The sequence below is a fragment of the Rhinatrema bivittatum genome, chromosome 10 (assembly GCF_901001135.1).
Source record: "Rhinatrema bivittatum chromosome 10, aRhiBiv1.1, whole genome shotgun sequence".
In the NCBI taxonomy this organism is placed as follows: Eukaryota; Metazoa; Chordata; class Amphibia; order Gymnophiona; family Rhinatrematidae; genus Rhinatrema; species Rhinatrema bivittatum.
In genome coordinates this window covers 31,806,129-32,094,486 of record NC_042624.1, presented here as the reverse complement: position 1 = coordinate 32,094,486, position 288,358 = coordinate 31,806,129, and the positions used below count along the sequence as shown (strand labels likewise).

Genomic DNA, 288,358 nt, shown 5'->3' with positions numbered 1-288,358 from the left:
CGTGGGAGACCTACAAGATGATTGCGTTGCTTTACTCCTGTGGCAGAATTCTCCTACAACGACCATAGGCATTCGGCCACCGGTAGGTCTCCCTTCCAGGTAGTCTATGGAAGACGTCTCCGACCTTCTTTGCCTTTGCCATTGGCAGTCCCATCACCAGCCGTGCAACTCACAGCCCAACAGTTACACAATCTCTGGGGACTCTACTTGGGAGAAACTTCAATGCACGGCAGTCACGGCGAAGAGGTACGCGGACCATCTGCGACGTCCAGCTCCAGCATTCCTTCCCTGGGACAAGGTATGGTTAAGTACCAAACACCTTCGCCTGCGGGTTCCTTCTATGCGCTTGGCTCCGAGGTACATTGGGCCGTTCCCAGTCACGGAATGGGTGGGTGCTGTCTCCTACCAGATCCGCCTTCCCACTACGCTCAGGGTTCATAACGTTTTTCATGTCTCGTTGCTCAAGCCGTTGGTCTTGTCCGTCTTCCACAACAAGATCCCTGAACCTGCCACTCCCGTGGCCCAGGAGGACACTGTCTACCAAGTAAAAGAGGTATTATATGTACGATTCCACCTCAGACAATGGGAATATCTCCTCGCCTGGGAGGGCTATGGCCCTGAGGAGAATTCTTGGGAGCCTGCCTCCAACATTTTGGATAAGACTCTTCTTCAACAGTTTCATCTACGCCACCCTGCTAAACCAAAGCCTCCAGGAAGGGGGTGTAGAAGGGGGGTACTGTTGTGCGCCCGACCCGTGGAGGTCCGAGGTCCAGTCCCCCACCTCCCCCGGGATGTCCCGTGGAAGCCGCAGCATTTGTGAGGCTGGCAAACCTCTTCGCAGCATTCCCTCGGAGAGGGAGACGCTGCCGATGTCTGGGCTGGCCCCGCCCCTAGGCGCGCGCTCTCGCGCACAGGGGCTCTACTATTTAAAGGGACCAGCGCGGGAAAACCCTACTCTGCCTTGGGATGTGACGTCAGACGCTGCCAGTACTTAAACTGGCTTGACAAGCTTATCCTTGCCTTGCAACAAGGTTCACTTTACCTAAGAGTTGCTAGTTGCAGTTCCTGACTCTGGCTTTCGTCCACTGGTTTCTGACTCCGGCTTTCGTCCACTGGCTTCCAACTTCAGCTCTCGTCCACTGGTTCCTGACTCCAGCTTTCGTCCAGGAGGTCTCGCCTAAGTCCAAGCGGCTCGGGTCCTCACGAGCTCCTCTCGGGGGGATCACAGGCTTCCAGTGGTGAAGTTCTGATTGGCCTCCTGGCTCCAGCTCTATTCATCCCTAGCCTCTGGAAACCGACCCACAGGAGACTGCTCATAAATCGAAGCGGCCCGGGTCCTCACGGGCTCCTCCTGGGGGAACCTCGGGTCTCCAGTGGTGAAGATCCTCCTGGTCTCCTGCTTGTGCCACCTCCCGGCTTTGATACCCACTGTGTACCTTCCACAGTGCGTCATCATCTGTCCTAGTCGGCTCAAGGGTCCACGAATTCAACAGAAGTCACTTATCCTGCTAAGCTGTATAGCCGCATATTCAGCAGCAGCCACTTAGCCAATAAGTCCAATGTATCTGGTTAAGTAGTGATAGAAACCTTTGTTTTTATTTTTCACAGGAATTTATCAATATTTATTATAACTAACAAAAACAAGAGAAAATCTCTGGAAAAAAATGAGTCATTTTGGGCTGAATTCAGCAGAGTGTGTTATCTACCTGCAACCACTGGGGGGAGGGGGGAGAGAGAGAGAGACTAAGAGAGAGAGAGAAAGACTATCTATAAGGTAGAGATGTGAATCGGAACTGATATCGGATCCGATTCTGGTTCCGATTCACATCTATAGAGATGTGAATCGGAACTGATATCGGATCCGATTCTGGTTCTGATTCACATCTCTACTATAAGGCCCTTGTAGTAGTTAGCTATTTATGCTACTATAGGTGGCCCACATAGTAACTAGCTAGGTTGAGAGAACATTGTAAAAATCTCATTGTTGTGTGAGTTTCCTCACTCTGAAAGACATCAAATCTTCACAAGAGTGTACTGTTCTGTTCGTATGTCTCACTCTGCATGTCAAAGTGGCCCCTAACCCCTACACTACTGTAACCGTCTCTTTTTCGTCAGTAAGGAGGTCCAGACAACTGATCCGTAAAGATAGACTTTTATTGCCAGCAAGATGCAGCTAAGACAACGGCTTAGTACAACTGCATGCCACGCCCCCTTCGGAGCAAACCTTTATGCACTTTACAGTTCTTATCTTTCACACATGCGTTCTGGTTTTGCTGAACAAACATTTTACAAACTGCTGAACAAGCAATAGCTAGCGTGGTTTCTAGTAGGTGTAGCTTATGATCAGACTATTGTTTCGTCATTTAATTGACGGGTTAGACATTTGCGACGGCGTTCGTATTAATACAATACAAAATATGAATCCAAAATGGAGTCACGTTCACTAAACGTTAGTGCGTAAGTACGTCATTACGTATTAGGTTCCGTTTGCGTTGCAAATGTTAGTAAATCAAGATGGCTGTGCGTTTCACTGCAGCATGATGAGACGAGAGGCGTCACAGCTGTGCAGTCTTCAGGGGTTCATGGAATCGAACTCCTTCATTCCCCCCTTTGATACTTCAACGGTGATGGAAAGTGGAAGTATCACCTGTAGCTGTTAAGTAACTGAAAAGAGAAGCAAGAATTAATACTGATAAATTTCAAGGTGGACCCTAAGATGCTGCTAGGTCGTTGGTGTCTTCACGGGTTTGAGACGGATGGGCCCTAATGGCGTCAACCCCCTTTGTAGCCCGGCTTACCCTAGCAACAAAAGTGGTCCTCACGTAGAATTAGGTGGTATTAGAGTTTAGTATCAAAATAATCGTTATCAGAATCAAAAGAGACATCATCAGAGTCAGATACGTCAGAATCAGGGAATGAGGAAATCGACACATACTTATTGATCATCATAACATGAGCTGCAGCCCTGCGATCAGCAATGGTTTCAATCATAGATCGTAGATTTCTGAAAATAAGAGGTAAACAAATGGGGAACAAAATGCAAGTTAGAATAAAAAACAGAAGAGGAAAGAGAATATCTTTCAATCCAGGGATTGAAGTAAGCCAATTTGGTAGTGAGGAAGTCCAATCAAGGATACCGGTCCAAGTCTGCACAGGGACATGAGCTAATCGGATCATTCGATCAGTAATCTCTTCGATAACTTTGCTCTTATCATCGATCTGTAAACAACAATTGGAGAGATTAAATTTGCCACAGACACCACCTTCTTGTGCTAGGAGGTAGTCCAAGGCTAAACGATTTTGGTAGACAGCTGTAATTATTCTGGTGTTTTGTTTGGCAAGGATATTGAGGGCCATAGCAGAATCGTTAGTCAGAAGTTCCAGTACTGCTTGTAGGCGAATGATGCGATTTAACATGTATATTGGAGTTCTATATCCATAGGAGCCATCTTCAGCCCATGTGGCAGGGCCGTAGTATTGTACAATTCGTTCAGGAGGCCACTCCTGATCTTTCCAATCACCAATAGAAACTCTAGGACTCCTGCGACGCTTGTTTGGCTTCATAGGGCTGTAGACAGGTACTCCTAATGTTTCACCCGCTGTGATTGGTAAGAGAAAGAAACTGGGGCGTATGGTGGCCAGGAAACAGGTGCCATACCAGTTGAGTGGTAGCAATTCATATGCCCGGCGGCCACAAACGAAGTAGTAGCCGTCTGGTGCAGCGAAGAGGGTAGTTGGCACTCCAGCAGCAGTCCACGTTTTATTAAGGATTGTTTCAGTCCACATGGTAGTGGGCATTGTCAAATTCTCAGTTTGCCACCAGGTTTGTTTGGTTAAGTTAGCAGTAAGCACCCCAGTACATGGGGAATTACCAACAGAGGTAGTATATACTCGGGAATGTTGTCGAGATATGCAATGTCTGCCAATGACATCTGTCTGGAGAGCCCATTCATATGGGTGTGGTTTCCGTTTGTAAGTTATAGTCATGTTCAATTGATTGAGATCGGTTTGGAAGACCTCTTTGGCTTCCCATGGCCATTGTTCTCCGGTGTGCGTTCCTCCGCAGACAAAACAATTTTTAACTTCGAGAGAGAGAGCTATATTCTCAGCTAGATTGACAAACATATTCTTCGCGTTATTGGAGAATGCATGTTTTTTCAATTCTTCTGATGCGTGGGATATTTCATCAAAGAAGGACTGATAGCCCACAACAGTAGTCTGATGAATGATTGGTCGAGGTTTGTCTCGTCGCTGGGTAATTGTTATATAAGTCATGGGGTCTTTCCCGGTTCCATCGATTCCAAAGCCCCAAGTATCTTGCCAGGGATATCCTTCACCCCGTATGGGCCATTGTATGGACATGGTATTACCAGCTACTGCAGTTAATCTGCCAATTCCATGGCAGCCATGATAGCCTCCTCCTGTATAGTCACATACCAGAGCCCATCCTGATAAAATTAAGTCTCCTTGACATGGTAGCCAATGAGATGGGTTGGCCACCCGATTGTAAGGGCAAAGGTACTTGTGGTTGTGAGCATAGGACTTTTTCCAGGACTTAGATCCGCAATGGAGGGCGTTAGGGTGTTTTCCAATGGCTTCACAGGCATCGAAGTTTATGGTAGCAGTAGATTCTCCTCCGATAAGGACTTTGGTTGAGTTGATGTAGTATAGGATGCCTTTTCCTTCTGGAACGATAGTTGAGGTATAGCTCTTTGGTAATCCAGCAGTCAGGGTAATGTTATAGTACTTGGGAGTTGTAGGTGTATGACAAATGACTTTGTCATTTTGCAGGCAGCGGTGAAAAGACTGGTATCCTTGAGTAGTATTCAATGAGCACGCAGGCTGAGTTGCACATGAGCTGGGTGGCTGAGATTGGTGTATAATGGTAGAGACAATCTGGAATCCATCTGGAGTAGTGGTACGGATTAACTTGACACATTCAGTGCAGTTCTTGCTTAGAGGTAGAACAAGAGATGTAGCTCTAGAACAGGAAATTAGTAGAATGACTTGTAGTAGTCTGTTTTTCATGGCTGGAAGTTGAGGGTAAACACTTCGGATTTGAGTTGTAAGTAGTTCAGTAGATTAATTCTGAAAGGAAGAAAAAATGTATATGTTAGTACTCTTTAGCAAAGTACTATAATCATCTAATCTGGACTATCTGGTTGCCTGTTTTGAGTGAACTTTAATTTGTGGTCTCCAATCCTGGAGACTTGCCAACTGGAGGCAGCAGGTTTTAAGCGAGTCCAGTGAATCCAGGAAGGACATCCAGAGACCTTTACAGCAGTAGGAGTGGTGAGTAGTACTGTGTATGGACCCTTCCAACGTGGTTTAAGGAAATCGGATTCATCCCAGTCCTTCATCCATACAGAATTTCCAACTTGGAATGGATGAATTGGGGTTAACAAAACTAATGGTTCAACGTCACATGTATAGTCCTGAATCGCAATGACTGTGTTATATAGTCCTTTGAGCTGATTGCTGAGTGACAACTCCCCTTGTATCTGCAGTGATTCAGGAAAAGAAGGGAGAGGTGGAGGTCTTGCATACATCATCTCATACGGTGTTAGCCCAGATCGTTTTGGACTACATCTGATATGTAGCAAGGCTAAGGGTAGGATGTCTGGCCATTTGGTCTTTGTTTCTTGACATAGTTTAGCTATCTGATTTTTCAGAGTTCTGTTAGCTCGTTCAACAGATCCACTGCTCTGCGGTCGCCATGCGCAGTGCAAATGCCATGTGATACCGAGAATTTTACTTAATCTTTGGATAACATCGCTGGTGAATGCTGGTCCATTGTCTGAATTGATTTGTCTTGGTAATCCGTAGCGTGGTAAGATTTGGTGAAGGAGCAGGGACGCAACTTCTTTGGAGGTTTCAGTTCGTGTTGGTGTGGCTTCGATCCATCCGGTATAGGTGCAGACAGCCACCAGCATTGCTTTGTAGCCTTTGGATGGAGTCATGTGAGTGAAGTCGATTTGGCAAACTTGAAATGGTGTAGTTCCTCTTAGAATATGTCCGGGTGATGGACCAGGTCCAGTTCTAGGATTGTTTTTGGCACACGTGACACATTGGCTGATTGCATGCTTTGTTAATTGGATGATTTTATTGATGTAGTACGTCTTTCCCAGCAACTTTATTAGTGCATCTCGTCCGAGATGGGTTTTGTTATGTGCTTCCTTGACAATAGTCCAAGCTAATGTTTCTGGTATCCATACTCTGTTATCTTGCAGGATCCACCAGCCATTGTGATGGTGGATCTGTTCAGCCTGTGCCCAGTCATTCTCCGCTGTCGAATAGGTAGGAGTTTCTGTTGGGAATTGCAGAAGTGGACATGTGGTAGTTGGGATTGATAATAAATGGGCACGGGCTGCTTCTTTCGCTGCTTTGTCTGCCCATTGGTTTCCTTTTGCAACGGGATCTGACTTTCCGGTATGGGCTTTACAATGCATGACAGCTACCTTTTGTGGTGCCCATACAGCATTTAGCAATTGATGTATTTCAGGCGCATTAGCCAATTGCTTTCCTTCAGCTGTTAGAAACCCTCGCTCCTTATATAGGGCTCCATGTACTTGGATTGTGAGGAAAGCATATTTGGAGTCTGTATAAATATTCACAGTCTGTCCTTCTGCCAATTGTAAAGCTCGAGCGAGAGCGATTAGTTCAGCTTTTTGGGCTGATGTCCCAGGAGGTAGGGGCTCAGCTTCAATAATGTCGTCTTCAGAAACCACAGCATATCCAGCAACTCGAATTCCATCAATAACTTGGCTGCTCCCATCAGTAAATAGTGTCCACGCTCCCTGCCATGGTTGATCTCTCAAGTCTGGTCTGCTGGAATGTACTGTAGTCATGACCTCCTCACAGTCATGTGCGACGGGTTCAGGTGCCGGCATAAGAGTGGCCGGGTTTAAGTTTTTGCTGTCCTGTATTTGGATTTCAGGAGTTTCACATAGCAGAGCTTGATATTTTACAAGACGTGAGTTAGTCATCCACTTTGGTCCATGAGTTTCTAGCAGTCCTTGAATGGTATGGGGGGTTGTTACATTCAAGATTTGTCCAAAAGTTAATTTGACTGCTTCTGGAATTAGTAAGCATGCAGCCGCAATGCTTCGAAGACAACCTGGCCATCCTTTTGCAACATTATCCATTCCTTTTGACAGATATGCAACAGGTCTCTCCCATGAGCCTAGAGTTTGAGTCAATACCCCAATGGCCATGCCTTTCTTTTCATCGACGAATAGATGGAATGGTTTCATCACATCTGGCAATCCTAGAGCAGGTGGTTCAATCAAGGCATCTTTCAGTTGTTGTAAGCTTGTCAGTTCATGGGTTTCCCACTGAAAAGGCTGAGATTCTGCCTCCTTTCCCCGCAGCTTGTCGTACAGGGACTGGGCAATAACAGCGTAATTAGCAATCCACAGCCTACAGTATCCTGCAGCTCCAAGGAACGCTCGGAGCTCTTTCTTGCAAGTGGGTACAGGTTGACCTCGTATTGAACTGGTACGGGATATTCCAAGACAGCGGGTACCTTCCCGAATTTGGAATCCCAGGTATTCTACTTCCAATTCACAAATTTGCACCTTCTTTTTACTTGCACGGTATCCTTTTGAGTACAACGTCTTTAGTAAGTGGAGAGTGGCTACTGCACATTCGTGATACGTTTCACGAAACAACAGAAGGTCATCCACATACTGTATTACTGGCCCATACGTGACTTGGTACATCTTCAAGTCTTTTGCCAGTTGCTCCCCGAACATCGTGGGTGAGTGCTTAAATCCTTGCGGTAAGCGAGTCCATGTGTACTGCTGCTTGATTCCAGTTTGTGCATTTTCCCATGTGAAGGCAAAGATCTTCTGGCATTCTTCTGCTACTGGAACGGAGAAGAAAGCGTCTTTGAGGTCAATGACACTGTACCACTTTGAGGTAGGGGAAACTTGAGCCAAGATTGAGTATGGATTTGGTACAAGGGCTACTAGATCTGCTACTTGATTATTCACTTTCCGTAAATCTTGTACTGGTCGGTAATCAGTAGAACCAGGCTTTTTTACGGGTAGCAAGGGAGTGTTCCATGCAGATCGGATTCGCCTGAGAATTCCCAAATCATACAGTCTCTGCAGGTGTACTTCAATTCCTTCTCTGGCCATATATGGAATGGGGTATTGAGGTTGATTGATCACCTGTGCATTCTGCTTCATCTCTATCCATATGGGGGTAGCGTCGATAGCTATTCCTCCCGGGTTCTGCTCGGACCATACTTGGGGCACACTATCCATCAGTTGTCTGCGTTGTTCGTTAAGAGGGGTGTCCCATCTACCGGCTGCTGTTTCTGGGCTGAACCACTTCTCGTTACTCACTAACCTCGAGGTCCACCTAAGTCCTGCCGGCCACGGCACCCAAAGGCTCAACAATATAAGGCATGTTAACAAAGGAACTGAAACTGAATAACTCTCTCAAAGCAATATAATACAAATCAACATAATGAGAGAGAATTTCACATATATAATCTTCAAAATTTTATGAAACAAATTTTTATTTATAAACCCACAATGTTTACAAATGAATTGATAATCATTGGATATCCATAAAAAATGATTAAATACCATATCATATATATGAATCATCTTTACAAAACATTTGTGTCCCCTTAAATATTCATACCCTAATAAAACCCAAAAATCAATAAAAACTTCATTCATAACCTCACGCCTTCATACATGCCATGCACCTATCAAACATACACACACAACAAATAAAATACAATGCAAAATCCCATCTATAAATATTAATGTAGATGATATTTAAAAAAATCTTTCCAATATATGCCGAATTACACAGTTGTCTTAAAATGTTCATAGACACATATATTGTACCTGTTTTCACCCACCCACCCTCCCCCCCGCCCCCTCCCCTGTCTCGACCACCCCTACCCCTCTTTCCACAAGTTTGCTAGTTTTTGCTCTGTTTTCTGAGCTATGTTAAACACTGTTCCTTGTAAAGGCTTTGCCTATATATCCATTGTTGTAAGTTATCTGTAAACCGGCACGATGTGCAAATGGTTGCCGGTATATAAAATTAAATAAATAAAATAAATAAAATAAATAAAAATAGAGAGGATTCTCTATCAGCAACGAGTATGAGGAGTACGAGGAGACCTGTTGCAAAGGCAACGCTATGGAGCGAGGCCTGAGCTTTTAGACGCTGAAGAGTCTGACATCAGCATCTGGGGCCGTGGCCAGGTTTCTGCCGTGGACCCTTTAAAAGAACTAGTGATGCACGCGTGTGCGCCTAGGGAGGGGCACGGCGCTGATGGCAGCGTCTCTCTGCGGGCCACGCGGAGAGGCCCAACAAGCAAGGACATCTTGACTGGCAACACTGGAGACCATGGCAGAGCCGGAGGCACCGGAGGCGACCCGAGGTCGGAGCTGGTGGCCCACTGCCACCAGCGAAGAGGAACCAGGAGCTGGAGTCCGCATGAGAAGGTAAGAGGGCTGCGCCGCAGGTCTGCCGCAGGTGGCACGCTTAACAGGCATAGCCTTTCCTTTCTCTTACGTTGAACATAAAATGCTAAGCCCCCTTCTGCATTCTTAAACTGTACTACACTGACTCAGTTTCTAGCTAAGTCATTGACGGGCAAACAGACTGTGACACCAACATCAGAATCCACTTTCTCCTATGACTAAGAATTTGCTTTCTATTCCTGCTAGCCTTGCCTTTGATAACAGAGTCCCCCAAGCTCCCATCCCAAGATTTTTTTGCGTTCCTTCAACTTAGACATTATGTTCATACTCATGGACTACACATGATGTCACGTACACAACGGTCACACTTGGAAGGGCTTTTTGGTTTCAAACTTAGATGGAGGATGTCCTGTTCTCTATTTTCTAAAGTACTGAAACATTTGACAGGGACAACAGTCTTTGATGTTATTAGCGGAAAATGGAATGGCATTGAGGGTGTGCAAGTAACTCCCGTTATTGTTAAAAAATATCTCAATAATATGAGCAACCTTACTGATAACGTCCTCTTACGAGAACTTCAGTTTAAATTTATATGGCAATTATATGTCACTAAAACTACTGCTTACAGAATGGGCCTAAGTGAGTCCTCTAAATGTCTAAAATGTAACGCGGCTCAGGGGGATTTCATACATAGCTTCTGGTCATGTACAGCACTCAGGACCTTTTGGGACCAGATACAATCCCTTTGCTCTACGGTGTGGGGCAGACTCATTCCCAAGTCACCACAGTTGTGGTTGATAGGCCACAGCGGTACAACATCTGTCCACCTTAATGTACACTGTACTCTATTTGTGAATAAGGCAGGTCTGCTGGCCAAACAGACCATTCTGGCGAATTGGCTTTCCGCAGAACCCCCACAATTCAAACACTGGTTGAACAAGATGCTTAAATTGGCCGCTTTTGAAGGTATGACTGCCACTACACAAACTGTCCGCAAGAAAGAGGAGTATTCTAAGATATGGGGACTATTCCTTGACCATCAGCACAGGGATATACCTTTCTCTTAAGTTAGACTGGTTGACTTTAACACCACTTTAATACCGCTTTAACCGAAAAGTTCCTACTCCAACACTCTTTGGTGTCTGGCCAAGAGAATTAACCTGGTTTTTTTTTTGTTTTTTTTTTTCAGCTGACTTGCTCTTACCCTCAACGTTGTGTATCTTTTGCACAAATCCTAGTAGACGATACCATGTTGCTTCTTGCTGTCCGATGGGAGGGGGGTAGGGGGGTAGGGAAAAGGGTGGGTTTGGACAGTACAGTATCTATAGTTGTTCTTATACATTCATGGCATGCCTAGGAAGATAAGGGAGAAAAAGAAAAGAACCCATCTTGACTGGTTGCCATATATGGATGGTATTCATTGTTCATATCACGGGTGTACATCCTTGGATATTTAATGTCATATAATGTTATATTTGTTGTAATGCCATGTTTACCTTGGTCTTGGTGGATCTGTTTGTCCATTATGTTATTAAATACCAATAAAAAGATTTAAAACAAAAAAAAAACAGAGTCCCCCAGCAGAAAAGGGATTTTTTTGACAGTATATTGCGATGATTGTGTTCTGAGGGCCTCTTTCTGAAATACTGGCAAGTAAAACATCCTTACAAATGCAAGGAAAAAAAATGTAGTTGAAATTAAATTTCCTTCACAAGTGCCGAATCAGTGCTTCACAGCCCAAGAGGCCACGACCTCACAAGTCATTTTCTCAATTTGAAGCTAATTTAACATTTTATTTTGTCCTAAAATAGTATTGCTTTTTTTGTCTTGCTAAGTTTGTTTTCATCCAGAGCCGGCCAAGTGGCTCAGTCGCAAGTGCTGTGTGCTGCCGTGCAAATGTGGGTTTGATTATAGATCAGATCTTCCATTACCTGGGCTGGCTGGGATAGGAAAGTTGCATTCACAGACCCTGGGGGAAGAAGTCTCAGTTATTAATCACTGGCCACAAGTAGGATCTACATTAGCAGAATCACAAAAGGAGCCACAGTTTGTGGCTAGTGGCTGAGGATTGTTGCTGCAGTGACTGAACTTAGTTGGAAAGAGGGGATACAAAAATAGGGGGTAAAGCCCCAAGGAGTTGTAAATAAGGGCTCCTGGTCCCAAAGCCCAACTCCGATTGAGCTGGAAGTTCATATAAGCATGGGGAAACTGTTCAGCCAGAAAAATAAAGCTTTCCCTCCTGGTTGTGCATGTTTTAATTTTACAAAGTAGGATTCACAACTACTTTAAAACAGCATTACTAGCAAACAAAATTATATTTCATTGTCAAAATCATTAAGATTTCATTCTGATTTTTATTACTAAAGAAATATTGATGATCACATTTTAAAATCTCTGGCTTAGCTACTCCAGCTATGGTGAATTGAGGACCTCCTGTAGGCACCAGCTATGTAAAAGCCAAAATACAGCATGAACAGCTGGAGTGACCACAGCAGTCTAGAAAAGAGATGTTCAAAACAAGGATATGGCCATGACATAAGGCGCATTCCTTGTATGAAAAGTGGAAATGAACTAAGGACTAGAACTATAAGAGGAAGTTATAGAGCCCAAAACAGTCAAATTAAAATTAAGAGGAATCTAGGTATCTGAAAATATTAAAATTAAGAACATAAGAAGAACATAAGAAAATGCCATACTGGGTCAGACCAAGGGTCCATCAAGCCCAGCATCCTGTTTCCAACAGTGGCCAATCCAGGCCATAAGAACCTGGCAAGTACCCAAAAACTAAGTCTATTCCATGTAACCATTGCTAATGGCAGTGGCTATTCTCTAAGTGAACTTAATAGCAGGTAATGGACTTCTCCTCCAAGAACTTATCCAATCCTTTTTTAAACACAGCTATACTAACTGCACGAACCACATTCTCTGGCAACAAATTCCAGAGTTTAATTGTGCGTTGAGTAAAAAAGAACTTTCTCCGATTAGTTTTAAATGTGCCCCATGCTAACTTCATGGAGTGTCCCCTAGTCCTTCTACTATCCGAAAGAGTAAATAACCGATTCACATCTACCCGTTCTAGACCTCTCATGATTTTAAACACCTCTATCATATCCCCCCTCAGTCGTCTCTTCTACAAGCTGAAAAGTCCTAACCTCTTTAGTCTTTCCTCATAGGGGAGTTGTTCCATTCCCCTTATCATTTTGGTAGCCCTTCTCTGTACCTTCTCCATCGCAATTATATCTTTTTTGAGATGCGGCGACCAGAATTGTACACAGTATTCAAGGTGCGGTCTCACCATGGGGCGATACAGAGGCATTATGACATTTTCCGTTTTATTCATCATTCCTTTTCTAATAATTCCCAACATTCTGTTTGCTTTTTTGACTGCCGCAGCACACTGAACCGACGATTTCAATGTGTTATCCACTATGACACCTAGATCTCTTTCTTGGGTTGTAGCACCTAATATGGAACCCAACATCGTGTAATTATAGCATGGGTTATTTTTCCCTATATGCATCACCTTGCACTTATCCACATTAAATTTCATCTGCCATTTGGATGCCCAATTTTCCAGTCTCACAAGGTCTTCCTGCAATTTATCACAATCTGCTTGTGATTTAACTACTCTGCACAATTTTGTGTCATCTGCAAATTTGATTATCTCACTCGTTGTATTTCTTTCCAGATCATTTATAAGACACACTGGGGTAGATTTTAAGACCTGCGCGTGGGCGTACATATATGCGCGTGCTACCCGGTGTGCACACATGTATGTCTGATTTTATAACTTGCGCATGCAAGTTATAAAATCGGGGGTTGGTGCACGCAAGGGGGTGCACAATTGTGCAACTTGCGTGCGCCGAGCCATGCTGCCTTCCCCCATTCCCCCTAACCTAAGCTTCCCACCCATTCCCCTAACCTTTCCCCTCCCAGCCCTACTCTAAACCCCCCCCCCCCCCAAATTCTTATCATACCTTTTGCGCCTGCCTGGAGGCAGGCACAGGTTGCGCACACCGGCAGCCTGCCAGCATGCGATCCTTCGACACAGCAGCAAATGGCCGCTGTGTCCGAGGCCTCTGGCCCCGCCCCATCCTGGACTGCCCCGGACCACCCCTTTAGTAAAGCCCCGGGACTTAGACGCATCCCAGGGCTTTATGCGCATTGCCGGGCCTTTATAAAATAGGCTTGGCTCGCGTAAGGCGCTCTACGTGCGTAGAGCTTTTAAAATCCGGCCCACTGATTTGCTATTTGTCACTAACAACGGCTGCTGCACCACAGGACTGGAAGATGGCCAATGAGATTCCAGTTTTTAAGAAGGGATCCAGTGGGGATGGGGAAATTATAGACCTGTAAGCCTGACATCAATATACATAAAGTTCAGATGTGTGAAGAATACAGTAAATTTGTTCAGTGTTAAGTCACTCACATGGTGAACAATGTTCAAATATTCAAGGAGGTTTATTCAATAATCTTCATATAGGGTGCAGTCCACCAACATGGCCATGTTTCGCCAATAAGGCTGCGTCGGAAGGGACTGACAAGACACAATCAATATGGATTTTACAGTTGGTTTTTGTGAGCAGCATCAGAAAAAACAGTGAAACAAAATCAGTGTGGTGTTTTCAAGAAGCCTGTGAGGTGTTCAATAGCCAGACATTCAATCTTATAGAAATTTCAAGATGCAAGACTTAGTGAACAAAGAAGAGCAGTCATGGTACAGTTGCTTCAGTAAGAGATATCTTATTAAGGACAGGAATTCAAGAAAGTCCAGTGGCATCAGGCACCTTGAGCCTGACAACCATACCAGGTAAGATGGTGGAGACAATTACCAAGAACAAAATCGTTAAGCACAAAGAACGAACTGGTATAATTAGGAAGATGGATTTCGAGAAGGGAAGGCAAGTCATATCACAAATCTATTCAAATTCTTTGAAACTGTGACTAAGTACATAGGTCCTGCTGAACTGGTCAACATTGTGTATTTGGACTTTAAAAAGGCATTTGACAAAGTATGGCCAAGAGGTTACTCTAGAATCTGATAGACTATGGAATAGAGTGAAACATAAATTCATGGATCAGTAACTGGTTAAAGAGAAGGAAGCAGCAAGTGGAACTGAATGGTGAGTTCTCAGACTGGAGGGGGATACATAGTGGAGTGCCCCAAAGATTGGTACTAGGCCTGGTGCTATTTGTTTATAAATTATCTAGAAAATGGAGTAACAAGTGGGGTTGTGAAATTTGCAAATGTATTTATTTATATTCTGCTTTTTGAATTACATTCAGGTACTGTGGTATTTCCCTATCCACAGAGGGGCTTACAAGCCAAGCTTATAACTGAGGTAACGGAGGATAAAGTCAGTTGCCAAAGATCACAAAGAGCAGTGAGATATGAACCCTAATTTCCCAGGTTTGTAGCCTGCTGCTTTAACCAGTAAGCTATTCCTCCTCTCCACTCCAAACTATGCAGGGTAGTTAAAACACAAGTTGATTGAGTAAAACTGCAGAGGATCTAGAAAAATTGGGAATTTAGGCATCCAAATGGCAAATGAAATTTAATATAGGAAAATGCAAAGTGATGCAATTTGGGAGCTAAGTCCTAACTACCGCTACACACTGCTGGAGTTGTGGAATTTAAAGTAGAAAAACCTTTTTTGGGGGTTCTGAGGTCTCCATATTCTAGGTCAGCTATATTGAGAAAGTGGAACATTTTACATTTTATTTTGCAGAGCTAGTTGTTGTTATCTTAGAAAAAGGTTTATTTATAGAGAGGCTTTAAACAATAGCCATAACATAGGGCTAGCTCCATCTCTACTGCAAAATATATTTGCAACTGACACCTAGCATGAAGCCTTGAATGGATGAAAAAGGGGTGTTGCTTAAGTATTTAGACTTAGTTACATGAGGCAATAAGTAATTGGACCAACTGTATGATAACCAAAAGAATGATGCATTTATTAGTTATATGATCTGCTAATGAAGAATTAGAAGATATTAGCCCCTGTGTAATTTGTATAGGGTCAGAAGGAGAGAGCAACTTGCCAATGCCATGTAGTTACTTTTTCTAAAAAGAAAAAAAGAAACAGAAGATGAAGTGTTGGTTTCTTTCAAGCAGAATTGTTTTTATTTACTAGTTAAGTTAGACAAACTGAAAGTTGCTCAATGGAAATGAATAATTCCAGGATCTTCTGACAGCTGCGATTAAGCTGCTAGAGTCTTTTTAAACCCGGTCTGGACTCCACATTCTTGGGAGCTCTTTTCTGGTTTCATTTCCAAATAAGTATGATTTTTTTCTCTCCCTTTATCTCTTTGCTGGTGAATATTTTTTCTGTCTCTGAATTAATCCTATGTTTTATCGCCTCTCCTAAGGTTCTCTCAGTCCCGTTATGATTCTCAGGAAATGTCGAAAGAGGGGTTGGTTAGTTATTTAGATGCTAAATGTCAGGGTTTGTGTTGTGTCATTGGGGGATGGTATGTGTTATGGTTTTGAGGTGTTGAAGTGGATTCTTGGGTACTGCGGTGATGGCCAGTCCCATGGGGAGGAGCCCCGTGAGGAACCGCAGTACTAGGCTAGACTCTTTACACGCAAACACAGAGAAGTAGGACTTTATTATACAGCTTGATGGCACTGCCCGGGAAGCAGGCAGCAGTGAAGACAACACAGTGAAGCAGTCAGGGATCCTCAGCAGAGGAGACAGTCTCTCACTTGAATAGATGGTAGACAGCGCAGCGTAGCGGGAACAGGTCCCGGATGGAGAGTGGAGCGCTGAAGCTGAAAGACTGAAGGTTAGTACTCACTGAAGCTGAAGTTGTAGATGAAGATCCAGTCAGGCAGAAGTTGATCAGTGGCAGGCACCAGATTAGGGAGAGCAGGCCCTCAAGGAGCGAGTACCAGGTTTCCCAGGATAAGTACCTGAAATACAGCAGAAGGGCCCCCGAGGAGCGGGTACCCAGGTTAGAGAGAATACCCCGAAGGGCAGAGAGAGTTTCCTGTGGCAGCTGGAAGCGGCAGAGCAGCTCAGACCGGAGGCATCCCAATCCTTGCAAACTCGGTTTGTTAGCAAATGAAGGGCAGACTAAATACCAGGATGTGATAACGTCACTCGGAGGGGACGCCCCCAAGGTTCCCGCCATGATTTTATTTATTTATTTATTTATTTAAAAAGTTTGGGGTTTTTTTTGTCAAAATCCTGTTTTTATTAGAGAGCAACACAGGTACAATCCAGAACCCACACTTAAGAGAATAATGTACAATTGAACTGAAATATCAAGACAACACATTTCAAGAAAATTTCCAAGGATGGCGAGGCCAATTATAACAACACCCCGTGGATTCTACTTTTGTGGTCCTCCTGACCAAGAGAAACAGAGTAAACTCCTAACAACCCACCACCCAATCACACCACAAACATCCATTAACATTCCACACATTCCACATACCACCCCGCCCCCCCCCCCCCTTTTTTTTTTTGCCGAGAGACCCCCCCCCCCCACCCCCATAACTAGCACTATCCAACAGTGGTAGAAAAGAAACAACGTTACATGCCCTTGCAGAACTCAGTCATCCTTGTAATGTACAATGATCTCAAAACAAGTCATTTCCAAGAGGGATGATACCCAGCGGCGGTTAAAGTAGATTGAAGGTCTGATGGCAGTAGGTCATAACAAACTGACCAACAAGACTGGTATAACATATCCTGTTCTCTCTCACTGTCCATGGCGGCCAATCGATCCATTTGCATTGAAAAGGCTAGCCGCCCAAACCACGCCCACAGGCTGGGCGTCTTATCTGGTGTTATCCAGTCAGCTAAGATCGTACGGCATGCCAGTAATATGGCCGTATGACCAAATTTATCCAAGGATAATTTGTAAGAGGGAAGAGTTCCTCGTAAACCAGAGAGAAGTAACTTCCCCATCCAACCAATAGACAAGCCAGTGCACTGAGCTACTACTGCAAGGACTTTCGTCCAAAAGGGTCTCAAAACAGGGCATAGAAACAATCTATGTGCCAAAGTACCTGTCACCTGATGACATTTAACACATTTTGGGTTGGGTAGCCGTCCCAACCCAACCTTCAGTCCCATCCAGCAACGGCGAACATCATCGCAAAAAATATGGTGCAGAATCTTAAATTGTAATTCCTGAAGAGAGAGATCTGGCAGGCTTTTGGGCATAAACTTAAAACATGAAAGCAGATAAGAAGTAGATATATTTATTTATTTATTTATTTTTAATTTTTATATACCGAAGTTCTTGTAGGGACTACAAATCACTCCGGTTTACATATATCCATGTTCCATGCCTCTGTAAACATATATCCATGTTCCATGCCTCTGTTTACATATATCCATGTTCCATGCCTCTGTCCAGTAGCGCGCCAAAGAAGCCACATGCGTCGCAGAGCGGTATGATTTACCAAACTCGCACCAACCTTTAATGGAGTTACGCTTTAACGCCCTCTCAAAAAAAACGCTGTGTAAAGGCTGACTCCCGACAATATGACTCCTCAGTCCAATGAAAGGATTAGAGATAATGATGGGTCTGTAAATATGCATAGAAATGTTTAGCTGGTAAGTCATATTCTCGGACCAAAAATGTAAAATCATGTACTATTGGCGAGTCCGGAACATAGAAGCAAAAAATGAACGCTAGACCTTTCTGCAGCCATGTATCAAAAAGAAAGTAATTGTCACGGCCTGGCAGAAAGTCCAAGTTGCCCATTAATGGCATGAAAAGAGACGAAAGACCTGACAGGCCTCCTCTGGACCGTATCCATCGCCAGGCCTGACGACATGGTTGTACCAGAGTACGAGGGATATTTAATGTCCTATAAGCCCCAGGACTAGCCTGAATCAAGTACAAAGAAGACCAAGGTGCAACCATACTGATAACCAACCCATCCTCACAATATGCATATTCGTCAAGGATCCACTCCTCCACAAATCGAAGTTGGCAGGCCGCATTGTAGAACCGAACATCTGGCAGGCCAAGTCCACCCTCTCCTCTCTGAGACATCAACACCTGGTAGCATAACTTCGCTTTTTTCCCCGCCCAAAGAAATTTCTGAAAAGAAGACTGCAACCACTTTAAATCTCTGCTAGAAAGTCAGCAGGGCAACATATGCAATTTATAAAGGAGCTTAGGCATAAGGACCATCTTAATAAGAGCACCCCTACCAAAAAGAGAAAGGGGCAGAGAGCGCCAAGCCTTCAGTTGAGTATCCAAGTCTACCAGTGTGCTTTTTATATTCAAAGCATAAAGATCCAAAGGGTCTCGAGAAATCCATACCCCCAAATATTTCAGTTTATTTGGAGCCCACATGAACGGGAACCCTCCCTGCTAATGTTGTTGTACCCCAGAGTCAAGATCGAGCGCTTCTGATTTAGAGAAATTAATTGTCAGGCCCAAAATCGAGTGAAAAACATTAAAACAGTGAATAATGGTGGGGATGCTAGTCTGAGGTTGCCCCACAAACAACAAAATATCATCAGCAAACATTGCTAACTTCATTTGGTGACAGCCTATACGGATGCCTCGAAACCTATCCTCCAACCGCAACTTAATAGCCAGAGGTTCCAAGGCTAATACAAATAAAAGAGGGGACAAAGGGCAGCCCTGGTGTACCCCACATAGTATAGGGAAAGCTTCTGACAACGTACCGTTGATAAGTAACCTGGCACTCAGATTAGCATATAGAGCTTGCAACCAAGATAAAAAGGAGCCTGATATGCCATATGCTTGCAAAGCCCAAAATAAATAGTCCCACGAGAGGGAATCAAAAGCTTTTTCTGCATCCAAGCTCAGCACCAGGGCTTCGATGTTAGAATGAAAATTTAATAGGCCAATCAAGCGTCGCACATTTTTAACGCCTTGACGCCCCTTAATAAAGCCAGTTTGGTCTCCATGTATTACGGAGGGCAAAAGGAGACTCAATCTGGCCGCCAGCACTGCTGCCAATATTTTTAAGTCCCCATTTATAAGAGAGATCAGCCTATATGAACCCACTTCCTGTAAATCCTTCCCAGGTTTGGGGAGCAACACTATAGTGGATTGATTTTCTGCAAGGGCAACCGGATTCTCCTGTACTAAACTATTATAATATGATCGTAGTGCAGGTAAAATAGGGAATTTCAAGATCTTATAAAACTCCGGCCCCAGGCCATCTGGTCCAGCCGCTTTACCCAACTTGAGACCGTGCATTACGACATGAATTTCAGAATCAGTTACAGGCATATTTAACGATAGAATCTGCGCTTCAGTAAGGTGCGGCCAAGAAAGATCAGAAAAGAAAGACTCTCTTGATGGGATATGGCTAACCTTTTTCCCATAAAGCCCACTATAGTATTCCAGAAAACGCTCCATAATTGCTGTGGAAGTGTTTTGACTGGACCCAAACCTATCCCTAATACTTGTTATGAGAGATTTGGGGCCACGCACCCTAACCAAACTGGCCAGTAACTTACTGGGCCGATTACCATAGCGATACAATTGATATTTATAATATCTCATAGACTTGGATGCTCGCTGAAACAAGAACGTTTGTAGAGTTTCCCTCAGCTCATCTACTTCATGCTTGCTAGATTCAGACATGGCACTAATATGCCAGAGCTGTGCCTGTTCCAATTCCTCAGTTAGCTTAAGAATCGTAGCATTACGCTTCTTATTCTGGGTAGCAACATAGGCTATAATGTGTCCCCGCATTACTGCTTTACCTGCGTCCCAAAGAACCCATGGTGTAATATCAGAAGTATTTAGAAGCATATATTCTTCTCAATGGGTTACAAGAAAGCGAGAAAGCTCCTTATCCAAGAACAGCCCGGGGGACATGCGCCAGGAAAAGGGGGGCTTAGGAGTGCGTCCCAATGTTACAGTAACAGAGATTGGCGCATGATCAGACAAGGCAAAGGTGCCTATGGTAGCAGTTGTCACCCTGGGGAACAGGAATTCCGAAATCAGAAAATAATCCAAACGAGAATAAGACCCGTGAGGATGCGAAAAAAAAGTATAATCCTGCTCTCCAGGATGCAAGCCCTCCAAATGTCCAACAGGTGTAATTCATGGCATATAAAATTAGGGCCTTTATGAATGTCAGTAAGTTCTACAGATTTAGGAGGTTTGCAGTCTTCCAATTTGTTGGCTACCATATTGAAATCCCCTCCCACCAAAAGTGCACAATCAGAAAGTTCACCCAGGATCCCCACCAGACGAGTGAAAAACTCATGTTGATAGACATTAGGTGCATATACATTACACAAAGCCACTCTTTGTTGATTACACAATCCCTGGACTATGACATAGCGACCCTCGGGGTTGTGCCATACCCGGTCAGATTGAAAAGGCAGTTGTTTATGAATGAGTATAGTGACCCCTCTTTTTCTGGACGAATACGAGAAGAAAAAGCACTGCCCCACCCACTCTCTTTGTAATTTAATTTGTTCATTCGCTGACAAGTGAGTCTCTTGAAGGAACACGACCTGCGACCCCAGACGTTTAAAAGCCATAAGGAGTTTCTTCCGTTTGATAGGGGAGTGTATACCATCTACATTAAGGGATGTACATTTTACTGCAGCCATAGCCGAAGGTACTTAAAAAATAGTACCAATAAGATGCGACAGAGCCGCCATTGCAACATAAAAAGATCCTGGGACTCCCCAGCCTAAGCCCCCAGGATCATGAGGAAATGACCTCCAAACATACAGGTCAATGATCACAAAAACTGCCTTATCACCCAGATGAGAGGGAAGTCTCCCAGGATTCCCACCCCTCTCCACCCCAGATCCAGCAGACTGAATTTCCCAACCCAAACACACCATTCGCACCACACAAACCACAACCATACCAGCTCACAAGTACACATAACCCACAACACAAACACCTGCCCCAAGAGGCTCAGAGCCATTCCTCCTACCCCCATTCTTGGAAGCAATAGTGAAAAGAAGGCCCCCCTCTAGGCCCCCTACACCCCCCCCCCCCCCCGAAACAACAACAGAACTTGTACAGAGGATCAAGCAACATTAACAGCATTTTAGAGGCATAATGAGGCCACGTGGCCCCCCATCAAGGGGGCCTCGACTTGTCCATTACACTCCAGGGTCTCGGACACCATCGCAGAGGCAGATGAGAACATGCTTCAGCTACAAAAACGTGTGACATGTCCCGTCGACTCCCAAGGTGAGAAGAAGAATTATGTAACAAGAACCAGTATCTTCAGCTTTCTTCCCTCTATTCTGCCACAAAAAAAAGGCTTCCTTAAGACAATCTGCATTTAGTCGTCGCCTGTTACTGACAAGGTAGCTATAAATCTATCCGCAGCATCTCTGGAGGTGAAGAAAAGAACCTTGTTATCATGGAAAACTTGCAGCTTCGCTGGATAAAGCAACCCAAATTTGATGCCTCGCTTATGCAACTCTGTACACGCCGGGGACATGATTTTTCGTTGCGCCGCTGACGCCGCTGAGAAATCATTGAATAGAAGTATCTTATGGCCTTGATAATCCAGGGACACCTGCTTAGACGCTCGCATGATCTGCGTTTTCTGTGCCCAGTTCAATATTTTCGCCAGCACCGGCCTGGATCTGTTCACTCCTTCCCGTAAGATTCCAATTCGGTGAACTCGTTCGCAGACCATCGGCACCACAGAAAACTCAGACCCAGTTGTCTCGGCAACCAAGATTCCACAAATTCGGACAACTCACTGTCTTTGACTGATTCTGGAACCCCGATAATACGAATATTGTTCCTCCGGCTTCTGTCTTCTAAATCTTCGATTTTGGCCAGCAAGTCTCGTTGGGTAGCTTGTAGCGCTTCCACACTGCGCTCCGACTCGCTCAGCCGGTCACCATGGTCTGACAAAACATGCTCCGCTTCATCCAACCGTTTTGTCTGACCTTCTAATGCCGATTTGATATCGTCCATAAATGCCTGTATTTTGGTGACACTTTGAGAAATTTGAAGAAGTGCTTCTGCAGACAGCGAATCAAGAACCTTTGCACCTGCAGGGGCCTCTGCCATCTTGACAGCAGGGACGTGAGACCGACAAACTACGCTCTTCCGCGCGTTCCTCTGGCGCATCGCCCCTTCCTCCAAACAGTAAGGGTGGACCCCTTGGGCAGCAGTACAACAGCAAATCCTAATAGTGCACGATGAGATATCTAGGAAAGACTGAAAGACTGGAGGATAGCAAATGTAACCCCAATATTTTAAAAGGGCTCCAGGGGCGATCCGGGAAACTACAGACCGGTTAGCCTGACTTCAGTGCCAGGAAAAATAGTGGAAAGTGTTCTAAACATCAAAATCACAGAACATATAGAAAGACATGGTTTAATGGAACAAAGTCAGCATGGCTTTACCCAGGGCAAGTCTTGCCTCACAAATCTGCTTCACTTTTTTGAAGGAGTTAATAAACATGTGGATAAAGGTGAACCGGTAGATATAGTATACTTGGATTTTCAGAAGGCGTTTGACAAAGTTCCTCATGAGAGGCTTCTAGGAAAAGTAAAAAGTCATGGGATAGGTGGCGATGTCCTTTCGTGGATTGCAAACTGGCTAAAAGACAGGAAACAGAGAGTAGGATTAAATGGGCAATTTTCTCAGTGGAAGGGAGTGGACAGTGGAGTGCCTCAGGATCTGTATTGGGACCCTTACTTTTCAATATATTTATAAATGATCTGGAAAGAAATACGACGAGTGAGATAATCAAATTTGCAGATGACACAAAATTGTTCAGAGTTGTTAAATCACAAGCAGATTGTGATAAATTGCAGGAAGACCTTGTGAGACTGGAAAATTGAGCATCCAAATGGCAGATGAAATTTAATGTGGATAAGTGCAAGGTGATGCATATAGAGAAAAATAACCCATGCTATAATTACACAATGTTGGGTTCCATATTAGGTGCTACAACCCAAGAAAGAGATCTAGGTGTCATAGTGGATAACACATTGAAATCGTCGGTACAGTGTGCTGCGGCAGTCAAAAAAGCAAACAGAATGTTGGGAATTATTAGAAAGGGAATGGTGAATAAAACGGAAAATGTCATAATGCCTCTGTATCGCTCCATGGTGAGACCGCACCTTGAATACTGTGTACAATTCTGGTCGCTGCATCTCAAAAAAGATATAATTGCGATGGAGAAGGTACAGAGAAGGGCTACCAAAATGATAAGGGGAATGGAACAGCTCCCCTATGAGGAAAGACTAAAGAGGTTAGGACTTTTCAGCTTGGAGAAGAGACGACTGAGGGGGGATATGATAGAGGTGTTTAAAATCATGAGAGGTCTAGAACGGGTAGATGTGAATCGGTTATTTACTCTTTCGGATAGTAGAAAGACTAGGGGGCACTCCATGAAGGTAGCATGGGGCACATTTAAAACTAATCGGAGAAAGTTCTTTTTTACTCAACACACAATTAAACTCTGGAATTTGTTGCCAGAGGATGTGGTTAGTGCAGTTACTATAGCTGTGTTTAAAAAAGGACTGGATAAGTTCTTGGAGGAGAAGTCCATTACCTCCTATTAAGTTCACTTAGGGGCAGATTTTCAGAGCCCTGCTCGCCTAAATCCACCCAAAACCGGGCGGATTTAGGCGAGCAGGGCCCTGCGCGCCGGTGAGCCTATTTTACATAGGCCTACCGGCCTATGTAAAATATGTAAAATATGTAAGGGGGGGTGTAGACAGGGCCGGGCGGGTGGGTTAGGTAGAGGAAGGGAGGGGAAGGGGAGGGGAGGGCGTTAGAGGATTCCCTCCAAGGCCGCTCCGATTTCGGAGCGGCCTTGGAGGGAACGGGGGTAGGCTGCGCGGCTCGGCGCGCGCCAGCTATACAGAATTGATAGCCTTGCGCGCGCCGATCCAGGATTTTAGTGGATATGCGCGGCTCCGCGCGTATCTACTAAAATCCAGCGTACTTTTGCTTGCGCCTGATGCGCCAGCAAAAGTACGCCTATTCGCGTTTTTTGAAAATCTACCCCTTAGAGAATAGCCACTGCCATTAGCAATGGTAACATGGAATAGACTTAGTTTTTGGGTACTTGCCAGGTTCTTATGGCCTGGATTGGCCACTGTTGGAAACAGGATGCTGGGCTTGATGGACCCTTGGTCTGACCCAGTATGGCATTTTCTTATGTTCTTATGTTCTTAGGAAGGAATGCTCCAATTAACCAGCAGGGTGCAACAGCGCAACCAGAGAGTACAGTATGAGACATCTGAAAAAAAAAATATCCATATATTCATCGGATTGCAACAGCAAAGCTTGAGATTGCAATATGTGATATCTGGGAAGTAATGTTGCAAAGAATCTTCAGGGTATAACAGTGCAACCAGAGAGTACAGTATGAGACATCTGAGAAAAAAAGGTCCATATATTTAGTGGATTGTAACAGCAAGGCTCGATATTGCAATATGTGATATCTGAGAAGTAAAAGTCCAAGTAATCATCAAGGTGGAATAATGCAACCAGAGGATACTGTATGAGACTTTTGATAAAAAAAAAAGGTCCATATATTCAGCGGATTGCAGCAATAAAACTTGAGATTGTAATATGTGATATCGGGGAAGTGATACTCTCAATAATCATCAAGGTGCAACAGCGCAACCAGAGAGTACAGTATGGGACATCTTAAATTGAAAACTCCAAACAGGCAGCGGAGTGCAACAGCAAGGCCTGGGATTGCAAAATGAGATATCTGGGAAGAAATGATTCAAGTAGTCAGCAAATTGTTACAGTAAGACCGATCAGGACAGTCTGGGACATCAGTAAGTGAGAATTCCAAATAACCAACTGAGTATAACAGCAATGCCTGGGATTTCAAATAGCCACCACCCTCCTTGGTGCATGGGCCTGTCAAGGTCGAGCTTCAAACTTCCATAGAGCATTTAACCAAAGCCAGCCAGCTGTGCTCCACACCATAAAATAGAGGCTGGGCCCAGAATATATTAAGATTCAAAATATTAAATACAGATGACAGTTCTAAGGCTCCAGCCCCCGCTCCCCAGCGTGTGCACTCACTATTACACTGAAGAATAGGGCAATCCCGGTCCGGCAGCTGCTCCTCCAGATTAATTTGTGGCACTGTCCCACCGAGCACAGTATCAAATCCCCGGACCCCCTGGATTATGGCCACATGCTTTCTGTCCCGAAACGCCGCTGTGCTGCAGCTGTGCCGATCTTACTCGCGCGGGTTGCTCCACATGGCGGCCGCCATCTTGGCCGCGCCGCCGCTGCTCCTATCCCGGCTGCAATCCACCCGTATCCGCCACCTGGATAATTATAAATCACGACTTCGGGGTTCCATCTGCCAGTGAAAACCCCCTGAAGCAAAAGCTACTTAATATGCCGGCTGTTTTGGGGCAATCGGGAGGGGGGACTCGCAGGGGACCGCGGAGCTCAAGCTTCTCCCTCCGCTCCAGTTGACGTCATCACCGGAAGTCTATTTAAAAAGTTTTATATACCGCACAAATGGATATAATATATCCGTCTAGGCGGTTTACAATATTCAAGACACATGCATAATTTTAAAACAAATACAGACATTTATATACAACACAAGAAAATTATGTAGGGTTCATTTATAGGTAAATTATAGAAATATTATTGTAACTGAAAAGCTTGAGTCAAGAGATGAGTTTTTAGTAATTTTTTGAATTCTCTACGATTAGAGGTTAAACGGATACAGTCTGGTAAAGAGTTCCATAATATTGGACCAGCAACTGAAAAAACACGTTTACGAGTTAACGATAGACTAACAGATTTTATAGATGGAATTTCCAATATGCATTTATCAAGAGAACGTAGTTGTCTAGATGGTTTATAAATTCTTAACAGAGAACATAGCCAGATCGAGTCAGTGTTATATATTAGGTTATGTATTGTAGATAAAAATTTGTATGTTATACGGTATGATATTGGAAGTCATTGTAATTGTTGTAGAATAGGAGTGATATGTTCGTTTCGGGGGACATTCGGGTAAGCCAAGATATAGTGAATTACAGTAGTCTAAAGATGACAGTATTAATGTTTGTGTAATCAATCGAAAATCGTTTGGGAGAAGTAATGGTTTTAATTTCTTTAACGTGAATTTTGAAGAAAGATTTTTTTACAGTTTCAGATATGTTATTTGTCATAGCCAATTTGGAGTCAATAATGACTCCCAAATTTTTTGCATGTGATTTTATGTGGATGATTTGATTCTCAAATGTAAAAGTTGGTGGAGGTTTGTAAATCGAATCAGGTATGGTAGATAGATAAATTAGCTCTGTTTTGTTTGTATTTAATTTTAACCTGTTATGGGAAAGCCAAGTTTTTATTGTGGAGAGGTATAATTGCAGTAGAGAGAAAGTTTTGGTCCATGAATCAGTGAAAGGTATAGTGAACTGAATATCATCAGCATAGATTTTGAAATTTAAATTTAGACCGGCCAAAAGACGGCACAGAGGTAATAGATATAGGTTGAATAAGAGATCTGATAAGGCTGAACCTTGAGGTACTCCTGTTGAGGTGGAGTACCAATCTGATTGATATTTGTTTATCATGATTTTTTGTTGACGATTTGTTATGAATGAAAGAAACCACTGAAGAGGAAAACCAGAAATACCTATTTGAGTTAAATTGGAGATGAGGATGTCATGATTTATTGTATCAAATGCAGCAGAAATATCAATTAAAACAAGTAAGTAATTTGTATTGGAGTCAAAACCTCAAATTGTAGTATCAAATGATGATATGAGTAATGATTCGGTACTGTGACCTTTTCTAAATCCATGTTGATTGTTGTGTAAAATGTTATTTTCCTCAATATAATCGGATATTTGATATAGTACTACTGATTCTATAATCATGTAGATAAAGACGTGGGTGGCGTGCATGCGCACACCCTAGGAAGCCCTCAGGAAATCATGGCGAACACCGTCGCCATTGCTGATGTGGGGACGCTGGAGAGAGCGGCATGATGACGTGGCAGCAGCCATCTTCCCAAGGCTTGTGGAGAGAGAAGGAAGGAAGAAAGGTGAGGCACAGAGATCGAAGTCGTCTGAGACTGATGGACGCAAAGTACGTCCCTTCAAAGGGCCCCCTCCAGACCCCCTACCTGGTCTTGGTTTTGAGGATGTGATCGATGAAATTGATGCAGCATCTCTTTGTCCATGATATTAGCCAATGGTTCCCAAGCGTTTTCTTCAGGTCCGCATCCCTCCCATGACAGGAGGTATTCCCAAACTCTGCCTCTCTTTCTTACATCAAGGATGGCATCTACCTTGCACTCAATGTCTTTTTCTGCATCAACTGGAGTTGGTTCAGGTGTCTTGGTGGAAAACTCGCTAAGAAGAAGCGGTTTCATCAGCGACACATGGAATGCATTGTGAACATGCATAGCTGGAGGGAGTTTCAGGCTATAGGTGAGAGAGCCCAATCGTCTGAGAATGGGAAAGGGACCGACAAAGCATGGAGCAAAATGAGCAGATGGAAGCTTAAGTCTCAGATGTTTGGTAGAAAGCCAGACCTTGTCGCCAGGCTGGAATTCAGGAGCCTTGCTACAGTGAGCATTAGGGATGTGAATCGTTTTAGGACGATTAAAATTATCGTCCGATAATTTTAATATCGTCTTAAACCGTTATGGAACACAATACAATAGAGATTCTAACGATTTATCGTTATAAATCGTTAGCATCATGAGCCGGCACACTAAAACCCGCTAAAACCCACCCCCGACCCTTTAAATTAAATCCCCCACCCTCCCGAACCCCCCCCAAATAACTTAAACATTTCCTTGCGAAATCCTACCTCCTTCAATCCATCACCCTCCCGAACCCCCCCCCAAATGACTTAAATTACCTGGGGGTCCAGAACGGCAGCGGTCCGGAACGGGCTCCTGCTACTGAATCTTGTTGTCTTCGGCCGGCGCCATTTTCCAAAATGGCGCCGAAAAATGGCGGGGGCCATAGACCAACAGGATTCGATGGCAGGAGGTCCTTCCGGACCCCCGCTGGACTTTTGGCAAGTCTTGTGGGGGTCAGGAGGCCCCCCCCAAGCTGGCCAAAAGTTCCTGGAGGTCCAGCGGGGGTCAGGGAGCGATTTCCCACCGCGAATCATTTTCCGTACGGAAAATGGCGCCGGCAGGAGATCGACTGCAGGAGGTCGTTCAGCGAGGCGCCGGAACCCTCGCTGAACGACCTCCTGCAGTCGATATCCTGCCGGCGCCATTTTCCGTACGGAAAACGATTCGCGGCGGGAAATCGCTCCCTGACCCCCGCTGGACCTCCAGGAACTTTTGGCCAGCTTGGGGGGGGGCCTCCTGACCCCCACAAGACTTGCCAAAAGTCCAGCGGGGGTCCGGAAGGACCTCCTGCCGTCGAATCCTGTTGGTCTATGGCCGCCGCCATTTTTCGGCGCCATTTTGGAAAATGGCGCCGGCCGAAGACAACAAGATTCAGTAGCAGGAGCCCGTTCCGGACCGCTGCCATTCCGGACCGCCGCTGGACCACCAGGTAATTTAAGTCATTGGGTGGGGGATTTAATTTAAAGGGTCGGGGGTGGGTTTTAGCGGGTTTTAACGATTTAACGATATATCACGATATTTTACCCCCCCAAACGGCAACAATACGATTCCCTCCCCCTCCCAGCCGAAATCGATCGTTAAGACGATCGAGGACACGATTCACATCTCTAGTGAGCATCATAGCCTTTCTTTGCTCTTTGTCCTGCTTTTTGGAGCATCTCTTTAGTCTTCCTCCAGAATTACTGGATGTCTTTGGCAGTGGATTGAGCTGCTGGGGATGACCCAGAAAGTGGAAGTGGTAAAGGTGGTAAAGGTTGACATCCGTAGACCACTTCAAATGGTGTAGATCTAGTAGATGATGCTGGATGCGAATTGATGGCAAATTCTGCCCAGGGTAACAGTTCAGCCCAGTCATCCTATTGAGAACCGACATAGGCACGGAGGAACTGTTTGAGAGTTCTATTCATTCTCTCAGTTTGGCCATTCAACTGAGGATGGTACGCAGAGGTGAAGTCAAGTGTGATGTCGAACTTCTTACACAAGACTTTCCAGAACTTAGCTGTAAATTGAGCTCCTCTGTCAGAAACAATGTGTTTTGGCATGCCGTGTAGGAGAAAGATGTGACTGATGAATAACTTAGCAAGTTCCATGGCTGATGGCAAGCCAGGGAGAGCCACGAAGTGAGCCATCTTCGAGAATCGGTCCACTGTAACCCAAATGGTATTGTTACCTCTAGAAAGTGGCAGATCCATCACAAAATCTGTTGCGATGTGGGTCCAAGGCTCGTCTGGTGCTGGCAAGGGTTGAAGCAGGCCCCAAGGACGTCCGGGCGGAGGTTTCTGTCTGGCACAATTGGAACAGGAAGCTATGTAAGCTTGAGTGTCTTCTTTCATGGTGGGCCACCAATAGTATTTTTGTAGCTTGGCCAGTATTCGCCGTTGACCAGGGTATCCGGCCAGTTTTGAATCATGAGCCCATTTTAGCAATTTCTTTCATAGATTACAGGGTACAATGGTCCTGCACGGAGGTACCGGATGTGTAGCTGTGAGAATCACTTTCTTCGGGTCAATTATATGCTGCGGTTCATCAGGTACGTCTTCTGGGAGGAAAGAGCAAGATAAGGCATCTGCTCTGACATTCTTCTTATCAGGGCGGTATTTCAGCACAAAGTCAAATCTGTTGAAGAACAGGGACCACCTTGCCTGTCTATGGTTGAGGTGCTGAGCGTGACGGAGATACTCCAGATTTCTGTGATCAGTATAAAGAATGATCTGATGTTGGACACCTTCAAGCCAGGGGCGCCATTCTTCAAATGCTATTTTTATTGCCAACAGTTCTTTATCCCCAATACCGTAGTTCTTCTCCACTGGCGAGAAGCGTCGGGAAAAGAATGAACAGGGGTGTAGAGTCTTAGAATCACCGGCCTGGCTTAGCACGGCCCCTACACCTACATCAGAGGATTCGACCTCCACAATGAAGGGTCGAGTAGGGTCCGGATGGCGAAGACATGGCTTGCTTTGAAAGGCGTCTTTAATCTTCTGGAATGCAGCCACAGCTTCCATAGACCAATTAGCAGTGTTGGCTCCTTTCTTAGTCATAACTGTTAATGGAACAGTCAATGAAGAGTAATTTTTGATAAAGATCAGGTAGTATTTGGTAAATCCCAAAAATCATCAGAGCTTCTAGGCCCGTGGGTTGTGGCCATTTTTTAATACTCTCAAGCTTCTGAGGGTCCACTTGGAAACCATTGTTTGAGACAATGTAACCTAAGAAGGGTACAGATTCTTTATGAAATTCACATTTAGACAACTTGGTGTACAAGCGGTTCTCGCGAAGTCTCTGCAGAACTGTTTTGACATCTTCCTGATGGGATTGCAGGTCCTGAGAAAATATCAAGATGTTGTCTAGGTAGACAACGACACATCGATAGAGTAATTCACGCAGACTGTCGTTCATCAAGTTTTGGAAGACAGCCGGGGCGTTGCACAAGCCGAAGGGCATCACTAGGTATTCAAAGTGACCATCCCAGGTATTAAAAGCCGTCTTCCATTCATCGCCAGCATGGATGCGAACTAGATTATACGCTCCTTTGAGGTCAAGCATGGAGAATATCTTGGCTCCCTGTAACCTATCAAATAGCTCAGAGATGAGTGGTAGCGGGTAGCGGTCCTTTATGGTGATCTCATTCAGACCTCTGTAGTCAATGCACGGACGTAACATTCCGTCCTTTTTCCCCCACGAAGAAAAATCCTGCGCCGGCAGGAGACTTAGAAGGTCTTATGAAGCCTTTCTGAAGATTCTCCTGGATGTATTCCGACATCACCTTATTCTCCACCACGGAGAGGGGGGTAGACCCTTCCTTTGGGGGGCTCCATAGTCGGCTTCAAATTGATTGCGCAGTCGTAGGATCTGTGTGGAGGTAACACATCAGCAGCTTCTTTTGAGAACACAACTTGGTAAGATGCGTATTGAGGGGACAACCCAGGCAACAACGGGGTAGTTGGCATGCAGGGTATTGGAGAGACTTCCATTAAGCATTTGCCATGACAATCTGGATCCCAACGTGAAAGCTCCAGCGTGGTCCAGTTGAATTGTGGCATGTGTTTCTGCAGCCACAGTAGTCCAAGTACCAAAGGGTGCTTGGCCTTCTGTAGCACAAAGAAGGAAATAGTCTCTGTATGAAGAGCACCGGTATGTAAGCTCACTGGTTCTGTAAGCTGAGTGACTTCACCCAGTAAGGGCTCTCCATGATAGTAGTTGTTATGATTGGGCAGTGGTCAGGTGTAGTGAACACTACCTGCAGAAGTGACTCCGGATGGAGAGAAACAGGAGTTGCAGGAGAGCCTCTGATACTGGCTGGATAGGAATCTGGTGCAGGTAGGAGTGTGTAGGGCTGGGTGCTGGCTGGAACCTGTGGAGCTGAGTACTGGCTGGAAAGATGCCTATGGAGCTGGGAGTTGGCTGGAGGAAGTCTGATGCAGGCTGGAAGAATCTCTGATAACAGGTGCATGGAGGTAAGGGTGAGCTCGATACACTGGAGCAGCATGGAGGTATGTGTGGAAGTGAGTGCAGGTAAACGTGGTCAGAACACTGGAGCCGAATGCTGGTAAGGATGGACTCGGGATAGCATGCAGGTAAGTGTGAGACTGACTGTAGGTATGTGTGATTGGACTGAGGGAACCCAGGGAAGCAAGACTGACAATGAATAGACAGACTAGCCAGACAGCACTAACACTGTACATAAAACACAAAAGCCATAAAACACAAAAGCCTTGCTGTCTTCGGACACAATGTCCGAAGACAGCAAGGCAGGGAAGGCAGGCCACAGACCAAAGGCAGGCAAGCCAGGACACAGAGCCTGAAGGCAGCAGGATAAGACAGAATGCCAGAAGGCAATACAGACTGCCTGAAGGCAACAAGGCAGGAAGCCAGGACACAGAGCCCGAAGGCAGCAGGGTAAGACAGAATGCCAGAAGGCAACACAGACTGCCCGAAGGCAACAAGGCAGGAAGCCAGGACACAGAGCTCGAAGGCGGCAGGGTAAGACAGAATGCCAGAAGGCAACACAGAGATACGCAGGAGGCTAGAGCAGGGAGCCCAAACGAGCTCGATGCCGAAGCACTGAGGGATTGGCTAGGCAGGGTTATAAAGGAAGTCCAGAACATAGAGCAGATAGGTAGGATGGACTGGGCCAGCCAGGAGAGCATGCTCGTGAGGGACCTCTGGTGGTGAGGCGGCTGCACAGCAGCCATAGTCGTAACAGTAGTAATGGAGGCGTCATGGTAGAAGTAGGGATCCACAAGTGTTCCATTAGACGTTTCAGAATGAAGTTCCTGTTATTATTTGTGATGATTGTGGGTGGATCCTTGGGCCGGTGGCAGATGACCATGCCCATGGCGGAAGATCCCGAGAGGGGCCACCGGTTAGGCTCAGAGTTGGGAGACAGACACACACTAGATTTATTTATTTATTTATTTATTTATTTATTTAAGGTTTTTATATACCGACAATCATGAGAACATATCTTGCTGGTTTACATGAAACGGGAGTGCATTAAATACATCAAACTAGAACTGAGGTGACCGAAGGTACAGTTACAATTAACAAGGGTAGCAAAACTTGGTGAAGAGGAAGAAATAGGAAAGAATAAAATGGTTAAACGATATACAAGTCAAATTACAAGTTATGTGCAAATGGCATGATTAATGGCTGGATGTTTTAGAGGAGTCCTTGGATTGTGTCCTTGGATTGTGTCATTAAATTGTGTCTGGGAAAGCTTGCTTGAATAACCAAGTCTTAATCTTTTATTAAACTGTATAGTGAACCACCAGAGGTGGCAGTAGTGAGCTGGAAGAGCCCGGCTGGGCTGTAGTCCCTCAGGCACTGGAACAGCGATCCCAGGATGGCTGAGCTGTAGAGAAACTGAATATAGTGAGTACACAGAGTATGCAGAGTTCAGGAACAGAACCTTGATGGTAACACTCACACAATAGTCTCTTGAAGCAGCCCAGAGGCTGGAATGAAGTATTTATTTATTTAACATTTTTTATATACTGACGTTCTGGTAACAATGTTACCAATCACTTCGGTTTACATAGAACTTAGAAATGACTTAACACGAATGTCTTACAGAGAACAGGGAAACTATGGAACTTGGATAACATTGAATTGAATAAATAATAACTTATACAATATACAATATATACAATTTTAACTAGCAGAATTCCTATAAATTAGGTTAATCATGTAACAAGTGGTTGAAGATTGGCAGGAGGGAAATTCAGATTAATTCAAGGATTATTAAGCAATGTGGGATAAAGAGATCATTAACCAGGAAGGAAAAGTGATATAAAAGATCAGTTCAGGTGTAGGCTTGTGTGAAAAGCCAGGTTTTGAGTCTTTTTTTGAATGTGATGGGGCATTGTTCGAGCCTAAGGTCTGCGGGGAGAGAGTTCCATTGGTTAGGACCTGCTGTGGAGAAGGCTCTTTTGTTGGAAGATATTTTGAATGGAGGTATTTTTAGCGAACCTTTATGTGCAGATCTCAGTGGACGGGAGGATGAGTGTAGTGTAGTTGCAAAGGTATCCTGAGGTCAAGGTGTGATGTTTTGTAGATAGATTTATGGATGGTAGAGAGTGTTTTGTAGAGGATTCTATATTTTATAGGGAGCCAATGGATTCTATATTTTATAGGGAGCCAATGGAGATTCTTTAGAATTGGCGTAATATGGTCCCTTTTTTTGGCTTTAGTTAGAATCCTAGCGGTGGCATTTTGGAGCATTTGTAGAGGTTTTACGCCAATAGCTGGGAGCCCAATTAAAAGAGAATTGCAGTAATCAATTTTTGAGAAAATGATTGCTTGCAAAACTGATCTAAAATCTTGGGGGTGGAGTAAGGGTCTGAGTCTTTTTAAGACTTGGAGTTTGAAGAAGCATTCTTTCAAGTAGGCCCTTGAGGAGCAACTACCTGGTTCCAGGGAAAGTTCTGAGAGAGAGATAGTAACTCACTGGTGTTGTAGGCAGCAGTGACTTCCTGGCAGAAGTAGTATTCGGTAGCAGGTCCGGGAACGTGGGCCCTCGAGGAGCAAGTACCGGTTCCAGACTGCGACCTGAAAAGTAAGAGAGAGAGTGAGGCCCCCAAGGAGCGGGTACCCCTGGTAAAGTCCAAGGAGGCAGAGTAGCAAGGTATGCAGAGAGCGAATCCCATCCGCAGCGATACCTGGAGGAAGCCCTTGCTAACTCGAAGAGCTAGCAAAGCAAAAGACCTTAAGTATCCGGTGAGGATGACGTCATCTCAGGGAGATGCCCCTGAGGTTCGTGCCACAGCTGGTACTTGAGTCGGGGCTGCGCCGCGCGTGTGCCCTTAGGCTTCAGGAGAACATGGCAGAAGGCAGTGTCTAGCCGGTCCGGGGACGCCGCAGATCGGCAAGATGAGGCTGCGGCAGCCAAACTTCTATCAACCAAAGAGGGAGTTGCGAAAGAGGTAAGGTGGGCGGAGTGGAGACGTCGGGCAGCGATGGTTGCAACAGTTCCCTCCTGCCCCAGAGTCTACTAAGGCAAGGGTTTGATACTCCAAAGGCTCGCAGATTAAAGAGACTGGAAGAGATAGTGGAGAGTGGAGACTGGAAGAGAGGGTGCAGTTAGACCTAAGAAGAGTCCTCCCACAGGACTTAGGTCTGCCAGTTTCCAGGACAGATAGGGCATGTTTGTACAGCATGACCAGCTTGTCCACAATACATGCATAGTCCCGACCTCTTACGGAATTGTCTCTCTTTAGAAATCAAATGAATTGAAGCCTACCTGGTGAGAGACACTTCGGAGGGAGCGTGGGCAGCCGGGCCAGAGAGAGCCAATGAGCGGAACAACTTGACTCCCGCCCCCATTGATGTCATTAACATCTGATGCTCACTGTGCTGATTTAAGGAGCTGCACAGCGGGAGAAAGCTGGAAGCCTTCCTGGTGAGAGATGCTTCAGAGGGAGTGAGGGCAACCGGGACAGAGAGAGCCGGTGAGCGGAACAACTTGACTCCTGCTCCCATTGACGTCATTAACATCCGACGCTCGCTGTGCTGATTAAGGAGCTACACAGTGGCGCGCAGCCACCGGCTCGCTGCCGAAGCCGCACGCCAAAGGGGCACGCCCCTGGGGAAAAATTTGAAAGAAAAACTGGCTGTATTTCTCAATGGGGAAGAAAAGAAAAATGAAAGTTTTAACATCAAACCGGTGGTTAAAGAACTGAGAGGCTCAATGGACACCCATATTGTTCGACGGGTGAGCCAGACCTCTAAGGAGGCAGTACAAGATATTTCTTTTTCATCGGGGGCTACCGCCAGTCCCGCCCAGGACCAGAAATCCAACACCGCTCCTGAAAGTGAAGGGGTAAGTGTTTTAAATACCCCTAAATTAAGGGAGGGAATAACTGCGAAAGAAAACGAAGAAAAGTCTCTAGAGAAGGTTACAGATGATGAGAGGGTAGAAGAGAGTGAAATGTCTATGCCTGAGAACATCTCTCTAGTAGATGTTTGGAAAGCCATCACAAAGATGGAGAGGATGATATCCCAACTCAAATGAAGTAAAAGGGAAAATGGAAGACTATGGTAAAAGGTTTTACCATAGTTGAAGCCTCAAATATAGATGCCAAAGATCTTATAAAATTCCTTTATTGACATGGAGACACAAGGATAGCCCGACTCTGGCCGAGTTTCGCCGTCTGAAAACGGCTGCCTCAGGGGCTAAAACATAAATAAATAATTATATAAATATATAAATAAATAATTATATAAATGTGTTAAAACATAATAATAAGTAATTAAATGAATAATATTACATGATATCTGTTAGGGGTTGTGGACCCTTGGGCCGGTCGGGACGAGAGATGGAAGCTGTGGAGGACCTCAGCTACAGGTCCCAACCGGGAGGTGGCTTGATGGACGGGGTGGCTTTGAATGCTGGAACAGGAGGAGTCCTATGCGACCAAGGACTCGGGGATGACCTGGAGGCTGGACAACGTTGGGCCCTGGAGTATGATCTCTTCACCCTGGAGACCGGTGCTCCCCCGAGAGGAGCTCGTAGGAGCCCGGCCACTGGGACTTCTGGAGATTCGCCCTGGAAGCCGGAGCCCCCCCAGGAGGAGCCCGTAGGGGCCCAGCCGCTGGGACTTAGGAGAGTCTTCGGGCCAGTGGAGCGATGAAGATCCGAGATGGAGTCCAGGAAAGAAGCAAGTTGGAGTTGAGGATGGAGCCGGGTCAAGTCAGAAGTCAGATGTCGTACCAAAGCCAAAGGGAATTCCAGAAGCGGAGTCAGGGACGGAGCCGGGTCAAGCCAGAAGTCAGATATCGTACCAAGCCAAAGGGAAAGTCCAGAAGCGGAGTCAGGGACGGAGCCGGGTCAAGATGGAGAGTGGTCAGCAGGCAAGCCGGATCGGAGCAAGGCGAAGATCAGAAACGCAGCAACTGGAAGCAGGAAACCCTGGGAACCTCGTTGCAAGGCCAGGAACGCTGTGGCTGCAGGACTTAAATAGCCCCGCAGCATCTGACGTCACCAGCCGGCTGCTTGAATCTCCCGCGCTGGCCCCTTTAAATGCAGAGGCTTGCCGCGCACGCGCGGCTAGGGGGCGGGGCCAGCCGCGGGAGGACGCCGGCTGCTAGCTCGGCGTGGGAGCGCCGTGCCCGGGGCCTGCACGGCCCGAACGCGGCTCGAGGAGGGCTGGGACCGAGTCGGGGTAAGTGGCGGTCCCGGGGCCGGCCCGGGATCGCCACTCTTCTGCAACCCGTCCCCGGGGGTCGCGGCTTGTCCGGGTGATCCCGATGGAACTGGCGGAGGAGGTCCTTATCCAGGATATGTGAAACGGGTTCCCAGGAGTTCTCCTCGGGCCCGTAACCCTCGCAGGAGAGCAGGTATTCCCAGCAACGGCGGCGGACCCGAACGTCCAGGACCTCTTTTACCCGAACGTCCAGGACCTCTTCCACTCTCCACTATCTTCTGGGTCAGCAGCGGAAGCATTGGGTTCCGGAGGCCGAGGCTGGAACCGGGAAAGGACCACCGGTTTGAGCAAGGAAACATGGAAAACGTCGTGTATCTTAAGAGTGGAGGGCAACCGTAATCTGTAGGCCACTGCCCCAATACGTTCGGCCACGAGAAAGGGGCCAATATAGCGGGGTGCTAGTCTCATGGAAGGTACGCGCAGCCGAATATTTTTTGTACTCAGCCATACCTTGGTCCCTGGTAGGAACACTGGAGAGGGTCGCCGGGCTCTATCTGCGTATTCCTTGGATCGTGCGGCTGCCTGCCGAAGCTTCTCCTGAGTGGAGTGCCAGAGATGGTGTAGCTGGTTAGCTGTCAGTTGCGCCGCCGGGGACGAGACCGTCAACGGCAATGGCAGAGGGGGTTTAGGAGTCCTCCCATACACCATCTGGAATGGGGACTGTAGGGTAGCAGAGTGTTTGTGGCGGTTGTATGAGAACTCTGCCCAAGGTAAGAGGGCGACCCAGTTATCCTGTAAGTCACTGACGAAGGCCCGGAGGAAGGTTTTCAGAGTTCGGTTGGTGCGTTCGACTTGGCCATTGCTCTGGGGGTGAAAAGCGGTAGTCAAGTTCAATTGTACCCCAAATTTCCTGCAGAGAGTCCTCCAGTATTTTGCTGTGAATTGAGGACCCCTGTCCGACATAATGTGCAGAGGCAGACCATGGAGTCGAAATATATGTTGGGTGAATAAATCTGCCAGTTCGGGAGCTGTGGGAAGTTTCGCAAGGGGCACAAAGTGGGCCATTTTTGAGAAGCGGTCGACGGTGACCCAGACCACGGTCCTCCCCTCCGACGGGGGTAACTCCACTATAAATTCCGTGGATATGTGGGTCCATGGTTCCATGGGAATAGGAAGCGGCTGAAGGAGGCCCCAGGGGCGGCCTGGCAGCGGTTTTAATCGAGCGCACGTGGCGCAAGACCGGACGTAGAGTCGAACATCTTCCTTGACCCGTGGCCACCAGTAGAATTCGGTTAAAAGCTCTAGGGTCCGGACCACCCCTGGATGTCCGGCGGTTAACGAATTGTGGGCCCATGCGAGTACCCTTCTCCTCGAGCGAGCTGGAACCACCGTCTTCCCTGCGGGTGCCACTTCGGACGCGGCCACGAGAACCTTGGCTGGATCTAAGATGTACCGGGGAGGTTCAACGGTGTCGTCCGTCTCGGTGTTACGGGAGAGGGCGTCTGCCCTGATGTTCTTAGCTGCTGGCCTGTAGTGGAGCGTGAAATTAAAGCAACTAAAGAAGAGGGACCAGCGTGCCTACCGGGGATTGAGACGCTGGGCACGGCACAGATACTCCAGATTTTTGTGATCCGTGTAGACTATTATAGGGTGCTGTGCTCCCTCCAGCCATTGGCGCCATTCTTTGAATGCCAGTTTGATGGCGAGTAATTCTTTGTCCCCAATACCGTAATTCTTCTCGGCGGGGGAGAACTTCCGAGAAAAATATGAGCATGGCCGGGATTGACCCGTCTTGGAAAGTTGAGCTAGCACGGCCCCTACTGCCACGTCAGAAGCTTCGACCTCTACGATGAATTGACCCTGAGGGTCAGGATGGCGGAGACAGGTATCTTGTAGAAAGGCCTCCTTGAGAACCTGAAAGGCTTGTACGGCCGTGGGTGGCCAGTTCCTGGCGTCGGCACCTCTCCGGGTAAGGGCCGTCAAAGGAGCTACCAGGCTGGAGTAGTGTGGGATGAACTGGCGATAAAAGTTGGCGAAGCCCAGGAAACACTGAAGCACTTTAACTCCCAGTGGTTGCGGTCAGTTCTTAATAGCCGTAACCTTGTCGGGGTCCATATGGAAGCCTGTGGATGAAACGATGTACCCTAAAAAGGGTAGAGACTCCTGCTCGAATTGGCACTTCTCTAATTTGTTGACGATGAGCCTTAAGATCCTGGGAGTATATTAGCACGTCATCGAGGTACACTATAACGGAGGTATGTAGCATGTCGCGAAGTACCTCATTCATAAGATTCTGGAACACAGCAGGGGCATTACAGAGGCCGAAGGGCATGACGAGGTACTCGTCATGCCCACATTCCAGTGGAAACACTGAGAGGAGAGGATCACCTTGCTGGTGGCTGAAAGGAATCAGTAAGTTTTTGCTTGGGACATTGACTTTTTTAAAAGTATTGGGGCAAAGTTAACTATTTGGGAATATTATTTAGTGTGTTTGTGTGTTTGTGCCTTTAATAGTCAGAAAGGCAGTGAATAAACAAGTTCGACTGTTTGCATTTTTAAATAGTCAGTCAATAAGGTAGCAGTAGGTAGGCAGTGAATAAACAAGTTAGACTGTTTGTATTTTTAGTCAGTCAAGAAGGTAGCAGTAGGTAGGCAGTGAATAAACAAGTTAGAATGTTTGTATTTTTAGTCAGTCAATAAGGTAGCAGTAGATAGTGTGTTTATTTTTAAAAGTCTGCAGAACTGAGTGTTCTCCAGACTTTTAAAGAGCTGACTGTTTGTTTTTAATACTAACTGAGTGCATTGTATTGAAAAAAAACCAAACCACAAACCCCCCCCCCCTAAAAAAAAAAAAGTAGCCAGAAGCTAGAAATAAGCTAGGAGCAGTATATACCAAAGTAAAAAAGTTGAATAGTTCAGCTCAGTTACTCACCTTGGAAAGGTGTTGAGGTAGTGTGATTGGGTTTAAATAGGGACCAACATTTGTTAATCAAGGGAGCAGTGAGTCACTCAGGCTGACTAACTAAAGTGTGAAGATTGTGTGTTTGTGAATAGGTACTATTCTTTGTTAATCAGCACAGCAGTGAGTCACTCAGGAAATCTAACTGAAAGGTCACACAGGAAATCTAACTGAAAGGTCACACAGGAAATCTAACTGAAGTGTACATCTCCTAAGGGATTGTTTTGCACTAATTTACCTTAGAAGCACATTATAAATTAGAAGGAAAGAGCTCAGTAACCCACATTCCAGTGGAAACACTGAGAGGAGAGGATCACCTTGCTGGTGGCTGAAAGGAATCAGTAAGTTTTTGCTTGGGACATTGACTTTTTTAAAAGTATTGGGGCAAAGTTAACTATTTGGGAATATTATTTAGTGTGTTTGTGTGTTTGTGCCTTTAATAGTCAGAAAGGCAGTGAATAAACAAGTTAGACTGTTTGCATTTTTAAATAGTCAGTCAATAAGGTAGCAGTAGGTAGGCAGTGAATAAACAAGTTAGACTGTTTGTATTTTTAGTCAGTCAATAAGGTAGCAGTAGATAGTGTGTTTATTTTTAAAAGTCTGCAGAACTGAGTGTTCTCCAGACTTTTAAAGAGCGGACTGTTTGTTTTTAATACTGAGTACATTGTATTGAAAAAAAAACCCCACAAAAAAGTAGCAAGAAGCTAGAAATAAGCTAGGAGCAGTATATACCAAAGTAAAACAAGTTGAATAGTTCAGCTCAGTTACTCACCTTGGAAAGGTGTTGAGGTAGTGTGATTGGGTTTGAATAGGGACCAACATTTGTTAATCAAGGGAGCAGTGAGTCACTCAGGCTGACTAACTAAGTGTGAAGATTGTGTGTTTATGAATAGGTACTATTCTTTGTTAATCAGCACAGCAGTGAGTCACTCAGGAAATCTAACTGAAAGGTCACACAGGAAATCTAACTGAAAGGTCACGCAGGAAATCTAACTGAAAGGTCACTCAGGAAATCTAACTAAAGAGTCACTCAGGAAATCTAACTGAAGTGTACATCTTCTAAGGGATTGTTTTGCACTAATTTACCTTAGAAGCACATTATAAATTAGAAGGAAAGAGCTCAGTAACCCACATTCCAGTGGAAACACTGAGAAGAGAGGATCACCTTGCTGGTGGCTGAAAGGAATCAGTAAGTTTTTGCTTGGGACATTGACTTTTTTAAAAGTATTGGGGCAAAGTTAACTATTTGGGAATATTATTTAGTGTGTTTGTGTGTTTGTGCCTTTAATAGTCAGAAAGGCAGTGAATAAACAAGTTAGACTGTTTGCATTTTTAAATAGTCAGTCAATAAGGTAGCAGTAGGTAGGCAGTGAATAAACAAGTTAGATTGTTTGTATTTTTAGTCAGTCAATAAGGTAGCAGAAGGTAGGCAGTGAATAAACAAGTTAGAATGTTTGTATTTTTAGTCAGTCAATAAGGTAGCAGTAGATAGTGTGTTTATTTTTAAAAGTCTGCAGAACTGAGTGTTCTCCAGACTTTTAAAGAGCTGACTGTTTGTTTTTAATACTAACTGAGTACATTGTATTGAAAAAAAAAACCCACAAAAAAGTAGCAAGAAGCTAGAAATAAGCTAGGAGCAGTATATACCAAAGTAAAACAAGTTGAATAGTTCAGCTCAGTTACTCACCTTGGAAAGGTATTGAGGTAGTGTGATTGGGTTTGAATAATCAAGGGAGCAGTGAGTCGCTCAGGCTGACTAACTGAAGTTAGACTGTTTGTATTAAAAAATACCATTCTAGAAGCACAGTCCAGATGTATTCCACACATTAAGAAAGGTGGAAAGAAGGCAAAACGATTACCGGCATGGTTAAAAGGAGAGGTGAAAGAAGCTATTTTAGCCAAAAGATCTTCATTCAAAAATTGGAAGAAGGATCCAACAGAAGAAAATAGGATAAAGCATAAACATTGGCAAGTTAAATGTAAGACATTGATAAGACAGGCTAAGAGAGAATTTGAAAAGAAGTTGGCTGTAGAGGCAAAAACTCACAGTAAAAACTTTTTTAAATATATCCGAAGCAGAAAGCCTGTGAGGGAGTCAGTTGGACCATTAGATGATCGAGGGGTTAAAGGGGCACTTAGAGAAGATAAGGCCATTGCGGAAAGATTAAATGATTTCTTTGCTTCGGTGTTTACTGAAGAGGATGTTGGGGAGGTACCCGTAATGGAGAAGGTTTTCATGGGTAATGATTCAGATGGGCTGAATCAAATCACGGTGAACCTAGAAGATGTGGTAGGCCTGATTGACAAACTGAAGAGTAGTAAATCACCTGGACCGGATGGTATACACCCCAGAGTTCTGAAGGAACTAAAAAATGAAATTTCAGACCTATTAGTAAAAATTTGTAACTTATCATTAAAATCATCCATTGTACCTGGAGGATAGCAAATGTAACCCCAATATTTAAAAAGGGCTCCAGGGGCGATCCGGGAAACTACAGACCGGTTAGCCTGACTTCAGTGCCAGGAAAAATAGTGGAAAGTGTTCTAAACATCAAAATCACAGAACATATAGAAAGACATGGTTTAATGGAACAAAGTCAGCATGGCTTTACCCAGGGCAAGTCTTGCCTCACAAATCTGCTTCACTTTTTTGAAGGAGTTAATAAACATGTGGATAAAGGTGAACCGGTAGATATAGTATACTTGGATTTTCAGAAGGCGTTTGACAAAGTTCCTCATGAGAGGCTTCTAGGAAAAGTAAAAAGTCATGGGATAGGTGGCGATGTCCTTTCATGGATTGCAAACTGGCTAAAAGACAGGAAACAGAGAGTAGGATTAAATGGGCAATTTTCTCAGTGGAAGGGAGTGGACAGTGGCGTGCCTCAGGGATCTGTATTGGGACCCTTACTGTTCAATATATTTATAAATGATCTGGAAAGAAATACGACGAGTGAGATAATCAAATTTGCAGATGACACAAAATTGTTCAGAGTAGTTAAAGCACAAGCAGATTGTGATAAATTGCAGGAAGACCTTGTGAGACTGGAAAATTGGGCATCCAAATGGCAGATGAAATTTAATGTGTATAAGTGCAAGGTGATGCATATAGGGAAAAATAACCCATGCTATAATTACACAATGTTGGGTTCATTATTAGGTGCTACAACCCAAGAAAGAGATCTAGGTGTCATAGTGGATAACACATTGAAATCGTCGGTGCAGTGTGCTGCGGCAGTCAAAAAAGCAAACAGAATGTTGGGAATTATTAGAAAGGGAATGGTGAATAAAACGGAAAATGTCATAATGCCTCTGTATCGCTCCATGGTGAGACCGCACCTTGAATACTGTGTACAATTCTGGTCGCCGCATCTCAAAAAAGATATAATTGCAATGGAGAAGGTACAGAGAAGGGCTACCAAAATGATAAAGGGAATGGAACAACTCCCCTATGAGGAAAGACTAAAGAGGTTAGGACTTTTCAGCTTGGAGAAGAGACGACTGAGGGGGGATATGATAGAGGTGTTTAAAATCATGAGAGGTCTAGAACGGGTAGATGTGAATCGGTTATTTACTCTTTCGGATAATAGAAAGACTAGGGGGCACTCCATGAAGTTAGCATGGGGCACATTTAAAACTAATCGGAGAAAGTTCTTTTTTACTCAACGCACAATTAAACTCTGGAATTTGTTGCCAGAGAATGTGGTTAGAGCAGTTAGTATAGCTGTGTTTAAAAAAGGATTGGATAAGTTCTTGGAGAAGTCCATTACCTGCTATTAAGTTCACTTAGAGAATAGCCACTGCCATTAGCAATGGTTACATGGAATAGACTTAGTTTTTGGGTACTTGCCAGGTTCTTATGGCCTGGATTGGCCACTGTTGGAAACAGGATGCTGGGCTTGATGGACCCTTGGTCTGACCCAGTATGGCATTTTCTTATGTTCTTATGTTCGTAATGGCCGTCCCTGGTGTTGAAGGCGGTCTTCCACTCGTCCCCCAGTCGGATTCTTACGAGATTATAGGCCCCCCTGAGGTCCAGCTTGGTAAATACTTTGGCCCCTTGAAGGCGATCCAGGAGTTCGGGGATCAAGGGCAGCGGGTAGCGATCACGCCAGGTAATGCGGTTCAAGCCCCGGTAGTCGATACAGGGCCAAAGAGACCCATCTTTCTTCCCCACGAAGAAGAATCCGGCCCCAGCTGTGGAATTCGAGGGCCTGATGAAGCCCCGTTCCAGGTTTTCCTTGATATAAGCAGACATAGCCTGGGTCTCAGGCAGGGATAACGGGTACACTCGTCCGCGGGGTGGCGTGGTACCCGGAAACAGGTTAATAGCGCAATCGAAGGGCCGATGCTCGGGGAGCAACTCGGCCTTCTCTTTGGAGAAGACGTCCCGGAAGGCATAGTACTGCGGAGGTATGGCTAGAGGCGCCGTCAGAAGTGGGACCGTGGGTCGTAAGCAGGCAGGGAGGCACTGACGGAAGCAAGTGGTCCCCCAGGACGTGATCTGGAGTGAGTTCCAGTCGATCACCGGCGAATGTTTCCTTAGCCATGGTAACCCTAAAACAACAGGGTGGATGGACCTCTCCAGGATGAGGAAGGAGATCTGCTCAGTATGAAGGACCCCGACCTGAAGTTTGAGCGAACGAGTCCGGGTGGAAATAGACCCGTGAAGTGGGGTCCCCTGGATAGAAGATACTCATACTGGCGGCTCCTGGGGCTGGGTCTCCAACTGTAGTTGCTGTACAAGGGCTTGGAGAATGAAATTTCCCCCGGCCCCGGAGTCGAGTAGGGCTAACGTGTCGAAGGCCCCCTCCGGGAGGCACAGTCATACCAGAATGGTACATGGGGAGTTCGAGGTGATGTTGCCTAGAGTCAACTCCCCGCTAGACTCTAGGTTCGGGCGTTTCCCGGGCGCTCGGTACAGCGGGCCAGGAAGTGCCCCTTACCGCCACAATAGAGACACAGGCCCTGGGAGCGACGCCGCTTCCGTTCCTCCGAAGAGAGGGGACCCCGACCTAACTGCATGGGTTCTTCACCGTGAGTGGTGGACGGGGCTGGTGGCGACGGCCGGCCACGAGGAGGCGTGGACCTACGGGTGGACTGTCCTTGGGTGGTCCTCCGTTCCCGGAAGCGGCGCTGAATCCATCGGTCTATTTGACCTGCCAGTTCAATCAGCTCATGGAGGTCGTCCGGGAGATCTCGTCCTGCCAACTCGTCCTGGAGTCGTGGGGAGAGACCTCCAGAGGCAAATTCCTCCAGAGGACGGTTTCCTTGTCGGAGTTGGAGTAGTTCCGAAGCGGCCGTGGAAGCACGAGACGGTTCGTCGAAGATCCTTCGGAAGGCTTTGACGAATTGGACTAGATTGCCTAACCGGGGATCCTGACTCTCCCAGAGGGAGGACGCCCAAGCCAGCGGCTTCCCATCCAAGAGGGAAATGATGTAGCTTGTCTTCACGTGGTCGGTAGGAAATTGCGCCGGCAGCAGGTTAAACCGGATGTAACACTGGTTGAGAAAACCTCGACAAGACTTCGCGTCCCCCGAATATCGGGACGGAGCAGGCAACTGGACTGGGACGGCAGGTTCAGAATTGGTCCGGGATGTAGATGCTGTAGTGGTGGCAGAGGAGGCTCCCTCGACTCGGTCCGCTAACCGCTGGACCGTCGACATCAGAGTGTCGAGGCAGCTCTGTTGCTGCTGAAGTTTTAGGGCAAGGCCCGGAATGGCCTTCAGGCCTGCGAGGTCCGCCGGGTCCATGGCCTTGCAACTTGTTAGGGGTTGTGGACCCTTGGGCCGGTCGGGACGAGAGATGGAAGCTGTGGAGGACCTCAGCTACAGGTCCCAACCGGGAGGCGGCTTGATGGACGGGGTGGCTTTGAATGCTGGAACAGGAGGAGTCCTATGCGACCAAGGACTCGGGGATGACCTGGAGGCTGGACAACGTTGGGCCCTGGAGTATGATCTCTTCACCCTGGAGATCAGTGCTCCCCCGAGAGGAGCTTGTAGGAGCCCGGCCGCTGGGACTTCTGGAGATTCGCCCTGGAAGCCGGAGCCCCCCCAGGAGGAGCCCGTAGGGGCCCAGCTGCTGGGACTTAGGAGAGTCTTCGGGCCAGTGGAGCGATGAAGATCCGAGACGGAGTCCAGGAAAGAAGCAAGTCGGAGTCGAGGATGGAGCCGGGTCAAGTCAGAAGTCAGATGTCGTACCAAAGCCAAAGGGAATTCAAGAAGCGGAGTCAGGGACGGAGCCGGGTCAAGCCAGAAGTCAGATATCATACCAAGCCAAAGGGAAAGTCCAGAAGAGGAGTCAAGGACGGAGCCGGGTCAAGATGGACAGTGGTCAGCAGGCAAGCCGGATCGGAGCGAGGCGAAGATCAGGAACGCAGCAACTGGAAGCAGGAAACCCTGGGAACCTCGTTGCAAGGCCAGGAACGCTGTGGCTGCAGGACTTAAATAGCCCTGCAGCGTGTGACGTCACCAGCCGGCTGCTTGAATCTCCCGCGCTGGCCCCTTTAAATGTAGAGGCTTGCCGCGCGCGCGCGGCTAGGGGGCAGGGCCAGCCGCGGAAGGACGCCGGCTGCTAGCTCGGCGTGGGAGCGCCGTGCCCGGGGCCTGCACGGCCCGAACGCGGCTCGAGGAGGGCTGGGACTGAGTCGGGGTAAGTGGCGGTCCCGGGGCTGGCCCGGGATCGCAACAATATCTATTTATAAATAAATTAAAATAATGGTGACATGTATGTAGCACATATAAATGAAGACTCTAAATAGATATTAAAACAACTCTAAAACACCTCTAAGAATAACTAGAAAAACTCACGGTTAACACAAATGTATTGGTTGAATGGAATAAAATTAGTATAGAAGATGGTATTACCTTACATGTATTCTCTTCAGTTCACAATTTAAATTCAAATAAATTGTGTATGGAAGATCATATAAACCGCTATATGACCAACAACAGTATTGAATCTGTAATGATGCAAAAAAGGATGGCAATAATTCATAATTATAGAGACAACATAATTATATATTTTGAAAATGATTATACAGATATACAAAGAACATCCATTCAAAAAATTTTTTTTTATATAATAAACGTTTTTTTCAATCAATATTTTTTCTGAATATTATTCCTTATTACCATAAAAGATGTCCTATATAATATTGCCATCCTTTTTTGCATCATTACAGATTCAATACTGTTGTTGGTCATATAGCGGTTTATATGATCTTCCATACACAATTTATTTGAATTTAAATTGTGAACTGAAGAGAATACATGTAAGTTAATACCATCTTCTATACTAATTTTATTCCATTCAACCAATACATTTGTGTTAACCGTGAGTTTTTCTAGTTATTCTTAGAGGTGTTTTAGAGTTGTTTTAATATCTATTTAGAGTCTTCATTTATATGTGCTACATACATGTCACCATTATTTTAATTTATTTATAAATAGATATCATGTACTATTATTCATTTAATTACTTATTATTAGGTTTTAACACATTTATATAATTATTTATTTATATATTTATATAATTATTTATTTATGTTTTAGCCCCTGAGGCAGCCATTTTCAGACGGCGAAACTCGGCCAGAGTCAGGCTACCCTTGTGTCTCCACGTCAATAAAGGAATTTTATAAGATCTTTGGCATCTATCCCTTTTTTTCATCCTGACGACTTTTATAGATCGCCTTCCTTTGTGTTTTTTGAAGCCTCAAATATAGCAATGGGCTCACAGATAACATCTTTACAAGCAACGGGGACTACCTTCATAAAAGACACCTTGATAATGTATAAAAATCTAGAGAGTTTGGAAAATAATCTTCATAGTAAAAATCTACATTTTTTGAATTTTCCATATACAAGACTATTGTCAGCTCAGGAATTGTTTAGAAAATATGTAAAAGAGATATGCATTTCCAATGATTTATTAATATCAAAGATGTATTATATATCTAATTTTAGAAGGGAATGTATAGTACCTGAAGGTGGGATTGATATATTAAGTGATAAAAGCCCTAATTTAACATCCTTTTTAGAGGCCTCAACTGATGATATTGCCACAAGAGTCACTTTAATAGTGGCCTTTGGATTAGAGCAGGCTAAAAATCTTGTACTGCAAAAGTATTTAAAAAATAAAAGCTTTTCCTTTTGTGGTAAAGTAGTTCAAGTTTTCCCTGATGTGTCAAGGAATACACAGTACAGAAGGAGAAAATTTCTTTCAATGAGGCAAAGAGTGTTAGCCCTTGGGGCCACATTCTTCCTCAAGTTTCCTTGCAAGTGTCTTGTTACACTTCAGAAAAACAAGTTTGTTTTTCTTGAACCTTCTCATCTGGAAGTATTCCTATCCAATAAAGGTGGATGAGGGATTTGTGACAGTTATATGTTGGATTTAATGGATGGTCATTAAAAATAGTAACTCTCTGTTTATTCATAAAAGGTTATGAATATTTCCTTTAATAATTTTCATTTATTGTTAAGGCTTCCCACTTATTGTGGACTTGTTGGAATAACAAATGTAGCATTTTCTTATTTGTTTTCTTATTGATGGAATGATGGTTTTGTTATCCATTTACCTTTTCTTTTTCATTGTAAAATGTATAAGAAATTTAATAAACTATAAAAAAAAAAAAAAAGAAGTCAAATGACTGCGGCCCAATTGCATTGGTTCTTCTTCACCAGCAGCAGGACTTGGGGGTGTAGGCCAAGGTGCAGACTTGACCCGAGTCTCTCCCTGGAGTGGTCTTCTGGGACTCTTGACCTCTTGAACTTTGTCGTGAATTCGGCGGTCAATCTTTGCTGCCAACTTCATAAGTTCAGCCAAGGTCTCAGGCATTTCACGAGCCACCAGTTCATCCTTCAACCGGGAGTTCAGGCCTTCAAAAAATAGGATCTTCAAGCACCTCTGGTCCCAATGTAATTCAGAAGCCAACGTCTTGAATTCAATGGTGAAGTCTAGTAAAGGTTTGTTACCTTGTTTTAGATGAACCAGAGCTGATCCTGCAGTCGAGTACCTGGCAGGGTCATCAAATACTGATCTAAAGAATTCAAGAAACCCGGCAAGATCATTCAGGATAGGGTCATTGTGCTCCCACAACAGTGAGGCCCAAGCCAGTGCTCTTCCATCTAAATACGAAAGGATATAGGTGGTCTTGGCATACGCTATAGGGAAATGATTAGATTGCAGAGAAAAGTGCATGCAACATTGATTAATAAATCCTCTACATTTCCAAACTTCTCCAGCGAAGCGTGTTGGAGTAGATAGAGGTACAGTCGACTTAACCGTCACTTCTGGTGGTAAAACTGGCAGCCGGGGTATTTATCTGTGCGTGTAATAGATTAAAGGCCACAGTCAAATTGTCCAATGAATTCTGTTGTTCGGAGATTCGCTGGCCCAGGCCCGGAATGGCCTGCAAAGCGGTGAGCTGAGCCAAATCCATGGAGTTAGCAATCTGTTATGATTTTGAGGTGTTGGAATGGATTCTTGGGTACTGCGGTGTTGGCCACTCCCAAGGGGAGGAGCCCTGTGAGGAACCGCAGTACTAGGCTAGACTCTATACACGCAAACACAGAGAAGTAGGACTTTATTATACTGCTTGGCGACACTGCCCGGGAAGTGGGCAGCAGTGAAGACAACCCAGTGAAGCAGTCAGGGACCCTCAGCAGAGGAGACAGTCTCTCACTTGAATAGATGGTAGGCAGCGCAGCGTAGCGTGAACAGGTCCCGGATGTAGAGTGGAGCGCTGTAGCTGAAGACGGACTGAAATTAGTACTCACTGAAGCTGAAATTGTAGATGACAGTCCAGTCAGGCAGAAGTTGATCAGTGGCAGGCACCAGATTAGGGAGAGCAGGCCCTCGAGGAGTGAGTACCCTGTTTCCAAGGATAGGCACCTGAAATAGAGCAGAATGGCCCCCAAGGAGCGGGTACCCAGGTTAGAGAGAATACCCCGAAGGGCAGAGAGAGCTTCCTGTGGCAGCTGGAAGCGGCAGAGCAGCTCAGACCTGAGGCATTCCAGTCCTTGCTAACTCGGTTTGTTAGCAAATGAAGGGCAGGCTAAATACCAGGATGTGATGACGTCACTCGGAGGGGACGCCCCCGAGGTTCCCGCCATGACATAGATAAAGACGTGGGTGGCGTGCGTGCGCACACCCTAGGAGGCCCTCAGGAAATCAAGGCGAACACTGTCGCTGTTGCCGATGCGGTGATGCCGGAGAGAGCGGCATGATGACGCGGCAGCAGCCATCTTCCCAAGGTTTGTGGAGAGAGAAGGAAGAAAGGTGAGGCACAGAGGTCGAAGCCGTCTGAGACCAATGGACGCAACAGTATGAAGTCCTCCCTTAAGGTTGGTTGCTAGGATGCAATAGATATAGCTGGCTTTTGTTTTGTGTCCCTCTCAGAGAGAGAAAATGATTTCTTGATATGAAGTTCTAGAAATGTTTATGGTGATGGTATGAAGTCCCTCTGATTGTTATTCTGGATATGGGGTTCCATAATTGGGGTTTACGAGAGTATGAAGTCCCTCTGATTTGTTTGCAACTATACACTGATGCTTCAGAAGTTGTTTTGGTAATTAGCAACTACTGTGGAATTTAGAGGATTGGTTTTAGGATTAAATACAAACAGTAGAAGGCAGTAGAGGAGAAGATAAAAGATGAGATTTTGCAGAGGCATAGCTCTTAAATTGAGCTAAATGTGTATGTTATACGATACAGACACGTGTGATTTGTGTTTGCTTTTAACATAGAGAGTGCTTTTTCACTGAACACTCCAGCCATTTCAGTGACAGCTTGTATACCTAATCACCAGCAAATAGATAAAAGGTATCTGAAAACATGGCATGGCTTGACAAAATATGATGTTAAATTGCAATTCCCATTGGAAGGTACATTTAATTTGGAAAAACTGTCTTACTTGAAAGGGAAATTGGAGGAGAGTAAAGGAAAGATTGAGCAGAAACAGAAAGTTGCATTTTCAGCATGGTGGCAAGAAGCTGATAAATGCAATCAAAAATCTATTAATGCTGGACTTAAGACTATTTGGGAAAAGCAAAAAGAGAGTTAGAGCTTACAAAGATGGAGTTCAATGTTTTACATACTAAAATGTAAAAGCCATTAGATTATCCCAGAACTTCACTGTACCCAGCGAAAGCCTTGGAAAGGTTGGCAGAGGATAATTCCAGATATTCTGGATGATCCTGTATATCAAGGGGGGTTAAAAAGACCTGCTGCCTCTCCCCGTAAACCAGACAATGTGGAGAGGGTACTGGAGAAGGGGCCCCCATTGTCAACCTACCCTTTTGGTAAACCTCATTTATCAGAAGGACAGCATGATAAACAGGGGTCTGGCACTGGGATACAGGCTTATAGGCAACAAGTGAAAAATAGCTCTTCAGATCTATCTCTGACTGAGGAATTGTTGTCATCTCCAATGATTGATTCTAAGATCCCTAAATCTTTAGGGTCTTCAGGAACTCATACTGATGAATCAGTAGAAGTATTGAGGCAAACTTTAACTGACCTATAAGATCTTAACTGTGTTAGACATGAGTGAGTTGTTTATAGGGGTGTGCATTCATTTGCAACGTATTGGCAATCCGCGACGTATATGCCATATTCGTTGTATTCGCGGAGGTCACGAAACGTATGGCAAACCCCCACGAGTACAATGTATCACTAACAAATAAACCCCCACCCTCCTGACCCCCCCAAGACTTGGCAAAAGTCCCTGGTGGTCCAGCGGGGGTCCTGGAGTGATCTCCTGCAATCGGGCCGTCGGCTGCCAGTATTCAAAATGGCGCCGTTAGCCTTTGCCCTTACTATGTCACAGGTACTACCGGTGCCATTGGTCAGCCCCTGTGACATAGTAAGGGCAAAGGCTATCGGCGCCATTTTGAATACTGGCAGCCTGATTGCAGGAGATCGTTCCTGGACCCCCGCTGGACCACCAGGGACTTTTGGAAAGTCTTGGGGAGGTCAGGAGTCCCCCCACCCCAAGACTTGCCAAAAGTCCCTGGTGGTCCTCGAGCGATGTCCTTCACTCGGGCCGTCGGCTGCCAGTATGCTTTGTCCTTACTATCAGGCCGATACAGTACAGTGCTCTCCGGTGAAGCGCACTGTTAACCCGCGATTGGACGCGCGTTTTCGACGCGCCAGCTTTACCCCTTATTCAGTAAGGGGTAATAGCGCGTCAAAAACGCGTGTCCAACCCCCCCCCCCCCAAACCTAATAGCACCCGCAACATGCAAATGCATGTTGATGGCCCTATTAGGTATTCCCGCGCGATACAGTAAGTAAAATGTGCAGCCAAGCTGCACATTTTACTTTAAGAAATTAGCACCTACCCAAAGGTAGTCATTAATTTCTGCCGGCACCGGGGAAGTGCACAGAAAAGTAGTAAAAACTGCTTTTCTGTGCACCCTCCGACTTAATATCAAGGCGATATTAAGTTGGAGGCCCCAAAAGTTAAAAAAAGTAAAAAAATAAAAAAAAAATATTTTAATGGGCCCACAGCTCACGGGTTGAAAACTGGATGCTCAATTTTGCTGGCGTCCGGTTTCCGAACCCGTGGCTGTCAGCGAACTCGAGAACCGACGCCAGCAAAATTGAGCGTTGGCTGTCAAACCCACTGACAGCTGCCGCTCCTGTCCAAAAAGAGGCGCTAGGGACGCGCTAGTGTCCCTAGCGCCTCTTTTTGCCAAGGACCCTAATTTAAATAAATTACTTTACTGTATCGCACGCACAGGAGAGCGGGCGCTCTCCCGCGATTTTTACTGTATCGGCCCGTATGTCACAGAGGCTGACCAATGGCACCGGTAGCCCCTGTGACATAGTAAGGGCAAAGGCTATCGGTGCCATTTTGAATACCGGCAGCCGACAACCCGAGTGCAGGAGATCACTCCAGGACCCCCGCTGGACTACCAGGGACTTCTGGCATGACTTGGGGGGGTCAGGAGGGTGGGGGGTTGTAGTAAATAAAATTTAAAGGGTTGGAATGGGGGTTTTTTTGGGAAATGAATACATATGTAACTAATGAAAGGATCGGCGTCCCCCGAGAATGGATGCAACGGATTTGGGTCCCGAGGAATACCGAATGGGACGAATCCGTCCCTGCTGCACATCCCTAGTTGTTTAAAGAGAGACGTCCAGAAGCTCACTCTACCCCTCAGATCAGATGCTGTACTGACTATCCATACTTTTATCATAAAAGATATATCATTTGAGGTCTAAAGTTCCAGTGAAAGAGAAACAGCCATACCCTGGAAACTACCCTTTACAGACAGTACCCAGTGCTAATCCAAATACTGATTATGTACGGCAAGTATATGTGCCATGGCCACAAAATGATTTGATGGCAATTAAAAATTCCCTGCCTAATTTCCAAAAAGAATCAAGGAAATGGGCAGAGGAGGTGAGGGCAATTATTGATGCATATTCACCTACATTTCAAGATACACATCAGCTGTTTACAGTGGTGTTACCTAGGGATGTTCATGCAGCTTTATTTGAAAAAGCTAGGTGGACAGAACTATTTCCAGCCAATCCAAGCCATTCTACTGCAAATGATATTGATGCTTTATTTGAAGCAGCCTTACAACTTTTTCCACCAAAAACAAACTGGACAAAATTAAATGTATGTAAAATGTCAAAAAAAGGGGAACTAGCTGACTATTTAAGTAGGCTGACTGATGTATTTATGGCCCATTCTGGGCTAGCAGATCCTACTAATGAAGCAAATTAGGCAGCCTTGACAAGTTATTTTTATATGGGTTTGCCCCCCCAAAACTTAAAAAGAAGGTGCAAAATGCATGCATTACTTGGTCTACTGAAAAGGCAGCCAAAGTTTGTGCTATAGTACAGGCATGTTATGAGCAGATGAATGTTGTCAAATCTGCACAAGTTGATAAACTGATGGCCCTCCAACTAAATCAATTAGATTACTCATGGGGAAAACATGGACAAGGTAGGAGTGGATGGAGAGGTAAAGGGAGAGCAAATGGAGGAATGGGAGTTCCCCTAACAAGGGGTATAAAGGAAATTGTTTGTTTTTCCTGTCATAAACCAGGACTCATGTGCAGAGACTGTCCTGATGATTCAATACATGCCCTACCTCCTCCATCTCCACCCTATCAGTATCTTTCACCTACTGCTCTTGAGTATACTCCCAATGTAGGCATGGCCGCCATCAGGGCAGTATTCTTGGGCCTGCAGTATGGGGCCCCAGGATCTACTGCCACATATGGGGGCCCGCAGCCGCCAGGCGGCAGGTGCGCTTGGGGGATGTATTAGTTCATGGCAAAGAGGCCCACTGAGGCTCTCTCCGACAGTCTGTCGCCCAGGGGCCTACTGAAACCTGGAGCCGGCCCTGGGTGCGGGCCCCAGAGAAGGGAGAGAATCAATGCTATGCGTGTCTTTTAGACACGCATAGCATTGATTTACAGAGCACCGCAGACAGAGACTCGTCCGCGCGCTCTGTCCTGCCAGCGTTCACTGTCTGACGCGGCTGTGACGTCACCTCCGCGTCAGACAGTTTGCGCCGGCAAAGCACGCGGGCCGTCGCTGTCTGCTTGCTAGCTGTATGGGGCCTCAAAATTCCTGATGGCGGCCCTGAATGTAGGTGTCATGCCCTATAACACCTAGGAATTTGCAGAGACTGCCAGAGCCCTTCCCTTTTCTTGTATTCATCCCTCGCCTATGCCTGAGCCTTTGGTGTCCCTTACAGTCTCTGGAAACTCAATTCAGTGTTTGGTAGACACCAGAGTTGCCCGATCTACACTACAAATGTCTGCTGCTCCTCACTTGCCAATTTCATCTGAAAAAGTTGTGGGAATGGCCTATGTACAGAGACACTGCCAATATCAGAAACTGTATCATATAATTAGGTCCTTTGAATACATTGCATGCTTTTCTGCTTTCAGCATCCTCTCTTATGAATTTGTTAGGACGTGATTTATTATGCAAATTGCATTGCACTATATTTTGCATACCTAATGGTGTTTTTCTCTCTCTACCAGAACAGATTATCTGATGTGCAAGCTGCTCTAAACACAGCAGAGATTTTTGCTTGTGAAACTTCCTCTTTACCTAAAACTGCTGCTATAGGCTGCATACAGACTGCAGAAATGGATTTTGATTTTTCAGATATTCCTGAGTCCTTATGGGCTGTAGGTAATAATGATGTTGGCCATTTTCAAATTGATCCAGTACACATACCAGTCAACCCTACAAAGAGGTTGCCTTGGAAACCACGATTTGATCTGAAAAAAAACCACCAAATTTGATCTGAAAATAACCACCAAACCTTTACAGATGGTCCAGAATGCTGCGGCTAGGTTACTCACCAATTCAAACAAAAGAGCACACATCACACCCATACTCCACGGTCTTCACTGGCTTTCCATAAAATATAGGATCACCTTCAAAACACTAATGATGATTCACAAGGACATCCATGGCATCGCCCACCTCAAACTAAGCTCTCAACTCCGCACTCAAACATCGGCCAGACCAATCAGAAACGCCTATAAAGGATCCCTATACGCACCTCTGACCAAAACCACCTTAAGAAAACGCGCTATCTCCACAGCCGGGCCCAGCCTTTGGAACTCGCTACCACCCGAGCTCCGCCAAGAACCCTCTCTCCACATTTTTAAGAAACACCTCAAAACATGGCTCTTCAGACAAGCCTTCCAGAATCTCAGCATTACTCGGACACTGGTCAAAAGAACTTAACAGGCCACCAGGGAACCTCCGGACTTAAGACATATCAGGACTCTAAAGAGATACTTGATCATCCATTACTTCCTTAACATAGTCCTCCGATCATGACTCAATGCCTCACTTCCTTCCCCCTCCCTTCTCCCCCTTCCCTCCTTCCTCCAGCCAAATTCTCATTGCTACCCCATGCCTTAAAGCCCCCGCCACGCCCTACCTACGATGCAGTCCCATAATGATACTCCATTAAACGTATTATTGTATGTTACGCCCACAGCCGCCCCAGTTGCTGCGGCTCTATATATTATGTGGCTTTATTTATTATGTTATTCACTGACGAATTATTACTGTTGCTTGTTATTGTTGACTTGTTCTATGTTCATTGCCCAAATGTTCAATTGCTCAAATGTTCTATGTAACGCCAAAGCCGCGACTGTTCTGTTATATGGAAACCGATATGATTTGATATTTTGTTCAAGAATGTCGGTATAGAAAAATTCTAAATAAATAAATAAATAGATAGATAAAATTGAGGCTATAGAAGTTATTCGACCTGTTAGCTTCGTGGACCCTTGGGCCGATCGGAACCGAAGGATGAAGTGCTGTGAAGGGTCGCAGTAGTGGTCCCGACCGGGAGGCGGCAAAGACAGACTCGCGGATGGCCAGAGGAAGAACCACGGAAGGCCCTATGCGACCAAGGGCTCAGGAGAGGAATGAAGAGAAAGCGAGGCTGGCCCGGTGGTTAGGAGATCTTCGCCCTGGAAGCCGGTACTCCCCCGAGAGGAGCCCGTAGAGACCCGGCCGCTGGGACTTAGGAGAATCTTCGGGGTCAGCCAGACGAGGAGAAGGAACTACGGAGAACTGAAGCAGAGTCTTGCCTTGCTCATGCGGCCCGGAGGCCGCCCCGGATATCCTTCCTTGTCGCAACTGGAGTCGCAGACTTCCTCCCATCTTCGCGGCTGGAGCCGCCGCCGGCCTTCGTGACATCTTCGCGGCCAGGAGGCCGCATCCCCGGGCTGGATTAGCAGCAGGAGCCGCCCCCGGGGTCTCCTGCAGCGGCTGGAGCCGCTGCCTACGTCGGGCCTGCTTCTCAGGCTCAACCCTGCCTCTCTTCACGTTGACGTCGGTGCAGGCCACTGTCCGCGGTCCTGCACAGCCAGCTTCCTGCTCCTTAGGCGCCGGCACGCGCCTCTCTTCAGGATTTAAAGGGCCAGCCACAGAAAGTGTGGCTGACCCCACCTAGGGAGTGGACTTCCTGCCCAGCCCTATAAAAGGGCTGCTCCGTCATTCAGTCTTCACCTTGCATCGGAGTTGCTTCACTCTGGAGGCTCCTGCCTGCCAGAGCTCCATCAGGTCTTCTTGTCTTCTCCATGGAGTTCTTGTTGCTTCGTCTCATCATGCCAAGTCATGTTCATGCCTGAGGTCCCTGTCCAGGTGTCCTGGTGTCTCGTCTTGGTCTTCTGTTTCCTGATGTTCCAGGTTCCTTAATGTCCTGCTCCTGTGTTTTTGTCTTCAGCGCTCTTGAGCCTTCTGGTACCTGTTAGGCCGGGGGCCCCTCGGATGATGTGTGCCCGAGCATGGACTAGCCTACAGGTGCTCCTGAGCCGACATGTCCTGCCAGCCGTTGGTGGAGCTTCGGGTGACATCGGCTCCGTTGTTGGAGTTCTGCTTCGACTGGATCCTTCCCTGCACTTGTCCCGCTCCCAGCGTGATCCGTGACCAGCCTCCTCGGGCTGTGTAGGGCGCGCAGTGGGACAGGGTGGTCTATGACTCAGTCCCGCGGGTGGGCTGAGTAGGGCGCCCTGAGAGACAGTGCCAATGTCCTTCCGCCCAGCTTCTCATCTCGTCTGGACTTCGTCAAGTTCCTTGTCTTGTCATGGATGCCGTTGCATCACTCTTAGTATCATATCTTGTTCCTGATGTCGTCGCATCGACCCTGGTCCGGGATGCCGTCACATCGACCATTGGTCCGTGATGTCTTCGCATCAGATGTGGTGTCAAGTCTTCGTCTGCGATGCCGTTGCATCGAGTCTGCTGTCATGTCTACGTGTCAAGGCCCGTCTGCCCTCGATCTCAGGCCAGGCCTGCTGCTCCATGCTGTTCCATGCAGCAGGTCCAAAAGGGCTCGGAATGGTCGAAGGACCATTCACTTTCCAACATCATCTGTTGTTGGCCATGGGAGCTTGCAGGCCTGGCAGAGGGTCAGACCGTCAGCCATGGTGGAACACGCCGTCAACCCTCAGTTCAGTCCTGGATCCGTCTGAGGCCCATGGGCACACTAAATCAACCCGTATGTAACAGAATGCAAGGCCTTTAGAGGCCGTCCTTCGACAGAATGCAAGGCCTTTAGAGGCCGGCCCACGACAGAATGCAAGGCCTTTAGAGGCCGTCCCACGACACCTATTTTATAGTTAAGGATCCATGCTCCACCTTCTTTGCTGTTATTATTAAATTATTAAATATCTTGTTTTAGTAGATGTTATTTTAGTAGATGTTATTTTAATAATTCTATGCAGCTATCATGAAAATTAATCTTCTGCACTGCTTTATTACAAAAGAAAGCTTACGGTTTGATTTTTAGTGTTCAGAACTTCAGCTGTGATGACATATGTGTTGCGTCGTAGGTGGACCCTTGGGCCGAGGTGGGGTTGATGCAACCTGTAGGTAAGGACCTATGGGTCCCCACCATCGGCAGGTGGAGTGGGCTGAAGGGCAGAGGCCGCTGGAGCGTCACCTGTACCAGCCCTCATTGAGCCTTTGGGTGCCGGGGCCGGCAGGACTTAGGTGGGCCTCTGTGTAGAGTTGCAGGAGAAGTGGGTTCAGCCCAGAGACAGCAGGCACGGGATGGTACAGTTCTACTTTGGACTAGATAATGTTCTGGAAACTCAGGCGCCAATGGAACGAAGGCAGACAGAGGGCACTCGAGCAAAGGTAGGCCGAAGCCTGATGAGTTCACGTCCAGGAAGTAGACAGAAGAGGCATCCAATTGTAGGCTTGAGTCAGGGCTGGCGGCAATCCAGAGGCAATGGCAAGCAAGGCTGAGGTCTGATCACAGAGATAGTTAATAGCATAGTCAAGCAAAGCTGAGGTCTGATCACAGAGATAGTCAATAGCGTAGTTGGAAGAAGCAAAGGTCTGGGCTGGAGATAGGCTGAAGCGAGTTTAGGCGAAGCAAAGTCAAAGTCTGTGTAGTCAATCTGAAGCATCAACAGAACAGGAACAAGGAACAACAAGCAACAGGAACGCAGGGAAGAGATGAATCTCTTAGCAGCAACGAGTACTCGACCAGCGAGGAGACCTGTTGCAAAGGCAATGCTATGGAGCAGAGCCTGAGCTTAAATACTATGAATAATTTGACGTCGGCTAGGTTCCCGCCACGGTCCCTGGATCAGCGATACACGTGCGCCTAGGGAGGGGTGCAGCACGAGTGGTGGCATCTCTCCGTGGGCCACAAAGAGAGGCCCGATGTGTAGTGGCATCAGGACTGGGAATACTGGAGACTGTAGCAGGGCCGGAGGCACCGGGGGAGGCCCAAGGACGGAGCTGGCGGCCCACCGCTGCCAGCGAAGAGGAACCAGAGGCTGGAGTCTTTGTGGAAAGGTGAGAGGGCCGTGCCGCGGGTCTGCCACGGACGGCACGCGTAACAGTATGTATATTAAATCATTTTTTAAGGTTCTTAACTTTTCCAAGCCTAAGAAAGAAATTCTGTTGTCTATGAGTGAATAAATATTCAGTTTTTTATTTTAAATACTAAACTATAAGAGTATTTTAGGAAAAAACATAAGGAAGGATTTTGTTTTTACTGTCTGTTTTTAATTTTGAATACTATCTACAGTCATACTTGCTGTACTATAGAAATGTAATAAGATGTGAATAGAAATATTTTTTTTTCTGTCCTTTATCTAAACAAGATGTTTGACTTGCTCTGTATATGCTGCTGAATTGAAATTGCTAAATGCATTTGGTTGGGGGTTAATTCAAAATATACTCATCTATTCATAATAGTAGCTATCTTTAAGAAAAGTTGAATCATTTATTATCTGTCTTGTTTAGGCTTAGGAAAAAAATGAATAATACAATAAGTAAAATGGTATCTAAAAGCTAGAATGTTTATCTGTTCTGTTTCCTTCAGGAATAAGTGGTATGTATTTCATAGTATTACATAGTGCTACAATTATAGCTTAATTTGTTACTTTGCCTTTATAAGAAAATAATATATTTCTCTTATTTTTCCTTGTTTCTGAATTAAGAGGGAATTATCTATGAAAAATTAAATGAAAACTTATATTATTCACTATAAGAACACATATCCAGTCATATATTAAACACTGACATATAAAATATTTAGACTATCCAATGGCTTTGCATAGGGAGAAATTAGAGGAGGACCGGAAGGCTCATCTGCATACTGTTCCCAGCATCCCCCGGGAGAGGAGTCCAGAGGTCACCACAAGCAATCCAGGGATTGACTTCCACAGCCCCAGCTTCCAGAGGCCCTGCACCTTTTGCAGTAGAGGAGGACCAGAAGGTTCATCTGTATACTGCTCCCAGCATCCCCCAGGAGAGGAGTCCAGAGGTCACTGCAAGCGATCCAGGGATTGACTTCCACAGCCCCAGCTTCCAGAGGCCCCACACCCTTGGCAGTAGAGGAGGACCGGAAGCGTGTGCCGAATCTCAAACCCTTCCATTAACTGAGTGAAGATTAATTTAACGGTGGTTAAAGAGGATTGGTAAGTATAGCTTTCAGAAATTTTTGGGCTTATAAACGTTTGGTGAAAGGTGAAATTAAGGGATATATTCTTTAGAGTTTGTGTGTGTCTGAGGTAATAAGCAAGCCAGAGATAGTTAATTCTAGTGTCTGTCTTTCCCACCCACTCAACCCTTGATTTTTAGGCACGAGACTTTCTCATTAAAAATCAATCAGGGTCTTATCTAAATCATACTATTGTACCAGCCCTTATTGAAAGTTTAATCATCCCCTTACTAGCTGATTAATTAGTAAATTCACCTGTAAATTTAAAGTACTCTCATTCCAACTCCCTTGCATATAGGGAAAAATAACCCTTGCTGTAGTTACACGATGTTAGGTTCCATATTAGGAGCTACCACCCAGGAAAAAGATCTAGGCATCATAGTGGATAATACTTTAAAATCGTCGGCTCAGTGTGCTGCAGCAGTCAAAAAAGCAAATAGAATGTTAGGAATTATTAGGAGGGAATGGTTAATAGAACGGAAAATGTCATAATGCCTCTGTATCGCTCCATGGTGAGACCGCACCTTGAATACTGTGTACAATTCTGGTCGCCACATCTCAAAAAGATATAGTTGTGATGGAGAGGTACAGAGAAGGGCAACCAAAATGATAAAGGGGATGGAACAGCTCCCCTATGAGGAAAGGCTGAAGATGTTAGGGGCTGTTCAGCTTGGAGAAGAGACGGCTGAGGGGGGATATGATAGAGGTCTTTAAGATCATGAGAGGTCTTGAACGAGTAGATGTGACTTGGTTATTTACACTTTCGAATAATAGAAGGACTAGGGGGCATTCCATGAAGTTAGCAGTAACACATTTAAAACTAATTGGAGAAAATTCTTTTTCACTCAATGCACAATAAAGCTCTGGAATTTGTTGCCAGAGGAGGTGGTTAGTGCAGTTAGTGTAGCTGGGTTCAAAAAGGTTTGGATAAGTTCTTGGAGGAGAAGTCCATTAATGGCTATTAATCGATTATACTTAGGGAATAGCCACTGCTATTAATTGCATCAGTAAGCATGGGTTATTCTTAGTGTTTGGGTAATTGCCAGGTTCTTGTGGCCTGGTTTTGGCCCTCGTTGGAAACAGGATGCTGGCTTGATGGACCCTTGGTCTGACCCAGCATGGCAAGTTTTTATGTTCTTATGTTCTTAGTATCCTAAAATTAACTAGGAACTCAATAAAACTAAGATGGAGGCAGCAGTCCAGCAGCAAGAGGGGGGCTTTCCAGTCTTTTGCATTGAGTGTCACATTTATGATTTTTTTACCTGCCGGTGAGAGATTGTATGTGTGCACTCGGTGCAAAGAGCTCCTGGCTCTCAGGGAACGAGTCCGATCTCTGGAGTCTAGAGTAGCAGACTTGGAGGAGCTGAGGCAGACAGAGAGGTACATTGATTAGACCTTCAGGGACATAGTAGCCAAGTCTCAAATCCAGTCTGGCATCCCCAGTGCTGCCTTGGATCAGAAAGGTCTCCCAGTAGGAGAACATCACCCTGGTGTAGCAGGAAGTGATCCTGTAGCAAGGACCTGCTCTCCAGGTGATGTATTGTCCTCTCGCACTGAGGACAATTCTCCCAGGGCTAGTGCCCAGGAGGGAAGGGTTAGGCCGGCCATCAAAGTTGGTGATTCGATTATTAGAAATGTAGATAGCAGAGTGGCTAGTGGACGTGAGAACGGCCTGGTAACTTGCCTGCCTGGTGCAAAGGTGGCAGACCTCACGCGTCACCTAGATAGTATTATAGACAGTGCTGGGAGGAGCTGGCTGTCGTGGTACATGTGGGCACCAATGACATAGGAAAATGTGGGAGAGAGGTTCTGGAAGCCAAATTTAGGATTTTAGGTAGGAAGCTGAAATCCAGAACCTCCAGGGTGGCATTCCTTGAAATGCTTCCTGTTCCACGTGCAGGTCCCCAGAGGCAGGCAGAGCTCCAAAGTTTCAATGCGTGGATGAGATGATGGTGCAGGGAAGAGGGTTTCAGCTTTGTAAGGAACTGGGGAAACTTTTGCAGAAAGAGGAGACTTTTCAGAAAGGATGGGCTCCACCTTAACCAGAGTGGAACCAAGCTGCTGGCACTAACTTTCAAAAAGGAAATAGAGCAGCTTTTAAAATAGAACAAGGGGGAAAGCCGACAGTCACTCAGCAGTGCATGGTTCGTAGAAATGTATCCTTGAAGGATACTAATGAAACAGGAGAGTTAGGGCATCCCAACAGAGAGGTTACATTAAAAGCAAACATAGTCCATGTGCCTACATGTAAAAGTCACTGAAGCTAATGATTTCCAAATTATCCCTAATAACTGAAAAGCAGGTTATTAATACAAACAAAAAACACACTTTGAAATGTCTGTATGCCAATGCCAGAAGTCTAAGAAATAGATGGGAGAGTTAGAGTGTATAGCAGCAAATGATGAGATTGACATAACTGGCATCCCAGAGGACTTGGTGGAAGGAGGATAACCAATGGGACAGTGCTATATCAAGGTACAAATTACATCGCAATGATAGGGAGGATCAACTTGGTGGGGGCGTGTGGCACTTTATGTCCGGGAGGGTATAGAGTCCAACAGGATAAAGATCATACAAGAGACTAAATGCTCAGTAGAATCTATATGGGTAGAAATCCCATGTGGTGTGTGGGTAGAGAGTATAGTGATAGGAGTATACCATCCACCTGGAAAAAATGGTCAGACAGATGATGAAATACTAAGAGAAATCAGGGAAGCTAACCAATTTGGCAGTGCAATAATATGGGAGATTTCAATTACCAACCAAGCAGAAAATATGAAGCAGAGACGTTCTTGCACATCAATCAAATCACAAAATCCCAGCGAGCAAGAAACAGGTAACCAAGTCCACAACCAAACTTATAGTCAATTTTTTATTAAGATGATGTTTTTAAACAACAATCATTCCTGGCAACTCCATAAATCTTCAAACATGCAAGTAAACAGTCCCCCGACACGGTCCGTGTTTCGCGGTAGCTGCATCGGGAGGGACCCATGATTAATGTTATCTATGGTATAAAGAACAATAAATGATGGACCTTATAGAAAGGGCTATTAAGCTTATACAGGTTTTCAAAGAAACAACAAAAACATACCTTATATATTCATCGTGGAGCGCACCGGCTCGTACACCAAGTGAACAATTTAAAGAGGCAGTTTTGGCGCCAAAGACAGAAAATACCGCGAGAGACTCGCAACTAAACTCCTCCCCCACAGAAGTGTCAACTAAACAAGAACCATTCAATGTCTTTGTTAAGACCTTTTGGATGGACAGTAGATAATTTAAAGATCCACTTTTGTTCACGTCTACCCAGGATTTCAGAGTAGTCCCCTCCCCGAAACGGGGGTACCACCACCTCTAAAATTGAAAATTGTAGATCAGCAATGGTGTGATGATGTTGAACCCAATGTGTAACTAGGGGTTCATCCATCCTGAGTAGACGGATGTTCGAGCAATGTTCTATGATTCGGGTCTTAACCATCCTAGATGTCTTACCCACATACAGTAGAGGGCACGGGCATTGGATGACATAAACCACGCCCCTCGTGGTGCAATCCGACCTATATCGGAGTTGGTGAAAAAGTCCAGTGTCAGGATGAGTAAAGGAATTTGACAGGGTGGTGTGACTACATACTGTGCAATGCCCACAGGGACCATGCTGGCCAGCGCCACTCTCCCTCAGTTGTCTATTAAAATTTGCGTGAACTAACTGGTCCCGGAGATGCTGCCCTCTCCGAAATGTGAACCGCAGTGGTCCCTGAAAAAGCAATGAAAGGGATAGATTCTCCCAATGTCTCCGGATCATAGCCGCAATAGCTTTACTAGCAATAGAAAAAGGCAAAATACAATTAAAGCATTGGCCTGCATTGTCTGATGAGGGGAGGAACAGCCAGTCACGGTCAGTGTATAACGCCCTTTTAAAAGCTTTTTTGACCACCCGTATGGGATACCCCCTGTCCAAAACCGCTGAGACAACACCTGGGATTGATTCAAAAAATCACTCCTAGAAGAGCACAGACATTTTAATCTTAAAAATTGTCCCGTAGGAATGTTGTCTCTCAGGGGTTTCGGATGACAGCTGGAGTATGCCAAAAGCGTGTTCCTGTCAGTTTCCTTCCTAAACAGTGTAGTAATGTATCGGTCCTGTTCTACAGAGATAGTGACATCAAGAAACGCGATTTGTGAAGCGTGAATGCAGAAGTCCGGCGGATCCCCAGAGGGCTACGGATACAGAAGGAGCCGAGGCTTCACACGGAGAATACAGCATTTATATCGCGCTGGAATCAAATTTTAAACAAATGCTCCTTGGACTTGATGGTCCTCATTATTGAATCTAACAAGGAGCTGCAAGTTACTTTAAAGGAGGAGCTTTCGTTTAAACTTGATCTGGTAAAACATTCGACAACTTTGGAAACATTTCAACAGCAGCTTCAGGATTTTGAAGAAAATTTGACCAAATTCCGGGATGATTTAAAAGCTGTTAAATTTAGCAAATTCCAGCGCGACTTAGCGGATTACAACTCAGGCTATGTGTACAAATGGATGTCCAAAAAGCCGCAAAAGAAAGTCACCTTTGCCGAGGGCTCTTCAACATCATCCTCGGAAGAATCTGGAAGCGAGCATATACCTCGGGGTCGCGGGCAAGGACGCAAGACCCGCGGGACCCCTGCTTTCTCCAATGCTCCTGGTCCCACGCAAGGAACTTTGGACAGTACACAATCCTATACTTCTGCCTCTTCACGATACTCTTCAATAGCGGCTTCTTTTTTAGATTCCGGTCAGACCCCCAGGGAAACGCGCGTCACACGGTCCCGTACAGGTACAAACCAGTCGGGACAGAAAACGACTCGAACACCTCGTCCTCCATCACGTCTTCCGGATGCCTGGCAGTAAGTCCTGAGACTGTATTCAATCTATCCACCCGTCATTTGTCTGATGTGGAAAAGAGAACTTTACAGAAGGGTCTGTCTTTTGTACCTACGACTCGGTGCGACCCATTTGATGTACAGGTTCACCTTTACAGATTCTTCCGGATTCTGAAATTGAAACTTTTCTTTACTGATTCCCCATCCACTATAGACAACTCAGTGATCTCAAAGAAGTCCAGATGGACCCCTCCGGGCCCTATAAACCCTCTATTAGGGGCTTTTGAGCGTCTAGTAAGCCAGGATGCTCAGGCACTTGCCACTAGAAAACAGTTTGTACATTATAATTTGTCCCAAAGGGAGGCCACAGCAATAAGGGATTTGTCTAAAGATTCATCCATTGTAATTAAACCGGCTGACAAGGGTGGAGGGATAGTGGTGTGGGGCAAAGCAGACTATGAAACGGAGGTGTTGCGTCAACTTAGCGACACTTCTTTTTATAGACTGCTCTCAGAGGACCCCACACCAGACTTGTTAAACATTATCAAAGACTTAGTTCAGGAGGCTCTTGATTGTAGAATGCTTACGACTAGGGAGCCGAAATTTCTGGTGAACTCCGCCCCGGTCATACCTCTATTTTACGTTTTGCCTAAGATTCATAAAACCTTGGTGGCCCCTCCAGGCCGCCCAATTGTATCAGGTATTAATTCCTTGCTGGAGCCATTATCGCAGTTTATTGATATTTTTCTAAAACCATTTGTATCCCAGATCCAGTCGTATGTTAAAGACACTGCACATTTGATCACGAAACTATCTAACTCTACTGTTCCTGCGGGGGGGTTTCTTCTTCGTAACTCTCGATGTCATCTCACTATATTCAAACATTCCTCAGCCAGAAGCATTACAATTGATTGAAAATATTTTGAATCAACGACCGGCCCCACAGCGGCTGTCTACTTCATTTTTGTTACAATTGGCCACTTTAGCTTTGACCAAAAATTTCTTTATGTTCGACCATAAGTACTATCAACAAATTAAAGGGACAGCCATGGGGGCCACTATGGCCCCCTCATTGGCCTGTCTCTACATGGACGACTATGAAACTTCTTTGGTTTACCCCTCTGATTGGTTCTCCCATGTGCCCCTTTGGCTACGGTACATTGATGACATTCTGCTCATCTGGACAGGGACAGACATTCAATTTTTTGTTTTCTTTGACTGGTTAAATTCCCTCAACCCACACATACAATTTAACTTCTGCATTCACGCTTCACAAATCGCGTTTCTTGATGTCACTATCTCTGTAGAACAGGACCGATACATTACTACACTGTTTAGGAAGGAAACTGACAGGAACACGCTTTGGCATACTCCAGCTGTCATCCGAAACCCTGAGAGACAACATTCCTACGGGACAATTTTTAAGATTAAAACGTCTGTGCTCTTCTAGGAGTGATTTTTTGAATCAATCCCAGGTGTTGTCTCAGCGGTTTTTGGACAGGGGGTATCCCATACGGGTGGTCAAAAAAGCTTTTAAAAGGGCGTTATACACTGACCGTGACTGGCTGTTCCTCCCCTCATCAGACAATGCAGGCCAATGCTTTAATTGTATTTTGCCTTTTTCTATTGCTAGTAAAGCTATTGCGGCTATGATCCGGAGACATTGGGAGAATCTATCCCTTTCATTGCTTTTTCAGGGACCACTGCGGTTCACATTTCGGAGAGGCAGCAATCTCCGTGACCAGTTAGTTGACGCAAATTTTAATAAACAACTGAGGGAGAGTGGCGCTGGCCAGCATGGTCCCTGTGGGCATTGCACAGTATGTAGTCACACCACCCTGTCAAATTCCTTTACTCATCCTGACACTGGACTTTTTCACCAACTCCGATATAGGTCAGATTGCACCACGAGGGGCGTGGTTTATGTCATCCAATGCCCGTGCCCTCTACTGTATGTGGGTAAGACATCTAGGATGGTTAAGACCCGAATCATAGAACATTGCTCGAACATCCGTCTACTCAGGATGGATGAACCCCTAGTTACACATTGGGTTCAACATCATCACACCATTGCTGATCTACAATTTTCAATTTTAGAGGTGGTGGTACCCCCGTTTCGGGGAGGGGACTACTCTGAAATCCTGGGTAGACGTGAACAAAAGTGGATCTTTAAATTATCTACTGTCCATCCAAAAGGTCTTAACAAAGACATTGAATGGTTCTTGTTTAGTTGACACTTCTGTGGGGGAGGAGTTAGTTGCGAGTCTCTCGCGGTATTTTCTGTCTTTGGCGCCAAAACTGCCTCTTTAAATTGTTCACTTGGTGTACGAGCCGGTGCGCTCCACGATGAATATATAAGGTATGTTTTTGTTGTTTCTTTGAAAACCTGTATAAGCTTAATAGCCCTTTCTATAAGGTCCATCATTTATTGTTCTTTATACCATAGATAACATTAATCGTGGGTCCCTCCCGATGCAGCTACCGCGAAACACGGACCGTGTCGGGGGACTGTTTACTTGCATGTTTGAAGATTTATGGAGTTGCCAGGAATGATTGTTGTTTAAAAACATCATCTTAATAAAAAATTGACTATAAGTTTGTTGATGGACTTGGTTACCTGTTTCTTGCACGCTGGGATTTTGAGATTTCAATTACCCCAATATTGACTGGGTAAATGTTACATCAGGACTTGCTAGAGACATAAAGTTCCTGGATGTAATAAATGACTGCTTCATGGAGCAATTGGTTCAGGAACCAACAAGAGAGGGAGCTATTTTAGATTTAATTCTTAGTGGAATGCAGGATTTGGTGAGAGATAACGATGGTGGGGCCACTTGGCAATAATGATCATAACATGATAAAATTTAAACTAATAACTGGAAGGGGGACAATAAGTAAATCTGCAGCTCTAACACTAAACTTTCAAAAGGGAAACTTTGATAAAATGAGGAAAATAGTTAGAAATAAACTGAAAGGTAAAGGTGCAAAGGCGCAGTCCATATGTATTCCACACATTAAGAAAAGTGGAAGGAAGGCAAAACAATTACTGTCATGGTTAAAAGGTGAGGTGAAAGAGGCTATTTTAGCCAAAAAAAATCCTTCAAAATTGGAAGAAGGATCCATCTGAAGAAAATAGGATAAAACATAAGCATTGTCAAGTTAAGTGTAAAACATTGATAAGACAGGCGGAGAGAATTTGAAATGAAGTTGGCCATAGAGGCAAAAACTCATAATAAAAACTTTATTAAATATATCCAAAGCAAGAAACCTGTGAGGGAGTCGGTTGGACTATTTGATGACCGAGGGGTAAAAAGGGCTCTTAGGGAAGATAAGGCCATTGCAGAAAGACTAAATGAATTCTTACTTCCGTGTTTACTAATGAGGATGTTGGGGAGATACCAGTTCCGGAGATGGTTTTCAGGGGTGATGAGTCAGATGAACTGAACGAAATCACTGTGAACCTGGAAGATGTAGTAGGCCAGATTGACAAACTAAAGAGTAGCAAATCACCTGGACTGGATGGTATGCATCCTAGAGTACTGAAAGAACTCAAAATGAAATTTCTGATCTATTAGTTAAAATTTGTAAGCTATCATTAAAATCATCCATTGTACCTGAAGACTGGAGGGTGGCCAATGTAACCCCAATATTTAAAAAGGCTCCAGGGGCGATCCGGGTAACTATAGACCAGTGAGCCTGACTTCAGTGCCAGGAAAAATAGTGGAAACTATTCTCAAGATCAAAATCGTAGAGCATAAAGAAAGACATGGTTTAATGGAACACAGTCAACATGGATTTACCCAAGGGAAGTCTTGCCTAACAAATCTGCTTCACTTTTTTGAAGGGGTTAATAAACACGTGGATAAAGGTGAACCGGTAGATGTAGTGTATTTGGATTTTCAGAAGGCGTCTGACAAAGTCCCTCATGAGAGGCTTCTAAGAAAGCTAAAAAGTCATGGGATAGGAGGCCATGTTCTTTCGTGGATTACAAACTAGTTAAAAGACAGGAAACAGAGAGTAAGATTAAATGGTCAATTTTCTCAGTGGAAAAGGGTAAACAGTGGAGTGCCTCAGGGATCTGTATTTGGACCGGTGCTTTTCAATACATATACAAATGATCTGGAAAGGAATACAACAAGTGAGGTTATCAAATTTGCAGATGATACAAAATTATTCAGAGTAGTTAAATCACAAGCGGATTGTGATACATTACAGGAGGACCTTGCAAGACTGGAAGATTGGGCATCCAAATGGCAGATGAAATTTAATGTGGATAAGTGCAAGGTATTGCATATAGGGAAAAATAACCCTTGCTGTAGTTACATGATGTTAGGTTCCATATTAGGAGCTACCACCCAGGAAAAAGATCTAGGCATCATAGTGGATAATACTTAAAATCGTCGGCTCAGTGTGCTGCAGCAACTTACCTCTCACCACCATCCGACCTCTCCAAATCCTTCAAAATACAGGCGCCAGAATACTCACAGGAACAAAAAAAATGCGATCACATTACTCCAACTCTCATTCACTACACTGGCTCCCTATAAAATACAGGTTAGACTACAAAATACTATCAATAATACACAAAATAATATATGAAAATCAAACAAATTGGCTAAGCGCATCCATAAAACTCCACTCACCAAACAGAAATCTCCGTTCAGCTAACAAAGGTCTACTAAAAATTCCACCTGCTCGACACAAACTTACCTCAACTTGGAAGCGAGCCATATCCCTAGGAAGCCCCGAACAATGGAACTCCCTCCCAACCGAACTGAGAACACAAAATTTAAAAACCTTCAAAAAAGAACTAAAAACTTGGATGTTCACCAAAGCCTACCAAAACACCCTATGACTCTATGCTACAACTTCCCTCCCTATCGGCCCATATAAACATGCAGAACCAATCCAAAGCACATAATTTAACCTGTTCAATTTACAACCAAACTATGTTATAATGACTAAGATAAATATTTTAACAAGCGTATGAATTTTTGAACACTCTGTTAAACATTGAAACTTTATAAACCGTTGTGATGGCGAAACCGGACGGTATATAAAACTCGATAAATAAATAAATAAATTTTAAAAAAGCAAACAGAATGTTAGGAATTATTAGGACAGGAATGGTTAATAAAAAGAAAAATGTCATAATACCTCTATATCGCTCCATGGTGAGACCACATCTTGAATACTGTGTACAATTCTGGTCGCCGCATCTCAAAAAAGATATAGCTGCGATGGAGAAGGTACAGAGAAGGGCAACCAAAATGATAAAGGGGATGGAAAAGCTCCCCTATGAGGAAAGGCTGAAGAGGTTAGGGCTGTTCAGCTTGGAGAAGAGATGGCTGAGGGGGGATATGATAGAGGTCTTTAAGGTCATGAGAGGTCTTGAACGAGTATGTTACCTATCAACGCCATCAGCGACACTGATCCTTCCCGAGCCTCGGCTCCGCGCGACATGGGGCTTGGCCACGCCCCCTTTTGACGTCAGACGCCGACAGCAGACTCGGGCAGCGCGGGATATTTGTTCTATTTAAAGGACGCAGTTCCCCTTCTCTCTTGCTTCGGCCTCAAGTGCGTTTAGGAGTCTTCGGTCTATGTTCCTACTGCTTGTTGCCTGCTTGACCCGGTCTGTCTTGAGATTCTGCCTGCCGCCTGCCCTTCGGATTGTTGCCTTGGTTCCTGTTGATAGCCGCCTGCCCTGACCCGGACTGTATTGGATATTCTGCCTGCCGCCTGCCCTTCGGATTGTTGCCTTGGTTCCTGTTGATAGCCGCCTGCCCTGACCCGGACCGTATTGGATATTCTGCCTGCCGCCTGCCCTTCGGATTGTTGCCTTGGTTCCTGTTGCTAGCTGCCTGCCCTGACTCGGACTGTACTGGATATTCTGCCTACCACCTGCCCTTCGGATTGTTGCCTTGGTTCCTGCTTGCTGCTACCAGTGCTGACCTGGGCGGTCTCCGGACCTCTCGGCTCCTCTACTGAGCTATCTGGACATCTGGAGCTTCACATTCCATGCTACTCATTGAAGTTCCCGATCCTAGAAGGTTCACTTCCCAAGGTAAGCGGCCATCGGCCCTGGTTCCACACCTACCGCGTAACAGAGAAGATGTGAATCAGTTAGTTACACTTTCGAATAATAAAAGGACTAGGGGGCATTCCATGAAGTTAGCAAGTAGCACATTTAAGACTAATCAGAGAAAATTCTTTTTCACTCAACGCACAATAAAGCTCTGGAATTTGTTGCCAGAGGATGTGATTAGTGCAGTTAGTGTAGCTGGGTTCAAAAAAGGTTTGGATAAGTTCTTGGAGGAGAAGTCCATTAACACTGCTCTCTACATTAATGGTGGGGGTGGAAGGGGAATAGAACAAAGAGCTAAGAGAAACAGATAAGTATGAGAGAAAAAATGTGTGAGGCTTGCTGGGCAGACTGGATGGGCCATTCGGTCTTCTTCTGCCGTCATTTCATTTCTATGACTATTAATCAAATTTACTTAGGGAATAGCCACTGCTATTAATTGCATCAGTAGCATGGGATCTTCTTAGTGTTTGGATAATTGCCAGGTTCTTGTAGCCTGGTTTGGCCTCTGTTGGAAACAGGATGCTGGGCTTGATGGATCCTTGATCTGACCCAGCATGGCAATTTCTTATGTTCTTTTGTTCTTTTTTTTTTTAAATATATTTATTAAGATTTTTTAAGAACAACACATGTTAAACAAGATACATTAACGAACCCTCTATCTGTGTCCCTTACTCCTCAAAGTCCCCTTCCCCTAAGACCCCCTCCCCCCCCCCCCCCTGTTTCCCGGTGGATTGTCCAATAGTTCCATTCATAAAGAAGAAAAAAAGAAAAAAAAAACCATAACATGTAAGTCCATTTTGATGCTCTCTAATGAGGATCCTGGTGTAGCGCAGCCGGGTTCATGGAGAGGTTCCATCTTCCCAATCCGTGTTCTGATCCATACGCCATGGGTCTTTGGTCGTGCCTGTTGTGGGAGCTAAGTAATCTGTGAATGCTGCCCAGGTTTGAGAAGTAAGTACAGCTTTCTTTGGCATAGTTTGGGATAGTATTGCATGTTCCATAGAACAAAGCCGCACCATTTGCTTAAACCAGTGTTCATAACTGGGTCCACTGGCACTTAGCCAGTTTTTGAGTATAATTTGTTTCCCTACTACCCCTGCTTTCAAAATAATTAGGCTCTCAGGCGGGGATAGTGGTGTAGGAAGGGAATCTTGGACCCCAAACAACCAAAGGTTAGGATCCGGCGGCAGTAACTTTTTCATAAAGAGGGAACATGCATGGCATATTCTATTCCAAAATTGGGAACTGAGGCAACAATCCCAAAAACAATGAAAATACCCACCCGGTGTTGCGATCCCGGGACGGCCCCGGGATCGCCGCTCACCTCGCCGCGGCCCCGTTCCGGTTCCCCACGCCCCGGGGCTGCAGGGATCCCGACTGCAGCGTCTCCAGCAGGTGGCCAGCTCTCCCGGGCCTGCAGGGCCCTCGGGCACCGCGTCTCGGCCTCTGCCTCGCTGCCGACGTTCCCCGCGGTTGGCTCCGCCCCCCTAGTCCCGCGCGCGCGTCTCTGCCCTATTCTTAAAGGGCCCAGCGCGGGAAAACCTGAATCAGCCCTGGATGACGTCAGACGCTGCAGGGCTACTTAGCCCTGCAGCTGCAGCCATTCCCTGCCTTGCAACGAGGTTCCCAGGTTTACCCTGTCTCCAGTTGCTGCGTTCCTGTTCCCTCTTGGTTTCCTGTGTTTCCTGATCTCGGACCGGCTTACTGTGATTCTCGGCTTCTGACTCTGGACTGGATTACGACAACTCTTGGCTTCTGACCCGGCGCGGCTTACGGTGTTCCCTCTGGCTCTGGACCTCGGACTGGCTTACGACGACTCCCGGCTCTCGGACCCCGGTGTGGCTTACAGCGATCCTTTGGCGTCTGATCTCGGACTGGCAAGCGACGATTCCCTGGCACATGACTCTGGACTGGTGAGCGACTACCTTGGACTCCATCTGACTCCGCCCCAGCGGCCACTCCTAAGTCCCAGCGGCCGGGTCCCTACGGGCTCCTCCTGGGGGGACGCCGGCTTCCAGGGTGAATCTCCTAAGTCCCAGCGGCCGAACTCCTACGAGCTCCTCTCGGGGGAGGCTCGGCTTCCAGGGCGAAGACCTTCTCACCATAGTACCAGCTTCACCGTTTCGTCCGTCCTTGCCACAGCCCTTGGTCGCATAGGGCTTTCCGGGATTCCCCTTCAGCCACTCAGAACCCGGTCCTTGCCGCCTTCCGATCGGGACCTCCGCTGCCACCTCACTCAGCGATTCACCATCTGGTTCCGATCGGTCCAAGGGTCCACGAATCCAACACCCGGGAGGAGACCAAGATGGCGGCGAGAGCGGTCGCTCTGTAAGACACTCCTGAACGAACTCATACCTCAACTACGATGCCCGCCAAAAGGAAAGGCAAAATGCGGGTCTTTCCTACAGATCCGCCGCAGCCTGATCCTCAGAAGCGGATCACAGAATACACGTCCGCATTGATGGTGAAGGCGGGGGACGGAGTCCCTGCTGCAGCTGCTGAAGAGGGAGCTTCAGCGCTGCCTGGGGAGGTCAGCTTGAGTCCCCCGGATTACCGACCTCCACCGGCGCCTGGACAACAGGCGGCTCTCCGACAGCAGACGCCTCGTGATGACATCACTCCCTCAACGGAGGGAGAATGCTGAGAGGGAGTAGAGGCGCCTACCCCGATGTTCTCCTCGAGTCTGCTGGGAATAGCAGCAATGTCGGGCCAGGAAGATCGGGAGATTTTAATATCTCCAGTTTACCCGAACGAGGAGGCAAGGAGCCCTTCGGAGATGGCAACCGGGAGAGTTCCAATACAGCCGAGGGAGCAGGGAAGGGGTGAGTTTACTATTCCCCCCAAACCACCCACGGTAACTTTGGATATATTGTGGGAGTTAATGGCTAGTATCGGACAATTTGTGAAGGAAGCTGATGTCAGATACAACAAAATGGATAATGATATGCAAAGCCTGAAACTTAAGACGGAGGAACAAATAAAAGATCTGGGAAGCAGGATGAAAGAGGTGGAGAAAAAAACTGTACAAGTTCAAATGGTGGATGTTAAAATGATAAAAGACCTGGCATATCAGTCTAAAAGATTGGAAGCGCTTGAAAATTATAACAGACACTTGAACTTAAGATTCTTAAACTTTCCAAGTGCTTTAGGAGAGGATGTACAAAGCACATTGAAAAGGTTCTTCTTAGAAATTTTGAAATTTGAAGAATCTAAATTGCCCATCATAAATAAGCCCTACTTCCTTACTAAAATTGTTAGGGGAATCAAGGGAGACCAACAGGCTATTTTTGAGAATTTTACTGAATTTATTGAAAGTTCTGCTGTAGAGATATTGGGCAGGGGTACGTTATTAGTATCATTTGTCATTGAAAAAGATGTTAGCAATGTAATGAAAGCTTTCTTTCAAAATTCCTCTGAAACTTTTTTTGGCCAATTGGTCAAGATTTTCCCCGACTTTGCCAGGCCTACCCAATTAAGGAGACAGGAATTTTTGAAATTGAGACCGCAAGTAGTAGCCCTTGGCTACACTTTCTTACTTAGATATCCTTGTAGATGTCTAATTAAGGGCAAAGGTGAAAATTTTGCATTCACTGTAATTGAACAGCTGAAATCTTTTTTGAATGCAAGAACGGTGCCCACAGCTCCACAATAAAGTTTGGTGATCAGTAACCATATGGTAACCATCAATTCGTTAAGCCAGTTATCTATAATTGTTTCTTTAAATTTCTCACTCGCAGGTCTCACTCGCTTATGTTTCTTTGGAGAACATATAATTATGTATTTTGAAAATTGTTGGAGAAATTACCCACATATTTTGTATGTATCTCTTTACTTTTTTCTTGAGAGTATAATTTATGTATACTTTTTGAAAATTATAATAAAGTGCAAATTAAAAAAAAAAAAAGAAAATACCCACCCTCTGTTTGGGTACATTTCGGGCAATCCTGGGATTGTATGATTTTCATTTTATAAGCCCGTACAGGGGTGATATAATATTGCCAAAGAAATTTGTATTGCGTTTCTTGTAACAGGACATTATCAGCCACCGTGAATATACTTTTAAAACATATCACAAACTCAGAAAACGTTAAAGAGAAAAGAGGCCAGTCTTGCCATCGGAGGTACAGGGGGTATAAGGGTTGTGTGTCTCCAAGCTCCACTACTGCTTTATAGTAACAAGAAATTGTGGGTTTGCCTCCTTTCCCCCTCAATACTATCTCTCTGACTCACCGAGTGCTTGGGGTCTCCACTATCGGAGGTTTGAAAGTTTTTATGAAATGGGCCAACTGCAAATATGCATAGTGGTCTGCTGCCACCAGATGATACTTTTCCTGGAGGTCAAGAAACGGTAAGATACTCTCTCCGCTCCCATCCAGGACATCAGAAATGTAGGTAATACCCAGCTCTTTCCATCTTTGGAAGACTCCGCCTCTTCGCCCCGGCGGGAACAAGTCATGACCTACTATAGAAAGCAACGGTGTGGGTGTGCTCGGGACTGTACCCAATTTACAAAGGAACAGCCAGGCTTTCCTGCACGAGGTCACTAGCTCCAGCGTTCTAACTGATGCGGGAAGTGAATGTGTGGGGAGTTGTATCAGGGGGTTTAAAGATGGCACCTCCAGCCATTCCAAAAGACAAGCATATGGTGTCAGCGAAGCTGTGGCGTTAATCCAATCTTTTTTTTTTTTTTTTTTTTCATTATTTATTTCTAAATTTCAAATTTACATTACAATAAATCGATTATACCAACAAGAAATTCATCTTTAACATTCATCAACTTAAATCTTTTAAACCATTTAAACTTCTTTCTTCCTTGTTTCTAATGTACTAAACAAGCACTTTGGGGAGAGATTAAGCAAGAATATAAGAAGAAAAAAAAATATTTATCATTCCCTAAAGGGCTTAATTATAAGGGTTTACCGGGCTTATACATATTCCCAATTTCTTAGGACTGGGGATGTACTTCCTTCTTTTGACTGCGATATTCCTCTAAGAATTTCTCCAGATGTTCTGGTTCGTAGTAAATATATTTTTTACCTTCTACATACATCACTACTTTACATGGGAATCTTACAGCAATGTTGATTCCAAATGTTCTCGCCTGATTAGCTAATATCAAGAATTTTTTCCTACGCAGCTGAGTTTCCCTGGCAACATCAGGGTATACCCATATCTTTTGGCCTAAGTACAGGGAGGACCTCTTTTCCAAAAATTTTTTTAATACATTTTCCCTTTCTAATGATTGGGAAAATTTTACCAACAGGGTACCCCTCCTTTCCACTTGAGCACTAAAAGACTCCTCTATCAATGCTGTAACATTCAAAGTTGATTCTACCTGATCTGTAGTTGCCTCAGAATCTTTCCAATTAATAAAGTATGCACTTATTATTTTTGGAATTTTTTCAGAAGAGTATAACAAAATCTCCTGTAAATAGTTTTTCAACTGCTCTTTTGGGGAGGTCATCCTACACTTAGGAAAATTTACTATTCGCAAGTTTACTTGTCGAATACTATTTTCTATCATTTCTACTTTTTTAGAGAGGATTGTTTCACCTTGTATAATAGTTGCCTGGGTCTGTTTCAGCTGAGATATTTCTTCAATTATATGTTTATTGATTTTCATATATTAGACATGAAATAAAACATAATTATTAAACTATATTAGAGATGTGAATCGTTTTCCATATCGTCTTAACGATAGAAATCGTGTGGCAGGAGAAGAAAATCGTGTTTGGCACGATTATTTCGTTGAAAAATCGTTAAAAATCGTTTTTTCCGATTAGTGCGCACTAACTCAAAATGATACAAATAGACACTTTCCAGGTCACTGAAGGTCAGTTAGGAATGAATATGTGTTCCTATTGGCTGGCAGCCCTCTTATCTATTGATGTTACCAAGGTTACCACTGAGGTGATGGTTGGGGGGATGGGAAATGGAACTGGAAACTCATGAACACCAACAGAAAATGAAACAAAGTGTTCACACTTCCCAGGTCAGTAAAGGTCACTTAGGAATGAATATGTATGTATGTATTCCTATTGGCTGGCTGTGCTCTTATCTATTGATGTTACCAAGGCTAACACTGAGGTAATGGTTGGGGGGATGTGAAATGGAAACAGTTGGAAGCTTGACAAAAAAAGTAATGTAATGATCAGCACTCACGTGACTAGAACTTGTTTGTTTATTATTTTTGTTAGCAGGCACCTGAAATGCTAGTGCATGTTGAATTTGCCAATCACTGTGCATTTTAGAAAGGTGGTCCTGGCTGGAACTGTACACAGTTCAAATATATGTAATTGATTGTTGGTAAGTGTATTTTTTAAGTAGCCACACTGGCACAAGTATGTTTATTTTTCCTCCTACTTAACTCACTAGCTCAGCTTTGTAAGAAGGGCTTCTCTGCTTGAGTGAGGGTCAGGCAGCTCCCCCCTGTCTGTGAAGCCAGCCTCTCACTAGTAATGCAGGGAGGGAGCTGTCTCAGACTTCACCATCCTCCCCCCCCCCCCTCACCCACACACCATTCACTAGCTGGGACATGGGGGAAGTCAGGAGTGAGGGTCAGGCAGCTCCCCCCTGTCTGTGAAGCCAGCCTCTCACTAGTAATGCAGGGAGGGAGCTGTCTCAGACTGGTATCAGGGTTAGGGCACTGTGTGCAGGAAGATCACAACACTCCTGGTATTAATAGGGATAGGGCACTGTAAGAGATGACTGTAGTAGATTGAATAAAGATCTGATGTTTCTGCTCTCCTCACACCAAACAAAAACAACACACAAGCAGAGAAGCCCTTCTTACAAAGCTGAGCTAGTGAATTAAGTAGGAGGAAAAGTAAACATACTTGTGCCAGTGTGGCTACTTAAAAAATACACTTACCAACAATCAATTACATATATTTGAACTGTGTACAGTTCCAGCCAGGACCACCTTTCTAAAATGCACAGTGATTGGCAAATTCAACATGCACTAGCATTTCAGGTGCCTGCTAACAAAAATAATAAACAAATAAGTTCTAGTCACGTGAGTGCTGATCATTACATTACTTTTTTTGTCAAGCTTCCAACTGTTTCCATTTCACATCCCCCCAACCATTATCTCAGTGTTAGCCTTGGTAACATCAATAGATAAGAGCACAGCCAGCCAATAGGAATACATACATACATATTCATTCCTAAGTGACCTTTACTGACCTGGGAAGTGTGAACACTTTGTTTCATTTTCTGTTGGTGTTCGTTAGTTTCCAGTTCCATTTCCCATCCCCCCAACCATCACCTCAGTGGTAACCTTGGTAACATCAATAGATAAGAGGGCAGCCAGCCAATAGGAACACATATTCATTCCTAACTGACCTTCAGTGACCTGGAAAGTGTTTATTTGTATCATTTTCAGTTAGTGCGCACTAACGGGAGTTAGTGCGCACTAACTCCCATTAGTGCGCACTAACACGATTTAACGATTTTTAACGATAAATCGTTAGAATTTCTATTGTATCGTGTTCTATAACGATTTAAGACGATATAAACATTATCGGACGATAATTTTAATCGTTGAAAAACGATTCACATCCCTAAACTATATCATAGAATCATTTTCTTTACAGATCAAAAACTTTCCATTAATATTTATAGTCTAAGTTATGATGTAATCAAACAGAAATCTTTCAATCATTATCTTGAACCAGAGGCATATTGAAAATAAAATTGGGAGATATAAAGAAACATTATCTAGAGTTTAACATTGTATTCCTGCATTAAGTCTATGCTTCACCATTGGGTTGTGGGGGAATTACTTCTAATCTCTTTTGTTCTACAAATGTTTTTAGATGTTCAGGGACAAAGAAAATGTATACATCTAATTGTTTCCTGATCACACATTTACATGGATATCGCAGGGTAAAAGTGAAACCCATCTCTATCAGTTCTTGTCTATATAGCAAAAATTCCCTTCTTCTTGCCTGTGTAGTGATTGATAAGTCAGGGAAGATCTTAACCAAACTTTCATGAAACATGATAGGGTACTTGGCAAAATATTGTTTCATAACATTATTAAGATCATTTAAATTAAGAAAAGTTACCACTAATGTACCTCTATCTATTATCAAATTGTTGGTACTTTCTAAAAAATTTGTGAGGTTGCCTTGAAAAGGCATTTCCTCAGCTCTTAAGTTTGGGTCTTTTTTAGGAAGAAAATAGCAATGGGTAATAACAGGTATGTCATTTTCTGGCAAACTCACTACTTCTAACAGAAATCTTTTCAGCGTTTCCATCAATGTCTGCCCTACCACCCGGGGGAAATTGAGCAAACGGAGATTTAGGCGCTTGCTATTATTTTCGAAGATTTCTATTCTTCGAGATAGTGAATCTCTATCCTTTACTACCAAGCTTTGAAATTCTGAATTCTTTTTCTCCCTGTCTTCTAATAATGATATCCTTTCCTCTGATTTTTTCACAACATCTCGGATTTCCTTAATATCCTGCTGTCCTTTCCCTGCCATTGTATCCACTTTCCTGTCTAACCCTTTTATATCTGAAGACATTTTATTCATAATGTCCCACAACAAGTCCAATGTTACCACAGTAGGGCGTTCGGGGGTCACTATGGAGTCACCAGCTGAGGCTCGATCTTGTGTCTCATTTCCAGCCCCTCCTGTGATATTCTCAGTGTGGGACTGTGGCTCAACTATATTGAGCTCCTCAGGTGAATCCATTTTGGGGCCCTCTATTGCCCTACACAAAGGTGGTCTGTCCAGATTCGGACTCAGTGATGCCTCCTCCATAGACTCTGATACTCCTCCCAAAGTACCTGAGCCAGCGGTATCCTTGGCCACTGGAGTTGATGCAGGTATTGACAAAAACAGCTGAGATATTTCTAGTTCTACCTTTTAAATTTCTAATTCATTATTTACTACCAATGGGTTCATGTTAGATATTACTTTTTGCATATCAGTAACATTTAGATTTAACCTCCCAATATCATTATGGATTACATTAACTGCTTTCCATATCATTTCCAGTGTGACATTTTCAGCATCTTTTTTCAATGAATCCCTCTCATCTTGTACAGACTTAACATTAGAATTCTCAGAAATATCTAAGCCATCTAGTGAGGAAGAGATTCCCAGTCCATCAACTGGTTCAGTCCTTATCCCGGTTGTCTCTCTGTCACTTAATGGACAGAGACCCCCTTCTTGTATTGCAGTCAATAGACTTTTCACCTCCTCGATCGGACTTGATTCCATGGACGCCTTCCGTCTCAGAAATAAGTCTGGTTCCTTGTCTAATGCAATACTCTTTGGTGGGGACGGTGTTTTGGGAGCCCCGGGACTTAGAGTCACTTCTCCCAATCTTTAATATGCCTAAGACAGCACGCCAAATTGTACAATTCTATGTTCGGGCATCCCAGCCCCCCCATCTCCCTGGGACTCATCAAGACGGGCAGGGATATATGGGCCCGTCTGCCGCGCCATAAAAAAGCACGCAGTGCCCTCTGCAACGCTCTATGATCGGATTTAGAAATCCAGAGTGGAGCCGTCTGCAGTAGGTATAGCCATTTAGGTATCAAAACCATTTTATAAAGCTGTATTCGGCCCACCAAGGACAGGGGAAGTGGTGTCCATCGCTGCAACGCCTCCAAAGTGTATTTCATTAATGGCTTTACGTTGGCCATATACAAGCCCCCTCCCCTTCTGGGAATACGAATTCCCAAATAAATAAGGGCTTCATCCACCCAACGTAGGGGAAAGTGCCTCTCCAGGTAGCACACACAACATCTATAACGTCTAATGCCTCTGATTTTGCACAATTTATTTTCAGGCCTGCAAAAAGGCCAAACTGGTGCTGTACGTCTAATACTGCCTGTAAAGAAGAGCAGGGTCTGGTAATAAAGACTAATAAGTCGTCCGCGAAGGCAGCTATTTTAAAAACATGTAAAGGGCCCCCCACCCCAGTGACCAAGGTGCTGCCCATAAGTTTACGCAAAAGAGGGTCCAGGGATAAAATGTACAATAGCAGAGACAGCGGGCATCCCTGCCTGACCCCCCTCCGAACTGTCACTTCACCGGAAAGACACCCATTTACTAAAATACGAGAAATTGGATTATGGTACAGTAAAAAAAGGTAGTTCAAGAAGTCTCCCTGTATACCAAATCGTTGGAGGACCGAAAATAGGTATCTCCACTCCACTCGGTCAAAAGCTTTCTCCGAGTCGAAGCTAATGGCAAGGGCTGGGATGCTTTGTTGTTGGCAAAGGTTCATAGCTGTTAACAACTTAATGATGTTAGCATTGGGTTTGCGGCCTTTAACAAAACCCGTTTGACTTGGAGAAATCAGGCGGGGTAGAAGGTCATTCAGTCTTTCGGCCAGGACCTTTGCCAATATTTTATAATCACAGTTAAGTAATGATATGGGCCTATACGAGGCCGGATTGGTGGGATCTTTCCCTTGTTTGGGAAGCACAATGATATGGGCCTCGTTAAAGGCTGTGGGGAATTTTTGATTAGTAATCCCTGTCACATAATAGTTGGTGAGTGGAGTAGAAATAAAAGATGAGAGAATTTTATAAAACTCGTACGAGAGGCCGTCTGGGCCAGGGGACTTTCCTGTTTTGGCCGCTTGTATAATCTGCGCAATTTCATAAGGTTGTAAGGGCCTATTCAGGAATGCCCGCTGGGAGGCGGAGAGGGCAGGCAAAGGGAGATCTTGGAAAAAGGCCATTTCTGCAGGTTCCTCCCCCGAAATGTCCGAAGAATAAAGTGTGCTATAGAACTTGCGGAAGACCTCACTGATTTCGGTCTCATTGGCCGTGGCCCCCCCTGAAGGGAATTTTAAACTGGCTACGAAGGACTTCGGGCGCTGAGCCTTTGTAAGGTTCGCCAACAAGCGGCCCGGTCTATTCCCAAATTTGAAGAATGCCTGCTGACCCCTCCATAAGTAAGTCTGAGCCCTGGTGTCTAAAAGGGTATTAAGGCGTCCCAGTACACTGTAAAATTCCTCCCTAGTTCTGTCCGTGTTTTGAATTAGCATGGCCTTTTTCCTTTCTCGCAGTAAAGCCTCAAGTTGTAGGATTGATTTATTTGCTTATTGCGGGTGTGGACATATAAAATCATCTCTCCTCTGAGCACCGCTTTGGCAGCCTCCCAGAAAAGATGCGGCGTTCCGGTGTGCTGCTGGTTATTTAAAGCATACTCTTTCCATTTCTCCTTGAGAAACTGCTGAAATTTAATATCATCCTTGAGAAAAGCCAGAAAACGCCACATTCGTGTGCGATGAGTAGAGGGTTGGGTCCGCATCTGAACAGATATTGGGGTGTGGTCGGAGATGGCCGGCGTTTCTATGCATGCCCTCTGCACTTCAAAAAAAACATGTTGGGAAACTAGGATGTAATCTATTTGTGAGAATGTGTTATGGGATCTCGAAGTGTGAGTATAATCTCGCTCAGTGGGGTGGAGCGTCCGCCACACATCAAGGAGATTCAGGTGGTGACAAAGATAAACTATTCCCCTCTTGCACTTTCCTGTGGGAGTGAGCTTAGGCGGGCTTTTGTCCAGTGAAGGGTCATGGACAAAGTTAAAGTCCCCCGCTACATACAATGTGCCTTGTGCATGTAGGTGGAGCAAATTACACAAGTTCATAAAAAAACTATGAGAATATGCGTTGGGGGCGTAGATCGAGCATATAGTTACTGGTTTGCCATCCCAGGCTCCCAGCAAGATGATGTAACGACCTTCAGGATCTGAGAGGGTCTGGGTCACCTGCAAGTTAGTAACTTTGTTAATTAAAATCTCTATCCCCCCCCCCCCCTTTTCGGTGTTTTGCCGCCGCATATTCGCACCTGCCCACCCATTCCCTCCGGAGTTTTTTGCTCTTCAGTGCTGTGAGATGGGTCTCCTGAATACAGGCTACATCAGCACGAAGACGTTTAAGGTGGGCCAGTACTTTTCCCCTTTTAATTGGGGTTCCCAACCCATTTACGTTCCAGGAAATCAAATTCAACATTTTCTAATACATATAAAGGCAGATAGCATAGCACAAAAACCAGTGGAACTCTGAATGAAAATTAGAAAATGGGAGGGGGGGCCCCCAGCCTGGCCCTCCCTCCATGCTCCTTCCGGTCGCCCACACCCATTCGGGGATAGGTATCCTCACTTGTCTGGATCCATCGATTTTCCTTAAACAACTATTTGACAGTAGAAAACAAAATAAATGTACCATCGTAATCCACCAGAAACCTCCCGTCCCTCCCCCCTCCCCCACCCTCTGGCGTCCCCCTCCCCCCTTCCCTCTCATCCCTTCCCTCCCCACTTCCAAAACTCTAACTTTAGTGCAAGGCCTCCTCAATAGGGGAGGCTAAGTGAACACGTAATGGATGTGTCCAGAGTCTCCGCTCCACGTAACGAGTTCAGATAAAAAAAATAGTAATAATAAAACAGAAAAAAAGAGGACCATAGCTCCGGGGTCTGTCGTTCCGTTGTTTCCTCTGGTTTTGTTTTTTTTTTTCTTCCTTCCCACTCCCCCTCCTTCTTATCGCCTTCCTCCTCCTCCTCACAGTCTGATAGTTTGTAAAAAGAAAGGGAAGAAAAAAAAAAAAGAAAATTGCGGAGGTGTCTCAAGGCCGGACTCCTTTTTGCTTGCATCGGAAGCCACTGAGTTCCGTTCACCCTGGGAATAGTCCATGTGAAGGCCACGCTGAAATACCACTAGTGTGTTTGCCTGATTGGGGCCGATGGATCTTTCCCTGGTTGCACCTGGTGTGTGGCCAATGTGCTCCTTTGGTCCCCAAAGCGCCCTTCTTCTTCGTTCCTGTTTTTTTGTTGTTTCCTAGGCCTGTGGCGTCCAGAGGCTCCTTGAGCCCTACGTCGGCGGTCCCATTTCCCTCCCGGCTTGCCGTATGGAGTCCGGTCCTGGCTAACAAAACACTTCTTTCAAATCTCCCCCCGTTACTGCAAGGGTTTGTATCTATATATGTCCCTTATAATGTGTGTCGAGGGGGGTATAACAGTTCAACAACTTACTTTGCAACAGTGCATTAAACAGTTTAGTATCCTCGGGGTCCCGTAGGTATAGACATCCCGGGGACTCCCGCAGCACACCCAAAACCTGGGGTCAGGCCTGTCTTGCCGCCCGTCCGTGGAGTCAGGTTTTCAGCGTATCCAAGAATACTTGCGCAGCTGCCGGTGTCTCGAACACCCACACTTGGCCATCGTGCCATATTTTTAGCCTCGCCGGGAAAAGCAAGGTGAACTTCAGCCTTTGAGAATGAAGAACATAAGAACATAAGAAAATGCCATACTGGGTCAGACCAAGGGTCCATCAAGCCCAGCATCCTGCTTCCAACAGTGGCCAATCCAGGTCACAGGAACCTGGCAAGTACCCAAAAACTAAGTCTATTCCATGTAACCATTGCTAATGGCAGTGGCTATTCTCTAAGTGAACTTAATAGCAGGTAATGGACTTCTCCTCCAAGAACTTGTCCAATCCTTTTTTAAACACAGCTATACTAACTGCACTGACCACATCCCCTGGTAACAAATTCCAGAGTTTAATTGTGCGTTGAGTAAAAAAGAACTTTCTCCGATTAGTTTTAAATGTGCCCAATGCTAACTTCATGGAGTGTCCCCTAGTCTTTCTACTATCCGAAAGAGTAAATAACCGATTCACATCTACCCGTTCTAGACCTCTCATGATTTTAAACACCTCTATCATATCCCCCCTCAGTCGTCTCTTCTCCAAGCTGAAAAGTCCTAACCTCTTTAGTCTTTCCTCGTAGGGAAGCTGTTCCATTCCCCTTATCATTTTGGTAGCCCTTCTCTGTACCTTATCCATCGCAATTATATCGTTTTTGAGATGCGGCGACCAGAACTGTACACAGTATTCAAGGTGCGGTCTCACCATGGAGCGATACAGAGGCATTATGACATTTTCCGTTTTATTCACCATTCCCTTTCTAATAATTCCCAACATTCTGTTTGCTTTTTTGACTGCCGCAGCACACTGAACCGACGATTTCAATGTGTTATCCACTATGACACCTAGATCTCTTTCTTGGGTTGTAGCACCTAATATGGAACCTAGCATTGTGTAATTATAGCATGGGTTATTTTTCCCTATATGCATTACCTTGCACTTATCCACATTAAATTTCATCTGCCATTTGGATGCCCAATTTTCCAGCCTCACAAGGTCTTCCTGCAATTTATCACAATCTGCTTGTGCTTTAACTACTCTGAACAATTTTGTGTCATCTGCAAATTTGATTATCTCACTCGTCGTATTTCTTTCCAGATCATTTATAAATATATTGAAAAGTAAGGGTCCCAATACAGATCCCTGAGGCACTCCATTGTCCACTCTCTTCCACTGAGAAAATTGTCCATTTAATCCTACTCTTTGTTTCCTGTCTTTTAGCCAGTTTGCAATCCACGAAAGGACATCGCCACCTATCCCATGACTTTTTACTTTTCCAAGAAGCCTCTCATGAGGAACTTTGTCAAACGCCTTCTGAAAATCCAAGTATACTATATCTACCGGTTCACCTTTATCCACATGTTTATTAACTCCTTCAAAAAAGTGAAGCAGATTTGTGAGGCAAGACTTGCCCTGGGTAAAGCCATTCTGATTTTGTTCCATTAAACCATGTCTTTCTATATGTTCTATGATTTTGATGTTTAGAACACTTTCCACTATTTTTCCTGGCACTGAAGTGAGGCTAACCGGTCTGTAGTTTCCCGGATCACCCCTGGAGCCCTTTTTAAATATTGGGGTTACATTTGCTATCCTCCAGTCTTCAGGTACAATGGATGATTTTAATGATAAGTTACAAATTTTTACTAATAGGTCTGAAATTTCATTCTTTAGTTCCTTCAGAACTCTGGGGTGTATACCATCCGGTCCAGGTGATTTACTACTCTTCAGTTTGTCAATCAGGCCTACCACATCTTCTAGGTTCACCGTGATTTGATTCAGTCCATCTGAATCTTTTCCCATGAAAACCTTCTCCATTACGGGTACCTCCCCAACATCCTCTTCAGTAAACACCGAAGCAAAGGAATCATTTAATCTTTCCGCGATGGCCTTATCTTCTCTAAGTGCCCCTTTAACCCCTCGATCATCTAACGGTCCAACTGACTCCCTCACAGGCTTTCTGCTTCGGATATATTTAAAAATGTTTTTACTAAGGTATCAGTGGCCGGATGTACCTCTCACATGTTCTGTGTGGTGAGTTCACATCGTTTTGCCTGAGTTGTGTTGCACTCACTTATTATACAAAAGTGTATTTGCTGTGATTCTTGTTTGCTGCCCTGATTACCAATAAAAACCGTTTACAACAAAAAAAAAAAAAAATGTTTTTACTGTGAGTTTTTGCCTCTACTGCCAACTTCTTTTCAAATTCTCTCTTAGCCTGTCTTATCAATTTTTTACATTTAACTTGCCAATGTTTATGCTTTATCCTATTTTCTTCTGTTGGATCCTTCTTCCAATATTTGAATGAAGATCTTTTGGCTAGAATAGCTTCTTTCACCTCCCCTTTTAACCATGCCGGTAATCGTTTTGCCTTTTTTCCACCTTTCTTAATGTGTGGAATACATCTGGACTATGCTTCTAGGATGGTATTTTTTAACAATGACCACGCCTCTTGGACATTTTTTACTTTTGTAGCTGCTCCTTTCAGTTTTTTTCTAACAATTTTTCTCATTTTATCAAAGTTTCCCTTTTGAAAGTTTAGCACGAGAGCTGTGGATTTGCACACTGTTCCTCTTCCAGTCATTAAATCAAATTTGATCATATTATGATCACTATTGCCAAGCGGCCCCACCACCGTTACCTCTCTCACCAAGTCCTGTGCTCCACTGAGAATTAGATCTAAAATTGCTCCCTCTCTCGTTGGTTCCTGAACCAATTGCTCCATAAAGCTATCATTTATTCCATCCAGGAACGTTATCTCTCTAGCGTGACCCGATGATACATTTACCCAGTCAATATTGGGGTAATTGAAGTCTCCCATTATTACTGCACTACCAATTTGGTTAGCTTCCCTAATTTCTCTTACCATTTCACTGTCCGTCTCACCATCTTGACCAGGTGGGCGGTAGTATACCCCTATCACTATAGTCTTCCCCGACACACAAGGGATTTCTACCCTTAAAGATTCAATTTTGTATTTAGTCTCATGCAGGATGTTTATCCTGTTGGACTCTATGCCATCCCGGACATAAAACGCCACACCTCCTCCCGGGTGCTCCTCTCTGTCACTGCGATATAATTTGTACCCCGGTATAGCACTGTCCCATTGGTTATCCTCTTTCCACCATGTCTCTGAGATGCCAATTAAGTCTATGTCATCATTTACTGCTAAACATTCTAATTCTCCCATCTTACTTCTTAGACTTCTGGCATTAGCATACAAACATTTCAAAGTTTGTTTTTTGTTTGTATTATCATTCTGCTTTTTAATTGATAGGGATAAGTTTGAATTTTTTAGCTCAGGTGAGTTTTTAGTTACAGGCACTTGGACTGCTTTTCTAATTATTGGAACCTCACTGTCGGGATGCCCTAATTCTAATGCATCATTAGTATCCTTTAAAGATACCTCTCTCCGAACCATGCGCTGCTGAGCGACTGTCGGCTTTCCCCTTTGTTCTAGTTTAAAAGCTGCTCTATCTCCTTTTTAAAGGTTAGCGCCAGCAGTCTGGTTCCACCCTGGTTAAGGTGGAGCCCATCCCTTCGGAAGAGACTCCCCCTTCCCCAAAAGGTTCCCCAGTTCCTAACAAAACTGAATCCCTCTTCCTTGCACCATCGTCTCATCCACGCATTGAGACTCCGGAGCTCTGCCTGCCTCTGGTGACCTGCGCGTGGAACAGGGAGCATTTCAGAGAATGCTACCCTGGAGGTTCTGGATTTAAGCTTTCTACCTAAGAGCCTAAATTTGGCTTCCAGAACCTCCCTCCCACATTTTCCTATGTCGTTGGTGCCCACATGTACCACGACAGCCGGCTCCTCCCCAGCACTGTCTAAAATCCTATCTAGGTGACGCGTGAGGTCCGCCACCTTCGCACCAGGTAGGCATGTTACCAGGCGATCCTCACGCCCACCAGCCACCCAGCTATCTACATTCCTAATAATCGAATCACCAACTATGACGGCTGACCTAACCCTTCCCTCCTGGGCAGTAGGCCTTGGGGAGATATCCTCAGTGCGAAAGGACAATGCATCACCTGGAGAGCAGGTCCTTGCTACAGGATCCTTTCCTGCTGCACCTGGTTGGTGCTCTCCCATCATGAGACCTTCTTCCTCCAAGGCAGCACCAGGGCTGCCAGTCTGAAGTTGGGACTTGACTACTATGTCCCTGAAGGTCTCATCTATATACCTCTCTGTCTGCCTCAGCTCCTCCAGGTCTGCCACTCTAGCCTCCAGAGATCGGACTCGTTCTCTGAGAGCCAGGAGCTCTTTGCATCGCATGCACATATATAACTTCTCACCGGTGGGTAAAAAATCATACATCTGACACTCGATGCAAAAGACTGGGAAGCCCTCTTCTTGCTGCTGGACTGCTGCCTTCATCTCAATTTTGATCAGTTCCTAGTTAAGTTTTAGGTTGCTATGGGAGTAGGAATGTGTCTAATGTCCTTTAAATGTATTAGTGAATTCACTATGTATCTGGTAGTGGCCTACCGGGGTCTGATCAAATTCTCAATAAAGCTGAGTTAAGGATTTTCGCGATTATTAAGCGCGGGCGTGCATTGTTATCCTTCCTTGCCCCTAGCCTGTGCGCTCGTTCCACCACAAGCTTACCCTGTAGGCGTGGGAGGGCCAGGGAAGAGGGAATCCATTCCTCCAAAACCGTGCAAAGTGTTTTTTCGTCCGTGTTATCCAAAAAACCTAAGAACCTCAGGTTATCTCTTCGTGCCCTGTTTTCCAAGTCGTCAATCTTGGATTGTAGGGCTTGAAGCTTTTTATCTCAGTCGGCCATTTTGCTACCTTCACTCCTCGCCTCATCTTCCAAGGATGAAATCCGTTGTTCTGCTTTATCGATCCGAGGGCTCAGTTCGCGCAACGTGTCCTGCACTTTCCCTAGTTGCGTTGTGACCTTCTGCAGCTTTTCGTCGAGGGCTTCTCTTATAGCTTCCTTAATTTCGGTGATCGTAAGGGCCTGCGGCGGTGGATCCCCATCCCCTGCGGCCGCCATTTTGGGATCTGGGTGTTTCGGTTTTTCCTTCTCCCATTTTCCTCCTTTCACGGCCATCGTTGGTGTCAATTTGTGCATGTAAGGAATAATGGACATAAGCTCAATCCACTATTTCGTTTTGGACCCCGATGCGTCTAGATTCAAGCATAGATGAGGCGCGATTCGTGGAGCGGGCTCTGGAGTTGGGGAAGGACGCTGCTTCCAGCTCACCACATCTCGTGATCTCTGTTCTTTTGTTCTTATATGTGAATCAGAGTGAATTTATTCAAATTCTTTCTCAGAACAAGAAAAGAGATGGAATATGATAGTGCCTGTGCAGGATTATCATACTCCTGTTTGGCAAATATTTATAATCCATTCCATGTTCTGAAGATTTGCTTTCAAATGATAGTTGAAATATTCATGCATTTGGAAAAAAAATTATTTTGAATAGTTTAGAAATATGCTTTTAGTTTCTATGAGTCTGAACAAAAAATAGCCCCACCCTTAGGAATTGACTCCTTGTTGCAGAGAAAGAAAAAAAAAAAAAGGAACCCTGACACAGTGTTTGCTTATTAACCATGTAAGATTTGTTTTGAGGAAAAGGCATGAAGAAAAAGTGTCTTCATAAAAAGTGTCTTTTGTGATCTATTAAATTAGGAATTATTCTTTACCTGTTTTTTTTTAAAAACCAATAGAAATGTTAAAATTAATGAAATAATGAGTTATTAAACAAAGGACATTGCTGGATCTTGAAGTTATTGAAAGTGCACTGATTCCTATAGAAAACAGCTCAGCTCAAAGGGCTGAATTGGTAGCACTGACTCAAACGTGTTTGGTGAACGATCTTGTGGCCACTGTTTATATAGAGTCACAATGGGGTAGATTTTATAAAAGTACGCCTGCGCATACTTTTGTTCGCGCACCAGGCGCTAACAAAAGTACGCCGGATTTCAATAGATAGGTATCTTTTAAAATCCAGGGTCAGCGCGTGCAAGGGGGTGCACATTTGTGCACTTTGCGCGCGCCGAGCCCTGCGCGCGCTGCCCGTTCCATCCGAGGCCGCTCCGAAATCGGAGCGGCCTCGGAGGGAACTTTCCTTCCTCCTACCCCCACCTTCCCTGCCCTTCCCCTACTTAACCCACCCCCTAGCCCTATCTAAACCCCCCCTACCTTTATCGCAAATGTTATGCCGCGCGTATCTTTTAAAATCCAGGGTCAGCGCGCGCAAGGGGGTGCACATTTGTGCACTTTGCGAGCGCTGAGCCCTGCGCGCACTGCCCGTTCCATCCGAGGCCACTCCGAAATCGGAACAGCCTCGGAGGGAACTTTCCTTCCGCCTCCCCCCACCTTCCCCTCCTCAGGAGGACTGGAAATCTAAAGTTCCCACGTATGGAGAGTGGGAGATTTTTTTTTTATCCTTGTTAGTATTAATTATTGAATGTGATATATCTGCTGTTTTGAAATATTTTAGTAGTGTTTGGTAATATTTTAAACATTTTTATATGTGTTTTTAATTGGCTGAATTTATCAGTGTATTTGACATTCTTTTTATTGGTATGTTTAATGTTTTATATTTCTTTGCTTTGCTTAGTTCGGCTTTTTGTGATTTCCAGTTCAGTTTTTGTCTGCATGCTGTAATGTATATTTTATGATTTCTTTATTCTGTATTTCATGAGAGTTTATCTGTGTTCTGCTTATGTGACTGAGGCTTTAGGTATTCTGCTAGCATGTAGTTTCTGTGTAGGGATTTACAACAGTCTGGCTTTAATCTGTTTTCCTAATTGGAGGTGTATTGGAGTTTAGGCCTGATGTAATATTTGCAGTATGGATTTTTCATAGGTTAAGTGCTGGCAGTTATGATATGGAAGGCTTTAGGGATGTGAATCGTTTTTCAACGATTAAAATTATCGTCCAATAATGTTTATATCGTCTTAAATCGTTATAGAACACGATACAATAGAAATTCTAACGATTTATCGTTAAAAATCGTTAAATCGTGTTAGTGCGCACTAACTCGAGTTAGTGCGCACTAACTCCCCGTTAGTGCGCACTAACTGAAAATGATACAAATAAACACTTTCCAGGTCACTGAAGGTCAGTTAGGAATGAATATGTGTTCCTATTGGCTGGCTGCCCTCTTATCTATTGATGTTACCAAGGTTACCACTGAGGTGATGGTTGGGGGGATGGGAAATGGAACTGGAAACTAACGAACACCAACAGAAAATGAAACAAAGTGTTCACACTTCCCAGGTCAGTAAAGGTCACTTAGGAATGAATATGTATGTATGTATTCCTATTGGCTGGCTGTGCTCTTATCTATTGATGTTACCAAGGCAAACACTGAGGTAATGGTTGGAGGGATGTGAAATGGAAACAGTTGGAAGCTTGACAAAAAAAGTAATGTAATGATCAGCACTCACGTGACTAGAACTTGTTTGTTTATTATTTTTGTTAGCAGGCACCTGAAATGCTAGTGCATGTTGAATTTGCCAATCACTGTGCATTTTAGAAAGGTGGTCCTGGCTGGAACTGTACACAGTTCAAATATATGTAATTGATTGTTGGTAAGTGTATTTTTTAAGTAGCCACACTGGCACAAGTATGTTTACTTTTCCTCCTACTTAACTCACTAGCTCAGCTTTGTAAGAAGGGCTTCTCTGCTTGTGTGTTGTTTTTGTTTGGTGTGAGGAGAGCAGAAACATCAGATCTTTATTCAGTCTACTACAGTCATCTCTTACAGTGCCCTATCCCTATTAATACCAGGAGTGTTGTGATCTTCCTGCACACAGTGCCCTAACCCTGATACCAGTCTGAGACAGCTCCCTCCCTGCATTACTAGTGAGAGGCTGGCTTCACAGACAGGGGGGAGCTGCCTGACCCTCACTCCTGACTTCCCCCATGTCCCAGCTAGTGAATGGTGTGTGGGTGAGGGGGGAGGATGGTGAAGTCTGAGACAGCTCCCTCCCTGCATTACTAGTGAGAGGCTGGCTTCACAGACAGGGGGGAGCTGCCTGACCCTCACTCCTGACTTCCCCCATGTCCCAGCTAGTGAATGGTGTGTGGGTGAGGGGGGGGGGGGAGGAGGATGGTGAAGTCTGAGACAGCTCCCTCCCTGCATTACTAGTGAGAGGCTGGCTTCACAGACAGGGGGGAGCTGCCTGACCCTCACTCCTGACTTCCCCCATGTCCCAGCTAGTGAATGGTGTGTGGGTGAGGGGGGGGGGGGGGAGGATGGTGAAGTCTGAGACAGCTCCCTCCCTGCATTACTAGTGAGAGGCTGGCTTCACAGACAGGGGGGAGCTGCCTGACCCTCACTCCTGACTTCCCCCATGTCCCAGCTAGTGAATGGTGTGTGGGTGAGGGGGGGGGGGGGGGAGGAGGATGGTGAAGTCTGAGACAGTTCCCTCCCTGCATTACTAGTGAGAGGCTGGCTTCACAGACAGGGGGGAGCTGCCTGACCCTCACTCCTGACTTCCCCCATGTCCCAGCTAGTGAATGGTGTGTGGGTGAGGGGGGGGGGGGGAGGATGGTGAAGTCTGAGACAGCTCCCTCCCTGCATTACTAGTGAGAGGCTGGCTTCACAGACAGGGGGGAGCTGCCTGACCCTCACTCCTGACTTCCCCCATGTCCCAGCTAGTGAATGGTGTGTGGGTGAGGGGGGGGGGGGGGAGGATGGTGAAGTCTGAGACAGCTCCCTCCCTGCATTACTAGTGAGAGGCTGGCTTCACAGACAGGGGGGAGCTGCCTGACCCTCACTCCTGACTTCCCCCATGTCCCAGCTAGTGAATGGTGTGTGTGGGTGAGGGGGGGGGGGGAGGATGGTGAAGTCTGAGACAGCTCCCTCCCTGCATTACTAGTGAGAGGCTGGCTTCACAGACAGGGGGGAGCTGCCTGACCCTCACTCCTGACTTCCCCCATGTCCCAGCTAGTGAATGGTGTGTGGGTGAGGGGGGGGGGGGGGGAGGATGGTGAAGTCTGAGACAGCTCCCTCCCTGCATTACTAGTGAGAGGCTGGCTTCACAGACAGGGGGGAGCTGCCTGACCCTCACTCAAGCAGAGAAGCCCTTCTTACAAAGCTGAGCTAGTGAGTTAAGTAGGAGGAAAAGTAAACATACTTGTGCCAGTGTGGCTACTTAAAAAATACACTTACCAACAATCAATTACATATATTTGAACTGTGTACAGTTCCAGCCAGGACCACCTTTCTAAAATGCACAGTGATTGGCAAATTCAACATGCACTAGCATTTCAGGTGCCTGCTAACAAAAATAATAAACAAAGAAGTTCTAGTCACGTGAGTGCTGATCATCACATGTCAAGCTTCCAACTGTTTCCATTTCACATCCCCCCAACCATTACCTCAGTGGTAACCTTGGTAACATCAATAGATAAGAGCACAGCCAGCCAATAGGAATACATATTCATTCCTAAGTGACCTTTACTGACCTGGGAAGTGTGAACACTTTGTTTCATTTTCTGTTGGTGTTCATGAGTTTCCAGTTCCATTTCCCATCCCCCCAACCATCACCTCAGTGGAAACCTTGGTAACATCAATAGATAAGAGGGCTGCCAGCCAATAGGAACACATATTCATTCCTAACTGACCTTCAGTGACCTGGAAAGTGTCTATTTGTATCATTTTGAGTTAGTGCGCACTAACTCGAGTTAGTGCGCACTAACGGGGAGTTAGTGCGCACTAACTCGAGTTAGTGCGCACTAATCGGAAAAAACGATTTTTAACGATTTTTCAATGAAATAATCGTGCCAAACACGATTTTCTTCTCCTGCCACACGATTTCTATCGTTAAGACGATATGGAAAACGATTCACATCCCTAGAAGGCTTACTATATGGGAATTCAGTTCAGTTTATTCCTGGCCTTTCTGTGGGCAAGCCCACACCCAGTGCACTTTACCATAGGCCTAATACCATATGGGATCCCGTAAACCACCTTGATTATTATGAGAAAGGTAGTTTATTAAGCCTATTAAACTATTATTATTGAAAGTGGGGTTTTTTGCAGGTAATGTTGTTGTAAGTGATATTTTTTTGCAGTGTATATGTTGTTGTGATATTTTTACTTCAGAAGATTGTACTTTGAATGTCTATTTTCCATATGCAATCTGCTTTTTTAGGTTGGGGAAGTTAATACATTTTAAAATGGAAAAGAATGTATAAGTTTTAACTATGTGGTGAGGGGAGGGAACAGGGAATGAAAGGCTGTAAGGTTTGTCTAGGGCATCTAATACCCTTGTGTCAGCCCTAAGAGAGAATGTGTCACACACATAGACTCCCACCATTCACCAACCTCTCACACCCCCAGGGGGCAGATCCTGGAGAAGGGTGGGAGACAGGCAATAGGCAATGGAGGAGTCCTATTTCTAGACCCAGGAGGTGAGGTGGCTTTTGGCCAACCCGCCCCATTAAGCATTTCTCCAATGTCCCTTAGTGCAGAACAAAAAAATAACAGGCCCAAAAACTCAGTGGTTAGAGCAGTGGACCGTAAACAAGGGAAGCCAGGGTTCAAATCCTATTGCCATTCCTTGTGACCTTGGGCAAGTCACTTCCCCCTGCCCTGGCCCTTGATGATTTCACCTGCACCGGGCCATGGGGGGAGGAGGGGTCATTTCATCCTTTGCCTCAGGTATCAGATTGCCTTGAGCCATCCCTTCCACTGCACTTTGGCTGGGGCTTAATCAACTCTTTGTTACCCGGGCCTCCATTATCCCTTACCTTGCCAGAGTGGTTCATTCCATTTCACTGTGGAAAATTGGGGGTGATGAAAGAAATTTTATCTTATTGGTGAGCTCCAAAAAAAAAAGGCCCAATAGTTCAGGCGATAATACAGAGATGTTCCACTTGTGCTCTCTATAATGCGGGGATGAGATTTTGGGTTGCACCCTCACATTTGACTGCTCCTACAACTACAAATGGACTTCATAACCATGTCCACAGGTAATGATTTTAAGGCACATTTTAACAGTAGTCTGTCTTTTTACTGGATAATTAGAAACATTTCCAACTGCTAAGACAGACTCACAGACTGTAGAAGAAAAAAAAAACTGTTGAAAGAATTAATTCCAAGATTTGGAATTCTAGAAGTGATTGAAAATGACAGAGCCCCCATTTCATTGGACAGATAATGCAAGATTTGAGGATTGCTCTGGGTATAAAGTTATATTTTCATATACTCTTCAGCGGATTGATGGAGAGATGCAATCATATTTTAAAGACTAAACTGGGAAAAATTACTCATGAAACATCTTTGAAGTGGCCTGATGCTTTACCCATGGCTTTAAGGAGTATAAGAAATATGCCTAACTGTAAACATGGACTCACTCTACATGAAATATTATTTGGTAGTCCTCTGCCTGTGTCTACTATGCCAAAGTTGCCAAAAGATATGAACTTTGCGCAAGAAAAATTAATTCCACGTTTTGTGTTACAATTCCATCTACAAAACAAAATGATTGCTCAACTGATTTCTCCGGTGTTCCAAGGCCCACTGAACACAGGCTTTCTGGATATCCAACCAGGTGACTTTGTTTACTACAAAGCTTTTAAAAGAAACCACTGCTTACGGCCAAGGTGGAAAGGACCTTATCAAGTACTGTTGGTGAGTCACTCTGCATTAAAATTATTAGGCCTTGACAAAGCCAGTGAACTGCCTGACTCACATAGCCACACAGATGCAGAGCCCTCCAAGTAAAGTTGCGCCTTTGGAGACAGTGCTTGTCCTAAACATTCTTGTGTAAAGCAAGTAAGACCTGTATGCTGCTTACAGTCCAGCGGAATCATTGAGAACATTATCAATAGCAGAGAGGCACACCCAGCTCTGCTGAGAGTTAAACAAGCGAGTGCTTCGTCTAGTCCTCACTTGTACCCTGACACAGCCAGGTGTCTCCTGGAGTCAAATGGTTTCATCGGAGCCTCAGAAGAGTGAAGTGTCTTCCAGATTGGACTCTATCTGAAGTTAAGTAAGGTCTGTGTCCATGGCTGTTTCAAAGAAAAGAAGGGAAAATGAAAATGTTCTCCCTGTTTGTGCTGTCTCTCCAGCCAGGTTAGTAGCCGGCCTACTGATAATTCCAGAAGATAATGGCTATGTGCATCTTACTAAGGCCTATCAAGAACTTTAATTAAGATTGTTGGATCTTCTCTTACATACCAACTTCTATGTTTCAAGCAGTGCCAGCAAATCTCACAGGTAGATGGAAACAAGGAGCACAAGAACCAAATGCAGTAACTCCACCTGCATCAATGACATTGGTCAATTTTGCATGCAGGTCAAGTTCAGCTGAATCGTGTTTTCGAGCCCTCCCTCTAAGACAAGGACCTGATTATGTTCATGAAAAAGACTACCCTATGTGTGAAAATACTCTTCTGCTCTTTGATAATGGAAGTTACAAACTTCCAAAGGGATGGGAATTTGAAGAATCTTGCTTTATGTTTAATATGAAGCATTCTCAATATTAGCCAGCAGATGTGTACTATAATGATTCAAATGATAATGTTTTTGCATGTTTATCTGGATATGTGAAAGATAATGAAATTATGGAAAATTTCATAGCTTTACCCAACACCACTGTAGCCTATCACAATTAATGTGACAAACATAATAATTATTACTTAGTCCCCCTGTCACAGTGGTATCCAGAAAAAAAAATCACTCTTATGTTCTTTACCCAGACAATAGAAAACAGAGGAAAAAATGCTACAATTTATGCAAAACCAGGACATTTTTGTTTGACATCTACACAAGCTGTTAAAGTATATAAACATACTGATTATTTTCGTATTACTTTGGGTTACACCTTTCCACATTTTTCTGTTTTTAAACTCCAAAATCTTATCCATCTTCATGACTCAACAGCGCAAACATCATTAATCAAATATCACCCTAACCATAGAGTAAAGAGATCAATTTGGGGAGCTATTTTAGGATTTTCCATGCTCAATGTTGGGGCTGTCACTGTTAATATAGAATTAAATAACATAGAGGAAGTATGAGATTAATACTGATTGGCCTGAAATAAATGAATATATTGACATGAGGGAGATTGGGAAACATGGGAATGAAAGAAATGAAGAGGATCAGTGTTCAAATTGTGGCATACCAATATCTGGGTTAATTGAGCCTTATGCTTGTGCTGGGATATAGCTGTCCTAAGATATGGAGACCTAAGAAAAGGGAAGAACTGTGAAATTTAGAGTAGAAAAACCTTTTTGGGGGGTTCTGAGGTCTCCATATTCTAGGTCAGCTATATTGGGAAACAGTGGAACATTTTACATTTTATTCTGCAGAGCTAATTGTTTTCTGTTCTAAGTTATCTTAGAAAAAGGTTTATTTTTAGAGAGGCAACAGTAGCCATAACATAGGGCTAGCAGCATCTCTACTGCAAAAAGTATTTGCAACTGACACCCAGCATGATATAGTTGATGAAACCTAGAATGGATGAAAAAGAGGTGTTGCTTAAGTATTTGGACTCAGTTACATGAGGCAATAAGTGATTGGACCAACTGTATGATAACCAGAAGAATGCTGTATTGATTGGTTATATGATCTGCTAATGAAGAATTAAGATATTAGCCCCTTTCTAATTTGTATAGGGTCAGAGGGAGAGAGCAACTTGCCAATGCCAAGTAGTTAGTTTTTCTAAATAAAAGAAAAAAAAAGAAAAGGAAGATGAAGTATTGGTTTCTTTCAAGCAGCATTGTCTAACTTAAGGCCGATACAGTACAGTGCGCTCCGACAGCGCACTGTTAGCCTGCTATTGGATGCATATTTTCCCTTACCCCTTATTCAATAAGGGGTGGAAAACGCGCGTCCAACCCGCGGCACCTAATAGCACTCTCAACATGGCCCTATTAGGTATGCGCGCGCGATTCAGAAAGTAAAATGTGCAGCCAAGCCGGCACCGGGAAACTGCACAGAAAAGCAGTAAAAACTGCTTTTCTGTGCACCCTCCGACTTAATATCATAGCAATATTAAGTCGGAGGTCCTGAAGAGTAAAAAAAGTAAAAAAAAAAAAATTTTGAATTCGGCCCGCAGCTGTCGGGCCGAAAACCGGACGCTCAATTTTGCCGGCGTCCGGTTTCCAAGCCCGTGGCTGTCAGCGGGCTCGAGAACCAACGCCGGCAAAATTGAGTGTCGGCTGTCAAACCCGCTGACAGCTGCCACTCCTGTCAAAAAGGAGGCGCTAGGGACGCGCTAGTGTCCCTAGCGCCTCCTTTTGCCCGTTTCTATCGCCGGGCCTAATTAGCATACAGAATCGCGCACACCGGCGAGTTCGCCCGCTCTCCCGCAGACTTTACTATATCGGCCCATTAAATAGTAAATAACAAACTGAGTTGCTCGATGGAAATTAATAATTTCAGGGTCCTCTGACAGCTGTGATTAAGCTGCCAGGGCCGTTGTAGACAATAAATCTGACAGAGTCCATTCTGGAAAACTGCTATCAAGAGAGGGATCTTGGAAATTACTGTGGATCACACACTAAAACCATTGGAATAGTGTTCAGCAGCAGCCAAAAAGGTCTTTAGTCACTGAGTAGCTAAACTGTGGAATCTGCTGTCGCAAAATACCATCATAGCAATCAGCATAACAGGGCTCAGGAGGAATCTGGAAGACGTGCATAAATGGATATTAGAGGCTGTGTGAAGGCCAAGTGGCTTCACATTTTTATAGATTTACAGTGAGTACTTGGATGAACTCTGATTTTCATGAATTTGGGGCCACTGTCAGAGACAGGATGCTGGGCTGGATGGATTACTGGTCTGACCCAACTTGGCCATTTTTATGTTCTAAGGTTAATCAGGGTGGGCCCAGTGGAAACATCTTGGTTTGATTCTCTGCTTCTGCCTACTCTTTTTTTTTTACTCACAGTAAAGTTGGAAACTTTAGCTGGGACCTGGCATCATAATCCTTCAGTCACAACTATGCAGAGAATTTTCCCTATTTTATACTCTCCCCAGCCCCCATTGCAATGATGGTCCTGGGCTGGGTGCCATGCACCAGGGCTCTTTTCAAGATCATGCAAAGATGGGCTCTATCTTCTCCCAGTGTTGTGAAGGCTAACCTCCCCAGCCCTAGCTGACCCAGAGCAGAAGCCCTGATGCAGGGATCAAACGAGGGACCTTTTGCAAGGTAATCAACATCTCTTAACAAGAAAAACATTGCAAAATAGTCTTTATACATTTTGCTTATATTTCCAGAGATATGATTAGCTTATTTAATATGAAGAGCAGAGGACCCTCATACCACCCCATGGTACTCTTTACCAACAAGAGTCTTTTATAATCATCGGTCCTAGAGTGCCAAGCAACAAACACCTGTGGGAAAAAAATTTTTAAGTTATTTTGCTTCTTAAAAATATATATATGTACTTCCCTTTCAACCAGTTCAGCAACTCTAATTTAGCACGCCCAACATGATACCATATTTCATGAATGTAATGCCTCAGGGGCTTCCGATGTTTTCTTTGCTAATAAAGGGTGAACGATGATACTTTAAGTTCAATTCATAAATTCTTAGATGCCAGGATATCTCAATGTGTCAGACTGTTTTGCAACTTTTTCTTGTTTTGGCATAGTTGTGTATACAATATTGTTGAGCTTTCTTTAATGTGATTATATAAATCAACAGCACTTGCCACCTGAGCCACTGGTTTGTTTGTCCCTGCGGTCTTTATGCTCCCGGGTCAGCTGGGGAGTGGGAGAGGGAATCATTACCATCACAAAGCACTGCCACCTAATGACTAAATGTAGGGCTGTCACTGTAATGGCTTGGCTAAAGTATGTTGGAAGGGATACAAAATAAGAGAAAATATTCCCAGATAGTTGTGTATGAAGGCTCAAGGTCCCAGATCCCAGGCCTAATGTTGATTGCGCTGGAAGTCTAAAGGACAGAATATATATAATATATTCTGAATAACCTAAATAAGATAAAACATTTTCAGCTAGATGGTTTTTAGATGACAAAAAGCCTCAATATTTACAGCCATTGAAGAAAAAAATGGAAAATCCCATACCACCATTTCCTCAACTGATTTTTGCAGGAATTACTGGTCAACAATTTATTCTCAGAAACATCTCAATATTTTATTAGTGGGATTATTATGTATAATAATAATGGTGATGCACATGGGCAATGGAAATAAAAAAGCATTACCTTACTTCTTAACCTGAATTTAAAAAAATCAGTGCTCGTCTTGGACAAAAAAAAAGTTCGTTTCAGAAGGGATACAGCACATAAACACTGAACAAATTCGGCAAGTGCTATTACATTAAATACCACAATAACAAGATTTTTGGAAAACGGGCATCAAAATATATATTTTTAAGGATAAATTGTTTTATAATTTTGAAGCGTCTAATAATCATGTTAAAATACTGTCCTAGTAATTGGCATAAGGCGGAGGTCAGAGAGGAGTCAAGAAGTGTTTTACCTCTACTTGAAAGTCCTGCATAAACCTACTCCCATTGTTTCTTTACGGCTCCCCAAAATAGTATTAAAATAAAGATTAAATTCAATTTATGTGTGTTTTGGATTTTTCCAATTTCCTTCCCTCACGTGTCCCCAGGGACACTGTCAAAGCAATGAGGATGCTGACCCAGCACGATCGCCTTCCCTTCTCCGGGGTTACAATACTAGGTTGTACAATTCACTGAAACTAAAACAATGAAACAGATTAGCTTTCTTCGCCTACCAAACAAACCAGCGTGACCTAGCGATGTAAAACCACCTAGTCCTTTTGATGCATTCGAAGCTAAAGATTAACCATTTAGCAACTTTAATTTTTATTAGTAAACTACAGAAAATCTCCCTTTGCTCTGAAGCCCAGAGACGTGCGAGAGGACTGCGGAATAGGGTCCTGCGGCTTGCCGTAGTTCAGGGGTGATTGGATCGTCGCGGCAGCGGCCGGTAGTGCGTAGCCTAAGCTCAGGATGGAGCTCTCCCTGGCCGCTGTTCCTCTGCTCCTCGCCTTCCTTTTCTGGGCCAGGCGCCTGCTGGTCATTCGAGCCGGTGGCAGGCACAGGTCAGGCAAGAAGCGACCTCTCAGCGTGCTGGCTGTGGCAGGGTCCGGTGAGTGCGCGCGAGCTCCAGGCCGCTGCTCGGGCCGGGCCCGGCCCGGTGGGGGGGGGGGTTTAGTTCCTGTCTATAAGCATGCTGGGAGTTGTAGTCCTGCCGTTATTGTTGGAGGGGCTCGGAATCCTCCATGGTAACGGGCCCTTTGGCAGCGATGATACTGAGCTGCAGCTGACCTTGACTTGTGGAGAGGGGAACTTTGTAGTTCGGGGGGGGAGGGGATTATACTAGGCGATAAGTATTCTAATGCACCTCGATGAGGAAGGGGAATTAACAAATCAGGACTGACTTGATGCCGCTGGAAAGCGAGTCATGTAGCAGCGCTCAAACTCCACACTTCCAACAGACCAATGAGGGAAACCTACAAAGGAGCACTACAAGCCCCGCCATCTAAAGCCACACGACTCATCTCTACCAGGGACCGAGCTTTTTCTACAGCAGGTCCAACCATCTGGAACAACCTCCCCTCAGAACTCAGAATGGAACCGTGCCTAACAACATTTAAAAAAAACTCAAAACTTGGCTCTTCTTACAAGCCTTCCCTGATCCATCAAACTTTCACTAGATAACTACTCAGCTTTTGAATATGGAACTTCGACCCTCCAATATTCACCTCATTTACTAGTTTGGACATATCACAATGTACTTAATTTAATACCCTCTTAAGGCTTCTCTTTTTCCAGCTGAACCAGCTTCCAAGTTCAAGGTCCTTGTTATTATGTAACTTTTTGCTTCTCTGCTTTCGTCTCTAACCATAAAAGTTGTTCCTTATGTTATGTTATGTTATGTTATGTTATGTTATACTGATCTACCCCTGTTCGATGTAAACCGACCTGATATGGTATTCAACCTTGAAGGTCGGTATAGAAAAATGTTAAATTAAATTAATTAAATTAACTTTACAGTTTCCATTCCCTGGGCTTTCTTACTAAGGGGCCGATGCAGTATGGTGTGCTGAGCCAAGCGCACTCTTAACCTGCAGTTGGACGCGGGTAAAATAGGCGCTAATCAATCCCCTAATGCAATAAGGGGATTAGCGCCTATTCAAAGCACCTCTAACGCGGAGTGAATGTAATAGCGCTGTTCACATGCAACTGTATCAGGTCTATCCAGTACCGAGCGGTAGGAAGAGCTGCGTTAGTGCCTGCGGCACCCGCGGTTGCCGCACGCACAGTGCAGCTCACCTACCGCTCGATCCTGAACACTAATTTTATTTAAATGTAAACCGCGTCCGTGAAGCCTTAGGTCCGCGCAACCCATTTTACTGGATAGAGCGCCTATACAGTATCCTAGGTGCGCGGGCCTAAGGCTTCACGCCACGCTGGTATCTGTCATTTCAAATGTCATTTGAAATGACAGATACCAGGGAGGAGTGGAGAAGAGATGACAGCGGCGAAGCAAAAAAAAAAAGCGAAAAAACCAAAAGCAAAAAGTAAGTCGCTTCGCCGCTTCACTCTTCCCTCCTCCCGGAGCAGGGCGCGAAAAGCAGCCTTGCTCCGGGAGGAGGGAAGCGGCAAAGCGACTTACTTCTTGCTTTTGGGTTTTTTTTTTTGCTTCGCCGCTGTCAGCGTCTCCCCTCCTCCCGGAGCAGGGCGCGAAAAGCAGCCTTGCTCCGGGAGGAGGAGAGACACTGCGGCGAAGCAAAAATTTCTCAGTCAAAATCGGCAATGCAACCTCCACCTCTCACCCCTTGCAACAAGGAGTCCCACAAGGCTCCTCCCTCTCTTCCACCCTCTTTAATATATACCTCACCCCTTTATGCCACCTCCTAACCGAGCTCAAACTTAACTTCTATCTGTATGCAGACGACATTCAGATCATTATCCCCATCCATAATACCTTTTCTGATGCTTTGAAGCACTGGGAAACCTGTCTCACCCCAATAAACGCTCTCCTAACGAACCTCCACCTCGCCCTGAATACTAACAAGACGGAACTCCTGCTTGTCTCTCCTCATCCTCTTCTCAAACACCTGTCTTCGTCCAACCCTTCATCCAATCCAACTACTAATCAACCCTGTGTAAGAGACCTTGGAATCTACCTAGACAATAATCTAAACATGAAAAAATATGTGAGCTCCATTCTGAAAGACGGTTTTTACAAACTTAACGTGCTAAAAAAACGTAAACCCCTGTTACACCCCCAAGATTTCCACACTTTTGTTCAATCTTCCCTCTTATCCAAACTCGACTACTGCAATTCTCTATTCCTAGGACTCCCTTACGTGACAATTAAACCCCTCCAAATGTTGCAAAATGCAACAGCCAGAATCATTACCAATACCCGGAAAACTGACCACATCACTCCTATCTTGAAAGACCTACATTGGCTCCCCATCCCCTCTCGAATCCTCTATAAAACACTAACCACCATACACAAATCTTTGTTCTCTCACAATTCCCACTGGCTGGACATACCATTCAGCGCTGTCTCACTGAATCGTCCTACGAGAACAGTTCACAAAGGGAACCCTGCATGTCCCGTCCTTAAAAACAGCACACCTCGCATCAACTAGGGAACGAGCTATCTCTATTGCAGGCCCCACATGCTGGAACTCCATGCCCACGATGCTTCGTCTAGAATCCTGCCCAATTAAATTTAAAAAGAAACTAAAAACATGGTTGTTCCAGCAAGCCTATCCAGACTAATCCCCTTCTCCTCTCAGCCGCTGCCCCAGATGCTTCCCCTCAGATCGTCCCTGATACTTTGTAAATACTCTACTGATGCTGTTATCCATTCAGTACATCTCTAATTTATAACTTGTTGAATTTTATTTAGTTACTGTTAACCAGTTTTCAGACCTATATTTTCTTGCCTTCTCTGTTGTTGTTATTCCTCACCCACCGCCCTGTTATAATGTATTTTCCATTCTTTTGTTGTCATGTGAACCGGCATGATGTCTCCTACTAATGCCGGTATATAAAAGTTATTAAATAAATAAATAAATAAAAAAAACCCAAAAGCAATTTTGGTTTTTTTTTTCCAAAAGCGACAATTTTGGTTTTTTTCCAAAAGCGACTTACTTTTGGGATCTGTCAAGATCCCAAAAGTAAGTTGCTTTTGGACGCCTGCACAACTTACTTTTTTTTGCAGCCATCAGCAGAAACAGGATCGTAGCTCCTCCCGACGAAGACGAAGATGGCCGCCTGCACGGGGGAAAGCGTACAATTGGCCGCTCAAGACGTGGCGTCACATCCCGTGACGCCAAACGTCGTGACGTCACGTCTTCAGCGGCCAATTGCACGCTTTCCCCCGTGCAGGCGGCCAGGCCATCTTTGTCTTCGTCTGGAGGAGCTATGATCGTGTTCCTGCTGATGGCTTCAAAAAAGTAAGTTGTGCAGGCGTCCAAAAGCGACTTACTTTTGGGATCTTGACAGATCCCAAAAGTAAGTCGCTTTTGGAAAAAAACCAAAATTGTCACTTTTGGAAAAAAAAAACCAAAATTGCTTTTGGTTTTTTTTTGCTTCGCCGCAGTGTCTCTCCTCCTCCCGGTGTCTCTCCTCCTCCCGGAGCAAGGCTGCTTTTCGCGCCCTGCTCCGGGAGGAGGGGAGACACTGACAGCGGCGAAGCAAAAAAAAAAAACCAAAAGCAAGAAGTAAGTCGCTTCGCCGCTTCCCTCCTCCCGGAGCAAGGCTGCTTTTCGCGCCCTGCTCCGGGAGGAGGGAAGAGTGAAGCGGCGAAGCGACTTACTTTTTGCTTTGGGGTTTTTTTTGCTTCGCCGTTGCTTCGCCGTTGCTTCGCCGTTGCAGTCTCCGTGGCAGCCCCAGTCCGGACATCGGAGGGGGGCTGCAACGTTTTTTTCGCTTTTTTTTTGGCTTTGGGAGCAGGGGAGAGGACTGGGGCTGCCACGGAGACCGGCACCCATGATCGCGGCCGGGGCAGGTGAGCGGGGGCTGGGGGAAAGCTTGCCACCTACCCTTACCCCTGCCTCTACCGCAGGGGTCAGGGTAGGCGGTAAGTTTGCAGGTTAAACGCGCGACAAAACGGCAGGGAAAACTAGCGATAGTTGGGGCGCGGGTTACGGGATGCTAGGGAATAGCTAATTCGCTCGTTTGCATGCAATATGCATGCCGCGTGCGGAAGGGGTTGCCCGGGGAATTTAGGACGCGGTAGGAGTAGGTTAAAGGGGATTCGGGATCGCAGGAAGGGCTAACGCGGCCGGAAAGTGAGTAAAAAGCGGCTTAGGAGCAGGGTAAACGTGGCCGCACTTTACAGGATAGACCCGTATGTGAATGAGGCTATTAGGCATTCACTCCCGATGCAAAAAGATAAGCCCGGCATCGGTTTTCGTGCCTGGCATACAGCAGTAAGGGAAACAAACTCTGATAAACCCAGCAAGCGACCCTAGTGCATCCTTGCTACCGCAACCCCCTAATTTGAATATTGCATGGCGCCCCCCCTTTGGGGGGGCCATGCGTGCGTTAAGAGAGCGGGCGCTGACTGTTCGGTGCCCGGTCTGTTTGTTTTAGTACACTCGGGTTTATGCAGTATTCCTTTAAAAACAGGAAGCGCCAGATTGTTTTATGGTTCAATTAGGTTCTTGCCTGCTAATTGTATTTTGAGTCCTGACCAGTCTAGATGAGTGGGATTTGTCCCCCCCCCCCCCTACCAGCAGAGGGAGTCAGAGAGCAAGCTGATCTGACCTGATGTTTCTCCCTCTGATACAACAAGGGAAGGCATCAGAAGCCCCTTGCCCAAGCTGAATCGTTAGGCTCCTTTGGAGCTCAGACAATATTACCAAACGGCAGTAAAAAATAAGTTTCATTAACAAAAAGAGATCTCTACAAAAAAAGAGTAAGGAATTGAGCATCACCTGAATGCTGTATTCTGCACCAAGCATATCTAATATTGCTGTATGGACAGGGAAGGCCTTGGCCATTTTCTTAATTCTAGTGAGGATTAGATGCCCTCTGAGTCTTTCCGCCTTTGGCTGGTCCTCATCCAGTTTGAAAGAGTGGGTCACTTTAGAGATTAGGACTCCCAGTTCCTCAGACCTGAATAATGTAACTGCAGAGCTCTCCCTCTGCCTCTTCTCCTTGGGAATCCTCCAAGAAGGCTTCCTTTTCTTTACCTGATAGGGAGTCCTCCTCCTGGACAGAGTCCTTTCCTGAGAGCAGTCTTGATTTCTTGCTCTGCTGGACTGTTTCCTTAAGGGACTTTATGGCATTACTAACCTGTTGCCTTTTCTTCCCCTTTAATTGACAGAATGCTTTGTGCATTATCAAAACAAACTCTGAAGTAAAATCTTGCTCCTTGTCTGAGGCTCATGGGCCAAAACCTTCCCATAGGTCTCCCAGCAATGGCTCTGAGACTGTGCAAGAGTGACTTGCTTGTCCTGCAGCCAATTCCCTCCCTCCCCTGACTCCAATAGGGGAGTAAATGCTGCCTCTGGAGGTCCTCAATGCTGGGAACCTTGCTCTCTATGCATTCTCCTCCCCTGCTTGTGCTGCATTTAGCTCAGCCTCATTGTGGCTCCTGCCAGGCCCCACACCAGCCACATTTTCGTCCCCACTCCATATCTGGTCTGGGGGGAGGATTCCTGGGAGTGCACGACCGACCAAGTCACCGTTGCTAGCCTCGGTTGTGCCTTCTCTCCTGCATCGTTTTTCTCCCAAGCTTCTTAAAATGCACAAAGCACAAAAGTGCCTTTAGCCAGGAAATACAGGGACCTTGCCCAGATTTCCTCCTCCAGGGCAGAGCAGCCACCCTTCTAACTGTTGTCCTGGAGGAGCCCCCGACTCAGCCAAGACTCCCACTAGGGAAATCAGCCTGATGTTCAGGCTATTGGACATGAATGGGGACCTGGGTGTTGGATTAAGTATTGTAGGGTAAAAAAACTACAAATACTAGAATGCACAGAGCTGGAAGTAAAAAAAAAAAAATCAGGTCTGGTCAATTTTCCCTCCATAAACAGGGTCACATTAAATTCCACCTCTGGCCCAGTTTTTGAATTTTCCCAACTGAATGAGTTTATGTTCAAGCAGACCATCTTCCTCATTGTCCTGCCAGACTAGTACAGCCCCCCCCCCCCCCCCCCCCCAAACCAGCAGCTCTGACTTGATATCCCTCCCTATATATTCTAGATTTTGTAATAATCCAGATAGCCAAATTTAGGCCAGGATTCATTATTCAACGCAGAATGATGAATCCTGCGAAAACGGCGGGTGGGGGTGGCGAAGGGGGGGGGGGCGGGCCTGGGAAAGCCCGCAGCCTACGCACCACTGTGGTGCGCCGGCTACCAGCTTTCGCACCGAACAGCGCCACTGTGAAAGGTGGTGCTATTTGACACACTACTGCCGACAATAATGTTAGAAACATTATCGCCTGCAGCGAAAACACCACTGACTCCCCCCCTCCCCCCCTAATTTGCATCAGATCGCATGCGAAAAGGCCCTTTTCGCATGCGATATGGCTTTATCGCGTGCGTTAGGGCCCTAACGCACGTGGTAAGGGTTTAGAAAATAACCCCCTTACAGGCCGATACAGTACAGTTAGCCGGCATTTGGACGCGCGTTTTGGACGTACTAGCTTTATCCCTTATTCAGTAAGGGGTAATAGCGCATCCAAAACGCGCGTCCAACCCCCCCGAACCTAATAGCACCCGCAACATGCAGATGCATGTTGATGGCCCTATTAGGGCTTTTCTGTGCACCCTCCGACTTAATATCATGGCAATATTAAGTCGGAGGTCCCGAAAGTTTAAAAAGTAAAAAAAAAAAATTTGAAATAGGCCCGCGGCTCGCGGGTTGAAAATCGGACACTCAATTTTGCCGGCATCTGGTTTCCGAACCCGTGGCTGTCAGCGGGCTCGAGAACAGACGCCAGCAAAATTGAGCGTCTGCTGTCAAACCCGCTGACAGCAGCCGCTCCTGTCAAAAAAGAGGCGCTAGGGAGTAATTTTAATAAATTAAAATACTGAATCGCGCTACCAGGAGAGTGGCCTGTGCGCTCGTTCTCCCGCGTTTTTACTGTATCGGCCTGTTAGTGAAGCTCTTGTTCTAAACATCCTGCCTCCTCATGCTTTAAACCTTGGTCACGCCAGGCAGCTTCCCCCAATATCTTCTTGGAAGAAAGACAGTGTTTTAAAACAATCTTCAAGTCTCCTGTACATTTCTAACCCAAGTAACTTCTTTTTGTTTCTTTCTAACTAATTTCCTCATTTATTTATAAACATTTGATATTTTGCCATTTTTCTAAAATGGTCTCAAGGCGAATTACACTCCAAATTGTAATCAATCAAATCAAAGACACTAAACAAAAGCTTATCAGTTATCTTTTAAAATTCAAGCAGGAGTTTCCAGTGGGCCAATTGCTAAGCATTAACAGAAAATAGGAAAACCCCGTTAATTCATCGGACCCGTCTGTCCTGACCTTGAAGAGAACACCTCAGCACTGTGCACTTGGAAGAGGGCACTCGCGTATCCGGGTTGGTGCTACCTCCTTGCTCTACTAGCACCACACCATTTAAATAACTGGCCGACCTGCCCTCTGACCAGGGCTGACTGTAGGTGGATGCAGGGCCCGAGGCAATTCAGCCGGAGCAGTTCCCCTCATGAGCCTCATCCTCATCTACAGAGAGACTACAAATACAGGAATGCACAGGAATACAAGTTCAAAAACCAGGACTGAATCGCTTGGCAACTCTGAGGGACAGGAGCAAAGATCACCTCTCTTCCCCCATTCAAAACTACCAGAGAAGCAGAACTGAAAAGGAATGGTTTCCTGGACCATAAAACCCATTATATTACCGCTCCTGCCTGCTACGATTATTTATCTTTGGTCTTCATGGGAAGATTGGCAACCTGGGCTTGTTCTCATTTATTTATTTTATTTATTTATTTATTTAAAAGCTCTTCTATACCGTCGTTAAGTTAGATAACCATCACAACGGTTTACAGCAAGGCACGATAATGAATAAAGTAAGTGGTATAGATTACAATTAATCATGTGCCATCATAGTGCGGTAACAATTCACTTCAATAAAATATGTGTGTAAATTAAGGGGTAGATTTTCAAACCGCGCGATTTGGCGTACTTTTGCTGGCGCATCAGGCGCCAGCAAAAGTACGCGGGATTTTAGTAGATACGCGCGTAGCCGCTAAAATCCTGGATCGGCGCGCGCAAGGCTATCAATTCCGTATAGCCGGCGCGCGCCGAGCCGCGCAGCCTACCCCCGTTCCCTCCGAGGCCGCTCCGAAATCGGAGCGGCCTCGGAGGGAACTTTCTTTTGCCCTCCCCTCACCTTCCCCTCCCTTCCCCTACCTAACCCACCCGCCCGGCCCTGTCTAAACCCCCCCCCTTACCTTTGTCGGGGGATTTACGCCTCCCGGAGGGAGACGTAAATCCCCACGTGCCAGCGGGCCGCTAGCGCGCCGGGACGTGACCTGGGGGCGGGTCCGGAGGGCACGGCCCCGGGCCCGCCCCTGGAACGCTCCCGACACGCCCCAACAACGCCGCGCGGTTCGGGCCCACCCCCGACACGCCCCCAACACGCCCCCCTCAGAAAACCCCGGGACTTACGCGAGTCCCGGGGTTCTGCGCGCGCCGGTAGGCCTATGTAAAATAGGCTCACCGGCGAGCAGGGCTCTTAAAATCCGCCCCTATGTTTGTCTGTAGGGAGCATAGTAGACGGAAAGAATTCAACTTTAATGTGCATTTGTAGGTTACAAATAACAATTTCTAGTTTGGTGCATCCTAATCAATCAACTGTTTTTTTCCTTCTCTTTATCTTTATAAAAAGCTTGTTTAAATAGCCAGGTTTTCAGATTGGATTTGAATATTTTGAAGTTTCTCTGCAGTCTTATTTCGAGTGGCATGGTGTGCCATAGCACGGGGCCAGCCAGTGATAATGTTCTCTCCCTAACTTGCGTGAGGCGTGCTGTTTTGACAGAGGGAACAGTTAGTAGAGCCTTATTAGCAGATCTTAGGTTTCTTTGTGGGACATGTACGCGCAGTGCTGTGTTAAGCCAGTCAGCTTTTTCATCATGGATTAGTTTATGTATTATGCATAAGGCCTTATATTGAATTCTTTGTTCAATTGGGAGCCCGTGTAGATCGGCAAGTGTTCCTGTAATGTGATCATTCTTTTTTTTGCTAGTCAAAATTCTAGCAGCTGAATTTTGTAATATTTGTAGTGGTCGAATTGTGGATTGTGGTAGTCCTAAAAGTAGGGAGTTGCAGTAGTCTGTACTTGCGAATATCATTGCCTGCAAAACTGTGCGGAAATTGTTTAGTGTTAGTAGAGGTTTAAGTCGTCTTAGGATCATTAGTTTCGCATATCCTTCCTTTATTTTCAAGGAGATGTGTTTCATGTTTAGCTCAGGGTCAATTATTACTCCTAGATTTCGTACTTTAGTTGCTAGCTCAGCGGTTTGGTTATTTTTAGTAGTGAGTGTTGGTTGGATGTGGTGTACGTTTTTACGTTCAAGGTGTAGGAAATCGTTTTGTCGATGTTTATTACCAGTTCCATCTGATTTAAGAGCTGTTTAATTATCTCAAGATACATATTAGCAAGTTTCATTGTTTCTTCAATGGTGTTTACAATTGGTAGCAGTAGCTGTATATCGTCTGCGTATAAGTAGTGTATGATTCTGAGTCCTGCTAGTAAGTGACATACCGGGAGGAGATAAATGTTAAAGAGTGTTGCCGACAGGGCCGATCCCTGTGGGACACCAGTTAGCAGTGTGACTTTGTCCGAAAGTGTATTTTTAATTTGTACTTGTTTTTAAGGTATGACTCAAACCATTTTATTGTTTTATTAGTGAGACCTATTTCTTTCAGTCTATTGAGTAGTGTTTTGTGATTTACTGTGTCGAATGCTGCGGAGAGATCTAATAGAACTAGAATGTAGTGTGTTCCAGTATCAAATCCTCTTAAGATATTATCTGATAAAGCTAATAGTAGAGTTTCAGTGCTGTAGTGTTTGCGAAACCCATGTTGTGCTGGGTAAAATATGTTGTTACATTCAATATGGTTTGACAATTGTTGTTGTACTGCTTTTTCAGTTAGTTTGGCTAGTAAGGGTAAGTTAGAGACTGGTCTATAGTTATTGAGAACTAGTGGGTCAAGGTTCTTTTTTTTTTAATTATTGGTTTAATAATGGCTTCTTTCAAGGTATCTGGCATTACTCCTTCATCAAGTGAGAGATTGATGATTTTAGTTAGGATTGGGGCTATTGTGTTGGTGAGTTTTTTTAGTTCAGTGATGGGAATGGTGTCAATTACGTGTGTGGCAGGGTTCATTTGATTTATCATTTTCTCGACTTCGTCTTGTGATACTTCTTCAAATTCTGACCAGTTACTAACATCTTTAGTGGGCATTTTAATCTCTTGTTTGGTAGTGTTAGGGATTTTTTTTCTCAGGTTCTCAATTTTCTCTTTAAAGAATTGAGCTACCTCATTGCATTGGTTCTCTTGTAATGTTTGGCAGTTGATGTGTTGTCAGTAGTTAGATTCTTTACTATGTTAAATAGGGTTCTGGCGTTATTTGAGAATTTTTCTATTTTTGAGCTGTAGTATTTTTTTTAGTGTCTAAGATTGTTTTTTTGTAGTATGCAAGTTGTTTCCTGTACTTTGTTAAATTATCAGTGGTTTTGTTATTTTTCCATTCTTTTTCTTTCTTTCTAAGGCATCGTTTTATTTCCTTGATTTGTGTACTATACCATGGATTATTTTGCTTTGATTCTTTGATGAGGGCCGTTTGCATAGGGTTTAATTCATTCGCCAAGGTAGTGGTTCTATTTAACCAGTCGGTTGTTGGGTCATGGCTGTTTGCATAGTTAATGTGGGTTAATTCTTCAGAAAGTCGGTCTTTGAGTATATCTGTGTTGAATTCAGCTGATTCAATGTTTTGCTTTATTATTGGTCTTGCGTGCTTGATCTGGGAGTTAATAAGGAAATGGTCTGACCATGGGATTTGTGTGTATTCCGTTTTTATGTTTTCTAGGAAGCTACTGTTAATGAAAGTAAGATCTAATGAATGGCCAGCTTTGTGTGTTGCTTTATCTGTGATCAGTTTGAAGCCTAATGCCGTCATTATGTCAATTAGAGTTTGGCAGGTATTAGATAGGGGGAGAATGTCCATGTGAAGATTAAAGTCACCTAATATTATGGTGGGTTTAGAGGGATTTAGCTGTGTTGTGAAAAATTCAATAAGTGGGGAGATGTTTAATTCAAGGAGACTTGGTGGGCAGTAGACCAGGCAGATTTGAAAATGGTTTGTGTCAAACAGAGCGATTTCATGATGCGTGGGCGCTGAGATTGGGATTAATTTAGTTTTAAATTTTTTTTCAATAATTAGTAGTAATCCTCCACCTCTTTTATTTATTCTCGGGATTGAGAAGACTTCATAGTTTTTATTTGGTAACTGGTTCTTTAGAAATACGTCTGATTTTTTTAGCCATGATTCTGTTATTGCTATAAAATTTGGTTTTGTGTCATATATTAGGTCTGTGATGATGGGAAATTTTTTTGTCACTGATTGTGCGTTGACAAGAAAAAAGGAGATCATTAGTAGTTTGTTTAAATTGGTACTGTTTGTGCGTTTTACAGGAATTAGGTTATTAGAAGTCAAATTGTTTTTACTTTTATGGCTGTGATTGAAATTGTGTTGTTGTTTCAATGTTTTGCTTGCATACTTACCCTTTCCTGTGCTTACTTGGATGGGGAATGTCTGGCTTGTGTTGGTTGAGTGTGCCATCATGTTGTTTGGTAGGTGGTGGTCTTTTTCAGCAGGTATTCTTTCCTGGTGTACAAGGGGCTGTACGAAGGGGCGCACATGCCCCTTTGTTGCGCCCCTTCGGTGCGCGCCGCTGGCGCACGGCACCTCCAGGATCCCTGCTGTTCTTTTATCCTCAGCATCCCCTGATGACGATAGCCACGTCACCAAGGGGGAGGGGCGACACCCGGAAGTCTTGGTACAGTGAGAGACCTGTGAGGGGAGAGAGAGAAAGCAGAAAAAAAAACCTGGGAAGGAAAAACAGTTTGTTATTCAGTCAAAAGAGCCTTGGATGGCTTTTAGAGGCTGATAGGTAGGCCAGCTTTGTAAAAGCGCAGCAGCAGACAGATCACGCCTGAAGAAAGGTCAGAGGCAGGGCTATCGTTGGGAGGAGTGTAAATTGGCATGATTGCTACTTGTCCCCGAGTGTCATCTAACATTAGTCAGCAACACGGGTGCAGGCCAGGAAGGCAAAGAGGTATAGATGCCTCCTCCCTCCTGTCCTGAAACTGTCGAGAAACTGAAGGACAGGAGGGAGGAGGCATCTATACCTCTTTGCCTTCCTGGCCTGCACCCGTGTTGCTGACTAATGTTAGATGACACTCGGGGACAAGTAGCAATCATGCCAATTTACACTCCTCCCAAGGATGGCCCTGCCTCTGACCTTTCTTCAGGCGTGATCTGTCTGCTGCTGCCCTTTTACAGAGCTGGCCTACCTATCAGCTAATTTAATAAGTGAGAACAAGCCCAGGTTGCTAATCTTCCCATGAAGACCAAAGATAAATAATCGTAGCAGGCAGGAGCAGTAATATAATGGGTTTTATGGTCCAGGAAACCATTCCTTTTCAGTTCTGCTTCTCTGGTAGTTTTGAATGGGGGAAGAGAGGTGATCTTTGCTCCTGTCCCTCAGAGCTGCCAAGCGATTCAGTCCTGGTTTTTGAACTTGTATCCCTGTGCATTCCTGTATTTGTAGTCTCTCTGTACATGAGGATGAGGCTATCAGAAATCCAGGACTGCCCCAAATCTTCCTGCAGGAACTGATACTTGGCATCCCTGGTTCTTTGCTGCTTCTTTGGTTCTGTTTCTCTCTCACTCTCGGATTTGGATTCAAACCACTTTCTTGGCTGTGATGAAAAGAACAAATTCTCACTGCTGTTGCTTCACCCTACTAGTGGCTCTGCCAAGCAAATACACCAGATGTCTGAATCTGCAGATTTACTATTGCAACAAGATATCAGAAGCAAAAAACATGACTGTCTAAACCCATTGGTACATTCTGCACCATAAGAGCATAAGAAATGCCATACTGGATCAGACCAAGAGTCCATCAAGCCCAGTATCCTGTTTCCAACAGTGACCAATGCAAGTCACAAGTACTGGCAAGTACCCAAATATTAAATAAATCACAAGCTACTATTGCTTATTAATTAATAGCAGTTTATGGATTTTTCCTCTAGAACTTATCCAAACCATTTTGAAACCCAGTTACACTAACTGCCATAACCACATTCTCTGGCAATGAATTCCAGAGCTTAACTATGCGTTGAGTGAAAAATAATTTTCTCCATTTAGTTTTAAATGTGCTACTTGCTAACTTCATGGAGTGCCCCCTAGTCCTTCTATTATCCGAAAGAGTAAATAACTGATTCACATTTACCCATCTAGACCTCTCATGATTTTAAAGACTTCTATCATATCCTCCCTCAGTCGTCTCTTCTCCAAGCTGAACAGCCCTAACTTCTTTAGCTTTTCCTCATAGGGCAGCCGTTCCATGCCCCCTTATCATCATAACAGAAGACCAGACATCGAAATACCAAAAAGCAACATTGCTATGAACACTGGGCCACCACAAGCATTTACCCCTGTGGCAACTTTTCAAACACCTCCTGTTTAAAATCCAAAAAATCAGAAGGATTGTCAGCCCCTACTATCATGATTTGTATTCATATTGAAAATGAAGATCAAGTAAGCTTTTGCCCTTTTGCTCCACTGGAGGTTTCTGTCCTCCCTGAGCTCGCCCTAGGTCACTCCCAAGTTTGATCCAAATTTCCTACTCTGCAATCCCCATGCAGGTAACTAATTATCTTACCTACTATCTACCCTATAAATTGACTTATCTATACCATGGATGGTATAGATAAGATACGGAAAAAGAAGCACAAAGACCCAAGTTTTACAGTTCAAAAACACGGACTTTGATGAAATGGGGAAGTACCTGGAGGAAGAACTAAAAGGCTGGGAGAACGAGAGAGATGTGGATCAACAGTGGACCAAACTAAATGGAGCAATTACCAAGGCAACTAATCTATATGTTAGAAAAGTTAAGAAAAGCAAAAGAAAAATGAAACCTATCTGGTTCTCAAAGGAAGTGGCTGACAAAATAAAGGCTAAAAGAACAGTGTTCAAGAAATATGAAAGATCCCAAAGGGAGGAGCACAAAGAAGAATATCTGGTACAACTGAGGGAGACAAAGAAATTAATCAAGACGGCAAAAAGTCAAGCAGAAGAGAGGATTGCCAAGGAGATAAAGAGAGGTGACAAAACATTTTTCAGATACATCAGTGAAAGGAGAAAAGTTCAAAGTGGTATAGTGAAATTGAAAAGTGAAAAGGATCAATGTGTGGAGAGAGACGAAGAAATGGCAGAAATATTAAACGAATACTTCAGTTCTGTGTTCACTAAAGAGGACCCTGGTGAAAGACTGTTGCTACTTAACAAGCAACTGGAGGGGAGTGGAGTAGATGTAACTCCATTTAAAGTAGAAAATGTATGGGAAGAGCTGGAGAAACTGAAAGTGGACAAAGCCATGGGACCTGATGAGGTTCATCCCAGGATACTGAGGGAGCTCACAAATGAGCTGGCGGGTCTGCTGTGTGACCTGTTCAATAGATCCCTAGAAATGGGAGTGGTGCTGAGTGATTGGAAAAGAGTGGTGGTGGTCCCGCTTCACAAGAGTGGGAACAGAGAAGAGGCTGGTAACTACAGACCGGTTAGCTTCACTTCGGTGGTGGGAAAAGTAATGGAGTCGCTGTTGAAAGAGAGAATAGTGAAATATCTACAGTTGGGACAATTGCTGGACCAGAGGTAGCATGGATTCACCAGGGTAAGGTCCTGTCAGACAAATCTGATTGACTTTTTTGACTGGGTAACCAAGGAATTGGATCAAGAAAGAGCACTAGATGTCATCTACTTGGACTTCAGCAAAGCTTTTGGTACGGTCCCGCACAGGAGACTGGTGAATAAAATAAGAAGCTTAGGAGTGAGTGCCGAGGTGGTGGCCTGGATTGTAAACTGGTTGAAGGACAGAAGACAATGTGTGATGGTAAATGGAACTCCCTCTGAAGAGAGAGCGGTTTTAAGCAGTGTAACGCAAAGATCGGTGTTGGGACCGGTCCTGTTCAATATCTTTGTGAGCGACATTGCGGATGGGATAGAAGGTAAGGTTTGTCTTTTTGCGGACGACACAAAGATCTGCAACAGAGTGGACACGCCGGAAGGAGTGGAGAGAATGAGACGGGATTTAAGGAAGCTGGAAGAGTGGTCAAAGATATGGCAGCTGAGATTCAATGCCAAGAAGTGCAGAGTCATGCATATGGGGAGTGGAAATCCAAATGAACTGTATTTGATGGGTGGAGAAAGGCTGATGTACACGGAGCAGGAGAGAGACCTTGGGGTGATGGTGTCTAATGATCTGAAGTCGGCGAAACAATGTGACAAGGTGATAGCTAAAGCCAGAAGAATGTTGGGCTACATAGAGCGAGGAATATCGAGTAAGAAAAGGGAAGTGATTATCCCCTTGTACAGGTCCTTGGTGAGGCCTCACCTGGAGTACTGTGTTCAGTTCTGGAGACCGTATCTCCAAAGAGACAGAGACAAGATGGAGGTGGTCCAGAGAAGGGCAACCAGAAAGGTGGAGGGTCTTCATCGAATGACTTATGAGGAGAGATTGAAGAATCTAAATATGTACACCCTGGAGGAAAGGAGGAGCAGAGGTGATATGATACAGGCTTTCAGATACTTGAAAGGTTTTAATGATCCAAAGACTACGACAAACCTTTTCCGTCGGAAAAAAATCAGCAGAACCAGGGGTCATGATTTGAAACTCCAGGGAGGAAGACTCAGAACCAATGTCAGGAATTATTTCTTCACGGAGAGGGTGGTGGATGCCTGGAATGCCCTTCCGGAGGAAGTGGTGAAGACCAGAACTGTGAAGGACTTCAAAGGGGCAAGGGATAAACACTGTGGATCCATAAAGTCTAGAGGACGTGAATGAAGAGTGGGTGGCTCGCGGGAATGACGGCTACTGCCTGGAGATAATACCCTTATTCAATAAACATTCACACAGTTAATGCGACTCCAACAATGCTCAAAGCTTCATCGGCAAGAGGAAAAGTGGAAAAAAGGTTTTGCATTCACAAAAAAGTGGGGAGTAGCTTGCTTGTTACGGCGGTTACTACCCCAAACCAAATAAGCCTGATACTTCACTTTTAATACATATCCAGCATAGCTCTCTGCTTCAATGGCAGGGGAGAAAGACCGATACTTAACGCATATCCAGCATAGCTCTCTGCTTCAACGGCAGGGGGAATGAAGAAAAGTGGCTCTTTATCCAGACAATAACCAACAAGGACTGAATTACATAGTCTGAGTAAACAAAAGCATGGGTGTAGCTTGCTTATTGCGGCGGTTACTACCCCTAACTAAGCTAGATATTCATTTAGATGCAGTTCCAACACTGTTCTCTACATTAATGGTAGGGGTGGAAGGGAAATAGAACCAAAAGGTTACTAAGAGCCAAGACTAACAGAAGTATGAGGGGAAAAAAAAAAGTGCAAAGCTTACTGGGCAGACTGAATGGGCCATTTTGGTCTTCTTCTGCTGTCATTTCTATGTTTCTATACCAGTGCCTTTATGTGCTACTCATCATGTATGCTATTTGATATGTATGAATGTTATATATACCTACCTACTGTACAATTCTCCCTGGCTAAGGACTAAGGTAGTATACATGTGTATCAATTACCACTGTACACTGCTTTGGGTGAAAGTTTTTTGTTTTTTTTTTTCAAAAAGGCCGCTAATAAATCATAATAAGAATACTAGATGTCCAGCTCCCTTCCTTTCTGCCAGTTTTCAGCTTATCCTTTCTAATCTTGGACTCAGATCGTTAGCTAGCCAGCTGTCCGGCCACCAAACCAGATTCAAGAGGCAGACACCAACCATCCTGCTGCCATCAGCCCTGCAGCTTTTAAAAGTCCAGACCCAGATGGAAAGGAAAACTTGGCCTGGATTAGTTTGACAGATACAGCGTTCAGAAATGGACATAATACTCCCGAAAAGGTCTCGCCAAGTCTCCCTGCAGAGGCATTATTGCTGCCTCCTTTTTTTTTTGCTGCTTCTCCCTCTCCCGCTACACCTTAGCATTCTTCTGGCTGTTGCCACTGTTTTTCCCACTATTCTGCAATCTTCAGATTCTCAAATCTGATTACCTCGCAATTGTTCTTCCCATTTGGGAAGGAACGATATGCACCAATCTCCACATCTTGTGGTACACCATAGGGTTAGTGCATGACTTCAGGCTTTTTTGTTTTCAGTCTTATTTATTTATTTATTTATTTTTGGTTTTTATATACCGGAAGTTCCTGTATACAATACATATCACTCCGGTTCACATTTAACAGAGATAACTATCGCCGGGGAGGCGGTTTACATGGAACATATCGAATATAGTGAACGGATAATCTACAATAAAGTACTATCTATTATGAAATAACTAGGATCAACTTAGAACACAACTTGGAACATATAACTGAAGTAATATAAGCAATATAGACATTACATTATTGCTGTAAGACAAGGGTGGTTGTTGTTCTTCTTGCTATTAGCTCTCTGGGAAAGCTTGCCGGAAGAGCCAAGTCTTGAGTTTCACTTTAAAAGTAGTATGGCACGGCTCAAGGCGGAGGTCCGGTGGTAGGGAGTTCCAGAGAGACGGGCCTGCTGTGGATAGAGCGCGTTTCCTCAGGGTAGATTTTGCAGGTTGGGTGATCATTCTGTTCTGGTATGCCCATCTGGTTGGTTTTTTAGAGGAGTGTAGTAGAAGCTGGAAGGTTAAGTTGAGTGGAGAGATGTTATGTATGGCCTTATGAATCATCATGCAGGTTTTGAACTGAATCCTGTATTTGATGGGAAGCCAATGGAGATGCTGGAGGATCGGGGTGATATGGTCCCTTTTTTTGACATTGGTAAGGATCCTTGCAGTGGCATTCAGTACCATCTGGAGTAGTTTGGTGGTGTATGCGGGAAGGCCCTGCAGGAGTGAATTGCAGTAATCTAATTTGGGCAGAATGATGGCTTGGAGTACTGTGCGGAAATCCCTATAGAGTAGAAGGGGCTTTAGTTTCTTTAGCACTTGTAATTTAAAGAAGCATTCTTTTGTAGTGTTATTTATGAATTTATTGAGGCTGAGTCTGTTGTCTAGTAGTACTCCCAGATCTCTGACTTGAAGGGCGGTGGCATATCCTGAGGTGTCTGGAGAGTTGCTGGATGTTGGCGGGGCAGATTGATCCGGTGCTATTATAAGGATTTCCGTTTTGTTGGTGTTTAGTATCAGGTTGAGGCTGGATAGAAGATCGTTGATGGATGAGAGGCATTTTTTCCAGAAGACCATGGTTTTGTGTATGGTCTCAGTGATAGGGATGAGAATTTGTATGTCATCCGCGTATAAGAAATGGGTGAGCTTGAGGTTAGTAAGTAGATGACAGAGTGGGAGAAGGTAAATGTTGAAGAGGGTGGGAGAGAGTGACGATCCTTGAGGTACCCCCATCTTGGCTTGGATGGGGTGAGATTCCTTGTTGTGTATCTTAACTTTGTATGTTCTGTTCTCTAGGAAGGACTTAAACCAGTTGAAAGCTGCTCCTGTGATGCCGATGTCTGTTAGTCGTTGTAGTAGGCTAGAGTGGTTCACGGTGTCGAATGCTGAGGAAAGATCCAGAAGCGCGAGGAGACAAGGTTGGCCTTTTTCAAGATTGAAGATAATGTTGTCCGTTAGTGTGGCTAATAAAGATTCGGTACTCTTTTTCTTCCGGAATCCATATTGGTTAGTGGTGAGGATATTGTTGTCGTCAAGGAATTCAGAAAGTTGTCTGTTGACAATTTTCTCCATAATTTTAGCTAGCATAGGGAGGTTAGCTATAGGTCTGTAGTTAGCCGGATCTGTAGTGGGAAGGTTAGGTTTTTTGAGGAGAGGTTTGAGCGATGCTAACTTGAGCTGGTCAGGAACTTGGCCTTGGGCGAGGGAGCAGTTAATGATATCTGCAACTGGCTTGGAAATGATGTCATGTATTGAACTCAGCAGGTTTGATGGTATATGGTCTAAGGGGTGAGAGGACGGTTTTATCTTCTTAAGGATATTCGCTATTTCTAAGGTGGACGTGGGTTCAAGAGTTTCGAGCGTTGCTGTGTATGTGTTGGGTTTAAGAGCGGTTGCTGTAGCTGATTGTGGGCTGTGGTTGCTTGCGTGGTTTGTGTGCGGCGTTGGCCCTTTGAGGGGGGCTACGAGTGCGGTGATTTTGTTGTCGAAATAGTCGGCAAGTTCACTGGCTTTTTTTAGAGCTTGGTCATCTGGGATGTTTGGTCCGGGAGGTTTAGTGAGGGCAGAGACATAAGAGAATAGGGCTCTTGAATCAAATGAGAAGTGGTGTATCTTTTTGGAGAAGAATTCTCTTTTTGTTTTGTTGATTTCGTTTCTGTAGGTGTTGAGGCATGATTTGTAGTTGAGGAGGGTTGTTGTAGATGGGCTTTTACGCCATTGGTTTTCCTTGCTTCTAAGCTCGTGTTTACGAGACTTCAGCTCTGTGGTGAACCAGGGTTTCCTGTTGTCTTTGTCCGGGTTGATAGACTTTGTTGTCATGGGACACACTTGATCTGCAACCTTGTTGGTGATGTTGATCCATGATGAGGTTGCTGAGTTGGCGTCGGTGAGGTCCAGATTCATTAGTTCATTGGCTAGGTGTTGCTTAGGTGATCTCCTGAGCATTGTTTCCTGACTGAGATGGTGATTGTTTGAGTTGTTTGGGGAAGAGGCTTAAGGATCTTTAACAATGAGGAAATGACTCGGTGGTCAGTCCAAGGAACCGCAAGGCAGGTTGGGGTGGAGTGGGATGAAAGACCTTCGTTTATAAAGATCAGGTCTAAAGTATGACCTGCTTTGTGGGTAGGTTCTGTCACAATTTGTTTGAAACCCATATGGTTGAGGCATAAAAGGCAGCTCCCCCCACCCCCAGTGTATGTGGCTGTAGCCATCCTCAGTCACCACCAGAAGAGTGCCCATGCCGGAGGACGAGGATGCAAGTGCCCGGCTTCTCATGCTGCCACTTTCACATTGTGCTTCTGCCCTGTTGATCTGAAGGCTCCGTGCTAGGTCAGCCTAGCAGCACTTGACGTGTTCCAGCCAGTTCATTCCTGCTTCCCCTGAAGAGAAGGAATGAGAAGTGCTAACATTTCCAGGAAAGGAGAACAACACTGATGTTAATCAAGGGAAAGGAATCTAGCACAACAATAAAAGGCAGATTTCACACAGTCAGCTGCCACTCCAGGCTATGATTTTGACCTTTTCCAGAGGTCAGGTAGACCTCCCTTCCACTGACGCTGCAGTTGTTACATTTTGCGAGATCCACTACTGAAGCACCAAATCTGTATTGTTACTCCATTTCGGGATCCTTTACACCAAAAAAGCAGTGTGAAGCTGCAAACCATATGTCACATTATTATAAAGAACAGCATGTGGGAACAAACTTAGGCCTGGATTTATCAAAATGCACTAAATATCGCATGTGATAGAAAAAGGGGTGTGTTTTATGGTAATAGGCAGTTTATCGCAATTTGCACTAATACCTATGCAAAGAGCTAAGTTACCACAAATTGTGATAACTTTTTTGCACTTTGTGATAAGCGCCAGAATTGTGGTATTTCCTACACACAACCACTAGGGGGACCATGTTTACTATCAGAGCGAGAGAGCGAGACTAGCCATAATGCCCTCACCCTAGATAGGTATTTATATCTCTATGGGAAGCCCACCTAGTAACTCGAGGTGAGGTTTAGGTATTAGTGTAGGGGGTTAGGGGCCACTTTGACATTCAAAGTGAGACGTACAAACAGAACAGTGCTCTCTTGTGAAGATTTGATGACCTTCGGAGTGAGGAAACTCACCCAAAGATGAGATTTGTACAGAAAGAAAACTGCACAAATCTCATCTTTGGGTGAGTTTCCTCACTCCGAAGGTCATCAAATCTTCACAAGAGAGCACTGTTCTGTTTGTACGTCTCACTTTGAATGTCAAAGTGGCCCCTAACCCCCTACACTAATACCTAAACCTCACCTCGAGTTACTAGGTGGGCTTCCCATAGAGATATAAATACCTATCTAGGGTGAGGGCATTATGGCTAGTCTCGCTCTCTCTCTCTGATAGTAAACATGGTCCCCCTAGTGGTTGTGTGTAGGAAATACCACAATTCTGGCACTTATCACAAAGTGTAAAAAAGTTATCACAATTTGTGGTAACTTAGCTCTTTGCATAGGTATTAGTGCAAATTGCGATAAACTGCCTATTACCATAAAACACACCCCTTTTTCTATCGCATGCGATATTTAGTGCATTTTGATAAATCCAGGCCTAAGTTTGTTCCCACATTTATTTATTTATTTATTTCGGATTTTTATATACCGACATTCTCAATACAAGTATCGAATCAGGTCGGTTTACATAGAACAAAACTGTCGCAATAAAGGCGTTACATTAAACAGCGTTTCTTAACATATGAGTAACATATAACATATAACATATAAATATAAATAATACAAATTAAATATTACATAGACAATAATAATAATAACTCGTCAACAGGATGTGGATAAATGTAAGGAATGTTTAAAGCGTGAATAAATATCTTGAATAATTAAAGGGGTAGTCTAAATTGTGATATGTGGGTACATAGACCTTGTTGATGTGCAAAAATCCGAGTTATGCATGAGTTAAAGAAGACTGATGAATCAGAGAAGGAGTCTTAAACAGGTGTGTTGTTCAGATCTGGCGTGGTTGGTTCTTGAGGGGAGTATGGGTGATCGAGGATCTGATGTTGGACTATTTTTCTCTTTGACCGGTGTCTGAGTGATCTTGTGATTCTGTATAGGCTTGTCTGAAAAGCCACGTTTTTAGGTTTTTCTTAAAAGTTAGATGTCAAGTCTCTTGGCGTAGATCCGGCGGTAATGAGTTCCAGAGGGTGGGCCCGGCTGTGGAGAGTGCTCGTTTTGTTAGTGTAGTTTTGATCGGGGGAGCATATAAGGAACCTTTGTAGTTGTACCTGATGGGTCTTTGTGATGTGTGAGGGCGGAGTTGTGAGTTTAGATTTAGGTGGGCGATGCCCATGATATCCTTGTGGATCATTGATAATGTCTTGTAGGTGATTCTAGCTTTTATAGGAAGCCAGTGAAGGCTGTGAAGAATAGGTGTTATGTGGGCTCTTTTATTTGTGTTAGTGAGTAGCCTTGCTGCGGCATTCTGCACCATCTGTAATGGTCTTGTGGATAAGGCTGGAAGACCTAGCAGTAGAGAGTTGCAGTAGTCCAGCTTAGACAGAATTTTAGACTGGACTACTAGCCGGAAGTCACTGAAGTGAAGAAGAGGTTTAAGATTTTTTAGCACTTGGAGTTTGAAATAGCATTCTTTAGTTGTGTTGGTAATGAAGGATTTAAGGTTGAATTTGTTGTCGAGACGCACCCCCAGGTCTCTGACGGAGGTGGAGTGGTTAATAGTTAGTTTTGAGAATTGTGTTGCGCTTTGGGAGTTGGTAAGGGTATGGTTTTCGTCTGGTGAGATGATGAGGATTTCTGTTTTGTTTGGATTGAGTATGAGGTTCAAGCTGGATAGCAGAGTGTTGATAGCTTGTAAGCAGTTATTCCAATGTGCCCAAGTTTTTTGCAGTGATTCTGTGATGGGCATGAGAATCTGAATGTCATCAGCGAAAATATAATGTTTTAGCTTGAGGTTAGAGAGTAAGTGGCAGAGTGGAAGCAGGTAAATATTAAATAGCGTAGGGGAGAGAGATATCCTTGTGGTACTCCTCGAGTGATTTGATAGGATGCGATTCTTCATTATTGATTTTTACTTTGTAGAATCTGTTCTCCAGGAACGATTGGAACCAGCTATGAGCTTCTCCTTGAATTCCTATATCGGATAGCCGCTCGAGTAGGATGGTATGGTTGACTGTGTCGAATGCGGCGGATAGGTCAAGAAGAGTGAGGAGGTAAGGTTGTTTTTTTTTCGAGATTAAGAAGGATGGTGTCAGATAACGATGTTAGAAGTGCTTCAGTGTTTTGTGATTCCTGAAGCCGAACTGGAAAGGGGAGAGAATGTTGTTATCTTCCAGGTATTCCGACAATTGCTTGTTGACGAATCTTTCCATCACTCTTGAGATCAGGGGAAGGTTAGCGATAGGGCGGAAATTTGCAGGGTCATCCGTTGAAAGGTTTGGTTTTTTTAGTAAAGGTTTCAGAACGGCTATTTTGAGATGATCTGGGACCTTTCCTTGAATTAAGGAGCAGTTGATGATGTCTGCTATTGATTTAGAAATGGTGTTAGGAGTCGATAGGAGAAGATTGGAGGGTATGGTATCCAGAGGATGGGAAGATGGTTTGAGCTTCTTGAGAATAAGTTCGATTTCCAATGATGAAGGAGTTTCGAACGATGATAAGCTGTATTCTTTGTAATGTGATGAGGTTGTCGGCTGTGGTACTGTTGTTTGTTGGGTGGAGATTGGCTTAAGGAGGTTGGTGATCTTTTTATCAAAGTAGATTGCTAGTTCCTCAGCTTTGTTGGCTGCTTGTTCATCTGGAATGATAGGTGGAGTGGGTTTTGTTAAGGAAGATACAAATGAGAATAGAGCTTTTGAGTCCAGTGCAAAGTTGTGGATTTTTTTTTTGCAAAGAAGTCTTTTTTGGCCTTAGGATGGCTAATCTGTATGTGTTGAGATGGGATTTATAGTTTAGCGTTTGTGATGGTGGAAGGAGACTTGCGCCAACTGTTTTCTTTTTTCCGAAGTTCTTGTTTGAGGGTTTGAGTGGTCGGAGTGTACCACGGTTGTCTTTTTGCTTGGGGTGGTTTTAAGGATTTGGTGATAGAGGGACAGGTAAGATCTGCGATCTCGTTTGTAATGTTGAGCCAGAAGATGATAGCTGAGGAAGCGTCTGTTAAATCCAGTCGGTCGAGTTCTTTGGAAAGTATATTACTAAGATTGTCTATGGGGCAGGGTTTCCTGTAACATATAGTGGTTACTGGAAATATGGGACGAGGCTGGTCTTTAATTTGAAGTTCTGCAGAGATGACGTGATGGTCCGACCATGGGACTGGGACGCAAATAGGGTTATTGGTTGGGTGTTATGCCATAGTTGAGAAAGATCAGGTCGAGGGTATGTCCCGCTTTGTGCGTGGGATCTTTAACTATCTGATTGAAGCCTAGGGTGGATTGAGTGCTGAGAGAAGGATATCACAGTTATGGGTTAGAGGTGCGCTGTTTACATGTAAGTTAAAGTCTCCCATCAAAATAGCTGGTTTGTCCTGTTTGCAATGTTTTGTTGTGAATTCAATTAGAGGTGAAGGGTCTGTGTCTAAAGTTCCAGGTGGTGAGTAGACTAAAGCTATTTGTAGATGGTCCGAATTGAAAAAGGCAATTTCAGTATTGTTTATTGTGGTAGATAATTGGAGTGAGAGCCCTAGGCCCTTTTTTGTGGCTAGAAGGATCCCTCCACCCCTTTTTTTTGATTCTAGGGATTGAATGTACGTCATAAAGATGGTTGGGTAGCTGGTTTAATAGAACTGTGTCTGTGGGTTTCAGCCATGTTTCAGTGATGGCGCAAATATCGGGGTTGTTGTCTGTCAGGTGGTCGTTGAGGAGGTGGAGTTTTTTTGTGATCGATTGGGCGTTGAATAGTGTGAGCGTGAATAGTGTTAATCCTAGCGTTTGAGAAATGGGGGAGATCATGATTGGAATCAATCTCTGTTGTCGTATGCCTAGAATCCTGGGTTTATTGGGTTTGAGTTTAGGAGTGTAATGGATAGTAGGTATAGGTGTAGGGTGCATGTTAAGGTGCTGGTGTGTTGAATTGTATCCTTTCTTGGAATCCGGAGTTGTGGTTGGGATTACGGAGGGCTGGTAGCTTGTCGGATGAAAGATGGGTGGCTGTTAGAAGAAGATTAGATGAGTGGTTGCTGTGTGGATGGTAGATGAATGGATGATGGTAAGGTAGATGAGTGGATGCAGGATTTTGTTGGATGCAGATGGAAGAGTAGTTTCTGAGAGACAGTAGTATTTGCAGGAGACTGTGGGGATGATTGCTGGGATATGATAAGATTGAATTGCTGACGTTTGATGAGAGATGTACTCGGCACTTTGATGAAGGCACAAGTGCTGTTGTTTTTCTCCGGATGAGTTGTCCTGATTTGTATGCAAAGAGTGTGTTTTAAAGGTATAGTTGTGGACGTTCCCAGGGCTGACTTGGAGGGTGTAAGCGGCCCTGATTCTGGGGCGCTCGGGAGTCTCGTTGTAATAGAGGATTTTAGCCGGCTCCCAATGTAGGTTGGATGTTGATAGTAGTAAGGAGAGCTCCGGGGCTCTCAGGGGCGGGCCCCTTTGTCGCGCTCCTTCGGCGCGCGACGCCTAGGATGACCGGGTTTAAATCCCCGTGTGCTTCTCCGTGATTGGTTGAGGGTGATTGGTAGAGGAGGGCCTGACTTGAGGCTTCCTGCGGCGGTGGGCTGCGAGCGGCGAGTAATCCGGATCGTCGCGATGTGAAGAAGAAGCAGGAGGAGGTAAGTATGGAGCTTCCCCGTGGCCGGAGCGGGGGCCCACGGAGGTAGGGCGAGAGTTAATGGCCTTACCCCGATGGGCTCAAGCGCCGGCTGCGCGGGCCTCTCTCCCAGCGCCTATCTGCTCCGGGGACCTGCTTTCGCTGTGCGGTCGGCGGTATTATAAAGAACATGCTGTTCTTTATAATAATGTGACATATGGTTTGCAGCTTCACACTGCTTTTTTGGTGTAAAGGATCCCGAAATGGAGTAACAATACAGATTTGGTGCTTCAGTAGTGGATCTCGCAAAATGTAACAACTGCAGCGTCAGTGGAAGGGAGGTCTACCTGACCTCTGGAAAAGGTCAAAATCATAGCCTGGAGTGGCAGCTGACTGTGTGAAATCTGCCTTTTATTGTTGTGCTAGATTCCTTTCCCTTGATTAACATCAGTGTTGTTCTCCTTTCCTGGAAATGTTAGCACTTCTCATTCCTTCTCTTCAGGGGAAGCAGGAATGAACTGGCTGGAACACGTCAAGTGCTGCAGGCTGACCTAGCACGGAGCCTTCAGATCAACAGGGCAGGAGCACAAATGTGAAAGTGGCAGCATGAGAAGCCGGGCACTTGCATCCTCGTCCTCCGGCATGGGCACTCTTCTGGTGGTGACTGAGGATGGCTACAGCCACATACACTGGGGGTGGGGGGAGCTGCCTTTTATGCCAGTGGGCAATCCTTGCTAAGCAGACAAATAGTGATCTGGGAGCCAAGCATTAGTGCAAACCTGCTGAAAGTGTATGAGATGGTGACTTTTTTTTTTTTCTTTAAATAGGCGTGCCTGCAAATTGTGACAAGATTAAAAGAACAGTTTTAATGGTATTCCAGTTGAGAAAATGGACTCTTGTCCTTAAAACTCATGCCTCAGTAAATCAGTTAGCTTATAGAGGGGCCGTGCGACCACGCTTTGAGTCGGTCTGCCTTCTAACCTTTAAGGCCATCTGCTTCCTTGTGGAGCATTTGAATTTTGCCAGGAGTAACAGTTTTAAAATGCATTTTGCAATTGTAATAATACTTTCCACAGTAGGGACCTTTTCTCGTTTTTCTTTTATTTTCCCCGGGAGTTTCTCAGTGATTATCATAACAAAATGAACGAGAAAATAATCAGTGGAAAACACTTTTTTTTTTTTCTTCCCATTTGTTGTTCATTATAATAAACCCTAATACATTCCCTGATAAAATTAAAAACTGAAAACGAAGGTCCCTAATCATCCTTCCTACACCTGGCCTGATCTGCTACGGCTTTTCTCCTGTTCTGTGTCTATGGGAACAAAAGCTTAGAAAATCAGGCCTTTGGTGACCTTGAAGGCCTCTGACCTCCTGCCATTGTGCTCAGTCACCATTTGCCTTGGAGAAACTCAGGCGGCATGAAAGAATTTTGAAGCTCCAGAGGTGTAAGTGGAATAGTCTATGTGGCAAGCTGAAAATCTGATTATTTCCCAATAACAGGAAGATGCACTAAGACCTTTTAGGAAACTGGTTGCAGTTCTCGGGTGGTCGTAGAAACAGAACAATTAGAAGATTAAAGCAACAGTATTCTCTCTTGATTGTTCAAAATCTCAGTCTGCCTTTGTCTTAGATCCCAGTGCGACTTCTTAGGTCTCCTCTCCTTTTTGCTGTTATACTGTGCTTTTGCTTTTTGGTAGCGCAGCTGCTTTAAAGGAAACCCAAGTGCAGCGTTCCCAGTCAGGAGAGCAGAATGTGGGTAGGAGTCTGCAGTGTGCACCAAGATTCCCTCTTACCTCCCCACTTTCTTATTTAACAAAATTCTGTTTTTGGTTTTGCTTTGTTTTTTTTTTACTTTTCATCTTTATATTTAAAGAATTACAGAAAGAAAATAAACTTATTGGATGAAAAGACAAAATGTAGGCAAGGAAATACTCACCCTAAAAAGAGACCAAAAATAAGACAAGAATAAGAGGAGAAAAAGAAAGGACCAAGTTATTACAAGACACACAAATTAGAGGTAGGGTCCAATATACTACTTTATAGAGAACAAGAACAGTAGGAAAAGAGAGGACCAAATCATAGTGGAAATGCTAATAAGTGGAGAAGAAAAAACATTCCACACTCCCCCCCATCCTTTCAAATATTCCCCACTGTGGTTGCAGGTATGAGCGGGCTGGTTTTATTCCTCAGGAAGATTGCTAATTTAGGCCTGGATTTATCAAAATGCACTAAATATCGCATGCGATAGGAAAAAGGGCGTGTTCTATTTATTTATTTATTTACTTACTTATTTAAAATCTTTTCTATACTGTCGTTAAGCGGGTGCCATCACAACAGTTCACAATAGGGCACAAAAACTATATGTTGTATAAAGTGTCTAGAATTCTAACTCTTAAACAGGTGCCATCAAAATACTGTAACATAATTTCACAATAAATATTATTTGGTGGGTGTTATAAGTCATGTCCAGTTTTTCTTACTCCGCTATAAGATTGGTACTACTTAACTCTGGTTCTTTGTTGTTTAAAATAAAAGGAAGAAATTTAGAATATAAAAAGAGAAGACACGCTTTAAGAAGAAAGGTGTGTGTGTGTGGGGGGGTTTGCCTGACCGCAACTAACATTTCCCTGGGTTCTACTTTCAATTCTCTTTGTGGTATGCTTGCTTAAATAGCCAAGTTTTTAAATTTTTTCTGAAGGTTTTGATGTCTCTTTGCAATCTGATTTCCACCGGCATGGTGTTCAATATTATAGGTCCTGCTAGGGATAGGGCCCTATCCCTTACTTGTGTTAGTCTGGCTGTCTTGACTGATGGAATAGTTAGCAGTTCTTTGTTTGCTGATCTTAGATTTCTGTGGGGGGTATGTACGCAGAGGGCTGTGTTCAGCCACTCTGCTTTTTCGTCGTGTATTAATTTATGAATGGTGCATAAAGTTTTGTATTGTATTCTTTGTTCAATGGGTAACCAGTGTAATTCTATTAAGGTTTCAGTGATATGGTCTCTCTTACTTTTCCCAGTTAAAATTCTTGCCGCTGTGTTTTGTAGTATCTGTAATGGTCTTATTGTGGTGTATGGTAGGCCCAGTAGGAGGGCATTACAGTAGTCGGTACTGGAAAAAATTAAGGCTTGTAAGACTGAGCAGAAGTTGGTGGGCATTAGTAGTGGATTTAGTCTTCTAAGAGTCATAAGTTTGGCGTATCCTTCTCTTACGTTTTGAGATATATGTTGTTTCATACTTAGTTCTGGGTCAATTATCACTCCCAGGTTTCTTACTTTCTCAGCTAGATGTACTTTTTGGTTGTTGTTGAGTGTAATTGGGTTCTGAATGATTGTTATGTTTTTTCGTTCTAGGTGTAAGAATTCTGTTTTCTCTATATTGATCACTAGTTCCATTTGGTTTAGAAGTTGTTTTATATCTAGGTACATGTTGGCTAAGTTTAATGTTTTCTCAATTGTGTCGTCAGTTGGGAGTATTAACTGAATGTCATCGGTGTAGATATAGTTGAAATTCCTAAACCTGCTAGCAGGTGACATAAAGGCAGCATGTATATGTTGAATAGTGTGGCGGATAGGGCAGATCCCTGTGGAACTCCTGTTTGAAGGTTTATTTTCTCTGACATTACTTCTTTGATTTGCACTTGGAAGTATCTGTTATTTAGGTATGATTTAAACCACTTGATTGTCATTGCTTAATCCTATTTCTTCTAATCTATTTATCAATATGTCATGGTTAACTGTGTCGAATGCCGCTGATAGGTCAAGCATTACTAGAATGTACTGTTTACCGCTGTCAAACCCTCTCATGATGTTGTCTGTTAGTGCAAGTAGTAGTGTTTCAGTGCTGAAGTTTTTTCGGAAGCCATGTTGTGATGGGTACAGTATATTGTTGCTCTCTAAGTGTTCTGTTAATTGTTTTTGTATGGCTTTTTCTATTATGGTAATAGGCAGTTTATCACAATTTGGGCTAATACCTATGTGAAGCACTATCTTAGCGCAAATTGCGATAACTTTTTCACACTTTGCGATAAGTGCCAGAATTGATGTATTTCCTACATACAGCCACTGGGGGGGACCATGTTTAGTAGGTTTAAGCTCCTGGAGAGCCAGGAGAGAGAGAGAGACCCCGAAAATGCCATATAGCACTTTGATAGAGCTCTCAAAGTCTATCAAAGACTTTTAGCTAGGTACTCCCTCCATCCTGTATCCTGACAGGATTACCGCAGGCTCCTCAGTCTGATTTGTTTCCGCACAACAGTGTGCGCGGAGCTCTCTCACATTCTTCTGTCTTATTTAAAATTATAACATCTATAGAGAAAAGGAAACAAAGAACATAAAGTTAAACAAAATAAAATAATAATAATCTATATAAATAAAAATGTTAAATAGTTTGAACAAAATCGCTAATCTCAGAAACCACTGAACCGATTGCTTTCAAATTTGGACACAACCTTCATTTCACATACAGGAAGGTTCTTCTTTACTTACAATACAGATATGTCACACCTGTGACAGGTAAAATAGGTTTAAAGATTTTTTCCAGAAAACAGCGACATCTGCTGGACGTAAGCGCCATCTCTTACACCTTACACTAACACACGCTACACTAATCATTTCGCCAGTCCAGGTTTCACTTCCATTTTAACACATTCGCGCACTTTTTTCGCCGGAAGATAACTATTTCCTTTACAGATAAAATACCCCCCCACCCCCCACCCTCCTCACACCCCACACACACATGCCAAATTGATTTACTTCCCACAGCCTCCCAACACACACACAACCACCCTCCTCACACCCCCCACACACATGCCAAATTTATTTACTTCCCAGGCCCTCACAACACACACACAACCTGACAGACGTCCGGGAGGCTCCAGCGGAGGGCCAGGACCGGTCCGGGACACATCTCCTGCACTACGGCCATCGGCTGCCAGCAATCAACATGGCGCTGACGGCCCTTTCCCTTACTATGCCACTCTGGGACACCAATGGCAGCAGTAGCCCATGTGACATAGTAAGGGCGAGGGCCTCTCGGTGCCATTTTCAGGACTGGCAGCCGGCGGCCCTTTGCCCTTACTATGTCAGAGGACCTACCGCTGCCATTGCTCCACCCCACTGACATAGTAAGGGCAAAGGGCCGTCGGAACCCGTTTCAGTGCTCGCAGCTGACTGACCAATGCCAATACATCGCTCCCGGACCGCTCCTGAACGCCCGCTCCACCGACTGACATTTTTATCAGGTCTCGGGGGTCTGGAGGGTGGGGGGTGGTAATGAATTTATTGCGAACATCTTGGGGAGGGGTCACAAGGGTTTCATTCATTCGGCAACTCTGGGGGGGGCAGGGGGGGGTGAGCTACTGTTTTTCGCAGGGCTGGGAGAGGGGGGGCAGGAGAGTGTGGGGTGGTTAGTTTTAAGAGAACATTTCTCATAGGGTTGTTTTTTTGGGGGACGGGGGAGGTTCACACACAAATACATACACTAAACTTGCACGATCTCGGGAAAGCACCAAAATAGCCCTCCCCAGACCACAAAACAAATTTGGGAGTGCAAATTTGGTTAGGCACTCCCCTATTTGGCTACATAACGCGCACAGACGCCCAGGGACAGACCACATGTAGCACCAACAATTTTAATTTCCCAGGCATTGGGGGGGGGGGGGTTATTATTTGATTTAAAGGGTTGGGATTGGGTTTTTGTTTTTTGGGATGGGGGGGTTCCCACAGAAATAGAAAGACAAACGTTTTCTGATCTGCAGGGTAGGCAGTAGGCGGGGGGAGGTGACAGTGAGGGGAGGGAGAATGAGGGGGGAGGTGAGTGTCAGGGGAGGGAGAATGAGGGGAGAGGTGATTGTGAGGGGAGAGAGTTGGAGTGGGGACAGGGGAGGGAAGGGGGGGTGAGTGACCAAGGGGGGAGGAGGATGAGTGACTGAGGTAAATGAGCAAGGGGAAGGGAGAGGGAGGGAAAAGAACCTGACTCTGCCACTGCAACACGTGGCGGGGTACCGCTAGTAATATATAAAGAGAAAAGGAAAAAGAAAGGTGAAGAGGTTTTTTCTCAGCAGCCTGCCCTCATGAGATAGTGCAAACATCTCGGGGCACCCCCCTCCCCCTTTCGGACGTTCGCTGACTCGACTGCCTCCTCGGTTATCCCCCTGTTCCCAGGTGAGCACCGAGTAGAGGCCGGGTAAACTGATTCTGGGCTGCCTATCGGGCTACTGATAAAGACCCAGCCGACCTTCGACTTCTGAAGCGCCGACTCGGGGGTGCGGACCCAGGATTCCGGACTCAGGCTCCCAAAAAAAGCCCCGCTAGCGCTCTGATGTGTCAAATCGGCAACAGAGCGCCGATGAGTCAACGCAGGCGCTGGAGCATAGAGGCGTCGATGCAGGGAAACAAATGTAGGCACCAGAGTGACAGCACGGCACCGACACATCAAGTGCCACCTGTGGACCGACACAATCGCCGAGGCGCCGGCGCAACAATGCGACTGTGAGCGCACCAGCGCATCAATGCAACTGCCGGCGCAACAACTCATTGACACGGCCATGGGCGTGACGACTCATTCACGAGGCAGCCGGCACGCCCACTCATCCATGGGGCCGCCAGAGCGCAGACACATCGATGCAACCGCCGACACACTGTCTCATTGCCGTGGCCACAGCCGCCACAGCACCTTACTGGGAGCAAAACCACTACTCCTATCGGTGCAAGCAGCCGACGCGCCAACCCTTCGGCATGGCACCTGGCACCAGCTGGAGCACAAAAAAAAACAAAACCCAAGGCCGCCCATCCACCGCCCGAATCTTAAACCAACGTGCCAAGGCCTCTGTTTAAAAAAAAAAAGAAAAAGAGGTGGCCCAACATACCACCTGATGGTGGACGCAAGGCTCACTGGGCACTACAGGCTATGAACGCGGGCGACGGACGCTCCAGAACTTAGGTGCAGATGCCCAGCGTGACTTGCACACTTACGCCCATCAAACGCCTACTAACACTAGGGCGTTGGTAAAATAAATAAATAATTAAAAAAAGATATAAATAAAGATATAAATAAATAATAATATATGCATCCACGTACGTGGTTACTAGACATCTAAGACATTTGGAGGTTCTTGCTGGTCCAATAACCTACCATAACTCCCAAGGGACGACATTACGGAAAGACTGATTCCCTTGTTGGATCCTCCAACCTTCTTTTACTACATCGACTGGAAGTGCGACTAAAGTTTCCTATTTTTTCCATTCTGATGTTCATCTCCCCCCTCATTCTGGTGTAGTGGTGGCGACGAGGCACACCTCTCGTGCTCCTTGATCCTTTCCACTACACCACCAACTAAGTAAAGCTTATTGGACGATAAAAAAACCAAAACCCAAGAACTATAAATAACATGAGGTAACATCTTTCTTCGGAAGGGTTCTCAGACCTATGCTATCCACCACAATTTCCATTGCATATTACCACTTGACAGGCTCTAAGAACTACAATTTCTAAGACAACTTGTCTCAATACCTACAGCTCGTGCTCAGTGGAAGCACTTCCTGAACTATGGGGGTCATTTATCAAAATGCGATAAGGCGTTTTCGCATGCGTTAAGGGCTTATCGCATGCGAAAAGCCCCATTAACGCATACGATAGGCCCTTAACGCATGCGAAAACGTGTTTAATGCATGCAATAACACAATATCGTATGGTGCGATGCAAATTCAGAAAATAGGAGGAGTTAGGGGCGGAAAGTGGGCTGGGTTAGCCTGTCTGCGAAGAGCTATCACACAGCCGTAACGCCGATTTTAACACCTCTTTCAATTGCGTTAGTCTGTGCGATAGCTGCCGTGACCGTGCGGTAAGGTTTCATCACCTTTTGCGATGTCTCCCGTAAGGCCTATTTGAAGTGAATTGACGGGCCGAGAGAGAGAGAGACTGGCCATAATGTCATCCCATAGGTAGGTATTTGTATCCCTATGGTAGGCCCACCAAGATGAGATTTGGGCAGTGTTCTCTCCACCTAGCTTGATGTTACCCAGGTAGAGAGTCCATCAAGCTAGGTTGAGAGAACATTGCCCAAATCTCATCTTGGAGTGAGTTTCCTCACTCTGAAGGTCATCAAATCTTCACAAGAGACCACTGTTCTGTTTGTACGTGTCACGTAGAATGTCAAAGTGGCCCCTAACCCCCTACACTCATACCTAAACCCCACCTCGAGTTACTAGGTGGGCCTACCATAGGGATACAAATACTTACCTATGGGGATGACATTATGGCCAGTCTCTCTCTCTCTCTCTCTCTCTCTCTCTCTCTCTCTCTCTCTCTCTCTCTCTCTCTCTCTCTCTGATGCATAAACCGTGCCCCTTTTGCAATCGCATGCGGTACTTACCGCATTTTGATAAATCCAGGCCTATGTTAGTTTCTCAGTAGCTTGAAAGTCTCTTTATGACTTCAGTGAACAACTTGACAGACAGCCACCTTCTATGGATCAATTCTAGTGCCATATGACATGGAGTGTAATGACAACTGGGCACATTACCATCCCATCCAGACGATTTTCTCAGAAATCAGTTCACCGATTCGGCACAAAGCCTCGGGATTAGACATAATCCCTTCGTACCTACTCCCAGCTTCTTATCACGACATCCACATTCATCCTCAGCCCTCTACCAAATTAAAAAAAAATATATATATATTTTTTTATAAGCGGCAAATTACCTTCAGAGCTTACTCCGCTTAAGCGCCATTTTTTGTTTTCAACCATCGCGGCAACAAGCTGATCAGCAACACGAACCACATCAGCTTGCTGGGACGCCTCGACAGCCGAGGCACCCTAAGAATCCTCAACCTCCAAACTCCAGTCGGGTTTTTTTCAGTAATCATAAGGCTGCTCTCATTACCTTGGGGATATAGTTGCCCACTTATTTCCCCATCTCTATTCTCATTGCACTGAATCAATCAGCTTTATCAGTTATATTAATACTACTACCTACGGAATGCCTCCTCAAAACCAGACTTCCGTTCTTCATCCTGGGGGTTGCACTGCCTTTCAAACAGGCATATCCTTACATATCAAGGCACCCCAATACCTAATATTCCCTAGGTTTTTCTCCAGATGGGAAAACATTCTGCGAAACAGGATTTTCCATGCGGCCTACGTCTTACCACTGGGTTCACCAGCAACTGGACAAGCATAGTGCCGCACCATTGTCTTCAGAGTGACTAAGTTTAATGATTCTTGCCTAATCAATGTAGGACTCTAAAGGAAGCAGGACTGGAAGGTTCACCTTGCAGTCTATTCACATTACAATTCATCGAACCCTGATTCACAAGGTTCATGACAAGACTTTCTACCTTACCTGAGAGCTTTAACGCTCTCAGCCTGTTGACAACTCTACTTCACAGTACTACAGTGCCAACTTTACAGACACAACTATTCTGGAACCCATAGGGTACCCACCTACACAGTTCCCCCTACGTGCCTACATACCTAACGCCTGTGATGCGGCCGCAGGCACCAATGGAATCCATTTCTACATTTCTTGACCTGCAAAAAACAAACAAACCAGGATTGACATCTTGAGCGAGCTCATCCTTGACTACACTGTGACACCAGGTAGCCTCACCTCAACTTCTGTATGAATTCCAGATAAAACTTCTGTCGACTTTGTACAAACACGCTCTGCTCATATGCCTCAAGATTCCCTACAGGGGTATGAGAGTCTGGATTCACACAAATCCTTCTTGCATTGTGTAAAAAAAATAAAAAAAAATAAAATTTAAATAAATACACAGAGCAGAGTATCTGGTTCCTGGAACCTCTACGAAGTGGCAATTCAGAGACTGGAGATAAAAACAAGGGTTAGACGCCAAAATCTTTTCCAAAACTTCATTGGGGTGGAGACGTATAAATTCTTACTGCCCGACTCTGGCCGAGTTTCACCCTTGACAAAACGGCTGCCTCAGGGGCTAAGAATAAATAAAACAGTTTAATTAGATCAAAACAACACAAATATATATGAACAGACAATGAATACTCATAAATAACATTGATATCAAATAAAAACAATGAATAAAAATTAAAAACAAATAAATAAATGAAACTAAAATTAGCAACAGAATTCTTGTTCTAATGGTGACAGAGCTGAAGTCTTAAAAATGGAGAGGTAAAGATTCTTGAATACCATTTAAGAAATCAAAAGTCCCTTCTTTTGTAAAAAATCTGAACAAAAATTAAAAACAAATAAATGAATGAAACTAAATTTCACAACAGAATTCTTATTCTAATGGTGACAGTGAGTTGGAGTGTTAAAAAAATATAGAGTTAAAGATTCTTGAATACCATTTTAAAAAAAGAGGTAAAGATTCTAGAATACCATTTAAAAAAAAAATATCATAATTACCTTCTTTTATAAAAAAAAATCTTTCTCAAACAAATTTCTTTTATCAAACTAATTGTCCCAGTCTGCCCATCTTTTAAATAAATTAATTAAAAAATTCATAAAAAAACTTGTAACATAAAACTACCAAAAAAGTAAGAGGAATTTTACCTCAATTAAGTTAGATGGACCCGGAGTGAAATATTCAAAATCTTGTGTCACACGCTTGTGTGATCTGCTGTATTAACCCTAAAAAGGTGTATATAGGATCATTATAATTTGTGCTCTTATTCTTTGAAAATTGATTTAATACCATATCTGTGTTCAAAATTGTACTAACCTTATTCTTTCTTAAGAAATTCATAATCTTGTTAACGTGATGTATTTGTTGGGATTCCAACTCAAACATCGAATTTGTTCTATACTGCGGTTATTTGTACTGTGTTGATAAAATAAATACTATGAAAAAATATCATGTAAAACATCACTTAAAACTCTGTACATTAAAGATTATGTTTAGTATAAGTAGATCAATTATCAATACAATAAAATTTACAAAGTGATGAACTGATATGGACATTTATATCATAATTCTCCCACCATTATCTTTGAAATGATTGCAACCAGTCTTACTATGGTCCCTTTATATTGTAATACTACATTATAGATGACGAGATCTATGTGTTAGTAATAATCGCGTTCGATCATTTATTTCAAACTAAGATCAAATATAAGCACATTATTGTCTATGAACAGTATGTTTACATATAGTTAAACGCGGATGAGGAAGGCAAAGTGAAAAATAATCACATAACTCTTTTAACTTTAAAAAGTGGGCAAAGGTGCCTTGTCATGCCGATATAATTTAATCTATATACTGATATTCTAAATACTCAATCTCACTGTAAATCTGTCTGTCTGACTTGCCGACTACATGCCACAGAACCTTTATCAAGATGTGTTTGGAACAGTGCCGTATGGGTGAACAAAACTGTGCCGTGCTCATGAAGAACCACAAGGTAAACAAATCTTGAATTGCTATGAATACCACGAACTTGAAATAAACAATAGGGATGTGAATCGTTTTAGGACGATTAAAATTATCGTCCGATAATTTTAATATCGTCTTAAACCGTTATGGAACACAATACAATAGAGATTCTAACGATTTATTGTTATAAATCGTTAGAATCGTGAGCCGGCACACTAAAACCCCCTAAAACCCACCCCCGACCCTTTAAATTAAATCCCCCACCCTCCCGAACCCCCCCCCAAATGAGTTAAATAACCTGCGGGTCCAGCGGCGGTCCGGAACGGCAGCGGTCCGGAACGGGCTCCTGCTCCTGAATCTTGTTGTCTTCAGCCGGCGCCATTTTCCAAAATGGCGCCGAAAAATGGCGGCGGCCATAGACGAACACGATTGGACGGCAGGAGGTCCTTCCGGACCCCCGCTGGACTTTTGGCAAGTCTCGTGGGGGTCAGGAGGCCCCCCACAAGCTGGCCAAAAGTTCCTGGAGGTCCAGCGGGGGTCAGGGAGCGATTTCCCGCCGCGAATCGTTTTCGTACGGAAAATGGCGCCGGCAGGAGATCGACTGCAGGAGGTTGTTCAGCGAGGCGCCGGAACCCTCGCTGAACGACCTCCTGCAGTCGATCTCCTGCCAGCGCCATTTTCCGTACGAAAACGATTCGCGGCGGGAAATCGCTCCCTGACCCCCGCTGGACCTCCAGGAACTTTTGGCCAGCTTGTGGGGGGCCTCCTGACCCCCACGAGACTTGCCAAAAGTCCAGCGGGGGTCCGGAAGGACCTCCTGCCGTCCAATCGTGTTCGTCTATGGCCGCCGCCATTTTTCGGCGCCATTTTGGAAAATGGCGCCGGCTGAAGACAACAAGATTCAGGAGCAGGAGCCCGTTCCGGACTGCTGCCGTTCCGGACCGCCGCTGGACCCGCAGGTTATTTAACTCATTTGGGGGGGGTTCGGGAGGGTGGGGGATTTAATTTAAAGGGTCGGGGGTGGGTTTTAGGGGGTTTTAATGTGCCGGTTTTGCGATTTTTAGATTTTTAGATTTTTCACGATTTTTCACGATATTTTACCCCCCCAAACGGCAACAATACGATTCCCTCCCCCTCCCAGCCGAAATCGATCGTTAAGACGATCGAGGACACGATTCACATCCCTAATAAACAATGTATCTTTTAAATGCGATGTCATACGCTGGTGAATGTCTTCGTTTACCATTTAACCAATATTATAATGTTTCAAAACAATTGCATGGTATTTCATTACTTAAAAATCAAAACAAGCACTGCCATCACAGATACCTTAAACTCTGTGTCAGAACGTTCGTCCCCACTCTGATTAGTGATCATTGAGGGTTCACTCACAAAGCCATCTTTAAAAATCCGATTTTGGCACCAAAATCGGCTTTCACTAAGATTGCCGATCTTGATTAAAAATCATCAAAGGAACTTGATATCGATATTAAAGCTCAGCAATTTATATATAAAAAATAGTCGTACAATAAATCTTTACTATTAAAACTTATTACAAAACAGAGGGGGCGGTCCTTAGCCTTGTCATTCAAATAGAGGGCGGTGTTGAGCCTTGTCAATCATGTGAGAGGCAAAGCAAAGAAGCATCACTGTTTTTTCTAAGGGATATCGTTGGCATTGAACTTTACGAGCATCAATTATTACCTTGTGTGTCACTTATTTATGTTAAACCTTATCTTATTTAAATATCTATACAATGTGAAGAAGAGTAACTCTTGTATATTATTTATATACGTATTATGTATAATAAATAAACTTGGTCTGTATATAAAAAAAGGGTGGATTTAATAACTCCTGGTCATAAAATATTAATTTATTTCAAGGAATAAAAATCAAAATGAGAGAATGTTAAAAGTTGGTGCAGACTAGAGTATTGAAAAATATTAATTGTAAATATCATATAAATACATCAATATTTTAAAATGTTGAAAAAATGTTTTTTAAAAAAGGGGAATTATCATCAAAATTCTTATAGAAAAACTGAATAATCTATTTCAGCATTCAATCCTTTCGGAGTCATGGTATCAAAATCAAATATAAATTTTTGTTCTAACTGTAACAGTAAATGATCTAAATTATCTCCTCTCCAATTTAAGGTCTGTTTTTGAACTACACAGAATTTGTAATCCTCAAATTTATGTTCATGCTCTATAGAGTGGTCTACTAGGGGCTTAGAGTTCACACGGCGATTGATATTACTTCTATGTTCAATTAATCTCTTACTAAATACTCTAATAGTTTTCCCTAATGTAGAGCTTATTACATGGGCAAATGGCTGCATATACTACCCCCTTACTCTTGCAATTCGTAAAGGAATTTAGCTTGAAAGTTTTCTGCTGCCCCGGAATCTCTAATTAGTTTGTTTTCAAGTTCACTTTGCAAACAGAGCAATGTCTGCATGGGCGGTGACCTGGTGGTCTGATGTCTTGCGATGTATGAATGGGTAAAGCTGATGGAGCCAGAATATCTGAGATTTTTGTCACGTTTGTTTGCCACCATTAATTTTCTATCTTTAAAACATTCGAGTACTTGAATAATAGGCCAATATTTTTTTAGAACGGAAATAATCTGATGAGACATATGTGTATACGTGATGGGACATACTATTCGATTGGTGGTTTATTTAACTTTCTTTGTAAGTCGATCTGATCTTTTCTGAGCAAGTGCTTTCTTATAACCATTGTCTATATGTTTGCTTGGATATTGTTTTTCTATAAACCTTTGTTTCATTTCAGCTGCTCTCATGTGATATATAGAATCATTTGCACAAAGTCTGTGTAATCTTAAAAATTGAGAATATGTTAAATTTTTTAATAGGGACTTATTGTGACAACTTTTGTAATGTTTATTTATTTATTTTATTTTGAGTTTTTCTATACCGGCATTTGCGATTGGAATCGCATCATGCCGGTTTACAGTTAACTAGGGGTGCAAAGGAGATATAATTATAACCATAACAGGTGCTGAGAGACAGAGTTGCAGTTACAATAAAACAGGGATATAATAAAAAAACTTGGAGCAGTGAAAAGGTGATGGGGAATAACATAACTTGGGGCAGAGCAAAAGCAGTAGAAATTTAAACATAGGGAACAAGTTTGCCAGTTAATAGTGATTGCCAAGTTATGGTAATTGGAAAGTTATTGATTACCATGTTAAGTTAAAATCTGTTTATCGGTTCAAGGAGAGTTAAAGCTCAGCTGTAGTCTGGGAAGGCTTTCATAAATAACCACGTTTTAAGTCTTTTCCTGAATGTTGGAAGGCAAGGTTCCTGTCTCAGATCCGGTGGAATGGAGTTCCATAGTGAAGGTCCTGCTGTGGAGAAAGCCCTGTCTCTGAAGGTTATGTGCTGAGATGTTTTGGCGTGTGGTACCTGCAAGGATTCTTTGTAGGACTCTCTGATGGGTCTGGCGGAGGTATATTTTTTGAATGGGATTTGAAGGTTAAGCGGAGAGTGTTGATGGATAGCTTTGTAGATGGTGGTAATGGACTTGTATAGGATTCTATAGTGAATGGGCAACCAGTGTAGGTCTTTGAGGATTGGGGATATGTGGTCTCTTCTTCTCGTGTTTGTCAATATTCTGGATGCAGTGTTTTGCACCATTTGAAGGGGTTTAGTGTGAGATGCTGGGAGACCTAATAGAATCGCGTTGCAATAATCTAATTTAGAGAAGATTATTGATTGCAGGACTGTTCTGTAGTCTTGAGAGTGGAAAAGTGGTTTTATTCTTTTTAGGATGTGAAGTTTGTGAAAGCAGTCCTTGGTGATTTGACTAATAATTGATTTTAGGTTAAGCCGGTTATCAATGATAGCTCCTAGGTCTCTTACTTGTGTGAAGGCTGGCTGGTGGATTAGTGGCGATGTTACTGTTTTCTGGGGAGATTAGAATGAGTTCGGGTTTTGAAGAATTTAGTATTAGGTTAAGACTGGATAGGAGGCCGTCGATTTCTAGAAGGCACTTTTCCCAGAATTCTAGAGTTTTTGTGCAGGATTCTTTGATGGGGATGACAATCTGAACGTCATCTGCGTATAAAAAGTGTTTGAGGTTCAGTTTGGTTAACAGTTGGCAGAGGGGGAGAAGGTAAATGTTAAAGAGCGTAGGTGAGAGGGAGGAGCCCTGTGGAACTCCTAGAGAGGATGGGTAAAGCTGAGATTCTTTGTTGTGTATTTTGACTTTGTAGCCTCTGTTCCCCAGGAATGATTTGAACCAGGCTAGTGCCGTGCCTGTTATTCCAATGTTCGCTAATTGAATTAGGAGGGAGTGGTTAACCGTATCAAAAGCGGCCGAAAGGTCCAGAAGGATCAGCAAGTAGGCCTGACCTTTATCGAGGCCCATGATGAGGTAATCTGTTAGTTATATGAGTAGTGATTCGGTACTTAAAGATTTTCGGAATCCATATTGGGTAGGGAATAATATTTTGTGTTCTTCGAGGTAGTCTGACAATCTGGAGTTAACTAATTTTTCCATTACCTTAGCTATGAATGGGAGGTTGGAGATTGGATTGAAGTTTGTAGGATCTTTGGGATTTAAATTTGTTTTTTTTATGAGCGGTTTGATGGAGGCAATTTTCAGGTCGTTTGGATAGATTCCTTGAGCTAAAGAGCAATTGATAATGTCTATCAGAGCTTTGGAGATGGTATCTGGTATTAGTAGAAGTAGTTTGGATGGGATATGGTCAAATGGATGTGACGAGGGTTTCATTTTTTTCAATACTGAAAGGATTCCCTGTTTAGTTAATGCACAGAGAAAACGGATCAAATATAGTCTTAAAGCAAAGTCGTTAAAAGATCGTTGCCTTATTCAAGTACCGACTATTAATAAGGCTTCACTGTTAACGTTTACTGTTCTTTCTCTTTCCTTTTTTAACATTCAGTCATTAGGGAACAAAATTCCAGTATTAATCGACCATTTAGAAGGATGTAGTCCAGATGTGTGTGCAATATCAGAGACATGGTTGAAACCTTCTGACGTTGTGACTGTTAACCAGTTACCTCACACTGATTATGATATATTTTCTATACCACGTGTAGATAAAAGAGGAGGGGGTCTTCTGCTGTTAGCTGAAAAGAAATTCCAGCTGATTCAGCAAAACGTGAAATTTTCATCCAGATATGAAGTGGCATTTTTTAGGTCACAAGTGATTCAGATTGTTTTGGTATACACACCTCCGGGTCTTTTGGATCATAATTGTTCTCCTATTATTGAATTTTTGGCCACTTCTATTGATCAGACTATTCCTACTATTTTGTTAGGTGATTTTAATTTACATGTGGACAAGATACCTTTATCATCTAGCTGCGAACTATTCCTAAATTCGGTGGAAGCTTTAGGCTTCACTCAAACTATTAAAACACCTACCCACAAAGCTGGACATATTTTAGATTTGCTATTTATAAATGATGCGCTGCAGATTGAATGTCAACCTAAGACTGTTCCTGTGCCGTGGTCAGACCATTACTTAATCACTGCTTTTATTTCATTTAAAAATCCTTCAGCGAATCCAGTAGTAGCTAGTAAAATAGAAATAGAATGGACAAAATCTTGCTCATCAGATGAACTCATTAATAATCTGCCAGAAGTACTAGCAAGTCTTGATTATACAGATACATATAAAGCAGTGACATCCTGGACTGAGTCCATAGCTGAATTAGCTAATAAAATTTGTCCTAAAACTAAGAAATGGATCTCTCCGTCTAATAAACTAAAATCTCCATGGTATTCTTCGAATTTAAAAATTTTAAAGACGGGTCTGAGAAAACTGGAAAGATTCTGGAGAAAAAATCGTACTATTGATTCTTTAACTAACTATAGAAGAGCCCTACATAGGTACAAGAATGAAATAAATTCAGCTAAACGTAACTTTTATTCTGAAAAGATTCACAAATTTCAATTTAATCCAAAATTATTATTTTCTTATGTTTCTGACCTTATTAAACCGAAGGGAAATAACTACTCCTTTGAGAATCGGAAAGAGAAAGCAAATGAGTTTGCATCTTTTTTTTAAAATAAAGTACAGCTGGTCTTAAAAGATCTAGACAAAGTGTCGCTGCAAAATATAACTCTCCCTTGTAATCCTACAGTTACATGGGATTCTTTTGAGTTAGTGTCCTCGTTGGAAATTTGTAATCTCATCAAAAAGATCAAACCAGCTGCTCACTCACTTGATGCTATACCCACAAAGCTGCTGAAGTTAGTCCCTGATATTATAGCCAAACCTCTGGCAGATATTATCAATAAATCCTTGGAAGAGGGACAATTTCCGGATTTATTAAAATGTGCAGTTGTCAAGCCCTTACTGAAGAAGAGCAATCTTAACCCGGAAGAATTGGCAAATTATCGTCCCATTTCTATTCTTCCTTTTTTGGCTAAACTCCTTGAGAAAGTAGTTAATCGTCAGCTAATGGAGTATCTCGAGGAAAATCATTTGCTATACCCTACACAATTTGGATTTAGAAAATCCCATAGCACAGAATCTTTATTGATCTCTTTGACAGATACAATTCATAGGGGTTTTGACCAGAATAAATCTTACCTTCTAATTTTATTAGATATTTCAGCGGCTTTTGATACCGTTAAACATGAAGTACTTTTAACAAGGTTACATGAAATTGGATTAAAAGACCTAACTTTGGGATGGTTCAAATCATTCTTATCCAATAGATCTTTTAAAGTCAAATTAGATACAACAGAATCAGACTCCGTGGTAATGTCTACAGGGGTTCCACAGGGCTCTTCGTTATCACCCACACTTTTTAATGTCTATATGGCACCTCTCTGTAGACTTCTAACGGGCCTGGGACTGGTGCATTTTCTATTTGCTGACGATGTACAAATTTTGCTGCCCATCAATGATTCCCTTCAAGATACCTTGAAGCTTTGGGAACTTTACTCTTCATCAATAAGTCAACTACTATCTCATATGTCACTCTCACTGAATAGAACTAAAACAGAAATACTATATTTGAGTAACAAAGTTTCTGAGAAAATGGATACAGAGATAAAATCTCTTGCTCCATCATACAAAATTAACTATGAAGTAAGAGATTTAGGTCCCGTTCTAGACGCTGAGTTAAATATGAAAGCTTGTATCAAAGCCATAAATAAAGATGGTTTTTTTAAACTTCATATTCTAAAAAAATTAAGACAGTTTCTTCATTCTGGGGATTTTCGCACAGTGCTTCAGGCTCTGATTTCTCCCAAGTTGGATTATTGTAATGCTCTGTTGTTAGGAGTTCCTAGTGCTACTCTTCGTCCTTTACAGTTACTTCAAAATGCGGCAGCTCATCTTTTGTCTAATAAGAAAAAATATGATCATATAACACCAGTTTTGAAAGAACTCCACTGGCTACCGATTCCCTCGAGAATTCATTACAAATGTCTGACTCTAATCCATAAGACAATATACGGAGATAATTCCGAATGGCTTAATGCCTCTCTCCGGATCCATACCCCGGTTCGTAATTTAAGATCTTTGGGAAAAGCACTGCTTACAATTCCCTCTCCAAAACTGGCACATCTGAACTCAGTCAGGGACAGGACTTTGTCTTTGGCTGGTCCTAAAATCTGGAATTCCCTTCCTGTGGATATTAGAACAGAAACTTGTATTCAGAAATTTAAGAAATTGATAAAAACTTGGCTATTTGAACAGGCCTTTTTAGAGATAAGCTGATCTATTTAACATCTTAGATCCACTAGATAATAAGATATAAACTCAGTGTTATCATATTAAGTTACTAAACTATTAAGATTTAAATTTAGTAAGATTTTATGTTTAAGATTTAGTTGTACTGTATTTTACTATGTTTTATTTTAATTAATAATTATTAATTACTAATAGTTATTTTTAGATTGTTTTTTATAATCTGAGTATTGTTTTAGACTGACAATTGGAAATGTGTTTTAGCCATTATATGATTTATTTTATTATTGTTATGAATTGCTGCTATTTTGGAAATGGTATTATCTATGGAAATGTTTGCGTCTTTATGATCTTTTAGATCTGTTTAGACGTTTTTTTTTGTTAACCGTCTTGATTTTCTTGGGAAGAAAGTCGGTATATAAAAATATGCAAATAAATAAATAAAATAAATCTCTGAGGTTGTGATGGGTTCAAAGGATTGTAGAGAGATGTCATTATTTGGATGGAGGTATGTGCTGGATGGCGTTACAGTATTAGCCTTCAGCTGTGTTAGAAGGTTGGAGATTTTTTTGTTGAAGAAAAGGGCCAACTCCTCAGCTTTATCAAGCGCTTGGTTGAATGGAATGTCAGGTGTATTGATTTGTGTTAGATTTGAAACGTAAGCAAAAAGGGCTTTTGAATCGAAAATAAGGTGATGGATCTTGAGAGCGTAGAAATCCCTTTTTGTTTTTAATGTCAAGCTCTTGTATTGGTGGAGGGCGAGTTTGTAAGCTGAGAGGGAGGTCGGTGATGGTGCTTTACGCCATTTGTTTTCTTTCTGTCGAAGAGAGTGTTTGAGTTTTTGAAGATCTTCGTTAAACCAAGGTTGTCTTTTTGATGCATTATGATTGAGTTTTTTTGTTGCCAGAGGACAGAGTTTGTTAGCAGCTGATTCTGTAATATTGGACCAGGAGTGGAGGGCTAAGTTGGGAGTAGATGTGCTTATGAGAGGGAATTCTAGGACAAGGTGTTTGTGTAGTTCATCAGATGAGCAAAGTTTCCTGTAAGTAAATTGAGGTTGAGGGACGTGTTTAGTGTTTGTTTGTGCTAGCGAAAAAGTGGTTGCGATTAAAGCATGGTCTGACCAGGGCACTGGTTTGCATATGGGTGGTGCTGATTGAGAGATGGCTGAGTTTACAAAAACGAGATCCAAGGTGTGCCCAGCTCTATGTGTGGGTTTGTTGATTATCTGCTTGAATCCCATGGCAGAAATGGCATTTAGGAAAGTTTCGCAGTTGGTTGAGAGGATAGAGTCGTCGACATGTAAATTAAAGTCACCCAATATTATAGCTGGGGACTCCAGATTTAGGTGTGTCGCTATTAGTTCTAGAATGGGAGAGGCATCGGAGTCCAAAAGTCCAGGGGGGGCATAGACTAGAAGGATTTGCAGAAGGTCTGATTTGAATAAGCCTGTTTCAATTTTTGTCGGAGAGTTGATTGGGTATTGAGTGAGTTTCAGATCTTTCTTTGCTGCAAGGAGAATGCCTCCACCCCTTTTTTTCTGTCGGGGAATGGAGAAAAAGTTGTAGGTTTGCGTTGGGAGTTGGTTTATTAGTGCAGTGTCCGTGTGTTTAAGCCATGTTTCAGTTATGGCGCATAGGTCCGGATTTGAGTCAAGAAGAAGGTCATTGAGTATTAGCGTTTTCTTGGTAAGTGATTGGGCATTGAATAAAATCAGGGAGAAAAGAGCTAGGCCTAGAGTCTGTGTAAGAGGGGAAATCATGATGGGATGAGGGATTTGAAGGTGAGTGGACGGGAAATCAAGGTGTGTTTTCCTGTGAGTACGGACCTGTGATGGAGAATTGGTATTGGAAGACCGAAAGGCATTGAGGCCTGAGGTAGCCGGAGAACTGATTATTAGAGTACAGGGACTTAATTTCTGGGAAAAGGTTAATGAGGTTGATGAGTGGTATGAGGTTGAAGGGTGCAAGAATTGTGAGGTTTGAATAGAGTTTGAGTTTGAGGTTGGTAGAAATAGTGCTGTAGATAGTTTTGATGCAGGTTGGAGATTGGTAGGTGTGAGTGCTGGATGAAGATTGGATGAGTGCTGGAGACTGGTTGGCTGGAAGTTAGAAGATGAGTGCTGGAGACTGGTTGGCTGGAAGTTTGATGAAGATTGGATGAGTGCTGGAGACTGGTTGGCTGGAAGTTTGATGAAGATTGGCTGAGTGCTGGAGACTGGTTGGCTGGAAGTTTGAAGATGAGTGCTGGAGACTGGTTGGCTGGAAGATTGATGAAGATTGGATGAGAGCTGGAGACTGTTGGGATGGGTGCAGGACTGGAAGGAGGAGTGCTGTAGGTTGAATTAGGTGAGTGCTGGAGGTTGGATAATGGGAGCAGTGGTATGAAAGGTAATTAGCACTCTGATGGCAGTATGTAATGTAATAGTTTGTTTGTATCCGTCGGTTTCCTATATATATCAGTTATGAATACGCCATTAATTATACTGATCTTGATATCTAGAAACGGAATGGTCATTTTGTCGAATAGCATGGTGAATTTCAAATTATTATCCAAGGTGTTAAGCCAGTTGTAAAACCGATACAGCACTTCTGTAGGACCTTTCCATAATAAGAAGACATCGTCAATAAACCTTTTCCATAAGATGATATTTGGTTACGTAAAGGTTAGCTGCAGATGGGGCCATGGTGGACCCCATGGCCATGCCCTTGATCTGCTGGAAAATTTTTTTATTGAAACAGAAACATTTTTTTGTTAATGCTATCTCAGCTAGCTGTATTAAAAATTCACTTGGGATGCGTCTGTGTGTCGTTCGTTCTTCTAATTGATGGGAAATGATTTCTAATGCTGCATGTTGGGGGATATTGGTACATAAAGATTCTATGTCTAATGTCACCATTGTAATATCATCGCTAATATTGTCAATTCTCTCTAAAATGTTGATGAAATGAGAAGAATCACGAATGTATGATGGTGCCTTGAATGACAAGGCTAAGGACCACCCCCTCTAATTTGAAATAAGTTTTAATAGTAAAGATTTATTATACTACTATTTTTTATATTTAAATTGCTGAGCTTTAATATCGATATCAAGTTCCTTTGGTGATTTTTAATCAAGATCGGCAATCTTAGTGAAAGCCGATTTTGGGGCCAAAATCGGGTTTTTAAAGATGGCTTTGTGAGTGAACCCTCAATGATCGCTAATCAGAGTGGTGAAGAACGTTCTGACACGGAGTTTAAGGTATCTGTGATGGCAGTGCTTGTTTTGGTTTTTAAGTAATGAAATACCATGCAATTGTTTTGAAACATTATAATATTGGTTAAATGGTAAACACAGACATTCACCAGCGCATGACCGCATTCAAAAGATACATTGTTTATTTCAAGTTCTTGGTATTCATAGTAATTCAAGATTTGTTTACCTTGTGGTTCTTCATGAGCACGGCACAGTTTTGTTCACCCATACGGCACTGTTCCAAACACATCTTGATGAAGGTTCTGTGGCATGTAGTCGGCAAGTCAAACAGACAGATTTACAGTGAGATTGTTTGAGTGTTTGGAATATCAGTATATAGATTAAATTATATCAGCATGACAAGGCACCTTTGCCCACTTTTTAAAGTTAAAAAAGTTATGTGATTATTTTTCACTTCGCCTTCCTCATCCGCGTTTTAACTATATGTAAACATACTGTTCATAGACAATAATGTGCTTATATTTGATCTTAGTTTGAAATAAGAGATCAAACGCGATTATTACTAACACATAGATCTCGTCATCTATAATGTAGTGTTACAATATAAAGGGACCATAGTAAGACTGGTTGCAATCATTTCAAAGATAATGGTGGGAGAATTATGATATAAATGTCCATATCAGTCCATCACTTTGTAAATTTTATTGTATTGATAATTGATCTACTTATACTAAACATAATCTTTAATATATAGAGTTTTAAGTGATGTTTTACATGATATTTTTTCATAGTATTTATTTTATCAACACAGTACAAATAACCACAGTATAGAACAAATTCGATGTTTGAGTTGGAATCCCAACAAATACATCGCGTTAACAAGATTATGAATTTCTTAAGAAAGAATAAGGTTAGTACAATTTTGAACACAGATATGGTATTAAATCAATTTTCAAAGAATAAGAGCACAAATTATAATGATCCTATATACACCTTTTTAGGATTAATACAGCAAATCACACAAGAGTGTGACACAAGATTTTGAATATTTTACTCCAGGTCCATCTAACTTAATTGAAGTAAAATTCCTCTTACTTTTTTGGTAGTTTTATGTTACAAGTTTTTTAATGAATTTTTTAATGAATTTATTTAAAAGATGGGCAGACTGGGACAATTAGTTTGATAAATTTGTTTGAGAAAGATTTTGTTATAAAAGAAGGGAATTATGATATATTTTTTTAAATGGTATTCAAGAATCTTTACCTCTCTATTTTTTAACACTCCAACTCGCTGTCACCATTAGAATAAGAATTCTGTTGTGAAATTTAGTTTCATTCATTTATTTGTTTTTAATTTTTATTCATTGTTTTTATTTGATATCAGTGTTATTTATGAGTATTCATTGTCTGTTCATATTTATTTGTGTTGTTTTGATCTAATTAAAGTGTTTTATTCATTCTTAGCCCCTGAGGCAGCCGTTTTGTCAACGGCGAAACTCGGCCAGAGTTGGGCAGTAAGAATTTATACGTCTCCACCCCAATGAAGTTTTGGAAAAGATTTTGGCATCTAACCCTTGTTTTTTCCTAACGGCTTTTTCAGACCGCCTTCCTTTGTGTTTTTTGGGACCCTCCCTTTTAAGGACTAATTCAGAGACTGGATCATGCTCCACGAATATCCATCACACTTCTAAAAATTATCTGCCCGACATGGTCTGTTCCAGGCCGAACAAACTCAGCATCACTTCACTCCCGCAACGTTGACCTTACAGAGGTAACTCCAAACATACTCTCACTAAGACTTCTCACTAATAAGGGTCTCGTGCAGCCCTGTACATAGATAATGGAAAGCTTTGTTCGATTTCTCTGAGCTCACTCAAACTTCAGGCACCTTTCTCAATTGGTCACAACGTATATTTATGCATTCCTTTGTCTTCTTCCATTCATCTCTCGATCACTCCAGAGATTTAAGAAAGACCGGATGATTCTGCCATATCGCAGATAGGCATACAACCAAGCGTATCTACGCCTCATCGCACCAACATAACCAAAACGTCCATAGTACAGTTACCTATAACGGCTTTCAATCTGCGACCCAATTCTCTGGGATGCAGCTCCTAGTTTCTTCACTAGACCAAGGAAACATCCTTTCCACACCTTCCTACACCTTCGGGCGTGGACATTGATGAACTCATTTATCTACGTATTTTTCTCCTTTCCTCAAAACAATCTCCATCACATTCAATTATCAGGAAGATTATACTGCTGTGCTTCCGCAGGTGCATCAACAGATATAGCCCCTCACTGGCCCACCTGGCCGTCTTTGTTATACCTCCATCTCGCTGCAGCAAGGGCAATGCAACTCCTCACTATGAGTTCCCGTACGCACCATTACCTCTTATTACCTTCATATAAAGGAACTACCACTTTCATGTTACTCATTGGTATACCTCTTCATGTACGGCCTATTAAGCCTACATCCAATTTACAGAACTACAAGTGCCGTGGCATATTAACATGAATCTCGAACAGCTAATGCTGTTCTTCCATGCACCTCTATACACTTGTCACCTTCAATCCTCTCATACCAGGTGTTTCCTATTCGATTTCAATCCTACAAAACGACCACGTGATTTACAACCACTAGTTCAATACCCTCTTTCTCTTCCATTTCAACACAGCAATGTAACCCTGCACACTTACCCGGAGTTATACTTTCAGTAATGTCCCATTTTTCTGCATTACCCTAGCCATCACCTACTCCACGTTCCATCTACACCTCTTATATTAAGAATAAGGAGAGGTTGACACGCCTTGATTGTAATCGTGCACTACCATTCTACGATATGTGCACTCTGTCACCCAATTGACCTCACAACGATTTCTTTGTCACTCCAAATACACAAGAGCGTCCAGTGACGACGACAACTTCATCCAAGGCAATCTCCAATTATAACAATTTAACGATAATGGACTATCGCAAACGTTTTTATGCAGTCCTAAAGACACAGCGGATACATGTGATAACATCCTGGATTGCTTCTCTATCTATAAAGTACCTCTCATAGACATCTATGACTAGGCGACACAATCACTGCTACACATTTCACATTCAACCAGTGTTTTTCCAAACAGCCAGTGGATGATCCTTTGCGACGGACTATCCTACAGAAGCAAAAAATTCTAAACAAATACAGCCTTCATTTTTCATATTGAGCAAAAAAAAAAAATTTTCATGACACATGCTAGCTGCTCAATACGTCAGCTGGGGACTCCCATACAGCACGGCTAATTCATGCTGCTTATCTATGTGAAAAGAGCAAGTTTGCTTACTGTGAACGGTGTTTTCCGTAGATAACAGATGAATTAGCCATGCTGACCCACCCGCCTCCCCGGACAGTTCTGGCACACCTACCTTGCTTTGATACTGACTGAGGAGCCTGAGGTAATCTGTCAGGATACAGGATGGAGGGAGTACCTAGCTAAAAGTCTTTGATAGACTTTGAGAGCTCCGCCACCTAGGGGCACGGAGGTCGTACCCATACAGCATGGCTAATTCATCTGCTATCTATGGAAAACACCGTTTACAGTAAGCAAACTAGCTCTTCAGGAACAGTGGGGATTTTCCTGTCCTCAGAAGGATCACAATCTAAGTTTTTACATGAGTCAATGGAAGGCAAAACGGCTTGCAAAGGCCGTTGGTGGGCTTTGAACCCTGGCTTCCCTGGTTCTCAGCCTGCACCTCTGCTGCATTGGGCAGGTTCTAGAAAATGTAGTTATTGTGATGGGGGGGAAAAAAGGGTAAGGTGTGCATTTTACCCTTGTTCTTCCCCCATCACAATTTGAAAAAAAGCCCCAATTATAAGAGCAGTATCGGAAGAGAAATTAAGTAACCTATAGGATAGCCACCGAGAAGCTGCAGTATGAGGCTGTCATCTTGGAACCAAAACCTAGCCGGTCTCGTCTTTTTTTAAGTTGAATTCATTTTTAGTGAGCTGTCCATGGTTTTTTGCTTTCGTAGGCTTCTTCAGAATTAGTGCTTTGTGTGTGATTTTTTTTTTTCCACGTAAGTAGTGAAATATTTAATGCATGTTGTTCTGTGATTTATTTATTTTTTCTCCAGGAGGGCACACAACAGAAATCCTGAGGTTGCTTGGCAGCCTGTCCCAGTTTTATTCTCCTACTCATTACATTGTGGCTGATTCAGATAAGATGAGTGAAGACAAAATATGTTTCTTTGAACACTCAAGAGCAAAAGAATCTTCTAAATTTCAGGTATGCAGGGGAGCTCGAGCGGAACAGATTTTCTTCTGGTAAGAATATTCTGCATGTCAGAAACACGTTTGTAAAGGCAAGAACTGGAGTCTGTATACTAAAAACTGTTAATGCCTTAACAAATTAAACATCTGTTTTGGCATCTAACACGTTAAAATGGCGTTAACACGTATTACTGGTAGTGCAAGGCCTCTAATAAAGAAAATATGTTAACATGCTCCATTACATGCAAATGACTGCAAAGCAGCTCATTAATATTTAAATGGATGAACACAAATCACATTAAGCCTCATGATTTGTGGCAGCCTACTGGCTAATGCAAAAAGTTACCTACACCTGTCAGCATCTTGGCTTCTCTGACACCCATCCCCAAGACCTCCCAAGTAAGTGACACGTGATGGTGCTCAGAGTCCAGTGTCCCTCTTCCCCCAGAGCAAGTGATGGGGCTCTAAGCCCCAATGTCTGTGCAGTGATGTGCATCAGGTTAGTTGGACATTTGATGCCTTGGAGCAAGCAGGGATCCCTCCTGCCTCCTACTGACTTTGGCTGGCATCGGAAGTGGGGATCTCTCCTGCCTCCTACTGACTTTGGCTGGCATCAGAAGTGGGGAGTCTCTTCAGCTTTTGGCATGGGGCTTGTTAGACTGCAGCAGCCCTTTTGTCACGGGCTGGGCGTGGAGGGTCAAGTGCAGACTTGTGCTGCTGTGGCCAGTAACATAATTATGTTACCCGCTGTGGTAAAACTGCTTTTAATGCAGTATTCCCTAAACACTTTATGCCCTGCAGTGAACATAACGTTAAATGCACTGCAGTAACATGACTTTGTAAATGGACCCTTTCTGTGTGCTCAGCCTGAAGGAATTATGGTTGTTAGATATTGACTAAAATTATCCACCAGGTGGCGCTCTAGACTAACACTGTGGATTGATAGAATGAAACCTGAATTTACAGCACGATCACGCTTTGCATGCTTACATTATTTATAGGTACAGTAAATATTTGTGTAAATGTTACAATATTGTGCACATTCATACACTGCATTTATGAAAGACCACTGCCAGCACAATTTTTATTTTCGACAGCTGTTTTGCCAGTAGAAACATATTTATTTAAGTGACTTTTTTCATTTGAGTTTTTGCTGATGTTCTACAAAAGAAATTAGGTTTTTTCCAAGGCATTAACAAGACTCTCCCACCACAATGGCTCTAAGTAAATGGGTGCTGGGCAGAGCTGAGAGCCCATGCGGGGGTCCCACTGATGGGGAGTTCGGTTCTATGACCAAAAGCTGTGTGAGCAGAGCTTGCCTGGTGTGATGACCTGCTGTCTTGTCAGTAAAGTAAGAGAAAGCTTTCTCCATTTCTCCTGCAGTGCAGTGCTCATTCTTCAGTGCCCATCCAGCGGATTTTATTACCCCCATTGTATGGCATTTTGCCATTTCAGTCTTATCAGCTTAGCTAGGTAAGAAGCTTTATGCTGTGTTTTTTCAGGTAAAACATGAAACTCAGATGTGCCTAGTTAGGATGCAAATAAAACCTGGAGTGAGTCAAACTGCTACCCAAATGTAATCTTAAAATACTCCCTGGCTTGTGGAAAGCTAAAATTGGGAATCGACATCTCACACCACCTTAAACGAGGTATTCTTAACTCATTGAAGTGGCTTAGCACTTCCCAGTGCAAAACTGCTCCTGCTCTTCCGAGGTGCACCCAGCAGTGCGTCACGCCTTTTGACCAGGAATGGCGACCTGGGCTGGCATGAACTGCTGCGGCTCTGGACTGTGCCTCCAACCACAAAGGAATCTGGGCTGTTTTCTTACATCCGGGGCGTGCCCTGTGACCTGACGCCATGACAAAGTGGCATCTTTTGTGTCGGAGCATTGGTACTGCCCCTGTCATCAACCTGAAAACAATTCAGCATCTGGCCTCAGTTTAATGTGTCTCTGTCACATAAATCCAGAAGAAGGGCGAGAAGAAGTGCAAGTCCAGAAACAAATACAATTGGAAATGGAGCATCTGCGGCTTCTGTACCTGCTGTGGCGGTCTAAAGTCAGGCAGTTACTGCTGTTCTTAGACCTTAGTAGTCCAGCGGCCGCCACGTTAAATATTTAGTGTTGTCTCTAGCTGAATATTCTCTTGGTTTTCTTGCAACTGGTTGCATTTTTGGCAGGGCATGCTGGCTAAATGTCCTGCATTACGTTCAGGGGTACATTTCACAATTCTATCACTGCCCTCTTATTTCAGACAAAAACCGGCAGTGTTGCCGGATTGAGGCCCCATGTGCCCGTGGATTTGTAAGCTAACATTATTCATTTCTGCAAGCTGTGCTCTTTGTGTCTGTGTTGCTGCTGGGGAGTGACTTCAGCTGTTGAAATCCTCTTGCAGTATTCCATCCATCGCATTCCCAGAAGTCGGGAAGTTCAACAGTCTTGGAGTTCTTCGGTGCTGACGACCTTCTATGCCGTGCTCTATGCCCTTCCTTTGACCTTCAGGCTACAACCAGACTTGGTATGTATGTCCCTCTCTCTTTTTTCTTAAGTTTGGGCTTTATTGGCTTGGGACTGATCCAGACCACATCCTGCGTGGGAGCCCCTTTCTGCTAGTCTTGTCTCTGGGCTGCTTGTGTTGTCATGGGGAGAGTCTGATCGATTTTCCCGACCCTTTCTATTTCAGCACATAATTATAGAAACATAGAAACATAGAAATGACAGCAGAAGAAGACCAATCGGTCCATCCAGTCTGCCCAGCAAGCTTCACACTTCTTTTTTCTCATACTTATCTGTTTCTCTTGGCTCTTAGTAACCTTTAGGTTGTATTTCCCTTTCACCCCCACTATTAATGTAGAGAGCAGTGATGGAGCTGCTTCCAAGTGAAATGTTAAGTTTGATTAGTTGGGTAAGCGGCAGCATAGCTCTCTGCCGTTGAAGCAGAGATATGCGTGAAGTATTAGTTTTTCTTCTCCCCTGCTGTTGAAGCAGGGAGCTATGCTGGATATGCATTGAAAGTGAAGTATGCCTTGAAAGTTACATTAACTATCATCAAATATTGAAAAGCCTAATAATTGGTAATTGAATAAGCCTAATAATTGGTAATACCTATAGCCCATGAACCCATCCCTGTTTTTTTTTGTTTGTTTGGTTTTTCTTTTTTTAATTGGGAGATGGCAGCCCTCCATCCTTCTGCTCCGTGAAGGTGGAACACCAACCACTGGCCACTGGCATCCCGCTCCGTGAATGCCTCTGTGGCTACTGCTGCTCCGTGCAGTGTTTTGCTGCCTGCTCTTTATACGCGTCCTCTAGACCTGATGGATCCACAGTGTTTATCCCATGCCCCTTTGAAGTGCTTCACAGTTAGAATTTCTGAATACCCAGTATATGCTGCATGATCTCCCAGCCCCGAGAAGGGTGCAGAGAGTCCCTGATCTGTCCCTGCAGGGTGCTCAGACTCTTTACTCCAGGCACTTCTTCCTGCATCCAGTCTCTTTTTTTCATGCAGCAGTGGAGGCAGAAGCGAGACCTAACTCTGGCAGTGGTGAAAGCAAACAAAACGATTAAGAGCCTCCTTTTTCAATTAGGTTTTTGTTTCTCTTAGTTTTTTACATTCCTCCTCTTGCGATAAGTAAATCAGGACACGCCACTCTGTAATGGAATTGGTTCTGTTCTCCTTCTCCTACCTCACGCAAAATAGGCTCCTTCCCACTGCTGAGCTTTCTCTCTTCTCCCCCTGACCCCAAGACATTTCTTCTCTACCCTCCTTTAAATCTAAATAAAAAAACCTTACCCCTTCACCTGGCTTTTCCCTACACTACTTTAAGTTCATTACTCTGTACTATGTACACCTCGTACAAACAATATTGTTGTTAAAAGGGCACCTGTAACAGAGTGCAAACCTGTTTTACTGGATTGCAGCCTTTTCGGGTACTACATGCCAGATTTTCCACTGAGCAGCCAGGAGTTTACAAAGCTGCTTTGGAAAACCCTAGCACTGAACAGACAGCGCTGCTATAACACGCCTTGTGCCCAGGCTTCTGCTTCTGGGCCTGGGCTTCAGTATGGGAGCTGTTCTCAGTCCCTGCCTCTGTGTGAACCCAGTCTTTGGGGCGGAGGTTGCTGAAGGCAGCCCCATCCCCTTAAATCTTCAGTGACTTACCCCACCACACATGACCCTGCAGGTGTTGCTACCAAGGCTTCAGGTCTGCCTTCCCCCTAGAACAGGGGTGCTCAAACCAGTCAGGTTTTCAGGATCTCTCTGATGAAGGTGCATGAGACCTATTTGCATGCACTACCTCCTATGTATGCAGATATTTCTCATACATATTCATCGGGGGTATCCTGAAAACTCAAATAGCTGGGAGAGGCAGGGCCCAGGGACCGGTCTGAGCCCAGTCAGAAGCAAATACTGTTCCTCTATTATTAGGGAGCAATCCGGACAGCTTGAAAAGACTGCTGATGCCTGGATTGGAAGAGTATTGGAGCTGAGAGAGAGGGAAGTTGCCACAATTCTTTGCAAGATTGTTGAAGACTCTGAACCTCCCTGTCATATTCTCCCTCTTGAGAGAGAGGCTGAGGGAGACTGTCAAACAGCTCCGCAACAGAGCACTTAGCCTCTCAACCAGTCAACTTCCCGAAGGGCTGCAGTAAATAAGGCGCTCTTGGCAGAGCATACAGTATAACTGACAGTGGTATGCACATATTTTTGTACACTAACTTTACTGCCAATGCAGCAAGGAGTTTTGTGCTAAACAATGTGCATTAAAGTTAGTGCCTTTGCAAGGAACTTCCATGCTAATGAAAGCATTGGCTATTACTCCCCAATGCAGAGATGCACTGGCTTGCCTCATCTTCTCTTAGCGCTGGAAAATTAACGCCTAGTCTGAGGTGGAGTAAAGTTTCCAGGGCTAATGCCTTAGGAAACTATGCACTGAATTTGAGTTCAGTCTTAACCCTCAGATTTTCACAGCTGGAGACAGATTACAGAGCCACCGTCTACAGCCTGAATGTACTTCTCCATAAACACTTTGTTCCCTTGATTCCTTACCTTATAAAAGTGAAGTGAAACCACTATTTCTGTTCCTGTTGTCTGTTTTCTGAAACATGCTTTTTGTTGATCCCTAAAAGATGAATAATTAAAGCACTTTTGAACACTTCCCTGACCTTACTGAATTATCTGGCATACTCTCCCTCCCCAGCCTCCTCCCAGGTCCTTATGGAAACTGCAGAGTAAGAACACTCGCCCTGAGCAGGCCTGAGTGAGCACAGCACTGTCAGTTGCGCTATAGATTCAGGGCAGGAGATTCCTAAAAGCTGAAGGGCAGTACACAGTGAAATATGCACAACTTTTATTTAAGTGAAAAAATGGTGGAAATAGAGTGTTTCGGGACAAAAATACGGCACAAATGATTAAGACTAAAACAGGAATGAAGAGAATATTTTAAAAAACAGTGGCAAGTTGATATTTTGAAGAATGTGTACCTCATTAGGCCTGCTTTGTAGTTTTCCCTATCTGTCCTGTGGGGACACTCTCCTTTCTTCACTCCTTCCACCGACGACGTTTATTTGTTATTGCACCTCCAGCATTTGAACTGAAGGTTGGGAAGCAGGAGGCAGAGTGTGGGAAATGCTGTCCAGCCCTTTTGGTTCGCTGTCAGATTTAAAGAGCAACCGCAAAATTGTTACCTTGTCATCTCCATAATTATGTGTGATGACTACTAAGAATAATATTTATTTAAACTTAGCTTGCATCTGACTTGAGACTAGGCCCTTGCCTCTGCGATGTCACAGCTTTCCTGTTCATACCTCATATCAGTCCAGACTCCTGGGTTTTGCCTTCCTGCCAGCAGATGGAGACAGAGAAGAAAAGCTTTACTGACGCTGCTACTTAACCTAGCGTGCCACCTGCAGTCCTTCAGTATTTCTCTGTCTCCAGCAGATGGTAAAGGTGTAAAACCTGCAGTCTGGAGTTACGTTTAAAAAAAAAAAAAAAAAAAAAAAAGAAAGAAATCAAAAAAGATAGGATCATTGCTCTTGGAGGTTCGAGGATCCATCCCCCCAGTTGAGTAGAGCGAGCAGGGGTTGGTGACCCTGAACTATCTTGGCCCAGAGTTGGTGGGGTGTTGAAAGCCAGTGGCCTGTCTCCCTCTCTATCTCACAAGGTCCTGCCTCCCCCTTCTGGAATCGGCACAGCCAGTTGCTTCAGGGAAATATTCTTTTGTTACGTTGGGGCTTATTCTTTAGTGAGGTTGTGTTTCTTTTTCTTAAAAAAAAAATCAGAAGCAGAAAGTGTCTGCCGGGAAATGCAGCCACTGTTTTTGGCTTGGGGAGCCATTGAGGGGAGGAGAGAGTTGACGAGAGCCACTGCAGGAGGCTGTAGAATGGTCGGAGCAACGTAGTATGGCCAAGGAATTTGCTGGGGAAGCCGCGAGTGGAGAAGGTACAGAGAAGGGCTACCAAAATGATAAGGGGAATGGAACAACTCCCCTATGAGGAAAGACTAAAGAAGTTAGGACTTTTCAGCTTGGAGAAGAGACGACTGAGGGGGGATATGATAGAGGTGTTTAAAATCATGAGAGGTCTAGAACGGGTAGATGTGAATCGGTTATTTACTCTTTCGGATAGTAGAAAGACCAGGGGGCACTCCATGAAGTTAGCATGGGGCACATTTAAAACTAATCGGAGAAAGTTCTTTTTTACTCAAAGCACAATTAAACTTTGGAATTTGTTGCCAGAGAATGTGGTTAGTGCAGTTAGTATAGCTGTGTTTAAAAAAGGATTGGATAAGTTCTTGGAGGAGAAGTCCATTACCTGCTATTAAGTTCACTTAGAGAATAGCCACTGCCATTAGCAATGGTTACATGGAATAGACTTAGTTTTTGGGTACTTGCCAGGTTCTTGTGGCCTGGATTGGCCACTGTTAGAAACAGGATGCTGGGCTTGATGGACCCTTGGTCTGACCCAGTATGGCATTTTCTTATGTTCTTATGTTCTTATGACAAGAAGCGAGCAGGCAGGAAGTGCATCCAGCAGGGTGTTCAGGAAGCACTGCCACTCATGCCGTAAGCAGCGATCGCGGTTGTTGCCGGTGGTCCTTTGTAGAACACTGTGTCACAGGGAGAGAGCAGTGCCATGGCAGTTAGCATAGCTGCGTGGCATTAGAGGATGAAACAGTCCACCTGGACAGGCTGAGCTGTTTTCCTTGGCTGCGTGGGAATGGTGGCCTTGTTGGAAACAAGTGCTGGGGAGCAGTACAGCCAGTTGGGGGTGGGGGGGCATTCTGGCTGTCCCTTTATATTATCCCCTGCCGTTCCAATTGAAAGGAGCAATCAATAAGATTCTGATAGGGTTGTGGTCTCCTCGGGTGAGGATTCAATTGCAGCAGAGACCTGTTGCTCAGACTTTGTGCTTCTCAGGTGCAAGGCATTTTTGGTTCAGATTGAAGTGCAGGGAAAGCAACTCCCACTCCCAAACTCTCCTGCATCCTAGTAAAACTAGAAAAGTGGATCCCCTGAGGGGAGGGGGAGATTGAAGGGGCCTCTCTGTACCCTTACCCAAAAAATGAGACCACAAGCGTTTTGGAGGGTTCAGAAGAGGATCCTCTGGGTTCAGACCATGAAGGGGTGTACCCCAGTATGGTTGGCCTGAGAGGTCCAGTAGGTCCAACTAAGGCTTTTCCCTTCTACAAATCAGCGAAGCAATTGGTCATCTGGATGGGAAACCCCTGAAACCGTGGCAACATTGTACCCATTAATGGAGGAGAGACCCTCGAGTTTTTAATGCTTCCAACGGTAGATGCTTAGGTCTCTGCAGTGACCCAGAAAATCACCATTCCGGTGACAGGGTCCACCGCGCTGAAAGAGGTGCAGGACTAGAAGCTGGAAGTTCACCTCAAGAGGATTTTTGAGGTTTCTGCTTTGGGTATTTGGACTGCGATATGCATCATTTTTAATCGGAGAGCTTGTTTTTCACTGGGTTCAGCAATTGCAGGTGAAGGAGACGTTGTCATTGTCCTTCACGACACAGGTGAAGCGCTTGGAGGCAGCGGTGGCCTATGTGGCAGATGTCTTGTATGACTGGATTAGGACATCATCCAAAGTTATGCTGTCAGCAGTTTCAGCCAGGCGGCTGCTGGGGTTAACAAACTTGTATGCAGATGTTTGGTTAAAGTCTCAGCTAAGAGCCCTCCTGTTCAAAGACATGTTCTGGAAAGATTCACTGCAGCTGGTGAAGCATCTAGGAGAGTCCAAGGTTCATAAATTGCCAGCGGGCAAGCTGAAGGGGTGAAATAACTTTTCTTACCCATTCGCGTTTTAGATACTATAGATGATATCAGCAGAACAGAGGCTCTTCGGCAGTACAGAGACAAAGCTTGGGTAGGACCAAGTCCTTTTGAGGTCAGCTAACCTGGTCAAGGAACCAGGGGAGCTAAGTCTTTACAATGAAACGAGGCTGGTTCACTTTTCTCTTCTGGCTATTGGGGGGAGGTTGGCCCACTTTTACGAGGAATGTACTGGGATCACAGTGGACCAGTAGGTCTTGGGAGTGATAAAAGAGGCTATGTGTTAGACTTTGTGCACCTGGTCTGGAAAGCCTTCGTCTCCCCTTGTGCTACTTGCACCAAACAGGTAGTGGTTTGCAACACAGTAGTCTGCTGGTGATAGCTAAGAGCAATAGGGCCATTCCCTGAGAAGAACAGGGAGGATGATACTCCATTTATGACATTCAGTCTGATAAAAGAAGGTCAGTACAGCCCTCAGGATACCACGGTTTCATATGTAGATGCTGTATTCGGTCATAGCGGCTGCATACAAGGGAGAGTTCCTGGCATCACTATACATCACAGAGATGGACCTGCATATCCTAATCAGGCGGGAGCACCAGAAGTTCCTGTGGTTTATAATTCTTGGAGACCATTTTCACTTTTGTGCCCTTTCTTTCGGTTTGGCGACAGCACTGCATTTGTTCACCAAAGTGATGGTGGTGGTGGCAGTAGCCCTTCGAAAGGAAGGTGTGCTGGTACATCCATATCTGGACAATGGGTTTATTTGGGCAAAGTTGGAGGACCTTTGTCTGCTGGTGGGCTCTCAGCTGGATGGTGAACCTAGTGAAGAGTCATCTAATATCATCCCAAACCTTGGAGTATCTAGGGACTCAATTTGACACCGGGATTGATGAGAGCACGGGGCACGAAGCAGGGCCGCCGCCGATGCATCTCCACTTCCTTGCTTCACCAAAGGCATGGGCACGCGCCTCATCTTGATATTTAAAGGGCCAGCGGTGGGAAAAACCCCATGGCCCTCTGAAGTGACGTCATCAACCTGTTCCCTGATCAGCCCTATAAAAGGGCCTTGCTGCTGTTCCTCAGTGCCTTCGGATCCAGTCTTCACAGTGTCTGTTATCTTCTGTGGATCCAGGTCCTCCATGGTCTTCCTATGCCTTGATGGATCTTTGGTCCGTGTTCTTCATGTTCCTGAACTTCGTCTCCTTGATGGTCCCTGGTCTCGTCTCTCATTGGAACTCCCTCCTCGCCTGTCTTCTGTTTCTGATATTCCATGTCCTGAGATGCCATGTTCCGTGTTCCTGATGTCCGATGTTCCTGTCTTGACTTCGTCCGTCTCATCTTCAGCTCTTCATCCAGTTCCCAGGTCCCGTGTCTGTCCACCTCTCTTGGCGTGCCATGTCATGGTCTGTGACCAGCCCCGGGGAGGCTGTGTAGGGCGCTTCGTGGTACAAGGCCTTCTTCTCGTCTGCAGCGCAAGCCTCTGTATAGGGTGTGCCCCGGTGCAGGCCTCTACTGAATCTTCGTCATGTTCCAGTCTCAAGTTCCACTTCTTCGCCAGGAGTCTGCTTCGCGTTTAGCATGGTCCGCAACCAGCCATGGGCGGCTGTGTAGGGCGCGCTGCGATGCAGTTCTCACCCAGTACTTTCACCTGGATCCTGAATCCTTGTCCGCATCTTCTGAGTATCCCAAGTCCTTGTCTGAGCCCTCCGAGTCTTCTGAGTATCCTGAGTCCTTGTCTGAGTATCTTTGTCTGAGTCTCCTGAGTATCCAAGTCTTCGTCTGAATCCTCCGAGTATCCTGAACCTTAGTCTGAGTCTTCATGTTCCTGCCCTCAGCCTCTGTCTGGCCTCATGCACTCATTGTTCCCAAGCGGTGGGTCCAGAAGGGCTATCGAGTGGCCAGAGGGCTACTCTCGAGACAAGCATTGTGTTGCTGGGTCTCATTGGTATGTGTAGATCCAGTGGAAGGCTAAGCCTGCCTTGTTCCAGTTAATCCTCGCCTTGTCTTCAGTCCAGCCTTGCTTCTGCTCCACCTGTGCTCATACCAGCTCACCTCTTGCGGTGTGTCTTGGGGCTCCTCTCTGAGCTGCGCCGTGACTCAAGGGCTCACATCTTACCTAAGATAGGACCACGCCTCCGCGTTCCTAACAGGGCCTGAGGGTGCGTTCCATAACAGGTGGCTTAGATCAACCGACAGGGAGAGACAATAAGTTGGATGGTTTCTGAGGAGGATTAGTAGTTGATTCACTGGGTGGAGAAGCACCTGGCATTTATGGCGGCATCTCGGCCTAGCTGGGGTGGACAATGTGCAAGCATATTTTTTCAGCAGGCAAAAGTTGGACCCCAGAGAATGGGAGCTGTCAGAGGAAGCAATGCTTCTCTTTCAGGCCAGGTGGAGAATGCTTTGCTTGGACTTACTGGCATCGAGGCAAAATGCCAAGGCAGTGTGCTTTTACAGTCACAGGTGAAAACCTGGAATAGAAGGAATCGACTCTCTGGTGTTTCCATGGCCACCAGCAATTCTTCTTTACATCTTACCCCTATGGCCATTGCTGGGCAGAGTGTTAGGGTGCATAAAGAGACACCAGGGTGAAGTGATTCTCGTGGCTCCAGAATGGCCATGTCAGCCGAGGTTCGCAGACCTAGTAAACTTGGAGGTGGATAGTCCATTAAAATTCTGAATTTCCCATAACTTCAACACCACTGGCGCATGAAGGAAGGACAGGATCCTCTGATAAGAGGAAAGATTCCTGTCCCCAAGGATCAGTGTGTTTGGATAACTCAACAGATTCACAGATGCATCCTATAACGTTGGAGACTATTTGGGCCACATTGACTGATTTGAAATCAATTATCCTAACTCTGAATGCAACTGTTGTGGGTACACAAGATCAGGTATCAAAAGTTGAACCATTAGTGTCACAACATGAAGATAAAATTGTGAGATTGGGAACTAGGTTAGACCAGATTGAAAAAGTTCAGACAGGCCTGATCCAGGGAGAGTCTTTAAACATTAAAAAGATCGAGAGTATTGAAAACCAAATGAGATATAATAACTTGAGAGTTCTAAATTTCCCTAAGGTGAAATTAATTTTTCCATATGAGCAATATAAAAAATACTTGATGGATAATTTGATGTTAAAAATGGGAGACCTACCACCTATTGAAAACATTTTCTTTGTAGTATTGGGGAAAAAGAAGAACGAGATACATCAACAGAATATACAATAAAATGAAATGAGTAATATAACTGCCTTCCTGGAACAGACAATGTCTGAACAAATAGAATATCGTGGCACATTATGTGTAAAATTTATGAATAGTGGAGACAGAGATAAGATATTAAAACTGGCATTAAAGAATAGGGAAAAATTGTATTTAAATCAAAAAATTTGGATTTTTCCCGATATAACCAGGGTGACCCAAATTCGTAGAAGGAATTTCCTTCAAATGAATTCTGAAGTGAAATCTATAGGGGCACAGTGTATGATATATTACCCAAGTAAATGTGTGGTAAAATACCAACAGGAAAGGTTTGTATTCTATGAACCAATTGAGTTACGTAAGTTTCTTGATGCAAGATTGCCTGATACTGAATCCTAGTCTGAGTTATATAGAAATTGAACCACTCTGTTTCCTAAATCAGTAATTGCCTAATTTGCTCATTTTTCTCCACCTTGGATCTCATTTTGCTTTATAACGGGGATAATTACCTATAGTGGAACTGTATTCATTATATTAAATGAATACTGTTTGTTTATATTGAATTCTTGTACCCATTCTATGACAAGCGGATATTGCTGTCTGTATTGTTAAAAGTTGAATAAATAAATTTAAAAAAAAAAAAAAAATTCGGTCATCTTCTGAGACGGTTGTGCCAGGGTTCCCTATTTTGGGGGTCAAGCAAATCACTTCTGTCTTGCGGTGAAAGGAATTGCATGAGATAGAAGGGGTATTCCGAAGATGTCATTGCCACCTTACTGCAGGTTGGATGGTCATCCATATCCTTGGCTTATGTTAGGGTGTGGAGGATGTTTTGAGTTTTGGTGTATTAAACAAGGTATACATCCTACTCGAGCTTCAATTTCCCATATCTTGATCTTTTTACAAAAGGGTCTAGTCTAGCCTATAATTCCTTTTGGGTACAGGTGGTGGCTTTAGGCTGTCTCAGGGCAAGATGCAGGGAGTGTCCCTGGCCTCGCATATTTGTTTTTCTTTGAGGGGCAAAACTCTTGTGCCCCCAATGTGGAAGGTGTGTCCATTATAGAGTCTTCATTTGGTGATGAGGGTGTTATGTAAGATTCAGTTTGAGCCATTGCGGAAGACTCTCAGGGCTAAATTATGTAAAATGTTTTTTCACGTAGATAAGCAGCTGAATTAGCCATGCTGTATGGGTACGTCCTCCGTGCCACTAGGTGGCGGAGCTCTCTAAGACTAGCAAAGTCTTTTAGCTAGGTGCTCCCTCCGCCCTGTATCCTGACAGGATTACCTCAGGCTCCTCATTCTAATTTTTTCCATATAACAGAGTGCGTGGAGCTCTCTACTTCTCTTCACTATTCTTAAAAAAAAAAAAAAAGAATAATATAAAGATAATCTATATGAAAACTCAGGAAGGAAGAGGAATCGACTCACTGGCCGGCACATCAGGTACGCGCGCGCCAGCATCAACTATCCACATTGACACGAGCACGGCAGGAACCGGATCATCGGCACGGGAGCCAGATCATCGGCACATCGGTATGGGTGCCAGGCGCACCGGAGCATCGGTGAGGGCGCCAGAAGCACCAGATCATCGGCGCAGGCATGGGACGTGCTGGGACATCTGTAAGAGTGCTGGATGCATAAACTAGCTTATGCACACCATCCGCCTAACAAAACCATGGCGTTCGCTGCCTTAAAATTAAAAAAAAAAAAAAAAAAAAAGCAGCCAAACGCACCAAAGCGTCCACGCGACGGATTACGTCACAGCTACAAAGGCATCACAGCACAAACACATCACAGCTAGGTGCTCCCTCCGCCCTGTCAGGATACAGGGCGGAGGGAGCACCTAGCACAAACGCGTGCCTAACCTGCGCCTTAAAGATGAGCAATAGCAAAAAAAAAAATCTGTGATTGGGGGAGTGGAAGCTCGCCACCCCCCCACCCAAAATAAATAAATAAATAAATATATAAATATAAATAGTAATACGAACGGAATCTCACATACTGGACCCCATTACGTCCTCGACCATGTTCTACCACCGAAGCGGTCCGTGTACCTCTGTCACATACTAATCACAGACACCACAATGATTCCAGGTCCACATCGGGGAAATACTAGGTATTCAAAGGCTTTGTTACCATGCCTACTAAACCAGTAGCTCTACTACAAAACCCAGTTGACGGCCTTAACGCAAGGGTCCTATGATACTCCTTTGTTGTTTTCTCCAACATTTCCTAGCATCGTCTGAAGTACAATGAAAGATGCTCCTTTCCATATTAATGTTTCACATCGCTCCGTGGTGCTTGAGTCGGCAATGTAAAGGACTCGTAAATCCAAGATCCATTCCACCACACTGCCGACTGAAGATAAGTCACAGGATGACTTTCCAAAAAAAAAAAAAAAAAGGGAAAGTATAGACTATTTCATCAGAAATGCTCAAGGCCTGCATTCAAACCATCAGCTTTACGTTGCGCACATCTTTCAATAATCTATGTGCTCTAAAACCACATCTCCAACAAGCCTCGGCAGACGCCACTTTCCTCCTCCATACCATTCCCTCGAAGGAGGATGGAGTCACTTCCTGAAATCCATTTCCGAAAGGTTTGCTGTCTCTTCTAGGACTTCAGCAAATGCCTAGACAACCAGATGTCTTACATTGTTGCGTTCTACCGCCATAAAAGACGATGCTCCTGACTTATGGAAAGCTTTACTATGTAGTCTAGAAACTTTATTCCAACATCAGTTCACGGAACCATTCACAAGGTTTAAGGAACAGAAAACAGCTGTCTTTTTTTCATTAACATCTTCTCAACGTCTTTCTACATCACGATGTTAATTTTCAGCCTCGGCCCACTGCCGAGGATAAAAAAAAAAAAAAAAAACCCCAAAAACCCTTAAACCTCATTCCTATTATAAACCTCCATCTCGCCAACCATCGAGACAACACACTAATCAACAACAGGCACCACGTCAGTGTCTTACGATGCCTTGCCAGCTGCAGCAACCAGCGAATCCTCAACATATTTTAAAAAAAACAAAAACTCAGTCGGTTCTTTTTTTTTGTTTGTTTGTTTGTTTGTTTTTTGCAATCATAAGGCTGACATCATCATTTCTGGGATGAAGATTGCCCACTTATCTTCCAGCCTGGAATCGCATTACATCAACTTCCATGGTGTTCTCAAGACTACATTTGTCACCTAACCAGGGACATATGCTGTAAGAACAACAGATACTTTAAAAAAAAAAAAAAAAGAAGAAGAATTTTTCAAAATGACTTCTCTCTAGTTCCATTCTTACATTTCTTCATCTCGAGGATTGCACTGGCTTAAAAAAAAAAAAAAGGGGCATATGCATGCTAGCTCCTAGTGTTTCCCTCGGGTTTTTCCGGGCGGACAACCATCACTTCCTATACAAGGTCTTCCATTCGACCTTGCTTCTGCCCCAGGGGTGTTCAACAAATGCATGGCAGTAGCGAAGGCACACCTTTGTCGACAAGGGGTGTAAATACTTCCTATCTAAACGATTCCTCCTACTAGCCTCCAGTCCAACACGACTGTGAGACAATCTTCTTCACATGATTTCTTGCTTAGACAATCTGGGACTAATGATCACCTTCGAAAACTCGAAGCTGGAACCATTCAAACATTTGCAGTTCATAGGAGCCTACATCGCCACGATCTAAGATAGGGCTTTCCTACCTCACCCGAGAACTTTCGCTCTCTCCATACTATTTACAACTCTGTTTCATAGTACCACAACACCAGCTCGCCAAGTCCTACCTGTTCTAGGACACATGGTGGCAGCCATTACGTAATTTCACATATGCGTCTACATATGTGCTGCCAACAATGGGCCTTAAACACCATTCAATTTCTTCATCCATTGTCCACACCCATTCCTTGACCAACAACATGGACAGGAACCTACAATGGTGGCTACTCCTGTTCACACTATCGACGGGCTCGCCTCTCAGACCGTTTCCACATTATGTGATACCACCACAGATGCATCCCCCAAGGAATGGGAAGCTCATTTGAACATATTGCAAACACAAGGTCCATGAACTTCGTTCGAACGTACACTACACACAAACCTTCTGAAGCTTAAAGAGGTTCGAGCCTTCAAGGAGTTCCCAAAAGGGAAGATTGTCATTTAGTTATCCGTGTGAATCATGACTATCTTCTCTATACACCAGAAAGGAAAGTCCGGGTTCATGGAACTCCTGCTAGCAGGCAGTTCAGATTCTGGAATGAGCCCATCAAGGATCCATCTCTCTACAAGCCACTTATTTACCCGAGATTCACAATTCCAGAGTGAACAAACTCAGTTGAATTTTTCGCCACCACGAATGAGACCTGACTCCAGAGGTGACTCAAGAAGTTTCACAGTTTGGAGTCTCCCTACAGTTGACCTCTTTACAACAGAGAGTAACGGGAAAATAGAGAACTTTTACTCGGTTTATCCAAGCCCATTAAACTCGCTCCCGACGCCTTTCTCATCGATGGGTCACACAAACTACTCTATGCATTCCCTCCGATACCACTCATCTCTCACACAATCCAGAGATGCATACAAGACCGAGCGGCTCTGCACCTGATCCCGCCCATATGGCCACGACAACCATGGTATAGTTTACCTACTACATCTATTAATCCACAACCCAATTCCCCTGGCCGCCAGCCCATGGCTTCTTACCCAGGACAAGAGAACATTGCTACCTCCTCTTCACTCCTCCCTCCATCTCACGGTGTGGAGTTTGGAGGGATCGCTTACTAGCGCTTACACATTTCTTCTGCCCTTCATGACATATAACTTTCATCAAAGATGCTGTCAACTAGACTCTATTTCCAGACAAAGTGCTTCTGCTACACTTCCTGGTGTACATCAATGAGTCTCGACCCATTAACTTACTGCTTCTCTCCTATCTCCATCTGCTTACTGCAAGGGCCTTGCTGCGTCCTCGCTACAAGTTCACTTAAGTGCTGCAACAGCTTAGCACATTCATCTCAATGGAGACCCTATTTCATATCCTTCCTTAGTATCCAGATTCATAAAAGGAGTATTGCACCTACATCCACCTTTGCATAAGCCACCAGTGCCGTAAGACATTAATGTAATTCTCGACCAGCTGATGCTTTCACCTTGAACCTTTGGATACTTGTCACCTTCGCTACCTCTCATGGACGGTGCTTTCCTTGTTTGCTTTCAGTTCTGTAAGGAGAATAAGTGAGTTCCAAGCATTGGTTTACTACCCTCCTTATCTTCAATTTCACCACGACAAGGTGATCTTGCGCAACTCACCAGAAATTTCTACCAACACTTATTTCCGGTTTTGATTTTCCACATTTACCAGACCGACACCTTACCACCTTTCATCCAAACCCTCATGCAAATGACAATGAGAAGAATAGTTACGCATCTTGGATTGCAACCGTGCGCTAGCATACCACTTAAAGCGCACTCTGTCACCCAATCAACCTTCGCTCCTGTTTCTTTCGCTCAATCTAAAAGCACAAGGGTGTTCAGTTGCAGAAGAACTCTATCCTCAGGGATATCCATCTATATGCAGTTCAGCTATAATACAAGGTCGCACACACTATCTGCGACCCTAAGGGCACATCACATGCGGGCAATGGCAGCCTCGATTGCCTTTCTCCATCAAGTACCTCTCATAGACATCGATGAACCGATGACATGGTCATCGGTACACATTTTTTGCATCCCACCACTGTTTGCACAGATGGCGGATGATTCCTTTTTGGGACGGACTGTCCTACAGAAGTGCACAAATTCCAAACAAATACAGCCTTCATAGGAACTGTCCGCCATTATTATCATATTGAGCAAATAAATAAATATCTACTCAATACTGAGAGTCCCCAGCTGATAGCACAGCTAATTCAGCTGCTTATCTACGTGAAAAGCGCAAGTTTGCTTACCGTAAATGGTTTTTCCATAGATAGCAGATGAATTAGCCATGCTGACCCACTCGCCTCCCCGGACAGTTCTAGCATACCTACCTTGCTTTGATACCGACTGAGGAGCCTGAGGTAATCCTGTCAGGATACAGGACGGAGGGAGCACCTAGCTAAAAGACTTTGCTAGTCTTAGAGAGCTCCGCCACCTAGTGGCACGGAGGACGTACCCATACAGCATGGCTAATTCATCTGCTATCTACGGAAAACACCATTTATGGTAAGCAAACTTGCTCTTATTTGATGGCGATTGGTTCAGCAAGAAGAATTTCAGAGCTTCAGGTGTTGTCATGTAGAGACCCCTTTCTTCAGTTTATGGAGAATGGGTTGTCCTTGCAAAAGGTGCCCTCATTTTTGCCAAAGGTTGGATAAAGATGAACCGGTAGATATAGTATACTTGGATTTTCAGAAGGCGTTTGACAAAGTTCCTCATGAGAGGCTTCTAGGAAAAGTAAAAAGTCATGGGATAGGTGGCAATGTCCTTTCTTGGATTGCAAACTGGTTAAAAGACAGGAAACAGAGAGTAGGATTAAATGGACAATTTTCTCAGTGGAAGGGAGTGGAGAGTGGAGTGCCTCAGGGATCTGTATTGGGACCCTTACTTTTCAATATATTTATAAATGATCTGGAAAGAAATACGACAAGTGAGATAATCAAATTTGCAGATGACACAAAATTGTTCAGAGTAGTTAAATCACAAGCAGATTGTGATAAATTGCAGGAAGACCTTGTGAGACTGGAAAATTGGGCATCCAAATGGCAGATGAAATTTAATGTGGATAAGTGCAAGGTGATGCATATAGGGAAAAATAACCCATGCTATAATTACACAATGTTGGGTTCCATATTAGGTGCTACAACCCAAGAAAGAGATCTAGGTGTCTTAGTGGATAACACATTGAAATCGTCGGTTCAGTGTGCTGCAGCAGTCAAAAAAGCAAACAGAATGTTGGGAATTATTAGAAAGGGAATGGTGAATAAAATGGAAAATGTCATAATGCCTCTGTATCGCTCCATGGTGAGACCGCACCTTGAATACTGTGTACAATTCTGGTCGCCGCATCTCAAAGATATAATTGCGATGGAGAAGGTACAGAGAAGGGCTACCAAAATGATAAGGGGAATGGAACAGCTCCCCTATGAGGAAAGACTAAAGAGGTTAGGACTTTTCAGCTTGGAGAAGAGAAGACTGAGGGGGGATATGATAGAGATGTTTAAAATCATGAGAGGTCTAGAACGGGTAGATGTGAATCGGTTATTTACTCTTTCGGAGAGTAGAAAGACTAGCGGGCACTCCATGAAGATAGCATGGGGCACATTTAAAACTAATCGTAGAAAGTTCTTTTTTACTCAACACACAATTAAACTTTGGAATTTGTTGCCAGAGGATGTGGTTAGTGCAGTTAGTATAGCTGTGTTTAAAAAAGGATTGGATAAGTTCTTGGAGGAGAAGTCCATTACCTGCTATTAAGTTCACTTAGAGAATAGCCACTGCCATTAGCAATGGTAACATGGAATAGTTTTTGGGTACTTGCCAGGTTCTTATGGCCTGGATTGGCCACTGTTGGAAACAGGATGCTGGGCTTGATGGACCCTTGGTCTGACCCAGTATGGCATTTTCTTATGTTCTTATCTTAGTCAAACAGTGGAACTTCCCACTTTTACAATATTTTGGATTCATCTTTGATGCATGCAAATGAACTTCGTGTGTTGGATATGTGGCAGGATTGTTTAGGTACAGTATCTCTTGGTGACTAATAGTTTCTAGATATCAGATCATATATTTGTGCTTTGGAATGGGCCAAGAAAGGGGTGCAAGGCGTCTGAGGCTACTATTTATTGCGAGATGGCTGAAGGGCACGATTAGCTTGGCATATATTTGTAAAGGCTGTCCTGTGCCAGAGGATCTAAGGGCTCACTCGACTCTGGTGCAGGCAGCCTCTTCGGCTGAATGTCAACTGATTTCTCCACAAGAAATATGTAGGGCAGTTATTTGGAAATTGTTACACACGTTCTCCTGTCATTCCTGGATGAATGTCCGAGTTCAGATTCGGTGGGATTTGGAGAGACTGTGTGTTTCGACCAGGGTTATTACATTCCTGTCTAGTATAGGGGAACTTGGGTACATCCCAGGAGTTTGGATTAATCTGGGTTATGAACATGAAAGGAAAATTGTTTCTTGCCTGCTAATTTTTGTTCCTGAAATATCACAGATCAGTTCAGAATCCCACCCATTCAGTAAAGCCCACTCGTAATGGCTGTTTGCTTGGATACATAATGTTCTGCTTAATTTTGTTGGAATGAGTTTTCCATAGGGGCTCCGCCTCCCTTCTGCTCATTGAGTGGGGTTGAGGGTCTTGGTTATTGTTATAGTTTATTCTCATCTTGGTTTGGGTACAGGTCATACTGAGGGACTGCAGGTGGCACACTAGGCTAAGTAGCAGTGTCAGTAAAGCTTTTCTTTTCTGTCTCCATCTGCTGGCAGGGAGGCAAAATCCAGGAGTCTGGACTGATCTGTGGTATTCCAGGAACCAAAATAAGCAGGTAAGAACCAATTTTGCTTTATTCCCCAGTTTCACTTGGGAAAACTGAATTACAGGGAGGCAGAAAAAAGACACTGAGAAAAGCAGTGTCAGAGCTTGATTTCAGGGCCTGGCATCCCTTGCTTCCAGTTCTAAACCCCTCTCACTAGAATACGCTTTCTGCTGCTCTTTGCTCAGTTGTTAATAGTAGAAAAACAAAAATGTAAAAATCAATGGGAGGAGGTTTTAGAGAGTTTTTGTGGTGGGAAGAATGGTGTCTCTGAAAGTGTTTTAGCTGGAAGAGGCAGAGATGGAAGAAGGCTGCTTCTGCCTATGAAGAAGTGAAATCTCTGCAAGAGCAGGATGCTCAGTTTTGGGGTGCTGGCAGCATGCAATTTCATCTTTGGTGGCTATAGTCAGGAGGAAGAGTCTATGGGAGAATCTCTCATGATGTGCTGTGAATAAATTAATTGCCAGAAATGCTCTTCCAGCAAGGGAAGCTTTTCTTGGAGCAGTCTGACTGGCTAAATAATTTGCGAGAGGTATTGGAGGTATGGCCTATGAGAGGTTAGCGGTGCTCACAGATACAGAATAGCCTCTTATTCCTGAACAGCCTACCAAACTCCTTCTAGGATGCCTTTTATTGGTGTAATGTAACTGGCACGCGAGCTTTTAAGACCACATTGGAGCCTCCCTCAGCTGTCAGATCATTTAATGTGCTTCCGCAGCTTTTGATGATTCTTGTCCTGAGCCAGTACGAAAGGCCTCAGATTTCCAAGACCAATACAACTGCTAGAACCCTGCCTGGCCAAATAGGATGTCGGGCTTCAGTCCAGATGTTGTGAACCAGAAAGCCTGGCTAGTGTCCTGCATCACCCTGTATTCTGTGAAATTTTCATTAATGCCTCAATTAACTGCTGCTTTTTGATGTTAATGCTGAATTAAGGGCTCTTTGTATACATCTTTATAGATGTGCCAAAGCTTTTGTCAAGGGATTTAGTTTTGCTGATAGCTATTGGCTGGCACCAGAATAGCTGGTGTCTAATATCACTTCATAGTGCTGGCTGCGGCAAGGTGCAGAACGTGTTTCTCTTTGCCCATTGCTGCTGTCAAGGAAATTTATTCTAGAGAATTTATTTACAAAGTAGAATAGTCTGAGAGTTAAAAAGCACAGTTCATCTTGTCACAAGAATATTCTGCATGTGCGTAACATGCCTGTGTAACAGTAGACCCCTGAAATCAGTTTTAAGGAAAATATATTTTAAATACCTAATGCTGTTTTTGTTTTGGATTTTATTTTTAAATATTCCTCCTTTTTACTTTCCTTTGTGGGTTTGAGTTATTGGATGTTCTTGTCGTTATTTCTCTGTTTCGTTCATGTACATGTCATGCTGGCCAGAATACATCCAAGTCCGTGAGAGCTGGTCATCTCCCTTGCGAACACCCAACCACAAGTACTAGCGATTACACCTTGGGGCCAGTCCATTAAGCTGCACTGAAATAGGCTGAGAAACCCTGTGTTAAACACCCAGAGTATTAAAAGGATGTTAATGTTATAAAGGCCGGCCGTGGCAAGCCGCGAACGGCACTTACCGCCATCCCCAGGGGCCGGTCGGACCGCCGGCACTAGGCTGCTCATCGGGGCTCCTCAGCGGCTGTTTTCGCTGCCGATTCAAGATGGCCGCGCTCTCTCTCCCCGCGCGGTTTAGCTCCGCCCCCTGACTTCAGCTAGGGCCGCGCGGGCGGCTCTGGCCCTAAATTTAAAGGAACACTCACAGGAAGTGAGTTGGTTCCTTCCTGCGGATCCCTATTGGCTGGGGACTATTTAAGCAAGGTCTGGACCTCCAGACCTTGCCTTGTCTTCTTGGCTCCTGCGTTGTTCTGTTCCTGGTTCCTGTTTGTCTTCTCAGTTTGATTCCTGGTCCGGCTGACGTTCCCTCTGGTTCTTCGATTCCTGGCTTGGCGACGTACCTTCTCTGGCTCTTGACCCCTGGACTGGCTGCGGACCTCTCTGGCTTTCGACCCTTGGACTGGCTGCGGACCTCTCTGGCTTTCGACCCTTGGACTGGCTGCGGACTTCTCTGGCTCTTGACCACTGGACTGGCTGCGGATCTCTCTGGCTCACGACTTCTGGATTGGACTTCTTCAAGAGATCCGCGGGGTTTGTTCCTCGACCTGCTGGAGGCGCCAGCATCTGGATTACACGACCAGCAGGAGGCGCCTGCGTCCAGATCTTCTTCTTTTCCATCTGCAACCCCGAGGATCAGCCTCGCCTACCGACGGTGGTCTAATCGATCATCATCGAACCAAGGGTCCACCACTCTGATAACAACAGTTAAGCAGATGTTGACGCCTGTATTATGGGTGGTGATAATGCATTGGCATTACTTTGCTGGGAACACAAGCTTCAACCTGCGACAGAATGAATACCTCCACTGGGGCCACTCATCTCCACTAAATACAGTATTGCTGTGCACCCCCCTGTCCAGCATTGACATCTGTTCCCTAGTGCAGAATTGGCTCCCGCAGTCAGCGGATACTATTTTGATGCCAAGGGCCCAGCACAGAGGAATTTTCCTTTCTGTCCCCACCATACATTCTGGATCACTCTGAGGGGATAAGTTAGGATGGGGGATTGGCTTTATGCGGGCCAATGCTGTACTTAGGGTGGGAGGGGACCCATTGAACTGGGAGGGATTGCAATGCTGGAGTAGGTGGGAGCCTTTAACCGTGAAGGGGCTGGTAGTGCTGCACTTTGGATGTGAGGGACCCAGCCCACGTGGGAGCCTTTATTCTGCCTAAGGGGGCTTGAGTGTTTTGAGGCATTTTGATCTACCTCAGGCCTTGCATTATCCCCGAGAGCTATACATAAGCTCACATCAACATTAACACGGATTAGTGTTAACGTGTAGTGAGCCCTGTGTGTTAGCATTGTTACCCTTAATGTACTTTAGAACATTCACCTCTTAGTTTTGCATCTTTGCCAAAACCAGTGGAAACCTATATAGAAAAGTTTGACTATGTACTGTACTTTTACTAGTGAAAAACACATTTTAACTTATCAAGCATCCTAAAACGTGGGAAAATATCCCTTTTATCTTATGAAGAGTTGATTATATTACTACAACGGATTCCTCATCCTTCTTCCTGGCCATGGGGAATTCGGAAGTAACAAGGCTCCACCCTGTCTTTTGAATGGGCCACCAGCTGTTCCAGAATGCCAGCTCGATATTGTCCTTCCTTCCCTGTCTGACTGCTGCTGAGGCCAAAGCTTTTCAATCAACTTGACTCTCATTCTGCTGCATCGAACATATTTATTGTGGGATCCAATGGAAAACATTCTGGCTGTCAGGTTTTCTGCTCAGCATAGGGTTGTTGCAACTCTCGCCTTCTGCAAGTTTGCTCCTTTTGTGTAATGAGTGGCTGTCATTGTCAGAATCACGGACCCAGGACTTTTACTCCTCTCCATATTTGCATCTTAGGAAGTACAGGTGCATGAACATTATTTTAAGTAGCACTAGAGATTTATGATAGCAAACAATTAAAAAAAATCTGCTGAAATAATTTATAATATACCTGATTACTAAGCTTCCAGTATTTGGACTTAACCCTTGGCATGCAAGTCCTTCAGTGGCCGTGTTGGATCAGAAGCTATGTAAACCCAAAGGGATTCTCCAGTGAACGTCAGCTTTGCACATCCCTTGCTTCTTGCTATCTACAATTCCTGCAGGTGCAATATTGTTGTCAGTCAGCCTCAGTGTTGTGTTTGGCAGTACACAGGACAGGCCTGCAGACTGACGCTCTTACCTCCAGCTCCAAGCCCGATGTGTCTCCTGCAGACACCGGGCTCGGCCCCCAGATGAACACGTGGAAGGCTACTGACGCCGACACAGCTCCTGTTCCAGTAGCATGACAGGCCACAGCACTTTAGCTGCCTCTGACATCACTGATGCCCCAGGCCCCCTTAAGGTGCATGCCCAACCTTGTGTCTCTTAAAGGGCCTGCTGCGGGAAATGACCAGCAGCGCCCGAAGATGATCTCACAACCTTGGGCCTATAAAAGGTCACTTCAGCACTTGCTGCTTGCCTTGGCAATAGGTACAGTGTATTGCTTCAGTTGCTCCTGGTCTTCATCCTGCGCTCCTGGTGGGGAGCTACAGAGCTCCTCCCTGCAGGCTGTACCAACCCCACCTCGATGTAAGGGTTCATGCCCGCAACACTTAGGAGTATGTTGCCAGCAAAAGGCACTGAGACTTGTAACAACTGTTTTCTGAATGAAGAAATCATTTCAAAGATTTATAAAATCTTTTGACAAACCTGTTAATATTTGAGTGGTGGGGGTGAGGGTACAGAGGAAGAGAGAGACGTGCCTGTTTTCTTATTCAGAGTTTTATTTTACATAAGGAATATAAAGCACGTGTTATTTGTTAATCGGTTCTCATTCTAATATTAGTGCATTTGTAGTGGTAAGGGTTAGCTAATTGAGAAGAGAAGATTTCTGAAGGTATCATACACTTTCAGCTTTTGTGCAGCTTCTGACAACTTTTATTGGCCCAATACACAAATTATCCACAGATGACATTATATATAATTTTCTGAGACTACATAGATTCTTTCTTCAGATGTGATCCTAGTTATACATTTTAGAAATTGACAGATATGCTAGAACTCATTTTTAATTTACAGTGACCTTCATATAGTGCCGCAAAACAGCTTCTGGCTTTTTTGTGTGTTAAGCCCTGAGAAAGCACTAGGGCTTTATAATCATGAGGCCACTTAAAGAGGCAAAATTCATTGATTCTTCAAAACGAAGTTATCAAATGCACTTATCTGAAAGGAGTCCTCATAAACTTTTCTTTACGTTCCGTAGTCAATCCGACACTGCAGTGTTTCGGAGCAGTAACTCCTTCTTCAGGGTGACTCGGCGTCTGTGTGTATGGACAGTGGTGAACTAATCTGTGCAAAAAGATATAGAATGTCCTTTAACTATTATTACAAAGTCTTTGAAGATGGCTAATAAAAATGGAAAGAACACCTACTTGTTTCTGAGTAGTGCAGGTCAGTTAACTACTATACATCTAAAAAAGATTCTCTTAGTAGTACGGTCAGCTAACGCTAGACATCTGTTGCAATGTAAGTAAATTAAATTATTACAGGACTGTATATTATATCTAATATCATGATGAATCCAGAGGGACCGGAACTCTGGATTCGCTGTACTTACGTTCTCGGTGCTGTGAGCTACCTGCCGTGGCTGGGGTAATGTGCCCTTAACTGACAAGTGGCCACTCTCTGGACGCCATTTTTAAAGGGAATTCCATCGATGGACAAGATTGACAGCCGGAAGTGATGTCAAGTGCTGCGTCACCAATTTCGGTATATGGCAGGTTACGTGGAAGACATTCTAAAGTAAACAATGAACCAGGGAACCCCATATTCGTTATATCAACGAGAACCAATCAGTTTAATCATTTAGACCTGATGGTTCAATGGAACGGAGACGATGGGTCCATAGATTTTCTTTAAAATTAAGAATAGATCCTCTATCTCCTCCTCGCCAAGAGGGAAGAATGTGTTCCAAAATTATCCACGTGAAATCTTCAAAAATATGTCCTGTATTGATACAATGTTGTACAGTGGGCACCTTGATATCTGTTATTAATGTGACTTCTATGTTCTATAAGCAGAGTGCGAATTTTGCGTTTAGTGTGACCTATGTACATTTTCAAACATGGACATTGAAGAGTGTAGATAACATAATCTTTGTTGCAATTTACATCACATTTCAAATCGATGTTAATGCCACTATTTGGGCCTTGCCATTGAGTGCCTCTATGTGCTTGTGCACAAAAGGAACATTTGCCACATGTACTTTTTCCTTCTGTGACGCTGGGTCTTCTATCTGTAGGTGCTGCCTTGACTACATATTGTTTAATATTTGGACCTCTGGAGTAAGCAAACATCGGTGGGTTTCGAAAAATGGAGTGTGGACTGAGAAACATGCCAGTATCACTTGCCTGATTTGTTGGGTTAATTAAGAATGTTGTAAAACACAAATTAAATCAGGAGCTGAAATCCTTTCTTTATACTGTAATAATAGCTCTCTGTTGGAGAATGTTGCTCTTTTATATGCACGATGGATCACCCAGTTAGGATAACCTCTTTCCTGAAAACATTCTTTTAGTAACAATGCTTGATCATGAAACTCCTTGTTGTTCAAGCAAATCCTTTGAATTAAAAAAAATTGGCCCACAGGTAGGCCTTCTTTGAATCGCCGCAGGTGATGACTTTCAAGACGGAGGAGATTATTTCTGTCAGAGAGTAGTTTGTTTGCCATTTATGTTTTTCTGAATTTGAATGTCGAGAAATGATAAACAATCTCGATGATATGTGGGAGTGAATCTCAAATGTGGATTAGATTGATTCAACCACGAGTGAAAGGATTTAAGCTGTTCTTCTGTGTCTGTCCATATAAAAAATACGTCATCTATATACTGTGACAACTGGGTGACATGTTGAAAATATGAGGACGTGTACACTACGTTTTCTTCAAATTTAGTTATAAAGAGATTGGCCACATCAGGGGCTACTGGGGACCCCATGGCTACTCCGTGAACCTGTGGGTAATATTTTTGTTTGAATGAAAAGAAAAATTATTGAACAAGATTGTTTCTGTAAGTTCGATTAAAAAAATCTGAAGTGATTCTATGTGGTCTGTCTCTTTGAAATAAAATTTCTTTGACTAAGTTTAAGGCCTCCATTTGAGGTACATTGGTGTATAATGCCTCTATATCTAAACTGACTAAGAATGACTCCTCTGTTATAGAATCTAGACGTACGAGTTTCTTAAGCATATCTGATGTATCTTATATATAGGATTTGGCCTTCCATACAGCTGATTGGAGGACCAGATTGACGAACTTTGCTAGAGGTTCAAGAATGGACCCGTTAGCAGAAACTATGGGTCTACATGGGGGATTCAATAATGTTTTGTGAATTTTGGGGACCCCATAGATGACTGGAGTGCGCAGATAAGCAACATTTAAATAATTGTACTCTCTAGTGGTTAAGTAACCATCTTTTAGTGCCTGTTGTAAAAGTTGTTGTATCTTAATTTTCAGCGTAGGAGTGTGGTCTGATTAAAGTAATTTATAATAAGTATGATCACCTAATTGACGAAGAATCTCAGGATGATAATCTGTGAAATTCAAAATAACAACCGCTCCTCCCTTATCTGCCGGCTTTATGATGATGTTTCTATTATTGGCCAATGTTGATAAAGCGCAATTTTCTCCTGTGGACAAATTGAAGTAGGTGTGATGTTTACTTTCTTCAGTTTTGGCAATATCTTGAAGAACTAAAGTTTGATAGACTTTAATCTGTTCATCGACTGCTCCTGGAGGGATCCATTGTGATTTAATTTTTACAAGTGACGTGTCTGATATAATGTCTGGAGAATTTGCAAAATGGAGTTTGATCATTAGGAGACAAAAAAATCTATATAAAGCAATCCGACATGAAAATGGATTGTGACGATTAGTGGGGACGAATGATAGTCCTCTATTTAATATTTGTTCCTCCTCTGGACTTAAAACATGATTTGACAGGTTAATCACCGATGACTGCTTTGGGACTGAGACCGTGTGAACGGTTTGTGCCACTGGATGTCGTCTTCGTGTGTCTGTGGTTGGGGAAACTGTGTGCCAATACTCGGACCCTGGTTCATTTTTTACTTTAGAATGTCTTCCACATAACCTGCTTTATACCGAAATTGGTGACACAGCACTTGACATCACTTCCGGCTGTCAATCTTGTCAGTCGGTGGAATTCCCTTTAAAAATGGCATCCAGAGAGCGGCCGCTTGTCAGTTAAGGGCACAATACCCCAGCCACGGCAGGTAGCTCACAGTACCGAGAATGTAAGTACAGCGAATCCAGAGTTCCGGGCCCTCTCGATTCATCATGATACTAGATATAATATACAGTTTTATGAATTACAGTTCTGTAATAATTTAATTTACTTACATTGCAGCAACAGATGTCTAACTGACCTGCACTACTCAGAAACAAGTAGGTGTTCTTTCCATTTCTATTAGCCATCTTCAAAGACTTTGTAATAGTAGTTAAAGGACATTCTATATCTTTTTGTACAGATTAGTCCACCACTATCCATACTCACAGACGCCGTGTCACCCTGAAGAAGGAGTTACTGCTCCGAAACATTGCAGTGTCGGATTGACTATGGAATGTAAAGAAAAGTTTATGTGGACTCCTTTTAGATAAGTGCATTTGATAAGTTCGTTTTGAAGAATCAATGAATTTTGCATCTTTAAGTGGCCTCATGATTATAAAGCCCTAGTGCTTTCTCAAGGCTTATCAAACAAAGCCAGAAGCTGTTTTGCGGCGCTATATGAAGGTCACTATAAATTAGATAAGTCCTTTTTCATAGCAAGTTTAATTTATGCACAGTTTGCTTGTTCATGCTATGCTTTGGGTGTTGATTCAATAGCACTCATTTTTAGGCATTCTTTTTGCCTTGTCAAGGTCATGTCTATCTGTCTGTCTGTCTTTGACCCCCTTGTGTTGCAGTACTCTGGGACCAGATGTATTGGGGTTACTGTGTTGGGGGACAGTGACTGCCAGTTCCTGGAGCCTGCAGATGGATGCATGTGTTGGCCAACCTAGGGAGACCAAACACCAGAAGGTGCAGTGCTGGGGGTAACTGAACGCCGGCACCTAGAGCTCTGGAGCCTATGGTTGGGCACACGCATCAGCTGATCAGGGGAGACCAATTACCAGAGGGCACTGTGCCAGGGGAAACTGTGCCAATACCGGACCTATGGAGCTGGCAGTCAGCCACACAGCACAGGGCACATAATGTTCAAGATGCAGGAGTGGGAGAAGACAATACCAGCTTTTCTACCAAGGAAAACACTGATTTCATCTCTACATCCTCGGAGTGTATAGCATTTGCAACTTGTTCTAGATGGCCTGAACTTTTTATTTGTGCATTTTTAAATATACATCAAGAAATATTTCTTGTTTGAATTTTATTTTATTTATTTATTTTTAATTTTTATATACCGGAATTCCTGTATACAATACAAATCAGTCCGGTTTACATGGAACGAAAAGATAGCCCTGGTCTGGGAAGTCAGATCAGGGTTTTTTTACAAAGAACATTGAACAATAACATATAATACATTCATAATACAAAGAACATTGAACAATAACAATAAATCCTTAAATATTTTCGTAATTTAATTAAAATTAGGCCAATGGCATGTAAGAAAAGTAAGAAGAAGTAAGAAGTAAGAAGAAGTAAGAAAATGGAAATCTCATATACCAAAGACAGCAAAAAAAAAAAAAAAACAAAACCCCCCCCAAAAAACAATCCAAAGCTTCCATTACTGAAGTCCACCACAAGAGGGGAAGGACTAAAAACAGTGGAAAAAATATACAAATAGAGAGCCAGCACTAGGAAAGACTTTGTATATCAACAAAAGGAGGGAGCTTGTAGCTGATCCAACAGGATGCTGATCTCTCAGAGAAAAGGAGAGTTGTGAGGGTTCAAAAAACAAATTTTGTTTGTTTAAATCTAATCACACATCTTTCTAGAAACTTCAGAAGAAGCATTGCCCCAATCTGATTCACTCTCCGTCATAATAATAGAAGTGGCTTCCTCTCTTGTATACTTTTTGCTACATCAGGAAAAATTTTGGCTATCAATTTCTGAAACAAATCATCTCGATTACTAAAATATGATCACAATACCTGGTCCTGATCACTTTCCAAGACAAAGTTCACAATCACTGTGGCTGGACTTTCATAAAATCCTCCAGAGCTTTCTAAAAAAAAAAAAAAAAAAGTTGTGAGATCAAAATTACCAAATGATATGGAAGAAAATTCTCCCCTGTTCTGTTTAGACTCTCTCCCAGGCTCCTTTATTAATGATGGCATGGAGTCTGGAGAAAAATTTAAGTATCTCCAGTAGATAACTCTTAAACATTTCCTGTGCTGAGATTTTTCCAGATTTGGGAAAATTAATCAAGTGAAGTTTCCTCCATTTCATAATGTTCTCTAATATGTTGATATGTAGAAACATTTTTCATAAGAACATTATTTTCCCGCTGAACGCTCTCTGCAGCAACCAGTCTCAGCACAGTCTCAATTCCCTCAATCTTCTGGACCAAAGAGACATACTGTTAGAAAATTGGGCCAATTGCCCTGAAATCAACTTACCACACACACACTATAATAGCACACTAAACAGCCTCCAAAATAAAACCTCCAGCTTAGGAAGTGAAAAGGTCCATTGTGCTGAATCATTCTGTGAGATGGTTCTAATGGGATCCTACATCTACTGCACTCCCAGGCATATTGACAAAAGCTGTCCCATACTGCTGAAGCTACCCAGACAAACTCCCTCCAAATTTCTCTGAGTCGGCATCAATGATGTCATCAACTCAGCAATGAGAGTTGATGACATCAACAGCATGACGCAACTCAGCAATGAGACGCAATCGAGAGGCTGGATCCACAGATCTAACCTCTGGGCTGATGGATGTTTCAGCTGCCTGGGGGGCCAGCAACTCCTCTACAGCTGCCTCAGCCCGCAATGGCATGGCAACAGAGACTGACAAAGTCAGCTGCCTCCAGACTGTGAAGCCATCCATGGCCCCCAAAGGGAGGGAACCAGATGCCTCAGGAGGGGAGGAGCGCACTTTTTCCCCTTCCTCTTCACATTTTATCAGTCTTTTGGCAAGTAAAAAAATAAACACTTGTAGATCCGGGACACCACTAGTGCACGGCAGCCATCTTGCACCGCCCACCTACCTACTGTTTGTTAGATTTTTAGACCACCTTTCTCAAAACTAGTTCAACCCAAAGTGGTTTACATCAAGTAATAAATACAATAGTCAAAATACATCATACAAATAATAATACAACAATAAGAGTACATAATAATACAGCATAAAAAAGTAGATCAATAATCTAGAACCAAGAATTAAAAATCACCCTGCTCACACTAGTGGGACTAAAGTCACAGTTCACCTCAACATTATCAGTGTAGCTGCTCATGTAACCATCCACCATGATAAATCCTTTTATGAACTAACGCCATCCTTCCCCACCCAGCATCTCAAATAGCTACTCAAGCCCCAGACACCCCCCCCCCCCCCCCGTTTCTCCCCTACCTTCAAAACACACCAAAACCACATAAAATAGCAGATAAAACTATACCAACAAAATATAAACAACTGCCCCAAATTATCAGTCTGTTACAAGAACGTGTTTTATATGCTTCCTAATGAGGACAAAGGACCTTTTTTTCCATTTGCATTGACAGCATGTATGTATGCAGTATACAGGGAAGTATACAGTGCACCCCCCTGCAGCGACAGTATCTGCCCGCTCTAGAGGCTTCTCAGCCAACTCTTCTTTCATCTTCCGGCTTGCATTCACACAGGTATATAATTATTTGCTATTATATTTGACTAGCTTTTGAATTTTAATATAGCCAATTAGTTGAACTGGTTTGGGTCTCACGTCTTCATATCTTGGTTATGAATTAAGCCAGAGATGTATAACAGTTCAACACTCAGTGTGCTGAAATACTTCCCTCTAGCCTCCCGTTTATACCATCGCTGTGCCCTCTCCTGATCGCCTTCTGAAGACAGTTAAGTGTCCCAGTGCCCCCGAGCTAATACAAGCTTTATTACACCTGCTCTCCTGTCAGTGTGTTATGAAATGTAAGGCCACATTTAAAGATTAGGCTGAGAGCCTGCAAGAAGGTTTAGTTGCCCCAGTGCAAACGTGGCCTATCTTTTGCCACTGACTGTTTTTTCCCCTTCCTGACACTTTCAGAAGGGGAAAAAACTCCACAAAAAAAGCCCCCAACACAGGAGTCGGGGGCTTTTGTCTGAAAGGGCTATATTTAACTATTGGGCAACTGCCCTCCAGTGCAGAAGTCATGATTTGCACATTTCATAAGAACATAAGAAATTGCCATGCTGGGTCAGACCAAGGGTCCATCAAGCCCAGCATCCTGTTTCCAACAGAGGCCAAAACCAGGCCACAAGAACCTGGCAATTACCCAAACACTAAGAAGATCTTTTTCTGTGCAATTTTATTTCCCCTTCTAAAAGGTTTAGGAAATGAAAGCCATGAGTCAAAGACTCGTGCCAGCAAAGCAATTCTGAATGCTGGCCATGAGTGAATGATGGGCACACCCCGGAGGTGCAGAGCCGTTGTCCAGTGGCAGGAGCTGAGACAGGTGCCCCGCAGGATCCAGACACAGGACTGCTCATGTTCAGAAGCAGGGATGCTAAGTTTGTGTAGAGTATGGAGGCATAGAACACACTTGAGGCAGCTTTCATGGCAGGCAGGAAGAGAAGGGCTGAGCCCTCATGAGGCTCTTCCTTTTATTGTACATTCATACAAAGGCAGATGATGTATCATTACATGATTGGCTACTTTCCCCATAGCAACAGACGAGTCCCTACACTATTGGCTTTGGCTCAGGGGGTGTGCACGGATCATTTCATTGGCTGCTGAAATCTATACCTCCTGACTTTGTCCTGCCTCTGACTAGGGAACACCCAGCCCCTCCCCCAGGAATTCAGGGCTAAGCACAAGCCAGAGAAATACATGATAGTCAGGTATCCTTTCCTAGGCAGAGAGGCTTAAGCACAAGTGATGCTTTTATTCAGGCAAATGTCAGGGAGAAGGGAAGTTAGTGTTTAAACCCCAATGAAATGGCTTGCTGGCAAGCGCATATTTCCCACATCTCACCCTTTCTGTTTTTGTTTAGGCAGCTCAATGAAGCTTTAGACCCTTACTGAAATCTGTTATGTCTTGGTATGGGCTGGAAATAGGGGAAGGGGGATTATGGAGAGAAGAAAGCTGATTCGATGTGGTGTGCCAGCTGCCGATGAGCTCCTGAATCTCCATATCACCCAGAGCTGGTGCAGGTGGTGTGCCAACGCTGCAGGGCTCATGATTCCCTATTAGGCATCTTACAAGACATCTTTGTATCCGGGCTGAGAGCAAGGTTTCAATATGGATATGAGGGTTGGGTATGCACTGAATACAGCATCACAGGCAAACAATTAAGACAATTATGGTCATTATAATAGAAATCACCCTTTTGAGACCAGAAATATCAGGGAGCCAGGACCATAGCCAATCCCATGGAGAAGTAGGTATTCTGCCTGAAAATGGTGCATCAGCATCCATGGTTTCTATCTGCTCTATGGTATGTGTGAGGTTTGCTTTATAAACTGATATGTACACACAGCAATGAGATCCAATTAATGCACAAACACCACCCTTTAAGGCTAAAATGGTTTCTAAGGTATAGCTGTTCTGTTATGCTACTTCTCTAATCTGAGAGACTTCTGTTGTGAGTAGTTTTAATACATGGACTGTCTGATTAAATATGGCAGTCGTCCAGTTAGCTAGGATGTGTAAGTCTCTGTAATTCATAGCTGTCCCCATTGGAGGAAACAGGCTTCTAGCTATCTGAGTTTCTGTATACTTTTCTATGGGATTATTTATCGCCTCCCTTTTGTTATGGAGCCTTGCTTTGGGTAAATTTTTGACTGCATAGTATGAGGGGAGGATGTAGCCTAAAGTGCATCTGTCTCTCCATCTTGGGGAAATGTACATATATGCTCTACGCCCACATAACATCCATATGTTTCCTAACAGATTAGTGGACATGTCATTGGTTATCATTTGGGCTATATAACTACAAAGGGTAAATCCTTCATCCCCTCTATACTTTCTGTACCTGCTTGGGTCTCCCACTGCACATCCTGAAATCTGCCAATTGCATACATATATGTGGTATAATTATGCAAGTGTTCAGTGATTAATACAAATGTTCGGTTACAATATGGATATTTCCCACCTGAAGTCCCTTTCCATCCCCTGTATCATAGTCCCAACAAAGAGCGGCAGTCTCTTGAATACAGCTACCAATGTGTAGTATGGTATTATTAACTGGAGAGTTAATGAAAACACCTCTCTGTAAAGGATAATTAGTCCATACTGTAAGGTTAAATGGTACAGCATGCATCAGTCGTTCTCCGCAGGCTTGGGTTGGCATGTGTGTGCAGATCCAACAGTCTGTTCGATTCAACAGGTGTGAAAAGTTCTGTGCATAAAGGATGAGGGTACAGAACACAATTGTTAATGAGTTGGCATTCAGGCAAGAAAAGACGGCTAATAAGTTCTCTGGAGTTTACTCAAGGCCTTGCTGTTCTAAGAGTTGTGCAGATTGGTTGGATAGGGCCTTGATCTGTCCCCAGGTCATGTGGTGCTGCTTTTTGCAAGGAGTCCGGTCTCTGTCCTTCTGAGGGCTGTGGAGGCTCAGGGAGAAGTTGGGGATCGGGTCCTGTAGACCTGGACACCTTTCCATCTTTCCACGGCTTGATACCTGTGGAAGCAAGCAGAGAAACATATCCTCGTTCCCCATTTTAAGGGAACGGGACCGTACCAGACATTAAATATTCTATACAAAACTGATGGCTGTGGGTGACTAACCCTAGTCCCATAATGATTACTCATGGCTGTGGTCTTAAATTTGAAATGTTTGGATGATTTAAAGTGATTTAAAACAATACTTTGTTCTTGTTCAGCCAGTCCTTCTTAGGGGAAAATCCAGGGGCAATTATCCTTCCTTTTTGTTTTTGTTTTCAAGAGCTCTTAAGGGTATGATTGCTCTCTCCACAATGGCTTGCCCTGTGGTGTTGTAGGGGATGCCAAATACGTATTTAATGTTCAATTATTGACAAAATTCATGCAAAGGAATGGCTGCAGAAAATAGAGCCATTATCAGTTTTCCGAACAGAGGGTAACCCCATTATCAAGAAAGTTTTTATGCAGTGATCAATTTTCATTCAGTAAAATAGCAATAAGTGTAAATTAATCATTTAAAGGAAAAGTCATTTGTAGTAAGCAGAATCAAATGACAAGTATATTAATTACATTAAACATATGTTACACAAGACTGACATATATTCATTCATCCTGCAAATATTCATTCATAGTCTTCTTGACATCAAGACAGGCAACAGATAACACATAATTTAAGCTAAAAATCTTATCAAAAAGTTATCAAAAACAAAATTAGATCAAGGATCAAAAGTCAAAAGGTGTTAGAAAAATGTTAAAATAAACTGCAAAGTGTTCACCTTCACATCTCCTCATGGCAGGAAGGCTGTAAATCTGGAAAATATTAAAAACTGGCATACAGCAAAAAATTACTAAGGTAAGGATAAAAGTGAAATTCTTACTTTTTTAACCTTGGATAAATCAATTCTATGATTCAATTTAATAAAATCAATTTGGATTTGCAAGAAAAGGCTTGGGAGGGATTGCTTTATATGTAGCAACCTCTGTCAGTAAAAATGTTAAGGTTCAGAATTCTGTATAAATTTTGTGAAAAAGAAAATAAAACTGAAGTGTCCTTAATACAGAAGGTCTGTAGGCCTGAAAAATAAAAACTATTATACAACAGAATTATTAAAACAATAATATAATATAACTTGTAGAATAGCATAGCGCCTCCTAGTGGAGACCCCATCATTACTTTATAGATTGCAACTATTGTTCCAGGTTGCAATCAATAATACTCTGAGCTTACTTTCAATGTGGAATATCAGAATAGAATTTCTTCTTATAATTATTAGAATAGGAAATTAAACACGCTGTTTGCTCAGCTCTGTCTGCTGCATGCTAAAGTGACTGTAACTACTATTAATCTGTCTGAGTTATAACATATATAAACTAGAGAGAGAAACTGCAGTACTAAGTCCAGTTTTTTTTCTTTTCAAAAGTTCTCCCTCCCTCCCCCATGAGTGGCAAGCAAGAGTTACAGTAAAGGGGGGGAGGAGCAGTGTTTCTCAAAAGAAAAGAACTGCACCCAAGGAGTTAATCCTTCAGTCAATAGGAACTTAAAGATAGCATTGTTTAACAATTGATAACATCGACCACAGACAATGGCTTGGCAAGTACTTGCTGATTTCTTGTGGACTTGCTGATTTCTTGCAGACAGATTCTATTTTAATTTACTTTAGGGAGAATCACAGTAAGAATACAAGTTCTGTGTGCTGGCAATTCAAGCTATAAACTTAAATCTCAGAGAAATTGAGTCATTTTAAATGTGAGCCAAATTAATTTTGCAAGAGGGAAACTTTAACATGTAATTTACACAGTAATTGTTCAAATCTCAGTACAGTTTTAACATAAGGTTCTGCATTCACTTTGTGGGGGAAAATACTCTCAAAGTATGCAGATTTTTTGTAACTGAATTCAAAGACTAATAGAAACCATTTTTTCCAAGTTTGCTGTGCCTGCTCCAGCACTAGATGTAGTCTGGTTTGTAACAGGTCATTGTACTGTCTCATTAAATCATTTTTTTCATAGTGATTTTTTCTTTGCTTGTAACGCAGGAGTCTAATTAAATCCTTTTTTTCATATTGATATTTTCTTTGCTTGTAACACAGGAGTGCAGCTGCCTGGCCCAAGGTCTTACACGCTGATTTCTTTGAAGACCTGGGGGCATAGCCACTGCTCATGGCATTCCGGGCTGCACTCAACTCTATTGCTGCCACACCTAGTTCTTTGTTTCTTTCTGTAATGGGAAAGGCTTGAATCCCTTTCAATAATTTCTCTCTTGTGAGATTTCCATGTTCTAGATGAAATCCCATGCTGACCACGGCACATAAATTGTTACCGGGAGCAGTGGTTTGAGATGGTAATTTACCTGGACAAATTGGTGATGCAGAATTAATGACTGTCTCAGGCAATGGCAAATGGGGGTACAGGGAGTGGTTGGTGGGGGAAGGGCTTGCAGGCAAGATGGAGGAAGGCTAGTTTTTCTGACCTCAGTGTTTTCTATTTCCTGGGGCCTTTTCTCTGAGGTGGACGCAGAGGAAGCCACAGGAGCCATGTGAGTGTGTGTCCCCAGATGTTCTATTTCATTTTCTGTCCCCCTTTGTTCATGGTTCTTTTCTGTGATGGGGAAGGCTTGAAGTCCTTCTAATAATTCTTCTTCTGTAAAGTTTTCTTTCTGCTGAAATTCAATGCTAATCGCCCCACCCAGGCCAGGTTGTGGCTCTATTGTTCTCAAGGGTTGCTTTTCTAAAGAAGTGTGAATGGGCTTGGGTGTGGGTATGGAGAGCTGATACACAGAATTTGCTGTCTCTGAGGGAGACTGAGCATAAGATGGGGGAAGGGTATGTCTGCCTGCTTCTAAAAGCACATGGTTTGAAACTGCTGTCTTTAAACTTTTTTCTCCTATGTGTTCGATGGCCTCTGTACATTTTTGCCAGATTAATCTTTGCTTTATGGGAGCTCTGGGAGCCATATGAAGACAATTGCCGATTGAAATCCAGTCTTGGGTATTTAGAGTTCCAGCCTCAGAATACCAAGGGCAACGGCAAGCTATTTCACTTATTAATTTTTCTAAGTCCCCCAGGCTGACTTGCGCTATTTTTCTTCTGGTGATGAAATAATGATTACTGATGATTTGGTGCAGCTCCTTGGCATGTAGCCTCTGCTGTACAGTCAAATCACTGCCCATGCTTACGAATGTGGGGAACAAACTTGCTGAGAAATACTTTAAAATTTAAAAATATTACGATAGCAAATCTGTTGAACGGTACGTACCTTAAGCTATGACCAGCCGAAATAAGCATGGAGTTTATCATCACTGTCGGGCTCACCAGATGTAGAGTATGGAGGCATAGAACACACTTGAGGCAGCTTTCATGGCAGGCAGGAAGAGAAGGGCTGAGCCCTCATGAGGCTCTTCCTTTTATTGTACATTCATACAAAGGCAGATGATGTATCATTACATGATTGGCTACTTTCCCCATAGCAACAGACGAGTCTCTACACTATTGGCTTTGGCTCAGGGGGTGTGCACGGATCATTTCATTGGCTGCTGAAATCTATACCTCCTGACTTTGTCCTGCCTCTGACTAGGGAACACCCAGCCCCTCCCCCAGGAATTCAGGGCTAAGCACAAGCCAGAGAAATACATGATAGTCAGGTATCCTTTCCTAGGCAGAGAGGCTTAAGCACAAGTGATGCTTTTATTCAGGCAAATGTCAGGGAGAAGGGAAGTTAGTGTTTAAACCCCAATGAAATGGCTTGCTGGCAAGCGCATATTTCCCACAAGTTTGCATGTGAATGGAAAACCAGAATAAGTGGTGAGACAGATTTGATCGGTTTTCAGGGCAGCGAAATGTAGATACAAGTACTGAACTCTTAAGATTAACTGTTAGGAGAATAATTCAAGCCAGTGCAGGATCCAGATGTCTCCTGTCTGCTGCGTCTGAGCCAGGACATTCCCAGGCCGCCGCAGCAGAGAATATCTATTACCCGGAACTAAATCCGGCTAGGTTTACAGACCTCCTCCTGTAAGAGGCAGCTGTCAGGCCAGTTTCTGGCTCTCATTTCCCTACGCAAAGTATTTGATACAAATTAATATGGAAGATGCAATTTAATATAACAAATAACATTACAAAATAGTACAGACATTCATGGGAATGGAATAATTCAGATGGAAAACTCTAAAATGTAGCTATCATGTGGAAAACCTAATTATAATATCTTGAAATGTATGCTGAACATCTGGAAATAAACTACATTAAGAACATAAGAAAATGCCATACTGGGTCAAACCAAGGGTCCATCAAGCCCAGCATCCTGTTTCCAACAGTGGCCAATCCAGGCCATAAGAACCTGGCAAGTACCCAAAAACTAAGTCTATTCCATGTAACCATTGCTAATGGCAGTGGCTATTCTCTAAGTGAACTTAATAGCAGGTAATGGACTTCTCCTCCAAGAACTTATCCAATCCTTTTTTAAACACAGCTATACTAACTGCACTAACCACATCCTCTGGCAACAAATTCCAGAGTTTAATTGTGCGTTGAGTAAAAAAGAACTTTCTCCGATTAGTTTTAAATGTGCCCCATGCTAACTTCATGGAGTGCCCCCTAGTCTTTCTACTATCCGAAAGAGTAAATAACCGATTCACATCTACCCGTTCTAGACCTCTCATGATTTTAAACACCTCTATCATATCCCCCCTCAGTCGTCTCTTCTCCAAGCTGAAAAGTCTTAAGCTCTTTAGTCTTTCCTCATAGGGGAGTTGTTCCATTCCGCTTATCATTTTGGTAGCCCTTCTCTGTACCTTCTCCTTCGCAATTATATCTTTTTTGAGATGCGGCGACCAGAATTGTACACAGTATTCAAGGTGCGGTCTCACCATGGAGCGATACAGAGGCATTATGACATTTTCCATTTTATTCACCATTCCCTTTCTAATAATTCCCAACATTTTGTTTGATTTTTTGACTGCCGCAGCACACTGTACCAACGAATTCAATGTGTTATCCACTATGACACCTAGATCTCTTTCTTGGGTTGTAGCACCTAATATGGAACCCAACATTGTGTAAATATAGCATGGGTTATTTTTCCTTATATGCATCACCTTGCACTTATCCACATTAAATTTAATCTGCCATTTGGATGCCCAATTTTCCAATCTCACAAGGTCTTCCTGCAATTTATCACAATCTGCTTGTGATTTAACTACTCTGAACAATTTTGTGTCATCTGCAAATTTGATTATCTCACTCGTCGTATTTCTTTTCAGATCATTTATAAATATATTGAAAAGTAAGGGTCCCAATACAGATCCCTGAGGCACTCCACTGTCCACTCCCTTCCACTGAGAAAATTGCCCATTTAATCCTACTCTCTGTTTCCTGTCTTTTAGCCAGTTTGCAATCCACGAAAGGACATCGCCACCTATCCCATGACTTTTTACTTTTCCTAGAAGCCTCTCATAAGGAACTTTGTCAATTGCCTTCTGAAAATCCAAGTATACTATATCTACCGGTTCACCTTTATCCACATGTTTATTAACTCCTTCAAAAAAGTGAAGCAGATTTGTGAGGCAAGACTTGCCCTGGGTAAAGCCATGCTGACTTTGTTCCATTAAACCATGTCTTTCTATATGTTCTGTGATTTTGATGTTTAGAACACTTTCCACTATTTTTCCTGGCACTGAAGTCAGGCTAACCGGTCTGTAGTTTCCCGGATCGCCCCTGGAGCCCTTCTTAAATATTGGGGTTACATTTGCTATCCTCCAGTCTTCAGGTACAATGGATGATTTTAATGATAAGTTACAAATTTTTACTAATAGGTCTGAAATTTCGTTTTTTAGTTCCTTCAGAACTCTGGGGTGTATACCATCCGGTCCAGGTGATTTACTACTCTTCAGTTTGTCAATCAGGCCTACCATATCTTCTAGGTTCACCGTGATTTGATTCAGTCCATCTGAATCATTACCCATGAAAACCTTCTCCATTATGGGTACCTCCCCAACATCCTCTTCAGTAAACACCGAAGCAAAGAAATCATTTAATCTTTCCACGATGGCCTTATCTTCTCTAAGTGCCCCTTTAACCCCTCGATCATCTAACGGTCCAACTGACTCCTTCACAGGCTTCCTGCTTTGGATATATTTAAAAAAGTTTTTACTGTGAGTTTTTGCCTCTACAGCCAACTTCTTTTCAAATTCTCTCTTAGCCTGTCTTATCAATGTCTTACATTTAACTTGCCAATGTTTATGTTTTATCCTATTTTCTTCTGTTCGATCCTTCTTCCAATTTTTGAATGAAGATCTTTTGGCTAAAATAGCTTCTTTCACCTCCCCTTTTAACCATGCCGGTAATCGTTTTGCCTTCTTTCCACCTTTCTTAATGTGTGGAATACATCTGGACTGTGCTTCTAGAATGGTATTTTTTAACAATGACCACGCCTCTTGGACATTTTTTACTTTTGTAGCTGCTCCTTTCAGTTTTTTTTAACAATTTTTCTCATTTTATCAAAGTTTCCCTTTTGAAAGTTTAGCACGAGAGCCTTGGATTTGCACACTGTTCCTTTTCCAGTCATTAAATCAAATTTGATCATATTATGATCACTATTGCCAAGTGGCCCCACCACCGTTACCTCTCTCACCAAGTCCTGTGCTCCACTGAGAATTAGTTCTAAAATTGCTCCCTCTCTCGTCTGTTCCTGAACCAATTGCTCCATAAAGCTATCATTTATTCCATCCAGGAATGTTATCTCTCTAGTGTGACCCGACGATACATTTACCCAGTCAATATTGGGGTAATTGAAGTCTCCCATTATTACTGCACTACCAATTTGGTTAGCTTCCCTAATTTCTCTTAGCATTTCACTGTCCGTCTCACCATCTTGACCAGGTGGACGGTAGTATACCCATATCACTATAGTCTTCCCCGACACACAAGGGATTTCTACCCATAAAGATTCAATTTTGTATTTAGTCTCATGCAGGATGTTTTTCCTGTTGGACTCTATGCTATCCCGGACATAAAGTGCCACACCTCCTCCCGAGTGCTCCTCTCTGTCATTGCGATATAATTTGTACCCCGGTATAGCAGTGTCCCATTGGTTATCCTCTTTCCACCATGTCTCTGAGATGCCAATTAAGTCTATGTCATCATTTACTGCTATACATTCTAATTCTCCAATCTTACTTCTTAGACTTCTGGCATTAGCATACAAACATTTCAAAGTTTGTTTTTTGTTTGTATTTTCATTCTGCTTTTTAATTGATAGGGATAAGTTAGAATTTTTTAGCTCAGGTGAGTTTTTAGTTACAGGCACTTGGACTACTTTTCTAATTATTCGAACCTCACTGTCGGGATGCCTAATTCTAATGCATCATTAGTATCCTTTAAAGATACCTCTCTCCGAACCATGCGCTGCTGAGCGACTGTCGGCTTTCCCCTTTGTTCCAGTTTAAAAGCTGCTCTATCTCCTTTTTAAAGGTTAGTGCCAGCAGTCTGGTTCCACCCTGGTTAAAGTGGAGCCCCATCCCTTCGGAAGAGACTCCCCTTTCCCCAAAAGGTTCCCCAGTTCCTAACAAAACTGAATCCCTCTTCCTTGCACCATCGTCTCATCCACGCATTGAGCCTGCCTGCCTCTGGTGATCTGCGCGTGGAACAGGGAGCATTTCAGAGAATGCTGCCCTGGAGGTTCTGGATTTAACCTTTCTACCTAAGAGCCTAAATTTGGCTTCCAGAACCTCCCTCCCACATTTTCCTATGTCGTTGGTGCCCACATGTACCACGACAGCCGGCTCCTCCCCAGCACTGTCTAAAATCCTATCTAGGTGATGCGTGAGGTCTGTCACCTTCGCACCAGGTAGGCATGTTACCAAGCAATCCTCACGCCCACCAGCCACCCAGCTATCTACATTCCTAATAATCGAATCACCAACTATGACGGCCGACCTAACCCTTCCCTCCTGGGCAGTAGGCCTTGGGGAGATATCCTCAGTGCGAAAGGATTATGCATCACCTGGAGAGCAGGTCCTTGCTACAGGATCCTTTCCTGCTACACCTGGTTGGTGCTCTCCCATCATGAAACCTTCTTCCTCCAAGGCAGCACCAGGGCTGCTAGTCTGAAGTTGGGATTTGACTACTATGTCCCTGAAGGTCTCACCTATATACCTCTCTGTCTGCCTCAGCTCCTCCAGGTCTGCCACTCTAGCCTCCAGAGATCGGACTCGTTCTCTGAGAGCCAGGAGCTCTTTGCATCGCATGCACATGTATTTACTGTAGTCGGGATGGCATACTCATCCTGTCAGACTAGCCATGGAAAGAGTCCACACAGCCTGGTGCAGATGAACCAGAAACCATTATTTTGGATTACAGGGGTTATCTTAGGCATAGGGGGCATTCACTGCACCAATGAACGCTTTTCAGGACCCGTGACTTCACATCCACTTTTACAAACCCTTCTCTTAACGTTATACAAGGCCTTGCAGCAACTCAGTTTCTTCTCCTCATGCCCCTCATTTTTAATTCAACTTTAGAGGTTACCATTTTTGGCACCTTGGGTGCTTACTTCACCCTTTACCCCAATGATGCTTCTGAAAAAAAAAAAAAAAAAACCTCTTTGGTGTGGCTTGCTACTGACATTCAATGTGAAATTAAAATCCACTGCAGGAAGATCTCTTTCCTTGTACAGAATGCAGGCTCCAACATGTCTAAGGTTTAGATGCCCCATGGCTCTGCATTTGTTCTTTCTTCTGCTTTGCATTATTTCCCTTGTGAGGTGGTGGTGTAAGGGCACAGACCCTACAAATTCTCACTCCATGAACTTGAGCTGGCCTTAGATCGGGAATTCTTTGAACGTGGGGCATTAAGAGCAGGAAAATTGTTATGCACTGTCATATGCAGCAATAGTGCTATCCAAATAAGTATTATCACTTTAAGATAAACAAACTGACTTCTAGAGAACATTTGGATGTTGTGGAGGCAGTGCATGCAAATGTTCTCTCATGCATATTCATTGTGGATATCCTGAAAACCTGACTGGCTGGGGGGGGCCCCAGGACAGGGTTGGGGACCCCTGCTCTCAACCTCTGTAAAGTGTTAGAATCATTTCTGCCTTCATTGTTTGTGGTATAAGATCAGTGGGGCTACCATTTTCGTTCCAGAACTGATATGTCCAGGTTATAAAACAAAGATTCTACACCTTTGAAATCTTAGCATTTGCTCCCTTTCTGCCCCAATATGCACACGCTACTCTTTTCTCATGGGATACAGCATTTTATATCTTTCATATGCAATCCCAGTGATGAAATAAGGAGATCGGATGCAACATTTTGTTTTCCTGAGTGAACTCATCTTGAAAAGGCAGTCTTCAGCATTTACCACCATGTATCTTCTTTAGGCCCTTGGCCTTATTCTGATCTAGGGTATTTCAGATGTTACATTTCTTATCAGCATTACTTTTTCCATGCTGAAAAAAACTTGATCTCCACAGTCTGAACAAAATGTCATTATATCAAAGATTCAGACCAGTGACACAATCGAGCATTATGGTAATATGTGGTTTTATCTCAAACCATCTACGTCAACAAGCCTTCAACAGTAAGTGTCTCCAGAAAGCAGCACTTTTCCCTGTCATAACCTTCCGTCACTCAGACAGCTCATTTATATGGAAATTCTTGAGATTGGATTGTCAGGGGATGTGCAGAGCACAAAAAAGAGATACTTTGATGGAGCAGCCAGTTCTTATTTATAGAATTAATTCTGAAAGTTGACATTTTTAAGCCAAATGAAATTATTTTCATAGCAGTGCAGGTTATTTTAATATCTAGTTGGGAAGCTTTTAGGCTCCCTGCAGTTATGAATTAATAGTATTGATTTATTTCCCATTACAACACAATATTCCGTTGTCATTAATCTTGTTGACACTCAAGAGACTCCTCAGAGAAATGGCTGTGCTTAGAAATTATTCCTAATGCTACCCATTCCTGTGTGGTCTTTATATTTACTTTGAAAGGTTTTGTAATGTTTGACGAGTGGCCCCTGATGTGTTTTGTGATGAGCTGTAGCTCATCTTTGTGCAGGCTTTACATGGTTTAGCTTTGAGAACCCTGGGCGCTTACTGTGATCAGCATGTTCAGGGCACAGGGGATGGATACCACCAACTGACACAGCTCTGCAGTATCACAGATAAATCAGTATAAAAGCAAAAGGGTTAGAAATTGTTATACTGCAGTGGATCCCATGTTTGGCACCCTGCCCTCCTTAAAACAAATCCAGCTTTCAAAGACTCTCAAATAGTCTAAGAAACAGGTTAATTTGCATTGCCCACAAATAACAAAAACTGTAAACCCGAACCACAGAAATAGAAAACCCTGGTACAATCCGTACCTCAGAAATCTTAAAACACAACTTAGAGCTGCTGAAAGATCCTGGCGCAAACAACAATCCCCCTCTAATAAAACAATCTACTACCAACGCATGCATGAATATAGAAATTCCATCATTCACACCAAACGTGAATACTACGCCAAAAAAATACATGGCTTGCAATACAATCCCAAGGCCCTTTTCTCTATGGTAGCTGAACTCACCTCTCCCTCCCACACACAACAAATTTCTAACTCTTCAAAAAATCGCTGCAATGAATTAGCCCAATTTTTTAAAAATAAAGTCTCCGCCATCACAACTCAATTCTCTAATAATAACTTAAATATTTGCCTACCGACTTTTAGCGCTTCAGTCTCCCTCTCCTCGTTCGACTCTTCCTCCTCCCTCGAAGTAGAAAACATCCTTAAAAGGATGAAACCCTCATCGCATCCCTCTGAAACTATTCCTTCGAAACTCCTGCTTTCAATACCCAAAGTAATTGCCAAACCTCTATCGAATATCCTGAACTGCTCACTAGAACATGGCTCAGTCCCAAATTTCCTAAAACAAGCAGTAGTGAAACCACTACTCAAAAAACCCAATCTCGACCCCGCTACCTTGTCTAACTACAGACCTGTTTCTAACCTCCCCTTCCTAGCTAAAATCCTTGAGAAACTAGTCAACTCTCGTCTTTCTGATCACCTTGAACTAAACAATATCCTCCCTCCCACACTACATGGTTTCAGGAAACATCTCAGTACTGAAACCTTACTGCTCTCCCTGCATGATACTCTCATCAGAGGGACTGACTCAGGTTCCTCTTATCTGGTTGCCATGCTTGACATCTCGGCTGCGTTCGACACAGTCAACCACGATGTCCTCCTTAACATCCTCAGGAGTATTGGGATCTCCGGCAATGCCCTCTCCTGGATACAATCATATCTCCAAAATCGCTTCTTCACTGTCTTTGTGGATAATAAAGAATCTGACCCCATTAGTCTGCCTCAGGGTGTTCCCCAAGGCTCCTCCCTCTCTTCTACCCTCTTCAATATATACATGCTTCCTCTCACCACCCTGCTCACCAACCTGCACATCAAGCATTTCATTTATGCTGACGATGTGCAAATCATTTTCCCATTTTCCGACTCCCTCCAAACTGCCCTACATAACTGGGAATCCTGCCTTTCCTCCATCACCCAACTTCTTAATGACATGCATCTAGCTTTAAATCCCAAAAAAACTGAACTTTTAATCATATCTAACAAGCAACCTCTTCCAGACATTCCACCTACACACTCATCCTCCTCTTTCCCCACACAGGTTCGCAATTTAGGTGTACTTATAGATAATCACCTGACTTGTAAATCATTCATTAACTCCATCATTAAGGAATGTTATTATAAGCTTCAAACAATAAAAAAACTCAGACCTCTTCTCCATTTCATGGATTTCCGTACTGTACTTCAGTCTATTATTCTATCCAAAATAGACTATTGTAACGCACTTCTCCTTGGCATCCCCGCTTCACACACCAAGCCTTTACAACTTTTACAAAATGCTGCCGCTCGTATTCTATCAAACTCCAAAAAGAAGGACCATATCACCCCCATACTCATCTCTCTACACTGGCTCCCTATACACTCCCGAATTCTTTATAAAGCACTCTCCATCATCCACAAAAGTCTGCTACACTCCAATCTCAATTGGATCAACCCTCCACTCACCCCTCGCACCTCCAACAGACCCACCCGCACAGCTCTCCTAGGAACCCTACATTCCCAACCCATTAAAGCTTTCAAACTCTCCTCCACCATAAGCAGAGCCTTCTCTCTAGCCGGTCCCACTATCTGGAACTCCTTACCTCATGACATCCGCATGGAGTCATATACACCCACTTTCAAAAAAAAACTAAAGACCTGGCTCTTCCAGCAAGCCTACCCTACGTCACCCCCCATCACATAAACTCCTTCCGAAATGGATAACCCCAATCCACATTTGTGAACTCGGCCTGAATATTGGATTACGAAATGCCTCTGATTTTGGTACCTTGAAATGTTATAATTTTATGTTTATAGTTATTTATATATATATATATATATATACATATATATAGGTTATAGTATGTAAATCAATACCCCCCTCCAATGTATTTCTTCCTTGGTTTTTGCTAAGGGCTATGCCCTAAAGTTAACTGTATTTATCTGTTCCTTGTAAGGGCTTCGCCCATAAAGTTCATGTTTTACTGTGAACCGATGCGATGTGCAAACGAACATCGGTATATAAGAGACATTAAATAAATAAATAATAAAAATAAATATCTCATGGCTATTGTAGACAGCCTGAAAACCAGACCTATCTGGGAGTCCTGAGGAGCAGAGAATTAAGAACTACTGCAGTGATTCATTGTAGATCTAATATGGCTATAGCATGATAACATCCTGCTAGTGAAAACAAGATGGGGGAGGAAGGTGTGGATATGTGCCTGTCCTTTCCTTAACTTTCACAAAACAATTACTATCAAATGGACTGATAATGTTATAAGCTGGATGACACCCATGAAGTCATTGTGGGTGTGAACGAGTTTTTAGTTCCTAGGCCTGAGAAACCTTACCTGGGAGTCATGGAGCTGACATACGCCCGCACAACGAGGATCTCATGTTCAAATGATTTTTAGCAAGTTCTAGTACAGCTTAAGGCAATGAAAAGCTGTTGTAATAGTGGCAAATGAGATATTAAAATTATGTGTAGAGTTTTCTAAATGATGTCAGATGTATTTTGCACTGTGCTGTCTTCCTTAGAATCATTACCCTTTAACTTGAATCTTTTGTAATTTTTCACTGTTAGCACTGCACAAAAAGCTGCACTTGTTCATATTAATGGTCAGAGGCCCTCAAATTAACAACTTTCCATTGTATGGCGTTCTCTAATTCCCATCTCCTCAGTCACAAAATGTGTGGTGTTCCCCTTTCTCCCTGTTTTACCCCTTACATTTTTTATAATCTGTTCATACTTATTCATCGATTCGCAGAGCTTGTTTCATGAAGCCATTTGTCCGGCTCTGCCTCTGGCATGATTCCTTCCCCGATTGCCACATCTTGAGTTAAACATGATATCACCCCCTCAATGATTGATTACCATCTGCAGAAAGGGAGGGGAAGAAGGCGGAGTCTCTAGACTGGAGCTAGTTCGGCATCTGTAATGACGCCCTCCTTTCCTGTAGGTTAATATACACAATCTGTCTGCTGATACCCAAAAACTACACCACTTCAGGAAATGAGGCACACCAGCCCTTGCCGTAATCATGCCACACACACTCGTGCCTGGCTGTCGACCCCTGCAAGCATTTTCAAAACTCTCAGGCCAGCTGTGCTAATCTTGTGTATTGTGAGATTAGCACATCCCTATGGAATTCATTCTGAGAAGATAGTGGTGGTTAGTGGAGTGCCTCAGGGATCGGTGCTGGGGCCGGATCCCGTTCAATATTTTTGTGAGTAATATTGCAGAAAGGCTAGAAGGGAAAGTGTCTTCTTTGTGGATGTCACTAAAATCTGCAACAATGAGGGAGTAGTCTCTATGAGAAGTGGTTTAAGAAAACTTGAGGAGTGGTGAAATGCGCTAAGATTCAATACAAAAAATATAGGGAAGAAAGTGACGTCACTTCCCATGCTGGTCGGCTAAACTGGGGCTCCTCATCTCCCGGGGCTTATTTCGGGGAAAAAAGAACGAAAAACCGAGCAAATTTCAGCGCCCTGACTCGCACCCGATGGCGGAACGCACAGCGCGCATGGCGGGCAAAAAAAAAGCAGTGGATTTTAAAAAATTCTCCTACTCTAAAGGGGGAGAAGAACTAGACCCGGAGGCTTCCAAAATGGCGGAGGAGCAAGGCATAGAAGAACCCGGGTCAGAAGGTAGTGACCCGCGGAGAACAGACATGGAACCTCCCTCCCACTCAGAAATGTGCTCCTGGTTTATGGAGATTAGGCAGGATATAAAAACTTTCAAATCAGAGATAGCTGCCACTCTCCAGGAAATACGCGAAGATCATGCAGAGCTGGGTCGGAGGCTTGACGAAGCAGACATCAGGCTGGAGGATCACGAGGAAAAATGGAAGCAGCAGCAGAAGGATTTAACATACCTGCACTCTACTCAAGTGGACCTGGCAGACAAGCTTGAAGATCTGGAAAACAGATCTAGGTGTTGTAATCTATGCTTTAAAGGCATACCTGAAAAAGATGAATACTCTAATTGTGCCGTGGTCATTCAGAAAATATGCACCTTGATACTGACTGAGACAACACCTGACAGCATGGAATCCCACAATGATTCGCACATTGAAAGAGCACACAGATCATTGGGACCTAAAACAGGGAACAAGCCACGAGATATCATTGCCTGCTTCCACTCATGCCTACAAGGAACGGATTGCGATGGCAGCAAGACAGCGGTGGCTGTGGAGCTGGGAAGAGAACGAAGTTGCCATTTTTGCAGATCTAGCCACTACTACCCTGCACAAATGTTTGGACTTTAAACCCATTACTTCTGTGTTGGCGTCAGCGAACGTTCACTACAGATGGCTATTCCCCTTCGGACTGTGGTTCCAGATTGATGGGAAGTCACACAAGGCTCACGCGCTAGAGGAGGCAGCGCAGGCCATGAAGGAGGTGGGCCTCTCAGTGGAGATTCCAGCATCCAACACTACCGTCTCTGCTAGCACCAGATCTGAAATGCCCCGGTGGCAGCGAGTAATTAAAGGGGGCCACAGACTACGGCGAAACACCAGTGACACTCTTATCTGAACTGAATGTCAGCTAGAGCTCTCTTGAGGAGCTCTTGGTCTAAACCTCGATTTGGAGAGACAGTAGCAGTGGGAAAAATTGTGTTCCCATAACTGCTGTTTCCATGTTGGAAGTTTCGGGCATTTGCGTAATCATAGGTAGAGTTTTTCTCAATTACAATTGCTGACTTGCTATAGCTTGCCCTGGGAGATGGGGGCTCCTATTATTGGCATGAGTTCTTCCTCTAGTAGATTCTGGGAACGATGGAATCTTTCCCAGGGGTTGGTGTGGGGCTGGGGGTGGGGAGATGGGTATTTTGCCTCATTGTATATACACACACTTTCATAATGGGGAGTATTTGGGCTTTCTTATTCATCAGTGCAGCTTTTTTATCTGAGAGCCAAGGGATGATTGTGTCTCTCTATGTTGGAATGGGGGTCCTCATAGGTTACAATAGCTTTGGGGGTCCACAGGTATTAGGAAACCTGAGCTAGGGAAAGGGTATGATCACGGTCATGATGATTACTGTTAAATTTGTATCCCTTAATGTTAAGGGTTTGAATTCTGGTCACAAATGACGACTACTTTTCCAGGAGCTTGAATGCTGATGTGATCTTTATTGAGGAGACACATCTCCGGAAGCGGTACGAGGGTCTCATGAAATCTGATAAATATCCGCATCAATACTGGGTGGCAGCGACAAAAGATGCTAAATATTCGGGGGTGGGTATCTTAATACATAACGATCTACATTTTGAACTACTGAACTCGCACTGTGATCCTCAGAGTCGCTATCTATTAATGAAGGTGATATTAGGGGGGGATTCTCTAACATTATGTGTTATTTACTGCCCAACCTCTCATAAAGAGGCCTTTTATGACACCCTATATACTATTTTAGCGGAAGGGAGTGTGATTTTGGGAGGGGATTTTAATGTTACTCTTAATCCACACATCAACAATTCTACCGGGATCAGTTCAGATTCTTCAGTGTCCAGAAAGGCCCTCAAAAAGATAATCACACTTATCAGTGGGATTGATGCATGGAGATCTCGATTTCCCACCTCCAGATGCTACTCATTTTATTCCCATCCGCATAACTCCTACTCCCACTTAGACTTGTTTTTAATAGATAAAACTAGGATTAATATGGTGCTGGCGGTGGAAATTGAACCTATTGTTTGGTCAGACCATGCTCCAGTTTGGTTTCAATTGCAACTAAAAAACTATGACACTGGCCAGAGGTACTGAAGACTTAATGACTCCCTACTGGAGGATAGTATGTTCCAAAAACAGATAAACAAGGACATACAAGATTATCTCCGATTTAACGACACAGGGGATGTTAACCCGGGGACTGTTTGGGAATGTTTGAAGAGTGTTCTGCGAGGTTCTTTCATACCCAGAGCCATTTTTATTAACAAACAGAGTGTTACGACTATGGCTGCTATGCAGCCTCCTCACCACCAGAGGTCCCTCACGAGCACGCTTTCTTGGCTGGCCCAGTTTGGCCTACCTATCTGCTCCATGACCTGGACTTCCTACATAACCCCGCCTAGCCAAGGCCTCAGTGCTTTGGCATTGAGTTCCTTTGGGCTCCCTGCTCTAGCCTCCCATTTTCCTCTGTGTGCCTTCGGGCTCTGTGTCCTAGCTCCTTGCCTTGCTGCCTTCGGGCTCTGTGTCCTGGCTCCTTGCCTTGCTGCCTTCGGGCTTCCTGTCCTGGTTCCCTGCCTTGCTGCCTTCGGGCTCCCTGTCCTGCCTCTTGCCTTGCTGCCTTCGGGCATTTGTGTTTTCTGTTCAGTGTAAGTCTTGTCTTGGTTTTGTGTAGTCCAGTCATTGTCTGTCCTGCTGTCTTGGTTCCCTTATTTATTTATTTATTTATTTATGGCTTTTTTATACCGAGGTTCCGGTAACAGGGTTACTAATCACTTCAGTTTACAATTCAAACAGAACAAGTGACATGAGCTATGTCTTACAGAGAACATGGGATAACAACTTGGACAACAGTATTAACAGGGTAGCAATCAATATAGATGGGAATTAACTGAGTCTTACCCATCTTTGTCTACAGAGAAACAATGTATAACAGTTTGATGATGAAAAAAAAACAAAAGACAAAAAGTTACAGAGTAGTTAAATTTAAATTACGGCGTTGAAGGTAGGCCCATAGGATGGGGCTTTATTAGAAGGAAAATAGGTATTTGGGTAATGCCCTGGAGGGGAGCAATCCATGGGAGATGTAGAGGCTGACTGATCTTAAGAGAAGGCCTGACTGAACAGCCAGGTCTTGAGCCTTTTTTTAAATGAGGTAGGGCATTGGTCTAGTCTTAGGTCTGAAGGGAGCAAGTTCCATTGTTTGGGACCAGCTGTAGAGAGAGCTCTTTTTCTTAGTGTTGATTTGATGGGTGGAGCCTGGAGGGTGCTTCTCTGAGCTGTCCTCATTGGGCGTGAAGAGACATGAGGTTGTAGAGGAATTCTGAGGTCCAGAGGGATATCGTTGTGTAAGGCTTTATGGATGATTGTTAAAGTTTTGTAGATTATTCTAGATTTGATGGGGAGCCAATGGAGCTTCATTAGTATGGGAGTGATATGGTCTCTTTTTTTAGATTTAGTGAGAATCCTTGCTGTTGAATTCTGAAGCATCTGAAGAGGTTTTAAAGCATTGTCTGGAAGTCCGAGTAAAAGAGAGTTACAATAATCGATTTTCGAAAAAATGATTGATTGTAAAACCGACCTGAAATCGTTGAAGTGGAGGAGAGGTCTTAACCTTTTTAGAACCTGGAGTTTAAAATAACCTTCTTTTACTGTGTTGTTAATAAAACCTCTGTAATTCAGCTGGTTATCCATGACTACACCTAGGTTTCTGACCCGAGGGGCTAGCGCTGGAAGCGTTGCTGGGGGTGTGTTGTTGACCGGGAAGTTACCATCTTGTGAAATTAGCAGGAACTCTGTCTTGTCTGTGTTTGGAATCAGGTAGAGGTTTGAAAGAAGGTTATTAATGGAGTGAAGGCATGAATTCCAAAAGAGAAGGGTCTTGTGCAGAGAGTCGGTAATTGGTAAGAGGATTTGTACATCATCTGCGTATACGTAGTGGATTAGCTTGAGATTGGATAAGAGCTGACATAGAGGTAGCAGGTAGATGTTAAATAAGGTTGGTGATAGTGAGGATCCTTGAGGAACTCCTTGGTAAGAAATGAAAGGTGAAGACTCTGAGCTGTTAATCTTGACTTTATAGTGTCTATTTTGGAGGAAGGATTTGAACCAGTTTAACGCTGTGTTTTTTATGCCGATCTCGGTTAGTCGTTGAATGAGGATTTCATGGTTCACAGTGTCAAATGCAGCCGATAAGTCAAGAAGGATGATTAGACAGGGTTGTTTGTTTTCTAAGTTCAGCAGGATGTTATCTGACAGTGATAATAGCAGAGATTCTGTGCTTCGATATTTACGGAATCCCTGTTGAGCCGGTGATAGAATGTTGTTGTTATCGAGGAACTCTGAGAGTTGTTTATTGACAATTCTTTCCATAATTTTGGCAATGATTGGGAGATTAGCGATCGGGCGAAAGTTCGCTGGGTTGTCGGTGGAAAGATTCGGTTTTTTTAGTAAGGGTTTTAAAATGGCGAGTTTGAGGGGGTCCGGGACTAGGCCTTGAGATAGAGAGGCGTTGATGATCTGTGAGATGGGCTTGGCAACATCTTTGGCAGATGCTATAAGAAGGTTAGCTGGTATTGCATCCAGCGGGTGTGAGGCTGGTTTGAGTCTTTTTAGAACATTTTCTATCTCCAAGGTAGAGGTGAGGTCGAAATCTTCCATGCTGACATTCTGAAGTGTGGGTGCAACGATTTGTTGGGTGGAAATCGAGTCGAGCGGATTTGATGAGGTGTTTGGTTGTGGTGAGGCTGGGGCCTTAGAATTTAAAAGAGGAGCCAGTAGGTTTGATATTTTGTTCTCGAAGTAAGTGGCTAGCTCAGATGCTTTGTTTGCTGCTTTGTCATCTGGAATGGTTGGGGCAGGTGGTTTAGTGAGCGAAGAGACCAAGGAGAATAGGGCTTTTGGGTCGAAGATGAAGTGGTGGATTTTTTGTGCATGGAAGTCTCTTTTGGTTTGTAATGTGGCTAGTCTGTATTGGTGCATGTTAGATTTAAAAGCCGAAAGGTTGGAGGCCGAAGGATTTTTGCGCCAGCTCTGTTCCAATTTTCTGAGTTTGCGTTTTAGTATTCTAAGTTCTGGAGTATACCATGGTTTTTTTTTTTCCATGTTGGAATGGATCATTTTAGTTATGATAGGGCAAGTTAAGTCTGCAACCTTGTTGGTGATTTTGTTCCAAGAGGATAAAGCCGTGTCTACGTCCGTCAGGTTGAGTTGATTTAGCTCCGAGGAGAGATGAGAGATGAGAGTTTCCTGGTTGCATAGCTTCCTGAGTTTGACTGTGGATATCTGATTAACCGTAGGAGTTGGTAGCTGGTTTATTATAGAAGTGGAAATCAGCTTGTGGTCAGACCAGGGAATAGGGAGGCAGACTATGCTCGAGGCTAGTGCGAGGCCTTGGTTGATAAAAATAAGATCTAGGGTGTGTCCTGCTTTATGAGTAGGTTCATTTATGAGTTGTTTGAATCCCATACAAAAGAGAGTATTAAGGAAGGATTCGCAGTTACGGGTGTGAGGGGTGGAGTCCACATGCAGGTTAAAATCTCCTAGCAGGATGGCCGGTTTATCTGTGTCGATGTGTTTGGCTATGCATTCTATTAAAGGAGACGGATCTGACTCAAGGCAACCTGGTGGGGCATATGTGATACTTATTTGCAGTTGGTGGGATTTGAACACAGCAAATTCGAATTTGTGTGATGAGATGGTAACATGGTGGGACAGAACAAGTTTTTTATTGGCTGCCAGAAGAAGCCCACCACCTCTTTTTTTTTTCCCTTTCTGGGGATGGAGAAAATATCGAAAATCTGAAGGGGCAGTTGGTTTAGTAAAACTGTATCTTCTGGTTTAAACCATGTTTCTGTGATGGCGCAAAGATCAGGTTGTTCGTCCAAGAGATAGTCATGTAAAAGGTGGGGGTTTTTTGAGAGAGATTGGGCGTTTAGAAGCGATAGTGAGAATAGGGTGAGGCCCAGAAGTTGGTTTAGAGACGAGAGCATGATGGGGATTATTCTTTTTTGCTGTTGATGTTGGATGTCTAGTTCTCCTTGTTTAATTGTTGAGTTTCTCCTGCTGAAGCGTAAAATAGGAATGACGGAATGGTACATGCCTGTGATTAATCTGGAGTGGTGTACTGAGCTGTTAAGTAGAGTAGAGAGGATAAAGCTAACAGGACTGTGGAATATGCAATGAGAGAGCCGATAAAGATTTAAATAGCTAGTTCTTGCAGATGAAGTATATATTGTTTAATGGGTCTGAACTTCAGGGGCTGTACGAAGGGGCGTACAAAGGGGCAGGCCCCTTTGTCGCGCTCCTTCGGCGCGTGACGCCGGGAGTGAGAGCCCACGATTTAAAGGGCTCTTAGTCCAGTTCACACATACCTACAGTCAGTCTCACACTTACCTGCATGCTGTCCAGATTCCACCCGTACCTGCACCCAGTTCCAATGTTCAGACCACGCTTACCGGCACTCACATCCACGCGTACCCCCATGCTGCTCCAGTTTTTCCCAAGCTCACCCTTACCCCCAAGCACCTTGTTCCAGAGACTCATTCCAGCCAGCATCCGGTACCATCGACTCTACTCCTGCCAGCACCTGACACCGGAGACTTCTTCAAGCCAGCACCTGACTCCTTCAAACCAGCTCCCAGCACTAGAGACTCCTTCCCAGCCAGCACCCAGCTCTACAGACTCCACACAGCCAGCACTAGAGATTCCTCTCCAGCCATTATCAGAGACTTTACTGAGATTCCTGTTCTCCCTATCCTGAGTCACCCCTGCAGGTGGTGTTCAATATACCTGGCGATCACCCAATCGTAACAGAGGGAAAAGGATAGACTTTGTTTGCTGACCACTTTACGCCAGCTTGAATTGGCTCACAGGCGGGATACATGTAGCTCCCATCTAAAGTGGGAGATTCAGGCGACTAGGGATAAAATAGCGGCACTTGATTCGGCACGAATAGCCCATCAGATGAACTTGGCACAACAGAAATTCTTTGAAGGAGGGAATAAGGCCGGGAAATATTTAGCGCAAATGCTTAAGCGTCAACAGGAGCAGGCCACCATCCCTAAAATCAAAAATCCAGAGGGCAAACTCCTTACTGACAATACATCCATTGGACAACAATTTCTTCAGTTTTACACCCAGTTATATAGTGGGGACCGGAATATTCAGGAAAGAGATATAGAATATTTATCTGATACACCACTCCCAGAGTTGACTAATTCCCAACTGCAATTTTTAGATAAGGACATCAAGCTGGGAGAAATCCATGAAGCCATCAAGTCATTAAAACCTGGCAAATCACCGGGTATCGATGGTTATACCCCGAGGTTTTATAAATATTTCGCCACAGTATTGGCGCCTGTACTTCAAAAATTCTTTAATTCACTACGAACGGGGACTATTTTCACATCGCAGGCCAATTCGGCAGGGATTACTATATTAGTGAAACCAGGTAGAGACCCGACACTATGCGGTTCATATCGCCCCATCTCTCTCCTGAATATTGATGTCAAGCTGCTGGCAAAAATCCTTGCTAATCGTTTGAACTGCTTTATAGCTCAGCTGGTTCATTCAGATCAGGCGGGGTTTATCCCTGGGAGAACTACAGCTGATAATGTCCATAAGATTCTTGACATTCTATGGTATGCGAAACGTCACAAGATCCCGGCTATAGCACTATCCATAGATGCTGAAAAAGTATTTGATATGGTGCATTGGCCGTATCTATTTCATACCATGGAAAGAATGGGATTTGGGGCCCCCCTATCTTCAGTGGCTTCAGCAGCTATATAGTGCTCCCAAGGCGTGCCTCAAGATAAATGGAGGTTATTCACCTATGTTTACAGTTGACAGAGGGACACGGTAGGGATGCCCTCTGTCCCCATTACTTTTCGCCCTTTTCCTTGAACCCTTTGCGGTTAATTTCAGATGGAATGCTGAGGTAACTGGATTACACCTGGGTGGGTTATCTTCTAAACTTTCCATGTATGCCGACGATATTCTCCTAACGCTCACTAGCCCAGAATCCTCCCTGAGACGTATGACTAGCGAAATGGAGACTTTTAGTCAAGTATCGGGTTTCCATGTTAATTGGGAAAAATCAGAGATTTTGAATATTAATATCCCTCCCTCTGAGGTCTCTTATTTACAAGGGCTATTTCGATTTAAATGGGCGCATGCACAGATCAAATATCTGGAGTTTACTTAAGTGCTACCCAGGATTTACTCTCCATAAACTACACGCCCCTGTGGCATAAAATAAATAAAAATATGGAAGAATGGAGTCGTTATCATATATCTTGGATGGGCCGAATGACTGTATTTAAAATGACAATACTCCCCAAACTTTTATATCTATTTCAAACTCTCCCAATTCTAATCCCTACAACAATTTTAAAGCAATGGCAGAGGAAAAGCATGGCCTTTATTTGGGCAGGGCAAAGGCCCTGGGTGGCCCGGCAAGTGCTATTTCTCCCTAAGTCCCAAGGGGGACTTCATGTTCCAGAAATTACTAGATACTACTGGGCTGCCCAACTTAAAAATTTGGTAGATTGGCATTTAATGAGACAACCAAACAATGGGTACTAAATACTCAAGCACTGCTGGGACAAGTTCCATTATATAGTCTTCTGTGGCAACCAAAGGGGACTTGGCTGGTCCATCCTAGTGAAACACTTAGCCCATCTTCCCTTCTCTCTTTAAATATATGGCACCAACTTAGACCACGTCTAGTAGGAGGGCGGGAATATCATGCCAGTACCTGTTTATGTGCAAATAAAGCATTCCCACCTGGGAATGAGAGTGTGGCATTTCGGGTGTGGAGACAGCGGGGGATAAGAAATTGGGAGCATATTTGGGGACCACAGAGCTTGCGTTCATTTGTTGATCTACAACAAAAGTATGATTTACCTGTATCTGCTGCTTGCAAGTTAAGATGCATTGCTAGCCAATATGCTAGCAATGCATCTTAACTTGGGCATGTCTGACTTTGAGAAGATTTGCCACAAAGCAAATGGTTTTAAAAAGGTTCTTTCAGTGACGTACCGGCTTTTGGCACCTCAGGAGGAGGTTATTTCTGCTTTTCAGAAGGCCTGGGAAAAAGACCTGCAGATTGACTGGTCACCTCATCTCTGGAAATCCATTTTTCAGAATTTGGGCAAAGGGTACATCACTACCTCCCTTACTGAAAACTCCTACAAGTTGGTATATCGGTGGTATATATGCCCTCTTCAACTACATAAATTTTCTCCACACGTTTCAGAGCAGTGCTGGCGGGCTTGTGCAGAGGTGGGTTTGTTTTTACATATGTGGTGGGATTGCCCTCATGTACAAAAGGTGTGGTGGGAGATGCTCCAGTGGTTGAAGGCTATGATCCCGGGACTAACTGTTGTCACCCCAGCTCAGGTACTGCTAGGTGTCAAAATTCCAGGAATTTCAGACGACAAGAATCGTTTAGCACATTTTATTCTGACTGCCAGTAGATGTGAAATAGGACATGGAAAACATCACTAGTGCCAACAAAAGCAGTCATACAACATAGGGTGGGTAGAATATTTTTATTGTCCCAGATCACAGCTTATAAGCATAATAACATCCCTAAATTTGAAAAAACATTGCAAGCTTATTAGGAATGGAAATCTTCGCAAGTCGCATCTACCCGTACATTGTAGATGATATTCTCTGGCTTTTCATTATCTTACTCTGTTGGGACTAAAATTTACTGTACTCCTAGGCTCTTGTGATAGCTCCCATAATATTATGAATGTTTAGAATCATTTGTTGCATAAATGAGGTAAAGGGGGGGGGAGGGCTAAGGATATAAAATTGTTGCTCAATTCTATTTTAAGAGTGTGAATCTTTTATTATCTACTGCCCATGATAACATGGGATTTGGTTTCTACCATCAAAATGACAGTTGTTATATCATTCTGATATTGTGTTCTTTATTATGTTCTGTCATTTTTTGTATCACGTTAGATTCACTGTTTGCTTAATAATAAAAACCTTTAATTACAAAAAAAAAAAAGATTCAATACAAAAAATATACAAAGTCATGCGTTTGGAGTGTAGAAATCCAAAGGAGCAATATTGAATGGTGGGTGAGAAGCTGATGTGTACTGACCAGGAGGGAGAGCAGGGAGTGATAGTGTCTAATTTTTATTTATTTATTTATTTATTTAATAACGTTTATATACCAAAACGGTTTACAGTGTAACATACATAAAATTTACCATAAAATTAAACCACCAGGATAACATACATAAAATTAATAATTACAACAAAACCACGTAAAAAATAAAAACTATAACAGTACAGCCAATCAGTAACATAAATGAAATATAGCAATTAATTAGGGAAAAAACAGAGTTATAGAAGAGTTATGAGGTAGTTACGGTGTTGAAAGCTTTCTGAAAAGATAAGTTTTTAACATTTTTTGGAATTGAGGAACAGATGCTGTGAGCCGAAGTGGATCAGGAAGACTATTCCAAAGAATAGGGCCAGCAACTGAGAAGGCCCTTTTCCTGGTTATTTCCAATTTAGCCAGTTTGATCGTAGGAATATCTAATACATTTTTTTAAAGAGACCTAAGCTGTCGTGTGGGTTTATAAATCCGTAAATTCGAACAAAGCCAAGTAGAATTAGAGTTATAGATCAATGCATGTAAAATATTCAGTACCTTGTAGCGAATTCTATATTTTATTGTTAACCAATGAAAAGATGAGAGAATCGGAATAATATGCGTACGACGAGTGGCACCAGATAAAATCCGGGTTGCTGAATTTTGTATTAATTGCAAAGGATATATGGTCGAGTCTGGTAACCCCAGATATAAGGCGTTGCAATAATCGAGGCCAGAAAATATCAAGGACTGTAGTACTGTCCGACAGTCTTGAAGAAACAAATATGGACGAATTCTTTTTAATAGATGCAATTTGTAGAAAGAATTTCTAGTCACTCTAGAAATGTGGTCTTGATTAGAAAGATTAGAATTGATTGTTACCCCGAGACTACAAGTGGAAGTACCAATGGGAATGGAAATACCCTTGAACAATAGTTGAGAGGGCGGTCCTAATGTAGAATTGTTTATTGAGGATAGATAAGTTAAGGTCGTTTTGGAGGGATTTAATTTTAAACGATTATGGTCCATCCAAGAATTTATAGTAGATAAATATAGGGAAATTGCTGATAAAGTGTCGGACCAAGAAGAAGAATAAGGAAACAGTTGAATGTCGTCTACATAAATTCGAAAATAGACATTTAGAGCTACAAGAATATGACAAAGTGGGAGTAGGTAAATATTGAAAAGCAAAGGAGAAAGAGATGAGCCTTGTGGAACACTGGATGAAGAAGGATAAGGTTCTGAGGTATGATTGTTAACTGTTATATGTGAATAGTGATTTGTCAAATAAGATTTAAACCAAGAATATACCGTAGATTGAATTCCTAAGGACTTTAAACCTTCTAAAAGTATATGATGATCCAAAGTGTCAAACGCAGCTGATATATCTAAAGAAATGAGAATGTATTCTGTGTAAGCATCGAAACCAAGAAACACAGTGTCACAACAGGATAATAATAATGATTCTGTGGAATGGCCTTTTCTAAAGCCATGTTGTCCTGAATGCAAAAAGTCATTATCAGCTAAAAAGTCGGAAAGTTGACACAGAACAGCCGATTCTATTAACTTGGCTAAAGAAGGGATCAATGCTATAGGTCGCAAATTAGTAAAATCTAATCTGTCTTTAGTTTTATTTTTGGGAATTGGTAACACAGCAGTATGTTTTAAATTATCTGGAAAAATTCCTGATGACAAAGATTGATGACAAGGCCTTCTGCCTTGTCTTGCCTTGCTGCGTGTGTGTGGCCTTTGGGCCTTCTGCCTTCTCTTGCCTTGCTGCGTGTGCGTGGCCTTCGGGCCTTTTGCCTTGTCTTGCTGCGTGTGTGTGGCCTTCTGCCTTGTCTTGCCTTGCCGTGTGTGCGTGGCTTTCGGGCCCTCTGTCTTGCCGTGTGTATGTGTGGCCTTCAGGCTCTCTGTCTTGCCATAAGGTTCTGTTGACCCTGCCTGGACTTTGACCCTGTTGCCTGCCGCCTGCCTTGACCCTGCCTGGACTTTGACCCTGTTGCCTGCCGCCTGCCTTGACCCTGCCTGGACTTTGACTCTGTTGCCTGCCGCCTGCCTTGACCCTGCCTGGACTTTGACCCTGTTGCCTGCCGCCTGCCTTGACCCTGCCTGGACTTTGACTCTGTTGCCTGCCGCCTGCCTTGACCCTGCCTGGACTTTGACTCTGTTTGCCTGCCACCTGGCTTGACCCTGCCTGGACCTTGACCTTGTTCCCAGCCAGTACTCTGCTCCATATATATCAGCCATCGCCCAGCTCCATACACTCCTGCCGCATCACATTCCTTCCCAGCCATCATCAGGGACCTTCCAGCTATCCCTGTCTCTCTCCACCTGGAGTCACTCCTGAAGGTGGTGTTCACTACACCGGACCACTGCCTAAACGTAACAGTATGCCGAAGCCACCCTCCAGAGAGAGAGAGAGATAGGACTTTGTGTCAAACCGGTGAGTCCAATTTTTTTCCCACAAGCCACAATATGCCTCAGTCTCAAAGGTTTGTGCATGCTGCCAAACCTTGAACTATTTAAGCTACCAAGACTGTCTGGCATGTCAACTTCCCGACCAAGAACATTGGGCATGCAGTAGCTGCCATAAGAGAAATGTTTCTGTCTACCAGGAATGTTTGAACTGTTCTGCTCCTAAGCCAGGATGGTGGAAATGTTCATGTATCCCAAGCCTATTACCACCAGGCAAACCATGCCCCTGTTGCTCAGCTAAAGGACCAGCTGCTTCATTAGGGAAAACAGTCAGCTCGACTACCCTGCGTTCAGCTTCTGGCCCAGTTAAAAACGTTATTACCTGTAACAGCTTGTGGATAAAGAATTCCAGCCCTTCATTTCAGGACACTTTGAAGGAAACTTGTCACCAGGAAATAAGTAATAATTCTGAAAACCTTAGAACTCACCGGGTTAAGAAGGCTTCCATGACTTCCACGCTAGAGCCTCAGAGACAAGAGCAGAATGTACTAATTAACTCTAACAGAGCCTTGCTTTCCACAGCTGCAGATCAGTTACAATTAACGACTGGGGTTCCAAGATGGTCCAAAGCTGCCTGTGCCTTCTCTAAGCTGCTAATCCACACTTTTAAACCAGGGAAACATAATCGGGAGCTCCAGACTCTGTCTCAAGGTACCAAGTCCTCTGCAGTACTATCTATGTCCTCCCTTCACATCACAACAGACTTTGTCCTGCTGCCGCCCCTGAAGGGGTCCGAACCGGCCCAGCTGCTGCCCCTGGAGGGGTCTGAACCGGCCCAGCTGCCGCCCCTGGAGGGGTCCGAACTGGCCCAGCTGCTGCCCCTGGAGGGGTTGAGTTAGTTACGTCACCCCAGGAGGGGAGTGAACCTGCCATTGTACCCCAGGAGGGGTTGGACTTTATCATTCTGTACCCCTTGCAAAGTTGGGACCCAGGAGGAGGGGGAGGCCTTGAGGGGGGTACTGTTACGGCTATGGCTGCTGTGCAACCGCCTCACCACCAGGGGTCCTTCTAGAGCAGGCTGTCCCGGCTGGCCCAATCCATCTGCTCTATGCCCTGGATGTTCCTTTATAACCCTGCCTTCCCAAGACTCCAGTGCTTCAGCATTGAGCTCGTTTGGGCTCCCTGCTCTAGCCTTCCCTACCTTGCTGTGTGTGGCCTTCGGGCCTTCTGCCTTGCCTTGCCTTGCTGTGTGTGGCCTTCGGGCCTTCTGCCTTGCCTTGCTGCATGTGTGTGGCCTTCAGGCCTTCTGCCTTGTCTTGCCTTGCTGCATGTGTGTGTGGCCTTTGGGCCTTCTGCCTTGCCTTGCTGTGTGTGTGGCCTTCGGGTATGGCCTTTGGGCCCTCTGCCTTGCCGTGTGTGTGCGTGGCCTTCGGGCTCTCTGCCTTGCCGTGTGTGTGTGTGGCCTTCGGGCTCTCTGTCTTACCATAAGGTTCTGTTGACCTTGCCTAGACTTTGACTCTGTTGCCTGCCGCCTGCCTTGACCCTGCCTGGACTTTGACACTGTTGCCTGCCGCCTGCCTTAACCCTGCCTGGACTTTGACACTGTTGCCTGCCGCCTGGTTTGACCCTGCCTGGACCTTGACCTTGTTCCCATCCAGTACTCTGCTCCATATATATCAGCCATTGCCCAGCTCCATACACTCCTGCCGCATCACATTCCTTCCCCGCCATCATCAGGGACCTTACAGCTATCCCTGTCTCTCTCCACCTGGAGTCATTCCTCAAGGTGGTGTTCACTACACCGGACCCTGCCTAAACGTAACACTGAATCCCTTAGGGTTAGAATAGCCCAGTGGACATCCACTGCCTGGTCGCTCAAATTCTTTGTGTATTTACTGGCAAGTATCCACAATTACACTAGCTGGTTTAGTATTTTGATAAACAAAACACAGTCTCTGAATTAGAGCTAGTGGTTCAGCTTCCCACATTTCTGCCCTTCAGTTAAGATGTTCACTTCTGTGAAATCCTTCTGAACTCTTGGCCAACTTTTTTTTTTCTTTGGCTTAACCTAATTACAGTTCAGATTTCTATGAAGTAGGCATAGAGCTTTTACACAGAGTCTCTAGAAACCAAGGTATTGCTCAGCACTGCTCAACTTGACTTTTTTCTTTCCTCATCTGCTCTCCCACAAGATCTATATCAAATTTCTTTCTCTGACCTATGCCCAGTTTCCTAAAACTTTCTTAATTAGTAAAACAAAGTCTCTCTTAATGGCTTTCAAAATGGACTTAAAAGTTGGGAATGTTCCTAGAGCAGGTTCTGGCTCGTCCGTCCTCCTTGGACTCTTCCATGGCATTGCTGAAGCTGCTCCACCTTCCCCACTGTTCTGTCAGTAAAACTCCTCCATTTATACCACCTGGTAGCCTATTGCTGTGTTGCTGCTGGCTCAGGTTCTTTCTGAAGCTAGGTACAGGGGAAACTGGGAAATGTAGTCCCAATAGCAGCCATCTTAGTTTTTGTCAGCCCTATTTTTCTCTCAATAGCTCCTGCCTTATAGTTGTGTCTCCTCTTTTGTGCAGGGACTAGCAAAGATTCTAGTAAATCACCACAGTACCCTAGAGGAGAGGAGAGACAGGGTGATATTATACGGACTTTTAAATACCTGAAAGGTGTTAATGTGTAAGAAGCAAACCCTTTTTCTATGGAAAGGAAGTTCTAGAGCTAGGAGGCTGCAGGACCAATGTCAGAAAATTATATCTTCATGGAAAGGGTGGTGGATGCCTGGAATACCCTCCCGGTGGAGACAAAAGTGGTACCATAATTTAAAAAGGTATGGGATAAACACAAAGGATCCCTAGAATGGCAATGAAGCACTGTGGTAACCTGCACGGAGCAGTAGTTACAACCCTAAAAACCTTGTTGGGCAGACTGGAGGGGACTATTTGTGTCTTTTTTTCCTACGTCATTTGATATATTACTATGATTGCAGTTTTGACATTCAAGAAGGAGTGGCATTACGGGAAGAAGGGCTTCACATGCCCCCACATATCATGTATGCCATGGGTCGCTTATTCTTGGTATAGATAATTGTGGACAATATAGCAAGGATCTGCCTAATTTTTCTCTCATCCTCTATAAAGAACCCACTGCTGCCTATTCTGAGCCAATTTGTAGACACAAAAGGCAACAGGGACATACGAGTAACCCTCCCCGCTCAGTATTTCATACTTTCCTATAACAATATTTTGCCAAACTACAGCTCATGACCCCATTTATCAGTTTGCAAAATGGTCAGGATTGAGGAGGGAACCGCTTCTAGGGGTCAGGAAGGGGTCACAATGCTCTGTGCCATTCTTATACTGAGGCTTCTTTTAATAGAAGCAAGCAGGGATTCAAGTCAATAGTGAACGTCTCTTCCCCCATGAAATGCAGCAAAGAGAGCGCAGTGCAGGCTCACCCGGGGTTCTCGATACTTTTACGCTTCCCGCTGGGCTTCTTGCAGATGAGCAGATCAGTCTGTTTCCAAGCTCATGTGTGCTTGGCTTTTAAAGTTTTCATCTGAAAGCAATTTTGTCAACAGCTTAGCCTAGCCGAAAAGTCAGCATTGAAGTGCATTTAAACTGTGGGGCACTTTCTTGCAAGTCTAGTTTAAAACCTCTTTCAGCTGAAAACGAGATCAGTGTTTGATGTCTTTTTCCCATATATAGCAAGTAGTGAGATTATTGGTTGAACAGATCTGCATTTTTGCATGTCCTTTGGCACAGGCTGTGGGCCAGAGCTAGACGAACAGCCATGTGTTTCACATTATGGCAAAAATGTGAAAAATGTTGCAGAAGTCACATTTTTGTCCTAGCCTTACTTTCCTTCTGTTTCCCCGCTAGTGTGAAGTGAGCCCAAATCTGAAGTGGTCATGGTGAAACCCGGCACAAGCACTTGTGCCAAACAGATTAATTAATTGATTGAACGCGTTGACATTTTTTTTTTTAAGATATTTTCATTCACATGCAATATGAAATTAAAAATGGACAAGGGATGCGTAAACATTTCATGATGTCTTAGTTCCATCTTTGGGACAGGGATTTTGCATATGGATATGACAACGCTTACTGTCTGAGTTTCTGTGTAATAATACTGTTATGAACCCTCCTGTAGCGGTGCTAGGGGAGGCTCCTTACCTCTTCCTGGAGACCGCTCCAAAGCCAGGGCCTCGCCTGCGAACTGTCCAGGATTTGCTCCAGGGCCTGGGAGGCCTCGATGTCTTTGGGACCTGCCTGAGGCTGCTTGTGTTTGCATGGACTTCCTGGTTTGTGCCACGTCGTTCTCCCTAGGGGCCGGCCCGCAGCACTTCTCTGTAGTTATAGGGCCAGCTAGGTGTGGGCCTGCCAAACTCCTCCCAGGGAGTCACCGGTCTGCAGCCCTATAAAAGGATTTCAACTTCAGTCAGTCTTTGCCTTGCATCATCGTTCTTCCCTGCATCTTCGTCTGGTGCTCCTGAGCCTTCTGTTCCTGCAGAGCCGTGGTTTCCAGATGGTGTATGCCCGAGATTGGTGCGGTCTGCAGGTGGGTTTGGTCCCTGCGCTCCAGAGCCTCCGTTCCCGCCAGCCTTAGAGAGAGCTTCGGGTGACACCGGCTTCGTCATTGAAGTCCCTCTTTGCCTGGACCTTTCCTGTGCTGTCCCATTCTCCTCGTGGTCCGTGACCAGCCTGCAAGGGCTGTGTAGGGCGCGCAGTGGGACAGGGTGGTCCGCAACTCAGTCCCGCGGGTGGCCTGAGTAGGGCACCCAGAGAGACAGTGCCAATGTCCATGCCTTGTGTTTTGCCTGTTTGGATGTCAAGTTCCTCGTCATGCCCGTGATGCCGATGCATAAACCCAGCTGTGGTCAAGTTCCTCACACGGATACCGTAGCATCGACCCAGTTGTTGTCATGTTCCATGCCCGGATGCCGAGGCATCAACCCAGCTGTTGTCAAGTGTCTTTTTCAGGATGCCGTCGCATCAACCAAGTGTCTTGTCTGAGATGCCGCCGCATTGACCATAGTCCTGTCTATGTGTCAAGGCCTCCATCTGCCCTCAACCTCAGGCCAGGCCTGCTGTTCCATGCTGCTCGTAGCAGGTCCGAAAGGGCTTGGAATGGTCGGAGGACCATTCAACTTCCAACATCCTTGGATGTTGGCCTTGGGAGCTTGCAGGCCTGGCAGAGGGTCAGCCCGTCAGCCATGCGGAGCCACCGTCAACCCTCGGCTCGGCCCTGAAGGTCTGGGCCCGGGCTGAGGCCCAAGGGCACACTAAACACCCCCTTTTGTAACAAATTACCTCACTATACAATGGAGATGGTTCTCCTCTGTAAGAAAGTAGGCAAGATGAACCCGCGATGAACCCCAAGACCGGAGGATGCCCTACAGCAGCCGGAGCAGAAACAGGAGCTGGGAGAAGGGGCCGTGCGGTCGGTGCTTGAGCCCATCCGGGTAAGGCACTCCCATTCTCGCTCTTACCTCCGAGGGCCCCCGCACCGACCACGGGCCATCTGGAAGCTCTTCTGCCCGCCGAAGCTCCCAACGCCGCCGATCTTCATCCGCAGACGCCGCTCACCACTGCCAGCAGACCCCTCCTCCGCTGGACGCGCCAGTGACGTCATCCCACCGCAACCGAAGTGGATTTAAACTTGGGAGCCTCGTTCAGGCGCCCTTTCCTGCGACGAACCCCAAGACCGGAGGACGCCCTACAGCAGCCGGAGCAGAAACAAGAGCTGGGAGAAGGGGCCGCGCGGTCGGCGCTTGAGCCTGTCGGGTAAGGCCCTCCCATTCTCGCTCTTACCTCCGAGGGCCCCCGCACCGACCACGGGCCATCTGGAAGCTCTTCTTCCCGCCGAAGCTCCCAACGCTGCCGATCTTCGTCCGCAGACGCCGCTCACCACCGCCAGCAGACCCCTCCTCCACTGGACGCGCCGGTGACGTCATCCCACCGCGACCGAAGGGGATTTCAACTTGGGAGCCTCGTTCAGGCGTCGCGCGCCTTTGGGGCATGACAAAGGGGCCTGCCCCTTTGTGCGCCCCTTTGTGCAGCCCCGCAGGACAGCCCCTATGCTTGGAATTCGAAACGCTCAGCGCATGTTGTTGATCTAGCCCTGCAACCTCCCCTCTCGAAATCATAGAGCTTCAGTCGCTCCCCTCCAACAGGGAGCTGCTGTAACCGACCATAGGTTCCATAGCAACTCTTCCCCCTCATTCTTCACCGAAGATCTACCATAGAAAGTTTACCCACCAGGGCCTGCGCACTCAGCGCTTAAACCAGTCGAGGTAAGGCCTCGCTTCTACTCTCACGTCAAACAGGCTTTCACCATTCACAAGGCGCCACAGGAACCCTCCACATCCAGCTGCCTCCCTACCACTCCTCCATCCAACGCCCTAACCACAGCTGCTCTGTTAAAACCACTGCTGCATTCCTCAAAGCACTATCCCCCATTAGTTTACAAGTGTCTAGATTGCAGTGTAAAATTATTTCCAGCTATGTCATGAGCTACTTGAGAAGCTTTCTGAACTTCCGGCAGGAAGCACTTAACATCTGGGCAGATGTTGCACAGCAGTGTTTTTGTATTTTCTGACCCAGATCAATTGTCAGCATATTCACAATTGTCAACATATTCACATAGACCAGTGATCATCTTCTATTCTGAACTTTCATTACTGTTTAAGTATTTGATCATAAGAACAATATTGTACTTTTCTTTTTTTCTCTCCAAATTATTATAGGGGTGTTAATCAGAAGTGTTTACGGAGATAAACTCGCACTTACCGGCATAAAAACATGGTTTGATTATCGCCCGCACACCCTTGTGCAGGTAAAAGTATGTGCACATTCAGGACACAAATCCCCACACGTAATTTCTGGTTTGTACTTTGTACCTGCATACAGCTGGGTTTTCAAAAAGAACATTGAGGCTCATTAATGTCAAAAGAATCTGAACTTATATTTTTATATACAGTCTAAAGGGTTGTTTTATTTTTTAAAGGAAATAAAAGGTACTGACCGGCATCAATCTCATTCAAAATAAAATATTCCATCTGCACCGAACCAAATAAATCACCCACTATAAAATTGTGAAGGTGGATTAGTTCAAATAGCAAAAACAAGCAATATTTTTTTGATTAAAAAATATTCCTGGAGTCACGTGATGTGGTGAGCCGGGGAAGACGCGACTTCCACGGCTCCGTGCACCCGCTGCCCATCTACCCGCATCTTATCCGGTTTTTACGCTCCCACTCGGCGCCCACAGCACGGTAGACGCCGCTTATGTCCATTGTTAAATATATGCAGCGTTCCTCACCCGCGATGGCTGCGAGGAGCAGTAAAAAAGATAAAGACAAGACCCGCGGGACAGATGCTAAAATGGCGGCCGGCAGCGAAACTAGCGGAGATCAGCAAGATACAGGGCTCACCCTTGCAGCAATCGAGGGGGTGATCCGTACAGCACTCGATGATAAATTAGCAGGCATTCATGCTCAACTTACTGAAGTAAGTACCGCAATCGGAGAAATTACCCCGCGTCTCGATCAAGCAGAAAGTCAGATCAGCTCTTTGGAAGATGATGTTACAGCCTCGCTACAGACTGTGGAGAAGCAAGGAAAACTCATAGCTGACCTGACGGAGAAACTTGATGATATCGAAAACCGGGCACGGCGCTCAAATCTGAGATTCTTGGGGTTCCCTGAATCAATCGACGATAAAGATCTTGCGGGCCTGCTTGAAACATGGCTACCTGAAGCATTAGCCCTCCCGACTCTACAAGGGAAACTTATTGTAGAACGCGCACACCGCCTGGGGGCCAAACGAACCTCGGATACTCGGCCACGGCTGGTTATCGCAAAACTGCTAAATTATGCCCAGAAAAGTGATATTTGGCGGGCATATCGGAGCCACCCTGATCTTACCTATAATAATCAGAAAATCAGGATTTTCCAAGACTACTCCGTGAGGGTTTCGGAACAACGGCGCAGATTTTCGCCAATCTGCACGCAATACTACAACAAACAAATCAAATTCTCCTTACTATACCCGGCCACATTGAAGGTCTGGCACAAAGAGACCCAACATACATTTACAACCCCGGAAGCGGCTCAAGCATATCTGGTGGCCATACCGGACTAAGAAGGGGACATCAGCTCTAAAGCTTTAAAGGGAGCCTGACTGCGTTACTGCTTGTGTTGGTTATTATCCAGCGATTCTGGCTTTACAAGGGCCTAACCTCCTACCACTTGATGTTCTATATAGTGGTAATAGGGATCCGGCTCTTTTTCGACAGCGGATAAGACGCCATGGTGCGGCGCTACTGGGCTTATATTATGATTTTTTTTTTTTATATACTCATGGAGTCTGTATCCCTACCCTACAATGGGATATCTATTTACCCGGACCCAGCCCGACCACGCACATCTACCATCGATGGTATTTACATTTGTGAGCGTACTTTATGTATCTGTCGGGCATGGTGCTCGAGCACAGGACACGTGCCTCCATAACTCCCGAGAGGAGTTTTTCTTTACAGACAATGCAGGGGAGGTTGGAGGAAGTTGGGGGACGGGTTACAGGGAAGGGGGGGTGGAGGGTGGGGGGGAGGGAGGCATCGCGAAGAACTGGGGATCATGCGGTGGGTAGGGAGCAAGAATCTTTCATATTGTTTTTTCAACTTCAGCTCATGCAATGTTTGTATGTGATAGGGTGTGTGTGTGAAATTGTTGACTTTTGGTACTCTATGCAGTTTGTGTCCGGAGAGACAGAGGGGGGAGGGCTAGCTGGGGGCCCTGCCTCTATCTATAGACGATTCTATAACTGTGTTTATGATCTTCTACTATTAATGGGCTATGGCTAAACTTATATCCTGGAATGTCAATGGTCTGGGGTCACCAGTAAAGCGGAAGAAAGTATTATCGCACCTTAAGCATTTGCGGGCTGACGTGGCGTGCATTCAGGAGACACACCTTACAGATCCGGAAAACCTTAAGTTACGCCGGGAGTGGGTGGGTTCTTGTGTGCACGCTGCGGCGGTTCAGCGAAAAGCAGGAGTAGCAATCCTGATTCATAAAAATGCTAACCTCCAGTTCACGAAAACCATACCTGACCCAGGGGGACGCTATATTATTCTTATTGGTGTGTGGAACCAGCATCCTATTACCATTTGTAATACTTATGCCCCAAACGAATACAGCCATGAGTTCTTTGTGCAGCTTAGTACCCTGCTCCATGTCCATGCCCAGGGAACCCTTTATTTGGTGGGAGATTTCAATTGTGTACATGATACCCTGGTGGATAAACAACCTCCTCAGACCCCCACTAAGAGGCAACAGAAAAAAGGGATCGAGTTCTTGTGTCTTCAACTGGGACTCCTTGATGTTTGGCGCGCACTCCATCCAACCGAAAAAGACTACACCCACATATCACGCTCCCACGGGACACTGTCCCGTATCGATTATATATTATTATCTCATGACCATTTCTTTGAAATCGCTTCGGCGGATATTGAGCCCCAGGCTATATCTGACCATGCTCCCATTTCTATACTCTTCCATTCTCATATCTCAGCATATAAAGATAAGCTATGGCGCTTCCCCGGGTACCTTAAAGATGACATTCACTTTCAATCTTTTTTAAGAGAGAAATGGGCATCTTATGCTGCTAATAACAAACAGCATATGAACACCCCACACCTTTTTTGGGAGGCGGGGAAAGCCGTAATACGAGGGGAAATCATCGCATATACCCACTTCCGTAATAAACAGCTGACAAAAGGGATCCTCCATCTAGAGGGCTTGCTTAAACAGGCGAAGGACATTATGATTCAACGGAACTCAGAACAAAGCAGGAAAGAATATTATGGTATCCTGGGACGTCTGAATACCCTTCTTGGTACTAGAGCCCAACTATACTTGCAAAAGGGACAACAAAACTTCTTTCGGTTTGGGAATAAACCCAGCCGCTTACTCGCTAACTTGACAAAAGCTCGTAGATTGAAAACCCATATCCATAGTTTGAAAACCTCCACGGGGGCGATAGTGACTAAGGCGAGAGACATTAACGACATTTTTCGTCAATTTTTCACTACGCTCTATACGGCTGAACAGCCAGAGCATGTTGGGGCAGAGGACGTCTTTTTTCAAAATTTAATCCTTCCTACACTCACGTCTTCTCAGATTACATTCCTGAATCAACCTATCCAACCTTACGAATTAACACAGGCGATTACCGCAGCTCATCCTGGGAAATCTCCTGGTCCGGATGGCCTCCCTTATGATTTTTACAAAATATTACTTTCTCCCATTAGTACACCCCTGCTGGAATATTACAAAACTGGGCTCGAACAGATGCGCTTTCCAACTGCCTTCACTGAAGCCTTTATTACGGTTCTCCCTAAACCGGGTAAAGACCCACTACTCCCCTCGTCTTATCGACCCATTACTCTATTGAATTGTGATTTAAAACTTCTGGCGAAGGTACTAGCTACCCGACTGAATGTCTTTTTGCCGCATTTGGTTTCTCCCTACCAGGCAGGTTTTGTCAGGGGGCGGAAGCCTAACGCAAATATTATTAAACTGCTCACTGCCATGAAATTTTGTCAACAACAAGATATACCAGCTTTAGTGGCAGGACTAGATGCGGAAAAAGCCTTCGACAGGGTCGCATGGCCATACCTATTTAATGTCCTACAGAGATTCGGCCTACGGGGCGATTTTCTACATTATCTCCTTTTGTTATATGATAATCCCACCTCGCGTGTCTTGGCCAATGGCTGCTTATCTGGAGCCATCCCGATTCAGAGAGGAGTCCGACAGGGGTGTCCCCTCTCCCCTCTATTGTATATTCTCTCTTTAGATCCCCTTCTGCGGACCCTAGAGGCCTGCGGGGAGGTGAAGGGCTTTGGAGGCCCAAACCACGTTTTTAAAATTGCTGCTTTTGCAGATGACTTGCTAGTCTTTCTCACGAGCCCACCTCACTCGCTTCCACACGTATTGAATATTTTGACCCAATTTGGCGCCTTCGCTGGTCTTAAGATAAATCATGAGAAATCCGAGGCCATAGATGTCACGGGAGCACTTCGTACTGCCTGGCCGGGAGCGTTTCCGTTCCGATGGGTGACGGACACACTAACATATTTGGGTATGAGGGTTCCAATGCGGATGGGTGATCTTTACAGAGTAAATGTCCAACCTCTTCTGCTCCACACAGAATCAACGTTACGCCACTGGTCCTCCCTCCCATTGTCTTTGATGGGCCGCATTCACCTTTATAGGATGGTCCTCGTCCCAAAGTGGATATATATGCTACAATTGGTTCCCATTTGGATTACCAAACGGGACCATCATCGGTTACAGAGGGCTTTGCGGCTTTTTCTCTGGCGTGGTAGGAGGGCCCGTATCCCTCTGGAGACACTTATGAACCGACAAAAAGGGGGAGGCCTGGGATGTCCAAACCTCCTTATGTACAACTTAGCGTGTTCTCTACGCTATGTTAAAGATTGGCTCTTTGCTACCTCCACATTGGTCCCTAGCCCATGTCTTTTGGAGTGGTATGGAGTGCGCACCCTTAACCCTTTATTGCAGTTAGACAGCCGGATGCTGCCTCACTCTCTTACGCAACAACCCCTCTTGTACGTCTGCCGGAAAGCTTGGCTCCTATTATGTAAACTATGCCAAATACCGAGTCGATTAACTTCCCTTCTCACACTCACAGGTCATGATCTATTCCCTCCTGGGCAGGATAAAGGGACCTTCTTTCGCTGGAATCAAAAGGGGCTTCGTTTTCTCTCTGATTTGTATGATCCGGGGACTGGGACTCTGCTTACCTTTACGGCCCTTAAACTGAAATTTGCCCTTCAGGATTCGGATCAGTATGCTTACATACAGATTGCACACTTTTTACGGACTATGCGGTCTCGCATAGCCCACTCCCCTGCAGTTCACAGTCTCAGCGATCTGGTCTACGGGAGGAAAAATACAAAAGCTTCTATCTCTTATTATTACAAAGAGATGGTGTGCTTAGCGCCCCTACAGAGTTTGGAACCTTTATATACCAGATGGGTGGCATGGCCGCTATTTTCCCTAACCCAGGCAGAATTTAAAAAATGTTTTGATGACATACCCTTTGTTTCTGAAAATGTATTACTCCGCGAGACTTATTATAAATTTCTTTGGCAGAGCCACATCACACCACTTCGAGCCAAGCGCATGCATATCACACAGTCCTCGTGTTGCCCTAAATGTGGAGAGGAGGATAGTGGTTATTTTCACTGTTTTTGGGATTGTCGGCACATTACACATTTTTGGAGACAGGTGCGTAGGGCATGTACGACCTTTCTTCATATCAAGTTGCCGCTTACCCCTAATCTCTGGCTTTTTGGTCGAGACACACCTCCTTACTTATCCCTCCCTCCGGCAAGTGAACTTTTTCTTAAGAAAGCGGGGCTTGTGGGGAAACAAGTGATCTTGGCTCACTGGCTTGATCCTCAACCCCCTAGTCATGATCACTGGTTTCATAAAATGATGTGGCTCTGCTCTATGGAATATGCTATTGCCAAGGACACTATTATACGGAAATCTATAACCACATCCCATGTGTGGGCGGGGTTCACGTCATCCCTCGCTCCACACCCTGGACCTTATCATGATCCCTGGAGTCCGGACCAGACCCCAGACCGGGATACTGCCTCATTTACGGACACTGAGAATGCTCTTCTGGATTCATAGTTGACTATATTGGAGGGGAGCGTGTAGTTTTCCCCTCTACATACCTGGACACCCCCCTTTACGGATTGCATGAGCGGGGTGGGATTGGGGGGGGGGGGGTCGGGGAGGGAGTTTAAAACTGGGAATGTTATTTGCAGTTTGTACTGTTTTTTGGTTGAAAAAATGAATAAATACAAATTCAAAAAAAAAAAAAAAAAAATATTCCTATCATATTACTGGCCACTGTGTGTTATAAACTATCTAAAAAGAGCATGCAAGAACTGTTGCAGGCCTCTGGATCAATGAAACATTTTGAAAAGGACAGCTGTGGATTTCTTTAAAGGCTGTTGTTTGGAATCAGTCCTTTTTAGTGCTGTGCTGGGATGATGCAGTCCTGGTATCTGTTATTACTGCGTGTGTGCAGCTCTTGCTTCCTTTCATTGTAATGCAGGTGAAACTCACTGCAGATACGTGACATAGCTGCATAGGACTTCTTGACCCCACTGGCTTTGACCAGTTCACCTATTCTTTCTCTGTTCAAACTAGAGGAAAAAACCCAACAAGGACTGCTTTCTGCAACATGTTATTTCCAAACTCGCAGCATCCTGTTGTAAGTAACAACAGTGTCTATTGCCAGTACTGTTTTTCACAAAATGTGCGCAGTGCTTCCCCTTTCACCTGCCCCTGTAAATCCCCTGAGCAGCTGCGTGCCACAGGTTTGCACACATGGAAGGCCCAGGTGCTGAACATCGGATGCTAGAGTGTTATACTATTTTTGACCTCGCTCCAAACACAGCTTCTCTTGCATGTTCAGGGCAATTGCAGAGGAGCAGCAGTGCTAGCTACAGTCTTTAAAATATCAATCAGCCTGATTCTTGACTCTGTTGTTTTAGGCCTTATTAGTCCTAGTTCTCCTTTGCGTTTCTTGTAATATTCTGTGTCATAATTTTACTTTATTAAAATAGAAGATGTGCACATTTTATTACAGTCAGCACTCTTGTTTTAAAAGAAAATCATTATTTATCAGAGCAGTGGCTGCATGGCATTCTGCTGGAGATCAGGTCAGCAGCTCCCCTTTTCTTTAAAATTCACAGTGCTGATAATGGTGGCTGAGTAAGAGAAATGTTCAGAATCTCTTTTTAAGAATGAAATAAGAGGTGGCCCAATGGCCCAGTAGCAGTACTGTGCGGGAGCCCCAGATTCTATTGTCAGAGGCAGCATTTACAGTCCCTCCATCACTAAAACACTGACAACTGCTGGCTGACTCAAAAGTGCATTTGTGTCAGCTTCATGCTTCTCAGCCAGAGAATTACACATCAGATGGCTGCGCTGGAGAGGGGTTGGAATAAACTGCAGAAAAGCCCAGCGAGCTATCACTGAACTTTTCTGGCACCTCAGTCCCCAGAAACCAGTGAGTCAGTGCCGGCAGGTTAGTGGTAACTTGGTACCACAAGGCCACAGGATGTTAGGGCAATAGCCGCGCTAGCTTCAGTAGTTTTAGATTATTGAAAGCTTGATGGTAAGATGTTGGAGGATTTGGATGCTCATCTATGCAGGATGGTATAGAACAAAGAGGAAGACAAAAACAAAAAACCTGATATAGATGAGAGAGAGTCTACAAGTGGTCAAGCTTTGATAACTGGAATATACCAGAAAACCTGGGCAGACTGGGTGGGACAGTTGGTCTTTCTGGGCTGTCATCTACTATTTTGCTATGTTACGATTTTGCTGGAAGCCCAAAAGGAACAACTAATAAATGAAATGAAGAATGAAAAGTAGGATTTTAATTATTTCTTTTCTTTCATCTCTCTAAAAACCTGTTTGATCCCTCTGCTATCTTCCAGTCTCCTTGCTGGGTTGAAACGTGACAGCTGCCCTCAGATGAGCTCGTATACAGATCTGCTGACTGCAGGCTTGCCTGTCATTCACACTTCTAAACAAATGTCTGCTGTAGCAGTCAAAGACCTCTCCCAGATCCTTCTTTTATGTAAAGAATTCAAGGAATCCTCGTCTTTCTCTTGAAACAAAAATCTAATAGTTCAAATAGATTTGAGAAATGCAGGTGGTGTTCCCGGAGGGGATGAGGTGCTCTATGAAGCTGATGGCTGCAAGGGAGGTCATTACTACTAAATGAAATAGGGAGGCAGGTGAATACCTGCAAGCCCATCTAGATTACTGTAATATCCAGAGGGTGTGATCCAAGCGTGTCTAGAATAGCAGGCGAGATCAATCAAAAACTGCCTGGGCTACAGCATGAAAGACTGTCCCGGACCTCCACTGACACTATCGCCGCCGTTGCTGCTGTGCTCCGAGGGAGTGAAGGCCTGCGCGATCGGCGCCCAGACCCGTCGGGGTAAGGCCTCCTTGTCTCTCCTTCCCCCGGCGAGCCCAGACACCGATCGCGCCTCCAGCCAGCCGCGCCGCCCACCCTCGCGGCTCTGGGACCCGCCCACCACCCAGGGGACATCCAATTAGCAGCGGAGAGGGAGGTTTAAATTTTAAGACCTGCAGGCGCCGCTTCAGACTGTCCCGGATCTCCGCTGACACTATCGCCGCCGTTGCTGCTGTGCTCCGAGGGAGTGAAGGCCTGCGCGATCGGCGCCCAGACCCATCGGGGTAAGGCCTCCTTGTCTCTCCTTCCCCCGGCGAGCCCAGACACCGATCGCGCCTCCAGCCAGCCGCGCCGCCCACCCTCGCGGCTCTGGGACCTGCCCACCACCCAGGGGACATCCAATTAGCAGCGGAGAGGGAGGTTTAAATTTTAAGACCTGCAGGCGCCGCGCGCCAGCGTCGCGCGCCAAAGGTGCGCAACAAAGGGGCTTGCCCCTTTGTGCGCCCCTTCGTGCAGCCTCTGAGTCTCAAGAAGAAGTAGATAATAGAAAAGAAAAAAAAAAAGTAAAAGTAAGAAGGATATTCATCTCCTAACTTCAACCTCAGTCATCCCCTCCTTCGGCTGCTAATCTCTCGACTACAAAGCAAATGCACCCGCCCTCCTTTTGACCAGGGACCCTCTCTGAGTCACATTCCTCTTTCAGAAACCCATAAACAAACAAACCTCCAGCATCCATCAATCGGACTACACTCAACCTCCAGCTTCCTTCACTCGGACTACACTCAACCTCCAGCTTCTTCACTCGGACTACACTCTATCTCTATCATCCATCACTCGGACTACACTCAACCTCCAGCTTCTTCACTCGGACTACACTCTTTCTCTATCATCCATCACTTGGACTACACTCAACCTCCAGCTTCCTTCACTCGGACTACACTCAACCTCCAGCTTCCTTCACTCGGACTACACTCAACCTCCAGCTTCTTCACTCGGACTACACTCTATCTCTATCATCCATCACTCGGACTACACTCAACCTCCAGCTTCTTCACTCGGACTACACTCTATCTCTATCATCCATCACTCGGACTACACTCAACCTCCAGCTTCTTCACTCGGACTACACTCTATCTCTATCATCCATCACTCGGACTACACTCAACCTCCAGCTTCCTTCACTCGGACTACACTCAACCTCCAGCTTCCTTCACTCGAACCGCACTCAATCTCTACCATCCATCATTCGGACTACACTCAACCTCCAGCTTCCTTCACTCGGACTACACTCAACCTCCAGCTTCTTCACTCGGACTACACTCTAGCTCTATCATCCATCACTCGGACTACACTCAACCTCCAGCTTCCTTCACTCGAACCGCACTCAATCTCTACCATCCATCATTCGGACTACACTCAACCTCCAGCTTCCTTCACTCGGACTACACTCAACCTCCAGCTTCTTCACTCGGACTACACTCTATCTCTATCATCCATCACTCGGACTACACTCAACCTCCAGCTTCCTTCACTCGAACCGCACTCAATCTCTACCATCCATCATTCGGACTACACTCAACCTCCAGCTTCCTTCACTCGGACTACACTCAACCTCCAGCTTCTTCACTCGGACTACACTCTATCTCTATCATCCATCACTCGGACTACACTCAACCTCCAGCTTCCTTCACTCGAACCGCACTCAATCTCTACCATCCATCATTCGGACTACACTCAACCTCCAGCTTCCTTCACTCGGACTACACTCAACCTCCAGCTTCTTCACTCGGACTACACTCTATCTCTATCATCCATCACTCGGACTACACTCAACCTCCAGCTTCCTTCACTCGGACTACACTCAACCTCCAGCTTCCTTCACTCTAACCACACTCTATCTCTACCATCCATCATTCGGACTACACTCAACCTCCAGCTTCCTTCACTCGGACTACACTCAACCTCCAGCTTCTTCACTTGGACTACACTCTATCTCTATCATACATCACTCGGACTACACTCAACCTCCAGCTTCCTTCACTCGAACCGCACTCAATCTCTACCATCCATCATTCGGACTACACTCAAACTCCAGCTTACTTCACTCGGTCCTCTCTCAACCTCAACCTCCAGCATCCATCACTCGGACCCCCCTTTGTGCAGCCCCTGAGAACAGAACCTGCTTCATTGGCCATGTCTTTCTCCTTTCATATCTTGAAAAGAACTCAGCGTTTCACCCTCAAAACTTTAGGTTTACATAGGCAACAAGAGTCAAGACAGCTGAGTCAACATCAACAACCAACATGCTAACTGGTTTCCCAATCCCCTTACATCACCATTTTTGCCATGGTTCATACTCCATTCCTATCATCAGGAAACAACGCAATCATCAAACTAAACCTCTACCACAACATTACAACCGTCAACAAAGGCTAATTCCAATTATGATTTCACCTATCACTCAATTCCTGGGCCTTTCTCTTCTAACCCTAACACTTTTCAACGCACAATCGCTTTCGAAAAAAACTCACATCTTAAATGATTACCTTGCAGAAGTAAACCCAGATATCTGTGCAATCACAGAAACATGGCTTAAACCCACAGATATAGCTCTATTAAACCAACTACCTACTCAACTTTACAATTTTTTCTCCATCCCTAGACTCAAAAGAAAGGGAGGAGGTCTGTTCCTAGCATCCAAGAAAGAGCTAGGTTTAACTTTACAATATTCAAACATCACATCGAACATAGAGTTTGCAGTTTTTAAATCCGAGCATCTACAAATTGGCCTAATCTACGCTCCTCCTGGAACTATAGACTCTGACCCCTCTCCGGTCATTGAACTTACCGCCAAATATTTCAACCCAGATAAACCTGCCATTTTATTGGGAGATTTCAACATACATGTCGATGCTTCACCACAAACAGCAAACTGTGTTACCCTACTTTCATCACTCAGCTATATGGGTTTCACACAAATAATAAAAAGCCCAACCCATAAAGCAGGCCACACGTTGGACCTTATTTTCATTAATCAGTGTATCTTGCCCCCTGATTCACCCTCTTGTTTTCCTGTCCCTTGGACGGACCATCAAATTATCAACACGACACTCAAGCTCTCAGGACATCCTCCCACTTCATTCCCAAAAACCACTATCCAATTTAGGAAACCCTGTTCCACAGACCTTCTTAGCAACCATCTCTCTAATGAATTATCTCAACTTGATCTCTCCAACGCTTCTACAGCCATATCTTCATGGTGCAACATCACCAATAAAATTGCAGATCTAACCTGTCCTTCAATCACCAAAGTAGTACAACCTTCGCCTGACAACAGAAAACCCTGGTTCACCACTGAACTGAAGCTGCTTAAACAAAAACTAAGAAATAAAGAACACACATGGAGAAAAACCCATCCCCCACAACATTAGCTGTATACAAAACCACTCTCAATGCCTACAGGATCAACATTCTTAAAACTAAGAGAGACTTTTTCTCTAAAAAAATACATCATTTCATCTTTGATTCGAAAGCACTCTTCTCCTACGTTTCTGCCCTCACTAAACCAACCCCTCCTACCATCCCAGATGATCAAGCTCTCAACAAAGCCTCCGAACTAGCTGAATACTTCAAGGAAAAAATTGATAAATTGACTGTCTCTTTCTCTTCATCTAGTTCTTCTCCTCCATCTCCACCTAATACTCCACCAAAACTAAATACGACTCTAGAAACTTTTGAAACCACATCAGCTCTTGAGATCGAAAATATTCTCAAGAAAATGAAACCATCCTCTCATCCCTTTCCAAACAACCTCCTCATTGCTATAAGGCAGCGGTTCTCAACCTATGGGTCGCGACCCCGGCGGGGGTCGAACGCCCAAAACACAGGGGTCGCCTTGTGTCGCGCGCTCCCGGTCTCTCCCGCTGCCGTTGCCGCCGGGCTGTCAGCACGTTCAAGCCCAGCGGGAACGGCAGCAGCGCTAGAAGAAGCTGTGCACCCGTGGCTGGGCCTTTTCTTCTTCCTGCGCCTGCCCCCCCCCTCCCGTGACCCGGAACAGGAAGTGAATCGCGGTGCGCGGGAAGGAGAGAGAGCCGCGCGAAAAAGTAGCAGCAGCGGCTGCAGCATCGGTCCTCGAGCAATAGAAGCAGCCGGTAATGGAGAAAGGAGACAGCAGCATGAGCCTCCCGCGGCCGATGGGATTCTTCTTTCTTGGCCAGCGGAGGCTGCTGCAGCTCCCATTTGTGCTGGGGGGGGGGGGGGAAGGAAGTGAGTGAGAGAAAGAGAGAGAAGCAGCCAGCCAGCCTGTGTGATTGACTGGTCAGAGAGCTGATGTGTGTGTGTATGTGAGAGACAATGAAAGTGATTGCTCAGGGAGATGACTGATGTGTATGTGAGAGTGTGAGACATTAGTCAGGGAGGTGACTGATGTGTGTGTGTGAGAGAGAGAAAAAGCATGGAAGTGAGAAGTCTGTATGTGAGAAAGCATGGGCGTAAGAAGCCTGGTGTTGTGGGGGTGAAAGAAAGCATGGGAGTGAGAAACCTGGGTGAGTGTGCATGCATGAGAGAGAGAGACTGCTTGGTAAGGTGATGGTGCGTGTGAGAGAAAAAGACTGGTGTGTGTGTGTGTGTATGGCATGAGAGAAACTGTTCAGGAAGGTGACTGGTGTGTGTGTGTGTGTGTGTGAGAAAGTGATTATGAGAGTGAGAAGCCCGTATATGTAAGTAGAACACGGGAGTGGGAAGCCTGTGTGTGTGTATGGCATGAGAGAAACTGTTCAGGAAGGTGACTGGTGTGTGTGTGCCAAAGACTGTTTGGGAGATGATTGGTGTGTGAGAGACAGAAACTGGTCATGGGGGCATGACTGGTATGGTGTGTGTGTGTGTGAGAGACATGGGCACTAAGGAAGAGGACCATAAGTATAGAGCTTAGCTTCTACTGCTGCTTCTGGTGAGTGCCACGGCCTGCAGGGAAGGGGAGTAGGAGAGCTGCTGGAGGGGGTAAGTAAAGGTGGCTTTTTAAGTTTATTTTTCTTGACTGCCATTTTAATTGTGTGATGTCTGCTTTTTTGAAATATTTTATTGGTGTTTGGAGAATGTTTAATAGTTTTTATGAGTTTTTAATTGTTGGATGTTCATAGCTGTTTTGAAACATTTATTCTGCTTATTAGTATAGTTTTACAATTATTTCTGTGTGGGGATATATAGCTGCTTGCTAGTTCTGTTTTCCTAATAAGAGGTGTATTGGTTTTTAGGACCTGATTTAATATTTGTAGTGTTGCCTTTTCATAGATAGGGTTGCTCCTGTTTGAGTGTATTCCATAATACAGGTGTAACTGTGTGCGGATTAGTTTATGTGCATTACTACAGATCCTGGGAGTATGTTAGGTCGGTTCTGTGTCTGTTACCGAGATGAGATATTTTGCTAGCATGTAAGCGTTTGTATCGGTCTTATTTGTTGTGTTTTCTCAGAGGACATGCATTGGTGGTAAACTGCTGTCTTTTCATAAGTAGGGCTATTGAGCCTGGAAATAGAAGGAGTTTGAGTTGCTGTTACTGAGATGTCACTAGAACCAGAATATCTTTTTTGTAGGGTGAGTTGTATGGGGAATGTCATAATTCTGCTTTACATCCATTATTGTGGGTCAGGGGGTTCCTGTGGATACAAACTGTACTTTTACATCTAGCCCCGTGACGATCATGGGTCAGTGTGCCATGCATGTGAGAACCTATGGTGAGTTGAGTTACATTCACATTATAAATGTCATAATTAAATGATAAGTGTGCACTAAAATCCAACCCCATCCATAACCCCGCCCCCATATGACCAAAGCCCCGCCCTCAACCCACCCTCACGGGGCGAGGGCGGGGCGAGGGGTCACCGCAACATGAGGAACTGTATTGCGGGGTCACGGCATCAGAAAGGTTGAGAACCACTGCTATAAGGAATACCATTTCAAAGCCAATTGCCGATATCATTAATTGCTCTCTTTCCCAAGGTCTAGTTCCTGACCAACTTAAACTAGCAATTCTTAAACCTCTTCTTAAAAAACCAAATCTTCTGGCCACAGATCCAGCTAACTTCCGCCCAATAGCCAATTTGCCAATGATTGCCAAAATTATGGAAAAGATAGTCAATAGACAACTATCAGAGTACCTGGAAGAAAACTACATTCTTGCTCCTTCCCAGTACGGTTTTCGTAAATCGTTAAGCACTGAATCCCTACTTATCTCTCTCACCGACAATATTCTAACTAATATGGATAAAAAACAACCTCACCTCCTTATTCTTTTAGATCTCTCTGCGGCTTTTGACACTGTCAACCATTCATCTTTATTACAAGGTCTGATAGTCATAGGCATTAAGGGAACAGTACTCAGCTGGTTCAAGTCCTTCCTGGTTAATAGACAATTCAAGGTAAAGATAAACAACAAAGAATCACACCCGGTCCCAGCAAATTAAGGAGTCCCTCAAGGTTCCTCCCTCTCTCCAACCCTTTTCAACATTTACCTTCTCCCTCTCTGTCGACTTCTTAATAATCTAAACCTAACACACTACATTTACGCGGATGACATCCAAATACTCATCCCAATCTCAGAATCCCTACACAAAACCTTGATTCACTGGAATAATTGCTTGCAACTAATCAATCATCTTCTATCCAGTCTCAGCCTTATTCTCAACAACAACAAAACCGAGATCTTAATTATCAATCATGACGTTAATAACAATCTAATATACCCAGCTGTCCCACTCATTTCTACCACTCCTATAATTAATCACTCACCATATGTACGTGATCTAGGCGTCATGATAGATAATCAGCTTAACTTCAAAAAATTTATAAGCACCACCACTAAAGACTGCTTCTATAAACTTCTTGTCCTGAGAAAATTGAAACCACTTCTCCACTTCAATGATTTTCGGATGGTTCTACAAGCCATTATTCTAACAAAAATTGATTATTGCAACTCGCTCCTTTTTGGCCTCCCTACCTCATCCATCAAACCCCTCCAGATGATTCAAAACTCTGCAGCTAGAATCCTTACCAATACAAATAAAAGAGACCATATAACCCCCATACTAAAACTCCTCCACTGGCTGCCTATTAAGCAAAGGATTCTCTATAAAGTATACACAGCAATTCATAAATCTATTTACAACATATCCCCACTCCACTTAAGTACCCAACTTCGTTTTCACTCTTCATCTAGACCTATCAGAGGAGCTTATAAAGGCACACTCTATGTTCCTTCAACAATATCCTTACATCAGAAACGTACCATCTCTTTAGCAGGACCCGTCCAATGGAACATGCTCCCGCCAGACATCCGCCTTGAGATCTGCTTCACTTCCTTCAAAAAGAAAATTAAAACCTGGCTCTTTAGCCAAGCTTTTCCAGAACTTTGATTATTTTTTACCTCCAGCTATCAAGATTTTCTCACCATCGCAATCCCTTCTGCAGATCACATTTATCTTAGACAATTACGCCTTATTTTATGATTTGGTTTCTCAAAGAGACTATACAATTTTCTCAATGTTATTTTTCGAACCTGTTTTCCATGTTTTCCAAGTTCTATAACCTTGTTATATGTACCGCCTCTTGGCGTAATTTTTATGTTTCAATGTAAACCGATGTGATCTGTATTTTAATACAGGAACACCGGTATATAAAAATCTAAAAATAAATAAAGAAAGAAAGAAACAGGCAGAGCAGGAAATGACCTCTTTCCAGAAGCCTGCATTCATTCCCTCATAGACACTAGGTCATGTTTTAAAGCTCTGTAGCACAATGCATAGCCCGACCTCCCTATGTACTGGCAGATACACTGCACTGGGAAGAGTTTGGTGCTGCTGTGGGCAAGGCATCAGCCTAAGATGCACCGGAAGGCCAGGCCTTAGCAGTGTATGCAGCAACTGCAAATGGCATGGGGGCGTGAACGATCCTGAAGGGGGTGTGCACTGGCTGGCTGATTGAGGAAGAAAACTGGCTGCATTGGTGTGCTGTGGTCTCTGTGTATGTGTGTGTGGTGTGCATAGGCCTCGGAACAGGGTGGGCCACCCGGGCCCTGGTCTTTCTAATGTTTTGCATGCCCCAGATGTGGAGAGGAGCAACAGGGAACCCATGGAATTGTTCCTGCTGCAGCACTGTCTGCCACCTTCACTTCCTTTAGGCTGATCTCACCGTGAATGAGATCAGCCCACAGGAAGTGCCGTAGGCTCGCTGGCGGCTCAGATTGAGAGAAGCGCAGGGACATCAGCCCAAGCCAGCAGATGGGGCGATCCAGGAGCAGCAACAGATGGCAGATAGTGGCAGCAGTAAGGTGAGGGGGGAAAATAAACTGAAGGGAGCGGGAGCTGGGAAAACAAAAGAGAAATTGAAAGAACTGGGGAGAGGGAAGAGAAAATCTGATGGGACTGGGGTCAGGAGGAGGAGAAAAACTGGTGGGGGGGACTGCTGATGCTGGGGGAGGGAGCAAGAGAGGAGAAACTGGTGGGGGAGCATATTTATTTATTTATTTTTATTTCAAGGTTTTTTTATACCGAGGTATGGCTAAGTGCCTTCACCCCGGTTTACATGTACAACAACCAAATACATTTGACAGTAGAAATTTAACAGTTTAACATTTAACAGTTTAACATTTAACCGTTTAACATTTAGCAGTAACTGAGTCAGATTAAAAAAAACTTGTTGCAATAACTCGTAGCATTTTGAACAGGGTCTGTCAGATTGGTCAACGAGGTAAAAAAGGAAAGTAATATTGTAAAAAGCAAGAATTATCGAAAAAGTCTTGTTTATAATGACTGGCATCATAGTTTTAGGGGTGATATTATCAGCCGGGGGGGTAAAGGTAGTCTCAGAGTTACATATATTCGATAAATTTGATGTGATCGGTGACATGATCTGTGAACTTAACCGATACCGTCTTTGAATGTTTGGCTGAATATCCAAGTTTTGAGCTCTTTTTTAAAAGATTTAGTGTTACTTTGTGAGCTCTGTTTTTGTGGTAGTGAGTTCCATTAATTTGGACCAGCAATAGAAATTGCTCGATTTCTTGCTGTGGAAAGTTTAGCTAATGGGAGTGATGGTATTACAAGATTTAGATTACTTGCTGTTCTGGTTGTCCGTTGTGTTCTGTGAAGCTTTATGATATTGTCAAGGGCTGTGTTATCTGCCTTGTATATTGCATTATGAAGAATTGTTAAGATCTTGAATTCAATTCTTTTTTCAACTGGAAGCCAGTGTAGGCTCTTGAGTACGGGGGTGATGTGGTCTGATTTCTTCTTGCCTGTCAGTACTCTAGCTGCGGCATATGGTGGCCAAGGAGGAAGGGGGTCACTGAATCAAGGCTTGATTGAGAGGGGATACTGGAATATGGTGGGGGGGGGGGGGGGAGAGACTGGATGAAGGCTTTTGGCTTTAAAGCCTTGAACTTTTCTTCCTCCCCCCGGGCCACCATATGCTGCTGCCCCCTCTCACCGAAAAGCAGCATGTGGTAGCCCAGGGAAAGGAGGGCTGGATCAAGAGCCTCTTCTCAGTCTTCTGTTTGTGTGTGGTGGGTGAGGTGGCCAAGTTTCTGCTGTTCTTTTGGGAGATAGGTACCAAAATTGTTGCGCCTCCGACCTGTGGACCCCCGCAGGCCAGCTCCCCACTTATCGCGGGTTGCCTCGCAGCAGCAGCGGCATCCGTGAGGCTTGCTCGGACCTGGCTGGCTTCTCTTCGCGGCGCTCCCTCCGCGAGGGAGACGCCGCCAACGTCTTCTGGCTCCACCCCTCTAGGCGCGCGCGCTGGGGCACAGCTTTTAAAGAGACCAGCGCGGGAACCTGCTGCTCCACCTCCGAAGGACGTCAGACGCCGGCAGGGATTTAAGCCCTGCATCAAGTCCTGTTCCTCGCCTTGCAACGAGGTTCTCTCTGTTCCAGAGGTTGCTAGTTGCTGTTCCTGGTTCCTGACTTCGGCTTCTGACTTTGGCTCGTCCACTGGCTTCTGACTTCGGCTCGTCCTCTGGCTTCTGACTTCAGCTTCGTTCCTGGCTTCTGACTTCAGCTTCATCCTTGGCTTCTGACTTCAGCTTCTATTCCTGGCTTCTGATGTCAGCTTCTGTTCCTGGTCCGTGACTTCAACTTGTTCTCGGTGTCCTGTTCCGCTACGTCCAAGAGGCCTCGCCTATGTCATAAGAACATAAGAAATTGCCATGCTGGGTCAGACCAAGGGTCCATCAAGTTCAGCATCCTGTTTCCAACAGAGGCCAAACCAGGCCACAAGAACCTGGCAATAACCCAAACACTAAGAAGATCCCATGGTACTGATGCAATTAATAGCAGTGGCTATTCCCTAAGTAAACTTGATTAATAGCCATTAATGGACTTCTCCTCCAAGAACTTATCCAAACCTTTTTTGAACCCAGCTACACTAACTGCACTAACCACAACCTCTGGCAACAAATTCCAGAGCTTTATTGTGCGTTGAGTGAAAAAGAATTTTCTCCGATTAGTCTTAAATGTGCTACTTGCTAACTTCATGGAATGCCCCCTAGTCCTTCTATTATTCGAAAGTGTAAATAACCGAGTCACATCTACTCGTTCAAGACCTCTCATGATCTTAAAGACCTCAATCATATCCCCCCTCAGCCTCCAAGCTGAACAGCCCTAACCTCTTCAGCCTTTCCTTATAGGGGAGCTGTTCCATCCCCTTTTTCATTTTGGTTGCCCTTGTCCGTACCTTCTCCACTGCAACTATATCTTTTTTAAGATGCGGTGACCAGAATTGTACACAGTATTCAAGGTGCAGTCTCACCATGGACCGATATAGATGCATTATGACATTTTCCATTCTATTAACCATTCCCTTCCTAATAATTCCTAACATTGTTTGCTTTTTTGACTGCTGCAGCACACTGAGCTGACGATTTTAAAATATTATCCACTATGATGGCTAGATCTTTTTCCTGGGTGGTAGCTCCTAATATGGAACCTAACATCGTGTAACTACAGCAAGGGTTATTTTTCCCTATATGCAACACCTTGCACTTGTCCACATTAAATTTCATCTGCCATTTGGATGCCCAATCTTCCAGTCTTGCAAGGTCCTCCTGTAATATATCACAGTCTGCTTGTGATTTAACTACTCTGAATAATTTTGTATCATCCGCAAATTTGATAACCTCACTCGTCGTATTCCTTTCCAGATATATATTGAAAAGCACCGGTCCAAATACAGATCCCTGAGGCACTCCACTGTTTACCCTTTTCAACTGAGAAAATTGACCATTTAATCCTACTCTCTGTTTCCTATCTTTTAACCAGTTTGTAATCCACGAAAGGACATCGCCTCCTATCCCATGACTTTTTAGTTTTCGTAGAAGCCTCTCATGAGGGATTTTGTCAAACGCTTTCTGAAAATCCAAATACACTACATCTACCGGTTCACCTTTATCCACATGTTTATTAACCCCTTCAAAAAAATGAAGCATATTTGTTAGGCAAGACTTCCCTTGGGTAAATCCATGTTGAATGTGTTCCATTAAATCATGTCTTTCTATATGCTCTATGATTTTGATCTTGAGAATAGTTTCCACTATTTTTCCCGGCACTGAAGTCAGGCTCACTGGTCTATAGTTACCTGGATCGCCCCTGGAGCCTTTTTAAAATATTGGGATTACATTGGCCACCCTCCAGTCTTCAGGTAGAATGGATGATTTTAATGAAAGGTTACAAATTTTAACTAATCAGAAATTTCATTTCTGAGTTCCTTCTCTACCCTAGGATGCATACCATCCGGTCCAGGTGATTTGCTACTCTTTAGTTTGTCAATCTGGCCTACTACATCTTCCAGGTTCACAGTGATTCATTCAGTTCGTCTGACTCATCCCTCTGAAAACCATCTCCGGAACTGGTATCTCCCCAACATTCTCATTAGTAAACACAGAAGCAAAAAATTAATTTAGTTTTTCTGCAATAGCCTTATCTTCCCTAAGAGCCCCTTTAACCCCTCTGTCATGTAATGGTCCAACCGACTCCCTCACAGGAAATCAAATACTTTGTCCAAGCGGCTTGGATCCTCACGGGCTAACCCTGGGGGGACCTCAGGCTTCAAGTGGTAAAGTTCCAGTTGGCCTCCTGGCTTCAGCTTCGGTACTCCTCAGGATCCCTGGATTCCTCTTCAAGACTCACCCACAGGAGACTGCACGTAAGTCCAAGCGGCCTGGGTCCTCAAGGGCTCCTCCCGGGGGGACCTCGGCTTCCAGTGGTAAAGATTCAACCGATCTGCTGCCCTGTACTGCCTCCCGGCTTCGACCTCCACTGTGGGTCCTCACACAGTGCCCATTACCTGTTCAAGACAGCTCAAGGGTCCATGAAATCTAAATCCAACAAAAATGTCCAGACAACAGAAGTAGGAACAAAGCATTTGATTTCAGTTTAGTGACTGGAATATGTTCGCTTTGGGAATGGGAATCCCCTCTTATCTTTTGTTGCTCAGAAAAGGAGGAAACGCATTTTTGTTTCTATTTTTCAGTGTTGCACTGCATGCAGGGTCTGGCTTCTTGGAGATTCCTATTGTTGTCTGTGCATTCCCATTTCTCATTTGTGATACTTTATTTGGTATTTGCTGATGGTCTGTCTGTGCTCTGTACATGACTGAGGCGAGTGATTCTGCTAGCATGTAACGTCTGTGTAGGGGGCCATACGAGTCCAGCCGGATTTGTTTTCCTAGTAGGAGATACTTGTGTTCTGGGACCCAGTGCTGCCTTGGAATCATGCTGAGTGGTTTTTTGCAGGTTTTTTGCAGGTTTTTTGTATTATTTTATAACAAGTCATTAGGCCCGTTAAAACGGGCGCTATTCTGTCGGTCAGAGCTGCTCTCTTCTCCTCTCTTCTTCACAACTTCTTACCCTTCCCACTTACTCATATCCTCTTCCCTTTTTCTTCCATCCCCTCTCACCTTCCCTTTCATACCCCTCTCACCTCATCCACAATCCCTTCCCTCTACCTCAGCCCTCCTCCACTCCCTCTTTCTCTTCTGCACAACTTCTTACCCTTTCCACTTACTCTGTCATTTTTTTCCCTTTATCTTCCATCCCCTCTCATCTTCCCTTTCCTTCCCCTGTCACCTTATCCACAACCCCTTCCATCTCCCTCAGCCCTCCTCCTCTTCCTTTTTTTCTCTTCAGCAAATCTTCTGAGCCTTCCCACTTACTTACTCATATTTTCTTTGCTTGTCCTTCCATTCACTCTCATCTTCCCTTTCTTTTCCCTGTGACCTAATCCACAACCCATTCCCTCTTCCTCAGCCCTTCTCAATTCCCCCCATTTTTGTTTTACAGAACGCGGCAGTTTGAATGTGGAACGCGCACAGGAGTGACTCTATCACCCTGGGGGACGCATGCCGGGGGGGGGGGGGGGGGACTGAAGCAGCGCATAAACTTACTTCTTTGCACGGATCCCAGTCCTCGCTGCGGCTGTCATTTTTTTTCCGGCCTTCCTGTGTAGTGTAGAGTGCGTCGAATGGTAGGGATGCATGTGCTGGCGCTGGCGGTGTCATTTCGGGCCACAGAAGAGAGAAACAGATTGCGCAAGGTGGCAGCGTACGTCAGCCAGAGAAGGGAGAAACAGAACACGCGACGCGGCAGGGCACATCAGCCAGAGGTCTCTGGGCCACACATGCGCAGGACGTCGGGCAGGGCTCTGTGCTGCACATGCGCAGTAGAGCTGCTCTCTATTGCGCATTTGCGGCACGTCGGTCAAGCCTCATTTTATAATGTGCTTGTTAATGGAGGAAGTTTGTGTTTATCTTACTTAGATGATGCCAGAATTTTTTGGTATGGTGAGGTGTAGGAGAAAATATTCTGTTCTGCCACCTTTGTTAGAGGGGGGGTGAGTGTGTGAGGGGGGAGGCAGTCTGTGGATACAGAGTATATATTTACAAAACTAGAAGTTCAGGGTTTATGTTGGGTTTGTCTTTCCCATACAGTGACAAGAATGAGCCTCACTCTTAAGCCAAGGTAGAGCAGATTGAATATGATCTCAGTCTCTCAAGTGTACTGCTAGTGCTCTTCCTAATAACTCGCATTGTGCCAAACAGCTTCTTTCTGAAGTTTGTGTTACGCTTGGGCTCCGGTCAGGAGTCGTGAACACCACCCAGCAGGGTGGCTCCAGGTGGAGAGAGACAGGAATGGCTAGAAACAGTGTCTGGTTCCAGGCTGGGTCAGGGCAGGCAGCAAGTAGCAGTGTCTGGGTCCAGGCTGGGTCAGGGCAGGCGGCAAGTAGCAGTGTCTGGGTCCAGGCTGGGTCAGGGCAGGCGGCAAGTAGCAGTGTCTGGGTCCAGGCTGGGTCAGGGCAGGCGGCAAGTAGCAGTGTCTGGGTCTAGGCTGGGTCAGGGCAGGCGGCAAGTAGCAGTGTCTGGGTTCAGGCTGGGTCTGGGCAAGGCAGGTCAGAAGGCCCGTAGGCCACACACACACAGAAGGCCCGTAGGCCACACACAGTAAGCAGGGCAAGGCAGGTCAGAAGGCCCGTAGGCCACACACACACAGAAGGCCCGTAGGCCACACACAGTAAGCAGGGCAAGGCAGGTCAGAAGGCCCGTAGGCCACACACACACAGAAGGCCCGTAGGCCACACACAGTAAGCAGGGCAAGGCAGGTCAGAAGGCCCGTAGGCCACACACACACAGAAGGCCCTTAGGCCACACACACAGTAAGCAGGGCAAGGCAGGTCAGAAGGCCCGTAGGCCACACACACACAGAAGGCCCGTAGGCCACACACAGTAAGCAGGGCAAGGCAGGTCAGAAGGCCCGTAGGCCACACACACACAGAAGGCCCGTAGGCCACACACAGTAAGCAGGGCAAGGCAGGTCAGAAGGCCCGTAGGCCACACACACACAGAAGGCCCGTAGGCTACACACAGTAAGCAGGGCAAGGCAGGTCAGAAGGCCCGTAGGCCACACACACACAGAAGGCCCTTAGGCCACACACACAGTAAGCAGGGCAAGGCAGGTCAGAAGGCCCGTAGGCCACACACACACAGAAGGCCCGTAGGCCACACACCGTAAGCAGGGCAAGGCAGGTCAGAAGGCCCGTAGGCCACACACACACAGAAGGCCCGTAGGCCACACACCGTAAGCAGGGCAAGGCAGAGAAGGCCCGTAGGCCACACACACCCAGAAGGCCAGTAGGCCACACAAGGCAAGGCAAGACAAGGCAAGGAATAAGGCCCGAAGGCCGCGCAAGGCAAGGCAAGGAATAAGGCCCGAAGGCCGCGCAGGGCAAAGCAAGGCAAGGAATAAGGCCCGAAGGCCGTGCAAGGCAAGGCAAGACAAGGCAAGGAATAAGGCCCGAAGGCCGCGCAAGGCAAGGAATAAGGCCTGAAGGCCGCGCAAGGCAAGGGAAGGTCCAGGGACCAAATGCACAGCAAGCAAGGAAGGCTAGAGCAGGGAGCCCAGGCGAGCTCGATGCCGAAGCACTGAGGGAACTGTCAGGCAGGGTTATAAGGGACAGCCCAGAACATAGAGAGGAGAAGGGAGATGGACTGGGCCTGTCAGGAGATCCAGCTCTATAGGGACCCCTGGTGGTGAGGCGGTTGCACAGCAGCCATAGCCGTAACAGTTTGTGCAACATATCGAGATAAGCTTGGAAGTTTTTTATTCCAGTGAATGGTGCGCTAACAGTTAAGCCTGTTTCGGTATCTTTAGGCCACGTTTGCTCTGTCTCTAATTACATCTCTTGTTACTTAGTGGTCTTCTCTCTCTTCATATAATCGCTTGGCACTGACATTTCTATTAGTAATGCTGTTTGTCATTTTCTTTTTAGCACTGTGTTTGGTTTTCTAGCATCAAGCATTGTATTGATTGATCTGTGATTCGTGCAAAGAATGTAAGAATAACATTAACTGTAAACAGAGGAAGAAATTTGTAGTGGGAGCGGGCGTTGGAGCTGAGGGCAGAGCTTGGTTGTCTCCCTCCCAATCCAAAAGGCAGTTTGCTGCCCCTGGTGGTGTACTCTGTCTGCATGTCTGTCTCTGTGTTTGGGTGTGCTATGTCTTTGCTTCTCTCCGCATCTGAGTGCAGTGTTCCTGGGTTTATCTGGGTGCGATATGTCCATCTCTGTGTTTGCATGGTTCATGTCTGTGTGTGTGTGCATGTGTGCCTGTGCAACTCCCTTCAGCAATTTCAAGAGAAACAAAATGGGGACTTTGACACACTGCTTAGCAGTACGGCTGCCTAGTGGCTGGGCAACTGGTTATAGAGATAAATGGTTGGCAAAAAAAAAAGAATTGATGCCAGTTCAGGAATCCAGGATACCCTTGGGGTGTGTGTACATATGTATGTATTATATATGATGTAACCTAACCTGGGTGGCCCCAACCAAATGCATGGGTGGAAGAGAGGGGGCCAAAGCTTGAAAGTTTACTCACCCTGCTCTAATTCATCATTCTCTTCAGTAACAAACCAATACATTCAGTAGGGAAAGAGGTCTCTGGTTACAGGAGAGAACAGTTTTTGATACACATTTCTATTCAAATTTACAGTGTCTGTCCCAGCCCATTACCTGCAATGGGTTCCATGTAGTGACAGAAGTATCCTCAGTTCGTCTGAGCCTCTTAAAAGCCTGGCGTGCATTGCATATAATGTACAAGTGGAACACCAACACTGAAGAGCAGACTCGGGGAAAGTACAATTTATTTTTTTTAACCTAGGGTTTTTCTTCCCCATTTTATAATCTTTTCCCTCTACGCAACCCTCTGCTTTCAGCAACGGTCCTTTGGCCAGAAGCCACAGATCACAGTGGCCTGAGCCTGGCCAGCAGGTGTCACTTTTGTGCAAGAGCTGAAACGCCCTCCCTCCATCTCGGTATCCTCCTCATTCCCTAGTTTTACTCTTCTTAACATTAGCTTTTTCCTTTCTTACTTTACTTCTGTTGGCTTTTTCCCTGTCTGCCTTTCTCCTTGAATGTATTCTATCTTGATTTTTATTTTTTTGCCCCCGTTTGAGTGAAATTTTGTAAATGCTGGACTTCACAGCAAAACTGCCCTGTTAGGGAAAGGTTATTTGTGTTAAGATTTGAGCTCAACCCTTCATGATTGCCCTAATGTATTAAAGCAGTTTACTGTATATGGAGGCTGAGAAAATGTCTGACTCCATTTAACTTTAAGACACTTTGTTTTTTTTTTTAGGTCTTATGTAACGGGCCAGGAACGTGCGTTCCTGTGTGTGCGTCTGCGGTCCTTCTTTGGATACTGGGAATAAAGAAAGTGATCGTCATCTACGTGGAGAGCGTCTGCCGAGTAGAAACCTTATCCCTCTCTGGAAGGATTTTGTACTACTTTTCAGATTACTTCATTGTGCAGTGGCCTGCTCTAAAAAAAAAATATCCCAAGTCTGTCTGTCTTGGGCGAATAGTCTGAGAACAAAAATGGACTTTTCCCCATCTGACAAATTCCTGTTTTTTTGTGAAGCAGGTTTGGGAAGATGCTGTGTAGGAGAGCTATTACTTCTGCAAATGTTTCTGACGGGGAGACTTTCTAATGTACAGCACTGTTAGAAATGAGACCGGCACTGGGGAAAAGGACAGCAATACAATAAATCATCAAAATTTTGAATAAAAGCATTTTTCAGTTTGGCATTAGAAGATTAAGTGTTCTCATTAAAATGCACTGTATTGGAGCTCAGGTCCTGTTTTGCTTTGTTTTTTGACTCATTTCCACCTTCTCCTTTGGGTTTCCAGCTCAGTTGGAACTGAGGTTGGGAACCGAGACCAAAAGCCTTTACTCACAACTACTTGGGGATTTTCCCCTTTATTTTATATCTATCTCTCCTCCCCCCCAACATAATGGCAAATGATTGGGTCAGGCACCCTTAATCTGGCCTCTGTCACCCTTGAACACCTCCCATGAATCCTTCCCCCTCCACCCCACTAGGGGCTGGGAACACTACGTCCACAGTATCTGTAGTTGACCCGGGGAGGGAAAGGCCCAACAGGGATCGAACCAGGGACCTTCTCCACCGCACCGAGCCACCAGCCCGGCCCTCATCTTCTCTTCTGAGTTGTCATGTCTGAGAGAAGTCAATCTAACTTTAAAACTTGTTTCCTGGTGGCTCAAATCCTATGATCTATTTATAAATAAATTCAGCAGTTGAATGAACTTTACCATTTCAAGCATGGAAACTTTTGATATTTTTATAAACTCTAATAAGCAAGTCCTTGTTCCAATAAAGCAGATCGTCCTATTTCCAAGCAGCAGAGTGCCCCATTAGTTTCTTGAGCATAAAGAGACAGTGATATAAAGTTGGCCCTTTGACAAGTTCACATTTTATAGTCTTCCACTGCTCAGAGTCAAAAACCAACCCAAAAACATCCCAAAGAATATTATTTTTCCTGTTGCCCTGTCTAAGCTATTTGCAATTCACAGAGCACCTTTTTAAGCCTTTACATGTAAAAAGTATATTTAATATTGATAAATGGTGACATTCATATTGTGCTAAAAGAGCTACATTGTTCCTCTCAGTCACTTATTTGGATTTGCTCCATCGGTATCTAGCTATTTGGTTTGCCAACACCATTATCCCCTTTTTAATGTACTTCGAGACATCGTCAAATTTGTTGGAATTCTAATGCAAACTTAATTTCTGATATTTATCACTCTTGAGGAAGACTTAACTGAAACTTGCACTGTCTGTGTCCTATGGACTGTTTCATAAGTCACAAAGGATATGCAGGAATACCCTACATTAATTCAAATTGTCACCAAGTGGTAACTTTTAAACTGTTCTTTCAACCAAGGGCAACAATGCTAACGTGCATCACAAACTGCCTCATGTTTCCTGGCACAGGTTCTGACACCATGTCACCAACGCCATCGTGCAGTGCCTGAAATTTCCCAAGAGTAGAAGTAAGTGTGTAAATTTACTAGGTACGAGGAGGGGGGGCCATTGTGCAAAGAGCTCCTGGCTCTCAGAGAACGAGTCCGATCTCTGGAGGCTAGAGTGGCAGACCTGGAGGAGCTGAGTGTTACCTGCCGGAACTCTCCCGATGGTGTCGGCGTTTCCCCCTGACGCTGGCGTCCCCCGCGGCGCGGCTCCGTGCGAATTGGGGCTTGGCCACGCCCTCTTTTGACGTCAGACGCCGGTGGAAGTGCTGGGCAGCGCGGGAAACCTGCCCTATTTAAGGGAGCTTCTTCTCTTCCGTGTTGCTTCAGCCACAAGTGTGTTGGGGAGTTTCTTTGCTGTGTTTCCTGCTGCTTGCTGCCTGCTTGACCCGGACTGCCTTTTGGATTACTCTGCCTGCCGCCTGCCTTTGGATAAGTTGCCTTGGTTCCTGTTGCTCGCTGCCTGCCCTGACCTGGACTGTTACTGGATTACTCTGCCTGCCGCCTGCCTTTGGATAAGTTGCCATGGTTCCTGTTGCTCGCTGCCTGCCCTGACCTGGACTGTCACTGGATTACTCTGCTTGCTCCCTGCCTTTGGATAAGTTGCCATGGTTCCTGTTGCTTGCCGCCTGCCCTGACCTGGACTGTTACTGGATTGCGTTACCTGCTGCCTGCCGCTGGACTACTCTTTCTGGTTCCTGTCATCGCTGCTGGCTCTACTTGGACTACCAGGGGTGTCCTACCCAACGCCACTCTCCGAGCCTCCGGTTCCAAGAAGTTCAACTACTCAAGGTAAGCGGTCACCGGCCTTGGTTCCACGTACCAGTGTAACAGTTGGCCGAAGCCATGGAACCAGTCGACCTGACCGCTCTGCAGGCCATCCCAGGTTTGGCCTCCCGGCTTCAGCAGCAACAAGGGGTCCTTGATCAAGTAACTGGGATACTCTATCGCTTAGTCGCCCGTATGGATGCACTGGCCCACACTTCTGCAGCCCCAGTAACGAATACCACTGCTTCTTCCAACCCTATCCATTTATCTCCTCCGCCACAATTTAATGGAACTTCAGCGTTGTGCAGAGGCTTTATTAATCAATGTCGAATGCACTTTTCACTGCAGCCATCTTTGTTTCCATCAGATAAGACTAAGACTACCTTTATTTTGTCATTTCTGGAGGGCCCAGCCCTAGCCTGGGCTTCACCTTTGTGGGAGAGAGACGACCCTATTCTTAACAATTTGGATCGGTTCCTGAAAGAATTCCAACTCATCTTTGATGAACCAGGGCGTTCTACCTCGGCAGCCAATGACTTACTGCAAATCAAACAAGGTTCCCGTTCAGTGGGGGAATACGCATTCAGTTCCGAACCTTGGCAGCAGAACTCGCGTGGGGTGAGGATAGTCTCACTGCCATATTTCGACAAGGGCTGGCCGAGAATATAAAGGATGAATTGGCTGGCAGGGATCCCCCGGATTCTTTAGAGGAACTCATCCGGCTAGCCATTTGACTGGACCTAAGATTTCAAGAAAGGGCGCAGGAACGGACTGCCACTCGAAGGACCTTTCGTCTGGCTCCCACCTTTCAGCAACCCGTTGTCGTTCCGCGACAGACTGAAGTATCCGGGAACGTTGAGGAACCCATGCAAATTGACAGATTTCGATTAACTCCTGAGGAACGTCAACGGCGAAGATTAAGAAATCTCTGCATGTATTGTGCTGGTTCAGGCCATTTCGTTAGCAAATGTCCCAACAAATTTAGGCTCTTAGGTAGAAAGATTAAATCCAGAACCTCCAGGGTAGCATTCTCTGAAATGCTCCCTGTTCCACGCGCAGGTCACCAGAGGCAGGCAGAGCTCCGGAGTCTCAATGCGTGGATGAGACGATGGTGCAAGGAAGAGGGATTCAGTTTTGTTAGGAACTGGGGAACCTTTTGGGGAAGGGGGAGTCTCTTCCGAAGGGATGGGCTCCACCTTAACCAGGGTGGAACCAGACTGCTGGCGCTAACCTTTAAAAAGGAGATAGAGCAGCTTTTAAACTAGAACAAAGGGGAACAAAGGGGAAAGCCAACAGTCGCTCAGCAGCGCATGGTTCGGAGAGAGGTATCTTTAAAGGATACTAATGATGCATTAGAATTAGGGCATCCCGACAGCCTTGTTATTGAAACTATTATTTCTTTATTTAGCTCTATGTTAAATTGTCAACCAGTTATACTGTTCCATATGTTCTACTGTTCCATGTAAAGCTCAGCTCTCTGTTGAGCAGTTCTTCGTTTTATGTAAACCGGAGTGATTTGTAGTCCCTACAAGAACTTCGGTATATAAAAATTAAAAATAAATAAATAATAATAATAGCCTGGTATTGCCATATCCCAGTCAAGAGATTCCGTAAACCACGTTTCCGTGACAGCAACAACGTCCAAGTCCACCTCCACCATTAGGGCTTGCAGATCTGGGATTTTATTGCCCAAACTATGAGCATTTGTGCTCATAGCTTTCCAGCTTTCTTCGTACAGGTTACTGCTGATCCTGGACTCCTTTTGTGACCTCTTTAGTTGAGTTTTGTTATCCACTTTTCCCTTTGCATTTGTGCAAGGGAAAGGATTAGTGCCTCTGATGGCAGAGTCATCCATCACAGTGAGCTTTTTTCTTTGGTTTCTGATCTGGAATTTCTGTATGCATTGGGTTTCTTCTCTCTTTTCAGATAACATTTCAATCTTTTTCTCAAGAACTTCTTCAGTATTTAATACAGAGAAGGCATTTTGTACTTGATACAGTGTGTGTCTCCGGATCACAGGTCTAATTCTACCAGAGCCCACTGTAATACTGTTTTTTAAGTTCCTCAATGCCCTGTGTGAGTGTGGGGAGGGGGGGTAGAGTTGTGGGCTGCACAGCTGTCAATAACGGGTTTCTGTGGGTCACCGGTCTTATCCTACCTGAGCCCACAGTAAATCTCTTTTTCCTTGACTTTTGGTTATTCAGTGGTAATGGGAAATTAATTCCTGAATAATGTACAGAGGCTGAGACTTTCTTTATTGAAGCTAATTCAGCTTTAACGTCAGCCAGCTCCTTTTCCAAGGTAAAGAGTTGTGAACAAATGGGGCAAGCCTTAAGTTTCCATATGATTACCCTCAATATAAAGGCTCCACAACAGTTGCATTGGAATGGATAGACCTCATTTTGGTAATTTGTCTGATGGATAGCAATTAGGGAAATACTAATTTACCTTGTTGCCATTTATGAATTTAGGCAGGTTATATCAGAAACACAAACCTAGGGGTGGGTGGGTAGAGGGGTAGGATGGGAGGGAGTCAAACAGTTAAACCTTGGTCAAAGATGTTAACTGGACACTATCTGCTTTTGATTTTGAACAGACACGCCTGCAGGTCTGGCTAACTAATTTAAGCTTTCTCCTTATCTCTCCTCAAGAGTTTATGCTTCTGGCTGTCTCTTTCAAGTTCAAATCAGACTGGGGACTTGAATACCCCCTGCAATACACTGAGTCTGCTGCCAAGAGCAGTTTATCTAGAAAGCAGTCCCACCCCAACAAACACTGGCTGAGGAGGAAGGGTCTACTCTGAACTAATGGCTGGCCCTGGAAAGCAGACTAGAAGCACTCCCAAGTTTCTATTTCAGTTGTGCTTCTTTTTAACAGACAGTGCACTAGTTTTTGCAAATATGATGCCCTAGTTCTAAGCACAGATAATAACCAAACAAATTTGTACTTATCTTTAGCAGAAAAGGCTCTGATTCATGAAGATCCCAGCTCCAAAGTGATTCAGTTCCCAAAGCACATGAGACTCTGGCAATCCTAATCCAATTACTGCCACCCCCACAAACACTGGCTGAGGAGGAAGGGTCTGCTCTGAACTAATGGCTGGCCCTTGAAAGCAGACTAACAGCACTCACAAATTTCTATTTCAGTTGTGCTTCTTTTTAACAGACAGTACACTAGTTTTGGCAAATATAATGCAAAGGAGCTCAAATCTTCACTAAATTGGATTTAAGAGGGGCCTACAACTTGATTCGAATACGAGAGGGAGATGAATGGAAAACGGCATTCAACACCTATGATGGACATTACGAATACAGGGTAATGCCATTTGGCCTTTGTAATGCCCCTGCCGTATTTCAAGCCATGATCAATGACATATTTCGCGACATCCTCTATTCTCATGTCATTGTTTATCTGGATGATATATTAATTTTTTCCAACAACCTGAAACAGCATCAGCAGCATGTGCGACAGGTCCTGCAGCGTCTCAGAGAAAATAAACTGTTTGCCAAACTAGAAAAATGTGTGTTTCATAAGACCAGTTACCATTCCTGGGATATATCATCTCCAACAAAGGATTATCCATGGACCCGGGCAAACTTAAAGCCATTTTGAACTGGCCCCAACCCAAGGGCTTGAAAGCTTCACAAAGATTTCTGGGCTTTTCCAACTATTATAGACAATTCATTCCGAATTTTTCGTCTTTAGTGGCTCCTCTTACTGCTCTCACTAGGAGAGGAGCGCCTATTCAGAAATGGCTGGAGGAGGCCGTCAATGCCTTTCTTCAATTAAAAAAGGAATTCACCAAGGACACATGTCTCAAGCACCCCGACTCCTCCAAACCCTTTATCCTAGAAGTGGATGCCTCTGCAGTAGGAGTGGGTGCGGTCTTGCTACAAACAGCAGACGATGGAAATCTGGTGACGTGCGCTTTTTTTTCAAGAAAGTTTTCATCTGCGGAAAGAAATTGTACCATCGGAGATCGGGAACTTTTAGCGATTAAGTTGGCCTTTGAGGAATGGCGTCATCTGTTAGAAGGCTCTCGATATACTGTGACTGTTTACACGGACCATAAAAATCTAGAATACCTGGCGAAAGCTCAACGATTAAATCCTCGACAAGCCCGCTGGGCTCTTTTTTTTTAGCAGGTTTAATTTTGTTCTGCATTTCTGACCTGCTCAGAAGAATCTGCGAGCAGACGCCCTCTCGAGAAGCTTTGATCATGAAGATATACCTGACCCCCCTCGATACATAATAGATCCTGCACAGATACAGCTGGCTGCCACCTTCACGGTTCCCATTGGGAAAACGGTAGTTCCTAAACGATTGAGATTAAAAGTTCTTCGTTGGGCGCATGACGCTCAAATAGCAGGGCATGCGGGAATTTCACGTACCAAGGAGCTGGTATCCAGACATTATTGGTGGCCCTGGTGGGAGAAAGATATTAAGGCCCATGTGGATTCCTGCTCAGTATGCACAGCTCAGAAGACTCCTTGACGAAAACCCTTTGGTCTTTTACAACCATTACCTGTCCCCACTAAACCGTGGACTCACATTGCCACCGATTTTATCACTGATCTTCCGACTTCGGACAATAACACTGTCATTTGGGTGGTGGTGGACCGTTTTTCCAGAATGGCTCATTTTATTCTGCTGCCAGGATTACCTTCTGCATCAGACTTAGCTCACCTATTTCTTCAACACATTTTCCGTCTTCATGGTTTACCTCTCAGTATTGTTTCAGATAGAGGGGTGCAATTTACAGCTCGATTTTGGAAAGAACTGTGCAAACTTCTAAAAATGAAACTTGAATTTTCCTCAGCCTACCACCCCCAAACCAATGGACTCACGGAACAGACGAATCATTCCCTGAAGGCCTTTCTTCGATCTTATGTCAATCAACGACAATATAATTGGGCTCCCTTGTTGGTCTGGGCAGAAATATGTCATAATAATCATTTGAACCAGGCCACGGGGAGGTCTCCCTTTTTTGTAGTCTTTGGTAGACACCCACGACTCCCGTTACCTATTGCTACTTCTTCAATTTGTCCGGCTGTCAACACAACCATCGCCTCTATGACCAAGTTATGGGAAGAGACATGAGCCTTACTATTAAAGAATGCTGCTAGAATGAAGATCCAAGCAGATAAGACGAGATGTCCTGCTCCTCGACTCCAGGCAGGAGATCTTGTGTGGTTGAGCACGCGCAATCTTCGATTACGCATGCCGTCATTAAAATTTGCTCCTCGCTTTATTGGTCCTTTCCCTATTGAGAAGCAGATTAATGCAGTCACTTATAGACTATCTTTACCGTCCTCCTTGCAGATTCACAACACCTTCCACGTGTCTTTACTCAAACCTGCAATTATGTCTTGGCCTTCCAGAAAGAGGAGGCCTAATACACACTTAATTCAGAAGGATAACCAATTCGAAGTGGAGGACATCCTGGATTCCAGAAGATGTAGGGGACAACTACAATATTTAATTTCTTGGAAGAACTTTGGACCTGAAGAGAACTCTTGTGAACCTGCTCATAATGTACAGGCACCTCGTTTGCTTAAAAAATTCCATCAACGCTTTCCTCTCAAGCCCAGACCTAGGAAGAAGAGAGGAGGGCCTTGCAGGGGGGGTACTGTTACCTGCCGGAATTCTCCCGATGGCGTTGGCGTTTTCCCCCTGACGCTGGCGTCCCCCGCGGCGTGGCTCCGCGCGAATCGGGGCTTGGCCACGCCCCCTTTTGACGTCAGACGCCGGCGGAAGTGCTGGGCAGCGCGGGAAACCTGCCCTATTTAAGGGAGCTTCTTCTCTTCCATGTTGCTTCAGCCACAAGTGTGTTGGGGAGTTTCTTTGCTGTGTTTCCTGCTGCTTGCTGCCTGCTTGACCCGGACTGCCTTTTGGATTACTCTGCCTGCCGCCTGCCTTTGGATAAGTTGCCTTGGTTCCTGTTGCTCGCTGCCTGCCCTGACCTGTACTGTTACTGGATTACTCTGCCTGCCGCCTGCCTTTGGGTAAGTTGCCTTGGTTCCTGTTGCTCGCTGCCTGCCCTGACCTGGACTGTTACTGGATTACTCTGCCTGCCGCCTGCCTTTGGATAAGTTGCCGTGGTTCCTGTTGCTCGCTGCCTGCCCTGACCTGGACTGTCACTGGATTACTCTGCTTGCTCCCTGCCTTTGGATAAGTTGCCTTGGTTTCTGTTGCTTGCCGCCTGCCCTGACCTGGACTGTTATTGGATTGTGTTACCTGCTGCCTGCCGCTGGACTACTCTTTCTGGTTCCTGTCATCGCTGCTGGCTCTACCTGGACTACCAGGGGTGTCCTACCCAACGCCACTCTCCGAGCCTCCGGTTCCAAGAAGTTCAACTACTCAAGGTAAGCGGTCACCGGCCTTGGTTCCACGTACCAGTGTAACACTGAGGCAGACAGAGAGGTATATAGAAGAGACCTTCAGGGACATAGTAGTCAAGTCCCAACTTCAGACTGACAGCCCTGGTGCTGCCTTGGAGGAAGAAGGTCTCATGATGGAAGAGCATCAACCAGGGGCAGCAGGAAAGGATCCTGTAGCAAGGACCTTGCTCTCCAGGTGATGCATTGTCCTTTCGCACTGAGGATATCTCCCCAAGGCCTACTGCCCAGGAGGGAAGGGTTAGGTCAGCCGTCATAGTTGGTGATTCGATTATTAGGAATGTAAATTGCTGGGTGGCTGGTGGGCGTGAGGATCGCCTGGTAACATGCCTACCTGGTGCGAAGTTGGCGGACCTCACGCGTCACCTAGATAGGATTTTAGACAGTGCTGGGGAGGAGCCAGCTGTCGTGGTACATGTGGGCACCAATGACATAGGGAAATGTGGGAAGGAGGTTCTGGAAGCAAAATTTAGGCTCTTAGGTAGAAAGCTTAAATCCAGAACCTCCAGGGTAGCATTCTCTGAAATGCTCCCTGTTCCACGCGTAGGTCACCAGAGGCAGGCAGAGCTCCGGAGTCTCAATGCGTGGAAGAGACGATTGTGCAAGGAAGAGGGATTCCGTTTTGTTAGGAACTGGGGAACCTTTTGGGGAAGGGGGAGTCTCTTCCGAAGGGATGGGCTCCACCTTAACCAGGGTGGAACCAGACTGCTGGCGCTAACCTTTAAAAAGGAGATAGAGCAGCTTTTAAACTAGAACAAAGGGGAAAGCCGACAGTCGCTCAGCAGGGCATGGTTCGGCGAGAGGTATCTTCAAAGGATACTAATGATGCATTAGAATTAGGGCATCCAGACAGTGAGGTTCCAATAATTAGAAAAATAGTCCAAGTGCCTGTAACTAAAAACTCACCTGAGCTAAAAAATTCTAACTTATCCCTATCAATTAAAAAGCAGAATGAAAATACAAACAAAAAACAAACTTTGAAATGTTTGTATGCTAATGCCAGAAGTCTAAGAAGTAAGATGGGAGAATTAGAATGTACAGCAGTGAATGACATAGACTTAATTGGCATCTGAGACATGGTGGAAAGAGGATAACCAATGGGACAGTGCTTTACCGGGGTACAAATTATATCGCAATGACAGAGAGGAGCACCCGGGAGGAGGTGTGGCGCATTGTGTCCGGGATGGCATAGAGTCCTACAGGATAAACATCCTGCATGAGACTAAATACAAAATTGAATCTTTATGGGTAGAAATCCCTTGTATGTCGGGGAAGACTATAGTGATAGGAGTATACTACCGTCCACCTGGTCAAGATGGTGAGACGGACAGTGAAATGTAAGAGAAATTAGGGAAGCTAACCAAATTGGTAGTGCAGTAATAATGGGAGATTTCAATTACCACAACAGTACCGAAGCAGAACCTTGCACATCAGCAAGTACCCAATGAACAATGGTGCAAGAATAAATCTTGAGTTCCACAGATATTCAACACAGTCTTTTATTCTGGTTGACGCTCCATGACAGCTAAGAATGATTGTTTGAATATTTATGGTCCCGCCCGATGCAGCCACCACGAAACACGGGACCGTGTCGGGGGACTTTATACAAATGATTGCTGTTTGATTTGTGGAGTTGCCAGGTTTACCTTTTCGAATCATCAACCAGAATAAAAGACTGTGTTGAATATCTGTGGAACTCAAGATTTATTCTTGCACCATTGTTCATTGGGAGACTTCAATTACCCCAATATTGACTGGGTAAATGTATCATCGGGACACGCTAGAGAGATAACGTTCCTGGATGGAATAAATGATATCTTTATGGAGCAATTGGTTCAGGAACCAACGAGAGAGGGAGCAATTTTAGATCTAATTCTCAGTGGAGCACAGGACTTGGTGAGAGAGGTAACGGTGGTGGGGCCACTTGGCAATAGTGATCATAATATGATCAAATTTGATTTAATGACTGGAAGAGGAACAGTGTGCAAATCCAAGGCTCTTGTGCCAAACTTTCAAAAGGGGAAACTTTGATAAAATGAGAAAAATTGTTAGAAAAAAACTGAAAGGAGCAGCTACAAAAGTAAATAATGTCCAAGAGGCGTGGTCATTGTTAAAAAATACCATTCTAGAAGCACAGTCCAGATGTATTCCATACATTAAGAAAGGTGGAAAGAAGGCAAAACGATTACCAGCATGGTTAAAAGGGGAGGTGAAAGAAGCTATTTTAGCCAACAGATCTTCATTCAAAAATTGGAAGAAGGATCAAACAGAAGAAAATAGGATAAAGCAGAGTTCCGCCACAAGTGTTTTAAACTCTATGGCAAATTCAGCCAATGATCTGTTGCTTGCTTCAATTCAACCAAAGCAGAACCGGTGACAGAAGTTCGAGCAGGGTCATCGAAAACGGATTTAAATGAGTCCATAAATCCTTCTATGTCCTGCAAAATGGGGTCCTTGCGTTCCCACAAGGTAGATGCCCAAGACAATGCCCTACCATCCAGCTATGAAAGGATGTAGGTAGTCTTGGAGAGAGCCGTAGGGAATAAAGATTGCTGTAAGACAAAATGCATGTAGCACTGGTTTAAAAAACCCCGGGTCTTCTGGATTTCTCCAGAAAAACGAATTGGAGCCGCCAGTAGTAGAGCAGTCTTTAAAGTTACCTCCTGTAACTGACCTTCATGGCTGGAAGCTGTGCCTTGAACCTTCTGTGTGTGTAGCTGATGAAACGCTGAAGTAAGTTTCTCCAAGGCGTCTTGCTCCTCCGAAATGCGCAGGGCCAGGCCCGGTATGGCCTGCAAGGCATTGAGCTGTGCCGGATCCATGGAGTTAGCAATCTGTTATTTGTGATAATTGTGGGTGGATCCTTGGGCCGGTGGCAGATGACCACGCCCACAGGTCAGGCTCAGAGTTGGGAGACAGACACACACTAGATCTTTTATTAAAGTGTATAGTGAACCACCCACTATACAGGTGAGCTGGAAGAGCCCGGCTGGGCTGTATCCCAGGATGGCTGAGCTGTAGAGAAACTGAATATAGTGAGTAGGCAGAGTATGCAGATTTCAGGAACAGAACCTTGATGGTTAACACTCACACAGTAGTCTCTTGAAGCAGCCCAGAGGCTGGAATGAAGTAGACCCTCGAGGAGCTAGTACCTGGTTCTAGGGAAAGCTCTGAGAGAGAGATGGTAACTCACTGGTGTTGTAGGCAGCGGTGACTTCCTGGCAGAAGTAGTAATCGGTAGCAGGTCCGGGAACGTGGGCCCTCGAGGAGCGAGTACCGGTTCCAGACTGTGACCTGAAAAGCAAGAGAGAGAGCGAGGCCCCCAGGAGCGGGTACCCCTGGTAAAGTCCGAGGAGGCAGAGTAGCAAGGTATGCAGAGAGCGAATCCCATCCGCAGCGATACCTGGAGGAAGCCCTTGCTAACTCGAATAGCTAGCAAAAACGAAAGACCTTAAGTATCCGGTGAGGATGACTTCATCTCACGGGGACGCCCCTGAGGTTCGTGCCACAGCTGGTACTTGAGTCGGGGCCGCGCCGCACATGCGCCCTTAGGCTTCAGGAGAACATGGCAGAAGGCAGCGTCTAGCCGGTCCGGGGACGCCAGAGGAGAACTGCAAGATGACGCCGCGGCAGCCAAACTTCCATCAACCAAAGAGGGAGTCGCAAAAGAGGTAAGGTGGGCGGAGTGGAGACGTCGGGCAGCGACAGTTGCAACATAAGGGTAGTAACTGCTGCTCTGTGCAGGTTACCCTGATGTTACTCCCATCTGTTTGTTAAAGGTAGTAACAGCCGCTCCATGCAGGTTACCCCAATGTGTCTATTAAGAATAGTAACTGCTGCTCTGTGCAGGTTACCCTCATGCCCTCTGTTAAGGGTAGTAACAGCCGCTCCGTGCAGGTTACTCCCATGTGTCTGTTAAGGATAGTAACTGCTGCTCTATGCAGGTTACCCGCATGCCTTCTGATAATGTTAACGCTTTTTTATTGAGCAATAACCAAAACAATAACATGAATCAACATGCCTGGGTGGTGTTTGTTCTTGACCCACAGGACAGCAATACAATTAGCTCTTTTACAATGATCCCCCCCACACAGCTGTCATACCAGCCCCACCTCCCTCCCCCCCTGTCTTATCCCTCCCCTCCCCCCCCCCCAAAGAACCAGTTCAAGATAGGAACATCTTTGAGGGTAGATCTGATGTGGTCGACATCTCAGCAGCAACTTGGGCAAGCTTCCAGCTATCAACGAGCCTCCCCAGAATCATTGAGGATCTGACTGCGAGTCCTGTGCAGCAGGGATTGTGTATATACCATCCAGGTGCGCACGAAGTGACGGCGGTGGAGAGGTGATGCACAGGAAGCCATATTTTCCATTTGTAATAACTTGTGAAAGTTGTTCCTCCTCTGCCAATAGGTGGGTGCCACAGAGCCCTTCCAATGCAACAGAATCCGTTTTTTGCCCACATAACATGCCTTTTGAATGAGGAGTCATGTGTCCACTCCTTTTATTTTAGCAGGGTTCATACTACCAAACAATAGGGCAGGGTGGATATGGGGAACAGCAATACCCAACAGCCTCTCCAGGTATTGTACTATCGCCGTCCAAAAACAGCGGATGCGTGGGCAACCCCAAAAGGCATGCAATAAAGTGCACGCATCCTTGAGGCACTTAGTGCATTGGCTGGTTTCTCGTAGGTTGGCCCAAAAGAGAAACTGGAGAGAGAGATACGCTCTCCACAGGAATTTATACTGCATTTCTCTATAGTAGAATTTACTCGTCACCCTAGAGATCTGCTTAAAACTGAAGCTAATCATCGTTTCCGAAATCTGAAAGGTGCCATCGCTGTTCCACCACATCGCCAGCCGCCCCCAAGGCTTCATAGATAATAAATGTTTTAAACCTCTGTGAGCTTCATTTAGTGTCAATTTAACAGTCAGTTCTAGTCTCAAGAGCTTATTCAAGGCCCCGAAGTTGGCGGGGTTCTTGCATTCCCCCGATAGGGAGGATACATAATGTTTCAATTGCAAGTATGGGAATACCTGCATGGGTCGCAGAGTATACAACCCAATGAGGTCAGAAAAGGATAACAGGGATCCCTCCCCATCTAGGACATGTCCCAGCTGCGTAATACCTTTCTGGGCCCACACCCTAAAACCAGCAGTCTGGGATCCCGGGGTAAATTGCAGGTTACCTTGCAATGGCAATAAATAGGCATAGGTGGAGGGGATATGTAAATATGTACACACTTTTTTCCAGGTTCGCCGCATAGGTTCCAAAAGGGGGTGCATCCTCAAAGATTCTGGCAGTTGTGAGCTAGAGCACTGCAGTACAAACCGTAAATCTAAGGGTGCTACCAGAGTGTGATCTGCCGGGAGGTGTGTGTAATGGGAGCTATCCAATAGCCATTTCCTAATTATATGCAGATTACTCGCTAAATTATAAAGCATCAAGTCAGGGACTCCCATTCCTCCCTGTCCCCATTGCCCCTTTAGGATGGTAAGGGCAATTCTAGGCATCTTGCCCTGCCAGAAAAACTTACCAAGGATAGAATCCAGTTTCTTCACGTCCCGCCGATACAGGAGAATCGGCATGTTCTGAAGAATATATAGCCATTGGGGGAGAAGCACCATCTTAAAGATATTGATTCGCCACCCCCCCGCCCCCAATGATAATGGTAAATTTTGCCAATTGGTGAGTCTATCCGTGGTCCGTTGTAATAGGTGGGGAATATTAAGAGAATATAAAGCACCGGGGTCCGAGGATAGCCAAACCCCCAAATATCGAAAGCGGTCCTCAGCCCATCGCAATGGAAACTTCCCATCCCAATTACTCGGGTAACCCAGGGCTTCAGACTTATCCCAATTGACCTTAAATCCGGAGATCTGGCCATACCGGGGGAAAACCTCTAATAGTGCCTGTAGGGAGTCAACCGGTCTAGTTAGAAACAGCAGAATGTCATCAGCGAATGCAGCATATTTGAACACCTGTGACTGTAATTTAATCCCCCTGATCGCTGGAGTATTTTGTATGGAGCATAATAAGGGCTCTAACATTAAAAGAAACAGTAAGGGGGATAGTGGACATCCCTGTCTTGTCCCTCTAGCTACCGGAAACGATTGGGACTGGCTAGCATTAGCGATAATGTACGCTAACGGATCCCGATATAGCAACTGGATGCTCTGCAAGAATAAACCCCCAAAACCCATATGATGTAAAATTTGAAACATATAGCTCCAATCCACCCAGTTGAATGCCTTCTCTGCATCTAAGTTGACCACCAGAAAAGATTCAGCTACCCTTCTACACAGAGCCATAGCTGTGGTCACCCAGCGTATGTTGGTGAGTGCATAGCGTCCTCTGACAAAGCCCACTTGATCTGGCAGGATCAGGGTGGGCAGTATGGATCCCAAACGCTCCGCCAAAATCTTGGCTAAGAGCTTCTGGTCAAAATTCAAAAGGGAAATTGGATGATAGGACGCGGGCAGTAGGGGATCTTTACCCGGTTTGGGAATCAGAGTGACATGAGCCACGTTAGTATGAGCTGGATAGGATCCCATGTGAACCAGATTATTAAATGCTAGGGCCAGCATGTCCCCTAGCTCAACTGACAGGGTTTTGTAAAATTCCGCTGTAAAGCCATCTGGACCTGGCGCTTTGAACCGAGGTGCTGAACGAATAGCTTGCGCCACTTCCGCTACTGTAATGGGACCATTCAGGTATTCGGATCGTGCAGAGGTTAATGATGGGAGAGATACGGAAGACAAAAAGCGCTCAACTGCACTAGCCTGCACCCCTTCTGCCACATAGAGATTGGCATAATAATGCTGAAATGCAGCCAAAATCGCCGAGGTGTCAGTTAAGATGTGCCCCGTAGGATCACGCAGAATTGCTGTTTGGGATGACGGTGAGATTTTATTAAGTTGGCCAGGAGTTTTCCCATCTTATTGCTGTGTTGAAACAATTGGAATTGATAATACAGCAGACTTTTTTTTCCCCTCTGGTGAAGGAGGGTGTTCACCGCTGCTTGCGCCGCCATCAATTTTTCCCGATTCACAGGCATCTGTGCCTGTATATAGAGCCTCTTAGCTTTCCGCAAATCCCCCGTCAAAGAGAGCAGTTGCTTATCTAGCATCTTTCGTCGGTGTGCCAAATAGGAAATGATGTCCCCCCTGAGGACCGCTTTCCTGGTATATCAAAAAAGAATGGGATCCCCCGCATGCGCTTCATTAGCCTGGGAGTACTCTTCCCATTTCGCACGAATGAAATTCTGGAAAGAACTATCATCTGCCAAATAATAGGGGTAACGCCAGATTTTGAGGGACGAGGACTGCGTGAGCCATCGTAAGTCAAACCATATAGGGCAGGGGTCAGGAACCTTTTTGGCTGAGAGAGCCATAAACGCCACATATTTTAAAATGTAATTCCATGAGAGCCATACAATATGTTTAAAACTATATACAAGTAAATGTGTGCATTTTATGTAAGATCACACTTTTAAAGTACAATAAGTCTCTGAAAATATTACACCAGGCCTTAAGACACCAATACATCTCCTATTAGGAAAATGGACCAAGTCAGGCTGCTATAGAGTCCTACACAGAAACTACACGCCAGCAGAAAACCTCACCTGAATCACGTGCTGTCCCTCACCTAACATAGAATAAAGAGACCAAAACGCATAACAAGAAGCATGCAGAAAAAACTGAATTGGAAACTGCAACAAGCCAGAGTCTCTGTATGCAGTGTAACAAAGGAAAAAAGAAACATCACCCATCCTTATAAAACAAATCAAGAAATATAAAATCATCAGCAGTAAAACTGTACTAACAAAAAGAACATATTTCGAAACAGCTGATGAGTGGAATCTCCAATAATTAAAAACTCATATAAAACATTTCCAGATACCAACAAAATATTTCAAAATAGCAGACACAAAGACCCAGTAATGAAAAATAAGGATACAAAAATTTTTTTGCTCTGCATACCTGGGAACGTTTGATATCAGGTGTCCTGAGATTGTTCTGAATTAGCAAGAGGCAGGGTGGTTTGCTTGGAACTTTCTCCTCTCTGTCACATACCAGCACTCTCTCTCACACTGGCTCTCAATGACACACCTATACACACATGCTCTCAGTACTCACATATACCCATGTTTTTTCTCTCTCACTTATATAGGCTCTTAATTACGCATTTACACACATGCTATCTTTTCACGCTTACACACACACACAGGCTTTCAATCACATAAATACATGCTGTCTTTTTCTCTCACACACAGACTCTCATTCACATGCTTACAAACATGTCCTCTCTTTCTCTCATTTACACACAGGCTCTCAATCACATACTCACATGCTCCCTCACCTAAATCAGCTCTCAATCACACACAGACACACATGATCTCTCTCTTACTTATACACACAGGCTCTTAATCATACATACACATGATTTCTCTCACACACAAAGGATCTCAATCATACACACATACTCTTTCACACAAACAGGTTTTCAATCACAAACTTACACATACAGGTTCCCAATGGTAAACTTACATTCATGCTCTCTCTCTCTCTCTCTCTCTCACAGGCAGGCTCGCGCGGCAAGAAGAGGCCACGCTAGTGCGCTCGGCATCGGCCCGAAGAAAAGAAGACTGCAGCGCGGCTCGGAGGAAAATGAAGAGCTTCAACCGCGGCCGATGGGACTCCGCCTCCGCGAGGGCTGAAAATGAAGAGGTTAGCGTTGGGAGGAGGAGGCTGCTGCCGCCGCGAGTTCCCGGGGTGGGGCCGATGCCGAGCGCACTAGCGTGGCCTCTTCTTGCCGCAGGCACCCGATACTCTCCACTTCCGGGCCGCGCGGGGGGGGGGGGGGGGGGCGGGAAGAAGAGAGCACGCCGGTGCCGCTGACTCCAGCTGTCCTGCCGCGTTCCGCCCGGGCTGACAGCATTTTAAGCCCGGGCAGAGGAGGACCGGGGAGCAGCTGGGTCAGCGGGAAAGTGTGGCGACTGTCTGCGAGCCAGATGCAGCCCTGAAAAGAGCCATATCTGGCTCGCGAGCCATGGGTTCCCGACCCCTGATATAGGGGCATGATCCAATATACATATGTCCCCTATCTGAGCATCCTCTACCTTAGAAAACGCCTGCATGCTGAGAAAGAAATAGTCCAGACGAGAAAAGGACGCATGCGCTCGAGACAGGTGTGTGAAGTCAGATTCAGTGGGGTGAAGTGTACGCTAGACATCCACCAAATGAAGAGAATTCTCCAAAAGCGCAAGGCCTTTGCTCGGCGTGCGGGATGTAGTCGACCCCTGGGATGCATCAAGACTCTCCCCCCAACAATCAAAGTACTGTCTAAAAAGGGCAGTAAGTGTTGGTGTATCTCTCTGAAATAGGTGGGAGTGTACTGATTAGGAGCATAAATATTACACAAAACTAAGGATGTTCCATACAATTCCGCCACCAGAATCAAATACCGACCTTGTGGATCTTTTAGTTGCTGGTGGATAATCAGTGGGATCCCCTTACGTATGAGCATGGCTACTCCCGCAGATCTAGTGGTGGTCGTGCATAATACACCTCCCCCACCCATCCTTGCCTCAATTTCTCATGCTCTTTATCCGAGAGATGCGTTTCTTGAAGAAAAGCAATGTCTATTCGCTTACGCTTCAGCGCTGTGTAAATCTTTGTGCGTTTTACTGGTGAGTGTATGCCCCCTACATTCCAGGATGCTATCTTAGTGATGGCGGCCATACCATACAGAAGAGATATTCTTTAGATAAACATCCAATGCAGGTGTAGAAACAGGAGTTGCTCTCCCAGCTGGAGCACCTCCTGTGTCGCACATCGACCACATGTCAGATCCAAAAAAATAGTCATTAGTAAGCACCCTCAAGACATACAGAACTGTAATAGCCCAAACTCTTCCCTCCCCCCCTTTTTACCTGCTCCCTTCACCACCCTTCCCGCCCTCCCGTCTTCCACCCCCCCCACCCCATGTCTCCTCACAGGTGTCGCTGTTCTAACAGCAGCGAACGGAGATCAATGCGAAAGGTCCTAGACCCGCCCTCCCCCCTTCCCCTATCCAACCCCTCTCTGTGACAATAACAAGTCCAATAGCATATCCACCAACTGAACAGTCCATCATCGCAAAGGTCAGTCAAAGAAGAAGGAAGGCCAAAATAATATCCATTGTAAATAGCTGGAGCATTCCTGTTGCCAGCATAGGCTACAGAGCCAAGCAAGTCCCATGTCAGGGGAATGAAAAAGAACAGTTCCCCAAGCCCAAGAGGGCAAACAGCCAGGAGATCCAGTCCCATGCGAACCTGGTTATCTGTTACCAGGTTGAGTAAATCAGTGACAAAGAATTCAAGGGCAGACTCCATCAGGCACCACAGCCCCAATGTGAGGCACCGAAAAGGAAAGAAAAACAAGTTGCCGGAATGGTTAGACTATCATAACAATCGCCTGACAGCTGAAACAAACCTGAAGTCCCCGCTCCGTTGAATCCGAAGTCTGAGCAAGAAATGCCCAAGGATGACTGGGTATTAGAGCACTCATGCTCCTCAGGTCAAGCTTCTGGTCCCCCCAGCCCGGGGGCTACCGGTTCCAGATGACGGCCCCGCTGGCAGAGACGTCAGGAACTGCTGTATGGCCATACTGTCAGTGAACCATTTAACGCCATTCGCAGTCTGCACTCACAGTTTAGCAGGGTAAATGAGGACAGCTCGCAGTCCTTTTTCTATTAGCTGCAAACAGTAATGTGCCAGAGCGCAGTGCTGCAGGGACAGAGATGCGGAAAATTCCTGAAAGATCAGAATCTTTTGCCCTTTGTGTAGTAGAGGCTCTCCCCATCTGGCAGCTCTCAAGATCGCCGTTTTGTGTACAAAATTTAAAATTTTTGCAAGTGTCCACCCAAGGTCTGGCAGTCCCCTCGTGCCGAGGGCCAAGTCTGTGTGCCCTTTCCACTCGGAGCGGGCCGGGCGCATCCAAAAGATTTAATTTGTCCAGTAGCCATTTTTCAAGAAATGGGGCTAAATTGTTATCTTCAATAGCGTCCGATAGACCCACAAATCTCAGATTTGACCATCTGGAACGGTTTTCTAAATCTTCTAATTTGGTGGCTTGGTTTGCTACTGCCTCTATAAGGGCCGCGATCTCAGCCTGTGCCATGTGGAAGCCATCTTGGTTGGAGGAGATTCGCGCCTCCACCTCCACAAAGCGTTTTTCCAGCCCGGCCATACCTGCAGTGAGCTCTGAGAGCTGTGCCGAAATCTTCTTCAGTTCGGGGGTGAGTGCTGCCACGACTGCCGCGGTCATCTCGGTAGGGCTCGATGCCGGCGCCAATCCGGGATCTGCCGGCCCCACTTCTTCCTCAGGTGGTGGGTCCTGTGCCCGGGCCTTATCCTTTTCTCTATCTTTTTTTGTAGCGCGCGACGCCATCCAGTCGGTCAATTTCAGCTGCTCCGTGTAGCAGTAGTTGGTCTAGGTGCTCCCGGCGAGCGAGATCATGGCGGATGGTGGCGAGATGGGGTCGGATAGGAGAAGGCTACACCCGGGAAGGGAGAGAGCATCTTCTCCCTTCAGCGTGTCATGTGATCTCCATGCCTTCTGTTAAGGGTAGTAACAGCCGCCCCGTGCAGGTTACCACCATGCTTTCTGTTAAGGACAGCTGCTCCATGCAGGTTACCCTCATGCCTTCTGTTAAGGGTAGTAACTGCCACTTTGTGCAGGTTAGTGCCATACTTTCTGTTAAGGGTAGTAACTGCTGCTCTGTGCAGGTTACCCTCATGCATTATCTTAAGGGTAGTAACTGCCACTCCGTGCAGGTTACTCCCATGCAGAAATGTTATACCATCCCTTTCTTCACAAAAAAATCTCTTTAGAGTGAGAGTAAATCTTCACTCATCTCTTCTTTGGATCAGAAGGCGTTTGCCTTTGTGGCTTCAGACTCTTGAGGAGATTCCTTAGGAAATTCATATATCAACAGGGAAACGGGTTTGTAAGGAGATGTGATTGTCTGGGAGAGTGAGAGGAAGAAAAAGCTAGGAAAGAAATGCTAATAAAAAAAAAAGAGTAGTTGAAATACTGACTTGGGGATTGAGGCTAAACATGATAGAAAGAATCGTGCATTACCACATATCCTGCCACAGTCCTCATGCTCTTCCTACATAAGTTTCAAAGCCGTCGGCAGGAAAATGTGTTTCATAGAAAGGTCCCGCATCTTATCCTAACATCAGTAAGGAATCTGCTGAGTTGAAGAGGATGTGTAAACGTTATTACAAGATCTGGACAATCTGGAGATCTGGCTTAGGCTCTGCGCTTTGGAATATGTTACCTTGAGCTCTCAGATAAATCACGGACGATCCTACTTTTTGAAAAAATGTGTAAAGTCTGGCTATCTACCAGAGTGTTCTCCAGACTTTTAAAGAGCTGAGTGTTTTTATTTAATACTAACTGAGTGCTTGTATTGAAAAAAAAAACAACCCACAAAAAGTAGCCAGAAGCTAGAAATAAGCTAGGAGCAGTATATACCAAAGTAAAAAAGTTGAATAGTTCAGCTCAGTTACTCACCTTGGAAAGGTGTTGAGGTAGTGTGATTGGGTTTGAATAGGGAACAACATTTGTTAATCAAGGGAGCAGTGAGTCACTCAGGCTGACTAACTAACAGATCGATAATCTAAGGCCGCGGTAGAAACAGGCTGCGAAGCCTTAGGCAAGCGTTAGGCCCGCGCAACCCATTTTACTGTATAGAGCGCCTATACAGTATCCTGGGTTCGCGGGCCTAATGCTTCACGGCCGCGCTGGTATCTGTCATTTCAAATGACATTTGAAATGACAGGTACCAGGAAGTGGACAGTTATGTTCCCCGATGCTCAGCAAACTTTCCCCCAGCCCCCGCTCACCTGCCCTGGCCCCGTCCGGTCTCCGGTGCAGCCCCAGTCCTGTCTCCTCCTCCCGAAGCAAAAAAAAACGAAAAAGTAGCAAGGCTCGGGCCTGCTACGATAGTCCCTTCTCCCTTCTCCTCTCCTCCCGATTTCGGCGCTCAAGGCGGCCGGGTGGGCGTGCATTCATCCAGGCAGAGGGAGCCAGCGGCGGCCTCCGGCTCCCTCTGCCTGGATGAATGCACGGCCCCCGCCGGCAGTGAATGAATGCCCGTGCGATTTCGGCGCTCAAGGCAGTCACATGACGTGACGTCACGCCTTGATGGGGCCGCTTGGCAATAGTGATCATAATATGATCAAATTTGATTTAATGACTGGAAAAGGAACAGTGTGCAAATCCAAGGCTCTCGTGCTAAACTTTCAAAAGGGAAACTTTGATAAAATGAGAAAAATTGTTAGAAAAAAACTGAAAGGAGCAGCTACAAAAGTAAAAAATGTCCAAGAGGCGTGGTCATTGTTAAAAAAATACCATTCTAGAAGCACAGTCCAGTTGTATTCTACACATTAAGAAAGGTGGAAAGAAGGCAAAACAATTACCAGCATGGTTAAAAGGGGAGGTGAAAGAAGCTATTTTAGCCAAAAGATCTTCATTCAAAAATTGGAAGAAGGATCCAACAGAAGAAAATAGGGTAAAGCATAAACATTGGCAAGTTAAATGTAAGACATTGATAAGACAGGCTAAGAGAGAATTTGAAAAGAAGTTGGCTGTAGAGGCAAAAACTCACAGTAAAAACTTTTTTAAATATATCCGAAGCAGGAAGCCTGTGAGGGAGTCAGTTGGACCGTTAGATGATCGAGGGGTTAAAGGGGCACTTAGAGAAGATAAGGCCATCGCGGAAAGATTAAATGATTTCTTTGCTTCGGTGTTTACTGAAGAGGATGTTGAGGAGGTACCCGTAATGGAGAAGGTTTTCATGGGTAATGATTCAGATGGACTGAATCAAATCACGGTGAACCTAGAAGATGTGGTAGGCCTGATTGACAAACTGAAGAGTAGTAAAATCACCTGGACCGGATGGTATACACCCCAGAGTTCTGAAGGAACTAAAAAATGAAATTTCAGACCTATTAGTAAAAATTTGTAACTTATCATTAAAATCATCCATTGTACCTGAAGACTGGAGGATAGCAAATGTAACCCCAATATTTAAAAAGGGCTCCAGGGGCGATCCGGGAAACTACAGACCGGTTAGCCTGACTTCAGTGCCAGGAAAAATAGTGGAAAGTGTTCTAAACATCAAAATCACAGAACATATAGAAAGACATGGTTTAATGGAACAAAGTCAGCATGGCTTTACCCAGGGCAAGTCTTGCCTCACAAATCTGCTTCACTTTTTTGAAGGAGTTAATAAACATGTGAATAAAGGTGAACCGGTAGATATAGTATACTTGGATTTTCAGAAGGCGTTTGACAAAGTTCCTCATGAGAGGCTTCTAGGAAAAGTAAAAAGTCATGGGATAGGTGGCGATGTCCTTTCGTGGATTGCAAACTGGCTAAAAGACAGGAAACAGAGAGTAGGATTGAATGGGCAATTTTCTCAGTGGAAGGGAGTGGACCGTGGAGTGCCTCAGGGATCTGTATTGGGACCCTTACTTTTCAATATATTTATAAATGATCTGGAAAGAAATATGACGAGTGAGATAATCAAATTTGCAGATGACACAAAATTGTTCAGAGTAGTTAAATCACAAGCAGATTGTGATAAATTGCAGGAAGACCTTGTGAAACTGGAAAATTGGGCATCCAAATGGCAGATGAAATTTAATGTGGATAAGTGCAAGGTGATGCATATAGGGAAAAATAACCCATGCTATAATTACACAATGTTGGGTTCCATATTAGGTGCTACAACCCAAGAAAGAGATCTAGGTGTCATAGTGGATAACACATTGAAATCGTCGGTACAGTGTGCTGCGGCAGTCAAAAAAGCAAACAGAATGTTGGGAATTATTAGAAAGGGAATGGTGAATAAAACGGAAAATGTCATAATGCCTCTGTATCGCTCCATGGTGAGACCGCACCTTGAATACTGTGTACAATTCTGGTCGCCGCATCTCAAAAAAGATATAATTGCGATGGAGAAGGTACAGAGAAGGGCTACCAAAATGATAAGAGGAATGGAACAACTCTCCTATGAGGAAAGACTAAAGAGGTTAGGACTTTTCAGCTTGGAGAAGAGACGACTGAGGGGGGATATGATAGAGGTGTTTAAAATCATGAGAGGTCTAGAACGGGTAGATGTGAATCGGTTATTTACTCTTTCGGATAGTAGAAAGACTAGGGGGCACTCCATGAAGTTAGCATAGGGCACATTTAAAACTAATCAGAGAAAGTTCTTTTTTACTCAACTCACAATTAGACTCTGGAATTTGTTGCCGGAGGATGTGGTTCGTGCAGTTAATATAGCTGTATTTAAAAAAGGATTGGATAAGTTCTTGGAGGAGAAGTCCATTACCTGCTATTAAGTTGACTTAGGGGCGGATTTTCAGAGCTCTGCTCGCGTAAATCCGCCCAAAACCGGGCGGATTTACGCGAGCAGGGCCCTGCGCGCCGGGAAGCCTATTTTACATAGGCCTCCCGGCGCGCGCAGAGCCCCGGGACTCACGTAAGTCCCGGGGTTCTCCGAGGGGGGCGTGTCGGGGGCGGGCCCGGTCGTCGCGGCGTTTCGGGGGCGTGTCGGCAGCGTTTGGGGGCGGGTACGGGGGCGTGGCTACGGCCCGGGGCGGTCCGGGGGCGTGGCCGCGCCCTCCGTACCCGCCCCCAGGTCGCGGCCCGGCGCGCAGGAGGCCCGCTCGCGCGCGGGGATTTACGCCTCCCTCCGGGAGGCGTAAATCCCCCGACAAAGGTAAGGGGGGGGGGTTTAGACAGGGCCGGGCGGGTGGGGTAGGTAGGGGAAGGGAGGGGAAGGTGAGGGGAGGGCAAAGGAAAGTTCCCTCCGAGGCCGCTCCGATTTCGGAGCGGCCTTGGAGGGAACGGGGGTAGGCTGCGCGCGCCGGCTATACGAAATCGATAGCCTTGCGCGCGCCGATCCAGGATTTTAGCGGATACGCGCGGCTCCGCGCGTATCTACTAAAATCCAGCGTACTTTTGTTTGCGCCTGGAGCGCAAACAAAAGTAGGCTATTCGCGCTCGTTTTAAAATCCGCCCCTTAGAGAATAGCCACTGCCATTAGCAATGGTTACATGGAATAGACTTAGTTTTTGGGTACTTGCCAGGTTCTTATGGCCTGGATTGGCCACTGTTGGAAACAGGATGCTGGGCTTGATGGACCCTTGGTCTGACCCAGTATGGCATTTTCTTATGTTCTTATTGTTACTGGAGTTTGTGTTTATTCTTTTTGTTTTGTTTGTTGAATATTTTTTGTTTTCTCATGTATAACATCTTGTAGCCTCTTTGGGAGAGGCAGTTAATATATTTGGAAATAAAATGAGAGTTACGGACCCTGAATTTGGAGGATAGTAAAAAAATCTAATGAAATTATGAGAGATCCTGTTTTAATGGCCATTTCAAAATGTAATTATTACTTAATATACCGCAATTCGAACAATATCAATTTGAACTGTATACCGCTTTGATATTGTTCGAATTGTGGTGTATTAAATGTAAACCGGAGTGATAATTAACTCTGTTATTTGAACTTCGGTATAGAAAAGTTATAAATAAATAAATAACATTACATTACATTTTGAAATGGCCATTAAAACAGGATTGACTTTGGTCATTATGCTATTCCTAGTGCCCCCAGCAATAGGAAAAAACATTGGAATGGAGTACGCCTGAAAGGAGTTTATTCCAGTGTTCCCCAGTCTTTTCCAGTGTGAGGCATATCTAGATAAATACAAGTTTTGCATGGCATGGTTAATAAACCTTTTCAAAACAAACTAAAGGGTGACCACCATGCATTATTTTGTTATGGGCATTACTGTAAATGAATCCTGCAGTCCCTTAGCCGAAGAAACAGTGTGATTTTGGAAATGGTGGTGGTGTCAAAAGATTTAAGGTTACATATTCATTGTTGATTGCCCTAGGGCACAGTATCATTGAAAACCTGTTTGATTGTTTATCTATCTATATTCATGTCTGCCTATGGTTAACCCTTTAGCAGATACTTGTCAAAAAGATTTATATGCATAAATCCAAATTTATGCATTGTAACCTGGCTTTTGCAAACTATCTGAGAGGTGAATGGGAAAAACACGTGTAACTAGATGAGGCGTGTATTTTTCCCCACACTCTCGATAGGAATTCCAGGGGGTGGAACTGGGGTAGGGAAAGCATTTATGCACTCATTTTTTTAAAGTATGTGCGTAAATGTGCATGCAGAACGTGACACCTGCGCATGAGCAGGGTGCGGTACTTCCTGCGTCTGCGTGTATACGCATACTGGGAACACCAGTAAATTTTCAAAGCAGACTTTTGTGCATAACTCAGTTTAGAACATTTGGGATAAAGTATGGAAGTAGTTTGTTACTGTAGACTTTAGTCATGTGCAGGCTGCTGAAAATTATGCTCTGAGAGTACTTTTCAATAGCATGCACACCCTCAGCACATATACGCCTAAGCAGGCGTACCTAAAGTTACACCTGTATTTTATAAACTACACAGCGGGAACCGCACAGTTTATAAATTACCGCTTATCACTTCCCTGAAACTACACATGCATGTTTCAGAACACACACACTGTTTTATGCATGTATTCACAAAAGGCCGGATTTTAAGAGGTACACCGGGCGTACATTTGTGTGCACAACCCGGCGCGCCCAAATGTATGCCCAATTTTATAACATGCGCGCGCAGCCGCATGCATTTTATAAAATCCAGGGTCGGCGCACGCAAGAGGGTGCACAATTGTGCAACTTGTGCATGCAGAGCCGCGTAGCCTTCTTCCGTTCCCTCCGCCCCCCCAGCTTCCCCTCCCTTCCCCTACCTAGCCCGCCCCCCAGCCCTACCTAAAGCCCTTATAGAAAACATTGCCAAATACATTAACATGGACTCACCGGCCATAATTTTGAGGGACTTCAATCTACATGATGACGCCTCCCCGATCTCCTCCAACTGCGAAACATTCCTATCCACACTCCAGGCTATGGGCTTTGAACAAATAGTCAACAAACCCACCCATAAAGCTGGACATACACCTATCATACACTAACTCTCCTGACTGCACCCCAGTCCCATGGTCCGACCATTCACTCTTATCAGCTACTCTCATGACTAGAGGAAACCCCTCTCAACCACAACCTCATTCCACCATCCATCACAGAAGAAACTGTTCCTCTGATATTCTTAGTGATCATCTCTCCAAAGAACTCCCCAATCTAGACACTTCTAACCCCAACTCAGCACTCCTTTCCTGGTGCAATATCACAAAGTCCATAGCCAACAAACTCTGCCCCAAGGAGACGAAAACCATCAACTGGACTCAAAAAAGGAAGCAACCTTGGTACTCACCGGAACTTAAACGAATGAAGCAAGACCTCCGACACAAGGAAGGCTCTTGGCGGAAATCCCCCAACTCTACAACGATGTCTGATTACAAACGAATCATGCATCTCTACAGGAATTCTCTCCTACAAGCAAAAAAAGACTACTACTCCAGCAGAATCCACGATATTCAATTTGACGCTAGAGCCCTGTTCTCCTATGTATCTCAACTTACTAAACCCTCTGCCCCCACCATCCCCGACGATCAGGCTCAATCCAAAGCTAATGAACTTGCTCTCTTCTTTCAGGACAAAATTGCAAACACCCTAGCGCTTCTCCCTTCTAACCCTACACCTCTATCACTAAACTTCACCACCACAGGCCCCCCCAATGCCACCTTAGAGTCCTTCGAGCCTACCACCCCGCTGGAGATAGAATCTACACTCAAGAAGCTGAAACCATCCAGCCACCCATTGGACCACATCCCAACAAAACTCCTGCTCCTTATACCAAGCACCATCTCCAGATCCTTGGCCGACATCATTAACTGCTCCCTTGCCCAAGGAATTTACCCGGATGACCTTAAAACTGCATCGATTAAACCTCTCCTGAAGAAACCCAACCTAAACACAAATGAGCTTTCCAACTTCCGACCCATTTCCAATCTCCCGCTGCTAGCAAAAATCACTGAGAAGGTGGTGAACACACAGCTATCGGACTACCTTGAGGATCACAAAATTTTATACCCCTCCCAGTATGGCTTCCGCAAGTCTTCCAGCACTGAAACCCCCCTCATCTCGTTAACAGACCACATCCTCATGGGCCTAGACAAAGGGACTTCTTTCCTGCTAGTTCTCTTAGACATCTCCGCAGCGTTTGATACCGTGAACCATAGCATCCTCCTCAATCGCCTCTCAGACATTGGTTTAACTGGATATGCCCTCCAATGGTTCAGCTCATTCCTCAATAACAGAAGCTCCAAGATCACCATCAACAATAAAGAATCTCCCAACTTCAAATCTACCCTAGGTGTTCCCCAAGGCTCCTCTCTATCCCCCACTCTCTTTAATATCTACCTACTACCCCTCTGCCAGCTACTCACAAACCTCAACCTAACCCACTATTTATATGCTGACGACGTGCAGATCTTGATCCCTATAAAAGAATCCCTTCCAAAAACGCTATCTTTCTGGGAAAACTGCCTCAAGTCCATTAACCACCTACTTACCAGCCTAAACCTGGTACTCAATGCAGCCAAAACAGAAATTCTTCTCATCTCCCCCGACCATTCTACCAGCCACGACCAGACAACCTCTATCCCTCAGACTACTCAAGTCAGAGATTTAGGAGTCACCATTGATAACCAATTAAATCTAAAAAAATCAATTAACAATATTACGAAGGACTGTTTCTTTAAGCTACAAGTTATGAAAAGACTCAAACCCCTCCTCCACCTCCAGGACTTCAGAACAGTGCTACAGTCAACGATTTTCTCCAAAATCGACTACTGCAACACTCTCCTCTTAGGACTTCCGATCTCCGCCACCAGACCTCTACAGATGCTCCAGAACTCAGCAGCCAGGATTTTAACCAACACTAACCGGAGAACTCACATCACCCCGATACTTAGAAACCTACACTGGTTACCTATTAAATACAGAATTTGGCACAAAGCTCTCACCATCATCCATAAATCCACACACAACCAACTTCCTTTAGACCTTCAGTTACCACTCAAACCATACACATCTGCAAGACCCATCAGAGAGGCTCTCAAAGGAACCCTTCAAGTTCCCCCAACTAAATTCACTCGACTAACCTCCACGAGAGAGCGGGCACTTTCCACAGCTGGCCCCACCATCTGGAATAACCTGCCGACGGATCTACGACTGGAACCCTGCCTGACTACCTTCCGGAAAAAACTCAAGACTTGGCTTTTTGCCCAAGCCTTCCCTGAAACATAACATCTTATCTGAGCTTTCTTTTAGCTCAATAGACTAAAAGACCAACCCAGTAATTACATCTCCATCCATGTTTATTCTCCAGTTTTTCCTGTCCTTTATTTCCAGGCTACACTAGCCTCCAAGTTCTTTCCCCCTGTTATTTGTAACTGCGCTTCGGCCTTCTTGTTATATGGTTTCTTGTTAAGTTAACCCCCAAGTTTGATGTAAACCGGCCTGATATGAAGCTTGTCATGAAGTTCGGTATAGAAAAATGTTAAATAAATAAATAAATAAATAAATAAATAAATCCCCTCCCCCCAGCCCTACCTAAATCCCCTCCCCCTACCTTTGTTTTGTTAGCCGGCGCACAATCCCTGGGTCCAGCAGCAATGGAGAGGCCTCTGACCACGCCCATGCCCTGCCCCCAGACTGCCCCACCCACATCCTGCCCATTTTTTCAAGCCCCGGGACTTACACACGTCCCGGGGCTTGCACATGTTGCTGGGCCTATACAAAATAGACTCGGCGCGCGTAGGCTTTGAAAATCTGCCCCATAGTTTTTACACCCTACTTTATAAAACTACACACATTTTACATGTTAAGAATTGTAACGTGCATAGTAATCCTAAGTTTCTGTGCAGACGCAGGCATGGATGAAAATAATGAAAATACTTATGCATACTTCCAAGCACCAGTTTGCTGAGACCCTCCATCACATGTCGCAAATACTACTTGCGCCAGACTCCCCACCCAAAAACTGCAGAAAAAACAGAAGTCAGATTTAATTTCTGCAACTTGATTAGTAGGTGTAAAAGCATGCATGCTTGTTTGATGACCTGTACACATAGGGGCGGATTTTCAGACTCCGCGAATAGGCCTACTTTTGTTTGCGCTCCAGGCGCAAACAAAAGTACGCTGGATTTTAGTAGATACGCGCGGAGCCGCTCGTATCTGCTAAAAACCTGGATCGGCGCGCGCAAGGCTATCGATTTTGTATAGCCGGTGCGCGCCGAGCCGCGCAGCCTACCCCCGTTCCCTCCAAGGCCGCTCCGAAATCGGAGCGGCCTTGGAGGGAATCCTCTAACGCCCTCCCCTCATCTTCCCCTCCCTTCCTCTACCTAACCCACCCGCCCGGCCCTGTCTACACCCCCCCCCCTTACCTTTCTCCGGGGATTTACGCCTCCCGGAGGGACAAGTAAATCCCCGCGCGCGAGCGGGCCTCCTGCATGCCGGGCCGCGACCTGGGGGCGGGTACGGAGGGCGCGGCCATGCCCCCGGACCGCCCCGGGCCGTAGCCACGCCCCCGTACCCGCCCCCAAAATGCTGCCGACACGCCCCTGAAACGCCGCGACGACCGGGCCCGCCCCCGACACGCCCCCCTCGGAGAACCCCGGGACTTACGCGAGTCCCGGGGCTCTGCGCGCGCCAGTAGGCCTATGTAAAATAGGCTCACCGGCGCGCAGGGCCCTGCTCGCCTAAATCCGCCCGGGTTTGGGCGGATTTAGGCGAGCAGGGCTCTGAAAATCCGCCCCATAGTCCACATAAAATACACCTGTGCACGCATACTTTCCAACCTCGCCCCAGAACACCTTTGAAACTCCCGCTTTCTCTGCATATACTTTTTTGCATGCCAGCGGAAATATGCAAGGACTTGCAGCCTTCTGATGATTTGCCTGTCCCACACAAAGGCTACTTGCATGCATAGATGCTTATTTTATGCTAACAAACTACTTGTGTAAATCTGAAAATTCACCTTTCTAAGCTGCATTGTTTTACCTTGCTGTGTTCATTGGGCTCACAGGTAAAGGGGGTTGGGTACACTACTAGAATACTCATTTTAGGGCCAGCTCCCTTCAGAAGTCTATTCACCTAAGGAGGAATCCATCATTATACAGACCACACCTCTAGGTGGGGCAACACTAGAAAGAGAGTGGGAATAGTGCAGGTCTTCAGACTATCAAGAAACTGGGCAAAATCTACTTGATCTTAAGAACCACAAATGGCACTGTACCCTATAGTTCAAAATATGCCATGTGCTTCATAAATGATATGGGACAAATTATTGACTGGATGTGAATATATATATAGAAACATAGAAATGACAGCAGAAGAAGACCAAACGGTCCATCCAGTCTGCCCAGTAAGCTCTCACACATTTTTTTCATACTGATCTGTTACTCTTGTCCCTTATAAGTAACTTTTTGATTCTATTTCCCTTCCACCCCCGCCATCGATGTAGATAGCAGTGCTGGAGCTGCATCTAAGTGAAGTATCTAGCTAATTGGTTAGGGGTAGTAACCGCCGTAATAAGCAAGCTACTCCCACACTTGTTTACCCAATTCAGTCCTTGTTGGTAGATGTCTGAATATAAATCATCTTTTCTTCATTCCCCCTGCCATTGAAGCAGAGAGCTATGCTGGATATGTATTCCAAGTGAAGTATCAGGCTTGATTCGGGGTAGTAACTGCTGTAACAAGCAAGCTACAGCCATGCTTATTTGTTTACCCAGACTATGTAATTCAGACCTTGTTGGTAGTTGTCTGAATATAAATCATCTTTTCTTCATTCCCCCTGCCGTTGAAGCAGATAGCTATGCTGGATATGCATTGAAAGTGGAGTATCAGACTTATTTGGTTTGGAGTAGTAACAGCCGTAACAAGCAAGCTACTTCCCTGCTTTTTTGTGTATGCAAATCCTTTTTTCCACATTTCCTCTTGCCGTTGAAGCATAGAGCAATGTTGGAGTCGCATTAACCATATGTATGTTTATTGAATAAGGATATTAATCTCCAGGTAGTAGCCGTCATTGCTGCAGGTCACCCCCATGCCTCTTCTCTTCATTCACATCCTCTAGACTTTATGGATCCACAGTGTTTATCCCACACCCCTTTGAAATCCTTCACAGTTTTGGTCTTCACCACTTCCTCCGGAAGGGCGTTCCTGGCATCTACCACCCTCTCCGTCAAGAAATACTTCCTGACATTAGTTCTGAGTCTTTCTCCCTGGAGTTTTAAATCGTGACCCCTGGTTCTGCTGATTTTTTTGCAATGGAAAAGGTTTGTTGTTGTCTTTGGATCATTAAAACCTTTCAAGTATCTGAAAGTCTGTATCAGAGCAATCATCTGTAGAATTCAATATTCCAAATCTAAAATAAAAGCATAAGAATTGCCATACAGAGTCAGTCCGAGGGTCCATCAAGCCCAGTATTTCCAACTGTAGCCAATCCAGGTCACAAGTACCTGGCAGGATCACAAAAGGTAGATAAATCCTATGTTGCATACACCCAGGGATGACTTTTCCTTGAGTCTATCTGGTTAAAAACAGTTTATGGACTTTTCCAGAAACTTGTTCAAACCCTTTTTAAATCGATCTAAGCTAGCTGCCTTTACCACATCCTCTGGCAATGAATTCCAGAGCTTAATTGTGTGTTGAGTGAAAAATAATTTTCTGTAGTTTGTTTTAAATGTGCTGCTTACAAACTTCATTGAGTGTCCCCTATTTTTTTTATTATTTGGAAGAGTAAATAACTGATTTTCATTTACCCGTTCTATTCCACTCTGTTTTATAGACCTCAGTTGTATCGCCCCTTGGCCATCTCTTCTCCAAGCTGAACAGCCCTAATCTCTTTAGCCTTTCCTCACAGAGGAACTGTCCCATCCCCTTTATCATTTTGGTTGCCCTTCTCTGTACCTTTTCCAGGTCAGCTATATCTTTTATTAGATGTGGTGACCAGAATTTCATGCAGTACTCTTGGTTCAGCCTCACCATGGAGCGAAACCAAGGTATTATGACATTCTCCATTTTATTCTCTGTTCCTTTCCTAATAATTCCTAAAATTGTTTGCTTTTTTAACTGCTGCCGCATTCTGAGTCGAGGATTTCAAAGTATTGTTCATGATGACACCAAGATCCTTTTCCTGGATTGTAACTCCTAATATGGAATTTAACATCATGTAATTAGAGAATGGGTTATTTTTATTTAATTTTAAAATGTTATTTATTTAAACATTGTTTTCTGAATTATATATGTTGTTACTCAATCGTATGCATTGTAAACTGTTATAATGGTTTATCCTAGTGATGGTATAGAAAATGTAATAAACAAATAATATTTTTGCTATGTGCATCATTTTGCACTTGTCCACATTAAATTTCATCCATCATTTAGATGCCCGATATCCCAGTCTCGCAAGGTATTCCTGCAATTTCTCACAATCAGCTTATGATTTCACTACTTGGAATAATTATATGCCATCTACAAATTTGATCATACCACTCATCATCCCCTTTTCTGAATTATTTATAAATATATTAAAAAGCACTGGTCCCAGAACAGATCCTTGAAGCATTCCATTGTTTATTTATTTACCAACATTCATCTCAATTGAGATATCACACCGGTTTACATTCAGGTACTGTAGGTATTTCTCTATCCCCAGAGGGCTTATAATCTAAGTTTTTGTGCTTGAGGCAATGTAGGGTAAAGTGACTTGCCCAAGGCCACAAGGAGCAACAGCGGGACTTGAACCTTGGTCTCCTGATTCATAGTCCACTGCTCTAACCACTAGGCTATTCCTCCTCTCCTACTGAAAAAAATAATTATTTATTCCTACTTTCTGTTTCCTATCTTTTAACCAGTTTGCAATCCACAATAGGACATTGTTTCCCATGACTTTATATCCCATGACTTTATATTTTTCTCAATAGTTTTCCATAGGGGATTTTGTCAAATGTCTTCTGAAAATCCAAATGCACTATATCCACTGGCTCACCATTATCCACATTATTAGCCCTTTTAAAAAAATGTAGCAGGTTTGTGAGGCAAGACTTCCCTTGTGTAAATCCATGCTGGCTGTGTCCCATTAAACCAGGTCTTTCTACATGTTTTGAGATTTTACTCTTTAGAATAGTTTCTACAATTTTTCCTGGCAGACACAGACCCAAAAGCTTGAATCTAAAGAATATAAAAGTGGAGGAAATGAACAAAGTCAATGGATGCAACTCAAATAACTGAAACCTTTACTCTAAGTGCTAGTCCTTGAGTTCCTAAGACTGGATAAACAGAAAGCTATTATTACACTTGTAATTGTAGATTCTACTGAATTCATTAACTTTCTAGAGTTTCTCATTACACCAAGGATTGCAGTAGAATGCTATTTTATTTCAACTCCTCTAACCAAATGATTGAGGCAGATCCAAGACTCTGGTTTACAATAAAAAGAGGTGGTGGGAATCATCATTCTTTGATGTCAGAATTTGGCAAGGAGAAAAGGGACTGGGAAAAGCATAACTTGAGGCTATCGCAAGCAGAATGCCTGATAACATCTCTCTCTATAAACCAAAAAGAATCCTACAAAAAGTAAATCATACTGTTTTTTTTGCAGACAGATCAGATGAAATGGGGGACTGAAATAATGCTGACAATATCTACAAGAAGAAATAAAGCACCTTTTACTAAAAAAAAAAAACAAAAAAACTTCAAACCTAAAAAACTGGAGAACAAAACTGGCTGAGCATGAATTTGGGAGTACAGAGGCTTAGAAATGATATCTAAATGATACCTTATAGAAGAAATAGACACATTCTCTTTTCACTTGAGATTTAAGGACACCGTGATTGGTATGGTCTCAGGAAGAAATCACATAAGTCCTTAAAGTAGAAAGCAAGGACCAATATAATCAAATACAGGTGTTGACCAACAAAGATAAAGTTAGAACTACCAGGCCTTCTTGGAATTGCTGAGGAATTATATCTATTACTCTATATCAAAATAACTTGCTTCCTTTTATTTCCTGCCTTGTAATTAGATTTGATCCCCTGGAGTCTAAGAGGTCCATTCTCAGTCACTGAGCAGCTGGCAAAGTTAGCTAGATATGTTAGCCAGATAAATATTAGGATTGCTCTCAGGCACTCCTAAAGCTATTGCTGTCAGGCACTCCTAAAGCTATATACCCTGAACAATATGGGATAGATTTTACAAAATTACGCACACACGTACTTTTGCTCGCGCAGAAGGCGCAAACAAGAGTATGCGGGATTTTAATAGATACGCGCGTAGCTGTTAAAATCTGGGATCGGCGTGCAGAAGGCTGAGCAAAATCGGCAGCCTGCACGCATCGAGCCACGCAGCCGGCCTCCGTTCCCTCCGAGGATTTTGGAGCGGCTTCGGAGGGAACTTTCCTTCTGCCTCCCCCCACCTTCCCCTCCCTTCCCCTACCTAACCCACCCCCCAGCCCTATCTAAACCCCCCCCCCCCCACCTTTATTCCAGAAGTTACGCCTGCTCGAGCCGGCTGCCAGTGCGCCATGTTCCGGTCCGGGGGCTGCTCTGGAGGCCGCGGCCATGCACCCAGAACGCCCCCGGACTGGAACCACGCCCGTGGCCCCGTCCCCGGAACGACCCCGGGTGACGCGCCACTGCGACACCCCCCCCCCCCCGACACGACCCCCAGGAAATCCCCAGGACTTACGCGCGTCCCGGGGCTTGCGCACACCGCCGAGCCTATGCAAGATAGGCTCGGCGCGCGCATGGGGGGGTTGGGGTAGGTTTTCGGGGGTTACGCGCATAACCTACACGTGTAGCCCTTTGAAAATCTACCCCAAAGTTTTTCCTTTTCTTATGTCCTTAGAAAATAAGCTATTTTGTATAAGTCTGAATTTATGACAGCATCATGTATTTAAACACTATGGGGCAGCCAGATTTAGGCACGCAGGGGCAGCCGGATTTAGGCACGCAGGGAACTTTAGTGCCAGCGCGCCTATGATGCATAGGCCACCGGCGTGCGCAAAGCCCCGGGGCTTTGCTTGGGGGGCGTGTCAGGGGCATGTCAGGGGCAGTGCATCATTCGGGGACGCTCTGGAGGCAGGGCCATGGGCGTGGTGCCAGCCCGGGGGCATTCCAGGGGCGTGGCCGAGGCCTCCGAACCAGCCCCCGGGCCGGGGAATGGCGTGCCGGCAGCCGGCCGGCGTGTGCAAGTTACGCCTGCCTCAGCAGGCGTAACTTTCTGAACAAAGGTAGGGGGGGATTTAGTTAGGGCTGGGGGGTGGGTTAGATAAGGGAAGGGAGGGGAAGGTGGGGGGGGGCCGGAAAAAAAGTTCCCTCCGAGGCCGCTCTGATTTCGGAGCGGCCTCGGAGGGAACGGAGTCAGGGTGCTCGGCTCGGCGCGCGCAGGTTGCAGAATTGTGCACCCCCCCTGCGCGCACCGACCCTGGATTTTATAACATGCGTGCAGCAGTGCACGCATGTTATAAAATCGGGCGTAGATTTATTCGCGCTGCGTTGCGCGAACAAATCTACGCCCGCGCATAACTTTAAAAATCTACCCCTATATTTGATCAAATCAATGTGTAAAAAGATGGGGGCAGATTTTCAAAGGGTTACGAGCATAACATATGTGTGTAACCCCCGCAAAGCTGCCCCAAGCTGCCCCTGCGCGCGCCAAGCCTATCTTGCATAGGCTTGGTGGCGTGCGCAAGCCCCAGGACGCGCGTATGTCCCGGGGCTTTCCAAAATGGGCGGTCCGGGGGCATGGCTGGGGGTGTGGCGGTGGTCTGGGGGCAGGGCCGGGAGCAGGGGCGTTCCTGAGTCCTCTGGCACTGTGGCTGTGCCGGAGGTTCGCGCACCGGCAGTTGGCCGGCGTGCGCAAGTTACGCTTGCCTCGGGCCGGCGTGCGCAAGTTACGCTTGCCTCGGGCAGGCGTAACTCGCCGAAATAAGGTAGGGGGGGATTTAGGTAGGGCTAGGGCGCGCGCATGTTATAAAATTGGGCGTAGATTTGTGCGCACCGATTTGCGCGCACAAATCTAAGCCCGCGCATAAGTTTTAAAATCTGGCCCTTGATTTGCAAAATGTTGCAATTTTTTAACAATGAACTGAGATTCACACATACTTTTGTAGAAAGAGAGATCAACAAACAAGTTGTAGGAGAAATTTTTTTTGTAAATCTTCTCATTGGAAAAAAAGCTATAACTGCAAAAATATAATAAAAAGAAAAACCATCCAAATAAATATAATCAAAGGTTCATGTTTGTTACTTTATGTGCCCTCATCTAGGCAAAATATGTATTGCCAATCAAGTTTTATAATTTGTGAATATAACAGTCAAACTGCAATTGCTGTGGGCACATCCCCACCCCCATGCTTACTGCGCATACGCACGCACTCACACACAGAATGAATAACAAATGTTACTTCAAGGACGTTTGCTCATGAGAGCCCATTTTTCCCTCCAGCTGACTTCTGTTAACAAACCATACACAACTTTTTTTTTTTTTTTTTTTTTAATCCTGAGGAATCTAATCAATAAATCTCCCCCACACTTCTATAAAATATTTATTATTATGTATTGACCCAAATGTCTAAAATCTCCCATTTCTATCATTCTTAACATCAAAGAGAACCAAAAGGTCCAGCAAAGTGCATTCTTAGCAATCCAGTGAATCATGGTAGCCTTCCTTCATGCCAATAAACTTAGCATAACAAATCTCTGTAAATCGCCATCTATGGGAGAAGCCATATAAATAACTCCACCATTCAGCTGTATGATTCTGAATGAGCATGTGTAACATACCCCACAACTAAAGGATCTCTTAGGGATGGAGAAGAGAGGCTAAAGCAAAAGAAAATAATAGCATAGCATAAAATATACATACATTACTGTTGCAAGTAATAGAATCAGAATCAGTGCATGCACATTTACATAACACATTTAGATTCTTATACTCTATAAGAAACAGAAGCACATGGCATTCTCACAGGACAAGCAAGATGGTAGTCCTCACATATGGGTGACATCATCAGGATGGAGCCCAATCACGGAAAACTTTTGTCAAAGTTTCTAGAACTTTGACTGGCACCTACTGGGCATGCCCAGCATAGCACCAACCCTGCATCCAGCAGGGGTCCCCCTTCAGTCTTCTTTTTTCCGTGCAGCAGTAGCCACGCAGGTTAAGGAGCTCTTCAGAGATTGCTGACAGGAATGTTTCCTCACGGAACTCTGTTAAAAATTTCTACCCCACGGGGTCCCCTTATCGATATCTTTACTCTGCGGTCGAACGATAAGTTTTTTACCCGTTTGCGGTCGATTCCTGTCGAGTTTTCCCCTCGCGGCCTACCGGCCTTTGACCGCACTGTGCCTACATTTTGTCGAGGCCATGGCGTCGGGTTTCCATCCATGCCCCGACTGCACTCGAACCATGTCCATCACTGACCTTCACACAGTCTGTGTGATGTGCTTGGGGTCCGGCCATGATGTCCTTACTTGCACCAAATGTGCCCAAATGACACCAAAGGGTCACAAGGCTCGACTTGATAAGATGGGACTTCTCTTTCGGCCGAAAACCCTGACTCCATCGATAGCTTCGACATCGTCTGAACCAGAGCCATCTACGTCGTGCCAGTATGGGAATCCGCTGCTGTCCGACCGGCCTGGACTACTCCATGGGTGTCGACCCCCTCTGTTCCTCCTCAGGAAAAACACCGAGGTGAACATCGAGAAAAACATTGACACCTTCATCGTAAAGCTCAGGCCACCGATACAGGCAAGCCCTCGGCATCGACATCATCTGAGCCACCATCAAAGAAGTCCCATACAGAAAAGGCTTCATCCTCTTCTATCTCTGGATCACCGAGGCGTTCCCCACCTGGACAGGTGCCGGGCTCCGCGATTCCACCTTCACTGGTGGACCCTCCGGCTATGCCAGTGCTGCCTCCTACTCCAGAACCGGGCATCCATGCCCCAGGTTTCCATGAGGAATTGGATCGGATGATCCAAGAGGCCATCGGCAAAGCACTCCAAGACTTCCAGCCTCCATTGATGCCGGTGCTGGTTCCTCCTCCGGCCACTGATCCGATACCCATGGTGCTTGCACCGCTATTGGCAAGAATGGAGAAGTTAGTCGGTGACTTTCTACCAGTGGATCAGAGGGAACCGATGGACCCAATTCCTTCCTCACTGATTCCATTGTCATCAGAGGAAGAAGAAACACCGCTCTTCATTCCACCATCAGGAGTGCCTCCACCGACACTGCCATCGATGTCACCAATTCCATCGGTGCCTCCATCGATGCCTTTGATGCCTCCCTCGATGCCATTGATGCTGCCATTGAGGCCCTCGATGCCTCCATCGATACCTTCGGTTCCACCTTCAAGGCCATCAATGCCTAGGCCAGGGCCTTCAGGAATAACTCCGATACTTCCTTCTGAAGAACATTTGGGAGCGGGTGATGACCCTTATGATCCTTGGACCAATGATTCGTCCCAGGATTCTGATGATCTGCCTTCACAGCCCTCTCCTCCTGACGAAAGGAAGCATTCTACTCCGGAGGACCTGTCCTTTATTAATTTTGTAAAGGAGATGTCTGAAACAGTCCCATTCCAACTTCAGACTGAAGAGGACTCTAGACATCAGATGCTGGAACTTCTACAATTTCTCAATGCTCCAAAGGAAATCATGTCCATCCCTATTCATGATATCCTATTGGACCTTTTAAAGAGAAACTGGGAGCACCCTGGCTCCGTGGCACCTGTTAACCGAAAAGCAGATGCCACCTACCTAGTTCAGTCAGCCCCTGGTTTCCTAAGAACTCAATTGGATCATCACTCAGTGGTTGTGGAGTCAGCCCAGAAGAGGGCCCGTCGCTCCAAACCTCACTCTTCCATTCCCCCAGGAAAGGAACAAAAATTCCTGGATGCATTCGGAAGACGAGTGTTCCATGGATCAATGCTCATCTCTCGCATTGCGTCCTCCCAATTGTACATGACCCAATACAACCAGGCCTTGTTTACAAAAATCCAGTAGTTTACTGAACACTTACCTCTGCAGTTCCAGGACCAGCTTCATGCCCTAGCACAAAAGGGCTTAGATGCTGGCAAACATGAAGTGCAATTAGTGTATGACATCTTTGGCACCACCTCCAAGATGTCGGCGGCAGGTATCAGTGCGAGAAGAAGGGCCTGGCTAAAGTCTTCTGACCTCAGACCAGAGGTACAGGACAAATTAGCTGACATAAGAACATAAGAAATTGCCATGCTGGGTCAGACCAAGGATCCATCAAGCCCAGCATCCTCTTTCCAACAGAGGCCAAACCAGGCCACAAGAACCTGGCAATTACCCAAACACTAAGAAGATCCCATGCTACTGATGCAATTAATAGCAGTGGCTATTCCCTAAATAAACTTGATTAATAACCGTTAATGGACTTCTCCTCCAAGAACTTATCCAAACCTTTTTTGAACCCAGCTACACTAACTGCACTAACCACATCCTCTGGCAAACAAATTCCAGAGCTTTATTGTGTGTTGAGTGAAAAAGAATTTTCTCCGATTAGTCTTAAATTTGCTACTTGCTAACTTCATGACTTACCCTGTGCGGGGGATAATCTTTTCTGGGAAAAGATTCAAGAAGCAGTAGCGCAGCTCAAGGACCACCAAGAGACTCTGCGCCAGCTCTCCTTGCTGCCTTCTGATCCCTCCTCCAAAAGACCGTTTAGGAGAGATTCCAAGAGACAAGTCTACCAGCAGAGGAGATACTATCCCCCGGTGTCCAGGGGTCGGCCTTCTAAGCCTTATCAAAAAAGGCCAATTTAGGCAACCTAGAGTACAGAAGTCACAGCCATCCCCTCAACCAGGTCCAGCATCTGGCTTTTGACGCCTTCCTAGAGAGCAGTACCCAGCCTCCACTTCCAACTATACCTGTCGGGGGCCGATTGTGCCACTTCTCCACTGTGTGGCACACAGTCATCAAAGACCAGTGGGTATTGGCGATAATAATGCAAGGTTACCATCTCAACTTTCTCTCGGTTCCACCGGATTCCCCACCTCGGCTGACATGGGGAACACTCCATTGCACGTCATTTCCTCATATTGCTGGGTCATATGGCCTCCTCAGGGCATGTCACTCCCATGGCTCGCCTTGCCATGAGGATAATGCAGTGGATTCTAAGATCGCAGTAGACT

General features: G+C 44.6%; 1 protein-coding gene across 4 annotated transcripts; it reads left to right on the top strand.

The window, feature by feature from the left end:
- Positions 1 to 101,437: 101,437 nt before the first annotated feature.
- Positions 101,438 to 247,739, top strand: ALG14 (ALG14 UDP-N-acetylglucosaminyltransferase subunit). 4 transcript variants are annotated; one of them, XM_029618023.1, is made up of 6 exons: positions 101,438 to 101,756; positions 153,684 to 153,835; positions 156,214 to 156,336; positions 185,149 to 185,268; positions 246,600 to 246,738; positions 247,245 to 247,378. In XM_029618023.1, exons 1-6 carry the CDS (start codon positions 101,618 to 101,620, stop codon positions 247,253 to 247,255), a joined length of 684 nt encoding a protein of 227 aa, XP_029473883.1. In that variant the 5' UTR covers positions 101,438 to 101,617; the 3' UTR covers positions 247,256 to 247,378. The 4 variants fall into 4 exon arrangements, with proteins under 4 accessions (XP_029473883.1, XP_029473882.1, XP_029473885.1 ...); XM_029618022.1 differs by lacking the exon at positions 246,600 to 246,738 and having other exon boundaries at positions 101,447 to 101,756; positions 247,245 to 247,739; XM_029618025.1 differs by lacking the exon at positions 185,149 to 185,268 and having other exon boundaries at positions 101,450 to 101,756.
- Positions 247,740 to 288,358: the final 40,619 nt, after the last annotated feature.

Excerpts from the sequence above, each read along its gene's own strand:
- ALG14 (XM_029618022.1), top strand. The coding sequence starts at position 101,618 with ATGGAGCTCTCCCTGGCCGCTGTTCCTCTGCTCCTCGCCTTCCTTTTC. Across the intron at positions 156,337-185,148 it reads TCAGGCTACAACCAGACTTG|CATGTATGTATGCAGTATAC; the intron begins GTATGTATGTCC and ends TTGCATTGACAG. Across the intron at positions 185,269-247,244 it reads TCCGGCTTGCATTCACACAG|GTCTTATGTAACGGGCCAGG; the intron begins GTATATAATTAT and ends TTTTTTTTTTAG.